This window comes from Phoxinus phoxinus (assembly GCF_949152265.1).
Source record: "Phoxinus phoxinus genome assembly, chromosome: 21".
Lineage (NCBI taxonomy): Eukaryota > Metazoa > Chordata > Actinopteri > Cypriniformes > Leuciscidae > Phoxinus > Phoxinus phoxinus.
In genome coordinates, this window is record NC_136896.1 from 27,633,300 (window position 1) to 27,921,657 (window position 288,358).

At 40.2% G+C, this 288,358-nt stretch overlaps 13 protein-coding genes and 1 long non-coding RNA gene across 18 annotated transcripts; 8 read left to right on the forward strand and 6 right to left on the reverse strand.

Moving 5' to 3' along the window:
* Window positions 1–25,474: 25,474 nt before the first annotated feature.
* LOC306989196 (carbonic anhydrase 4-like) lies at window positions 25,475–29,190 on the forward strand. The gene is made up of 9 exons (XM_079594635.1): window positions 25,475–25,525; window positions 25,653–25,719; window positions 25,877–25,903; window positions 26,038–26,208; window positions 27,516–27,667; window positions 27,750–27,851; window positions 27,965–28,034; window positions 28,340–28,500; window positions 28,600–29,190. The coding sequence occupies exons 2-9, from the start codon at window positions 25,653–25,655 to the stop codon at window positions 28,777–28,779; spliced, it is 930 nt and encodes a 309-aa protein (XP_079450761.1). The 5' UTR covers window positions 25,475–25,525; the 3' UTR covers window positions 28,780–29,190.
* Window positions 29,191–29,881: 691 nt separating this feature from the next.
* Window positions 29,882–40,041, forward strand: LOC306989043 (uncharacterized protein). The gene is made up of 18 exons (XM_079594362.1): window positions 29,882–30,008; window positions 30,141–30,216; window positions 30,342–30,368; window positions 30,468–30,638; window positions 30,737–30,888; window positions 30,968–31,036; window positions 31,107–31,179; window positions 31,311–31,474; window positions 31,929–32,167; window positions 32,930–32,933; window positions 34,631–34,694; window positions 34,785–34,811; window positions 34,982–35,152; window positions 35,407–35,558; window positions 35,629–35,709; window positions 35,784–35,856; window positions 35,932–36,095; window positions 38,787–40,041. The coding sequence occupies exons 1-18, from the start codon at window positions 30,006–30,008 to the stop codon at window positions 39,153–39,155; spliced, it is 2,079 nt and encodes a 692-aa protein (XP_079450488.1). The 5' UTR covers window positions 29,882–30,005; the 3' UTR covers window positions 39,156–40,041.
* Window positions 40,042–44,837: 4,796 nt separating this feature from the next.
* mmp25b (matrix metallopeptidase 25b) lies at window positions 44,838–59,519 on the reverse strand. The gene is made up of 10 exons (XM_079596025.1): window positions 59,351–59,519; window positions 58,758–58,890; window positions 57,814–57,958; window positions 56,544–56,833; window positions 54,995–55,174; window positions 53,813–53,906; window positions 52,841–52,923; window positions 52,520–52,672; window positions 51,712–51,999; window positions 44,838–49,420 (listed from the first exon to the last, which is right to left on the reverse strand). Exons 1-10 carry the CDS (start codon window positions 59,456–59,458, stop codon window positions 49,170–49,172), a joined length of 1,725 nt encoding a protein of 574 aa, XP_079452151.1. The 5' UTR covers window positions 59,459–59,519; the 3' UTR covers window positions 44,838–49,169.
* A 2,534-nt stretch (window positions 59,520–62,053) lies between these two features.
* LOC306989198 (paired box protein Pax-6-like) lies at window positions 62,054–72,025 on the reverse strand. 4 transcript variants are annotated; one of them, XM_079594640.1, is made up of 8 exons: window positions 71,917–72,019; window positions 68,132–68,318; window positions 67,853–68,011; window positions 67,464–67,546; window positions 67,232–67,385; window positions 66,350–66,417; window positions 65,593–65,619; window positions 62,054–63,191 (listed from the first exon to the last, which is right to left on the reverse strand). In XM_079594640.1, the coding sequence occupies exons 2-8, from the start codon at window positions 68,241–68,243 to the stop codon at window positions 63,186–63,188; spliced, it is 609 nt and encodes a 202-aa protein (XP_079450766.1). In that variant the 5' UTR covers window positions 68,244–68,318; window positions 71,917–72,019; the 3' UTR covers window positions 62,054–63,185. The 4 variants fall into 4 exon arrangements, with proteins under 4 accessions (XP_079450766.1, XP_079450764.1, XP_079450765.1 ...); XM_079594638.1 differs by lacking the exon at window positions 71,917–72,019 and adding an exon at window positions 70,176–70,313 and having other exon boundaries at window positions 62,058–63,191; window positions 65,593–65,698; XM_079594639.1 differs by lacking the exon at window positions 71,917–72,019 and adding an exon at window positions 70,176–70,306 and having other exon boundaries at window positions 62,479–63,191.
* Window positions 69,303–69,715, forward strand: LOC306989200 (large ribosomal subunit protein eL42). Its single transcript, XM_079594642.1, has one exon. The coding sequence runs from the start codon at window positions 69,326–69,328 to the stop codon at window positions 69,644–69,646; it is 321 nt and encodes a 106-aa protein (XP_079450768.1). The 5' UTR covers window positions 69,303–69,325; the 3' UTR covers window positions 69,647–69,715.
* Window positions 72,026–87,405: 15,380 nt separating the features above from the next.
* LOC306989544 lies at window positions 87,406–88,513 on the forward strand. Its single transcript, XR_013795658.1, has 3 exons — window positions 87,406–87,620; window positions 87,704–87,793; window positions 88,381–88,513. It is a non-coding gene; the product is annotated as an uncharacterized lncRNA (long non-coding RNA).
* Window positions 88,514–105,680: 17,167 nt separating this feature from the next.
* LOC306989197 (serine protease 33) lies at window positions 105,681–112,615 on the forward strand. The gene is made up of 7 exons (XM_079594636.1): window positions 105,681–105,995; window positions 106,103–106,126; window positions 106,389–106,474; window positions 108,868–108,944; window positions 109,513–109,784; window positions 111,002–111,162; window positions 111,259–112,615. Exons 1-7 carry the CDS (start codon window positions 105,950–105,952, stop codon window positions 111,514–111,516), a joined length of 924 nt encoding a protein of 307 aa, XP_079450762.1. The 5' UTR covers window positions 105,681–105,949; the 3' UTR covers window positions 111,517–112,615.
* A 128-nt stretch (window positions 112,616–112,743) lies between these two features.
* mapk7 (mitogen-activated protein kinase 7) lies at window positions 112,744–121,469 on the reverse strand. The gene is made up of 7 exons (XM_079594633.1): window positions 121,352–121,469; window positions 120,465–120,760; window positions 118,669–118,834; window positions 117,162–118,588; window positions 115,241–116,316; window positions 114,153–114,286; window positions 112,744–113,935 (listed from the first exon to the last, which is right to left on the reverse strand). Exons 2-7 carry the CDS (start codon window positions 120,757–120,759, stop codon window positions 113,782–113,784), a joined length of 3,252 nt encoding a protein of 1,083 aa, XP_079450759.1. The 5' UTR covers window position 120,760; window positions 121,352–121,469; the 3' UTR covers window positions 112,744–113,781.
* Window positions 121,470–122,405: 936 nt separating this feature from the next.
* On the forward strand, window positions 122,406–124,561 carry vkorc1 (vitamin K epoxide reductase complex, subunit 1). The gene is made up of 3 exons (XM_079594641.1): window positions 122,406–123,011; window positions 123,568–123,677; window positions 123,925–124,561. Exons 1-3 carry the CDS (start codon window positions 122,821–122,823, stop codon window positions 124,140–124,142), a joined length of 519 nt encoding a protein of 172 aa, XP_079450767.1. The 5' UTR covers window positions 122,406–122,820; the 3' UTR covers window positions 124,143–124,561.
* Window positions 124,562–134,181: 9,620 nt separating this feature from the next.
* Window positions 134,182–138,675, forward strand: LOC306989617 (testisin-like; the record flags this gene model as incomplete). The annotated part of the gene is made up of 3 exons (XM_079595465.1): window positions 134,182–134,312; window positions 138,056–138,227; window positions 138,342–138,675. Exons 1-3 carry the CDS (start codon window positions 134,204–134,206, stop codon window positions 138,673–138,675), a joined length of 615 nt encoding a protein of 204 aa, XP_079451591.1. The 5' UTR covers window positions 134,182–134,203.
* Window positions 138,676–139,044: 369 nt separating this feature from the next.
* LOC306989189 (uncharacterized protein) lies at window positions 139,045–170,134 on the forward strand. Its single transcript, XM_079594626.1, has 27 exons — window positions 139,045–139,199; window positions 139,475–139,709; window positions 143,653–143,780; window positions 147,064–147,342; window positions 147,844–147,939; window positions 148,042–148,174; window positions 148,358–148,479; window positions 148,618–148,896; window positions 149,038–149,133; window positions 149,240–149,375; window positions 149,553–149,683; window positions 149,810–150,079; window positions 150,165–150,260; window positions 150,450–150,585; window positions 150,682–150,803; window positions 150,902–151,180; window positions 151,339–151,434; window positions 151,534–151,666; window positions 151,792–151,916; window positions 152,008–152,286; window positions 152,405–152,497; window positions 152,588–152,723; window positions 162,613–162,639; window positions 163,266–163,464; window positions 164,236–164,504; window positions 165,295–165,440; window positions 168,906–170,134. Exons 1-27 carry the CDS (start codon window positions 139,158–139,160, stop codon window positions 169,257–169,259), a joined length of 4,437 nt encoding a protein of 1,478 aa, XP_079450752.1. The 5' UTR covers window positions 139,045–139,157; the 3' UTR covers window positions 169,260–170,134.
* Window positions 170,135–175,375: 5,241 nt separating this feature from the next.
* Window positions 175,376–190,685, reverse strand: LOC306989193 (integrin alpha-M-like). Its single transcript, XM_079594632.1, has 30 exons — window positions 190,448–190,685; window positions 189,523–189,628; window positions 188,251–188,354; window positions 188,073–188,143; window positions 186,830–186,941; window positions 186,580–186,710; window positions 186,223–186,368; window positions 185,629–185,776; window positions 185,387–185,537; window positions 185,158–185,231; window positions 184,141–184,258; window positions 183,925–184,058; window positions 183,666–183,812; window positions 183,334–183,534; window positions 181,336–181,469; window positions 181,108–181,247; window positions 180,456–180,607; window positions 180,102–180,233; window positions 179,519–179,592; window positions 179,224–179,365; window positions 178,970–179,068; window positions 178,815–178,894; window positions 178,587–178,673; window positions 177,204–177,282; window positions 176,976–177,071; window positions 176,796–176,876; window positions 176,591–176,701; window positions 176,379–176,492; window positions 176,002–176,112; window positions 175,376–175,894 (listed from the first exon to the last, which is right to left on the reverse strand). Exons 1-30 carry the CDS (start codon window positions 190,485–190,487, stop codon window positions 175,805–175,807), a joined length of 3,405 nt encoding a protein of 1,134 aa, XP_079450758.1. The 5' UTR covers window positions 190,488–190,685; the 3' UTR covers window positions 175,376–175,804.
* A 7,386-nt stretch (window positions 190,686–198,071) lies between these two features.
* LOC306989190 (integrin alpha-X-like) lies at window positions 198,072–236,225 on the reverse strand. 2 transcript variants are annotated; one of them, XM_079594628.1, is made up of 30 exons: window positions 236,122–236,225; window positions 227,450–227,573; window positions 221,571–221,674; window positions 221,397–221,467; window positions 213,605–213,716; window positions 213,360–213,490; window positions 212,994–213,136; window positions 212,410–212,557; window positions 212,168–212,318; window positions 211,939–212,012; window positions 211,611–211,728; window positions 211,396–211,529; window positions 211,140–211,277; window positions 210,818–211,018; window positions 210,538–210,665; window positions 210,294–210,439; window positions 209,984–210,138; window positions 204,236–204,364; window positions 204,064–204,137; window positions 203,810–203,951; window positions 203,474–203,572; window positions 202,569–202,648; window positions 202,351–202,437; window positions 202,171–202,249; window positions 201,064–201,159; window positions 200,832–200,918; window positions 200,450–200,560; window positions 200,240–200,353; window positions 199,165–199,275; window positions 198,072–199,045 (listed from the first exon to the last, which is right to left on the reverse strand). In XM_079594628.1, exons 1-30 carry the CDS (start codon window positions 236,159–236,161, stop codon window positions 198,962–198,964), a joined length of 3,411 nt encoding a protein of 1,136 aa, XP_079450754.1. In that variant the 5' UTR covers window positions 236,162–236,225; the 3' UTR covers window positions 198,072–198,961. The 2 variants fall into 2 exon arrangements, with proteins under 2 accessions (XP_079450754.1, XP_079450753.1); XM_079594627.1 differs by having other exon boundaries at window positions 211,140–211,283.
* Window positions 236,226–242,156: 5,931 nt separating this feature from the next.
* LOC306989192 (integrin alpha-X-like) lies at window positions 242,157–280,059 on the reverse strand. The gene is made up of 30 exons (XM_079594631.1): window positions 279,926–280,059; window positions 278,790–278,913; window positions 265,614–265,717; window positions 265,024–265,094; window positions 264,485–264,596; window positions 264,233–264,360; window positions 263,887–264,029; window positions 258,355–258,505; window positions 257,883–258,033; window positions 257,581–257,654; window positions 257,248–257,356; window positions 256,992–257,128; window positions 254,715–254,861; window positions 254,393–254,593; window positions 254,087–254,220; window positions 253,851–253,996; window positions 253,612–253,760; window positions 252,999–253,127; window positions 252,837–252,910; window positions 252,579–252,720; window positions 252,392–252,490; window positions 251,620–251,699; window positions 251,399–251,485; window positions 251,222–251,300; window positions 250,951–251,046; window positions 250,722–250,808; window positions 250,442–250,552; window positions 243,971–244,084; window positions 243,053–243,163; window positions 242,157–242,936 (listed from the first exon to the last, which is right to left on the reverse strand). Exons 1-30 carry the CDS (start codon window positions 279,963–279,965, stop codon window positions 242,853–242,855), a joined length of 3,414 nt encoding a protein of 1,137 aa, XP_079450757.1. The 5' UTR covers window positions 279,966–280,059; the 3' UTR covers window positions 242,157–242,852.
* Between the last annotated feature and the right edge of the window lie 8,299 nt (window positions 280,060–288,358).

The window sequence follows — 288,358 nt, forward strand, 5'->3', positions numbered from 1 at the left end:
GAAACGTTGCTTCCAGTCAGCCCATTCATTTGGACGATCAAAAGCGAAACTTTCCGCTGGATGAAACTTGGCCATTTTTTCAGAGAAGCGGTGTGTCCGTCAAACGCTTCTGACACCATGTAAATAATTAAAATGTCCACAACAAATCTCAGGGTTCAATGAATTCTTTGTATTGTTACACTCGTGCAGCAGTTAGCATACAGGCAAGAGCTCACATACTAGTCCCCGCGCAACTGCTCAAGTCTCCTAGGGCCACACCCCTTTCTGCGTACATAACAGAATGCCCTTAAAGCTATAAAGTCCCATTTACATGTGCACATTATATGACAGAAAAGGCCTCACATGCTTTACCTGGGTACCTAATTATTTACCTAAGTACACATTGCAACATAGTCATGTCCAAATCTGACCAAGCTCTAGCTTCCGCATTACGCTCAAATAAAGTAAAGTATGTATCCGGATCTGACTCAAATTTAGGCCACAAACGAAGATTCTGTGAAACATCAAACTGTGGGACTCATTCTGGTCTATTGGCATTTCGCAATCGCGCTCTCTAACTGCATTTGCAACAGCTCCCTCTGCTGCTCAAAAGTTAATGAAGGGCTAGACTTAGAACTTGCGCCCTCTCCATTAGCAGACTGACCCCAAAAAACACCCAATTCCCTAAGACCCTGCTTTAACAGTCTCTTTTAAGTTTTTTATCAACAATCTCAATCTGATAATGTTCTGCAATTTCAATTAACTGCTCCTTAGTACACAACTCTAAAGCTAACTCTGAAGGAGCCTGAACAAATCTACTCAGAATGGAAGACATTTTCCTCAACCAATACAACTATTTCAAATGCTCAAAAAAATTTAAAAAAATACACACAACTCACCTGCTGCCAGTCTGGGTTTAAGGACAGGAGGCACACCCCAATATCCTCCAAAAACAACTGACTGGCCCCTGGTCTTCGTGCAGTAACATGTGGTGGGGTTTTATGCACACAAAACCAGTGGAGTGGAAAAGACAACCAGAAACTGGCGGTGGAGGCGGCGGCAAACAACAGGTTTAGGCCAATCAAAAAGGTTCTTTATTGTAAACTATTAACTTTAAACAAAAGGGCACCTATTATGCCCCTTTTCACAAGATGTAAAATAAGTCCCTGATGTCCCCAGAGTGTGTATGTGAAGTTCTCTTACGTAGAGTTCTCTCCTACTGCGTCGAAGCGACGCTACGGGAAAGATATTCTTTTTCGAGATTGAAGCCAAAAATTAATCCTTAATTTTGTAAATATGTAAAACGCTTTTCTGTAGCATACAACCTAAGGCGGAGCGAATCGCGCGCCCATTGGCTGCTTAGCCAGAAAAGCACAGCCTATGCGAGGCCAGTGACGCCAACCAATGAGGGCGCACCGCGTCACCTCCCGCCGAAACGGGCGTGGTCTAGGCCTATAAATATGAGCATAGCTGTCTCCACTCTGATTTTCTATTCATCACGAAGCTACACGCATCGTAGGACCGGATTCGAGCCACCACAGCCGTCTGATACAAGCACCTCAGCAGGACGAGCCCTTACCTGAAGCCGCTGGTCTTCGCCGCCTTCAGCCGCCGTTCCCTGCTGCGCTTCTCCGGCGTGGAATATCCTTTCTTTATCCTTGTGTGTGTTTTGTGTGTGTGTTCGCCCCCGCGTCACACATTTTTTCTCACAAAAGAGCAACGAGTGTCTTTTTAAAGATGCCTCGTGATTCCTGCGGCTCCTGCCGAGCCACGCTCATCGACGGGGACCACCACGTGCTGTGTGTTTCCTGCTTGGGCGAGGAACATGCAGCTATCGCTCTCGGTGATGGCGGCTGCCATCACTGTGACATGATGCCAATCGCGACTCTGCGGACTCGCCTGGCATCTTTCACGGAAGCTGCTCCTCCACCCCCTGTAGCGCCGCGCCGCAAAAAGCGCCGCGCTCAGCGGGTCCCGGAACCCCCCTCCACAAGGAGCTCGCCGCCGCTAGCTCCTCTCTCCGCTTCGCTGGAGTCGCTCTCCGACGGACAAAGGCCGCAGCCCGCCGCCTTGTCTGTCATGGACGACGACCAGCTAGCCGCATCTGAGGGGGATGACGACTGCTGTTCGCTTCTCGCTTCGGAAAGCGAGGGATGGGCGAGCTCCGTGGATCTCCCCTCCCCTGCTGTCCCGGAACGTTGAGGAGGGAAGAAAAGCATCGAAGCAGAGCTAATGCGTCTGCTCGCGCAGGCCGTGTCGAGCCTCGGCCTCGATTGGTCGACGCCCGAGGAGCCTGCCTTCAACCGGCTGGATGGATGCTTCCTTTCTGGAGACCGCGCTTCGCCCCCCTCAAGGCACGCCCCGTTTCTTCCTGAGCTTCATGAAGAGGTGGCGAAATCATGGAAGGCGCCTTTTTCAGCCAGAGTACGTACTTCTGCCTCGCCAGCATTCTCCGCTGTGGACGGTGCTCGAGACAGAGGCTACCATGCTCTCCCTCCGGTCGAGGAGGCCGTAGCGACTCACTTTTGCCCGCCCTCTGCTGGACGGCGGTTATGGTGTAATGTGTGTATATGCAATGCCCACCCAGTGCCCATTCATTCACACAAGCACAGCCCCGTACAACACAGGGTTTGCACACATAAAATCGGCTCATGCCGATTGTGCTTTACATGTAGTGAGCGTGCCCACTGTCCAGTGCCCACAACCACTACACACTGCACGCTCCGCGGTTTCTGTAAAAACGAAACCAACGAACGATCAGTCAGTTCACAAACACAGTATTCCCGGTGTTATAAGTGTGCCCGCCACCCCGCGCCCACATTTATTCACAAATATAACGAGCCCTACGGGACTCGTCCCGCGCACTCTCTCTCGACTCAGAGAACAGAGCGCGCGCGGGATGCATACTGTGTTAAACATGCCCCCCGCCTCAGACGCCACGGCGTCCATGTTACAGCACACGGTTGCTCTCGTGTCACCGCCATTTCGCGACCAGGGCCCAGATTACATTCAACCCCTAGTCACGCGTGCAGCGCACGACAGCGTGTGAAATATTCACCCAAAATCACTCTGGACTTGTTTCTATATTCTGCGGCCTTTCTCTTCTTATCATACACTTCGTATACATTTTTTCTCTTTCGACCCTCAGCCATTTTCAAAGAAATGTCTGAAACCGTAACTCATCACACATAATACACCAGAAAGCGAAAACTACATAGGGACGAGCACGTACGACGGCCTTACGTAAACATATCACCAGAATGATTGACACTTACAGTAGGTGGACCAATAGTATAGGCTACCCACCCGGAAAAAGAAAATCCTCCGCTATACCTTTAAGGACTTATTTAGTAAGATTATGCCTGAAAAGGTTAATTTAAAAAATCGTATAATATGACTTGCTATTTTTGTTTGTTTAGTTGTTATTGTATTTATATGATATTTGTATTTTTGTCATTTAATTTTTGCAATGAAAATAGCTTTGAATGCCAACGTGGCACAAAATAAATCAATCTGAATCTGAATCTGAATTGGTTCAAAGTCAGAGTTGGAAAAAGCATGAATTTTTTTTTTTTAGCACAAATTTTGTATGTATGCAAATTGTATAATATCCCTTCTAGTCACTACAGAAACACAATAATAATGAACTTAATAAAAATGCTTATATTGGCCTATTAAGATTTTGTTTACATCGACCATGTAAATATATTCTTTACTATTTCATTAAAAGTTTTCAAATGTAAATCAATAAAAAAAAAAAAAAAGTATTTCAAGTATTTTGAATCAATCTTACTTTGTACAAGGCATAAAGTTTATCATACTGATTTAAAAGTTAAGGATTCATTAGTTTGAATATACATTGATGCTAATCAGCACGTGGTTAGCTAGCACAGTTCTGAACATTTGTACAAAAAAAATAATTTTATTGGATAACACCCAAATGCTAATTAGGTTACCCTAGCAACGTTTTGAACAGTTGTGCGCACATTAAAACTAAATTTTATGAAATAACACCCAAAAAAGTTTGATAAATTGGAGTAAAAAGGTGTTTGGTAGTGACATACTATATTTTCAGACTTTTGAACACATTAATGTCACAATGATGGGGCCTATCTACTTACCATGTAGCTATGAGAGAGAGGGACACATGAATATTTCCTGATCAAAAATGTAGGGTTGTGTTTAAAATCTGAATCGGCCAATGGTATGGAATGATATTCCGGACATTATTCAAAAGGAATTGCAATAGTAGGGAATTGCGATTCCATTTGAGTTTTGGCTGACTACATGCGCGACGCGGAGAAAGTGAAAAAGCAGACGTGGTAATTGAAATTGCTATTTAAATATGACAGGGTCAAAACTCGTCAGATATGGGAAACGCAGTTGCAAACGGACTTTGCTTTTCCATTTGAAATGTGGCTGTTAGTGTGCGTTCGTGTAAACGAAAATGCAAACGGTAATGCGCGATTTGCAATTGCGTTTGGATTATGTCACATGTTATGCGTCCACAAATTGAAAACGCAATTGCAAATTGAATTTGCAATTCCTTTTGAATAATGTCCGGAATATCATTCCATACAATGGACTAAAACGTAGTGACATGAAAATGTGGGACACTTTTTTTTAACATAAAGTTTTATGATTTACAAAGAAAAGATTCAATAAATATTTTCTTTTAAACGTTTTTAAAAAAATCAAAGAGTTATTTTTAAAAACAACAATGTAAATAAACAGCTAAAATTCTTTCAAAACCATTGTCACAGGTTAAGATTTAGGGGTTATGGTTCGGGACAGCCACCTCCCTAAAATTATGATTTTATATCATTGTGGGATTCAGATAATAGAACGATCGTAGTAAACATCTAAGATTTGAATACTTAAATGCTTTTTAAATGTGATTTAAGTATAAATACGTAGCAGTCGTAACTTTTAATTTAGACATGCTGAGTTTTAGTCAAGGGATGGAGTTGAAATGATATGATAGAAATGAAAAGATATATGACATTATTTCATATCAGTATAGCCTTGCTGTCACAGCACATCTATTGTTTTGGTTATTATCATTTTGAGGTTTGTTTTTTTTAAGCGAGAACTTTATACAAATGTATGATATGTCGGTAACACTTTACAATAAGGGTGCACTAAGCATTAATTCATGCTTAACTAATGCACTGATAATACTGAATTAATGTATTACTAATCATTAGTATCAGTATCAGTATTAGTATTAGTATCAGCAGCCATATCACCCTGTAGCCCAAGACTGGTTGCCCACTGAAGCTAAGCGGGGCTGAGCCTGGTTAGTACCTGGATGGGAGACCTCCTGAGAAAACCAGGTTGCTGCTGGTAGAGGTGTTAGTGAGGCCAGCAGGGGGCGCTCACCCTGTGGTCTGTGTGGGTCCTAATGCCCCAGTGTAGTGACGGAGACACTATACTGACAAAACAGTGCCGTCCTTCGGATGAGACGTTAAACCGAGGTCCTGACTCTCTGTGGTCATTAAAAATCCCAGGATGTCCTTCGAAAAAGAGTAGGAGTGTAACCCCGGCATCCTGGCCAAATTTGCCCCTTGGCCTCTGTCCATCATGGCCTCCTAATCATCCTCATACACTGATTGGCTTCATCACTGTCTCCTCTCCACCAGTAAGCCGGTGTGTGGTGGGCGTTCTGGCGCAATATGGCTGCCGTCGCATCATCCAGGTGGAGCTGCACATTGGTAGTGGTTGAGGAGATTCCCTCCTTCTATGTAAAGCGCTTTGAGGTCTCAGATAAAGCGCTATATAAATGTAACGAATTATTATTATTATTAATTATTATTATTATTACTAATGATTATCTAAGCTATTCATTAATGATTGCCTCATTAGCAACTAATGAAGAGTCTGTCTGGTTAATATATTAGTTAATATATGAATTGTTATTAATTAAATGTGAAAGTGTGTAGTAATTCCATAATACCTTATTTTATTAACTAATAGTGTTCATTAATTTGTTAATTACCACAATGAGCCAAAGCCTTATATTTCAACTTCCAGATAATGCAGGTAAACTAATATGCATTAATACATTATTAATTACAGCATTAGTAGTGAGTCAATTACTACAATGTTTTTGGAAACCAGTGTTTAATAAACAGCTTTTAACAACTCTAGTGATGGTCATTAATGATTAATTCATCATAAGCTAACAATCATTATGTTGTGACTTTACTTGTTGAGGCACATCATTATTAACTCATCATCTAGTAATTGTAGTAATTGACACACTACTAATGTTGTAATTAATAATGTATTAATGCATATTAGGCTCATTGTGGTAATTAACAAATTAATGAACACTATTAGTTAATAAAATAAGGTATTATGGAATTAATCCACAATTACATATTTAATTAATAACAATTCATATATGAACTAATATATTAACCAGACAGACTCTTCATTAGTTGCTAATGAGGCAATCATTAATGAATAGCTTAGATAATCATTAGTAATACATTCAGTATTATCTGTGCATTAGTTAAGCATGAATTAATGCTTATTAGTGGACCCTTATTGTAAAGTGTTACCGATATGTCATTATCCCTCTGCCATGTTACACATGTATATAATACATATTTGATCCTCAAAGTGGCACTGTTGTTTCAGTGATTGACATTTTTGAAATGTGAATTTGACATAATGATTTGACGAAGAAGGTGAACTCGTTTGACATGCCAGTTTGCAACATCACACATTACAAAAGGCACAAAAAAAAGAGAGAGAGAAGATATCAAAACACTGAAATACCACTTAGAAAAATAAAGCCAGAGATAAAATAGTTTATATATATGACTTTCCCCATAAGGGGCCCTCTAGTTGATTTTCATGGGTATTTTCTAACCTTTTTAAATACGTATGCCATCTTTAATGTAAAATTCTTATATTTAGTCAATCAAATTAGAATAAAATACTGTCTGTTACCAATTAAATTAGTATCAACCAAAGTCTTGCACTTTAGAAGTGGCACACAAGCTGCATATGCAGTTGCATTTAGAAATATGAAAAATGAAACAATACTTGGATTATGAAAGTAGCCAGTAGGTGGCAGCAAGTCATTATTTTGATGAATGAGTCATTGGGCCCTATCGTTTCGCGTTTGATACTTGCGCTTCAGATCATTAAAATAGGGCCCCTAAAGTCATCCTCACCAAAACATGATTCATTTCAAGTGGCTGTCTATATTAATGGGCCATTGAATCACAAGCCTTTTTGCACTTGTTGTAAATGTATACTCTGTGTTTTATAAAAAAAAATCATCCTATATGTTTAAACACATTCTCACTCCCAAAGTGTCTAACACTGGGACTAGTGCACCACAAGGTGACGGTGCCAAAAGTGCCATGTAGTTTCTTTTATTTTGGCAGAAATTCAATTGCTTTTACTCTGACATAAAAAAAACTGACATGAAGGGCATACAATTTTTATCATCATGAAAGTAAAGGTTCTGGGCATATTCAAGTCCAACCAAACTTCTTTGTCAGTCCAAAAAGCCCCTCATGTCATCATGATGTAACAGGTTTCCTCATTCTTGGAGTTGCAGAACTACACACCTGAAACTTACAGATATGTATTTGTTTATTTGTTAATTGAGGTATGTTGGAAAGAAACTCACAGGAAGTGTGACAAACAAGACAATCCTGGAAACGATCAAAAGGTTATAAAACAAAAGTATGGCATTAACAAGGGCATGAACTGAAAAAAAAAAAAACTTCGGAGCACCCTTCCCATTTGCGGGCATTAAAGGACAGTGCTCTGCTCAGTAAGTGAAACACCCCATAAAGATTGTCTCCCGCCTACATCCAGAACAGTGGGTCAGGATTCGGCTGGTAGCGTTTCCTCAGATGATGGCACAAGCTTGTTTGCTTTTGCTGTGAATCCTCAGAGGAAATTAGTTGGTTTCGAAATAACTTTAGAGCTAACAAAGTAATTTAAAATAAAACAATACAAAAAAGTAAAAAAGTATTTTAAAAACATGATGATAGCATTAAAAACTAGTTCACCCAAATGATATACACATTTATACAATAACATTCTCTCTCTGTCAACTTAAAACTACTTTGTGAAAATAATTCCACCAGAAAATTCCACTGGATTTTATCTTAGCTTCCAAAAAATTATAAAAAATGAGGGGGGAAAACCCATAACAGGCCTGACCTGAAGTCCAGGGATTACTAGAGTGCACTGGAACTGCTGTGGTGGCGATTTTATGATATTCACTGATCTTTAGTAAAATATAGATGATTCAAAGAATGTCACATGTGTGACTCTCACTTGTAGTGAGAGAAGATGATGTTTATGTACCTGGGAAGGCAGAAGGGAGAGACACTCCAGAGAACAGACAAACAAGGACCTCTGACCTAGATGTCAGAAGGCCATTTGATGCAGGGGGGGCTTAGTGACGAATCTAAACTAGTGTTATGGCTTCCTTGTCTATGGAAAATTACTGAATGGAAGACTACTGGGAGGAAGGCTCTGGCAAGAAGACCTTGGGAGCGCTAGGAGATAAAAGCTGGTTCAGTCTGTCTGGGGGGGTGTCACTCTTCTGCACAGGGTAACAACTGTGTATTAGACTGCTCCTATTCTTGCAAGAATAAATACTTCTAGTTTATAATTTGACTCTGAGTCTCCCTTACGCAGTGATGTTTGTTTGATGAATTTTTGCCACAACAATTTGGTGTCAGAATAGTGGGATTCCTTGGACGTGCCTCCTGGACCTGAGATCGGACGGTGTTTGGCCACCTGGACTGAGTAAGTTCCAGCTCTACCTCGTAAACTTGAGAGAGAGAGGCCGACCGATGTCAGGGCCGGGAGTGTTATGTGGATGGAGGTAGATGAACCCAAAAGCAGACTGAATGCTCTTACACAATTTATTGAAGACAAAACAGAAAACAAAACCCACGAGGGGGCAAAACAAGACTAAGACTCAACTTGACGATGACTAGACAGTAACAAACAACAAAACAATTCTCACTATACGTTAAACAGGATTCCAGACAAAGTACTCACACAGAGATATATCATAAAGATTGAGACGCAACAATGGACAGAGTTTGACAAAATGTTTGACAATGAACCGACACAGGACAGCAAACACAAGGGGATTAAATAGGGAGACTAATGATAACAAAACAGGTGACACAGGTAAAGCAATAATGACAAAACGAGGATAAGGAGGGCGGGGCTAGATGACGAGACAACAAGCACATGGCCCAAACAATTGGCCATGCGCTTGTACACAAAACATGGGTCTGCCATGATCCTGCCACAAGACCAGGAAAAACAAAGACATGATGGCAGAATCATGACAGAACCCCCACCTTAAGGAGCGGCTACCAGACGCTCCACAAGGAGACATCAAACATGAGACATAGACATGAACCAACAAAACATGACAAATAACAATAACGGCAAACATGAATAAACAATTACAGGGTTGGGGTGCAAAATCAAAAACAATAAACAAGGCAGAGGAGGTGGGGGAAACACAAAGTCCTTAGGGGGCAGTCCAGGGTGACTGGAAGGATTGGGGGTCTTGGGTCCTTGGGACGAGGGCTGAGGATGGGGAATCCGGGGGGACTTGGCTGGAGACACATGATGAGATGTCTTGGGGGAAACAGTCCGAGACTGGGAAACGACAGGGGTGCTAGGGGAAACACAAGGCAGCCTGACAGGGGTGGAAACCGCCACAGGAACAGAATTAGCAAACGGCGGGACAGGAATCTTGATAGGGGACACAGGAGGCGACACAACAGGAAACAAGACAGGGGATGCCGCGGGTGACAGTGGAGCAGAAGCAAGAGCTGAGCTCCCCGAAGACGGCTCAGTACTGATGCTCCACATCTCTGAATCAGGGAGATTGTCGTCGGCAGCAGACTGGGGTACGGCGCTCACGGCAGCAGACTGGGGTACGGCGCTCACGGCAGCAGACTGGGGTACGGCGCTCACGGCAGCAGACTGGGGTACGGCGCTCACGGCAGCAGACTGGGGTACGGCGCTCACGGCAGCAGACTGGGGTACGGCGCTCACGGCAGCAGACTGGGGTACGGCGCTCACGGCAGCAGACTGGGGTACGGCGCTCACGGCAGCTGGCTTTAGAATAGCGCCCTCGGGACAGGACAACATGCCAGTTCTGGTTGGAACTTCCAGGATCTTGGCTAAACTCGACAGATACTCAGACAATGTTCTTGCAGCAACGACGATAGGCAACTCCCGACCAGCTGACACTGACCGCAAAACGGCTTCAGCAGCCGAATCAGCCGCGGCCCTCTCTGCGGCGCTCACGACAGCAGGTTTGGGAACCACGCCTTCAGCAGCTGGTCCAGTAGCAGTACCCTGAGTCGTAGCGGGCTCTGGGACAGCGCTTGCAGTAGCGGGCTCTGGGACAGCGCTTGCAGTAGCGGGCCCTGGGACAGCGCTTGCAGTAGCGGGCTCTGGGACAGCGCTTGCAGTAGCAGGCTCTGGGACAGGCAGAGATGAAGGACGAGAGGCTCCCTTCCTCCTCTTCTTTCTCCTAGGTCGCGGTGTGGAAATCATAGCCGGACTAGTGACCGGTTGGAGAAGCTCAGTGAGATCTGTGACTTGAGTTGGAAGGGCAGTCTCAGGCAGCGCTGACTCGGTCGAGGATGACTCCGACGGAGAATCCCACGACGTCCGTCTCCCTCGTTTGCCACGAAGATCAACGGGAGTGGATGAGACCCCGGGAGAAGTGGAGTGGGCCTGCTCCCCTTGAGAAACGACAGCCAGGACCCGACCCTCCAGGATCACAGGCAGCTTGGCTGGTGGCGACCACACGGTGGGACCCTGCGGCTCCCTTCGACACAGACAGTCCACCATGTCCTGGAACGGGCGGTGGACCAGCCTCTCCCTTTCAGCCAGAGGTGGGGGAACCTTGAGGCCAGCGATGAAGTAGCGATTTAGGAGGATGTCAGGTAAGAAAAACCTCCTTTCTTCTGCAACTTGAGCATACTCTTTCAACAGCAGCTCACCCTGAGGGGGAATTGGGAGCTTGCCCCCCCTCGAGTCGGAAATGGTCTTGTGCCACCAATCTTGAAGAAGATCTAATTGCTGATCGCCAGGGGAAGGCAAGCAGTCTGCTGGGTTCTGCTTTGGTCGGTTCATTCTGTTATGTGGATGGAGGTAGATGAACCCAAAAGCAGACTGAATGCTCTTACACAATTTATTGAAGACAAAACAGAAAACAAAACCCACGAGGGGGCAAAACAAGACTAAGACTCAACTTGACGATGACTAGACAGTAACAAACAACAAAACAATTCTCACTATACGTTAAACAGGATTCCAGACAAAGTACTCACACAGAGATATATCATAAAGATTGAGACGCAACAATGGACAGAGTTTGACAAAATGTTTGACAATGAACCGACACAGGACAGCAAACACAAGGGGATTAAATGGGGAGACTAATGATAACAAAACAGGTGACACAGGTAAAGCAATAATGACAAAACGAGGATAAGGAGGGCGGGGCTAGATGACGAGACAACAAGCACATGGCCCAAACAATTGGCCATGCGCTTGTACACAAAACATGGGTCTGCCATGATCCTGCCACAAGACCAGGAAAAACAAAGACATGATGGCAGAATCATGACAGGGAGAATCGGACACTGGAATCAAAAGAACTCAAGGTGGCTCAGAACAAAACATCTCTGGGTAATGTATAATTAAATTCAGTTTAATTGGGGGAAGAGTGAAATTGAACCATATTGGCTGAGGGCTGTTTCTGTGGTACGTAATCTTAAATTAATTGAGATCTACGTACAGATCAAGATATTTCAAACAGATACAAGGAAAATAATCTGAAATTAATTGAGGTCTGTGACAGAACAAGATATTTCAAGCAGATAAATAATCTGGAATTAATTGAGAACTGTGACAGACCAAGACATTTCACACAGATAGGTACCTGAAAATTAATTGTTCCACCACGGAGCAGATTATTTTTGGGTGCTGAGGCTAATTAGGGGGAGCCAAGAAAATCGTAACAGATTTTTTGGTAAACCGTAATTAGGAGGACACTAATAGTGCAACCCGTCCGATTCGGGTTAAAAAGAACAATCGGATTTGTCTAGAGACGTCTGACAAATAAAGAGAACGCGCGTAAAAGAGAAATCCACAGAAAACAGATAAGCGGCCAATATGGGGATGTCTCAAAAGCAAGCTTGCGAAATTTGGTACACCGGTGTTTTGTCAAATGAGATAAAATTAAGGGCAGAAATGTATGATATTGAGCACCACAAGATTAAAGATGGTGCGGGAATCAGTTGAACAGGGCAGTGAGAAACAAAGGTTGTTGTGTCTGCGTTCAATGTGTGTAAAAGTGTGAAAAGACAATGAGTTGTTGGCTTGAACCAGATAAAAGAGAACGGAGTCGATGTAGAATGTAACAAAAGTTGAAGTAGCAAGCAGCAATAAGGCTGTCTTTGTGAAGGATTGAGATTTGAGTAATATGATATTTTGGTTTCTGTAAAAACAGTAGAGATAAGTGGGACTGAGACAGTAATGATAATACTGGTTGAATCTGCAGAAAATGTATGTTATGAAAATAACGTTTCTGATAAAATTTATGGAACTATTTATGAACGCCTGTTAAGTCAGATTAAGAAATGTATCAAAAGTGAGGTTCAGATTAAAAATAATAATAATAAGGTATTGCGTATGATTAACAGGGATTAACATGATATAAAGATAATGAATGTTTCATTAAGCAAAATTTATTTTAGTGGTAAAATAAAGAGTGAAATTATGTTTATTTTTAGTTTGACAACCATTGTCTTTTGGACCTAAAGACTCCAGCTGGGAGTACAGCAACAGCGCGTGCTTATTCAGCCCGGCTTCCGGATGTTAAATGTGTATTTGCTATTGTAATCAGTGTTGTTGATGATAATACCGAATTAGAGAGATGTAAAGACATATTTTGGAATTCAATAATGTAAAATGTCGGATATTTTGTTTGATATTAAGTCATTGAGGGAAAAAAGACATTGTCTGTTTTATAAAGGAAATTATGGGTCGGGGATAATTTCCCTGGACAAGTGTTAAAGTTTAAACAGAAACTTTGTGAAAACAACTTAGAAACAATTTATGCATTTCCATGCAGTTTATGAAAATGAATGTTGTGCCAATAATAATGATGAAGATTATGATTTGGCTATTGATTGAATCCGCCACTGGTGGACTGTTAAAAGAATACAGAGAATGGCTTATCAGCTGTGTTTACATTCCTGATTGGGACATTGCTTCAAGTGTGCAGTAAGTTGGAGCTGTTTTGAAAGCTCACAGAGAGATCGAACTATAGGCAAGGGGACAGAGAATGTTTTAATTGTGGTCAGCTGCATTTAGCAGTTACTGTAAATGCCCACTCAGAAAGGTGTAAAGAAAGTTGATGGAATGTGAAAGTGACGTGTATTAATGTGGGTTTGAAAGTAGAACAGGATTTGAAGACGATATTAAAGTTTTCGTCTGAGAAAGAACTAAGAATGTGAATGCAGTGCTAAGGAAAGTGAGTAAGTAAATGAGTAAATGAAAGAGAAAAGAAAGTTGATAGATGGAAGTCGTAAGTAGATTGAAAGAGAAAAGAAAGTTGAAAGATTTAAGTCATAAGGAAATCCTTTTAAAAGGAAAAAGAACTAAACTAGAACTAAACCTAGAAAGGGATCTGTTTAAACAAACAGCTTGGTAGTGGTGACCATGAAGGAGCTAGAAGCTGATGTTTTGGTTTCAAAAGATAAGATTGGGACTTGGCTGAAACTGCCAGTGTGGCAGACTCATATAAGTGGAAAATTTTTAATGTCTAAATTCCCTGATGAAAACGTATGTCATTTCTAGCAAAGGTGCCTTAAACTGGGCTATAATTAAAAGATAAAGTAGCTAAAGTAGAGAATGTTTAGTATGAGAAACAGTGTACCAAGTCCTGAAGGCCTCAGAGTCTCTCTCTCATTCAATGTCAGAAGGCTGTTATCTTAGCCTGTCATGACGATAAGCTATTTATAGTAAAGCACAGTGTTTCAGTTGAAAATTATAGCATAATGAGATGTTAAAAGAAATCATGTTAAAGGAAATCATTGCCATTCAGAGGGCAATTTGTACTTAAATATTTTAGATTGTAAAACTGAATGACTTTAAAGAAGTCTTTAAAATAATAATGTGAACCTGAATGACAGAAGTGACATTTTTGTACTTGTTATTTTAGGACCAGTAACGTATTTGTCTGATCTTAGCCTTCACCATGACACAGGACCTATGACCATGGCTATAGATGTACACTGAATAGACGGATGTGAATAAAGTTCACTGAGATTTTGTTGATTCGGACAGGTCTAACAGATTTGTTATTAAATACTGTTGTTATTAACCTGTCTCCCTTAACATTTATTAGGCAGTCCAGATGGAGGTGACTCTTGAATGTGCCTTTCCTAAGCTCCAGAAAACAGCTGAGTTCTGTTGAAGAAACTGATTGTGTGATGGGAATGAGCGGGTCACCAGTGGGAGTGGCTACTCAAGGACGAATAGATCTTCCTGGCCAGGGGACTATTTAACGCAGGGGGTCACAAACACGGACATCTCCGGATGGAGGTGTTATATGTGAGAAGGTATGAGAGTTGAGCGCTGATTACTAGAGGCCACTGGGGTCAGCATAGCATTGGGAGGTGGGATTCGCTGTGAGGAGTCACGGCCTGTCTCTGACCGAGAAAATGTGAGCTCCTCTATATCACTCATCAGAGAGAAAAAACCCGCAATTCACTGTATGGCTTGTTTTCAATTGTGACAAGTCTGATGGAAATTATAGATAAAGAGCTAATGTGAATGTGCTTTCAAGAGTCATCTGAGACCATGAGGTGATTGTCCTTATTTGTTGGGGAGACAGTAACATAACTTATTAATTTATATCAGGAACATGATGGTTGCCTTATTGGGCAAGTGTTGATTTCGAACAAATATGTCTATAAGATGGTTTTAACTCCTGAAGGTCATTAGACATGGTGGTGGGTAAAGATTAAGACAGTTTTTGTAGAGTTTGGATAATAAAGGTGAATTGAGAATTTATACAAGATAACCTTAGAAAATGATAGCATAATGTATTTTATGATTATTGTAATGGTTCTAATTTGGGTTAAACATTTGTATATTAACATTTGTGAACTATTAAGGGTTCTAGACTATGATTAACTAAGTTTCAGTCTTAGGAGGCTGTGTGAAAAGATTATTTGTGTATAGTAAGAGAGACTGCTGAGTGGAGGAAGGGATTTGATACTCTGTCTGTCTTTCTGTTATCAGGCCTGGTAAGGCAAGCTTAAACAAAAAAAACAACCCAGCTGACTTTTATAAAGACAAAATAATGAACATTTGAGGCCATGTAAAATTATATAAAAGCTACAGGAGAATGTAAAGTTTAAATCTTATTTAAACCTTAAATATTATACTTTTAGAGTGTCACGGTAGGGAGACGAGAGGCGTAGATTCAAACGCAGAGTGAATTTATTTGGATGACAGACAAGAGGGTATAAATTCCAAGGCACGGAAACAAACGGGAGGGTATACACGAAAACACGTAACATGTACAACGAACCAGCACAGGACAGCAAACACAGGAAGACTAAATAGGGAGGCAAACAAGGAGGGTAACGAGCAGGACAGGTGGGACAACTAAACCAATAATCAGATAACAAGGGGGAGGGACCAGACAATGACAAGAGCACATGGCCCCAAAATAACAAAACACCCATGTGCATCACAAGACAGGACAGACATGTGACATTACCCCCTCCCTACGGAGCGGCTACCAGACGCTCCATGAGACCAGGGCGGGACGGGAGGGACAGACCAGGGCGGGACGGGAGGGACAGACCAGGGCGGTACGGGAGGGACAGGCGAAGCGGACAGTTCATCAGGCGGCCAGGGCAAAGCGGACAGTTCATCAGGCGGCCAGGGCGGTGAAGACCGCTCGGGCGGCCAGGGCGGTGAAGACCCCTCGGGCGGCCAGGGCGGTGAAGACCCCTCGGGCGGCCAGGGCGGTGAAGACCCCTCGGGCGGCCAGGGCGGTGAAGACCCCTCGGGCGGCCAGGGCGGTGAAGACCCCTCGGGCGGCCAGGGCGGTGAAGACCCCTCGGGCGGCCAGGGCAAAGACGACAGTCCATCTGGCGGCCAGGGCGGAGACGACAGTCCATCTGGCGGCCAGGGCGGAGACGAACAGGGTGAAGACGACCACTCGGGCAGCCATGGCGGTGAAGACCAAGGCGGAACAGGAACAGACCCTTGCTCAGGAACAGTCACAGACACCACCGGCTCAGGAACTGCAACAGCAACAGACACCACCGGCTCCGGAACTGCAACAGCAACAGATACCACCGGCTCCGGAACTGCAACAGCAACAGACACCACCGGCTCAGGAACTGGAACTGCAACAGACACCACCGGCTCAGGAACTGCAACAGACACCACCGGCTCAGGAACTGCAACAGACACCACCGGCTCAGGAACTGCAACAGACACCACCGGCTCAGGAACTGCAACAGACACCACCGGCTCAGGAACTGCGACAGACACCACCGGCTCAGGAACTGCGACAGACACCACCGGCTCAGGAACTGCGACAGACACCACCGGCTCAGGAACTGCGACAGACACCACCGGCTCAGGAACTGCGACAGACACCACCGGCTCAGGAACTGGGACAGACACCACCGGCTCAGGAACTGGGACAGACACCACCGGCTCAGGAACTGGGACAGACACCACCGGCTCAGGAACAACAACAGCAACCGGCTCAGGAACAGCAAAAGACACCGGCTCAGGAACAGCAACAGACACCGGCTCCACCGGCTCAGGAACCAGGGCGAGCAGCTCGGGCGGGGCCGGCAGGGCGAGCAGCTCGGGCGGGGCCGGCAGGGCGAGCAGCTCGGGCGGGGCCGGCAGGGCGAGAAGCCCGGGCGACGCGGCAGGGATGGCAGTTACCTCCGGGCTGGTCTCTGGGTTAGAAACCACCAGACGACCCGATGAAGAGGCTCTTCTCCTTCTCCTCCTCCGTCTCCGGACCACCGAAATCGGAACCACCAGACCCGATTCAGGAACAGCAGACACTGGCTCCGACTCAGGAACAGCAGACACTGGCTCCGACTCAGGAACAGCAGACACTGGCTCCGACTCAGGAACAGCAGACACTGGCTCCGACTCAGGAACAGCAGACACTGGCTCCGACTCAGGAACAGCAGACACTGGCTCCGACTCAGGAACAGCAGACACTGGCTCCGACTCAGGAACAGCAGACACTGGCTCCGACTCAGGAACAGCAGACACTGGCTCCGACTCAGGAACAGCAGACACTGGCTCCGACTCAGGAACAGCAGACACTGGCTCCGACTCAGGAACAGCAGACACTGGCTCCGACTCAGGAACAGCAGACACTGGCTCCGACTCAGGAACAGCAGACACTGGCTCCGACTCAGGAACAGCAGACACTGGCTCCGACTCAGGAACAGCAGACACTGGCTCCGACTCAGGAACAGCAGACACTGGCTCCGACTCAGGAACAGCAGACACTGGCATGTCTAGGATCCGAGCCAGACGCTCCAAATAGTCCATCATTGCCTGGGCGGCCCCACAAATGGTCATCTCTAGATCTGTCTCACACTGGTCAGACGGGATGTGAACGGTCTCTGACTGGGCAGACGGAACGCGCATGGCCTCTGACTGGGCAGACGGGACGTGAACGGTCTCTGACTGGGCAGACGGAACGTGCACGGTCTCTGACTGGGCAGACGGGACGCGAATGGCCTCTGACTGGGCAGACGGGACATGAACGGTCTCTGACTGGGCAGACGGGACGTGCACGGTCTCTGACTGGGCCGGCGCAGATCTCCTCCTCCTCCTCCGTCCTCCCCGACGGACGCCTGAAGACTCGAGGCTGGCTAAAACCACCGATGACGTCCCAACGCTGGACGGATCCAGTGACGATGAATTACTCTCCAAATTCCTTTGGGCGCACATAGCAAAATATTTGAATAGGGAGATCCCATTCTCCCTCTCCGCCGGACAAAGTTCGCTCCGCTGAATCCACATGTGGCTGGTTCGTTCTGTCACGGTAGGGAGACGAGAGGCGTAGATTCAAACGCAGAGTGAATTTATTTGGATGACAGACAAGAGGGTATAAATTCCAAGGCACGGAAACAAACGGGAGGGTATACACGAAAACACGTAACATGTACAACGAACCAGCACAGGACAGCAAACACAGGAAGACTAAATAGGGAGGCAAACAAGGAGGGTAACGAGCAGGACAGGTGGGACAACTAAACCAATAATCAGATAACAAGGGGGAGGGACCAGACAATGACAAGAGCACATGGCCCCAAAATAACAAAACACCCATGTGCATCACAAGACAGGACAGACATGTGACATAGAGTTAATAAAAAAAAACGAACAGTGGAAATGAGCAGTTAACATATGCGTGTCTAGCATGAGTGTGTGTGATGGGGACAGCACTTTATGTCTTGTGTTAGTTTAGGGCAGCTATTCCGCCTGAATAGTGAGTATATTGTGTCTTTAACCTCTGGAGAGTGTTTTATCATTACAGATGAGTTAAGGCAAGTGACAAATTATAAAGAAGGCAAATGCTGAGTGAATCTGATGAGAAGATGATAGAGAACATGGGACGAGCTTTAAGTTGATTGGTCGTCACGCTCCGTCTGGTAGTAATTACTTTTGTCATTTATGAAGTGGATTTGAATTACTTTTGGATAAGTTTAGGTATTTATATAAATTGGAATTGTGGAGTTGTAGATCATGGGTTGAAATAAAAGAAGATGTTATAGATTTGACAGCAACAACAAAGATGTGACGCATTGGCTAAGTCAATATCAAATTATGCAGAGAGCCATTTATGATTATCGTAAACAGGAGGAGAATGTTTTTTTGACTGACATTGACCAAGTCTGTACAGCACGACCTGACGACTTTTAAAAATGGTTGCGAGACAAAACAGCAGGCCTGAAAAGCAGGATACGCAGTGAGAATGAGGGCCGTTGCCCTTCAAATACTTCGATAAGAAAATGAAATTGTGGCTTTAAGTGAAGAATGTAATATTTTTGTTTCAGAGACAGAGAAAGATGTCTGGAGGAAATTTGTCTGAAGACACTATGTTAAATGTTATGTTAAATTGATGATCGAGTTGTGTTGACCATCAAAAGGGGGATGGTATAACAATTGCCAAATATGGGTTATTAAGGGGTAATCGGGTAAAGCCCTGAAAGAAGCCTTTCTTCTGCCTAACAAAATTGCTGTCTGGATTGTTTCAACAGGAAACGCCAGGACATCGAAGGCCATGGAAACTACGTACTTTACTATCTGACAATAACCTCGAAATTTGTTTTTTCTTTACAGAGAGCATGCAGGATTGGGAGACAGGGCAAAATGTGCCCAATGAAATAATGGCAGAGCATAACTTTAAAATTTTCCTTTTGCAGAATGTCAGGATGGATTGCATCAAGCTGAACTGATTCTGTTTTCCAAATGTATGAATATTGACTTGTTAACGATATGTGTTTTTCAGGGGAAAAGGACTCTGACTCTAATAAGCAAGAAATGTCTAATAAGCAAGAAATGTCTAATGATAATATGTTTCAGTTTGTAAACAGATGGTGAAAATTCCACAGGTCACACCAAAAGGGACGAGGGAAAGACAAGCGGTCACTAACAAAATACTTAAAGTCTCCATTCACAGGTGACAGCGAGCAGGAAATGGTTCATTCCAGTGGGGGTGCGGTGGTGATCTCAGGAGATCAGTGTGACACCTGGGTCCAAGCCTTCTCACCTACAGGCCGCAACCATCTCAGGAGTCCATGGGGCGAACGAGATGATCAACACGCCTGGAGGAGGATGTGGACCAACTAATGGTTTAAGAATGTGTTTTTGTGATGATTTTGAGGATTTTATCTGATTATATTGAAATAGAGCTTAGTATTGATATTGGTATATGACAAATGATTTGATTGGTTACTGATTCATTAGAAAATATTTAAGGCAAAGGTTTTCAGGAAGAGAAGATCTATTAATTAATTTAAATTATAGGGATTATTATTGAAGCTTATCAAGTAGAACCACTGCCTGATTGATTTAAAAGTAAAAGAACAAAATATGGTTAGGGAAATGGATATGGGGAAAATGTTGCATGTGTATGAGTTATGATTGTATGTGTTATTCTGATAATTTTGTTATTCAGGGGTGAAATGAGAAAACTGGAATGTCTGTTCAATTGGTGAAAATGACAGTCTATCCGAATGATGATGAACAAAATTATGCAGATGATTCAAGTAGAGATTACAGTTAAATGTGTTGATGTTTTCTTTTTCTTTCTGAGAACGATTGATATGTAAGGAGGGTCAAAAGCAGCAGTCATCCGTGTTACGAGATGGCGTACAAGGACAGGGTTTTGAAACTGAGGGATTTTTTATTTTTTATTTTATTTTAATTTTTTATGCTTTTACCATTTGCATTTTATCTGTTTGTTTTACTACTGTGTTATAACTATTTATTCCTTACTAGTGTGACTGAGGGCATTAGTAAATTGTTTACTTGCTTGCTAAATAATTATGGGGGCTTTCCCCCACAAAAACAGCCTTATGCTTCTTCATTCTAAACTTTTTCTTCACAGGTTCAAGGGGAGTGATTTTTTAATGACTTGAACTTGCATTTATTATTACTATTATTACAAATGTTTGATTTATCAAAGATCAGAGAATGATAAACAGAGAGGAGTTGTGGTGGCGATTTAATGATATTCATTGATCTTTAGTAAAATATAGATGATTCAAAGAATGTCACATGTGTGTCTCTCACTTGTAGTGAGAGAAGATGATGTTTATGTACCTGGGAAGGCAGAAGGGAGAGACACTCCAGAGAACAGACGAACAAGGACCTCTGACCTAGATGTCAGAAGGCCATTTGATGCAGGGGGGGCTTAGTGACGAATCTAAACTAGTGTTATGGCTTTCTTGTCTATGGAAAATTACTGAATGGAAGACTACTGGGAGGAAGGCTCTGGCAAGAAGACCTTGGGAGCGCTAGGAGATAAAAGCTGGTTCAGTCTGTCTGGGGGGGTGTCACTCTTCTGCACAGGGTAACAACTGTGTATTAGACTGCTCCTATTCTTGCAAGAATAAATACTTCTATTTTATAATTTGACTCTGAGTCTCCCTTACGCAGTGATGTTTGTTTGATGAATTTTTGCCACAACACTGCACACACAATAACACATGACAACAGGCATTTTATTATCTGCTTGTGGCATCCTGCCAACATCATTAGCCTGAAGCCCTGATGTTCTTACAGTAAATCTTTAGACTGTCAGCTTTCGAAACTATCACTAAAGTGATCTCACAAGATTCTGTGCATATTTTGAGGGCCGCATATGACACCTATGCTGTTCCAGCTGAAAATTAAGATTTGTTATAAAGTTATGTTACATTCATGCTGTTGATCATATTCATATTTTATTCCAAGTGCAGATAGTTGCCTTGTTGGCAGAGGTTTGTGTTCACAGTAATAATGTGGTTCCTTTGTTGATTTCTTGAAATTAAACCTCCTTTTATACTTTCATATGCCGTAATACATACCCACTATAATATCTCAGATCTCTCGCACAGCTCATTCAAAAGTCATAAGTGATCATTGCAGGCTACTTTAGATGAATATATGCTGGCTGTATATAAAGTACCTAAAGTATAGGAGCTTTAACCATTGTCAACTTTCTAAAAAATCATATTTTTCTGTGGGAATCATAGCATACACATTGTGAAATCGCCACCCAGTAAAATGATGACGTTTTCTCATGAGTTTGAGTTGAATATTGACTTCTTTGATGGGCCAAAACAAAAAGGAAAGAACCGTCAAAAGATGAAAATTAAAGAGGTTAATTAAAAATGAAACAGACCAGAAGGATATAAATCAAGATTGTCATTCTTCTGAAATATTTCGTAAGACTGTGAAACGCTCTTATACGGTAACCTCTAAAGAAGAATGAGGATGACTCACAGTGGCAAAACAGGCTCTCTCTCTCTCTCTCTCTCTCTCTCTCTCTCTCTCTCTCGCTCTCGAAGAAGAAGAAGAAGAAGAATTTGAGTAGGCCTAACTATATTTGATTATTTTGTTAATGTAGTGTTTTTTGTGTAGTTAATAAAAGATGTGTTAAAAAGAAAAAAGAAAAATCTCTCTCCCTCTCTTTCTCTTTCTCCACAGTTGCGGTCAGAATGATTGGCACACCTTGTAAATATATGATCAAAGATGGCTGTAAAAGTTAATCTGCAAGAATTGAAAGTGGGGGGAAACCACATTACCGGTATACCTGTGAGTAAAGGTGTGGTGTGTTTAACTTTTAATTGTCTGACTAAGAGACTACATGCTCGAAACGTTGCCACCTGTGTGTGTCTACCATTACATTTTTCACATTTTTGGTGAATTTTTTTATTTTTTTTATTTTTTTATTAATTTCCTTGTTGAGCACCCAATTTGAGCTACATATTGCTATGTCGTGGATCTCCAAAGCATGTTGCCCTCAATTACTGGCACCCAAAAAAAATTAATGAGTAAAATATCTCTGAAATATATTGCCATTAATATTTTTAAAAAATGAGCACACCATGGGTGACTAGGAAAATGGAATTGTCTAGCTATGACTTGTTTCACATGAGTATAAATATGAGGAAACACAAAGGCAAAGTTCCCTTAGTTCCCTGAGTTAAACCTTCACAAATGGAAAGTGGCTCTAAGTGGCTCTAAGTGGCTCTAAGTGGCTATAAGAAAATAGCTAAAGCATTGAAAATTCCCATTTCCATCATCAGGGCAATAATTAAGAAGTCCCAACCAAACTAAAGAACTAAAGACTTACGAATCTGCCTGGAAGAGGACGTGTGTCTATATCGTCCTAAAGCTCAGATGGGTTTGGTGCAAACATGGGTAAAAAGTGCCCACGGTTAGATATAATGCTTTAATGTTATGGGCCTTTTTTTTTCAACACAGGCTCATTGGAAAAACCTGTTGCAAAATTTTAGCAAACCGCAAAATACGTAACAATACATACAAATTACTGCAGTTTCCAACAGAAATGAACACTAGAGGCAGTACAACAGCAAGCACTTTTAATCGTTTTCATACACAATTATGATTACAGGGGCAGATTATGGATTAATAAAGACTTTTTTTCACACGGCTCGTTGCACAATTATGTTATTACCTCAAAAAACTTTTTTACCATAGTGCATGATTTGTAAACTAATATATTTTGGAGTTTTCATCAAAGCTCCAGCTCCATATGTAGTACTGACATACTAAGCTTTCTCTGTAGCTCAGAAGGTAAAGAAATGTGCTTGTGAAGCGGAGAGCTCAGAGACCGTCACAGTCACCAGCTCAGTCACCAACTCTGTAACCTGTCTGCACTACACTTCCCAGCATCCCTTCTGGTCCCCACCTGCGCTCAGTCGGCCATCACCACACCTGCTGCTGATCATCACCAGAGACTGATTCCTCAACACAGCCTGTCAACCTGCCTCACCCTCACATCAGTGTCTGGTCCCGTCAACGTTACTGCTACGTAAACAGTCAGACTTCTTACCTGAACACTCACTCAGGTTCCTTAAGTAGGTACATCGAAGATGTTCTACGGTTATGTGGATTACCTTACACGATAGAGGAAGCCACTCCAGGTTCTCGTCCCGCCGAGACTACCCTTCCAGAGCCTCTCAAGATGGCTGCCGCCATTCCAGAGCCTCTTGTTCAGATACATGGATTCTAGCAAATACCAACAGATTTAAAAAGTCTAAACCTGCTAGAAATCTTATAATGGGCCATGGTTGGATCTTCCATCATTTGGACAATGATACAAAACAAAAATCAAAATGAACACAATGTTTCACTGAACACAAAATTAAGCTTCTGCCATGTCCCCAAGCATGAATCCTATAGAAAATGAGTGGGCTGAACTGAAGAGGAGAAGCACTAACATGGATCTGGGAACCTGAAGCATCTGGAGAGATTCTGTATTAAGGAAGGGTCTCTGATCTCTTGTCAGGTGTTCTCCAAACTCATTATTGGAGAAGACTCAGAGCTGTACCTTGGCAAAAGGAGCTTGCAAAATATACTTATTTTATTTATTTATTTATTTATTAACATGTCTTTATTGCGAGGATTAACCCCTTGAGATGAAACATCTTGTTTTCAAGGTGGTCCTCCAGTACATCAAAGCAAAAAAAAAGAACCAAAACAGCAGAGCAAATATCACAATCAAAGACAGCACGACAAAACACAACAACACACACACACCAGTTCACAATGCTCAACCCCACCCAGCACGAACCCCACAAGTGACATGACAGAAAAAACAACCACATGACTAGCATTGCACAAGGTCAAGGACTAAGAGGAACACAAACAAGAACATTGATGATGATAATAACAATAATAATAAAAAAATAAAATAAAAAAAAAGAGGACATAAAAATTAAAAATAGTAAACACATGACCAATAAAGTCCAAGGTCAAACAAGCAAAACTAGAAACAAAGACAAATGTTCCGAAGATGTTCCCCGATAGCTCTTCGAAACGCTGTAAGTGAAGTTAAAGAACGGATAGAAAATGGAAGATTATTCCAATCATATGGAGCCTTAAAACAAAATGCATATTTCCCTACCTGTCTTTTAACTCTAGGAACAACAAAAAAGATCTGATCATTGTGTCGCAGGCTGTAAATTTATTTATTCAGGATACTTAATAAAAAGGAGGCAATAATTATGGCCAATTTGTTTTGGAGAAAACCATGTATTTCATAATGAGATCAACCCTCTACTTTCATTTATTTTATTTTATTCAATGAAAGGTTAGATTTTTGCTAAATTTTTTGAATGAAAGATCAGAAAGATTAACAATGCAAATTTATTTTTACAGCCATGTTTAATTATATTTATCAGTGGTGTCAATAAATCTGTTGTCGTTTGAAGTTATTGCTCCAGTACTAATGAACTCTTGTTTTTATGAAACCTTATATGAAAACCTATTTAACACCCAGAAGTGTTTACCTGTTGATATAATCCAAATAAACTTCAACTTTGACAACCATTTACTTAGGTTACTTTGCCAACTTTTGGAAGTCGATAGCTTATAAACTAATTAATAAATACATTTTTACTAACACATTTTTACTAATTTTAAAGGTTGGAAAGGAAATCACAATCATGAACTGCTTTTCACAGGATGGTTTGAGATTGGGACTTGAGAGGTGAGAGGGGTGATGCTAAAAAGGAAAGAATGTGATCATTCAAGTACTGACAGCCATGTACTGGAACGTATGACGAATAACACCTAGCAATGTGATCAGATGGGTTTGATGTAGGAATGTAGACGAGTGGATGAAAGGTGAACTGCGAAGAGTATTTAAGGTGAGGATGAAGCCATTCATTATTTTTCTGAATACTCACGGGTGAATCAAGTCGAAGAGGTACAGTAAGACCTTAACCTTATTCTAAAGGATTTAATTTCTCGTATCAAATTCAATTAACTTATAATAAGGTTAAATTCTGTTAGCAGCATTGATTTCCATTGTAATGATTTCTTGTTTGATTTAGATGATTGTCCTGCTGGTAACGTTCCTTGCTGCTCTTCTGTGCCCCGTCCACAGTGGGGATTCAGATGGTTAGTGTAACTCATGTTCATCTTAATTTACTCAATGAATATCTATTATTATTTTGCATGACTCCTTTAGGCACTAAAGGCTCTTGAAACTTTTTGATCAGAATTTTTGCGGTTTCATTGGTTATATATATTAATGCTGTCATTTCATCCTAAACAGCATGGTGCTATAACCAGCCATCATGCAGTAAGTGTGATTTATTTATTATATTATAAAATATGCCACTAAAACTTAATATCTGCATATAACTTTATATAAATCTTATTATAAAAAATGCTATATTTAAAACTTGTTTTTTTTTTATCCCTGATTTGTAATAGATTCTACAACCTGGTCCCAAAATTATACAAAATCCTGCAATGGATCCAGTCAATCTCCCATTAATATTGTGACTGCAAATGTTCAGGGAAATTCTAACCTGACCTCATTTAACTTCACTGGTTTTGATGACAACTCCACTTTCCTGTCAATCGCTAACACAGGCGAATATGGTAAGGAGCACTCAGCTATTATGTTTCTTAAGATCTAGCATGACCGACTAGCAGTTAGTCAAGGGAGGGTTAGTATTTCTTTTCAGTATCAAACGTTTTTATGTAACTGACTTTAAAAAGTTAGGAACAGTCTTAAAGAGAAAAAAAAGATGAGTAACCTGTAAGACTAGTCTAAGCAGTTTATGCAACCACCCCCTGGTATGCAGCTGATATTATCTGCATTTGTTCAATGCACATAGTACAGAAAAACCTTGATTTTTCCCCCTCAGGATTTGTTTGTCTTTACAAATTATACTGTAGTTGCTAAAATTATATATTTATATATATATATATATATATATATATATATATATATATATATATATATATATATATATATATATATATATATAGTAGATGTATTCAAAGTGGCTTCCAAATGAGGAATACCTGCTAACAAAAGTTATCAGTCTTTAGAAGACGATAACATGATAAGCATCACTTTAAAAAGCTCCAGAATTGCTCAGAAAAGTACAAAAGTATGTGCAAGCACAGAGATCTAAGTGATAAACTGTTAGACAACAGAAGGATGAAAGTTTGAATCCTCTTTGTTTTTACCATGAGATTTACAAACTACATTGAGGGAACTTAAATTTGCTAAATATGTAGTACTGTGCAGATCAAGCATGAGTGATGCACAATGTCTGTGTATTTTATGGACTTTGCATCTAAGGCTCTGTTTTCACCTAGTATTAAGATGAGTTTTGGTCGATCAGATCACAAGTAGACGAGGGAGACACATACCCGTTTACACTTGGTGTTTTAATCCGTCTCTTTTATCCACTTCTGTCCTGACTTCTTCGGGGGGAGGGTCTATGGGCGGGTAAATGTATGGATTTTTTCAGATCTTTCAATCTAATGGACAAAATAAGCCCATCATTGCCCGAGGACGACTTTCGTTTCTGCACTGACAGCCGCAAGACCAGCCGAACGCTGTGAGTGTGTGTAAGAAGAGAACATTGTTACAGAGAACATTGTGCTTGGGACGTTTTTCATCTTCAAACCAAACTCGGGTCTCCAGCCGACAAAGTTTAAATCCCGTCTGGCTAGAGCTCTTCCCATAATGTTTACGCATTAGGTCAATAGATGGTCTTTTGTGGCTGTTCGAACACATTCGACCACGTGAGCGTCAAAAAAGTGGACTAGCTCAAAACTGTTATACCCACGTTTACACCTGTATTTAGAGTCGTCCATTTGTGATCCGATCGACCAAAACGCATCTTGATACCAGGTGTAAACAGCGCCTAATATGTCCTTTGTCTTCACAGTGTTGGTCACCCTGAATGGTAGTAAAATGGCAGTGCAAGGAGGTGATCTTCCAGCTAAATACAATCCCGTACAATTCCATCTCCACTGGGGTAACGGCAGCGCCTCGAATGGCTCCGAACACACTGTGAATGGCAAACAATACCCAATGGAGGTATGAATGAATTAATATTCCCTGCACATGACCTTCATTATCCCAAATACATTATCTTTATATGTCTGGTTCTCTTTCTCAGCTGCAAATTCTGAATGTCAATTCAAAATACAATGCGACTTTGGCAGATGCTCTTGCTGCTAATGACAGCACAGCATTGGCTATTCTCAGTTTCTTCATTGAGGTGAGCAAGGCCATATTTATTATATCCAGAGAGAAGCGGAAACCTTAAAGTATATTTACTCCATGGCTTGGTTGTGTGCTCATGACTGTATTATATTTTTATTTAACCGACAGGGAGTGGCACAAAACCAAACAAATAGATGGACTAACCTAGCATCCTTGTTGGGATCCATCACTGTTTCAGGTAAATACATAGTTTATTATTGATTGCTTACACAAAAACGAACATTTTGTCTTCATTTATTCATGACCCTCATGTCATTCCAAATCTATCCATCCCCATTGGAACACAACATAACATATTTTGAAGAATGTTTCAAATGTTTTTGTCAATACATTGTAACTGTATGGGGGGTCTTTTGTGCACTTCATACCATTAAAAACATTTTATATTTAGGTAATCTCTCTTCATCATCAATATGATTTAACAACAAACTAAAGATGGCTAAGTAGTTTCCTTAATCCCTCTTGGCGTTTTTGTGTATTTAGGAAATTCAGTCCCAATTAATCAAACATCAATGAACAGTCTGCTTGAAGGGGTGGACAGGACTAAATATTACCGGTACCAAGGCTCTTATACCACACCCAACTGCAGTGAAGTTGTGATTTGGACTGTGTTCAAAGATACCATCAAAGTCAGTCAGGACGTGGTAAGTCAAGGCAACTCCATAGTTGAGTAATTCATAAAAATCATATTAGTCTATTTCTGGATGACAACATTCTTCAAATGAACATTTTCCTTCAAACAGATCAACAGCTTCACCGCTATCAAGTTCAAAGGAGTGGGCGTTTCAGGTCCGGCGAATATGACCAACAACTTCAGAGGAGTTCAGCCCTTGAATGGCAGAAATGTGACATCACAGCCCTCATCTGCTGCCACACACACTATATCTATCATCACAGTTCTTCTCTTGTCAATTTTGATCTGACACCACTGGTTTCTGCAGAGCTGCTTTATAGCTGAATCCACTTTTTCATAATTGATGAATTTTGCAACATTTGACACAGAACTGAATCATTGAAGTGATGAAGTTATGACGTGAATAATGACACTCTTCTGTAGTGCTCCTTACAGCATTTACAACTAATATTATTATTCATAATTAATTAACATTACACCGGTATTGAACTAAACTGAATCAACACTGAACTGGCTTCAGTTGAATAATGAAATTTTTTTCTAAAGATTTGCTTTATAGAATAATTGTATTGATTGCATCATTGATCATTGGTCCTATTTTCCTGTTTATCTCTGTAATGCTGCTTTGAAATAATCTGTATTGTATACAGTTCTATAATAAATATATCTTGACTTGACAAGCTTATTTTATTCATTTATATATCTTGTACATTGTCTCATCTTTATTGATTGTGTTTGATCATGGTTGAAGTTTGCTGTAATCAATTATGTTTCTATCCAAAAAACATAGGTTAAAACAGATGAAATCATATAGACTGCTAATGTTTTATATGAAGCGCATAATATCTGTAATTATATTCAACATTAGATGATTATGTAGTTTTCAAGAGGATCTATGTTTTAAGTTGCATGAAAAACCTCAGTTATTAAAATTACAACATTAACTGTTTATGTAACGATATACATGGGGTTTAAAAGACCAGTCAAAATGCTTGTGTTTACGTTCAAAAGTTTGGAAAAAAATTTTTTACATTTGAATGTTTTTGAAAGAAGAATCTTCTGCTCATGTATATGAACATATTTTAAAATGTAATTTATTCCTGTGATGCAAAGCTAAATTTGATCATTATTACTCCAGTCTTCAGTATCACATGATCCTTCAGAAAATACGCCAATACATTCTTATATATATGGTATATATATATTGCTGCTTAATATATATAAATCATAAAAAAACTCATGGAATTGACATTAATTGCTTTTGGAACTTATGCTATTCATCGAAGCTGCATGTCTTCTGGGGGTGGAGACCTGATGTGCATGCCTCACCTGAACCAAACTGACCTTAATGAACTATCTGACACCCTAAAGGGCAACAGCTGTCAGTGTTTGGGTCACCCTAAGCTTGTTTGCTGCTTTTAAAGCTTTTAAATGTGATGTTTTTTTGGAGTAATTGTTTTGGAGGGGTCTTGCAGATTCAATATACGAAGTTTTGGTTTAATTAGGGTAACTAAAATGGTAAGATAAGTGTGGGATAACTTCCAAATTATTGAATCTTTGAGATTTAGCTACAAATGTAAATAATCTAAAATATTTAAATGAATAGGTAGAGTTTTTAACACTATCCTTTTGCATTTCCTCTCCTTCAAGATGAATGCTTGGTTTATGACCTGCTGTTTTGCAGCTTGCTTGTTGTCCGTATCATACAGCGCACCAATGTCTGTGGGTAAGATGTGATCATGTGACTTGGTTTCCAAACTCATGTCATTCAATTATGTTCTTTAGGTTTCTACTGTCAAAAAAAAAGTGTCATTCAATGTGTTAATCTTGCTGTATTTGGGCTCTTCTCAGCTTGGTGTTATCACATGCCTTCATGTAGTAAGTTTTTCTTACATCCTTTTTAATAGATTATTGTTCTATGACTCCTCCACAGAATAAGTCAGTGAGTTTTGCTTTAATGTGCTTCCTGCATCTCAGGTGACGTCACATGGCCCATAATTGCAGAAAAAGACTGTAATGGCACTCAACAGTCTCCAATAGATATCATAACCACCAGTGTCCAGACTAATGCTAATCTGACCCCTTTCAACTTCACTGGCTACGATGACAAAATGACCTTGACTGAGATTAAAAACACTGGCAAGACAAGTGAGTACATGTTCAAATGCATAGAAGACAATAAAACAAGCTGCAAGTCAAGATGACATACAAACATATGCATGTGGTAATTTGGCTAAACTCTTCAGTTAAAATAAAACTTGATCGCAAGAGAATGCATGTGGGAGGTGGTGATCTGCCGGGCTTGTTTGCCAGTAAGCATTTTCATCTCCACTGGGGTAACGGCAGCGCCATGCCTGGATCTGAACACACCGTGGATGGTAGACAATACCCTATGGAGGTATGAAGATTGTACAGACTATACAACTTTTTGCACTTGTACTGTGTCACTCATCATTTGTCTTGCCCATCTCTTTCAGCTGCACATAGTGAATAAGTTTGAACATAACGGGTCCACTACATTGGCCGTTCTTGGTTTCTTCATTGAGGTATGTTTCTTACCAATAAATGGTTTGAGACTATATTTTAATTGAGGTTTTTGTCTTTTGTTGTGAACAGGCCACTGATTACACTGGTGAACCCGAGAGCTGGAAGACCTTGACATCTTACCTGGCAAACATTGCCAATGCAGGCAAGTCCCAGGCTTCAAGTACATCCTTGTTGCTTTTGTTCCATGACTGAAATTCTTTGTGAATTATGTCCTGTTGTCAGATGTGACTGCTTCCTAAAATAATATTTTCTAATGGCCTTCCTGCTTCTCAGGTGATAAAGCATGCATCACTGAATATATCTCTATGGATGATCTGCTTCCTGGAGTGGACAGGACGAAATATTATCGTTATCTTGGCTCTTTGACTACACCAAACTGCAAAGAAGGTGTTGTGTGGACCATCTTTAAAGACCCGGTCAAAGTCAGCCAAGATTTGGTAAGTCTAGAGACTAAAAATGAAGGTTCTTTATTGGCGTTCATGGGTCCATGAAAAGCCTTTAAGATCCATGGTTATTTGGCCAGTTAAAAAGGTTCTTCAGATTAAAATGATCTTCACTAAACCCTTAGGATTTTCACAGTAATGTCATAGAATAACCATTTGTGTTCCCCAAATAACCTTTTATTGATCAATTCTAGTATTAAGAACATTTACACTCAAAAGTGGGTTTCTTCGTGGATACCACAGAAAAGCCTTTATCTTTGAGTGTAAAGAAAAGGGTCATAATTCACAGAAAGGTTCTTTGGGGAGCCAAATAAAGGTCAGACTTTCTTATCAGTTATGTTCTGATATTTCAATATCTTGGGTTTGTTGGTTTTGGGTAGTTTATTTATGGAACATGGAACTTTTTTTTTTTTTTTTTTTTTTTTTGTCTCTTGCACCCCTTTTCTAGATTGACTTATTCAGCACCAGGGTTCACGTCAACAAGGTGACCAACTCTCCCCTAATGGTGGACACGTTCAGGGGTGTACAGCCGGTCAATGGCAGGATCATAACATCACAGGTGGCCGGTAGCACAGCTGCTGATCCTGTATCCCAAATCACATCAAACATGGACATTCTAGACCTCCCTTCTGAGTGTCAAACCCCTGAACCGTACCCTGCATTTGATTTCCCAACTGATGAATTCTGGTAGGATTCAATGTTATGAAGTATGTTTTAAATTATTTTCTGGTAATATTTCAACAAATTGTTAAATGGTGTCCTAGTTTATGTACTGTATGCATTTGTCTCTGTCTAAAATTATATTTACAAGTTACTTCTCAACTAAAGCTCAATAGCGACTGTTTTATGGGTGTGAATTAGTTTTTTTTTTTTTTTTTTTTTTTTTTTTTTATACTGCTGCAAACATGTCTGACGTACACTGTATCGTTTTACTCAATTGCCATTAAGACATTTTGTCAATTTTGCACTTTAGAAGGAAACCACTTAAGCTTTTAGAGTTGTAATGTACAGTAGTTTAAATGTATTGAGTACAGAAGCTAATTGAATTGTTTTTTTTTTTTTTAAACATGTGGTTCTCAATTTGTCAAGTTGCTGTTCTTTAAGTAATTAACTGGTGAGATTTTAAAATTCTCAATTTAGCAGATGTGGTGCTTGTTTTGACTGTCAGTCTCTTATCTAGTCAGCCTTGTTCTCCTCCTGTAGGAATCACTGGTCTGGAGTTTTACTCTGGTTTATGCTTTATGTACAGTATATGCACATGCACAAGGGCTTGGGTCTTATCTTTAAATGGTAATTTTATTTAGTCTTTGCATCAACATGTGACTGCCTTATCAAAACACTGCCTTTCATTCATACTCTTCAACTAATCTGTGAACCTTTTCATTCATTTTTTTTTTTTTAATGTATGTTCTGTTTGGAGAAATAAATAAAAGTCTGTCATGTTCTCAGTCAGGTATAAGTTTCATTTATCTCACAAGCTTCACTTATGAAATGCAACTTTGTAATGCTTTGTGGAGTGGGAAGATTCTCTTCTGAGAGTGATGGCACAACCTAGAATCAGGAAATATTGTCTGTAAGATGGTCTCTTTGTGCTGGTAAAAAGTCTTTCCAAAAAAAAAATCATGATATATAAGTACCATGATTTTATTTATTTTTGTGAGGGATATTAAACAATTTTCCTTCAATCACGATTTGTATTTGAGTGAATTCATTTTTATCCTAATAAAAAGTTTAGCTGAGTATTAAGTTTCTAAGCCTGTTAATAAAACAGTAATGTTAAGTTTTAAACACGTTTTATCAGATTTTTTTAAAATCAGAGTTTGACTATGAACAAACACATCATCATTGTCAGATATACATTTTATTGGTATGGTAAATTAAGTATATTGACCAAATATTAAGTGAATTAATCTGGGTGATGTAGGTGATTAACTAACAACTAACGAAAGTATGTTATAAAATAACATTTTACAAGATAACCTCAATATTCATTTGTTCAAAGAAATTCAAACAGATTTGTAATTACTTGGTGTGAAAATGATTGACTTTTTTCATTTGAGCAATTCTATTAATTTTTGTTAATATTTAAATCTCAAACAGACTCCAGCAACCCACCACTCAGCTTTCATTAATACATTAATTTTCATTAATCACCTGTGCCATTTATTATAAAATGGCCCTGAACTTTTAGTTTCTCTACACATTCTCTAAGAACAGGAAACTTTTTATGCGTTTTGGCAGTTCATTTACATGAGAACGATTCTATTATCGTCTTTGTGTAAACTACAAAAACACACATTTTTTAAAACGCTGGCGTCATGCTTATTACGAGTTCAGTCTATAGTTGCATAGTGTTTCTTGAGTAACATCAACTACTGCCATTTTTAGTCGTTTTCGAGGATCCATGTGAATGGGATCATTTTGACAACGTTGTCATCTGTAAGCGGAAAAACTCAAAAGAAAATATGTTAAGTTTTTAATAGCCTACATCGTTGTTGTGTAAATGTACCCTTAGTGGTTTTCCAATAAGCTACTTTAACTTTACTTGAGTCAATATCCATAAAATTATATTTACTTATGGTTAAATATGATGATTGAATACCTAATACAACGCAGAGTTTCATAAAAATGAATACTCATAAGTTTGTTACATCTGACATGCATGAAAGAAACTGGACATACATTTACCTGTCTGGGGGTGGAGTGTAATAGCTGACATCATAAAACACCTGAACCAAATGGACCTTAATCACACCTGGTACCACCTGTCTCAATTAAATCATTTCATTGCACATTCATCATTGCACATTTCAAGACTTTAAAAGTCTTTGAGAATAAAGCTTTCTTACACAGTAGGTTTCCAACAGGGTTTTGCAGTGTCCACACAGGACAATCTCAGGTTTTGGCTCTAATCAGAAGATAGGCAGCAAGTGCAATATTTAAGGACTGGTGAAGTTACTTTAACTGACTAACATGGTAAGATAAAGCATTCATAAAAATGTAGTGTGAAAATAAACACAACAAGTGTAATTTTTGTAATGCTTGAATGTTATTGATTTATTCTGGGAAAGAACTTTTCTTTGATGAATCCATTTAGTTGAAAATGACATAACAGAACTGAGTGTTTGCATTACTTCTGATGTCTTTTAGATGAATGCTTTCATGGCCGGCCTTGCTTGTCTGTGGCTGATGGTGCACACTGCATCCTCTGTGTGTAAGTGTTTGTTTGTCATTCTTCTGATTAATGTCACTGTAGATTATGTCATGTTTCAAACATTAATGTCCATTTGCCTTATTTTTTTAGCGTGGTGCTATAACAGGCCATCCTGCAGTAAGTTCCCCCATACCTTAACTTAAATTAATGATGTGTAAGCCTATAGCTGCAACAAACCTATTTACATTGTTTAAAATGTTGTGTTCAGTTATGCAATCCGAACAAGTTAACAAAATACTTCACTGTTAACAGGGTGAGGATGTTTAAGTTGCATATGTGTATTTCAGGTGATGCCACTTGGTCCAGAATTGCAAGTAAAGACTGTAATGGCACTCAACAGTCTCCAATAAACATCATATCCGCCAATGTCCGAGCTAATGCTAATCTGACCTCTTTCAACTTCATTGGCTACGATGACAAAACGACCTTGACTGAGATTAAAAACACTGGCAAGACAAGTGAGTAGATCTCTTTATTATCTTAAAATGTTTTATTAGTTATGTGCAATACATTTTTTTTTTTCGGGGGGGGTGTTTCCCGAAGCCAACTAAAGTTCTGTCGTTACCAACACAATTCAGCTAAAGTTCTAGAGATGTTTTTATTTTTTAAAGTTAAATTTTATTGCTGTGTTTTTAGAATGCGGTGTCATGCAAAAGATAAACTGGCTCGGAACAGAATCTCACTGTTGATTTGTTGTGGTTTTACTCTTCAGTTAAAGTTACACTTGATCGCAAGAGAATGCATGTGGAAGGTGGTGATCTGCCAGGCTTGTTTACCAGCAAGAATTTTCATCTCCACTGGGGTAACGGCAGCGCCATGCCTGGATCTGAACACACCGTGGATGGCAAACGATACCCTATGGAGGTATGAATAAAGTGTAATACAATAAAGCTTTTTTTTTATTACTGATCTTATGAAAGGTTTTGCGTCTCAGTTGCATGTCGTAAATGCGGCTGAACATAATGGCAGCAAGTCTGGTGATCCAGAAATGGCAGTTCTTGGTGTCTTTATTGAGGTAAGTTGCCTTTCCCTCTCTCATATTTAGAGAAACTATTTCAACCGAATGTGTAATTGAAATGTCACCCACAGGCCACTAATGACATTGGGAAACCGACGAGCTGGAAGAACTTAACATCTTATCTTAAGAAAATTGCAAATGCAGGTTTGGCCATGATCCTAGAGTATGAGGAAAGTGGTTGTGAAAAATATGCTGGTAATGTATTAATTTTTGTCTAAGGTGATGCAACACCCATTTCCCACAATATCTCCATGAATGATCTGCTTCCTGGAGTGGACAGGACGAAATATTACCGCTATATGGGCTCTTTGACTACACCAAACTGCACTGAAGGTGTTGTGTGGACCATCTTTAAAGATCCTGTCAAAGTCAGCCAAGATTTGGTAAGTCTATACACAAATATTTAGACTTTTCTTTGATTTGCACAGTTTCCATCCAGGGGTGAGTTTCCTGTACAAGACCTATCTCGCTGCATCATTAAAGAAATCGACTAGCTAGTCACGGCTGTTTCTCAAATTGGCCGTTCAACCATGTTGGTTAGTCCTGCACAGAGTAAATAAATTAAATTATTGCATTAAATTAATAATTATTGCATTCTAAATAAAATATAGATTGTAGTGAATGTCAGCTTGCTTTTGCTCAGGATAAGGATTTGAGTCCACAGGTTATGCATACAAGAAGCTCCACTTCTAACCACCAAACTTTGCAATGCTGTTTGCGAATGTTCGTTAGAACCATGGTTTCAGGAAACACAGACTTGTGGAACTATACAGATAATGAGAGAACTTGCGCCCATAGTTGGCAAACAATGCTTTCGGGAAATGCACCCCAAATTCGGTCTTTCTAAGCCCCTCCTTTTCACTCTGATTGGTCAGATGGCCTAGTCTGTTATTAATCTACTGCTTTACAACGTCTCGTAAACTAAAAAAAACTACTACCATATCTGAATTTCAGCTCCGGAGGCTTCCTCAGCACTTAATGCACAGTGATACGAATAGTAACTGTGTTGGTTTTTCTGTATCAATTCCAGCGCAAGTCCTTTGAAATGCATGCAAAGTGGATTCTCAGTGCTGAAAACAGCGTCTTCACTACGTTGAAAACACGAACAAAACTCTTCCAGTCTCCGCTACAACTACAGTGTTTGAGGGCGGGTCAAAGTAGACATTGTTCGAGGGGAGCCAATGAAGACCATAGGCTGGCATTATGCAAATTTGTTACATAAGATTCATGAGACATTCTTATACTGCCAATCCCATCGTACGTTGATAGATGTGGCGGCTAATCACAATCATCATTTGAATATCACACCCCTAAAAATTCATGGATAAGAAGCCTTGCCCCTTTGCGGCGTGGAGAAACATAATCCGGCCAAGAAGTAATCATGAAAGAAATGTATCTTAATCAGACACCTGTTAACCTCGTAATTGCAAACGATTATAGTAAATATGCATTTTAAATACCGTAAATAAAACTCCACTTTTTCAAACTTTATTAACTGTAGCCTAGGCTTCTTGACGTTCTAATATTAACGTTTAATGATCAATTGAGCTTCATTTGTCGGTCAGGAAATTAATATTAAACAAAATGCTCATAACAGTTCACCAGTAGATTCACTATTCGCAAGTTCAGGCCTACACGAGCTGAGTCAATATTAATAACTGCCAAAAAAGGCCATACGTCCTGTCATTTGTTTCATAAATGAGGCCCAATAACTAAGCAATTTGATTAGCTTAACAGCTTTAGTCCTTTTGTTTAAATCTCGTTTTAATGCGAGTACCATATTTACTGTGCGTAATCTTTCTAGCTCACTGCAGTGTGCAACAAGTCTCGCGCTTGTCTCTCATTAGCAATTGCTCCAACGGCCTTGTTTCCGCTCCTTTCGTAATGTTAATCTTACAATAAATTCATACATCAATGAATATGATTTCTGCCCGAGTCCCATCGTATTCTCCATAGACATGATGGTATCCTCCACCAGCTGTAGAGGTGAAGATGACAACTCCCATGCTTACTTTGACTAAATGACCTCTAGTGGTGCAAAATTACATAGTGTGCCTTAAGAAGTGTAATATTGTCTTTGGTATAACTGACTCTGCATCTGCATCACAATAAGTTTATTTAGCTGTAGTCCAAATGAATATATTTTTACGTACAATTCATTTTTCTTAAAATAAATTCTTAATTTAGGCCTCAATTCTTGACACTTTTCTCAATCTTCAGCTTTTAAAGGGGGGGTACAATGGTGTTTCATGTATTCAGAGTTGTTTACAGTGTTAAAGAGATGGATTCTCATGCTAATAATGGCCAAAGTTTGAAAAGTTATTTTGAACGAATAACAGAGAATTTCTGTGCTGAAAATCATACTTCCGGGTTGCAACACGTTTCGGCTGGTTTTTTTCTATCGTAGATCTAATGACGTAGACCAGAGTGGAACTCCTTATATGAGCTTTGCTCTCGGAAAAGCGCGTTCACGCACACGTCGACCAGAGGAGAGAAAGACCGCGCTCATTGACGCGCTACTACCGGTAATCATCATCAGCAGCGCTAAATAGGAATGGTTGATGTCAAGAATGTCTCCAAAAAAGTGTGTTTTGGGATGTGAGGGAGGGAAGTTTACCTTGTTCAGCTTCCCAAAGAAACCAGTGTTACTGGAACAGTGGATGCAGTTTGTATTTCCGGGACAGCAAAGGAGTTCGGCAAGCGCGGTTTTGTGTTCTGGTCATTTCAGTGACGAATGTTTTATTAACAAGGCCCAGGCCGTCGCTGGATTTGCAAACCGGTTGCAATTAAAACCTGGCGCGGCCCCAGTGATAAAACACCCCATTCATGTAAGTACAACGGTATCACGCGCTCCCGCTTGACTCTATAGCTCCGCCCACGCCCAGAATCAAGGACCTCGGCTTTTTCCGGATAGAATCGGAAAGCTGTATTTTTATTTTATAAATATGATGAAACTAAAGACTTTTTGGAGATATGAAGGACACACTATTACTCTATAGGTACTCAAGATTAACATGAGATTGACTGAAACTAAGTATTTTACCCCCCCTTTAAACTGCTTTTGTAATTTCTAGATTGACCTCTTCACTAAGACGGTCTACATCAACAAGACCAACAATTCTTCTCTGATGACCAACACTTTCCGGGGTGTTCAGTCCATCAATGGCAGGATTGTGATGTCACAGGTAGCAGGTGCCAAAACTTCTGGCCTACTCAAACCACCAACATCAACCACAAAACCAACATCAACCACAAAACCAACATCAACCACAAAACCAACATCAACCACAAAACCAACATCAACCACCAAACCAACTACACCATCAACCACAAAACCAACATCAATGGCAAAAAATACTACATCTACAGCAACAAACCCATCCCAGGCTCTCGTGCGCCCACTGAGTCTCGTACTCCTGTACTGCATCTTACCTTTGTTCTAAAACCGGCCGACAAAATAAAGATACTTTTGAATATATGTCTTTATAGTAGACCTGATGGTATAATATTCCCTTTACATTTTTTACAGATGTAAAAAAAAAAAAAAAAAATGCACATTTATATTATCCATGTAAATCTTGTCTGTTTTAATGCATGGTTATTGTCAAGGTTTAATATTGCTGTGGAAAGATTTCAGTGTTTTTCATCTGAATGCTAGTTCCCTCGCTCAGCTTGTTTCCTGCAACGGTTTCATACGGAAGTGTGGATGTCTCCAAGTTGTGCACTGAAGATTTTGAGCATTTGGTTGTGGTGTTTTATAGAAGTGTTTGATTTGGTGCACAGTTTTGAAAAACATTTGAGCATGTGTTTGGACTTTTAAATGCACTTATTTTAATGACTAGTGTCAGCTTTGCAGTTTGAAATGGAAAGTAAGCAGTGAATGTAGGCAACGGGCTGAGGGTGAAGGACATTACATTGATTTAAACCTGGCTTTAGGAGGAAAACCTGTAAATCCGTCTCCACAGAAAGGTAAAACTGTATCTGATTCTTTTGATTTCACTCATGGCTATTTTGTAGGTCTTCACTAAAGTTTGTATTTGTTTGTACACCAGGCTGATCTCATGAGATGCGTCTCTATAGCACACATTGTATTCATCGTGCAATTTATACAATGTGTGCTTTAGAGACTCATTTCATGAGATTGGGTTAGTACAAAGTTTTTTTTTGTTTTCCCCGATCCCATCTACAAAGTGTCAGTCTAATGTGAATGTTTGTCAAAACACTTCAGTGCTGTATTCAACCAATCATTTGAGCTTTTTACTCCTTGCTTTTTTAATGCATATTACAATTGTCTTGAGGGGAAAAAAAAAATAAAGTTATTAATTGTATAAAACTTATCGTTTTACACTTGTGCATTTTGTCTTTGCCAAAGTTATTTTAACTGCAGATGATTGGATTGAGTCCACATCAATCTTGTGGTTTTGATTGGTCTTTGTAAGATATAATGGTCTAGAACCATTTCAGAATGTATAATATTCGTGCTAGGGAGATATAGCAGTAGACTAGCATACATAAGGTTACATTGTCATTTGACCTTTTATTGTAATTTGTTATGGTGTTTTAAGGGAAGGTGAGTGAGCCTCTAAAAAGCCTCTTTTTTTTTTTTTAAGATTCTTGATGTAGAGTTCAGAAACTCATCATTTATGACCGGTGGCTGTTAAGTACAGTAAATTGCCTTTATTGATGAATGGCTCTAAACATTAAAAATGGTGACAGATCCACCTACGCGTTGCGGCTACATGCCTTCGTCAGGGTGTGTAACCAACAGCATTTCAGGTTTGTTTTTAACAACAGTTAATCAAATTAAAAACACCTTTAATTTGATTAATTAACTGTTGTTAAAAACAAACCTGAAATGCTGTTGGTTACACACCCTGACGAAGGCATGTAGCCGCAACGCGTAGGTGGATCTGTCACCATTTTTAATGTTTAGAGCCATTCATCAAAGGCTTTTTAACTTTTTTTTCACATTTCGAGTGCCTTGGAGTTCCTAATTTAACTAACTAGATTCTGTATCCCATCCAAAGAGCACCGAGATTTTTACACCCTGAAGCAGCACTTCTATTTGCATTCTTTGCTTTGATACAGTAAATTGCAGTTAGCAACTTACTGTTTGCACTCGCACTCTTGCGCACGTGAAGTAGCCTACATGGGGTAAAAAAAATTGGAAATACCTTTTGAAGCTATACTTAGTCCACACAGTCCTCAGAGGATGTAGGCTAATTATATTACACTTATGACTGTGTAATTATATAAAGTAGCCTACATTTTAATACTATACAGATCTGGATATTTTAGACTTTAGTTTGAATGAATTGCTCTTTACAAGATACTGATGTAACAAAATAGATTAGCTGTTTTGGCATTATCATGAAGATTATGCTGCGTTAACACCATGTTGTAATTACCAAAAAAGAAATAAACCATTATGGTAATTGTCATCAAACATGTTTTAGCGGTGTTCACGTCATCGCATGGAGGAAAGGCTCTAAAGTGTGCTTATGTCATACTTTAGATTTTTCCCTGCTAAAAAAGACTTAAAAAATAAAAAATTAGTTTAAAGACTACCTAGGAAGTCAGGGACAGGTTTCATGTTCTAAGTTTTGTTACAAGCTGTTCACACATTGGCAATAAAGCGGAGTACATGGAAATTCTTATTAAGGACATTTCTAGTGATCATTTGATATTTTCAAATGTTTTAATGTGCAGATGTTTTAAACTGACCAATAAAACTATGGCCCATCTTCTAAAATGTCTCAAGACTGCAACCCAAATGACATAACAATGGAGTCTGTCTAGTATAGGATTTGTGCAAGTTAATTTGCATGGTGTTCTACATCTTATCATAAAAATATGAAATGCATTTTCTTTTTGGAATTTTCAGTTTATACTACAAAGGCATATAATGGTGCATTGGGTACACAATTTTCAAATCGTGTCAAGACAAATAGATAACATTTGAAATGAGATGTGTGGGTGTGGAACATAAAGGTTACTTGAAATATTAAATTTCCCTCCCATGTGGCTCAAATGGGTTGGCCTTTGCATTAACTAACTTTGCCAGCTGATGTTTCATATGGCCACATTATTTCTGCAGGTCGAAACTCATTACAAAAGAGGAAAATGTTTCTAAGCACATGTGGGCAATTTGATTATTCCACACCATCAGTGATGTCCCCTGTGATGTCTTTTGTATGCCTTTGTATTAATACAGTAGTGACCTTTGAGGCTGACCATAGTTACACTATCAACTGATACTGTATCAGTCAACAAAGAATGCTTTATGTGCAACCTGTGGATTGACGGATCCAGATCCCTACAAATGCATTTAGGTGATAATGTTTATTCTGTCAGTAACTCTCCCTCATGTTTAAGCAGTTTTTATGTTATGTAAGGGTTGCTTGCTTTCTCATGATAGCATGAAGTTCCAATATATATATATTTGCTTATTAAATATATTGAACAATATAAAACATATACTTTTCATTGTGTGGCCAATAGGTAACATATGGGCTTGAGATGGGCTCAATTGACAGCTATTTAATCAACACTTTGAAGGCCCAGAAAGATAGGAAAGACATTGTTAAAGTCCATGTGACTACAGTGGTTCAACTTTAATTTTATGAAGCGACAAGAATTTGAATCATCAAAAATATCTTCATTTGTGTTCCGGAGATGAACGGAGGTCTTACGACAGGAGGGTGAGTAATTAATGACAGAATTTTCATTTTTGGGGGAACTATCCCTTTATCCCCCACACTGGGACTAATTCAGATATGGCTGACATTAGCCCCACCATGAAATGTTGGTTGGGCTAAGAAAGTGAAAGTAAAATTGTGTGTGTGAGAGAGAGGGAGATGAGGAGAGAGAAAAAAACACAATTTACAAAGACAGTGGACTCATATGACTGTGAATGGGAGAAGTGCATACGTATATGGCATACCTACGACATGAGCACAAGTTTGTCAAAATCCTAAAAAAAATCCCATGAATTAGTTTGACCTTTAAAAAAAGCCGCAAGCTATCCACATTCTTCCAATACTCCACATTCTACTGCTTCTGAAACAACTTTTTTATGACTTAGTTCCTAACAGTTCTCGAAAGGCTACATTCTTCCAAGCTTGATTTTCCACCTCTGTAAAGAACATTTTAATAATGCAGAGGTTACAGTTTCAAAAAGAATGTAAAAAGTAGCCCATTATTCATATAGTCAACATGAGCTGTGATTGCTTTTTGTGAGTGACAGAATCAAATGTAAGTGGTTATTAACTGACATGTATAGTTCAATGATTTCCAATTCCTCAAGTTATTCTTTTGTCTCTCTCTTTCAATGATTCATTTGATCCAGTGTGGCCAAATGAATACAAACTTGTTTAATATAATCTAAAACCTGAATATGAACTCTAAAATAAGTATAAATGTCACACACAGAGAATCAGAACATGACTCATGGCCCAGATGATTGTTTTTTTTCCACACAGGTTGTACAGGTCCAGCGCTCAGTTTCACAGAGGATTTCTTTGTGTGAAGTTTCGTCCAAATATGTCCTTGATTGAAATTCAAGCTCATTTTCAGTTGAGACCTATTAATTAAACTGTAAAGATCTCGATTGAAGAACAAAGATGGGATTTACTCCAAGTGTTTATTAGATTCAATTCATCAATCGAGAGTGTTTACAACAATAAATGAAGTGTATTGTTACACAATTCTTTACCTCAAACATATCTGAAAGGTAATCCAGGGGGTGTGAGTTTCAGGTGTGCTGATTGTTGAACCCGGATCACTAGAGGATCAGGTCCCATTTCAAAGGGCAGAAAAGGACAAAATCTTCTGTTATGCTATCGGGTGGCATATGTAAACTGTCACACTTGGCCTTTTGTTGCAAGTTATTTGTTAAGTGGTTCGTGCTCATTGTAATAAAAAAATTCCTTCAAATCACTCTTTCATTGTAAGTACCGGTATTCAGTGCAGTAATGTGATATTAGCAATTACAATTCCATCAACCTTCAAAAGAAAAATAATCTTATTACGGCAATACTGTTATATAAACAGAACAATGATAATTATGACAATACCATGGTTATTATAATGAACTAAAACCATAAAAACCATTGTCATTACTTAAATGATAATATATATATATGATTATATATATATATATATATATATATAATTTTTTGTATATATATATATATATATATATATAATTTTTTGTAACGGTTACTCTTACACAGTGGGACTCTATACCGCCTCCCTGATGGCAGAAGCTGATACATTGGAAATAAAACATGAAAGTGTTATTGTATGGATAAAAACTTTTTATCCTAAATATTGAAACATTCTTCATAAAGTCGTTTGTGTCCCGCAGAAGAATGAAAGACATATAGGTTTGGATCGAATGTGAGTAAATGATGGGTGACCATTGAAGACCCACTGAAGTGCCGTGAAACGTGTAGCATTATTCAATGTGTTGATGTCATTTCCACTGACACAGGAAGAGGGCAGGACATATCGAGCAGCTCCTTTTCCATTTATTTATTTTAGTTTAAGCAGGTCAGACGTGTCACACGCACGCACGCACACACACACACACATTTTATGGGGTGGGGACATTAGACAAAATTATGTTTATCCTGCACAAATATAGGGTTTCCAGGACACCACGCACACACACACACACACACACACACACACAGAATTTCTGACTTTAAGGTAAAAACATTTCTAGAATGCTAAACAGCATTTATCTCAGTATCTTGCCTTTGGCTCGTCTTGTTTTTTTCTTGCAATTGGTAACATTTTGAAACCCAATTATTTTGTGCATGCAAACATTGCTAGAAATGATACTCAGTTTTGCCTAAGGCCGGGTGTAAGTCAAACAATAACTGAAAAACAAAAACAAAAACCTTCCATCTAAACTGTGCTAGGAGGTGAACACACATTCCAGAACTGCTGACTGACGCCATGACGGAAACACTCACCTGTCAAACTGCATACCTAGAACTAGGTCAGAGCACCCCGGGGTCATTTACTAAAACTAAAACCAGAACATCTTTGTTACTTGAAATAAAATGAACGCTAATTAAAATACAATTATTTACACACAACAAATATTATTTCATTATTATTTAATGCTTTTAAAAAAACAATCATAAAAATTACAAATACACACAATAAAATGACTAAAACTTTAAATTTAAAATGAAAACCGATAATACAAACATATAAACAATTAAAAAAAACTATGGTTTCACTTTTTTTTGATAGCTCCGCTCAGACTTTCTGTTGACTATAAGTTACGTTACTCCTACATGTCAAATAACTCTCATTAGTTAACAGAATGTCTAAAGGGAACCATCAAAACAAAGTGTAACCTATAATATTAGCTCAATGATCCTAAACACTGGGTCTGGGGTCGTCTGGATTGAACAATTATTTTATTAAGTACATACATTTAAGGCATTAGCAATAATAAAATCTGGACTCTTTAAATTTGCTAAAGATATTAAAATGGGGTGTGCTGCCAGATTAAAAAAATAAAGGAATAAATCTTGTTTAAAACACACTCACAGTATCTTGCCTTGTCATAAAAGTCAAATGATCTGATATTTTAAGAAAATCAATTGGCCATGAGACATTTTCTGTGTTGCTGCATATTGGTTGCATTGAATCGCAAGACGAAACTTTTTCAAGTATTGAATGTTTTTGGTGTGTTGATGTTGTTCATAGAAATAATACAATAATACCTTATTTTCATGAGTTTTATTCTTAATCAATGAGAACTTTTCTCTTCATTGTGATATCGGGACAGTTGCATTAGCCTACTTTTATGAATTGCATTTAATGTTTTAATAAATATTTGAAAACAGACAAAAAAGCCTCATCATGCCTCTGACCCATATACCTTTATCAAAATGTCCCAGCAAAATTCCAGGCCCTGTGAATTTAAGCAAGGCCGTAGATGAGGGGACTCATTTATAAAATGTTGTGTAGAAACCATAAAATGATCTTATGATCATTTCTCAAATGTGTGATAGGCCTACGTTTTATAAATGAGGCCCCGCACGTGTCAAACTCTGTCCCAGGCTGCGAACTACGGGGGAGCTCGGCTGTGTGAGCTTGACAATGTGTTATTTTGACGTGCAATTTCAGTTTTGTGTAATGTGATCATGTGGATTATGTGTAACATATCAAAAATATCATTCATTCATGCATGACGGCGATTTAAACCTACCGGTAATTCACTTCAATAAAGATAACTACACACGCTATTCTTGTCATGAGCATCAAGGTGAGGTGGCGCTGCGGTGCAAATCCCACTCATGTTAACTCAACGATTCGACGAAAAAAATATAAACGAGGCCATTGATCTGCGCGCGAAAAATCCATTCTGAGTGGAAATCCATTCTGGGTTAAGGAAGGCATGTTATTCCCAAATTGTGTTGTGGCTGTGTTGTTATAGGTCTGCGTGACTCTCGATGTCTTAGGCCTAATTGAACGGAGGAATTATGCTATTCTTCAGTAGCCCGATGAGTAGGCTAATTTAACCGTTGTTCATGTGAACTCAATGACAGCCTATTTATAGACTATTTGTGGGTGGATGTTTGCGGTTTGACATCAATTATAGTGTCGATTAAGTAGGCTATAATAGGGTAAATCCTGTAGTGAGAGAAAGTTATGTAGCTGTTATGTATCAGTCGTTCATGAACATGATCCGTTCATTGTGTCTGTTACGTGACAAGTGAACGGAAGATGCGGAAGGTAAAGTAATTATTTGTGTTCCTTGTAAATTATTTTTGACTCCATTATAATGATTTCTTAATTCATCACGATAATGATCACGATTGGGTAGGTGGATGTGTTCGGGGAAGTATATACCCGAATATAAGACGACCCTGAATATAAGACGACCCCCCATTTCCAGACTTATTTTTGTGGAAAAAAATCTGGTTTTCAACAGAAAATAATTTTATTTGAAAATTGCACTGATAATTCATTCTCTCTCTTCCAGCACGCGCGCGCACATTTCTCTCTCTCTCTCTCTCTCTCTCTCTCTCTCTCTCTCGCTCTGTCTCTCGCGCGGCAGAGAGGAGCAGCGTTTTAATTCAGTTAAGCACAGATATTATGTTGCTTCTCTAATTTTACATGCAAGTATTGCCGAAATCACAGCACAGATATTGTTTTTATCTTCTGTGTATTTGATTTCATCAGACGACGCTCGATTATCAGGATTTTTGTGCAGATTAACATCTTGGAAGGGAAAGCTCTTAATGGGTCGCGTTTCAGTCACTATTTCATATTAATTAGTTCTTTCTCCCTTTCCCCCCGTGATTTTGTCTATATCGCAAAAATAATTTTTATTTGAAAATTGCACTGATAATTCATTCTCTCTCTTCCAGCACGCGCGCGCACATTTCTCTCTCTCTCTCTCTCGCTCGCTCTGCGTCTCTCGCGCGCACTTCTCTCTCTCTCTCTCTCTCTCTCTCTCTCTCTCTCTCTCTCTCTCTCTCTCTCTCTCTCTCTCTCTCTCTCTCTCTCTGCGTCTTTCGCGAGGCAGAGAGGAGCAGCGTTTTAATTCAGTTAAACACAGATATTATGTTGCTTCTCTAATTTTACATGCAAGTATTGCCGAAATCACAGCACAGATATTGTTTTTATCTTCTGTCTGTGTATTTGATTTCATCAGACGACGGCTCGATTATCAGGATTTTTGTGCAGATTAACATCTTGGAAGGGAAAGCTTGTTTAATGGGTCTCGTTTCAGTCACTATTTAATATCAATTCGTTCTTTCTCCCTTTCCCCCCGTGATTTTGTCTATATCGCGAATATAAGACGACCCCCCATTTTTCAGCCTATTTTTAGGACAAAAACCTCGTCTTATATTCGGGTATATGGGTATAACATTTAAAGCCCCTTAAATGACCGAAATGGCTCGAAAAAAGATAAGTTCATTTTGATGAACGAGATCGAACAAGAGAGTCAGTAAAATGATCCGAACTTCCCATCCTCGTATGGTACGCGCATACACCACCCCAATTTAAAAACAAAAAAAGGGCTCCCCCAAAGGACACGGTATAGTTTGAACACTGCACTGTCCTACAGAGTTTAGCTCCAGCCAGCTCCAAAACACCCGCCTGGAGGTTTCTGGTGATCCTGGAGACTCGATTAGCTGGTCCGGGTGTGTTCACTGGTGTTGGAGTTAAACTCTGCAGGAGGAACTGAATTTGACACCCCTGCTTAGATAACACAGCTAACCTCTTGAAGCTCTGCCACGATGTGTTAATGCCCACAAGTGGATCCTACTTGTCATTGCAGCTAGAGATCATATGGACTACACACAGCTGCCTTCATGATAAAAATTAATTAATTTAGTTAAATCTGCGTACTTTATATTTTTACCCTGTAGTCGCAGAACGATGCAATAGGGAAACAGTAAAAGCTATAAATAATGAGTTCATATAGTTAAATTCATTTCATTATTTACAACCTTGAACCTTATTCTAAAAAAAAAAAAAAAAAGCTGAAAAATAATCTATTTTAATATATTTGTACGTTAAACCTGCATAGATCAAGCCACGTCTTTTACCAAGTGAATCTGCTCTTAAAGCTACAGTGTGTAATTTTTTAAGTTGATTCTTAGCAAAAACCACTTTGTTCTTTCAAAATTATATGTGCTCATTGATGTATAATTACTTCTACCAACTAATCAAGTATTCTCGTAAGCTTAGAATCTCCCATGTATAATACATACGGGTGAGCTGCTCGAATGGCGGAAGCCATGTTGCGCCTCCATCTTGAAAATACATTAGCCAAAGAGGGACATACCTGGAAATTCAAGCTTCGCCTTTCACGTTTTTACACTCAGTGGCACCATGACGAATGCGAGGGGGAGATTACTCGCGACTGCCGGCAGATTTGAAATAATACGCCCACCATTGAAGTTAAAATGCTCTCGGAATGGGAGGGGCTAGAAAGTAATATTGGTAACACTTTACAATAAGGTTCATTTATTAAACATTATTTAATGTATTAACTAACATGAACAATACATTTGTTACAGTATTTATGAATCTTTGTTAATGTTAGTTAATATGAATAAAGCTGTTCATTGTTTGTTCATGTTAGTTCACAGTGCATTAACTCATGTTAACAAGATTTTAATAAAGTATTAGTAAATGTCGAAATTAACATTAACAAAGATGAATAAATGCTGTATAAGTGCAGTTCATTATTAGTTAACGTTAACTAATGTAGTTAACTAATGTTAACTAATGAACCTTATTGTAAAGTGTTACCGTAATATTCAGTTGGTAGTCATATCAAATTTCACCGCTAGATGGGAGTAATTCCTACACAGTGTAGCTTTAAGAAATATTTGGATATTTGATATCACTTTAAGTGCTTTGAGACAGTCCATGTGAAATAAGACTGACGATGAGTTATTGCAGGTCGAGGCCTATATGAAGACACCAGAATAAAGCAGTACTATGACTGACAGTAACCACGATGAAGCACTCATCTGTAAGGCTCCGTTTTGGTCACAGTAACAGTCTCCTTTTTGACGTGGGTTGTCTGGAAGTTTGGTTGGAGTCGGCTCTGGACACTTCATCCAATCAACTGCGGTCGATCTGTGACTGACAGTGTCTTGGTCCAATCCTCCGCTCTTCAGCACCCAATACGAGTTGTTCTTGAAGAAATAGGTATCTCCTGAGAGGCAAAAAAAGAAGAGGGATCACAGGCATGATGGGAAAAAGGTGCCTTCTCAGGGAGAGGACAATCCCATGTACATTGTAACAAACTCAGTAAATAAAATGTATCCAAGATTGTGGACAATATTTTTTAAATCCAATTGTGGCTTTTTTCAATCAAATAAATGAGTGAAGATGATAATGTTAAAAATCATGGTTGAAAATAATTCTGGTTCATTTGTCACACTGGTCATGGAAGATCAAGCCGAGCGCATTGCATTGTGGGATATCATACAATAGTTCATTCCAGGTAGGGAAAAATATGGAGACAGATCAGACTCATTAATAATTCACGCAGAAAACCTGATTCACACATGCGTAGACAATTTCACATGCATGAAACCTAATTCACATACACACAAAAAAAATTCACGTGCGTGGAAAAAAATTTTTTTCACAAAAAACAATTCACATACGCAAAATACAATGATAAATTCATAAAATACATTTCACAAAACACAATTCGTAGATATACAACTGTGTGCAAAAACCTTTGAGTGTTTAAAATGTACGAGTTGATCCCTGAATGTGGACGTGCAATCGTCATTCACGTGTGAATCGCCTCGGATGTGTGTGTGTGTGTTTTTGAGACTTTCCTGGCAGAGCTCTTGACCCACGCGGGTCTGTCGTACTCTTTAGCCAATCAGATGCGAGCTTACCATTCAACCAATCATATATGGAATCCCCTGAGAGTGCATTCGATGAGCACGGTTCTGCGCACCATTTGCGCAATACGGATTAATTAGAACGGAAATGAAGCCTCAATGAAGCTTTCAATCCAGATGCAAAATGCTCTTTTAATGAAAAAGCGCAGATATTCATTAAATGTGTTAAAATGAGATTCTGTGCCATCTATGATCAAGAGAAAAAATGAAGGTGGGCATCTGACGCCATCACCATATATTTAGGGCATTTTTGTAGCCTTGGTTTCCCCAGACTGCCTTTCCGCAGCGCGATTTTATTCACACTGAAAGGCAGTCTGGATACCATGGACCAGATTTTCACCTCATCTAGGGAACCAATCACAGAACGGGGAGGGAGCAGCAAGACGATGACGACATCTATGCGACACAACTAAGCAGTTTGTTTATATCCATATATACCTTCGACCCTCATGTTTATCTTGCACAAACGGCAATAGTCGCTGAACGTCATTGTTTACACAAAAATATCTTACCCATCGTCTTCTTCCTTGTCTAATTTCTGTCGCTCTACATACGTCATCTGGTATAATCAAAACGATGGGCTATGAGCTACGTACAGGCGCATTTGATAGACATTCTTAGCACCCAATAAACGGCGTCGGGCATTCGTAAACCACGCCTCAAATACGAGAAAATGCACATGTGGTTCCCAGACCCAAGTCTCAACGAGAATTGGGTCTGGCTTTAGCCAGGCTAGCATTTTTGCACATTTTGTCCTGAAGTCATGCTGCATCAGAAACATTCCTTCCTACTATATAGAAGTATGTGACAAAAGTAGTATGTCCGAACTCACAGTACTCATAAGAGTAGGCAAAACGTCCCCGGATGACCTACTTTCGATGAGATTCTGAAGTGTGCATGATGGACACTTTACTATCCCATGAGGCCACATGAGAGGATTTATGAATGGCAATGAAGCGACGCAACTGACGCTGTAGGTCACATGATCGTGAAGTAATTACTTATTCAAAATAAGTAACTCAAGAGAGTGTGCGATATCAGACGCAGCTATTGTTTTTTTTTTGTTAAATAGGTTTTTGGTTGCACGCCTAAAATAAGGTCTGTGGTGAACAAAAGCTCAATATATTTTCACATTTTATATGACATAAAATACATTGGACATTTTTAAGGCGTTTTGCTAAAAAGTACCATAGTTAAATGGGTACAGAGGTTGTCGGGGACATTAAACATCATCAACCGGTACAATAAAATCATCTACTCTCTAGTCGCTTTCACAGCCTCGTTGTGTTTATAATCGTGCTCTTGCAAACTATTCTAACTCAAACTTTCAGGGAAAATGTGTTTAAATGTGTTTTGGAAGTTTATTATTATTATTTTTTATCCAAAAGCTCATGGAAATATCCTGTTGGCTTTTTGTCGAAGGAACCAGGGTGATGCAAACTTTTGGGTTGATACAAAAATAATCACTTCAGCGCTCTGTTGCAAACATAGTCTCACTGACCGCTACAGATTGATATGAATGATACGCTTCTTTTGTATACTAAGCTGAAAATGCACTTGAGGTAAACAGCCGTTCTCTACATACCCTCTCCCCAGGTGATGATGTCATCAGGGTCAATCGGCACACCCTTCCAGAGGGAGGACTGTCTGGGATAATCTGCGTCTGGACGAAGGTTCTCGGACCCTGAGCCTTCAGAGAGCCTCCAGAACCATCCACCGCTGAAGATGTAGGTTTTTCCGTTATGAGCCCAAATGAAGGCCGCCTCCACCCTCTTCACATCCTTCCCATCATGAGAGATCAGCCCCCAGTCGGACAACGGACGTGGATAACCAGCCATCGCCATGGTGTCTTTAAATACCCAGTACTGAGAGCCTATGTAAAAAAAAATCTAAAGTTTACATGCATTCAGTTACAGAAACAAGCATTTTCAAACTGATTTCTGTCATGGCAATGTCCGGAGTGTTTGGCATGTAGTGGATATGACAATGTTGATATTGGCAGAATAGATCTGCAACGCTGGTGCTGTTATTGCTGCAGCTGCAACCAGTACAGGACTTGCTATTGCCAATACATACACGACACGCTGCTGTGAGCAAGACACGCTGCTGCTGTACAATATAGCGTAGCAGATCTATACAGGTGGAGCTGGGGAAGGTGGAGGGTTTATGAACGCGCTGCACTGTTAAGGCAAATGCTATTAAGTATATGAAAGTTGAGCAGCGAGCTCATTGGCTGCTGATGCAGCAGGAACCAATCAGCTGCGCACTATAGAGAACGATGTGATTGCAAGCGTTTGAGTTAAGGACCTATTAGCCTGCGCCATCTAGAGTTTCATTACAGAACTTTGTATTTGTTATTCCATTCATGTGCACCCAAATGAATAAAAACGAACCTATGAAGAAGATGATTCTGCCGTCCGCTTTTCTTTCATAAACTGCATCTATCTTGTCAGTGCCAGGAGGAAGACCCCTCCAGAAGTTTTTTATGAGAGCAGGCTGAAAGGACACGAGAGATCCAGACCGCTGGATTCGCCAGAAATATGGACCTGACCGAAACAGAAGCAAAAATAAATGAACTTAAATGAATTTAAAATAAAATAAAAAAGAGCTACAAATATATGAAATGTAGCAGCTTTATGTAAGTGCTTATAATCTAAACTAGGCAGAATCTGTACATTTCTAAGAAATGTTATTTTAGACAGCATAGTTTGTACCTTTAAAAAAGAAGACCTCTCCTCTGATGTTTGCCACCGCATCAAAACCTCCCTCACAGCGATTCAGGGCTGTTGGATCCGGTCTAGACAAACAGAGATGTTCATTTGAACTTCTTCTCATTGAGTGCTGGAGATGTTATTAGTAGCTGATATGGCAGTGAAGCTACACTATTGTTTAACAGTTTGGGGCCTGAAAGAGTTTTGGAAATAAGTCTCTTATGCTCATCAAGACTGCATTTGTTTGACCAAAAAGGTCAATTAAAGGGATAGTTCAATTCAAAATGAAAATTCTGTCATCATTTACTCGCCCTCAAGTTGTTTCAAAACTGTATGAATTTCTTTCTTCTGCTGAACACAAAGGAAGATATTCTGAAGAATGTCAATTAACTGGTCCGATTGACTTCCATAGTAGGAAAAAAAAATACTATGGAAGTCAATGGGACCAGTTAACTGTTTGGTTAGTGACATTCTTCAAAATATTTTCCTTTGTGTTCAGCAGAAGAAAGAGATTCATACAGGTTTGAAACAACTTGAGGGCGAGTAAATGATGACAGAATTTTCATTTTAAAGTGAACTATCCCTTTAAAACACTAATATTGTGAAATACTTTTGCAATTCAAAATAACTTTTTCTACTTGAATCTATTTTTAAATGTCATTTATTCTTGTGATGCAAAGTTGAATTTCAGTGTCACATGATCCTTCAGAAATCATTCTAATATGCGGATTTGCTGCTCAAGAAACATGTCTGATTATTATCAGTGTTGAAAACAGTTGTGCTGCTTAATGTTTTTGTGATACATTTCTTTTCAGGATTAGTTGATGAACAGAAAGTTCAAAAGAACAGCATTTACTCTGTTTATTTTAAAAGTCTTTACTGTCACTTTTGATAAATGTAATGCTTCTTTGCTGAATAAAAGTATAATTTAAAAAAACAATGACCTCAAACTTTTGAACGGTAAACATGACTCACTGTGATGGTACTTTGGGACTAGGTGGTTTTGGTGGTTTGGGTAAGTGTGGAGTAGGGTTATTTGGTGACGGTGTTGGTGAGCCTCTCTTCACTCCTGTTAAAACACATACATGACATAAAAAAACAACAACCAAAACCACAGCCACAACTTTAGATATGGCCTCGGCTTAAAGGGCTAGCTCACCTAAAAATTTAAATTCCAGAAAAATAAAATTAATTAATTACTCACCCTCATGTCGTTCCAAACCCATAAGACTTTAGTTCATCTTCAGAACACAAATGAAGATATTTGATGAAATCTGAGAGCTTTCTGTCCCTCCATCCACTTTCAAGACCCAGAAAGGTAAGACAAGTATTAAAGTAATCTATGTAACTCCATTTTATGAAGTGCTTTGTTTGCACAAATCATACATAATTTACCACTTTATTCACAAAATCATCTCAACAACATCCGTTCTTGCACCAACACAACACGCGTGTGTTGTGCTCTCGTGAACACGTGTTGGAACACATGTTTTGTAAATTAGTGGTAAATTATGTTTTTTTACAATCAAAGCACTTGCTTCGCTTCATAATATTGAGGTTAAACCACTTGAGTCACATGGATTACTTTAATAATGTCTTTATTACCTTTCTGGGTAGTAATGGAGTACCAATGGAGGGACAAAAGGTCTCAGATTTCATCAAAAAGATCTACATTTGTGTTTCGACGTGAAAATGAGTAATTAATGACCGAATTTTCACTTTTGTGTAAACTAACCCTTTAAGGCGATTAACTGGAAAGATCAGTTTACAGATAATGAATTCAAACCAGCTAACAGATTAAAAAGTGTTACATTGACATTTGATTTAACTTTACATTCTTAGCACATATTCTTATTTAAAGTAGAAGTAGTTCAATAACAAAAAAACAAAAAAAATCACTTTATTTTTTACACTAAGCTATTCTATTATTTGTGATACGATTTGTGATTGTGTCCTTATGTTTGGAGAAAAGAGAAAAGGAAAAAGAGAAAATGTGTATGGAGAAAAGGATTCCTTTGTGTTTCCATAGAAAGATATAGAAATAACAGCAAACAGGTTTTAAAAGACCTGAGGATGAACAAATGATGACACAATATTACATTTTGGGTGAACAATCCCTTCCCGAGCAGGTGCACAAAGCTTATTAAGAGTTCCTACCGTAGATTGACTGAATGGCATTGCGATCGTCAGCTGGAAGAGTGTAAGATGCAATATCAACTCCAACAGCACCCTGGTAATACGGGCGCATGATGGAGGGAGAAGAGGAGGAATGAGAGAGGCCGAGGGCATGACCAAATTCATGCACAGCCACCGTGAACAAATCAGTGCCGCTGTCATCTGAAAACATTCAGAGAATAAGAGGAGATTCTCATTTATGTATAATGACATTTTATAAGTGGGTGATTCGTCAATGAAGGAGACTTTGGACTACTTAAAAGCACGAGCATTTAGTATCACATGTCCTAAAATAAAGATGACGTGTCGTGATGGTAATGACAATACTTCCTTTTTCTTCTCTCTAGGTCTTGGACTTTTTGAACATGAGTTAGCTAGCAGTCTAATAAAACTGAACTTATAAAACGAAGATAGATTTTAAAAAAAAATAGCTTGTCTCTGAAATACAATTTTCAAATATTAACCTTATAAAAATGCTCTGAAATCAAGAAAACCTGAAAAAAGTTTCTGTTCATGAGAGGTGCTTCACTTCTCATTCCCATCAAATGTTGTCTTGGCATGATGGATATGACAGCAATACTTCTTTGTAATACAAATATGCCATTTTAGGCAACTCATAAGCCCTAAAATGTGGGAGAATTTAACTTGTAACACTTAAAATTAGGAGAAAAAAATGTAATTTTAAAGAGAGCTAATACATCAGTTTAAAGCTTTTATAAATATACGAGTTCGCTTGTTCATATAATCATACGGGATAGGTGAACAGATTTGGCCTGCTGTCTATGATTGAAAGTTTGCTCTTAATAAATTTTTCAGAAATACATTTTAAAAAAAAAACTAATATAGGCTTATGGGATGCTTTAGAGAAAGCATCATCGGAAGATGTAAGCTAAGATGCCCTTATATACCCATCCGCCCAAACTTACGTCATGAACTTTATTAGTATTCAGTAACTGCTCAGACTGACACTATCGGATGAGAACTAAATTTGAACCGATTTAAGCTGGATGATGACACTAACTTTGCAATATTGACACCATTATTGAACTGAAACGAAGCAACATTGAACTGACTTGAGCTAAATAATGAAACTATTGTCATCTGTAGAGCTTATAGCTGAATTGAACTCATGTCATTATTGCTGAACTTTACACTTGAACTGAAGTGAAGCCACTGAACTAAACTTGAACTAAAGCTGAACAATAAGATATCTTCTGTAGAGCTGCTTTTCATTTGTTTCATAATGTCATAAACATTCCTGTTTATTAACATGAAGCTGCTTTGAAACAATATGAATACAATTGTATACAATTTGTAGCCTATTGTATAAAGTAATATATAAATAAATGTGACTTCACTTGGGTTTACTTTTTCTTCTGTGAAAAAACAGACTGAAAATATCCTAAAAGCAAAAAAATAAAGACAGTTCATTTGCAAAAGCATTGAATTTGATGAATCCACAAATATTCTGGTTTGGGACTGTTCTTCATCTATCAATCAGTGAATATTTAGTAACGCTCGTATATCTTGCCTGCGTAGGTCCAGCTCTCCTCATCATCAAAATGTGTATCTCCAGCAAGATCATACTCCCCTGGGAAGAAGGCATGAGCAAGTGTCCCTCCCTTCCCATCAAATGGATATCCGTCTTCGTGGAGCGAGCGGGCGAACGAGATCTTAATATCGGCCCTGTCCTGCTCGCCCGAGGAAGCAGCTTGAAAATTGAGGTTGGTGACATCACTCCAGGGTTTAAAGGCATAGGCCAATATAGACTGTACATCACTGGGTTTAAGGGATGGAAGGAGAGATGGGGAATTCTGGATGCTAGTAGGCAAAATGGAGATAAGTTAGTCACTGCATATTTAAAAGGGTTATTGTAAGTTATTACGCTTGGCAGTGACCATACAACTAACAAAAATATATTCTAATATTCCCATTAAGTTATGAAAAAAAAAATTCTGAATGTTCTCTGAGCATTCAAAATGTCCCGTTTGTGTTTTAATTATATGTATCCATCAAACATTATGGAAAAGTTACTTTTGAATGTTCTCTGAACATTCTGGAACAAAGTTCAACTAAAACAGTTTAAAAAGGCTGTAAGGGTCGGTTCACAACCTCACACAGAATGTGTTTTTCCTGTTAAAAACGCAGGTCGGTGGAATGAAAAAAGCTCAGGTTTTTTTAAAAGTTGAACTAATTTTAACTTGAGCGCCACGTTTTTAGATTGCTGTGTCATGCGCCAAACGCTGCAACGCTGAAACAACACTGAGCTAAATAATAATATATCTTCTGTAGAGCTGCTTTACAGCTCAAATTTCATGTTTCATAATTGATATTGATATTAACACTGTTATTTTACTGTTTATTAATGTGTCGTGAAGCTGCTTCAAAAGAATATGAATACAATAGACTACAATTTTATACAATTTGTATTGTATAAAGTAATAAATAAATGTGACTTTACTTGGTTTGACTTAAGCTTTATTTTAAAGCATTTTTCTTCTATGAAAAAAAAAAAACAGCGCCACGATTTTAGAATGCTGTGTCATGCGCGAGACGCCGCAACGGTTAAAGACGTCCGTCTAGAGTGTGTTTACATTGAAATGCTAATGGAAAAGTAGTGCAGTGGAATGGAAAAATGAGTTCTGTGTAGTTCTAAGAATTATGTTTTTATACAAACATTTTGAGAACATTATGAAAGACCAGATAACTGTGAACAAACATTCAATTGTACAGTTATTGTATTCTACAATGTTCTGAGAACGTTCCCTGTTAGCTGGGCATGTGTGTTTAGCGATGCAGACCTCCATGTGAGGTCAGACTTTTTCCAGCGGAGTCCAACAGTGGCATATCTTCTTTTCCTCCTTCGCTTTTTCAGCAAGTCCCCGAACCCTATAATGTCCGGCAATGAACATCGTGGTGTGCTCATCAGTTTCAGGGTGGCACTGTCTAGAGAAGCACAGGACAGAAGGTCTCAGATCAATATATAGACTTCAGAGGTGCAGAGTACATGTAATAAAACCCCATGTGAGGAGGAGAGACAATGAAATAGTTCTTTCTCTAGAGGAAATTTATTGAACCCACCAACCACAGCATGAGGAAAAAGTCACTCTAAACCTCATCATTATACTTGCATATATCAAGAAATGACTCGCTAGCTAACATGGAACGTACGTTCTCAGAGGTTTAGCAAACCTTGGCAAGGTTATCTCATAGTTATCAACAAATGTTCTTCTAGAAAGTTCGTTCAAATTATCTGATCTTTAATAATGTTCTCAAAAAGTTACAAAAACATTATTTATACATTGTTCATGGAATGTTTTTATCTGAAACATTTGGTTGGACGTTTGCATAACGTTTTATTAAATGTTACTACTACTCAAACATTCAAAAGTAACGTTCTCTTTATGTTTGCAAAATTATTAAATGTAACGTTCCCTTACCGTTCACATAAGCAAGAATGAACCAAGAAAAGTTCTTAAAACGGGATGTTTTGAGCGTTTAGAGAACATTCAGAAACTTAATGTGAACATTACCAAAACGTTCTTCGAATGTTAGCTGGGATGGTGTTTTTGCTTTAATTTAATTAGAAAAAAAGCAGGGAAATCTAGAACAAAAAAGAACAAATAAATGAAGGGGGGAAAAAAGGCACTGAAAAAGTCCTCAAAGTTTTGTGAAACAAGACCGTTAGACCATTTCCTGCATGTGATGAAGTAGTTTCTGTGAGAGGCGCACGCATTGCATTTACCGAGTCTGCCCGTGTCTTCGAGGCCGGCGAATCTCTGCATCTCTTTGATGGCCTTCTCAATGCCCTCTTTGGTTTGCAGCTGCCCTGTGCGGGGGTCCGAGGCGGGCAGGTACCCATACCTGCTCAACCAATCCTAGGAGAAAACACACACTAAACATGTTCATTTAACTTAGTCAAATATACACATGAATAGAGCCATTTTATCATTTCCGTTTAAAGTGTAATGGCCAGTTCACAATAAGAACAATTACAATAACAGTAACTATATCAGCGTCCACACCAACGTACAATAAAATGTCTGATTCTGATTGGCTGTCAATGTTTTCATCGTTCATCATTTGAAAAAAATAATACTGAAAAGATTTTCATCCTCCTGTGTCATAATTTATTGTTGTGGTGTGGAAATCCCTATTCTCGTAGAAATGGGAAAAAAAGCCCTGGCTCACAGGGATTTTACACACATGCAAAACTAACATACAAAAAACAAACAAACCCACTTACTACATATGGCATTACTACAAATGTTTTTTTTTTTTTTTTCTGTTTTTAAAAAGAGTTTAACATGTAGTAATGCAGAGTACGGCTCATCTTACCACACCCCGAGAGTACTGGTCCGGCACCGGAGCCAAAAGAACCGGAGAGATCAACACAAGCACAGCGCAGGTCAGGTGAACCAACCAAAGACATCCTGAGGAAATCATCTGCAAAAAAACAAACAGCTGCCGACAATTAAAAGGATCTGCCTTTATTCTAAGGTTAATGTTGCCCTTATCTCCTCATACCGTTATATGCTCTGTTTCTCTAGCTACTTTCAGTTTATCTCTCTAAGGACTAGGCAGGGCAGGCCAATCGATGGGAAGGGGAGTCTCTCTCTCTCTCTCTCTCTCTCTCTCTCTCCCTCTCTCTCTCTCTCCCTCTCTCTCTCTCTCTCTCTCTCTCTCTCTCTCTCTCTCTCTCTTCTGAAAAAAAATACTCTTTCTGCAACAATCTCTCACTCCCTGCTGAATCAAGTGAGCATTCCTTAACTGCATTAAAATACATAATTCATATTAACATTAACTGTTCAATTATGCCTTTATTTAAAACAAGTTAAGCTTTGCCATTCTCAAATTTTGCAAAACGTAAATCAGTTTTTTTAAAAACACCACAAAACACAACTGAGGTTAAGGTGCAGTAGTTACACCCATAACTGAACTTAGGAAACAGGATGTTTCGATTTTTACCGTTACAACACTAATATTGTTCTGTTTTAGTTATCACCCTCATTAAAACAAACACTGCAATGATAACAGTTACAATTATATTTTCTTTCATTTTCAATAGGTTATGTAGGCCAATATTGCTTACAAAAACGAGCGAAAATCTAATATGACTAAAGTTGTGCAAGAAAGCTACTTTTAATAATCATGTATCAATAATGTATTAAAAATAAATCATGTAATCAATAATTATTTGCGGACAAGCATAGGCCTACATCAATGACACAAAAATAAAACTTTGAAATAATGTTGCCTAAATATGATTGTGTGTGCCCGGAAGCAGGGGCAGGAAGATAACATCACAGGGGTTCAGGAAATGTAGCCTACATGTGTTTAAAAAAAGAAGTCATGCCACTACCTTTGAAGGTCTCAGTGTGTTTAACTGAAGTGTATCGCACTCTGTTTAGGATGCATGCAGTATAGTGTTCACTCATATGTCAACATGGGCCTATTGCTCAAGGTGTCAGACACATGGACATGTGGTAAACGATGCAAAACGTGACTTTAATGAGCAATAGTGCTGTAGCAAAAGTGTTGTTCCCAATATGTTCTGATAAGATGCGGTCACATTTACCGTAGGTCGGAGACATTTTGCTGGCGGAATCCAGTCAATCCGTGCGATCTGAAGTTTCGTGTGAGGACGAAACAATTCTCCACGCAGATTTTGCTCATAGTCATGTGAATTATAACCTACAGAATGCTGCTTGGTTTGATAAAGGACTTCTGTTGTGTGAGCATGTATCGTCGTTACGCCATTGACAATGCGCAATGTACCTTTTTACTTTTTTCATTCTTGTAGGCTAATGGTAATATTTTTTTCATTTTTTTTTTATAATGCTCTCAAAATGTCAGCACAAAAACATGTTATTTCCAGTAACATTAATAGAACGTTTGTTCAGGGTTATCTGGCCTTCAAAAAAAATTCTCAAAATCTTAGCTAAAAAAATTAAAAATAACTCATTATGCAATGTTTTATTTCTATAAAAGATGTTGTTGGCCGTTCATATAGCCTAGGTTTTTTAAAATGTTAGCCTACTACTAGTTTCAGTCTTCAGAACGTTCAGAGAACATTCAAAAGTAACGTTTTCATAATGTTTGGGAAATTAATGTAATATTTTCTTAATGTTCAACTGAAAAAAAAAATAAAGCAAAATGAAAGCATTTAAAACTGGGTTTTGAAAGTTACGAGGACATAACGTTTGGTTTAATAGTTTTACCTTTTACTGTACATTGTTATTCTTACTTATTTACTTATTGCGGTGTACATGTCATACATTTACACGAAAATTGCTTTTGGTTGTGCAAAATGGATAAAAATGGCCTACATGTGTGAGACGTTTCTTAATTTTGACTTTGACACATCAGTCTTCCTCTTTCACTATGATAGTATATGTGTTGGCGAGCATCATTTCTGTTAGCCTATTAATTACTCAATCGTGAGAATTATATGAGTCATACTCAATAACAAAGTTATTAACACACCAGACAATATAAAACATGCATGATTATATCTGTGAGCTCCAAAATGCTCATTTCCTGTTGTCCAAGTGCCTGCAAACCTGCAAATCATCAGCTGTATCTCTCCCATCTTTTCCCAACCCCCTCCTGCCTGCAGAGTGCATCTGGAAGTGCTCTTAGTGGACATGACACGGGATCACTAATGCCTGAGAGAGAGAGAGAGAGCGAGAGAGAGAGGGGGGGGGGGGGGGGGGGGGGGGGGGGGGTTCTGCTTCACTTTAACTAAGCTAATATGACTCATCAGGTGGCTTTTGTTTTAGACTGAAGTTTAATGTGTTAACACTCAGATATGAAGTAAGAAGGGATTAATTTTCATATATAAAAAATCACATGATTGATGTTTTGCAATCAAAATGCCGCTGGAAGTGAAACCATTGATGTGTGTATGTACAGTGAAATAATATGAACAAAAATATACATTTTCATATTTAATTATTTGGTTAAAATAATGATGGTCATTCATTTGGGATGATGCTATATTTTGCATTTCAGACCATTACAAATCACAGTAGGCTATATGATTGCAAGATACATTTTTTATTAAAGGGTTTAATGCATACATGAAATGGGTTGACTGGAGCAAGTGAACATCCACAACCTGGGATTTTTCTGGGATTTAGAAATAAACAGAATATTTTAGGACTTTAACCTTTATATAAAAACTTCTTTAAAGAAGATGCTGTGGATGTAAAAGCAAAAGGTAGACATACAAAGACGTTCTGTTAATTTTCAGTTCAACTCTTTGTGGAAATTGATTTTCCATGAAGCGCGCACACACACACACACACACACACACACACTATAGTTTTTAAGCACAGATATAGTTTCCCAATATTCAAACATATTTCCTCATAAATGTATATGACAATATACATTTGACCAAAGAAATAAAGAACACAAGAGAAACTGAACACAACACTACTGAATTTAAACAACAACACGTTGGATTTGCAGATGAGCTTTATGCTGGAGATTGTTTTGGCAATAAAACGTTGCATAAACCTTTGCTTTGCTGACGGCTTTATAAATCATTGATTTGTTCATTGGTCTTGAGTGCAAATCACATGATTGAGTCTCAGTCCATGCCTTGATTGTCACAAGCTTACTGAGTGTTGTCATATATCTGATTATGAAAATGATCACAACAAAAGAATAACTATAATGAGTGAGATTACAGTGGAGAAATTAGGAATTACCATAAAAGAAATTGAAATTTTCTTTAAAACAACATACAATACTTCCTAGTTCAGAGAAGTTGCTTACAGGAACTCAGAGTCAGAATTCTCAAAACAACAGTCATTGTTTTGTCATTGCAACAAGTCATTGCACAATGCATCATCATATAAATCATATACATTCCTGATCGTCTGAAATTGAATGGAAACCAATATGGCACACTGCCATTAGATCTAAAAAAGAATGGCTAAAATAATAATGAATTTAGTTTTTTAGGTTCGAGGATCGCTTTCCTTTGAGTTGAGAACAATTTGTTCTAAAAGTTTTTGTTTTGTTTTGTTTTTTACCTTTTGTAAACATTAATATGTAATATTCTAAAGCAAAATCTTCCTCCCCGTTTCTTACTGCAGTCTGGCCCAGTACATATTTTGATCATTTCCTGGTACCTGGACAGGCACAGAAACACCCGGAGAGATCAGACCTAAAGCAGAAACAGGAGGAAAATGATGATATTAATAATTAATAAGGAAATAATAAGTAAGGAAATAAATAAATATGTAATAAAATATAAAAATAAGGGAGTAATAAGTAAATAATTATGGAAGGCCAAATTACTCAAATTTAAATAAATAAATGTTGAAATATTCAAATAAGCTATTACTGTTATTATTATTAAATATTTAAATTATTAATTACATTTGTACTATTATTTTTGAATTGCTTTTCAGTTAAGCACGAGCTGGTTTCAGTTTCAGCAGGGTTTCGGTGGTCGCACGTCACTCAACAATATTGGACAATCAAAATCCATGAGGTCTTCTCTTCTGTTGTTCACATCACAACTATGGCTAAGCATACAGTAAAAGATCTGTTGTTGACTCTTCATTTAATGTGTTTGTTGATTTAATAATTAATATCATTTTGTTTTATTAACATAAATAAGCTATTTAATCATTTATTCAAATATTTCAACATTTCTTTATTGATTATATTTTTGTTTTATTATTCAATCTTTATTGAATCTACGGATTATCCCACTTATACCTGGTCATTTGCCCGCATTGACAACTTAAAGCTGTTGTTTGCAGGGCACAATTTGCCTGGAAGGATAAAAATGGCGGTTGTTTTCGTCAGTTAGGCTGTTAGATCAAGCATTCTGTCCGCTTTGAATCAGACACAGAGATAAAGTAGTGCGTAAGATTACATTTATGTGAATGAATGAATTATAGCATATATTTGAATTCTTAATCGAGAGTTGCGGGGCAGCTTTGATACGTTTCTGTGCTCCTGAACGCTGCTTACATGGACTTGTGTTTTTCTGAGAAAATGTTAAATAGCAGTCATTAACAAATGCTTTGGCAGTGTGTGGTTACAGGATAAAACGAATCATCCTAATCTTTGGTAGTTTAGGACATGTGCACAGATTATGCGTCAGAGGCTTGAAGATTGCTGGACTGAGTAAAAAGACCTCTAAGCAAATAGCCAAATACTGTTCTGTGTCAGCAATCAGTCTGCATGTTTGGAGAGGCCGATGTCACTTCTATCCATAGCCTATTTATTTATTTATTCATGTGGTTGTGAGTGACCATTAGCAGTGTTTGTATTGTCCGGTGAAACATAACAGGCTATTTGTGAATATTTGGATGCTGTGTTAATTGCTTTAATTAGTATTGGTCATTCCAAATAAAATAATTGTGTGTGTGTGTGTGTGTGTGTGTGTGTGTGTGTGTGTGTGTGTGTGTGTGTGTGTGTGTGTGTGTGTGTGTGTGTGTGTGTGTGTGAAGTTCAATGACAATAATAACCGAGCGCACAACTGATGCTGTGGCTTGCGGTAAATGACTGCTTCTGACCGTGAGAGAATAACAGATCTACACCCGAATAAACTGGAACTCGCAAACTCATTCACACCCTGCGCGCGTTACATCATCTCTGCATGCTATACAAGCTATGAATAGGCTTGTTTGAGATGAGCAAAATCAGAACCGATCACCGGTGATCAGCGCGAGACGCATGCCGGTTAGAAATGTGTCCGAGTGCGGTCCGCCTGGCTCTGATGTCATGCTGACGTATGTAAAAAACTCTCGCGAGCGCAAGCCGCGCGTGTCGGATTCTGCAGTCGAGCGCAGTTGCTCTCCACGAGTTGCTGGACACAGCTTAATGCTCATTGGTTTAAAAACCGTGATGTATTCTTCTCTTTTAAAATGTTTTAAAACTCTGATTTCGTGTTTTTATGTGTATAAATTATGTGTGAGTATTCCCACACTCTCTGACAATGTGATCTCTATATGGGTTATTTGATTATTGTCATATTTATTTTAAAAAATTTAATAAAACATATGTAATTAAAGTAAAAATTATTGATAAACACGTCTTTGGTATGTAATTAAATAACAAGAACTTTAAGTGTCTTGTTCATTATACAAATTTTCTTATAAAAGCAACAGAACTTAAATTACATCCAGTTAATTAGCAACACGTGCACGAGCGTGAATCCCGCGATATCCGCCTTTGATCTCGTTGGTGTCTGATCCACTGCGAGAAGAGAGATCTGTTCGGCTTGCCTGCACTCTTTTCACTCCTCCTCTCACAGCAGCCGCTACTCTCGACTACACTTCAGACGAGGCGCATCTCAAACAAGCCTATTGTCATTGAATTTCCGTCATAATAACCTGTGCATGTTTTATTGCACACCTTCCAACCAATCAGAATTGAGTATTCAGACAGACCATGGTAAAGTAAATAAATAAAAATAAAAAATAAAAATGAATTAATAAGTGAGTAAATAATATGTAAAAATAAGTAATAAGTATATTTATAATAAGTAAATAAATATGCAAATAAAAGTCAAAGATGTTGTAGGATCTTGGACCAGCTCTCAGACTGACCTGTGCTGGTGTTGGTTGAAGGAGGAGCTGTCAGATGAGGAGAGGAGTATGACGGGGACGGAGACAGCATGCAGGAGTATGAGGAGGAAGAGGAAGAGGAAGCACACTGCACAATAAACACCAGTAGAGGGAGACAACAACAACAAAACACACAGACAGAGTGTACATTTAAAATAGTGTTAAAATGCATTAATGAACAGAAGCATATACTCGTACAATTTTTTGCAGCAAACTCTGCACAGTTTACATACTTAGTATGTATACTGTGCAGAGTATGCTGCAAAAATAATATATCACCATATGACTATACAAAATGTACAAAAATAAAAACTGCATGTCCCACAATGAAATGCACTCAACTCGACCTTCCAATCCATTTCCACTGAGATGAACTATTCTTTTTGTTTACTCTATTATTTGATCCGATTGATGCAAGTTAATACATTTTATGCAATATTGAAAGAAACATTTTAAATAACGATGTTTATATAAAAAATAACTTGATGTCATGTGACCATGCAGTACTCTTTAAAACCTGAATAAAGCCTAAAGTTTGGCTTATTTTAAGAAAAGCAGGCAGTGCATATTCAGTAAGTCAACTAGTATTCTGGTGTGAGTACACAGATTTTTTAGTTGTCCATTGTCACCACGAGAGGGCACTAATACATAACAGTACAGAAGTCCATTTGCAGTATAAACTGGCATAGCAATGGTTTGCTAAATATAAATATGAATCTCGTGAAATGAGCAGTCTCACCTGGAGCCCAGTATAGACTGAGAGAGAGTTATAACTGAGAGCTGCGTCACTCTGACTGATCATGGATGCTAAACACACACAAATAAAGAAAAACATTATATTCTCAGCGCCAAGTAGCCTGCAGTATGCACTACAGCTTACTCTTACCATTATTAAAACATCAAAATCATGAAACAATGCAAATGGAATACAGGAATTATGTAGATAATTAGCTTCAAAGTCATTTTGAAAAGTATAAAAAACATATTATACATTTTAGTTATGTAAATAAATGTATATGCAGGTACAATTTCAAAATTAATTTAAAATGTTTAAGCGCACGCTTTCCTCGAATTTTTTTAAAGTTAATCAGAAACATAAATCCTGTCTCACACACATAGAAGAAGAATAGAGAAAAACGTGCAGCATGCAGTAAAGCTTTCCTCAACCATTAATGATGAGTCCTTATTAATTCTTCAGAATAATAATTATTTCATAGAACTAGTTTACTATTTTACAATAACATTAAAGCAACAGAATAAAGAATGCAAAGGGAAGTATGGGAATTATGTAAGTAACCAAAAATACTCTTCGATTTTAATTATGTTTTAATAATGTCACAATTTAAAAAAAAATCTAAAAGTAAATAAATAACAATTTAGTTAGGTAAAGTTTAGAACAAGTATTAAAAGTATGAATTGATGTAATTTGAGTTAAATTCATATGCAGAATAAATACAAATTAAAAATAATTTTTAAACATTTAAGAATATGCTTTTTCCTCAGAATATTTTCATTTATTATAAACATTCAGTCACACAAAGAACATGAGAAAGAGGGGGAAATCATATTCTAAGTGGCAAGTACAGTATGCATATTTTCCAATGCAAATGTGCGTTCTCACCTGCGCTGTTGCCATGCGGATGATGATAGACGGCTGAATTAAAGGATGTGTTCAGTGGAGCGTGTGTTTGACAGGACGTCCCGCCTCCAGACCGCCTCTGGTTTCGCAGCTTCTCCTCGCGCCTCCATTTGGCTCTTCGATTGGAAAACCACACCTGTCAATCAAGGTCCAGAGAAAGAATAGATGAAATGATCTATTCCAGCATTTGATCCATTCCAGGACAGTAACTTACTTGTATCCGTGCCTCTGGAAGGTCGATTTTGTTTGCAAGTCGCTCTCGTCCGAAAACATCCGGATAATGCGTTCTCTCAAACTCTGTTAGAGGAAGTTTAGTAGTTGAGTGAACTTAAATCTTTCAATAAAATAAATGTCACATTCTCAGAAATAAAAAGGTACAAAAGATGTCACTGTGACCGCAGTACCCTTTCAAAAGTTACACCTTTGTACCTAACGAGTGCACATTAGTACCTCACATGTACATACTGGTACCAAAAGTGTACATATTAGTCCCTAAATGGTACATGTTAGAACCTTTTTAAAGGTATCCTCCAAGTGACAGCTTTTGTACGTTTTTTTATTTATGGGAATACTTTTTGAAGCTTTTATTGTCTATTTTTGTACCTTTCTCCAAGGCCTCGATCTGCTCTGTTGTGAAGCTGGTTCTGTTGCGCTGAAGTTTCCTCTTTAACTGCAGCCTCAGTTGAGACTCTTCTCCTTCAACTCTTTCTACGTGTCCTCTTCTTCCTGCCATCCTCCCATCCATGTCCACCAGGCAGTCATCTGAAATGGAAATAAAAACTGTTACCGAATGCAAGACAGAAATACATAAATCTTTAGAAAGATCCAAGTCAATGGCTCGGTGGCCTAGAGGAGGTAAAACTGTTCTCAAGCTCCTCTCACCCGTGCTGTGCTGCTGGCTGGGACCGTTGCTCTGCTGATGGTACCAGTCATTGGATCCACTCCAGTCTGAAGTGTTCTGGAGATTCAGCATGGTTAACTTCTCAAACATCATGCGCTTGCCCACTACAGCCTCAGAATGGAAAGAGACAAGAGACTGTTTCCATTTACTCTAGACTCTCCTTTGACCCTGAACAACGGAGACAGAGTATCAAATTGTGCGAGGATGAAGCACGAGTTCACACACATTAAAGTGAATTACAGTTCCATCATTCTATACATACAAAGAATGAGTCTGTTACATGAAGTACACTGTATAGCAGTATTTATTTATTTATAGGCGTTCAGTTCAGATTTGTGCATTCGGGGGGGGGGGGGGGGGGGGAATGGATTAAAAATAATACATATTCACTGTCTGTAATTACACTTACCTGACGGCACCATTTAATAATCACAGACGATTTGTATTATTTCCATTTTTCTATATATTATAATATAGTATCTAACATTAGGTATGTTTACTGCATGCCTCCATACAGAGAAGCTCTGTCAGTGTGAATGTTAGTTTAGATTCAGTGTTAAGTTTTGTGAACTTTTGGTAAGACTTTACAAAAAGGTTTCAGTTGTTAAAGGGGTGGTATAATGTCCTTTCACAAGATGTAAAATAAGTCTTTGTTGTCCCCAGTGTGTGTATGTGAAGTTTTAGCTCAAAATACCACACAGATATTTTTAAATAGCATGTTCAATTTTTCACTTTTTGAGGGTGAGCAAAAACGCACCGTTTTTGTGTCTGTTCCTTTAAATGCAAATGAGGAAGTGTGCCTACATTAACACAGGGGGCGGAGCTTGTGTCCTTTTACCTCACACAGACATGCACTGGAAATTTCAAAAACGTTTCGCCTTTTATGCTCAAACCGAGAGTCAGAAAGATGGAGAGACTCAAGAAGTAGTGACAACCTGTAGATAACATTTCTAAGTGGTTAGTTGGGTGAATTTATGCAGCTTATGTGAAGTTATCTTCTAGTCATTGATTAGCATATTCTGTCTTGATAATCTATAAATCACGTTCCTGGGGGCGGGTTTATGTTAATGTTAGGGTTGGTGATGTCTCTAACCCGGGAGGAATGTCGTGTAGTCCCAACCAGCCGTTGTAGTCCTTAAAAAGCAGCTCTTTGCTCCTGCTCCGCGAGGGCAACCATGGTAAACGTACCGAAGACCCGCAGGACTTACTGCAAAAAATGCAAGAAGCACCAGCCACATAAAGTGACCCAGTACAAGAAGGGCAAAGACTCTTTGTACGCCCAGGGGAAGAGGCGTTACGACAGAAAGCAGAGTGGTTATGGAGGACAAACTAAGCCTATTTTCCGGAAAAAGGCTAAAACCACAAAGAAGATTGTGCTGAGGCTGGAGTGCGTGGAGCCCAACTGCCGCTCAAAGAGGATGTTGGCCATTAAGAGATGCAAACATTTTGAGCTGGGAGGAGACAAAAAGAGAAAGGGCCAGGTCATCCAGTTCTGAGTTGGGCCAAGTGCTTTTTTTGTGGTTTACCATCGCTGTCAATAAAAGTTGTATACAGTTAAAAAAAAAAAAAAAAAAAAAAAAAAAAAAAAGTCCTTAAAAAGCAATTTATTTAATAGAAGATATCTCCCTTTGCTTTGAACTTTGAGCATTGTGACTTTGCAGATGTTGTGTATGCTCAAACAGCAACAATACACACTAACTAAAGTTAGAAAAGTGAAATCATATTCAACCACCCCTTTAACATTAGTTTGCTACATTAGGTAACATGAACTAATCATGAACAATACAGCATTAATATTAATATTAACATTTAGCCTATACATTTTAAGATTAAAAGTTGTAGGCTATCTGTTAGTATTAGTTAATGCACTGTTTGTTAATACTTTTAGTAATGTTAACTACTGGGACCTTATTGTAAAGTGTTACCAGACTTTTAGTTTGTATGTGCTTGTTTTTGTTTTGTTCTTCCTTTGATCCCTACATTCCCTTTGCCTGTTCGTTACTATAATTAGGCTATGTTGAGTACCTGATTCTTGTTCTGTTCCTCTTTATCGTGTTTAGGCTACATATGCCTCCATGCAGTTTGCTCAGTCCTTTGTTTGGTAGTTATCGGAGAAACGAAGCTTTTCGAACATTTGAATCAATTGAATCATGATTGAATTTCACTGTCTCGAAGCGATCGGAACGCCACCTGCCGGTGACTCCTGCTGGTCAAACGGTGTAAAGGCAACGAAAACCTTGACCTTCATATAACAACACCTTTTGCAAACCAATTGCAAATGTTTTAAAGAAAGCGTATCTATTAAATGCAATTAACAAACTATCCAATATACCATACTTATGAAGTGTCTGTATAATATGTGTTTTGCTTGTTTTATGTTGAGCTTGGTTAATTATGACCATAACCAGTCCAATCAGAGACTAAAATGACAACAACAACAACAAAACATAGGCAATGGGTCATGGGTTTATTGCGTCGAACCATATAAATATTTCGAAATAGTTATGACGTAACGAAGTGTTTACTGAAATCACGTGACTGTGATTTGATACGAGCTGTGAAATGTGAAACACTGGTTCGTGTGTATCGAAAGCGCCCATCACTAGTGTCGGCTTTTACGGCTGTTACGTTTTAACCCTCATGTTGTATTGCCTTCTTTGCTTTAGTTGTTTAATTAATGTTTTGTACTTATCCTCGTCCTTTGCTTGCCTAGATCACTTATGGTCAACGATATGATAAAGGCAGATTCGAATCAAGTTGTATAATCAAATTATCACGTATTTTTAATGTTGTAATTTTACACATTACAATTTCCTTTTACATTTCTGCCGTTTCACAAATTATTTTGTGGATTTTTTTATTATTTAGATTTATTTTTAAAAAATGGCTGAAATGTCTAAAATTGTCTTTTCTTAATGGCTTTCTTTATAGCAGGTTTATAATAATAACACAAGTGTTCAATGAACTGTATCTATAACAGAGAACATTTTCAATAGCTTTTTTTAAGCCGATAGAAATGTACTTTTAAAAACTAAACCTAAATATCCCATTACATTTGCTATGGTTGCCACAAATTCACAGTAAAAAAAATAAAAAAATAATAATAAATAAATAAATAAATGTTTCTGCTATTATGAAATGGAATATTGCTGCCAAAACTTATTTCATTAATTAAATTATTATTAATTTCATTATTTCATGTTAATTAACCAAACTACTTGATAAATTATTATTATCAAATAATAAATGATAATACAGCTGGTAAATTAGAAAGCCACATGATAAATCAGAGTGGCTTTACTATAAATGCAATAAACATTCACTAAATAACATAACACCCTAATGCACATAACAGAAATAAGAAGAAACGTAATTATTCATTTAAAATATAACCATATGTGTCATGCAGGGACTTATGAGAACATCCTTTTATTGTTTTTCACTGTGAATTATACAGTAACTTTATATTTATAATTATACAGTTTTAATTTAAAGACATATATCTGACAGTATATGAGCTAGTAATATGACATATGATTCTCCAGTTATTAACAGTTTTATTTTATTTTTGGTAGCTAAACATTAAAAAACATTTTGTTACAGTGCACTCTGAGAAAAAGTGGGACAACTAGCCCATGTTCAAAGATAAAGCCTGAATTCTGTTACTCTGTTCTGACTGTTGTTTTTACCAACATTTGTGGATTCAGGGCAGCAGTTAATACAATTATAAGAAAGTACAAATAAAAGCAGTACACATCTGACTCACCAGTTGTTACATTACGAGCAGCGCGTCCGCAATATTATCCCTCTATTAGAAGTGTTATTAAAGGTTTACTTCCCACTTGCTTTCTTAACAATGACCTGTGTGCATGGAGTGACAGAGAGATGCGTCTGCAGGCACAATTGTCCAGGAGAGAGAGAGAGAGAGAGAGAGAGAGAGAGAGAGAGAGAGAGAGAGAGAGAGAGAGAGAGAGAGAGAGAGAGAGAGAGAGAGAGAGAGAGAGAGAGAAAAAAGAGTGACACAGCGAGTCAACATCAGTGTCAAGTTTGAACTTAATGCCAGCGAGAGAGAAAGAGAGAGAGAGAGCAGCAAAAACCCTCGAGAGATAATGGAGTGATGATAAAGACGAAGAGGGGAAAGGCAGCAAAGAGCACAGTTTAATATTAATTAGCTTGCACACGTTAAAATGAAAGTGGGATTTGGGAGGGAAATGTGAGGTCATTGACGTGGGCCTGAAGTGGGAATGTTTTCATTTCTCTTCATTTTGATCATTGGCTGAATCTGCAGAGTTTAGTATCGGCTAAATGAAGCGAATACATACATACATGATTGATTAAATAAATATTTAAATAAATACTGATTTAATATGAACATTTCTAAATAGTGCTGTAAATAGTCTAGTCCAATTGCACTTTACCCCCTCTGAAAGATGAAGCCAATCCGGAAGTTAGCATCACACTGGTTCCCTCAACAAGAAACCCAATAGGATTTTTCCATTATTAATTGCAGAAAAGAAGGTCTGTGGCTAACAAAAGCTTATGATTCTTACACGTTTTGTTCATCATGATAATCTTCACAATGAACACAACTTTTAGGAATTTTGAAGCGTAAATACAATCAGCAGAACTCAAAAGCTAAGCTAGGCTAACTAACTAGGGCTAGGCTACATCACGATCATATGACTTTAACGTCAACATCACTAACTGTTCAATTATTTATATATTATATATATATATTATATATATTCAAAAAATATTGAGAGATTACAGCAGTAAGAAGAGAGAAGTAGGCTATCGGTATGTATGTTGAGGAAGGAATAAGAGCACAATGAGAGTTGGATGAGGGTAAATAACCCTTGTGTGTGTATGTGTGTGTGTGTGTCTTTAGGTTGGGGAATGGGGGATGCCACATTACTTTATTTCCAGTTGACAAGACTTTACATCCCCTACCTCTCTGTCTCTCTCATACACACTTCTTTATTAAGCAGTTATATTTAGAATCATATGTGTTATAAAGTGCTAAAATAAAATATAAAGAATAAAATAAAATAAGTAAGAAGAGAGAGGTTGTGAAGGAAAAAAGAAGACAACAAACGGGAGGGTTGGACTCTTGGCGTAAAATGTTTTTTACTAAAGCTAGTAAATAAATGTGTTGTATTATTATTCATAATAATAATAATTATTATTATTATTTAAGCATTTTGACTGTGTATGGCAATGTCATGATGTGTTGTCACAGTCACCAACTCCGTAACCAACCTGTCTGCACTACACTTCCCAGCAACCCTTCTGGTCCCCACCTGCACTCAGTCGGCCATCACCACACCTGCTGCTGATCATCACCAGAGACTGATTCCTCAACACAGCCTATGTCTGTCACGGCACGCACACAAAAGGTGATAGTCCAAGTGCAGCTTTATTGGGTAGTCCGTAATCATAAATCCAGAAACAGGCAAAAGGTCAAGGTCCATGAAAGCAGTCCAAAACTAGAAATAAACAATAAAACAAACCAAGACAGACTCTGGGAAGCGGGTGACAACATACAAGGATTCCAGAACAAGTGATTAAACAGACAGGGTATAAATAGACAGACACTAATAGGGTGAGTGGGAACAGCTGAGAGTGATAATGAATAACAAGTCCGACAAGGGTGATGGGAATTGTAGTCCAATAGTGACTGACACCTGTGGGGAAAAGGACCTCTAGTGGCTACCCAGGGGACATCACCCAGACATTGTGACATAACCTCCCCTCTACGGAGCGGCTACCAGACGCTCCAAGACCCACAACAAACAAACAAAACAAGAGTCCAGGCGGAAGGTGGAAGATCAGGGGGAGGGATGGAGGGCCAGGACCATGAAGGGGAACAGCAACAAGGGGTGACGGTTTAGCCGGCGGCCAGGACGAAGCAGACAGTCCATCGAGCGGCGCAGACGAAGCAGACGACCCATCGGGCGGCCAGGGCGGTGAAGACCCCTCGGGCGACCAGGGCGGAGACAACCCCTCGGGCGGCCACGGCGGAGACGACCAAGGCGGAGACGACCACTCGGGCGGCCACGACGGAGACCTTCCCTCGGGCGGCCAGGGCGGATCCGGCTGTGCAGGCGTCCGGGACGGGGCAGGTCCTTCGGGCGGCCATGGTGGAGACGACCAGGGCGAAGACGACCACTTGGGTGACAACGGCACCGGTACAGCAACAGACACCACCGGCTCAGGAACAGCAACAGACACCACCGGCTCAGGAACTGGAACAGACACCACCGGCTCAGGAACTGGAACAGACACCACCGGCTCAGGAACTGGAACAGACACCACCGGCTCAGGAACTGGAACAGACACCACCGGCTCAGGAACAGCAACAGACACCACCGGCTCAGGAACAGCAACAGACACCACCGGCTCAGGAACTGGAACAGACACCACCGGCTCAGGAACTGGAACAGACACCTCCGGCTCAGGAACAGCAACAGACACCTCCGGCTCAGGAACAGCAACAGACACCTCCGGCTCAGGAACAGCAACAGACACCTCCGGCTCAGGAACAGCAACAGACACCTCCGGCTCAGGAACAGCAACAGACACCTCCGGCTCAGGAACTGGAACAGACACCACCGGCTCAGGAACAGCAACAGACACCTCCGGCTCAGGAACAGCAACAGACACCTCCGGCTCAGGAACAGCAACAGACACCTCCGGCTCAGGAACAGCAACAGACACCTCCGGCTCAGGAACAGCAACGTGACGCTCGGCCTCGGCAGACGTGACGTGACTCTCAGGCTCGGCAGACGTGACGTGAAGCTCAGGCTCGGCAGACGTGACGTGAAGCTCAGGCTCGGCAGGCGTGACGTGAAGCTCAGGCTCGGCAGGCGTGACGTGAAGCTCAGGCTCGGCAGGCGTGACGTGAAGCTCAGGCTCGGCAGGCGTGACGTGAAGCTCAGGCTCGGCAGGCGTGACGTGAAGCTCAGGCTCGGCAGGCGTGACGTGAAGCTCAGGCTAGGCAGGCGTGACGTGAAGCTCAGGCTCGGCAGGCGTGACGTGAAGCTCAGGCTTGGCAGTAGGGCTGGGCGATATGACCAAAATCTCATATCACGATATAAGTCATCTCATATCCCGATAACGATATATATCACGATATAGTACCTTTTCTGTAAATTCAATCAATTAATAATTTATATATATAATTACTACATGGAAAATACTTTTAGCATATATCAAATAAAAGAAAAGTTGATATATATATTGAGTATATATTAAGTATATCCTCAAAAATGTTATATATATATATATATATATATATATATATATATATATATATATATATATATATATATATATATATATATATATATTATATTCTCAAAAAAAAAAAAAATGGGCAAATGTTTGATTAAGAATGTAGAAATATAAAATATGAACGAAATTTAAAACACTTTTCAAAAACAAATGATTACAGGCCCAACATAAAATATTGCTATATAAAATACCAAATGTAAAAATTCAATGGAAGATGTTTAAAATGTAGCAGAAATCAGGGCTCCGAACCTGTTCAATGAACGAAAACAAACAAACGAAATTTTGACAGGAGCATACCAGAAACGGAAACCAAATTAAATGTAATCGTTCTGAACAGACACGCTTATCTGAAATGGCCATTAACCGGTTAACAACGTTATTTTATCGTTCTGTTAACTATTTTAATTTGCCAGTCAACCAATCATGTATTCAAATAGTACAGACTGAGCAAATGTGATATTGACGCGCATAGCCTATCCAACGTGAGTGAAATGCTGTCAGTCATCATTGATAAGTCGCAATGGGAATGCGCTGGCGTTAGTTTTATATACTGTATGTCACCAACTGTCAAAAAATTAGGCCTACATTTCAGTGAAAATGAATAGCAGGTAATAATATGCAACTTTTTGTTTTTTGAAACCAGCGAAAATTGCAGGATAGTGTAGTAGAACATGGATCCACACAACGTCACATCACGCACTTAAAGCGCTTCTGTGAACGGAGAAAACAGAATAAAGCTAAATATATAAAACTAATATATAGGCCTATATGCGAAATATAGGCTATTTGCCTTAAATAATTACAGATTAACAAAACGAAAGGAAGCATTTTGCTGAGCTTCGGATCATGCGACAGGGTCCAAAGTTCACAAAAAGGAAACCGAGATGTTAGAAAAGGGAATCGAGCTTGTTTTCTGTATTTTACGGGTTTACAGTTTTGAATAATTTTTTGCTTCTATCCGTATGACCATAAATTACGGAGTAACGGATTCCTGTTCCTGTGATCGCGCCGACGCTTCACGGCACGCGCACACGTTTTGCATTGCTAACTTGACATAGCAGCATGTTCATTATCAAAATATAATAACTTAGTCAACCAAACAAAGAAATTTTACCAAATCATGTTCAGGCTACAGAGGTAGCCCCTCATTTAGGAACGAGCTCCTCGGTTTGTCCTGGCTGGTCCTGCTCGGAAACACCCGGTTCTATCACCCTTCACTCGCCATGTTATTCACGTTTCTGCCTGCATTCTCATGGCGGCGTGTAAGATTGCAGTCCTCCAAATGATGAAAAAAGTTTTGCCGTAAACAATGTTTTTTGCGACACCACGATATGAACGATAGAGCATAATATGAATCGATAGACTTTTTATATCGTCCATCCGATATATATCGTCATATCGCACAGCCCTACTTGGCAGGCGTGCCAGTCCGCCAGGGTGGCGCCGGCAGGGCGAGCAGCTTGGGCGGGGCCGGCAGGGCGAGCAGCTCGGGCGGGGCCGGTAGGGCGAGCAGCTCTGACAGGGCCAGCAGAGCAGGATGCCTGGACCGCGCGTCAGGGATGGCAGTCACCTCCGGGATGGTCTCTGAGTTAGGAGCCACCGGACAAGTCGTTGAGGAGACCTTTCTCCTCCTCCTCCGTCTCCGGACCCCCGGACTAGGGACCACCGGAACTGGGACCACCGGACTCGGGACCACCGGAACTGGGACCACCGGACTCGGGACCACCGGAACTGGGACCACCGGACTCGGGACCACCGGACTCGGGACCACCGGAACTGGGACCACTGGACTCGGGACCACCGGAACTGGGATCACCGGACTTGGGACCACCGGAACTGGGACCACCGGAACTGGGACCACCGGAACTGGGACCACCGGAACTGGGACCACCGGAACTGGGACCACCGGACTCGGGACCACCGGAACTGGGGTTGAGGAGACCTTTCTCCCCCTCCTCCGTCTCCGGACCACCGGACTCGGGACCACCGGAACTGGGACCACCGGAACTGGGACCACCGGAACTGGGACCACCGGAACTGGGACCACCGGAACTGGGACCACCGGACTCGGGACCACTGGAACAGGGACCACCGGGCTCGGGGTGGCGTCGGCATGGCGAGGCTCTGGTACATCCCACTGGCTCCGATGTACAAGGTAACTGGTAAAACCCCCAAAATCCAGGATCTCCAGCCCTTCCATCTCCCATCGAGGCAAAGGATCATCCAGGCAGATGTTAAAAAGATCCTTGAGGGTAGCCTCATTATAACCCATGCCTCTTGAGAGCGTCCAAAATGCCTGAGACAGGCAACCCACCGTCCGGCCCTGCTGACGTAGGGCTGTTATATTACTGAATCTTCCCCTCCTCTCCTTCTCAGTGGTTGGGGGACGGATACGAAAACCCATACTGCTGGATCTATCCATGTTGCTGGAATCCTTCTGTCACGGCACGCACACAAAAGGTGATAGTCCAAGTGCAGCTTTATTGGGTAGTCCGTAATCATAAATCCAGGAACAGGCAAAAGGTCAAGGTCCATGAAAGCAGTCCAAAACTAGAAATAAAACAAACCAAGACAGACTCTGGGAAGCGGGTGACAACATACAAGGATTCCAGAACAAGTGATTAAACAGACAGGGTATAAATAGACAGACACTAATAGGGTGAGTGGGAACAGCTAAGAGTGATAATGAATAACAAGTCCGACAAGGGTGATGGGAATTGTAGTCCAATAGTGACTGACACCTGTGGGGAAAAGGACCTCTAGTGGCTACCCAGGGGACATCACCCAGACATTGTGACAATGTCAACCTGCATCACCCTCACATCAGTGTCTGGTCCCGTCAACGTTACTACGAACGTAAATGCTACGTAAACAGTCAGACTTCTTACCTGAACACTCACCTCTTCTAGTCTCCCGTCTATCATCCCGATCTCCAGTCATCGTGTTCATCCTTCACCTGCACAAAGAATCCAGTTCAGTCATCACCAGCTAAGTCTCCATCAATATCATCAAGTCACCATCGTCTGGTTCCCGTTGGTGTCCCATCACTGTCCCTCTGCTTTTACTTGAATAAACCATTTCACCTTATCATCTGTCTGTTCCCTTCTGTGAGTGTGACATACAGTAGCCTATATGTTTTTTTATTATTATTTTTTAAGTGGAAAATTAAAGTTAGACCCATAAGATGACGAGCAAGTAAATAAGTAAATTAATACATTTTTAATAATAATTATTATTATTTATTTATGTATTGTTAATTTTAATATTGTATAATTATTTATACTAATACCATTAATTATCAAAATATTATAATAATATAAAAAATATATATATTATTATTGGCCTAATATTTAAGCATTAATCTTTGAATCAATTTATAATACAAATTAGATTCAGATTTTTGGTAGGCTAAATAGCCTTTATATGTCTTGTACAATTATGCATTGTGTGTGTGTGTGTGTGTGTGTGTGTGTGTGTGTGTGTGTGTGTGTGTGTGTGTGTGTGTGTGTGTGTGTGTGTGTGTGTGTGTGTGTGTGTGTGTGTGTGTGTGTGTGCGTGTGCGTGCGTGCGCGTGTGTGCGTGCGTGCGTGCGCGCGTAATTTCTTGCTGAGATTCATATAGCTTTAGGGCATGCATTTTTTTTAACTAGCCCCTCTCCATCTCTTTCTAGCTCTTTTCTTAGCGCTGGGGGTTAAACGTGTGTGGGGGGGGGAGGGGGCTATGACGAAGGGGTGGTCACCATAGCAACAATGCCATGACAAATTTTCATCAAGTCCTTAAAACAAAGCCGAGCAGAGCAGCTTTATCAAATAACTCGTGTAGCTCATCCTGGGACTGTCAGCAGAGAGATGATCTACAGCACACTACTGAAGAGAAAGAATAGTTTTCAGCCTGCAGGGTTTCTTCTGGTTATCAAAAAGAAACTTTCCCATAATTGAGCTTATGTGTTCTTGCTGCTTGGTGGAACCGAGGCTTCCTTCAACACCTTCTTGGCGTGTCTATACATCCTGTTCTTTTCTGCTACGCGCGCTCTACTTTCTACTTTTTTTTCTATTGTTTGTTGCTCCTGGCGACACCGTGGTTCATCCTCCTCTCTCTCTCTCTCTCTCCTCCACTCTCTCCCTCCTCTCTGTCCCTGTCACCTTCAATCGTGCTGTAGAAGCAGACACAGAGCCCGAGGCCACACACACACACACGCAGCAGCAGCACATTAGGGCATTAGATGTGAGAAAAGCGCGTTATAAATCAAATGTATTATTATTAACAACAGAAGAGGCAGGGGAAGTTGAACACGGAGTCATGCAGTGATGATCTGCATCTGGCCGCTTGACCGATTTATAAAAGTGTTAGCGCCATCTTGTGCCTGATCCGAAAATTTAAAACAGAAAATAATTAATTTCACAATCTTTTTGTTGTTGTTGTTGTTGTTGTTGTGAATTCTCGTGTAAATGCGAAGTTAGCTTCAACCATTTTCTGTAGCCTATCTCTTTTGTATTTTTTCTTAGAGTGCAACAGTCTGGTTTCAGAGGTAAAAAATAGTTTTCTATATTGGGGAATTAATTTTTAAGACAGACCTACTGTGAGCTTTGAGGTGGTATGGTATATATTTTTTTCAACTTATTATTATTTCTTTTTTAATTGTGTGTAACAGCAAAAATTCCTACCTAAAAAATGCTGGGTTGTTTCAACCCAATTTTGGGTCAAATATGGACAAACCCAGCCGTTGGGTTACCTTTTGATATGTGCACAACTGTGATGTCATTTAAGCGAGGCACATTCAGCGGCCGTTAATGTTAGCTAGAACACGTTTGCAGTCTTTTAGTTCAGTCAGAGACGGTTGATAAAGCTTTATCTGAGACAATACCAGTTTTCACTGTAAACTGTTGTAGAAAACACCATTTCTGATAGACCGTATGTCAAGGCCAAATACACTACCGTTCAAAAGTTTGGGATCAGTCAGATTTTTATCTTCTGCTCACCACGGCTGCATTTATTTGATTAAAAATACAAACAAAAACAGTAATATTGTGAAATAGTATTCCAATTTAAAACAGCTGTTTTCTATTTTAATATTTTTTAAACTGTAAATTATTCCTGTGATCAAAGCTGAATTTTCAGTCTTCTGTGTCACATGATCCACCAGAAATCCTTCTAATATGATGATTTGATGCTCAAGAAACATTCAAGAAACATGTTGAAAACAGTTGTGTACCATTTTTTTTCAAAATTCTTTGATGAATAGAAAGTAAAAAATAACAGCATGTATCTGCAAATCTAAAGCTTTTGTAACATTAAACACCGTTAAAAGTTTGGGGTCTTTAAGAATTTTTATTTTATTTTTTGGGAAAATAAATAAAATAAATCAATACTTTTATTCATGAAGGATGAGTTAAACTGATAAAAAGTTACAGTAAAGACATTTATAATGTTAGAAAATATTCTATTTTAAATAAATGCTGTTCTTATGAACTTTCTATTCATCAAAGAATTTTGAAGAAAAAAAATTGTACACAACTGTTTTCAACTGATAATGAATATTTCTTGAGCATCAAATCATAGTGATTTCTGAAGGATCATGTGACACTGAAGACTGGAGTAATGATGATAAATTCAGCTTTGATCACAGGAATAATTTACAGTTTAAAATATATTAAAATAGAAAACAGCTGTTTTAAATTGGAATACTATTTCACAATAGTACTGTTTTTGTTTGTATTTTTAATCAAATAAATGCAGCCTTGGTGAGCAGAAGATACTTCTTTTAAAAACATTAAAAATCGTACTGACCCCAAACTTTTGAACGGTAGTTCATGCCCAGGGCTGCAAAATAATTTTGGAGAACCACTGAGGCGGTTGTTCTTGCTGGGGTCGGCTTGCCAGTGCGAGCTGATTAACGTTGGCTGCCTGTCAATCATGGCGGCGATACTAACGAACTAACTTAGTGCTAGATTAGCAGCCGCTCGGTTGCTGCAAGCCCATTATTGTTTCTTATTACAGAACATCGGTCGCGTTAGCTAGTGCTAAAGAGCAATACAACAATTTATACATCCAATTTGTTAGTTAGACTTAACTTGAAATGTGCTGTTGTTCATTTTTGCAATTCACATCACTTAGCAGCTAAAACGTACTCGGTTACTAACGTAACCTCGGTTCTCTCTAGGAGAGGGAACGAGTACTGCGTCGAAGCGACGCTACGGGAAAGATATTTCTTTTTCGAGATTGAAGCCTAAAAATTAATCCTTAATTTTGTAAAATATGTAAAACGCTTTTCTGTAGCATACAACCTTAGGCGGAGCAAATCGCGCGCCCATTGGCTGCTCCGCCAGAAAAGCACAGCCTATGCGAGGCCAGTGACGCCGACCAATGAGGGCGCTTCGCGCCCTCTGCGTCACCTCCCGCCGAAACGGGCGTGGTCTAGGCCTATAAATACGAGCATAGCTGTCTCCACTCTGATTTTCGTCACTGAAGCGACACAGTGTGGGCACGCACGGCCTGAGACGCAGTACTCATTCCCTCTTCTAGAGAGAACCGAGGTTACGTTAGTAACCGAGTACATTCTCTTACGTAGAGTTCTCTCCTACTGCGTCGAAGCGACGCTACGGGAACCCTTGTAACACGCCGTGCGTGCTCTTGGACCGACACAGACACCCGAGGGCACTCGCGCCCTGGTATACAAGCGCCTACACCAAGAGTTATATAGGGAGAGTGGCTAGGATTAGCATCATCCCTTTATAATAGTGCCCCTAAAGGCATGATAACATATATATATGTAAATATAGATATATATGAGGGGTCATAGCATGCTCATGGGACACATTGTCAGTGAGTGATGCTTAAACATTGAAGTGACCTGGACCGCAGCGCAGGGCAGGAACAATGTACACAGTCTTCTAGACCGAGAGCAGTTTAGCCTGCAATGCAGGAACCTCTAGGTTATAGAACCTTATAAATGTAGACGGAGAGGCCCAGCTTGCCGCCATACAGATATCTTGTAACGAGATTCCGCTATACCAAGCCCACGAAGAGGCCATGCCTCTCGTAGAATGTGCTCTGATGCCCAGAGGGCATTGCAAACCTCTAGATGCGTAGGCTAACGCAATGGCGTCCACTACCCATCGAGACAGGCTCTGTTTCATCACAGCTCGCCCTTTAGAGCGTCCGCTAAACGAAACAAAGAGCTGCTCCGTCTGTCGAAAAACAGCGGAGCGGGACACATAAGCTCTTAATGCCCTGACCGGGCAAAGGGAGCTATTTCCGTCCTCAGAGGCCGGCAGAGCCGACAGGGAGATGACCTGAGCCCTGAACGGTGTGTTGAGGGACTTAGGTACGTACCCATGCTTCGGTTTCAACACGACTACAGAGTCGTTAGGCCCGAACTCCATACAAGAGGCTCTGACTGAGAGCGCTTGCAAATCCCCCACACGCTTCACTGAAGCGAGAGCCAAAAGAAACACGGTCTTGAAAGACAGGTGCTTCATGTCAACTGAGTGAATAGGCTCGAAAGGGGCCCCTTTCATAGCGTTCAACACCGTAGAAAGGTCCCAAATGGGGACTGAAGGAGGCCTTGGAGGATTTAACCTCCTGGCTCCCCTAAGGAAACGGACCACCAGGTCGTTTCTGCCCAGTGAACGGCCAAGCGTTGGATTAACGAACGCTGATATGGCTGCCACATAGACTTTGAGCGTGGATGGGGTTCTTCCCTTATCCAATAGCTCCTGCAGGAAGGAGAGAATCTCCGTTTCCCCGCACTGAAGTGGTGACAGACCTCGGTCTGAACACCAACCAGAGAACACCGACCATTTGGAAGCGTAGAGCCGTCTAGTAGACGGGGCCCTAGCCTGCTCGATCGTGTCTAACACTCCTCTAGGGAGGTTAGTGGGTACCCGTTTATGGACCACACATGTAGGGACCATAGATCCGGGCGAGGATGCAAAATCGAGCCCATGGCCTGCGAGCCCGGGGGCAGTACTCTTCAGCCGCATCAAAACTGGGAACCAAGGTTGATTCGTCCAGTATGGTGCTACAAGAAGCACTGCGCATCCGCTTTTCCTGATTCGCTCCAGCACTTGAGGCAGGAGTGAGACAGGGGGAAAAGCATATAGCGGACGGCGGGGCCAGACACTGGCCAGCGCGTTCGTGCTCTTTGAGAAGAATTCCGGGCAGTGAGCGTTCTCCTGGTTTGCAAACAGGTCTATTTCCGCTCTGCCAAACGTTTTCCACAACAGACGCACTGTCTGTGTGTGTAGAGACCACTCTCCCGTAGGAACATTGTTCCGTGAGAGTCTGTCTGGTCCTACGTTCAGATGACCAGGCACATGCATTGCTCTCAGCGAGCGCAGGTTGTGCTGGGCCCACACCAGTATGCGTTCCGTCAACCTGAAGAGGTTCCGGGATCTCACGCCACCCTGGTGGTTTATATAGGCTACTACCGACGTGTTGTCCGAACTGACCAGGACGTGGTGTCCCTTTATCCGAGGACGAAAGCGCCTCAGCGCTAAGTCCACTGCCATCATTTCCAGGCAGTTTATGTGCGGTAGTTCGACTCGTTCCGCCCACTGGCCAAAGAACGGTCTGCCTTCGAGCAGTGCTCCCCAGCCCGAGGTGCACGCGTCCGTGGACACCACCTTCAGGCTCGAGGAAGTCCCCAGGCTTACACCTGACCGGTACCAGTCTGACGCTCTCCATGGTGTCAGGGCTGAAATGCATTCCTGATTGACCTTGAGGCGATAACGACCGTGAACCCATGCTCGGCGCGGTACGCGCGCTTTCAGCCAGAACTGCAGTGGGCGCATGTGCAGCAGGCCCAACTGTAGCGCTGCCGAGGCTGAGGCCATGAGGCCTAGCATTTTTTGAAATCTCCTGAGCGGCACTATATGACCGCTGCGGAAGGATTTCACCATCTGCAGGGTGTTTCGCCTGCGCTGTGATGACAGCCGTGCTGTCATAGACAGTGAGTTCAGTTCCAGCCCCAAAAAGGAGATCCTTTGACTGGGAAACAGTGAACTTTTCTCCCAATTGACTCTCAGACCTAAGTGCTCGAGGTGATCGAGTATTAGGGTCCTGTGGCGAATGAGTTCTGAAGGCGATTGAGCCAGAATCAGCCAATCGTCCAAATAATTCAGAATTCGAATGCCTCGGAGTCTCAGGGGTGCCAGCGCCGCGTCCATGCACACTGTAAATGTACGAGGTGCTAGGGATAGGCCGAATGGCAGGACTGTGTACTGATATGCCCGGCCCTCGAAGGCGAATCTCAAAAATCGCCTGTGACGTGACGCAATTTGTATGTGAAAATACGCGTCTTTCAGATCTATTGCCATAAACCAGTCTCCTCGGCGAATCTGCGCGAGGATTTTTCTGGTCGTGAGCATTCTGAACTTTCGCTTTGCTTGCGCTTTGTTCAGATGCCTCAGATCTAAAATGGGTCTGAGACCCCCGTCTTTCTTTGGTACCAGGAAATATCTGCTGTACAGACCCCCTTCGCTCTGAGCTTGAGATAAAGGCTCTATGGCCCCTTTGCTCAATAGCTTCGCTATTTCGGCTCGAAGTAGATGTGCTACTTCTGTTTTCACCGTGGTTTCGACTCTCTCCGTGTAACGGGGAGGGCGTCGATAAAACTGTAGCAAATAGCCTCTTTTTATAGTCTCTAGCACCCATTCTGAGACCCCGGGAAGTCTTTCCCATGCATCTGCACGCGTGACTAGGGGTTGAATGTAATCTGGGCCCTGGTCGCGAAATGGCGACGACACGAGAGCAACCGTGTGCTGTAACATGGACGCCGTGGCGTCTGAGGCGGGGGGCATGCTTAACACAGTGTGCATCCCGCGCGCGCTCGACTCTCTGAATTGAGAGAGAGCGCGCGGGGCGAGCCCCGTAGGGCTCGTTATATTTGTGAATAAATGTGGGCGTGCGGTGACGGGCACATTTATAACACTGGGGATACTGTGTTTGTGAACTGACTGACCGTTCGTTGGTTTCGTTTTTACAGAAACCGCGGAACGTGCAGTGTGTAGTGGTTGTGGGCACTGGACAGTGGGCACGCTCACTACATGAAAAGCACAACCGACATGAGTCGATTTTATGTGTGCAAACCCTGTGTTGAACGGGGCTGTGCTTGTGTGAATGAATGGGCACTGGGTGGGCATTGCAGTTACACACATTACACCATCGGCCGTGGCCGGAACACCAGAAATTAAACTCTTTTTTAGATTTATCTGGGTCGCCGTGAAAACGGCGTTTGTGTGCAGGCAAACGGGCTTTACGGCCGGTTTGTTGGCTGCTGAGTACACTGGCACAAACACGGAACTTAGGGCTGTACAAGCGGGAATCTTGGGTGGAAGTCCGGCCGCAGTGGGACCCGAACACCGTCTTTTTCCTAGCAGGGCTAGGATGGCGCCGAGGCCTCGGGCTCGAGTGTGATCTTAGGCCGAGGACCACATGGCGGCGGGCGGCGTCCGGCGGAGCGAGACCGTGGTCTCTCTCGGGCCTGTTGCTGCTGGGTTGGCGCGGCTGGTGCGGGGCGCTGCTGAGTTCGAACAGACGGCTGTTTAGGGCGGCCTGTTGCGGAACTGGAGCGCTTCGGTAGGAAATGTTTCATTGCCTGCGATGTCTTCTGCACCTCGGCGAATCGGTCCGCGAAGTCTTTGACGGACGATCCGAAGAGGCCAGTCGCTGAAACGGGCGCGTCGAGGAACGCAGAGCGCTCTGACTCCGCCATTTCAGAAAGCGTCAACCACAAATGTCTCTCGGAGACAGTTGCTGAGGCCATAATCCTACCAATGGCGTGTGCGGCGGACTTAGTAGCACGAAGAGCGAGGTCTGTGGCGCTACGCAAGTCCGGCACGTTGATCGCGCCCGGGCCTTCCTCGTCTAGCTTGCGGAGGAGGTTGGCCTGGTGGATTTGAAGCACCGCCATGGTGTGCAGCGCCGATGCAGCTTGTCCGGCGGCGGAATACACGCGACCGTTCAAAGCTGACGACGTGCGGCAAGCTTTGGATGGTAGGACTCCCTTAGCCCGCCGTCCAGCAGAGGGTGGACAAAGATGAGTCGCTACGGCCTCCTCGACCGGAGGGAGAGCATGGTAGCCTCTGTCTCGAGCACCGTCCACAACGGAGAATGCTGGCGAGGCAGAAGTACGAACTCTGGCTGAAAAAGGCGCCTTCCATGATTTCGCTACCTCTTCGTGAAGCTCAGGAAGAAATGGGGCGTGCCTGGAGGGGGGCGAAGCGCGGTCTCCAGAAAGGAAGCAGCCATCCAGCCGGTTGAAGGCAGGCTCCTCGGGCGTCGACCAATCGAGGCCGAGGCTCGACACGGCCTGTGAGAGCAGACGCATCAGCTCCGCCTCGATGCTTTTCTTCCCTCCTCGGCGTTCCGGAACAGCGGGGGAGGGGAGGTCCACGGAGCTCGCCCATCCCTCGCTTCCCGAAGCGAGAAGCGAACAGCAGTCCTCATCCCCCTCAGATGCGGCTAGCTGGTCGTCGTCCATGACAGACAAGGCGGCGGGCTGCGGCCTTTGTCCGTCGGAGAGCGATTCCAGCGAAGCGGAGAGAGGAGCTAGCGGCGGCGGTGGCGGCGGCGAGCTCCTCGTGGAGGGAGGTTCCGGGACCCACTGAGCGCGGCGCTTTTTACGGCGCGGCGCTACAGGAGGTGGAAGGGCAGCTTCCGTGAAAGATGCAAGGCGAGTCCGCAGAGTCGCGATTGGCATCATGTCACAGTGATGGCAGCCGCCATCACCGAGAGCGATAGCTGCATGTTCCTCGCCCAAGCAGGAAACACACAGCACGTGGTGGTCCCCGTCGATGAGCGTGGCTCGGCAAGAGCCGCAGGAATCACGAGGCATCTTGAGAAAGACACTCGTTGCTCTTTCTGTGAGGAAAAAAATGTGTTTCGCAAGCATGAACGTGGAAGAACAGGTTTTAGTTGTATTTACCCGGATTGTCTTACCGTCTTTCAATCCCATGTGGAACTTTTAAAACATTTGACGGACCACAAACAAGGAACCAGTCCTGTTGCTAAACTTCGTTGTGAACTTTGTACTTTTTCAGCGCCAAGCAATATCAAACATTATTCCTCGACGGACTTGATGACCTGACACCAAGACTGCTGGAAGTGTACGAAGCTGCGACCAACTCGGCAAAGAAGCCTGCACTGAAAGCCATTTTGGACTGTCTGAAGAAAGACGTGAGTAGACGAGCTGAGAATTGTAAAATTGGGCACCAGATGTTCGCAATAAAATCTCAACACTGCTTATTTTTGTCTTGTAGGACACAAACGAAAGGAGAAGGACTGCTGCTCTGCTGGTTCTGCCACACTACCTAAGAGAAGAGCCATCAGACATCATCAGGATGTGTGACGTAAGACCTTTTTCTGTCATGCATAACAGCCCATATACGAACGCACCCACCCACATATACACTTGCGTGCACACACACACACCACTCACCTCACCCCACACACACAAACAAACAAACAAACACACACACACACACACACACACACACACACACACACACACACACACAACCTTTAACACAGAGCTTGGATTAGATACATTCATGGGTCTTGATAAAGTCCTGTGGCAGCAAAATAGTGATGATGCAGGGAGGGGTGAGGGGCAGAATAGGGATGGGGAGGATGAGGGTTGGGTGGAATAGTGGTGTTGGGAGGAGGGAGAGGTAGAACAATGTTGGGGGAGGAGAAAGGAGGGGTAGAATATTGATGGGGAGAGAACCCAGTGCAACATACACTTAACCCAGATCTGAGAGGACACTGAAGTTTTCAGCCTTGCAGTAACCTTGCAACATTGCCCCTACAAACATGCACACTCACAACTGAAAGCCCAAGACTATTTTATTAGTTTGAAAACAAGGCTTATGAAACTTGCAGAGCATGCACTTCTTGACCCAAACATTCACACTATTTTTTTCTTCTGCTTTTCAAGGCCCATGGTGAGACTCTGACTGCAGCCATGGAGGGGATGCAACTTGGCCTGTTGATAGGCTATGAAGGTGAAAACCAGGATGCATTTCCACGTGAGGTCTTCAATGTGGCAGTTGTGGTTGAGGAGACTGTTGACTTTAAGGATGTGCCATCCAGCTTTGCCATGCTTTTGGGGATCATCTACTGCGTTAATCTTGAGTATCCACGAGCCATGAAGTATTCCTTTGAGTTGAGTTCCTTCAGAGGGTAGTGATGAAGATCAAGCCTCTGCCAGAGTCCACGGCATCCGAAACAAGCTCCTGAGGTACAATTTGTAAACCATGCCCCACCCGAGAATACGATTGGAATTAATATTTTCCCTTTGTTTCTGTAGACATGTATCAAGTCTCAAATATTTGAAAACAACCAGCTGCAGTCTTAATGTTAAAACCTGTTCAATATTTCAGTGTTGTGTAAGGAAAAAAGCTAATGTGTTTAAAGGAAAGTATTTTCTATTGGGTGAATGTGAATAGTGCTGTATTGGCTGAACATTGGTTTTAATAAAAAAAAAATTGTACAAACACACACAAACAATCAAACACCATACAAACACAAACAAACACACACCACACCCACAAACAAACACCACACCCACAAACAAACACACACCACACACAAACAAACACACACCACACACAAACAAACACACATTACACACAAACAAACAAACACACATTACACACACACACACAAACACACATTACACACACACAAACAAACAAACACACACCACACCCACAAACAAACACCCCACAAACAAACACCACAAACACACACCACACACATTACACGCACACAAACAATCAAACACACACACAAACAAACACCACAAACAAACACACACCACACCCACAAACAAACACCACACACACACCACACGCAAAAACAACACACACCACACACATACATACATACAAACAAACACACACACACAGAAACAGGGTTCATCACAGATTAAGACGATTAATGATTTATAAAAGTATAAATATTGAAATTTAAAATTTAAATGAATCTTTGTGTTGATTAAAATATAACTGATATTAAACTCACCAAAGACAAAGAGACAAAGAGTGTTGTGTAAGGAAAAGCTAATGTGTTTAAAGGAAAGTATTTTCTATTGGGTTAATATGAATAGTGTTGTATTGGCTTAACATTGGTTTTAATAAAAAAAAAGTTTTGTACACAAATGTGTGTGTGTTTATAATTAATTGTTAAGTTAAAACAAGCGATTATTTTAGATCATCATAACTCGATACCCTAATTCAAAGACATTACTTAATTGAAATTACTAGGTTGAACCCACTAATGGGGATAAGTGAACCGAATGCTCATTAATGAGTTCACTTTATTTTGAACTTGCATAGCAAAGTTGAAACAACAAAAATGGTTTAGTAATGTTGACTCGCAGAAGGCAATTCACAGCTTAACAAGACTCAAAATAATGAGTTGAAACAATTCATTAATCCATTTTATACTACAGGGCCGTTGAATGCTTGAATCTGATTGGTTGACGAACGTTCTGAGGTGTGCAATTATTTTCAGGGAACCGCACGGCTAAAGTAGTTCCGGCAGGTCTTGACCTCATTACAGTTCCATATCACTTCGCGTAGTCAACTGTAATAACGGACAATACGATACAATTCATAACAAGAAAGAGCTGCAGCCCCATGCGCTTGATCTGCAATTTTCAATGTCTAACTTCACAATCAATGAAAACATGCAGTTTAATTTTAATAAATAAAGTAAACAGTCCTATTCATAATCAATAGAAAATTAAACTGAATATTTAAATAAATTGATAGTCCTGTTGCACGGGTTTTCGTAATTATTGAAGATAATATAACAAATAAATAAAATTGATAGGCCTATACTTGTTAAAAGGGCTTTGTGTTTCATTTATTAGTCTAGTCTACTGTCACTAATAGAAAAAAAGAATGAACGAATTAATTAAAACGAATTGAATGAATAAATAAATAATAATATTGACGCACATGCTTCTCTCTAATCCGGTTATGAATGTAATTTGATACTTATGTTATGACTGATCATGCACGCGTTTTCAGCGCGTTCAGTCTGTGTTCACAGTGGTGTTTAAAATCTGCTGCATTCACAGTCAGAGAATGTTTCTAGTCGTTACGTGTGTGTGTCCAGCATTACTCTGCTATCAGCGGCTCAAACCTCCGTTACTAACTCTAAAATGACGTTTTGGAATTAGCAACGGAGCATGGGTTTAGATGCGCAAGGAATTAGTCCTACATACAAGAGCGTTTTAATGACAAAAACTTTACAAACGTCTTGAAATACATCATCTGAACAATATTTCGAGGTGTGGTAACTGTAGTATAAGCGGAATAATAATGGGTGTGCATTATTTTTATAATAATTCAACGGCCTGTCGTCAATTATTCCTTACTTGTTTTTACTTGAAATTTTGAGGCAGCTGCTTAACTTATGCTTTTAAGTAGAACCAAGTAGATATTTTTTACAGTGTACATTTAAAGGAAAATGTCGGTCAAAAACATGCATGTACATTCAAACTGACCACCAACCACAACTTTCAGATGAGTTGTGCATATCACACCCCACACAGACACACACAAACGAACACACACACAAACAAACAAACAAACACACACACACACACACACACAACCTTTAACACAGAGCTTGGATTAGATACATTCATGGGTCTTGATAAAGTCCTGTGGCAGCAAAATAGTGATGATGCAGGGAGGGGTGAGGGGCAGAATAGGGATGGGGAGGATGAGGGTTGGGTGGAATAGTGGTGTTGGGAGGAGGGAGAGGAAGAACAATGTTGGGGGAGGAGAAAGGAGGGGTAGAATAGGGATGGGGAGAGAACCCAGTGCAACATACACTTAACCCAGATCTGAGAGGACACTGAAGTTTTCAGCCTTGCAGTAACCTTGCAACATTGCCCCTACAAACATGCACACTCACAACTGAAAGCCCAAGACTATTTTATTAGTTTGAAAACAAGGCTTATGAAACTTGCAGAGCATGCACTTCTTGACCCAAACATTCACACTATTTTTTTCTTCTGCTTTTCAAGGCCCATGGTGAGACTCTGACTGCAGCCATGGAGGGGATGCAACTTGGCCTTGTTGATAGGCTATGAAGGTGAAAACCAGGATGCATTTCCACGTGAGGTCTTCAATGTGGCAGTTGTGGTTGAGGAGACTGTTGTGCTTCACAACTTTAAGGATGTGCCATCCAGCTTTGCCATGCTTTTGGGGATCATCTACTGCGTTAATCTTGAGTATCCACGAGCCATGAAGTATTCCTTTGAGTTGAGTTCCTTCAGAGGGTAGTGATGAAGATCAAGCCTCTGCCAGAGTCCACGGCATCCGAAACAAGCTCCTGAGGTACAATTTGTAAACCATGCCCCACCCGAGAATACGATTGGAATTAATTTTTTCCCTTTGTTTCTGTAGACATGTATCAAGTCTCAAATATTTGAAAACAACCAGCTGCAGTCTTAATGTTAAAAACTGTTCAATATTTCAGTGTTGTGTAAGGAAAAAAGCTAATGTGTTTAAAGGAAAGTATTTTCTATTGGGTGAATGTGAATAGTGCTGTATTGGCTGAACATTGGTTTTAATAAAAAAAAAAATTGTACAAACACACACAAACAATCAAACACCACACCCACAAACAAACACCACACCCACAAACACACACCACACACAAACAAACACACACCACACACAAACAAACACCACACACAAACAAACACACATTACACACAAACAAACAAACACACACCACACCCACAAGCAAACACCACACACACAAACACACATTACACACACACAAACAAACAAACACACACCACACCCACAAACAAACACCCCACAAACAAACAACACACACACAAACACACACCACACACATTACACGCACACAAACAATCAAACACACACACAAACAAACACACACCACACCCACAAACAAACACCACACACACACCACACGCAAAAACAACACACACCACACACATACATACATACAAACAAACACACACACACAGAAACAGGGTTCATCACAGATTAAGACGATTAATGATTTATAAAAGTATAAATATTGAAATTTAACATTTAAATGAATCTTTGTGTTGATTAAAATATAACTGATATTAAACTAACTCACCAAAGACAAAGAGACAAAGAGTGTTGTGTAAGGAAAAGCTAATGTGTTTAAAGGAAAGTATTTTCTATTGGGTTAATATGAATAGTGTTGTATTGGCTTAACATTGGTTTTAATAAAAAACATGTTTTGTACACAAATGTGTGTGTGTTTATAATTAATTGTTAAGTTAAAACAAGCGATTATTTTAGATCATCATAACTCGATACCCTAATTCAAAGACATTACTTAATTGAAATTACTAGGTTGAACCCACTAATGGGGATAAGTGAACCGAATGCTCATTAATGAGTTCACTTTATTTTTAACTTGCATAGCAAAGTTGAAACAACAAAAATGGTTTAGTAATGTTGACTCGCAGAAGGCAATTCACAGCTAAACAAGACTCAAAATAATGAGTTGAAACAATTAATTAATCCATTTTGTTTTTACTTGAAATTTTGAGGCAGCTGCTTAACTTATGCTTTTAAGTAGAACCAAGTAGATATTTTTTACAGTGTACATTTAAAGGAAAATGTCGGTCAAAAACATGCATGTACATTCAAACTGACCACCAACCACAACTTTCAGATGAGTTGTGCATATCACACCCCACACAGACACACACAAACGAACACACACACAAACAAACAAACACACACACACACACACAACCTTTAACACAGAGCTTGGATTAGATACATTCATGGGTCTTGATAAAGTCCTCCTGTGGCAGCAAAATAGTGATGATGCAGGGAGGGGTGAGGGGCAGAATAGGGATGGGGAGGATGAGGGTTGGGTGGAATAGTGGTGTTGGGAGGAGGGAGAGGAAGAACAATGTTGGGGGAGGAGAAAGGAGGGGTAAAATAGGGATGGGGAGAGAACCCAGTGCAACATACACTTAACCCAGATCTGAGAGGACACTGAAGTTTTCAGCCTTGCAGTAACCTTGCAACATTGCCCCTACAAACATGCACACTCACAACTGAAAGCCCAAGACTATTTTATTAGTTTGAAAACAAGGCTTATGAAACTTGCAGAGCATGCACTTCTTGACCCAAACATTCACACTATTTTTTTCTTCTGCTTTTCAAGGCCCATGGTGAGACTCTGACTGCAGCCATGGAGGGGATGCAACTTGGCCTGTTGATAGGCTATGAAGGTGAAAACCAGGATGCATTTCCACGTGAGGTCTTCAATGTGGCAGTTGTGGTTGAGGAGACTGTTGACTTTAAGGATGTGCCATCCAGCTTTGCCATGCTTTTGGGGATCATCTACTGCGTTAATCTTGAGTATCCACGAGCCATGAAGTATTCCTTTGAGTTGAGTTCCTTCAGAGGGTAGTGATGAAGATCAAGCCTCTGCCAGAGTCCACGGCATCCGAAACAAGCTCCTGAGGTACAATTTGTAAACCATGCCCCACCCGAGAATACGATTGGAATTAATATTTTCCCTTTGTTTCTGTAGACATGTATCAAGTCTCAAATATTTGAAAACAACCAGCTGCAGTCTTAATGTTAAAACCTGTTCAATATTTCAGTGTTGTGTAAGGAAAAAAGCTAATGTGTTTAAAGGAAAGTATTTTCTATTGGGTGAATGTGAATAGTGCTGTATTGGCTGAACATTGGTTTTAATAAAAAAAAAAATTGTACAAACACACACAAACAATCAAACACCATACAAACACAAACAAACACACACCACACCCACAAACAAACACCACACCCACAAACACACACCACACACAAACAAACACACACCACACACAAACAAACACCACACACAAACAAACACACATTACACACAAACAAACAAACACACACCACACCCACAAGCAAACACCACACACACAAACACACATTACACACACACAAACAAACAAACACACACCACACCCACAAACACCCCACAAACAAACACCACACACACAAACACACACCACACACATTACATGCACACAAACAATCAAACACACACACAAACAAACACCACAAACAAACACACACCACACCCACAAACAAACACCACACACACACACACACACACACACACCACACGCAAAAACAACACACACACACACACATACATACAAACAAACACACACACACACACAGAAACAGGGTTCATCACAGATTAAGACGATTAATGATTTATAAAAGTATAAATATTGAAATTTAAAATTTAAATGAATCTTTGTGTTGATTAAAATATAACTGATATTAAACTCACCAAAGACAAAGAGACAAAGAGTGTTGTGTAAGGAAAAGCTAATGTGTTTAAAGGAAAGTATTTTCTATTGGGTTAATATGAATAGTATTCTGCCCTTACTAAAATTTGGGTATGACTTCTAGCTTGGCAGACAGCTAACAGGTTCTTCAATAAACACCCAGGAAGCAGTAGGACGTTTAGGATGTTTTATCAGAAGCACTGTGAAACTGAAAATACAGAAATACAAATGTACTTATTAATAAACTTGAATAGGTTAAATTCTTATTAACACAGGATTAAATACCATACACAAAATACAGTAACATAAATTTACCCATTAACCACACATGGTTATATAGCGATTAGCATGAATGCTAACTTAACATGGAAAACGCCATAGACAGGCTAACGCGATTAGCATCTTTATCATTTTTAACACTTTTCACACAAATATGTAATTCAAACGATCTTTACTTAATGTTGTCATGAAAATGCAACTTTAACCATAACTTACAGACATAAGATCTTCAGAGTTATGAAGACAAAACGTGTAAAAGATGATGAAAAGTGCTCAGCTGTGCTTCAGGGTTGTTGTATGCATTGAGAACTACGGAAAGTCTAAAGAGACAATCAGCGCGGTGTAGTAATTCTTCTACCCGCTTTCTTAAAGGAGCGGCACACTCCCCGCCTGGTATAATATAGTATACCACTATGTCTCCCTGAATAAAAGAACAACTTCTGAGATGGGTCTTGAATAAACTCTAGCAGAACCCCCTTGAACTACCCTAACCTCCACTTGGCGAACTCTACCATCTCGGCCAGGAAACGTATTGACTATCAGTCCCATAGGCCATTCATTCCGCTTGGCTCCCTTGTCTTTAAGAAGCACGACATCTCCAGATTGTAAGTTGGGTTGACTTGTCTGCCATTTCCGTCTTGGTTGTAGTGTGGCAAGGTATTCCTGACGCCATTGTTTCCAGAAGTGATCCGCAAGGTTTTGGACCTGCTTCCATTGACTCCGGTAAAGATCCTTTAAGTCAAAGTATCCCAAAGGAGCGGTCAGTGAATCTGTTTTCTGTGTCAAAAGCATGGCAGGTGTGAGGACAGCAGGACTGTGCGGATCTGATGACACAGGGACTATTGGCCTTGCGTTCATGATGGCAACAACTTCGGCCAATAGCGTGACTAAGACCTCGTGAGAGAGTTTGGGGGAGTGTACCTTGAGTAGCATGGCATCCAGAATGCGGCGAGCAACACCTATCATTCTTTCCCATGCCCCACCCATGTGAGAAGAGTGGGGTACATTGAAATCCCAAGTACAACCTTGTTCCTTCAGATAAGACTGAAGCTCTGCCTCTTGTGGTGTTATTCCTAGTTCTCTACAGGCACCGACAAAGTTTGTTCCGCGATCGGAACGAAAAAGCTTTGCTGGTCCTCTGATAGCGGTGAATCTCCTTAGAGCATTTATGAAGCTCGATGTTGATAGAGACTCCACTACCTCTATGTGCACTGCTCTTGTTACTAGACAGGTAAACAACACTGCCCAGCGTTTTCCTTCAGCAAGACCTCCTCTGGTGCGACGAGCACAAACTGTCCACGGGCCAAACACGTCCATCCCGACATGAGTAAATGGAGGAACTTGGGTAACTCGATCGACAGGTAGGTCGGACATTTTTTGCGTTTCTGTCTCGCCTCTTAACTTCAAACAAGTAACACATTTGTGTAGGACACTTGACACCAGTCTCTTTCCTCCCAATATCCATAACCCGGCAGACCGAATGGCGCCTTCGGTGATGTGTCTGCCTTGGTGTGCGACCCGTTCATGGTAATAACGCACCAACAGTGTTGCAATGTGATGGAGTTTAGGGATGATTATTGGGTGTTTCTCTTCCCAAGAAATTGCGGCGGAGGACAGGCGACCACCTATTCTCAACAAACCGTCAGTGTCCATGATGGGATCAAGTTTTCTGAGATGGCTGTCTTTTGACACACTCTCTCCTTTGGACAAATTTTTAATTTCCTCTTTGAAGATTTCGTGTTGTACACAACGGATTATTACAGTCCTTGCCTGCGAGAGATTATCCATTTTTGTTTCGCCCAAAGTCTTAAAACAAGATCTGGCTTTCTGAATAAGTCTAGCTACTCCAAGGGTCAGTTGCTTCCAGCTGGAAAAACGCTCGAATCTGTGCGAGCCAAGGTGAGCTTTGGAAACATTAGTCGCCAGGGTTGTAATCGGGGAACGCACCTCTGCATCCAAGTCTGGTTCCACGAGCTCGAAGACTTCCTGCTGAGACGAAGCAGCGTTATCTTTCTTTTTGAGAAAGAGGGGTCCGCAAAACCAGTTGGTTTCCTTCAAGAGAGTAGCTGGTATGTCTCGTGTGCCGTGATCTGCAGGATTTTGTCCTGTGTTGATAAAATGCCATTGTTCGGAGCGTGTTGACTTTCGGATGCGTGCTACTCTGTTGGCAACATATACGTAAAACCTTCTGTTAGTGTTGTATATATAACCAAGCACTACTCTACTATCTGTGTAGAACTTAACTGTGTGCCCCTTCATGTCCAACTCTTCCACCAACGTGTCTGCAAGCTCTACCGCAAGTACGGCTGCACAAAGCTCCAGACGTGGTACAGTGTGGCACTGCTTTGGAGCCAATTTGGACTTCCCCATGCAGAATCCAACCTGAATGTTTCCTTGATTGTCAACTGCTCTGATGTAAGCTACTGCAGAGATAGCTGTGGTGGAGGCGTCAGAAAAGACACATAGTTCCCTGGCTTGTGTAGAGACCAAAGAAACAGGTAAGTATGACCGTGGAATCTGGAGCTGCTCGAGTGCAATGAGCGAATCTTTCCAGGTCTTCCACCTTGTCTTTTTCTCGGCAGGCAATGGGTCATCCCATTCACAATACTCTGATGAAAGTTCTCTGACAAGTAACTTCCCTTGTATTGTTATTGGAGCCACAAAACCAAGTGGGTCAAACAGACTGTTGACTGTTGAGAGAACACCCCTGCGCGTAAATGGTTTGTCTTCTCTGGAGACAAAGAAAGTGAAACTGTCGCTCTGAAGGTTCCAGTTGAGCCCTAAGCTTCTCTGCACAGGTAGAGGGTCTACCCCCAGTGCTAAATCCTTTAGCTCTTTAGCCCGTTCTTCGGGTGGGAATGCCTCCATCACAGCCTTGTGATTGGATGCTATCTTGTGTAGTCGAATGTTTGAAACTGCCAACATCTCTTTAGTCTGTTTTAGTACATGAATGGCGAGGTCACTGGTAGGAAATGACGCCAAACCGTCATCCACGTAAAAATCTCTCAAGACAAACTGTTTTGCCTCCGGGCCATATTCGTCTTCCTCTTGTAGAGCAGCTCTTCTTAAACCATATATGGCAACGGCTGGTGAGGGGCTATTTCCAAATACATGGACAGTCATGCGGTACTCTGCAACCTCTCTGGCAGGGTCGTTGTTCTGAAACCAGAGGAACCGCAGGAAATCACGATGCTCCTCGCAGACTCTGAAGCAGTAGAACATCTGCTCTATGTCTGCTACTACAGCAACCGGTTCTTTACGGAAGCGAGTAAGTACCCCAAGGAGCGAGTTGTTTAAATCAGGGCCGCTCAAAAGGATGTCATTCAGGGAAATACCATCATGCTTCGCACTGGAGTCGAATACAGCTCGAATCTGACCTGGCTTGCGTGGATGGTACACCCCAAAAATTGGCAGATACCAGCGTTCTTGGTCTCGGGGGAGCGTGGGAGCTGGTTCTGCATGTCCTGATTCAAAGATTCTCTGCATAAATACAAGCATGTGTTCTCTCATTTCCTGACAGCTTTCCATCCTACGGCGTAGTGTCTTAAGACGGTTTTCTGCTTGTACTCTATTGTTGGGAAGTTTGCGCCTTGGTTCTCTAAAGGGCAATGGAGCCACCCAACTGTTTGAGTCGTCCATAAACATCTGTTTGTCCATGATTTCCAGAAAGATCTTATCTTCCACAGACATAGCAGGCTTGTCATCCTGGGCCGTTTGCTGGAAGACTCCTTTACCAAGACAATCCGTTTCACTAAACAGGTTGTCAACATCTGCGAGATGTGCAACTCCAGGTTGAAGTACCTGAACACCCACCTTCTCTTTGATGTGAAGCTTACTTGGACAAGGATCAAAAAGAGATGGACGGCCGTTACTCAGTATGTTAGTCTTGTAGACATTGATGGCGTCTGGTTTGTGAGCTGACCCCAAACACACTTCTCCTATGATAACCCAGCCCAGATCGAGGCGTTGGGCATAGGGTGCGTTATGAGGTCCGTTGCACTGCTTTCGTACTTTATGCACTCTTGGTACATCACGTCCGAGTAGAATAAGGATGGCTGCTGTGGGATCGAGTGGAGGGATCTTGCCCACAACGCCTTTGAGATGAGAATAGTGTTTGGCGATCTCTGGCGTGGGAATTTCTGACCTATCGTCTGGCAACATATCACATTCGATCAGAGATGGGAGTGGGATCTGATTCTTACCATCTAAAGACTCCATGACGAAGTTGTTAGCTCGTCGCCCTATGGTATCAACGACTCCTGAGCATGTCTTCAATGTGTATGAAGCTAAACCTTCCTTGATGTCAAAGAGCTCAAAAAACTCACTTCTTGCCAAAGATCTGTTACTCTGTTCGTCGACAACAGCGTAGGTTCTCACGGCTCTTTCTCTATGGCCTTCTGGGTAAACACTGACAAGACAGATTTTTGCACATGACCTCGACCTTGAAGCAGACCCACATATGTCTGTGCATTTGGATGTGATAGCTAAAGAGGCTCCTTCCCTTTGCTCCCCGCCTTGATCTTTCGCCATTACAGGGGCTCCAGAAGTCCACGGAGCTGGTCCCGGATGAAGTGCTGTTGGGTGACTATCACTATTGCACTCTCTGCATTGAATGTTTTTGTCGCAGTTCTTGGCTAGGTGACTGTATGAAGCACAACACCTGTAACAGATGTTCTTGTCCCTAAGGTATGTTTTTCTCTCCTCCAAAGGTTTGCTTCGGAAACCACGGCATTTCCTCAGGGGATGTGGTTTGAGGTGAAGGGGACACTGCTTGTCTAGGTCGATCGGTGCTTTTTCTTCCAAGTTTTCTTGATGGTTATCAGTGACTACTGAGACGTCCGTCCTCCTGACAGAAACAGGTGTTAAATTTTGTTTAAAGGGTCTTTCAGTTTTGTTCATGCTCGGACCAGTAAGTGCTGTGAAACTCGGGTCGTTCAGAATCTTGGCTTGGTCACAGACAAACTTTGCCAATATAGAGAATGGTGGGTATGAAGCTCTGTAGGCTTCTTTGTAACGAGATGCTAGAGAGACCCACTTGTCATGCAGGGAGTATGGCAGTTTCTGAACAATTGGAGTGATGCCACGAGATGTGTCCAAGTAACTGAGTCCAGTTAAGAAGCCATCTGCTCTGGCAGCCTCTAGCTCCAAAAGAATGTCTCCAAATTCTCTCAGCTTTTGATTGTCTCTGTTGCTGATTTTAGGAAAATCCTCTATTTTCCTGAAGAGAGCATTTTCTATGGCTTCCGGCGATCCAAAGCAGTCCTCCAGCCTTTGCCACACCATATTCACACCCGCTGCTGCATCATGGATATGAACCGCTCTTATCCTCCTTGCCTGCTCGGAAGATTTTGGTCCCAGCCATTTGCAAAGGAGATCTAACTCCTCTCTTGGTGCTAGGTGTAGGCTCTCTATAGAGCTGTAGAAGGATGCCTTCCAGGCCCTATAGTTCTCTGGTTGGTCGTCGTACTTTAGTAGCCCTGAGCTCACCATTTCGCGGCGTACCAAATACCTGGCTAAGTCTGACATAGCTGCTGACCCAGACTCGGGCTCTCTGGAAGCAAAGGTTGAATAAGGCTGAGAAGGTTGGTCATGGTTGCCTAATAGTGTAGCCATGTGTGAGTGATCTCTGTGGCTAGAACTTCCTCGTAGTGGAGATGAATGATATTGACGCTCAAAGTCGTACAGAGTGGACTTATATGGACCTTGATGGTGGCAACTCGAAGGAGCTTGTTCTTGAGTGAATGTGTATTGAGCGGGTAATTCCTGAAACTCGTGGACTCTGATTTCATCTGACTGCGTGGTACCCTTCTCCTTGTATCTTTTAACTGACTCACCAACTTCCATTGTTAGCTGGCGTGTTGGTGTTGGCTCCGGTTCTTGGGGTTGCGAGTCATGGTGAGAGTGGTCAGATTTTGGATTTGTTGCAAAACCCTGCTCAACGCATTCACTCTTTAAGCTTACGTGATCAGGATCCCCTACTTCGTTCTCAGCAGCTGCCTCTAAAACTTCAGCTTCAGCATTGGCAGCTGCAGCAGCACTCTCTAGTCGCAGAGTGTGGAGGTTTGCTTCCAGCTCTGCTTTTTTCCTATCAGCCACAGCTGTAGCTTTCTTTTGTTCTTCCTCGATATATGCTTGTGCTTTTAGCATGTCTGCTTCTTTTTGAGCAAATGATGCTTGAGTGCGAGCAGCCTCTGCCTTGGCACGTGCTCTGGCTGCTATAACACTTGCTGAAGAAGACCGGCTGCTACGTGAGGTGTTAGAGCATTGGGATCGTATCTCGAGATCTTCCATAGTGAAGGCAGCTTTAGTGAAGATTGCTGTGCATTTCCACGTGGCAACACGTTCCAGATATAACCCGTCGAATAATGTCTTTTCACTATTCTGCCCTTACTAAAATTTGGGTATGACTTCTAGCTTGGCAGACAGCTAACAGGTTCTTCAATAAACACCCAGGAAGCAGTAGGACGTTTAGGATGTTTTATCAGAAGCACTGTGAAACTGAAAATACAGAAATACAAATGTACTTATTAATAAACTTGAATAGGTTAAATTCTTATTAACACAGGATTAAATACCATACACAAAATACAGTAACATAAATTTACCCATTAACCACACATGGTTATATAGCGATTAGCATGAATGCTAACTTAACATGGAAAACGCCATAGACAGGCTAACGCGATTAGCATCTTTATCATTTTTAACACTTTTCACACAAATATGTAATTCAAACGATCTTTACTTAATGTTGTCATGAAAATGCAACTTTAACCATAACTTACAGACATAAGATCTTCAGAGTTATGAAGACAAAACGTGTAAAAGATGATGAAAAGTGCTCAGCTGTGCTTCAGGGTTGTTGTATGCATTGAGAACTACGGAAAGTCTAAAGAGACAATCAGCGCGGTGTAGTAATTCTTCTACCCGCTTTCTTAAAGGAGCGGCACAAATAGTGTTGTATTGGCTTAACATTGGTTTTAATAACAAAAAGTTTTGTACACAAATGTGTGTGTGTTTATAATTAATTGTTAAGTTAAAACAAGCAATTATTTTAGATCATCATAACTCGATACCCTAATTCAAAGACATTACTTAATTGAAATTACTAGGTTGAACCCACTAATGGGGATAAGTGAACCGAATGCTCATTAATGAGTTCACTTTATTTTGAACTTGCATAGCAAAGTTGAAACAACAAAAATGGTTTAGTAATGTTGACTCGCAGAAGGCAATTCACAGCTTAACAAGACTCAAAATAATGAGTTGAAACAATTCATTAATCCATTTTGGTTTTACTTGAAATTTTGAGGCAGCTGCTTAACTTATGCTTTTAAGTAGAACCAAGTAGATATTTTTTACAGTGTACATTTAAAGGAAAATGTCGGTCAAAAACATGCATGTACATTCAAACTGACCACCAACCACAACTTTCAGATGAGTTGTGCATATCATAGGCAGTGAAGGACATCTATGAAGGTATCTCAGTAAACTGGATGTGACATGATCATCGGATGCCTTTTCTCTCTCCCTCCTTATGCTGCCAGCGTTTTCAGCTTTTAACTCCTTATCAAGCGCCCCCCTTTTTTTGAATATACATGAAAATGCACATTCCGAACTTAAATGGTTGTAATTCAAGAATGCTTTGGAGTATAGATGTAAGATTGGTCTTGTTTTTAAAAAGACATTTGGCAGATTTTTGTAGAAGAGAAATAAATTAAGAAAGTTAAACAGAAAAAAAGTTATAGAAGTTTGAGTTTATGAAAATGTACAACGTTAAAAATTTAATTATTCATATTTTATATAAAATATATATTTTCAAAACCTGGAGGACTCTAAAAATGCAAAAAAATCAAAGGCAAAAATCTGAACAAGTTGTGTTTAAAATTTTAGGTTGATATCTCAAAAAATAAGCTTTCAGTGAGATTTTGTTTGGGCGCAGTACCAAACTTTTTCACTAGTTGACATTACTGCCCATATAAGGGCGCCTCCATTTCCATATGTTGTTTGAGGGATCTGAACCATTATTTTTACAATTTTCATACAATTTATGAAGTAGAAATCCTATTCAGAAGTAGTGTTGGAAGTTTGGCAGATTTTTAAATGAATTCAACCTCTAAGAAACACAAAAAGAACACGTATGTGCATTATAGCTCGCTGCCACGAATGGTGAATCACAAATGGTAAATCTATAATTTTTTTATTTATATTTAAAACATTTTCAGACCTTTTTTTCTAAAATAATTGAATGGATGCTATCTTTTGAACTCTTGGCATGAAAATAAACTGAGGTTTCTACCATTCTTTCATGATTTTTCATGTTCATCACTATTTCAAAATAAAGGTCTGAACACGCCTTAGGAGTATGAAAATATTCTTGTTGCAAATTGATAAATTACGGCTCCTCTGTAATGTATTTTAAAAATCAGTCATCACAAATGAAAACTAGAGATTTTAAGCTTTCAAATGACATATAGTTTGTCAAGATTGGTTTAGGTTTAGTATAGGATATTACTGTTTAAAATATATAATGGCCGCGGGCCCGCCGGCGGGCCGGCGCCAAACACAGCCTGACTCTATGGCGGAAAAATGCTGCCTCTGCTGCTACTCTCTTGAGTAGGTTCTTATTTTGAATAAGTAATAATAAGACCACTAAAAATGTATGTTCTATGTGTAATATGCTGTACTACATCCGCCATGTTGTCAATACCATGTGACAGTTGCGTCACTTCATTGCCATTCACAAATCCTCTCCTGTGGCCTCATGGGATGGTAAAGTGTCCATCATATGCACACTTCAGAATCTGCCGGAAGAAGTAGGTCATCCGGGGACATTTTGCCGAGAACTGTGAGTTCAGACATCTTTTTCTACTCACTGTTTTTCGCCTACTATATAGGGAAGTATGTTATTTCGGATGCAGCCAATGTCTTCCTACGCTTTCAAACTACTAAAATGTTTGTGTGTGTATATACTTAAAATATATTGTTTCTATATACATTGTTACTTTACCAGAGTTCTGGGTTTGTTTTATAGTCATTTTGTTCTGGTATTGCTTGTGGTTTGTGTGGTTGTGTTTTTCTACCAAGCAAGATGGCTTCTGTGACTGTTCCGGCAGCTGGGGGGGGTTAGTATAGGTTAGGGGTGGGGTCCTTTTTGTTTATTTCTTTGCTTTGGTCCGTCCAGCCCTCCCTTTTTCGCAGAAAATTATTATTGTTTACTATTTACACGATTACCGTGGCTAAATAAAAGCTTTGTTTTTATACAGTATTTGGTGTTTGCGTAATTTTTTCTCGCACCACAACTCCATACCTCCTTTGCTGGCATCGGTGGCCCGAGCAGTGGGTTGTCAGGCTCACCTCCCTTTGGAAACTAGAATGTAACACATAATCAGCATCTTTAAATCAAAAGTTTTATATTCATTCATTTTTATTTTGATTGGGTCATTCACAATGCTTTATGGGATTGTAGTTTCCTCATTAAACCATTTAGTCTTGTACCAATTTTTTGTCAAATAAAAGAACACACACACACACGTGTATATATAGTAATATACGTATATACGTATATATGTATATATATATATATATATATATATATATATATATATATACACACACACACACACATATACATAATGTAGGCTACATGCATAACATATGTAATATATATTATAATATTAGCTTGGCTTCAATAACAACAGTTTTTGGACTAACAATAAAGTTTGGGTTCAGTTCAATTTACAGTGTGTTTTTATATACCTCTTATGTGTCAAAATATCAAAGAAAATTGTCTTTCTCATTTCATGACCCCTGTAATACAATGGCTGCTAAACTCTATGACTGTTACGGGAACTAATCTCCTGCACTGCTGGTTTCATGTCACTCATATTACACACAGACATCTTTTTTTTTATCTAAAATCAGCATTGCATGCTTATTTATAAATTTTTGTTTGTTGCATAGCTACTTCATATTCTTAAATATCATACACTTCATATTATAAATTATTCTTAAAAAAACAGTTTTTTTTGTTTACATACTTTGATTAGAATTTATAATAATCATTTATAATTGCATTTTTAGCTGTGAACTGTGTTCATTTTAACACTTTAACATGTGCACACCACAGATTTACAAAGTCATGATCACCAAATTAGCTAAATGCAATGATTCTTTGTTGTTAATAACTTCATTGGCATTATGTGTGGAGGCCAATATGTTCAAACCTGTTAGACCTGGTTCTCAGTCATGTGCATAGAAGAAGGGACTGATTGCTAAACTTGTTTGCAATGTTCCTTCTTCAACCCAGCAGTCTTAGATGACATTTGCCATAGAAAAAGATACAATCTATAACTTTTATTGGAAACAATTAAATCAACAAAGCCACCACAAGGCAGAACTGTAGACCTTGAAGCTTTACTATGTTGTTTAGATTACACACATTATGTTTAGTGAGAGCCTACATTTTAAAACTTGTATTCATTAGTCCAGTACAACCTTGCTCTACCACATTCTCGGAGAAATTCTAGAAACAAACAAACCATGAGAAACCAAAACTGCCAGATGTGAACAAGTGGGCGGGGCGAATACTCACTCTGGGTGCGACGAACGCTCCTGATTGGTCATTGTAGGACAGGTAGGAAGATCATTTTTGAAGAACTAATCTCGGTTAATGTTTTTTTCATGAGCGAAACTGTGTTCCGACCGGTTCCGACGTCTTCGAATCCTCTCTTTCCCCTACTTCGTCGACCAAGGCAGTGAGGAGGCTATTTCTATAAACATCAGCGTTTTAAAGAGTTGCGTCGTAGATCTCAGCTGAGTTATCAACAAAGTTGGACTTTTGTGAAGACGCCACGGAATAGTCCACAGGTGTTTTGATAAGATGCGGGGCGCCGAATGTTGTTGGACTGTCTTCGTCATATTGATTGGTAGGTGCACAACTTTCTTTCTAATAAGAATATATATTTTTTGCTAATGGATTAATAATTAATGTTGGATTGTAACTCTATTTTGCTTTATGTCGGGCGCCATTCAGGGATATGGACGGGCGAGGCTCAAGGTAGGAACTTGACCTAATTTGTACTAACGTTTTGTATGAGAGAAACATACTAGCTAAAATCTATACTTGAAATATTATTATATAATTTTATATACTTAAGTTTATAGTTAAAATTCGTATTAAATTGTGTACAAAATTGTACGTTTATATAAAAAAAAAATTGTGTGTGATACTTTTATAATCTTAAGATCCCTGTTGTGTATGTGAATTGTTTTGTGGGAGGAAAGCAAACAAGTCAACAGATTTAACGTCTTTTTCTCAGAATGTGGTCGGCCACCAATGATGAACAGGATTGTTGGCGGTTCTTCTGCGTCAGAAGGTGCTTGGCCTTGGCAGGTGGATATTCAGGTAAGAATGGCAGGCATTATGAAAGTAAAACGTTTGAAAAACTGAGAGTTTATTTACATACAGGCAGCGTACATTCATAGCTCAGAAAGAAGAGAAACAGCAAGATCATGAATGCATGAATGATCAGAACAGTATTCATTTAAAGCAAAATCATCATTTTGTTTTTTATTTTGGTCTTTATACACAATTCTATACATAATTTGACATTAAAGTAAAATGTAATGCAACCTCGGGTAAAAGACGTCTTCTTTGAGTGGTTCTGCAAGGGGCTATTCTTTCTCCCACTCTTTTTTCTTTATATTTGCTCCCTTTGGGTAGCATTTTTAGAAAGTATGGAGTGTCATTTCAGTGTTACGCCGACAACACTCAATTGTATGTACCGCTCAGGCGCTCTATCAATTAATTTGAGTCAATTTAAGAACATACAAAATTGGAGTAGGTGAAAAACAGGATAAAACTGAGGTTATTGTTTTTGGCCACCCAAACCAGATTCGAGTCCCCTGGCATCATGTTCGAAAATGTCAGAAAGAGATTTAGGTTTTTTAATTGATAATAACCTAGAAATGGAATCGCAAATGAACTGTGGTCCGGGCTTGTTTTTATAATTTGCTTTGTTAGTTAAAACTGAACCATTTTTATTATATGCAGATTTTGAAAGAGTAATCCATATATTTATTCTATCGCTGCTGGATTTCTGTAACTCTCTGTATTCTGGCATCACCTCCGCACTTTTGTCTCGATTACAGTAAGTGCAAAATTCTGTGGCAAGGCTCTTAAGGAGGCTAAAGAAACACGAATCAATTACACCTGTATTAGCTTCTCTAAAATGGCTCCCTGTCCATCTTAGAATTAGGTACAACGTTGTATTGTTTTTGTATAAATCTTTAAATAACCAGGCCCCACCGCATCTGGCAAACCTTTTAATCCTGTATAATCCTTCCAGAACATTACTCTCAGAGAATCAAAAACTCCTTGTAGTGCCTAGAACCAATTGCATACATTAAGGTGATCGAGCCTTTGACGTAATAGTGCAGAGACTGTGGAAAGACCTGCCGTTACCAGGTCTGTCGATGTTTAAGACTGCGCTGAAAGATGTTGGTAGCGTATAATGGTTAAATGTTGTTTTATATGTTGTCATTTTATTGGTCAATGTGTGTCCTTATTTTTAGGGATGCACCATATCGGTATCGGCTGATATATGTTCATTTTTAATGTTTCATTTTAATATTAAAGCCGGTAAATAATGGATTATTTTCATCAGTTGAAACACTTCAGATGTGCACTGTTCAACATGATGGTTTTGAATTGCTTGAAATAGTATTTTCTTTTTTTGAAGTTATTTCAATTATGTTAAGTGCAACATGTGCAGCTCAAGTCTGTCATATAGGCTACAAAAAATTATAATGAGAACATTATAATTGTGTGGATTAAACTTTGCTTTAATGGTAAGACTTTTGTTTTTGTAACTAGACTCTCAAAAATTATATATTTAGATTTATTGGCTAATATATTGGTTATTAACTTTTAAATATAAACAGTTATTGGTATTGGCCAAAATCTTGATATCGGTGCATCCCAACTTACGGTATTTTCGAATTTTTAAAGGTAGGCCTATAGCTACCCAAAAATGTATATTCTGTATTTTACTCATCATCATTTGCTGAACATTAAAAGAAGATATTTTGAAGAATGTCGGTAATCAAACAGTTGATGGGCCCCATTGACTTCCATAGTATTTTTCCTCGTGTATTATGGCAGAAGGGTAGATAAAACAAGGCTTCAGTTTTACAGCTAAATTTAAACTATACAAAAGATACAAAAACAAAACAGTTACTTAAGACCTTTATACATAACTAAAAATGAATCTTTTCATAAATGTATACAAATTTGCAAAGTGAACTACACATTTGAACCCTTTGACGAATAAACAAATATATATACGGTATATATATATATTTGTCCTTGCCCTATTTTTTTAAATAAACAAACAAACAGCCTCTGGATCTTGACTGAATCCAAATATCAGTCAAACCAATGTTTTAAGGGCAAGGTTTAGGAAACATTTTGAATAGTCCGGTTCGGCGGCATATTGAATTGAGCGCTGAAGAAAACCAGGCTGTGAGGGATATGCACTGTATAAAAGTCCTAGATCACATGATTTTCAAAACTCTTTTATGGAGGTTTTTTTTTTGGAAAGACGTTTCGTCAGCTGGACAGTCGGTATGTTGTTAAATAACAGTGGAATCTATTGAACGCAAAGTACTTCTATCCCTCACAGCCTTGTTTCATTCCTGTCAAACATTAAATAGGGCTTTACCTTGAATAAGGTCTATTGTCTGTCGAATCTGTTTTTTTATTGACATCCCCCTGATTTCTGGCTGATGTACACACAGACTAGTCATGGACATGTGTGTGGAGGAAGTCTCATCTCGGACAGATGGGTCTTGTCTGCTGCACATTGTTTTCCCAAGTAAGTTTTGATGCACCTTTTTCAACACCCATATAATCCCTGTTTGTTTATTTTTTGGCTTTATATATACAGTGGATCAAAACCTTTCATCAAAGTTATACATGAATTTTGAACTATACCTGTTCTTGTCTTTGAACTTTTACAGGTGAAACTCGGAAAATTAGAATATTGTGCAAAAGTTAATTTATTTCACCACATTGAGGCAGTAATCGATCCAAAAGCGGCCCAAACCAAGTACTGAGTACATATGCATGATTATACTTTTCACTGGGCCGACATTTCTGTATTTAAAATCCTTTTTTTTATTGATTTCATGTAATATTCAAATTTTCTGATATATAAAAAAAAAATGTATAAGGTTTAAGCCATACTCATCAAAATTATAACAAATAAAGGCTTGAAATATCTCACTTTGCATGTAATGAGTCTATATAATATATTAGTTTCACCTTTTAAGTTGAATTACTGAAATAAATGAACTTTTGCACGACATTCAAATTTTTTGAGGTTCACCTGTATGTATAATGAAACTGTTATGTCCAAATAAACAATTTCTCCCCCTGTCCAGCCCTTATGACATCTCCCCCTACACGATTTACGCGGGCCGAATGCAGCTGAACGGTTGGAACCAGGACGAGTCGAGCCATCGTGTCCGTCGTGTGGTGGTTCCGCTGGGTTACACAGACCCGGCGTTCGGTCAGGATATTGCTCTGGTAGAGCTATACACACCTGTTGTGTGGACTGACCGCATTCAGCCTGTGTGCTTGCCATATGCCAATGTGGAGTTCAGCAGCGACATGAAGTGCATGATCACCGGATGGGGTGACATCAGAGAGGGAGGTGAGTGAGGACAGTTATTTAAGGGTGCTTTCAGTTCAGTTTATTTATAAAGCACTATTAAAACAATAAATAATGGATTATTCCATTAATTAGTTAGTTTCTTAAGGGTCAAGAACATTTTTCTAATGGCACAGCAGACAGCATTTTTGACTGGATTATCTGCATCTCCTGCGCTGCATCAAGCCACACACATAATAGCTGCAAATGAATGCACGCATAGATTAACTGTACATCGTGTGTGTAAGACTTCAAGAAAATGATTAGGTAATTATTCCCCCACGAATAAATCTTTTTGAATTTAGGCATCAAAACATTAACCATCATCCTTCCCTCGCTTTTTGTAACACATCTTTCCCTCAAAATGACCCGAAGCCCTAAAATTATGCTTTTTTTTTTTCTTTTTTTTCAGAAAGCTGGGAAAAAAAATTGGTGGTGCAAACTTTCTTCTTATTTCGTTTTGATACTATTTTTTTTCTATGGTTTAATGCAATTTTTTGGGGATCTTTTTTGTTATTTCTAATTTTATATACCTTTTAAATTACTAGATTTGATCAATAAATAATAAATACATAGTTATTTAAGCACATTCCTCATATTCTTTCAACTTAAAATCAGAATAACTCACAATTTCATGCACAACAACCCTTTTAATTCAGCTCAAAATATATTACATTGGGTGTTTTTGCCGACCCCTTGTGAAAAAGAATTGATATTTCATGACTCTTGCCACCAGATGGCCTTATAGCACTATTTGCAGCAAATAATCTGTTTCCGCTGGGTCCTAAAGTCAATTCAATTCAGGATGCATTCAGATACACATGTAGACATTTATCAAATCATTTTTTGGTGAAGTTTTAACATTTTTAGTTTGAATTTTGAGCATTTTTAGGTTTTTCTATGTGTACTGAAGCATTCCATTCATTCCTATGGGGGTCAATTTGACCTGCGAGGGAAGGATTTGTTACTTTTTTAAATTTCAACCACAAAACTCCTCGAATCCATTCAAAAGTCCTAGGGTCTTGGACCCCTCTGATGAATAAAATTTTTTAGAAAATGATTTTCGGGTCAAAATGACCCGAGGGAAGGATGAGGGTTGAAATTAGTATTAAAAATAGTTATTCATCATGATATTTTCTAAACTTTATATGTATTGGTGTTATTAGTCTATAAAATGGAGACACAAAAGCCATTTCAAATGATTTTCTCTTCTCTTGTAGTTGCTCTACAGGGGGTCGGCCCATTGCAGGAAGTCCAAGTGCCAATCATTGACTCGAAGGATTGTCAGGATATGTATCTGACAAACCCCACAGAGAAAATGGACATCCGCGCTGACATGATGTGCGCTGGCTTCCCAGAGGGGGGCAAAGACTCATGCCAGGTGAGAAGCATCGAGTGCTGGTGTGTGAAACGCAACTGCACCTTATTTGTGCATTGCTCATGTTCATAATATCTTTCTGTTCTCGTGCTTTTTCAGGGTGACTCCGGTGGCCCTCTGGTGTGTGAGACCAGTGACGGTAGTTGGGTGCAAGCTGGAATCGTGAGCTTCGGTCAAAGCTGTGCTAAAGCTAACCGACCAGGAGTCTATGCTAAAGTGTCCAGCTTTACTAACTTCATCCAAGGCCACGTTGGAGCAGTCCAGCTCAAGAGCGCATCGAGTCACAACTGGGCCGACCGGGTCATGGTGCTCATCAGGACTCTAACTCTGCTGGTATTGGTACAGATTCTGAGATAGATGCACATTGATCCTTGCAGAAGCCCACTCCAAAATACCGTCCCACATAAAGAGAGATTTTAATGCCATAAGCATTTTCATGGCTTTTTTAATCATTTTCTTTTTTAAACAACTATAATATGTAGCTTCCTATTTTGCTTGTACCAAAGTTACACAAACAGACATACGAATGATATGAAATAAGATAATTTTTTTTACCTGCTCACTTGATTGTTATAATCTTTTAACTATCTGAAATTTGTGCAAGTGTATTGATTAACACAGATGATTATACTGCGTAATTTAACTGTGCAAAAATGCGATTTCTCAACTGAATCAACTCAAATCCACTTACAGCAGATGAAAAGATCTGTGAGATTTGACTATCATAATGCAAACTAAAATATAAATGGCCACTTAACAATTGAGCCAACCTTTTGCACAGTAATAATAAATGTTATTTACCTTACGGACATGTAAAAGTTTTATTTTGAGAAATTAATGTTTGCAGATTTAATGCTTTCTTAGAGTCAGTCAGTTGTATTTTCGCATCTATTGGTGACTGTTTCCTCTTGAAATGTTGTAAATAAAACTTTGTAATAAAGTAATTTTCTTTTTGTGTGATATGTTGTATGCTTATTTATGGTAGAGGTAAACGTTACTGACCACCAATCCTATCATAGCAACTGTTGCCATCTGGCATTTTCTCTGACAAGCTTCTGTGTCGTTTAATGCAAGTCTATGGGAGATATGTGTTTTAACCTTCTGGTGCTGTTTTTTTTTTTTTACAGAAAAAAATATTTTTAGTTTTTACTTCATCTGAATGCTACGAAACTTGGTAAAGGTTTTGGCACTTGGTGTATGAACCCCCCAAAAAATAAACATGAAAAGGTTAGATGGTCCTGAAAAAGTCACTTGTATTGTTTGCGGTCAAAAATGGCCACATTGGAAATTAATTGGAGGTGAATTTTATCTTTTGGAAACGTTTGGTACTGCGCCCAAACAAATTCTTGCTGAAAGCTCTTTTTTTCTTTTTGATATCAACCTCAAATTTGGAACACAACTTGTTTAGATTTATGGCTTTGATTTTCTCACAGTATTGGAGTAAAATGTGTTTCTGAAAATATATACTTCATATAAAAACAAATTCATAAAAAATATAAAATTCTATAATTTTTCAAGTTCTTTTTAAAACTTTTTTCATTTCAGAAATAATCTGCCAAATGCTCCAAAGCATGCGAGATTTCTGACAGTTTAAGTTGGAAATTTAATTTTCAGGTCTATGCTCAAAAGGTGAATAAATGGATTATAACTACTGCACAAACATAATTAAGTACCATACAATCCCCTAAAAATACAAAATATTAAATAAAAACATTATCGAACTAAAATACAGTAAAATTTCATTGGAATAAAAAAAGAAATCAGTAATTTTTGACGACATGTGAACCGTACCAGAGGGTTAAACAATTTTATAGAAATTATAAAACAAAAATAAAAAAATATACTAGTGTTATAAGGTACCCACTACCCAGAGATGATACAAGCAGAATTTGTTTCCATTGAAAATCCTACAATAATAACAAAGGGCTTAGTTAAGGAGAATTTGCATATTACTACTAAGTGCCTTCTACAGTATCTAAACAAACAAAACATTGCAAAAGAATACGTCAATATCCCTTTGAAATCTTTATTCAAGACAATACTTTTTTCGTTGCTGGTGTAAAACTGAGCAAATCTGCATGTTGGTGCAGCAAGTGTCACTATTTTCTACAAGACATTCATGCAACATCAAATGAAATGTTTTTCTACTCTGCACTACTTTCTACAGTCTCCAGTAATAATACCAATGTGCTCTGCTTCCCTTATTGTGTTTCATCATCATAATACTGTAGTGTACTAGAAAATAGCTTAAAACTCTGGTCTTCTAAACAGCTGCTATGTCATTGCTATTGGCTTGAATACTCTATAAAAGCAGCTGGTGAATCAATGGCACTAGCACATCTGAAGTGAACTCTATGATGGCACTGAAATTCCGAGAATGGAAACTCCCTTAAGAACCGAACAGCATCATACTTTAATGTTGGCACAAATAAATAATGTATGTGAACCCATTAAAGATAAAGGCACTTTTCTGGGTAAGACCTTAATAATTTGGAGCCTCAAAGATATTCCCTCTACTGACTCTAGGGCTAGTACACTGGTAGACAACACAGCTATCAAGTTCCTCTGTGTACGGTCCTCAACCGGTTCTACAAGGGGGTGGAGAAGGAATGCAGGTACTGCTCAGGTATCAGGAAGCGTTGAGTTGTCGGAGAGGATCATGGGAGATCCGAGCTGGAGCTCCTGCTGAAGTGACTCCATGTCAGCAGGGGTCATGCGGTGCACCTCGAGCCAATCAGAGAGCAGGGATGCAGACAGGGGGGCCAAGTCATTGTGACTAATGAAAACGAGAAACGAGACCATTGAAATGTACATTTATTTACTTTACTGCATTTAGCAAACACTTTTATCCTAAGTGACCTACAGTATAAGCAATTCATCACAGAGCCAATAATATGCCTAGTATGTAGATAAGAGTAAAGCATTGTAATTTGCATGGACGTACAGTTCAAAAATAGAGTGTGTACTCTGCGGTCAGGGAGATTTGAACTGACCTTTCCCTGAGGTCAGAGTGCTGGAGTTCGGTAAGAGACTGAGCAAGGAGGTCATCGAGGTCAAAGCCTACACCGTATCCAGCTCCACTGCCTTTAGGGGTCACTGAGAAAACCGGCGGCAAAATGTCTTCAACCTGGCAGGGAAAAGGACAAAGTTGAGATTAAAGAGAAGAACGAGACCAATGAACGAGTTCAAAATCAAATAGACATTTATAAGAAAGCAGTGATTATGTTTTACAAACATAATGAAGATCACATAAATATGGAAGCCAATTTTAATCACAAAGTAAAAATAAAAAGGTAACGGTAACTTTATTTCTCCCAATTGTGACTATATATTTATATACTTTTTTTTATTTTTTTGCTTTATCTCAAAATTAATTTTTCTTCATTACCCTGAGGTAGAAACATGCATGATTATTATTATTCCGATGTTTAAAAATAAATAAATAAAATTGAACTTAATATATACATTATAGTAAAAAAAAATGCATTGCATGATCTCTTGAGGGATATAGATTTTAAAAATATATAAAGCATATATTATAATTATATACCGGTAATAATGATATGAAGAATGCATGGGATGACCTATAAATGTATAATTTATATGTAATTATAAAACATATAATTCTATTATAAATTACATATTTATTAATATCCATTACCTTACTTGGTTTATGTTTACTTGGTAAAGGTTTTTTAGATTAACTTTAAAGGTTGTTGGTCTTGATTTCCATTTCTATGTCTTATAATGGCCTTTCGAATTAATAGTTTCAAATGATTATATTTATTTGTGTACAATAAGACCCTCAATTATGGCTTGCGATCGCTAGCGGTTAACTTTATATCTTGCTCATGTAATATTTTGGAGTTGAGAATGACAAAAAAAAAAAAAAAACGTAGAAACTGGAATTTTCCATGACATTTTAAGATTTGACTTATTTCTTTTTTTTTTCAGGCCAAGAAATATCCATTTAAAATGTCCCTAATGGTTCCAGCCAGGTTATCCATGACCGTGATGAATCAATAACTCAAATTAAGTGTCCTGTGCAGCTCACAGTGCAATATTATGGCTCAAACTTCACCTGTGACTTGGAGAGCTGCTGTGTGACGGTGTGGATATCAGGGATGCTGTTCGTCGACTGTCCCGTGTCAGTGAGACTAAGGCAGGGTTGAGCTGCGGCTCCTGGAGGCTGTTTCGAAGGGCCCTGTGAATGAGAGCCGTTCTGCCTGTCCCCCAGAACGCAAAGTTTGTCCAGGGCTCGAGGACCGTCGCCGGTCTCTGGATTCGTGCTGGTGTCCGAAACGCCAATGCTGGGGTTCAAGGCTGGTGGTTTAGTCATGAAGGGCGGCAGCAGCTGGATGTGAGCGTTGGACTGTGGGACGGGCTTCAGCTGGGTCTGCAAGTGCGCAAAGCTCGTGTGAGCGGGATTGTTCAGTTCTAGTGGAGGTTGCTGGGTTTTGTGTGGAGATGTTCCTGTCCAGTTCTCAAGACCGGTGAACATTGTTCCAACACTCAGAAACTGAGATTTTAATATGTTGTTTTTGGCAAAGGCACACGGGCCCGTTACCACACCTAAACCTCCAACACTTCCGCCTCCTCCTACTGCAACTATAGCAACGTCCCCATTCTGAGACGGACCTAAAGAGACGGGTGCTGCATTATGGGTCGGAGTTGGATGGAATATTCCAGCTGTGACACACTGTCCCATTTGAGGCAGCATTTGTGGCACTTCGTTGGGTTGTTTTGGCGGCGCTGATTCTCCCCCAACTGAGTTTGTTTTTACGAGGTTGCTTCCTGTTGCTGGCTGGATTGGGACTGTCTTACTCTCGTTGGTTTCTGCGGTCTGCGATTTGTCCCCTCGGGTGTCCATCATTCGCCCCCAGCGCTCCAACAGCTTCTTGTCGTTGTCGCTGAGCAAAACGCCGCCTAAAGATTCTCCTCGTTTCCCCTCCTTTTTCTCCTTCTCTTTCATCTTCCTCTTTCGCTCCATAGCACGCTCCTGCCTCTTCTTCCGCTTCTCTTCCCTCTCTCGCTGTCTCTCCTGGGCCGTGACTGGCTTCTTATGCTCTGGACCAGAGTTAGAGGAGGAGAGCGACGAGGATAATCCTCCAGAAGCTCCTCTGAGTAAATCTAGACCAAGAGCTGCAGAGCCTCCATCTGAGGAAGAAAGAATGTTGTTGAATGTTGAATGTTATCATGACCAGACCTGACATTTTCATAAGAGAAAAATTTAATAATATCACAAGACAAGACAAGGTTAAGTTTACAGAATTTTCTGTACAGTGCTCTAATGGTGGGCAGAAAAAAGATGAAGTGTCAATTTAATAAAAAACTAAATATTTACCAAATTGTACTAATATAATACTACAAAAATTTATATAATATAAATATAAAATATACAATAAACTATTGTTGCAATTGTTGAGGCCTGTAAGATTTTTTAATTGTTTTTGGATTTATTGAATCAAAAGTACAGTAAAAACAGTAATATTGTAAAATATTATTAGAATTTAATAATAGCTATTTTCAATTTTTCAGCATCATTACTTGATTTGCTGCTCAAGAAACATTTATGTTTATTTTTGAGTCTTTGATAAATATACATTTCAAGCACATATATATATATATGTATTTTGAACTGTAGCATAAATAAAAAAATACAAAATGTATACAGATTTTTTTCTCAGTAAAATGGATCTTTATACATGAATTAGTTAGATTTTATATATTAGGAAGTGGCTTCCTCACATGATCATCATATCTTGGGGTCTGTGGCATCAAAGTTTGATAAACACTAAAGCCTGGTTTCACAGACAGGGTTTAGATTAAGCCAGGATTAGGCCTTAGTTAAATTAGGACATCTAAAACATTACTGGTGTGTATCTTTAGACAAAACATATTTTAGTCTGGGACCAGAGTTAAGCCTTGTCTGTGAAACCGGGCATACATGTTAAGTAGTCTATGGCCACATACACACACACACACACTGCAAACTCTCTCACCTCGAGCCTTCTGCCTTAGTGCTGATTTGAGCAAGGCAGCTTTGAGAGCTGCTTTTGTGTCTTCTGAAATTGCTCCCTCTTTTTTTGTGCCTTCCCCGGTTGTCGTTTTCCCTCCTTTTCCAAGGGAACGAGTGAGGCTTTGAGAGAGCGACTGAGCTTGGGACTGTGTGAGAGAGAGTGAAGGGATAGACTGCGGGAGACTTGAAGTGGGCGGAGTCTGAGAGATGGGATGGGGCGGAACCCTTTGTTTGGGAAGAGAGTGATTGGACGGGACAAGCTCGTCCTTTGTGCAGTCCGTGACTGGTTCAGTAAAAGAGTCTTTGTCTGTGGGAGTGGTCAGGTCGATGGTTTCAGGCTGGCCGTCGGAGTTGGCGCTGAGCATGTCCACATCCTGGCAGCTTACCGACTGAGCCAAATGTGGGAAAATCTGAGCGAGATGATGTCGGGCTTGAAACGCGTTCGCATTCGCTTGAGTTTGTGTACCGTCTGTCGGTTTGTAGTTGAGATTGTGCTGTTGGCATGTTTGTGCTGTATCAGTCAGGTTTTGAGACTGTGGAGACGTGAGAAGCGTGTTACCGGAGACGCCGACCACCGCCGAACCTGAAGAATGGAGCGGTTTAAACTGGATCTTCTTTTTGACCCCCTGCTTCTTCTTATGGAAGTCCCCGATTTCTGTTAGTATAGCTTCTTTGATTTGTTCTTTGCCCATGGGCTGCCGGTCGAACTCAAAATCGAAGGCGGGAACGCACACCGGCTCGTCGTCCGAGTCGTGGTACTTATTGAGGTAGGGGTGTTCTAGCGCCTGACACGCACTGATCCGTTCACGAGGGTCAAAGCGGAGCATCGCGGCCAACAAGTCCAGCGCATTGGGCTCGGCCTGTGGATACAGTGCTGCGAGCGGTTCTGCCGCTTTTAAAGGGAGGCTCCTCACATAACAGCGCACCCGGTCCGACCCTATCGAGTCGATGATGCTCTCGGGCGGCGTGCCCAGAACCGAAAGAATCAGCTGCAGCTGATGCACATAGTTTTTCCCCGGAAACATCTGCCTCCTGCCGAGCATCTCGCCGAAGATGCAGCCCACAGACCAGAGGTCGATGGCCAAGCTGTAGTGGTAAAGAGACAACATCAGCTCAGGAGCGCGGTACCAGCGGGTGGCCACGTACTCGGTCATGAAGGAACGTGACTCTTCGGAGTGGGACGCGCTCAATCCACGTGCCATGCCGAAGTCCCCGATCTTCAGCTCACAGTTTTCATTGACCAGCAGGTTGGACGGCTTGAGGTCACGGTGAATGACGTTGGCCGAATGAATGTACTTCAGGCCTCTTAACAGCTGATACAGGAAGTAGCGTGTGTGTTCTGGGGTCAGGGGTTGCCGGGAGTGGATGATCTGATGCAGGTCGCTCTCCATGAGGTCAAGAACCACGTACCTAAAGAACAAGAGACACTTTTAGCATGGCATACACGAAGAGAGAATATGCATCGCATGCTACTTCGTACTCAAGCTTACACTGATTTGAAAGCCGAGTGAGGGATCACAGGCTGGAGAATATCTTTAATGGCGATGATGTTGTCGTGTTTGAAGTGTTTCAGAATCTTCAGCTCTCTCAACGTGCGTTTGGCATTCGTCACAACCTCAAAGGCATTAGGGATCTTCTTTATTGCCACCTGCTGGCCTGAATGCATAAACAACATTAGAATTAAAGGGGTCATGAACTGACACTTGAATAAACATTTCCTTGATATTTTAACATAAAAGATGTGCTATTTCTAAGTAAAAAAAAAAAAAAAAAAAAGTAAATCCTACACCTCTTATTGCATAATAAAAATATGAAGGTGGAGCTTGAATTTCTTCAATGGTAAGTAAATCCCGTATTACGAATTTACATACAGGTCAGAGAACAATGTGTTTATTATTTTCTAAATCGTTTTTTTTATTTTTTTTATCACACTCATTTAACATGTTAAATTCACAGCCCTAAATATAATGCATTATCTTAAAAATATACTACTTGCATAAATCAGTATACAAAACATACTTACTGCATTTTAATAAACAGCACAATGTTTTTGGTAATAATAATAACAATAATTACTGTTATTATTAATATTATTATTACAACATTGTTAATATATTATTATTACAACAACAACAGCAGCATTAATATATAATAATAATTAGGTGTGGGAATATTTTGGTACCTCGTGATTCTATTCAAATTTCGATTCGATATCATAGATTTGATTCTAGTTTACTGTTTTGTGTTACCTTTCCTATTTGACTGCGGTAGAACGTTTAAAAGGTCTTAAAGAAAAAAAATCCCACTGAATTAAATGTAATCCTTCTCATTTTAGTCAACCCCATTTTATCAAACAAATGCCATTAGGCTGACTGCAGTCATTACACACATGCTATTTCATTTTTTATATTTAAAGGAACAAAGATGCAAATTTCAAACAAATTACAAACAATACGAGAAAACCAATAGAAAAAAATATACTGTTTTTCAGGTACAGTAGCCTAGGTTTATTTAATATGTAGTAAGAAACACTTAAAAAGTTGAATAATCAAATGTAAAAAATAAAACAACTGTATAGTCTTCACTGTATGAATTAAATATTCATTGATACATATCAAAGATTCAAAAGGGATTCAGTCAAAAGCAGTGAGTAATTTAATTTCTGTGATTAAATTAACAATGCAGAGAGCAAAAGTTTATTAGGCTGCTGTTCCTTTAAGAATGAACGCACAGATCAAATATACTGTTAGACATCTGATTTTCTCGTAACGGTTTATGTTTGCGTAGGACATAACAGGCTGTGTTTACGTGAATACTCCTCATGATGTGCATTTTGACATAATTGTGTGTGTATTTGATCATTCAAGCGCAATAAGGATTGAAAGAGAGCTGAATTCAGGATCGCATGCATCTGAGAGGCGGATTCTGTGCGCGCGCTTTGGCTGTGTTCATCAGCGTGAGCACCGTGACCGCATTGAGTCCGTTTTCTCAGCTTATTGTGATTAATAACACTCTAATGTGTCAATAACTTTAGGTAGGACAGCAAAGTTTAAGAAATGTAACACTTTAGAAGTGTGAAACGTGAATTTGTGAATCGATGCAAATCGGCAGAAGATAGAAACGTGATTATTATGTGAATTGATTTTTTTCCCCCACCCCAATAATAAAATATCAATAATGCTGTAATAATAATAATAATATAATTCTGTAATAATAATAATGAATTCTAACATCCAAGATTTAGTCTAATTACTTTAAATCAAACACATGCATCTTGGCACCTCACCATTGTCTCTTCTTCGGGCTGATGAGACCACACCATAAGCACCTGTGCCAATGGTCTCAATAACGTCATATTCTTCGCCAACTTCAAACTTCACATCTAGGGAGTGGGCTTTGAGGAGAGCCAAGTTCTTATCTGCAACAGTACTTGTATCTGTTACAATGGATGTGTCATCGCTAGGTTGAGGCGGTCCTTCTGTACCGCCTCTGTGATGGTTGTTGTCACTGTCGCCCTCTGAGGCTTTACGGGCCGGTCCTGCTTGAGAGTCATTTGTCTCGTCCCTCTCATTGGTTGACATTCTGAAACCAAAAATTCAGAGAAAAGTTCTAAGGTCGAGACTGTAAATGTTACTTTCTGTTCATCTTATTTGAATGGACTTCTCTTGGACGATATCAAAGTGCCAGACAGTTAATGCACAATCTAACTAAACTTTCCTTTTAATCAGTAACCAAACAGACAACAATCATTTACAGAATGTCAAAAACAGCACCACTTTCTTGTAACACGTTCTTTTTACTATTGTTTTAAATAATAATATATATATTTAAAAATCCAAATATAAAAACAAGCTTTGTGTATAAATGTTTCAAGGAACACAATAATGCAAGGTGCACACAGAGGTGTGAGTACGTTATTCATGAAACCATCAACTAACAGAAGCAGACACTGCTGACCACTTATCTGTAATTGCTCATAATGGATGAACATACTAAAGGTCCAGCAGGGCGTCGCTGGCGTTGTGTGTAATTAATCCTGCTCATCTGCCGCAGGGGCGTGTGAGAGACCGCTGGCCCAAAACAGCTTCAAAATCATATACGTACCCTTTCTTTTCATGTTGGAACAAAGACAAATAAAAGCAAACGTTGAGTTATGAAAGCGGTAATAATTACCTGGTAATATATGGAAGCAGTGGAATTTCGGAGCGGTTCTTTCAAAGCATGTCTATTCTTCGCTATCACGAACCACCGTTTTACTTCCTTGTATTCTTCCGTATTGTGTCTGAAAGGCAGCAAAACTACCAATCGACTGTATGCTTGTAAGTGGATTGACCAATGGGATTCGAGAACATGCCCGAGGGGCGGGCTCTTTTGAAGTGTAGAGTAGGGTCATTCTTTGGGCGGCGTCGAAACTGATGGATCAAGTGTAAATAAGAAAGACGCGCACTTGCTTTAGCACGTTGAACTACTATCATAATCACAAAAAATGAAGACCCAAACCTCTAGAAATTAAACACAAACTTGATAAAAGAAAGATAATTATTTTTAAAATAAAATTTAGTCCTGAACTTTTTTTTATTACTTCATCCCTTTATTTATCGATACATGTGGAAACGCATATAATGAAAAATTATATAAATAGATACATACAATAATAAATAAAGGAAAACGGTTCTATTCGAACTATTCGAGGAATACATTTTATTAAAAATTAATTGTCTGTTTTTACCAAGTAGTAATTTATTCCTGTTTTCCTATTGCTGCATTTATTTAGCGTACTAATTTATTTTTAATTTCTGCAGATTTAGGCCATAGGCAAGCACAGCAAAAATACATTTGTTCACAATATTCGAACATTTAACAAACACATAGGCTACAGTGTGTTTTAAAACATTATTTTTTTTCTTTTAAAAATACATTTGTCTATGCAATTGATCTATTAGGCCAGTGTTTACATGGCCAACATATTTATCTAACTGGACACTGACCCGTCTGCTCGTGAGTCGACCCTCTGCACCACCCGTCCAATCAGCGCTCGCGTCAGTCCATACAGTCACATAGAAAAAGTGAGTAGAATGGCACAAATTGGACAGAATATATTAAAGTATATGTAGCCTACTGTGTATTTCCAATTTGCTCTTACAGATTTTTACTCAGTGCACATTATCGCCCATCAGTCGAACTATATATTATTTAGTATAATTTTCTCAGTAGGCTACTAGCCTACGGACCAGTAGGCATGTATTAGAGTGCTGTGATAGATTTACATTCAAATGTCAGGTACCAATACTTGAACGTAACAGATCTGCACGATATGAATGCGGCTTAGACATTCTGAGCCGCCAAGCGCCCCCTGGAGGACAAACCGCGTCCTCGCAATGGTCACGTTATATAGACATATACTGTAAATCAGTCTTGTCACGAGTTTCAGTTCTTTTTGGACCAATCAGAGCTCCTACCTCAGGATTTTCCACGTTGCAATATATTTTGGAAAGGTGGGAGCCGAACTTACATATTCTACAATTAAAATTAGCACTCAAGAGTAGCAACTGAGTTTTCTGAGTTGTGGTCTGCAAGTCTACAAAATAGGCTTTTTGTAAATTAGGTAATTTGTTATTAAACCTCTAAACACTGTCACTGCAATGTCCCCGAGTCACTCAGCTACTGGAGTTCCTAAATGGGAACATAGCGTTCGCGTCATCCTCTGTTTTCTGGGGTTAGTTCTGTCGGTTTACGCGCTGCACGTCGAACTTTCCCGGGAGAATGATCCCGAATACCGTGCGATGTGCGACCTGGGTCATTCCGTGAGCTGCTCGAAGGTCTTCACCTCCAGGTAAAAGCGTTCACTTCAGTCGTGGCAGTTTTCACGCATTGATCTCATCTAGACTTTAATCACTCCATGTGAATATGGTATAAAAAAGTAACTTATAGATGCACCATATTTCCCCAATTAATTCATAACATTTAGAATCGCAAAAAAAATTGATTGTACACGTTTTCTAAAAATATGATGTTATATGGAAATAAGGCAACATCGAATTAAAATGTGCTCTAATTTGAATGCAATTCAATTCAATTCATATATACATAGGCCAATGGGTATAAAATGAAGAGTTTGGTGTTGCAGCTGCTGAAGTTTTCTGACTCCACTCTAAAAAAAACTAATTTGGCTGGAAAATAGCCTTTAAAGATATGTATTATAAAAGTACAATAAATCAAACACTCACTGTATTTTGTATGTTTTCTTTCCACTGGTCTAAAAAAAACAAAACGTTATGAGAAGCCTAAATTGACCAGTGCATGATCATTTTTATTTAATGCAACCCGCAAATAGTGAATATTTACAGGCAACGGATGTTATCATCTGCTGAAACTCTGATTCTCCTCAGATGGGGACGTGGATTCGGGCTCGTCCAGATCTTCACTTCCAAAGACAGTGTGTTGAATCAGCCGAACAGTGTGTTGGGGATCGTTTTCTATACGCTGCAGCTGGGTTTGGGTAAGTGCTGTTGTTAGGACACTAATGTGACCCCAAAAACTATTTGAACAATAACAAAATATCAAACCAAGTGTCATCTGCAAATAAATTGTGCTAGACTTTCTAATTTTGCTATTTTTGCAATGACCAGCTGGTTTCACAGTTAATCGTCTTATTGGGCCCTCAGTTACACTATATATATATATATGAGTTAGAGTTACTGTCTGATGGGGACGTGCACATGTAATTCTGGTCTTTTTGCTCACAGGTCAGCTGGTGTCCGGCCGATCGGCGTTCTTCCTCGTCATGTTCTCTTGGGTGTCAGTGGCCGGATCAGTGTATCTGGCTGCTATTCTTGCCTTCATCTTGGGTGATTTCTGTGTGGTGTGTGTCTCCACCTACATCATAAACTTTGCACTTCTCTACACAAATCTAAAGAGAAGGACAGGACTGGAGGGACGGCTGAAGAGAGGGAAGGGGGAATAACATCAGTATTGTTTTTGAGTTTTAGAGATATTAAGGGTTCAGCTGCCTCTAACATCTGCAGGGGGGAAAGAGAGGAACATGCATCAAATAAAACATTTGACAGATGATTGGAAATCCTGGGAATTTGCAAGCTGGTTGTAGTAAGAAGAAAAAAGTGAATAGTAACAATAATCTGGACTTCACATGTTCATGAACACAAATAGAAGAGGAAACTTCAATCTTTTTTTCAGAATGATGAAATACCTCCATGAAGAGGTGATGATACAGTTACCAGACAGTATGTTGTATGATTATAACGATCATGTGATTTATATCCAGCTTAGACTGTTACGTGTACAAGTAGTCTAATGTGAAACTGAGTTCTGATCAACATTTGATTTAAGATGAATAAAGTCAGATTTTCCATCAAATGTTTAGTGTATAATTTTTATTTATTTTCTTTGCCCTTAATGCTGCTGCCTTCAGGGTTTTAAAGGCACACTATGCAAGATTTGCACCTTAATATAACAGCTTTATATGACGCCACTGGCAAAACCAGCAATGCAGGTTTTAGAGGTGGTGACCCGCCAAAGAATCCAACTTTGAATCCAAAGTTATAGAATCATGCCATTATGAAGAATTCGCCAAGAATCACGACTTGTTTTACGGCACAGCATATGCTGACGTTATGAACGTACTGCATACTGTACAGCATATTGACGTTATGCAGTAGCCTAATATTTGTATGAAATCGTGAAACATTATCTGGTCAGAAGACATCTTCGTAGTCTATCTGTGCCTGTTCGATGTCCGACGCTTCCATCCACTGAACAGGTACCGGTATACAGGGGGAGGGAATCAGGCCGTGAGTGCAGAGACGGCTCTGCGTGGGTGTTATTAACAACAGTATCGTTAAATACAAGTACTAATCAGTCGCTGTTTGACAAAAACTGAACTCTGGCATAGTGTGCCTTTAAAGAGATGTAGATCATTTTACAGATAATATAATTTTCAGCATCTGGTCTGCTTTGTGACCATAAATAAACATAAATACATGTAAAATGATAATAAATACTATAATATTATAAAATAATAATATATATTTTATAATAATACCCCCCCTATGTATATATATATATATATATATATATATATATATATATATATATATTGCTGGCATTGACCTGATACCTGGCATTGGAATGGCGACATCTTGTGGTCAGACTGTGTCATTCGCTTACAGCATGATTTTTTTCTAGTCAAATATTACATGAATATTACAGCAAATATATCCGTTTTAAGATGCATAAAGATGAGTCTTTGATATGAGTGTGTACAGGTGTTGCTATGTAAGCAACTAAAAATCCCCTGCCCAGTATTAGACAGTTAATGCAAAAAAAAAAAATATATATATATATATATATATAGGCTATATATATATATATCCCAATTCAAATGGATTAATTTAACATCCATTTTAAATATTGAAATATTATGACAACAACTTAGTAAAGACATTTCTTCATTCTATCCCCTGGTTCTATCTTAAAAAATATCAAGTTTAGTTACTTTCCCAATTTACCGTAACATGTTAGATAAAGTAGCATTCAGACATTTCACTGGCCTCACTAATAAAAGATGATAAATCGGCCAAAACAGGTTTTTATTTGAATCTAGTGATTTGCATATTTCTGTGAGGGATATGGGTTAGAAGTAGGCTAGGCCATAGCAAATAATTGTTACACACTGACAATCAATCAAAGTCAACCAATTTTTCTGTACACAACACAACACACGCGATGCGATAACGAGATATCGCATAAAAACCCACGGCCAATCAGAACAGCTCTCGCACCCAAGATTACCAGAGATTACATTTGACTGCACAGCACACTCGAAGGAAATAGATAAGTACAAAATAAATTCACAAATATTACACCATTTAAACATTATTAAAAATGCACACTGAGTTACTAAAACAGTCATAGATTAGCATACACTTGTTTGTTCACAGTTTGAACGTTCTTGTTTCCATTTGTTTAATTTTGAATTCTGAGGTAAATTAACATAGGCTATCCATTGTTGCTTTCAGTAACGTACGGCTACAAAGTTGGGAGCACTAAGTGCTATTCAAAGTCACATTTTAACATTAAATAAAGCACGTTCACATTATCTGAGATTATCATTGACATACTTTGTGTTGTTCCAATACGAACAGTTTCTAAAATAGAATCGTCGTGTGTTGCCAAATTGATTAAAGATCGCGTGCCATATATGCTATATATAGGACCAGGCTAGGGTGTTACTGTTTCAATTCTGTTCATGTTATTATTTAATTGATTAACAAGTTTCTTCGTTCTAACACCTGGTTCTATCTTAAAAAATATCAAGTTTCGTTACTTTCCCAATTTACCTTAACATGTTATATAAAATGGGACAGTACCATTCAGCTAAAGTGGGATGTCCCATTAAATAAAAGATAGGTAATACATTGCTTAATGTGAGAAATTTGGTTTACAGAAAATGTCACAAAGCTCGGCAGAAAGGGAAAAAAATAGGAAAACATGTCAGCCAAACACAATAGAGAGGTATAATCAGTGGAGTGAAAAAAGAATGAAATGGATCAATGCATATTATGGAGGCAGGCCAGGAACCTAGACTTCGTTTTCTGGCCAGAGCATGTTCTGTTCCAAAATCCACCCTTGAAAAAAAGAGTGAAAGGTGTTGAGTGAATGTTGTCATGTCTCTGGCAGAAAACCATGTTTTTGTCAAAGTCATCTGAGAAGGAACTGGCAAAAATGTTATAGCTTATTCACAGAGATGCAACAACAACAAAAAAAGCCTTTGAATATGCTAAAGCTAATGGAATTAACTGAAACCAAAAAACAAAACAGGCTATTCCAAACCCTTTAAAAAGGGAACCCAGAACTGAGCATTAAACATCATAATCATCACCATTAACACAATCTGCTACAGTGTGCCTGTTTTTATAAAGTTATTCTTTTACATTGTGAGAAATTTCTATTGAAATTGATACTTTACCAATTGCACTGTACCAATGCCTGAAAATGTCTGTAGAATAAAAATCTTATCATTTTGGAATCTCTGTAAAAGAAAAAAATGAAACACTCATATTCCTTCATAAACCATAGATACAATTTTTTTTTTTTTATTAATATGTGAGTAGAATAGATTTATTTGTATTAAATACACAGATAAGTACTCTAAAAAGAGTCCCAGTTTTGCTGACTTCACTCCAATCTTTTTTAACTCCATTAAATAATAATAACAGATGCAACTTTTGTTTTGAATAATGTAGCCTATCAATTTGAATAATGCCTAGTAAATGTTGCAATTAACATTAATAACTAAGATTAATACATGCTTTTAGAAGTATTGTTCGTTTTTATTTCATGTTAGGTAATAGCTAATGTTAACATATAGAAACTTATTGTGAAGTGTATATATAGCGCTTAATATTGTTTGAAAGCAAGTCAATTTCAGATGTAAAGCAGCTCTATAAAAATTTTGTGTCATTTTTCAGCTCAATTCAGTTCAATAACTGCTGCCAGTGTTTTAAAGTTCATGTTTGAAAGCAAAACTTATCAATCTCGAAAGCAAGCTAAACACGATAAAGATAATATCTGAAAAGAAGATTTCATGAGAAGATAGTTTCTAAATATGATAAAAAACACAATTTTAGCATTGTGCACAGCACAACCACAATTTGAAAGGAGTTCTCTCACAATTTGAGTCATGAAAAGGACAGTCATAACAGTGTGTGGTCCGGTCCTGGTCACAGAAGCTAAACGGTCAGTATTAGGCCTGGTGACCTTACAAAACTAAACAGTGCACAATTCATTCAGTTTACAGCCTCCATTAAAGGTTGTACAGACAAATAAAGAAACAAGGGGAAATCTGATTTTGTGAAGTTTTTATGGATATAAAGGATCATTATGTGACATATTATTTGTGAGAATATTTTTAAAGCACCGATTCCACGAACCTTGCAAACATTTTCTGCAAATCAAGCATCTACAGTACCACATAAAATGTGTAGTGCATCTTGTACTTCTACAAATGATAATCTGAATGAATTGGCATGTGCACTGTTTAGTTTTGTAAGGTCACCAGGCCTGACTGCAGCGTTTAGCTTCTGTGACACGTGACCGGACCACAGACTGTTATGACTGTCCTTTTCATGACTCACACCTTTTTTGCCTTTCAAATTGTGGTTGTGCTGTGCACAATGCTAAAATTGTGTTGTTTTCCCCCATCATATTTAGAAACTATGCTTCTCATGAAATCTTCTTTTCATAGATATGGAATATTTTTTATCTTTATCATAGCTTTGTTTAGCTGGCTTTTGAGATACGATTTGCTTTAAACCATGAACTTTACAACACTGGCAGTTATTGAACTAGGATTGTGGAGCATTCCGTAAGAATGCTTTTAAATTACAATTTCTGAATTTTGTACTGAGTTATTTCGTACCATGCAAATATAGGCTACATTTACCATTTACCACATTTAGCACACCTAGTCATGCTTAATTGGGATGCATTTCATACTACAGGTATCTATATCATATCCAGTGATGTTCTCTTATACTTTATTTCAAACCCAGGAGAAGAAAATTATACAAAACATCCCTATTTGGCACTATATATGCAGTCATAATTGCTATTTATGAATATTTTCATCATTTAAATGTATTAATTTAGCAAATGATTTTGTCCAAAGTAACTTAAGCGATCTCCTTTTGACAGTGAACACAAATACTCCATTTAAAATCAATATGTCAATATCAAATGTAGTTCACAAAAGCTTAAAGGGCCTTTGTGTCATTATGACTGAAGAAATTAATAATGAAATGATTTCCACTCGTTTCCTTGCATTGCTTAGTGTGTCTTTGTGGGATATGGTCTCATTTGTTAACATTAGTTAATATTTTAGCTAACATGGATTAACAATGAGCAAAATGTGTTACAGTATTTATTCATCTTTGTTAATGTTAGTTAATAAAAATACGTTCGTTGTTCATGTAAGTTCACAGTGCATTAACTAATGTTAACAAATACAACTTTTGATTTTAATAATGTATTAGTAAACCTTGAAATTAACATTAACTAAGATAAATAAAATGCTGTAGAAGTATTGTTCATTCTTAGTTCATGTTATATAAAGTAGTTAACTAATGTAAACTAACAAAAAAACTTTAAAATATTACAGACACAGTTGCAAATATATGTAAATTAAATACAAATATCCAGAAAACAGGTAAGGGTCAAATTGCAGAAACAGCAAATATAGTATTAATTATCCTATAGTTCCTGGAAGGAAAAAAGGGGGAGATGAGAAGGAAGTGCTGCTTTTTCCACGGATGAAAGTGATCTCATTACTGACTGAACAGCAGACTCATTCGTTAACTGAAACTCAGTAAAACTAAAACCATAAAAAGCATTTTTTGTAGCTTGAACTGAAAAAAAAAAAAGTTCACTTATTTTATTTCAGCTAGCCAAGGCAGCATTTCTTATTTTTATTTAGTTCAACTTTATTAGTAGTATTAAATGTTGAAATTAACATTGACTAAGTTTAATACCTTAGAAGTATGGTTTATTGATAGTTTGTTAACTAATGTGATTAATGTTAAGAAATGCAAACCGGTAACACATTATTTTATGGTGTTCATGATACAGTAATTACTTAATTAATTACTTATAGACATTGTAATAACATGTATCAACATGTAATTAACATGTAACTAAGTTATGGAACAGCCTGTACTTACAGATTGTAATTATGCACATGTAATAGGCAGCTACTGTTACTCATATAACAAGCCGAGGTGGATAAGGTTTATAAATACACATGAAGTACACTTAAGTACAATATTGATACACTTTATTTTACGTAGCTTATCCCTGTGTAATATTATGTAATTTTAATGTAATTATGAAACTACTGCATGTATTTAAGCTGTGAACTATAAGTTCATTCAAACTAGGGTGCATATGGATAAGGTAAGTAGATACACATGAAGTACACTTAAGTACAATCTTGATACACTTTATTTTACGTATCTTATACCTGTGTAATATTCTGTCATTTTAATATAATTAAGAAGCTACTGCATGTTTTTAAAGTCCGCGTGAACCGGAAGTTGCAAACGACTTTTCTCAAGTGTTGTGACGTATTTCCGAGTGAAAGGCAATATTGAACAGAGGGCGGGTTTTACTTCAGCGCTCCTCCTCTCCATCTCTCGCCCATAGCAGAGTAACGGTTTGAGGGGAGTGGTTAAGCGTTTAAACAACCCAAGCCGTCAAGCCTATGTCATCAGAAAAAGACCCATTCCAGACCCGGAAGTAACTTTTCAGACTTTGATTAAAGATAACTTCTGCAAAAAAAATTTCCCATGTATTAACTTGCACGGATTAATTGTTCACCACAAGACTAGTAATATCCGCTAACAAAGTAAATAGGGTCAATTTTGATTTCATGCCGACTTTAAGCTGTGAACTAGTGGGTTCATTAAGATGGATAAGGTATAGATACACATGAAGTGCACTTAAGTATCTTGATACACTTTATTTTATGTTACATATGTGTAATGCTACAGAACATACAAAATTACCATGTGTAACTGCATGCTTTTCCTGACCGTAGTAGCCTAAGTACTTGTTGTTACATTGTGTAGTAGTACTAAGTACTTTCTTATATAATTACACTGTACCAAGTCTGTAACACGTATGTAACCGATTCGGCTTGTTACATATGTGTAACAGTAGCTGCATATTACCTGTTCATAATTACAGCCTGTTCCATAACTTAAAGGTAGGGTAGGTCAGAATTGTCTAAAAAAACTTTTATTTAAATTTGTTTAAACTGTCTTTATATACCAATACATAATTAAAATGCAAGTACTCTGAAATAGAGAGTATAAAAAACTGAGTGACTCTAGTGTATTTAATCTTCAATAAACACAGCTCATTAATTCCATTCACTCCCACCTAAAAACGGTGTGCGCGACTGCGCGCACGTGGGCAGAGCCAGTAATAGCGGCGGTAGTCATGGTGATGGAGAGTGACAGTCGCGCAAGCCAATCACTTGTTTCGTCCCGGTAGGAATTAATGAGCTGTGTTTTTTGAAGATTAAATACACTATAGTCACTCAATTTTTATACTCTCTTTTTCAAAGTACTTACGTTTTAATTTAATGTATTGGTATATAAAGACAGTTTAAGCCAATTTGAAAAAAAGTTCTTTAGACAATTCTTACCTGCCCAACCTTTAATTACATGTTAGTTACATTTTCTTACATGTTATTACAACGTCTACTACTAAGTAATTCATTAAGTAATTACACTGTATCACGAACACCGTAAAATAAAGTGTTACCTGAAAACCTAAAGTGTTACTAAAGTTTTAACTTCTAATATTTAGTCTAATAATCATGTGTTACGTCATTCCACATACATTATTTTAGCATATAGCACTACGGCTACATTTGTTCTGTGTAAACTCTTTTAATTTAATTGAATATCCAAATAATTTCCATCCTGTGCTATATGGACAGGTAAACAGAGACTTTTTGCATAGCAACATTTTTGCATGCTAATATGCATCTTCATGTAATACTATGGAAACATTTGGAGTGTATATTCAAATTCTCATATCAGTGATGTAATTCTACAGTAGATTTGTTTAGGTGTTATTAGTGGATAGAGGACAGAATACAAAAAGTGTCCGTACACAAAAACAGCTGTGAACACTGCAAGGTAAGGGTTTTTCAGAAATGATTTTACTTCGTTTGGTACAAATGAAATATCAGTTTTTGTAGCATTTTCCAAGATGTATTGCTATGTATTCTATATAATGATTCATGATTGTATATTTCTATATTTATTTTCTCCTTAGACATTTTTAGACAGAGTCGACTGAATCTGCTTTCATTACAATGGAGTATCCGAAGTATCTAATGCTGATTTTTCTCATCAGTAAGTGTTTTTTTTTTGTCAATATTTTTAAAACAAGTCTATTTTAGATCAGTCTGTCAATTTTTGAGTATAAATTAACGCAAAGAATGTAATATTGCCTACAATGGCAATACAACAACAGGTGTTTAAAAAAAGTGTTCGGTGGCAAAAATGTGTTAATTCAGGGAATTCAAAGGCCAACTAAGCACAAAGAAAATATACATTTGAGGTATTATTAAAAAAATGTAATGATTTCAGATGATTTATTCTAACACATGACATTGACAGCCTAAAGTGTCTAAACAGATACACTGGTAGAAGGGTTTCTAGGGTTTCATCTGTGCACGCTATACAAGTCATTTACGAAGAAAGTGCCAAAGTGTCTTCCCCAATTTGCAGCAACTTTCCTTTTTATTACAGATATTTTGTGCCAATTTCCCAAGTAACAAGTTTGTTCTCTTGAACACATGGGATGGAAACAGTGCTTTACTAGCAAATGTTTTATGTCATATTCCAAGTTAAATTTGCAACTTTGCGATAATTCTATCTATGCAACGTCCAAGAACCCCTTCACAAGACCATGCCATACTGTATGTAAAAATATGCAATTTCTAGTTTTTGGTGAAGAGGATCTTTTGATCTGAAAGTTGCTGTGTGGTACAATATAATCAATGAACAAAAATAAAATTAATAATATGAAGAATTTGATTCCTGGAAGCAAACATCAGGTTATTTCAGTAAATATCACTGTGGATGGGGAAATCATTTTGTACCGCAGAGAACCATACGCTTTTTAAGCAGCATGAAGCTGCAAATAGAAAAGAATGAAGACACTGGAAGATTAGATGTAATTTTCAAAACCTTTAGTGAGTTTATTTCACCATCTTTTGAAATATCAGAAATAGTATATGGATGCCTTGTTTATTCTTGTTTGGAAAATATATTGGTCCATCACCTATAATTATTTTTGCATTATGGAATAATTTGAGCTCAGAATGAAATCTAGATGAACATTCCTCCTGTAAGAAGTATGCTCTGTTATGTTTTTTTTGGTCTGTTAAATTTTGGTTTCGTTTTTACTATGTTTGCTCGTTTCATGTTTGTTCTCTAGTTAATTCTGTTGTTTGCAATGTTGTTTTCGTCAACGATGACGATAACGCAATTATTTCGTTGACGCACCTTTTTTTTATGACGATAACGTTACGATGACTAGCTAAAAATGGCTCTAAGGTGACTAAAACATGACGAGACGTTTTCGAGTTTTCGTTGACGAGACGAGATGGAACGAAAATGATTATAAGTCTGACGTTCACAATGCATGTCATTTCTGCCTATTTTGCGTGAAATCGGTCTGTTTTGAGCTAAAAAAAAGTATCAGCAATGCCGCATTCTAATCGTTGTTTTGGGTACGCCCACCACACGGCTGCCGCGCACCAGATTCCAGACAACAACAACCAGTGTTGCCAGACGTACAATATTTATCTTATTTGTACGATAATTTTGACCTCTGTACGATGTACGATCAATAATGAAAAAAATCCCATAATGTACGATAATTTCAGAATTGCCCGCAAATTAGTTTAAGTCTCCCCCAATCTAGATCGAGCGAGCAAGAGCGCACATGTGTAGCACACGCACAGCAGAGAAAGGGAGCGAGAGACCTTGCGTGTGTGTGCTAGTGTGCCTCACGAAGCGCATGTAAGGACCCAACCAATCGAATTAATCAGAAAGTCTTGCATGTTATTTAAGCCCTGAGTTTCCTGTGGTTCTTCGTCCGGTATTATGTTAATGTCTTGTTAGGATTCTGATACTCCTGTGTGTTCGCGTTTCTTATTAAATACTATTTATGTATCTTTGATTCATGCGTGCTCATCTACACGTGACAGAAAACCGGACCAAAACAGAAGGATTGTTTTGCGGATTTTTATTATTATTCCAGCCTGCACAACCAGTCTATACGCCTGCCCATGGATGGTCCTCGTGAAGATTTCGCCACGTTTGTTGAGTGGGTGCTGGTGAATAATAGATAGGATTTAACCATCTGCCCTGTAGAGGACACCAGCTCTCGTACCCAGAGTCGAGCCAGCCATTACCCTGCTACACGGACATGACGGCAGAGCCCACCACAGACGGAGAGCTCAAGTCTGCCGCGATGCATGAGCCAGCACCAGAGAGAAGGACTGAGCCAACCATTACTCCAGAACCCAAGCCACACTGTGAGTCTGACCAGATGCGTGAGCCGGAAATACTGTGTGAGTACGTGGGAGTAGTTGGGGAATTTGAGGGAATGGATGTAGACCCCGTCCACACTTCCAGTACTGAGGGTGAGCTGCTGCTAAACTCTAGTGGTTATTTTGAAGTTTTGGAAGAGGATATTTCCCAATGTTACCTGTCACCGCTGGTCCCGTCCAGCATAAAGTCTCCTGTGCCCCAGCTGGTCCCGTCCAGCTCAAAGGCTACGTTCACACTGTCTGTCCAAATCCGACTATTTGTGTATCTGATTGGAATCTGATCTAAAATTATTCATGTCCACATTGTGTATCAGAACTGTTCAGATCTGATTTGTGTGTCCATGCAGCTCTTTCGTTTTCTGGAATATCTGCATTGGTTTCCTTGGGAATGATGTTGCGTTGGTAGGAATACGCCAACAACAACCGCAACATGGAGGGGTTTGCAATAGAGATGTTTTCTTATTTAAATTTTACAACATGCAAATGTGTAGCCATGTAGTCCATAGCTGGAACTATGCGTCTTCTGAGGCAGCGGCAGAACCGGAAGCTGGAATGCACAGCTTTTTGCGCGCTGTTCAAAACCTGTCTCCGTTATATTTTCTGCTCGTCCGACACTTGTTTCCAATAACAACTTCTGACGTTTACATTTTATTTGGCGTGAGAAAGTCACATAAACCACGCAAAATCCAATTAGAGCAGTCAGTCTGAAATGGATTTCCAGAAATGCAATTTGAATAAGATTTCAAACCACATAAGGATGTAGCTTGAGACGGATTTGTACAAATTTCATGTGAATTTTTGCTGTTCACGTTAGCTAATTCTGATCGGATTTCAATCGGATATGCTCAAAAATTGGATTTGGTCTGACAGTCTGAAAGTAGCCAAAGTGTCCTGTGCCCCCACTGGTTCCGCTCAGCACGAAATCACCTGTGTCTCCAGCCTCCTTCTCCTGCCTCCTCTTCCAAAATCATTCAGTTCCTTAGCCCCACCTTCACTGGTTCCTCTGACACCTCTCCACTGTGTGGATTTACTGTGGTTCTTCCGGTCTCCAGCTCCGCCCAGTAAAGGGGATCCCCTGATCCTGTCAATCCACCTCGGCCCGTCTGAATATCAGCTCCCCCTTGGCTCCTCCCTCCCTTTGCTCCACCAGATACCATAGTCCTTATGGCTCCACCCTCACCCCTCCGGCTCCGCTTGGTCAGACGTCGCTCTGCATGCGCCACGGACTTCCGAACAATCTTCTGGTCTCTGTCTCTCCATCCTTTTGGCTCCGTCTGGCTTCCCTCTGGCTCCACCTCAGTCCCACAGGCTCCACCTCTTACCTGGCTTTACCTTGGAAGCTTGTCACTGCGGCTCAGCCTAGGCATCTGTCCCATCTGCTCTCCGTCTGCGCCCAGGGCTCCACTTCCACCGCTGCATCTTGGTCCCTGGTGTCGACAGCCAAGGCTCCACCATGGCTCCTTCCTCCTTCGACTCCGCTGTGGGCCATCGTCCTTGCTGCGCTCTGGGTCCCCACCAGGGTTCTCCTACTCCTTGCTCCTCCCTGTCTCTTCCCACCATCATCGCCACCGTGGTTTCTCCCACTGTCACCTGCGTTTGTCTCCCCCCCCCCTCCTCAGTTGGAGTATGCTCTGTTATGTTCTATTTTGTTTTAGTTTTACCCAGGGAAAAACATTCATTTCAATTAATGCAACCCTCTCCTGAAAATAATTAGGAGAAGCAGTCCAACGCTCTAAATCAGCTGTAACCTTATTAAAAGTACAATTAAATAATTATCTTTTATTAATTTTACTGAAGGAAATATATATGTAAATAAATACAGATAATTTTTGAGGTAAGACAATACTGTTTAAGCTGATGTTCAATTGTAAAAGGCATGATTTGCACCAATTTATTTTGTAACTACTAACCAGGAGATCTCACCAAAACTGTAAAAAAATTCACTGGCAAACCAACGGCCACATTATCCAAATACAACAGCACATAATCAGCAATTCATCATAAAGAGATATACAATGATCAGAATAAAAAATTGTAATTGGACTATAATTAGGAGCCTCACAGCTTGACAAAATGGCTCCAAAGATGTTTTGTGTTGGTGTTTTCAATCTTTAGATGCCACGAAGCCCCAACTTTGATCATCCTGGTGCGAGGGCCCCCATCCTAAAATTTAAAATGCAGCTATATATTTATAAAATTAATATTATAAATATGCATAAAATACTATTTGGAAAATATTCAGTTTTTATTATATTGCAGTACATTACATTAATTCTACTATTTATTCTAAATTTTTAGTTAGATAATAATTATTAATAATTATTTGTTAAATTTATAATAGCACTTTTCTGGGTACTCAATGTAGATGTATAATTTAATTTAATCAATGTAATTAATTTGTATCATTCAAGTAAATACATTTATTTGGTTTAATCCCTATTTAAATTTTATTTTATTTGTAGTCTTTGACAAAAAACACAATTTTCTCAGCTTTTTGTTCAAAATGTTGCTTTTTTTTATTAATCAAACCCACATTTAAAGCGGCAGTCTGTAGTTTTTCCTCTTTGTCGCCATCTCTGTTCGAAATCTGCAATTGCAGTTATTATCAGCTTTACATGGGTTGTGCCTCGGCACGGCACAGAGTGGATGAATCCAATGTTTTGAGGAGAATGTGCGGCTGTCAGTCTCCACACCGGTGTGGATACTGGCATTCAGAACCACAGATTATACTTTTTGGAAGTATGACCAACATAAAAATGTTCACCGGAAAATTTAATCTGAACAAGTAAGTAACATCCACTTTTGATCTGACCAACTAATGGGAAAAAAGCATTGCAGTAAATCGTGCTGATTAAATCTAATGATCGCTTATGTCTTACCTGTCCAGCAGAATCTGCGTCCGTTTTGAACCCCTTCAAAACACAGAGTTCACGCCACCTTTCAAAAGCCCTTCCGATATTTATCCTTGTTTTCGCATGGGCCGGTTGCAGTCTCTTTTTTTTCTGTAGCCACTCCGAAGTCTTTTGCATTTTACAACGGGTGAATCTCGTCACTGGTGATTGACGTTTGAACCTTTCTGGATCCGCCATCTAATTGATTAGTTTAATTATATCAAGTGTTGTGAGAAAAGGCTATAAATCTCCAACATCCTCACACGCAATATAGCCGACTAGCCGAGACACCTTCTTCTTGTACAGATGTGACATAATGACACAAAGACACCCTCGAATTTCCCATGGAAATCCACCAGTACCACTGAAATTAAAAACATTATTACAAGCTTACCGTTTTGATTTGAGCTAAGGCAAGCAGATAGTTTTGAACACTGGCTGGTTATGTACTTGCTCAATTTATTCTGGATAATTTTTAACCCAAAAAAGTTATGGACTGCAACATTAAGTAAAAAAAAAAAAAGAATGCATGAAGTTAGAATGAAACGCCTTTTTTAAAGCAGAGGCTCTGTTCTGCTAGAGTATCCTTACAACATGCTTACATTTATAGACAATGTTTGAAAATATTGAAATATGGACAAATTCTGCAACAACTAGATTGTGAACCACAAAGTCATGTGATTCATCTTGAACATACAGTTTTGACTGTTTTATTTAACTACCTCTCCTTTTACTCTTATAGGTGACACAAGAAAAGCTATAAAAGTAATGTGTTTAAACTATAAAATAAAAATCTCAAATTTGGTGAATTATTTACAGTTCTACTATTCCCTTCAGCACAGGGTTGTGGGGTTTCCTCAATGAACACTAGTATTGTGGGAGGTGAGGATGCGCCTGCGGGGAACTGGCCTTGGCAGGTCAGTCTACACTTTTATGACCATTTCATCTGTGGAGGGTCCCTCATCAGCCACGAATGGGTGCTCACTGCGGCTCACTGCGTTTCCTTCTTGTAAGAACACAACATAGATGTATATAAATTAAATAATTGTATTAATACGATTTAATGTGAATTTGCAGTTGTTATTCTCAGAGCTAACACACAGAGTCTTTTTTCCACATTCAGACCCTCAGGTAGTTACTGGACTGTTTACCTGGGCAGACAAAGCCAAAACATTTCAGTCTCTAACCCAAACGAGGTAAGTCGAGGAGTCCAATCCATCATTACACATCCAGACTTTGACCCTTCACAGTTGACCAATGACATCGCCTTGCTGAGATTGAGTGAGCCAGTGAACTTTACCAGATACATCAGCCCAATCTGCCTGGCTGCTAATGACAGTGTCTTTCACAACGGCACCACCTGCTGGTCCACTGAATGGGGAGGAACCGGCTTTTTCGGTAATGACAAAGATTTATTCATCATTTCCCTAACATTGCTTTTCCCACCATGGTTGTAAATTGAGCTCTGCCACATCCCTCGATCTGACCTTATCCATTTAGAAACACAAAAGCTCAGAATTTTCACATGAATATTTAAAATTTTCACTGATTTCAGAAGTAAAGTCAGTACTTCATGAATGACAATTGCGACATTTTAAGATTATTTTTCATGGAAGTTGTTTTCTGATTTCCATGGAGTTAAAAGTTCTTAAATATATTTGAATGGCAAGAGAATTAAATTAACATTTATTTTAATCGTATTATTATTATTTTTAAATCTGTTCTGTAAGACTCTTACAGGGGTGAAGATTAAGAGTATCATACAGTGATCTATATTTTCATCAGAATGTCTTAAAAGCCTGTTTTCTTGATATGACAATTAGGCGATCAGCCCAATTCTGGAACTCTGCAGGAAGTGCAGGTAAATGTGGTGGGGAATAAGGAGTGTGACTGCAGGTTTCAAAACCTCCCATTTTGGGACATAACAATCCCTCCGACAATGATCTGTGCTGGAGGAGAGACGGGCAGAGGAACATGTTATGTAAGTTACAACAGTTCCCACAACATTGTTGAATTCTTGATTGTGATTTATTGTGACACTTTCCAAGGGGTTTTCTTTAACATGCACGGCTATGAAGCAGATCCAGCGTGACCATATTGTACCTTAATATAACTTTATTGTAATTTAATATATTAAATAACACATGTACATGTATTATCTTTATTTAAGTTAAGCTTTCTTCAGACAACATCAGTTCCATGTTAAAATAAACATTTTAATAGTATGAATTCAATTATCTCTCTTTCATTTTTTAGGGAGATTCTGGTGGTCCATTACAGTGTAAGCAGGATTCTGTATGGATCTTAGCTGGTGTCACTATTTTGGGGATTTCTTGCTTCACTGGATTTGGTCCTGACGGTTATGCTAGAGTATCGGAATTCCAAAACTGGATCTTGGAGAATGTCAATGGATCAGACATTGGATTTGTGACTTTTAAATCTGATGGTGAAGATAAGGACAGCAGCTTCATGTGCAATGGAGAAGAGACAGGTAAGAGTGAAAACGGCTACGAAACCGGTTCTATATGTAAGTGAATGTAATAGCTAGCAGGAAATAAACATCAACAATACTTTTACAATATTTAGTAAACTCTGGAAGTGTTTATTTTATAAATACATTTGTAATATTAAAAGTTTATGCTAATATTAAAATAGTATTTTACGCACCTACTTTAGGTTCTGTTGATTAGTCTCCCTTGTGTATTTATGTCACAAGACGAAGAAGATGAATTTAGACAGGATACAATACGAAGTGACTTTAATAATATAACAAACACAGGAACAGACAGAAGGTTTAACAGTGCGTGTGTGAAACATGGGGTAAACACACACAACACGCAAACAGTGAACAGAGAGAAACTAAATACATGGTGGTGTATGACGAACTAAATGATGACCAGCTGTGATGAATGCAGGTCTCTGTGCTGTTTTGAAACAGCGATGAAAAATCTGAAATGGGGTGGGAGATGATACCTGATGCGCTGAAGTCAATCAGCCAGTCCTCAATCTCAATATCCACCAAAATGCCCTGGGCCACTGATGTCGCGGGCTCACTCCCCAGTCAGACTCACTGGGGGGCTCCTCTTCCGGGGCGAGAGTCCGCACTGGCCTCTTGTCCTGGGGGCACTGGGCTAGAAGGCGCCTCTTAGCGGTCTAACCCTAACCCTACCCCAGACCTAAACCTAACCATAACCGAACAGAGCTCTGTGCGTCTCATATTGACGCTAAAGGGTGCCATGTGCGTTGGATGTAGACGATTTGTCAAAAGCGTCAGTATATGACGCCCTAGGATGAGAATGCGTTGGGCTGACTCGTCGCGGTGGGTGGTATCTCACACGATTCCTCCGTGATCGCAGGTGTTAAAACGGGCTCTGGGTCCGGCTGTCACAGTGTCTGGTGGTTCCCTGGGTTTAACACTAGAGGTCTCAGTTTTCACGGTGTCTAGGCATTTTCACTACATTTCCCATAATCCTGTCTGTCACTGATTGTTCATTTCCTTCAGCTGTTTCTCGTCACCTTGTTTGCACTTGTGTGTATATATACCCTGTCTGTTTCAGTGTTTGTCACGGAGTCCTTGTATATTGTCCCCACACTTCCGTTCCTGTTGTTCGTGTTTTTCTTGTGTTCTTTGGATTGCCTGTTGATTTCAACCCTTGCCTGGACTGTTTGTGAGTACGGATTACCCTTATAATAAATACTGCAATTGGATCTTCTCGTCTTGTGTGTGTTCGTGACAGAAGGACTCCGTCACAAATAGATCCAGCGGTACGGATACGATCCGGTCGGTATGTGGATTCCGCGTGGCGAGATTTTCCCTCCGGGAAAGGATGAAGGATCCTCGATTTCTTTGTTGGCCTATTTTTCAATGTGTGCTAGAAGGAATGAGGAGACCATAGCCACCAGGTTCGTAGAGGAGACGGTAAATTCCCCAGAGATGGTGAGTTCGATGCCACCGAGACGCCATCATGGATGGAGGAGGAGGAGGAGACACAGCCCGTCTGCCCAGTCAGAGACTGTTCACGTCCCGTCTGCCCAGTCAGAGACTGTTCACGTCCCGTCTGCCCAGTCAGAGACTGTTCACGTCACGTCTGCCCAGTCAGAGTTGGTTCACGTCCCGTCTGCCCAGTCAGAGACTGTTCACGTCCCGTCTGCCCAGTCAGAGACTGTTCACGTCCCGTCTGCCCAGTCAGAGACTGGTCTGGCTCGGATCCTGGACATGCCAGTGTCTGCTGTTCCAGAGCCGGAGCCAGTGTCTGCTGTTCTGGAGCCGGACCCAGTGTCTGTTGTTCCAGAGCCAGAGCCAGTGTCTGCTGTTCCAGAGCCGGAGCCAGTGTCTGCTGTTCCAGAGCCGGAGCCAGTGTCTGTTCCTGAGTCGGGTCTGGTGGTTCCGATTCCGGTGGTCCGGAGACGGAAGAGGAGAAGGACCTCTTCAACGGACCGTCCGGTGGTTCCTAACCCAGAGACCATCCCAGAAGTGACTGCCATCCCTGACGCGCCGGTTAGGCATGCTGCTCTGCCGGCCCCGCCCAAGTTGCTCGCCCTGCCGGCCCCGCCCGAGCTGCTCGCCCTGCCGGCCCCGATCCAGTATCACGTCACGCCTGCCGAGCCTGTTCCTGAGCCGGTGTCCGTGTCTGTTCCTGAGCCGGTGCCCGTGTGTGTTCCTGAGCCGGTGCCCGTGTCTGTTCCTGAGCCGGTGCCCGTGTCTGTTCCTGAGCCGGTGCCCGTGTCTGTTCCTGAGCCGGTGCCCGTGTCTGTTCCTGAGCCGGTGCCCATGTCTGTTCCTGAGCCGGTGCCCATGTCTGTTCCAGTTCCTGAGCCGGTGGTGTCTGTGACTGTTCCTGAGCCAGGGTCTGTCTCTGTTCCGCCTTGGTCTTCACCGCCATGGCCGCCTGAGTGGTCGGCTTCACCCTGGTCGTCTCCGCCGTGGCCGCCCGAGGGGTCTTCTCCGCCGTGGTCGCCCGAGGAGTCTTCACCGCCGTGGCCGCCCGAGGAGTCTTCACCGCCGTGGCCATCCGAGGGGTCTTCACCGCCGTGGCCGCCCGAGGGGTCTTCTCCGCCGTGGCCGCCCGAGGAGTCTTCACCGCCGTGGCCATCCGAGGGGTCTTCACCGCCCTGGCCACCCGATGGACTGTCTGCTTCGCCCTGGCCGCCCGGTGGATTGTCTGTTTCGCTCTGGCTGTCGCTTAAGCCGTTCCCCCTTGTTCCTGTTCCCCTCCATGGACCTGGCCCCCCATCCCACCCCCTGATCCTCCACCTTTCCTCCTCCCGTCTGGACTCTTGTTTTGTTTGTTTCTTGTGGTCTTGGAGCGTCTGGTAGCCGCTCCGTAGAGGGGAGGTTATGTCACAGTGTCTGGTGGTTCCCTGGGTTTAACACTAGAGGTCTCAGTTTTCACGGTGTCTAGGCATTTTCACTACATTTCCCATAATCCTGTCTGTCACTAATTGTTCATTTCCTTCAGCTGTTTCTCGTCACCTTGTTTGCACTTGTGTGTATATATACCCTGTCTGTTTCAGTGTTTGTCACGGAGTCCTTGTATATTGTCCCCACACTTCCGTTCCTGTTGTTCGTGTTTATCTTGTGTTCTTTGGATTGCCTGTTGATTTCGACCCTTGCCTGGACTGTTTGTGAGTACGGATTACCCTTATAATAAATACTGCAATTAGATCTTCTCGTCTTGTGTGTGTTCGTGACACCGGCTGTGTTCTGGACCGGGGGTAGACACTCTCCGGACACCTGATGATAGCGTCCCTCCAGTTCAGTTAAGAGGTGTCTGGGAGGTCTACGGGGTGATGGAAATTAGCCCCGATCCAGAAAACTGACTTCAGGGTCTCGCCGTCAAAGGGGCTGGTGACGGCAAGACAACAGAAGTGTTCAGTGAAGGTGAAGAAATTGTGGCTCATCTGAGTCACAGCAGCACACGTTGTTGGATATTCCATTTTGGTCGGTCGATCTGTCACTAGACGAAGAAGATGAAGACGAAGGTAGACTGGATCCAATACGAAGTGGCTTTAATAACAAACACAGAAACAATGTGGAGCAGGAGCATGTTACCCTTGAGGATCACATGAGAGACTTGTTAAAACTGGCATTCGGATCACTCTCTCTCTGTGTGTTTTATTGGGCCAGCATATATGAGCAAACATAGGTATGCCTGACCGGAGATGGTCCTTGAGGGACTTTTAGTCTTTGTGGAGTGGGTGCTGGTGACTTGTGAATCTCCATCACTTTTGCAACCACCGTACATGACAAATTCTCCCAGAATTGTGTAGTAGCCAATTAACAGATCAAAATGGCATATTTCTGCCAGTTCATGCCACTTTTGAGTGTACAGTATATTCATTAGGTCCATAGACATGCTGTCAGAAGCTGAGACAAAGTGAAACGTAACAATATGGGACAATATGTTGTAAATCATTGTTGTTGTTTTTTATAGTTTCAGGCCTCTTCTACCCATTTGGAAATGGAGACATAAAGAATACCAATCAAGATAATGAAAGCTCTCCAATAGTATTCTTGGAAAAGCCCTTTGTATATTTTGGACATGTTTATCGACAGACCTATGTAAGCACATTGTCTTCATATAAATTATGTGTATGTATGTACAGTGCATTCAGAAGACCCCATACCCCACAGTAAAAAAAAAAAAATCAGATTTGTGCTTATTTATTTAAAAGAAAACACTTAAATATCACACTAGCATAGTATTCAGACCCTTAACTCAGTTGAAGCATCTCTGACAGTGGTTACAGCCTTTTTGAGTGTGATGCAACAAGCTTTGGATACCTGGATTTGTGTTTAAATGTTGTTATACTGTATAATAATAATAATAATAACATAATAATATTATTTAAAAAAAATCAGCTTTTATACAAATTATATGATGACTACATATTTTACAATCCAGCAATCCAACTGTCTCCATTGACTGCATTGCGAGAGGCTGCCTCCTTGTCATTTCTTGCTTCTAATTAAAGACAGAAAAATGCCTAAAAGCTGCTGTGTGACAAGGTGTACAGCAAACAGAAATACGTTTTTATTAGCTGTCGACCCCAAAAAACGAGTGTTTAAGGACATAAAAGTGGATACAAAGTCAATGGAGACGATTGTTTCCCCCCCCGGTCGGCGTGGTCTTCAGATTATGACGCGTTACGCTCTGTCTCTATAACGTAGCTATACGCAGTGGGGAAACTCCCTTTCCTCGATTTACTGAAGCTTATATGTAAAACGCATTTGCAGCTGCACAGCTTGCACATTGAGCGTCTGGCTCGCTCATAGGCTGTGCTGCAGCAACTGCACATCCAATGGCGTGGGCGCCTCCAAGGGGGCGTGGCCTTAGCCTATAATAGTCCCCCGAATTTGCCATTATAGCAGGTTTAACGACTGAAGCAACAACTCTCCAGGTTACTATAGTGCGGCCGGCTACTGACCGTCTGTGAGTCCAGGGACCACTCGCCTAGGGGAGTGTTGCCCCATGAGAGCATATCTGCACCCAGATTCTGAATGCTTTAATTTCCAGACAGTTGATATGTAAGCTCTGCTCCGTGCGTGACCAGAGGCAGGCTTGCCCTCGTGCAGCGCTCCCCAACCCAGGTTGGAAGCGTCTGTAAACACCACTTTCCTCCTGGAAACTATTCCCATGGTCACACCCTCTAGGTACCAGTTCTGAGCCCGCCAGGGAATCAGGGTTCTCAAACAACCGTGATTCACCATGATGCGCAGGCTGCCTGACTGCCATGCATGGGTTGGCACACGGCGTTTCAGCCAGTGCTGCAGCAGGCGCATGCGCAGTAATCCCATACGGAGTACTGATGATGCTGCTGCCATTAAACCGAGAAGTTTCTGAAATTTCTTTAGGGGCTCTCGTGTGAGCCGCGCTGTCATCGTCACAGTATCTAAAACTGTGCCCAGAAAGACCACGCTCTGGCTGGGGGTCAGTTTGCTCTTGCAAACATTGATTGTAAGATCCAGGCATTCCAAATGGCCGATAATAAAATCCCTGTGAGCTAGTAGCTCGATTCTCGACTGTGCCAGCACCAGACAGTCGTCGAGATAATTCAGCACGCACACTCCCTGATGTCTAATTCAGCACGCGCACTCCCTGATGCCTGGGGAGAAAGCGCTGCATCCATACACTTCGTGAATGTATGGGGCGCTAATGACAGACCGAACGGCAGAACGATCACCCTCGAAGGCGAATCTCAAGAATGGCCTGTGACGAGGGTTTATCTGAATATGAAAGTATGCATCTTTCAGATCCATTGTGACAAACCAATCCCCCGGGCGAACTTGCGCGAGGATGTGTTTGATAGTCAACATTTTGAAAGGCTGTCTCATGAGAGCCTTGTTCAAATGTCTCAAGTCTAGAATGGGTCTAAGACCGTCGTCTTTTTTCGGGATTAGAAAATAACGGCTGTAGAAACCTAAGTGTTTTAGCGCATATCGCCCCTTTTGCTAATGCATTCTCCACTTCGGCGCGAAGCACGTGACCCACGTTGTTTCTCACTGAAGTCTTGATAACCGCCTGAAACTTTGGGGGTCTGCAAGGGAATTGGAGTGAGTAGCCTCGCTTTATAGTGTTTATGACCCAACTCGACACATCGGGGATGGCTTGCCAGGCCAGCACCCATGTGGCTAGGGTTTGACACACTGATAGGGATGGGTCGCCTAACATATGGGGACCTATTACCCTTATAATGTGATGTGTGCACATACTGAGTGTTGGACTGACTGTACAAGCTTTCGCCTGGGGGGAAGTCAGTGTTACAACAGGGAAGGGGCCACCTAGTGAAGAGGGACCGTGAACCCATAAGTGATTGTGAAACATACTCTTTTTGTGCTTTATTTGGGTTGCCGTGAAAACGGCGTTTGTTTGTAGAGGCGCGCTCACTGCTGCGGGCCTGTTTACAATAATAAAATCCCCAGCCGCCTGAACTGAACAGGGAGCTGTGGGAAGTTTTGCAGGTCTTTTCGAGGGTGGTCCTCTCTCTTTACCCTTGGTGCTAGGACGACTTCGGCGGCACAGCATCAAGCACAACGCTGGTACACGGGCCCTGGCGCCGGGGCGTCGGGAAGCATTTCGCTGGGCATGGCTGACGGCGGGTATCAGCCACAGGGTGGGGCTGAGAGACCTGCTTCACCGCCTTGGCTGGATGAGGCGAAGACGGTGCTGGCTTGGGTCTGCTAGATGCTGAGCTCGAGCGCTTCGGCAAGAAGTGTCGCATGGCCTCTTCTGTGCCTCTGTGTACCTCTCGGAGAACCCCTTCACCGCCGGGCCGAAGAGGCCGGAGCTGGATACAGGGGTGTCGAGGAACCTCGTTCTGTCAGTGTCCTTAATCTCGGTGAGCACGACCAAGATCGCCATGTTCCTCCCGATGGCCTGTGCTGTAGCCTTGATAGCACGCAAGGCTAGGTCCGTGGTGCTTCGCAGATCGCGGAAGGCCTCAGGGTTCGCTGGGCCCTGTTTGCGAAGCTCAGTAAAACAGTCAGAGACGTGAAGTTGTCGCAGAAGGAGTAAAATCGACTATAATGGCGAAATCGGGGGACTATTATAGGCTAAGGCCACGCCCCCTTGGAGGGCTCTGACGTGTAATGACGTAGGGCTAGCTCATTGGTCGCACGTCAGAGGCGCCCACGCCATTGGATGTGCAGTTGCTGCAGCACAGCCTATGCAAATGCATTTTACATATAGGCTTTAGTAAATCGAGGAAAAGGAGTTTCCCACTGCGTATAGCTACGCAATACGAAGTGACCGTTCGAAAGGGAACAACCTTGACTTTTAAAGAGTTTCAGTCCTTATTTTATATTGCCAAATCTCTTTTATAATATTGTTTTATCTCTGCTTCAGGTTAATAATAATGGTCATTTGACATTCGATGAGCCTCTTTCAGAGCCGGTATCCAATTATTCACTGTCGCAAGCCAACAGAGACATCATTGCTCCACTGTGGACAAACATGGACAACACTGTCACTGGAAACATCTCCTATCGTCAGGTCACCAGAGGCGGACTCTTACTAGCAGCCTCAAACAACATAAACCAGTATTTTCCCAGTCTGAACTTCACTGCCTCATGGCTGCTCATTGCCACTTGGGATAAAGTACCGTACTTTAACTGCTCACAATCGGTAAGCTAGCTTATTTGTTAAAAGAAAAAGGTATTTTTAAATGTTCTTGTTCTAAGCATTATTCAAGTAATTTAATTAGAAATATTGATTTGCAGGTAAACCAATGTTAGGGCAGGGCCAACATAATTATCCAAACTGCTCCAAACCAAGATAACGTTTTACTATAGTTTAATACGCTTTGCTTTGCAAAATTTCACTGGTGGAACAGTCATTCCAATAGGAATCCATGCACTCGATCTTGAGTGAAGCTGCTCACGCAACAGAAAGCTGATTGGTTTGAAAATGACTTGTGTGTGAGCAGTGCATTTTACATTGTTACGCTACTGACAATGAACCTTATCTGTCGTTCCGAGAATAGGAAAATAGGAAAGCTGTTTATGAATATTTATAATGGGAAGATACATTGCTTTTAGTTTAAGGCACTGCAGAATTAATCAAGCATAAAGGCAGAATTACTCTCTTTCTATGAGCTAATAGGATAATTTTCTCTTTCTGTAAAAGAGTTCATCTTTTCAAGTTGTTTTGGTCTCTGGTGGCTCTCTGTCTTTTGTCATGATGAACTACGGGAATATCTCCTCTACGGATCAACGGTTTCAGGTTAGAAAGAATTAGAACTCAGGCACTAAAATAATATAGAGAACTTGTAAATAGTCTGTGCTGCAAAGCCTTTTTGATGATGATTGATTTTTGTTTACTCAGGCTGGCTATGGCACAATAGACTCAACAAATTATTCCTCAATCCCTGTGGCTGATGAGAATAAACTGTCCAACTCCAGTAATGTCAATGTCCCGGGACGCTGGGCATTCCGTGTTGATGGTGGACCTGAAGAGGGTAATGCTTTGAAAATCTTCATGATTAGTGTAATGAATTTAAAACCGCTGTAATCTGTTGGAATACCATTCATAAAATGTCCCGGATACATTTTGTACAGTTTCAATTTTGCACTAAAGCAAACTCTAAAGCATTTAAAATGGCAGGATATTTAATATTAAGATGTTCCTTTTTCAATTCCAGGAATTTTTTACCCGTATGGAGATGAGGATACAAAGAACCCTGCGGAGGATTTTGGAAGTTCTCCACTGATCAACTTGACTCAGCCATTTGTCTACTTTGGGCTTGTTTATAATCAACTATACGTAAGCAGCATTGTCACATTTATGACATTGTACACTATCTTAGTTTTATTGAAACAACATGAATAGCTTTATATTCCACATTAAGAATGTTACTTGAGTCCAGATGACTGAGCTTTCCCTGTTTTGGTCTCATAACAGGTGAATAACAAGGGGTACTTGACTTTTGAAGAACCGTTTTACCAGTGGTATCCGTATCATTTTCCTGCATACTCGACTAGAGACATCATCGCTCCGCTGTGGACAGACATTGACATTACACGCAAAGGAAACATCTCTTACCGACAAGTAACAGATGGTCATCTCTTGAATCGGGCCTCTAGAGACATAAACCAATATTACCCCAACTTGAACTTCTCTGCCTCGTGGGTTTTCATTGCAACGTGGGATAAAGTACCGTACTATGCATACAGGCGAACAGTAAGTCTGTTTAGTTAGATTGTAACAGACTGTTTGACTGTTTCAAGATTGTACCAATATGACAGCAGTTTCTTGCACAGAAGTGTGTTATAAAGAAACAGTGTTCTCTGTATTTATGTAGTAATTCCCTTTATCTTCCAGGAGTCGACCTTTCAAGTGGTTTTGGTGTCTGGCAAAAACATGTCATTCACACTCATGCATTATGGTAATATTGCCCCAGCCATACACCCTGTTAAGGTAAAGAAATTTGAAGAAGACACTGAAATTAAAATCTGTTTATTGTTTCTATCATTATAAGTGTTTGCTTGTCACTGAACTTTTCATCTTGTTATTTGATTGACAGTCCGGTTATGACACAAGTTATTCAACTGATTTCTTTACAATTCCTGTTTCTGACAACACAAACCTGTCATACACAAGCAATGTCAAAGTCATTGGTCGATGGGTATTTCAAACTGACACTACATCAGAAAACAATGGTACAGTACTTTAATAATTAAAAATACATGGCATTTATTGGATATCAAGTTTAATAGCTGTTAATTATTCGAAACGTAGAACAATTAATTGGTAAATTAATATTGTTGATAACTGTTGAAACAAAGTTACAAATAAATTAAAATGCTTTTCTGAAAAATAAACATGTTTGCTTTCAGGACTGTTCTATCCATTTAGGAATGGGCAAAAACTTCAACAGTATTATGGATTTGGATTATTTGGATTTCCGGTCAATCTCGATTTGCAGACACCATTTTCTTACCTCGGGTTCACATACAGTGATGTTTATGTGAGGACACTCATTAATGCAACTATGTTTTAACCTTTTTTTTTCCTTTTTTTTAGCAATTTATCACTTATACTAGCTACTAAGAGTATTTGTCTGTTTATTATCTGTTACTTTAAACTCTTTTAGGTTTACAAAGATGGATTTCTTACTTTCAAACGGCAATTGTTTCCATCAAGTCCCCGAACTCTTCCCGCTTACACAGATGTAGACATTGTTGCTCCACTATGGACAGATATTAACAGCAGTGACGTTTACTTCCAAGAAATCAGAGATGTCCGATTACTACAGCGAGCCACAAATGATATACGTCAATATTTTCCTCAAACTAATTTCACTGCAGACTCCGTTTTTGTTTGTACTTGGGATAAAGTGAGATATTATAACACTTCAGCACAGGTAAGATTGGTTTTCATTATTTGTTATCAGTTGTCTTGTGACTGTGATAATTTGATGTTGTGTTGTTGTTGTTGTTTTTTTCCAGAATTCCTCTTTTCAAGTACTGCTGATCTCTGGTTCTGGTTTGTCATTTATTATATTTAATTATGACAGTATTCCACAAACTGAGCATATTGCAGTGGTGAGAACGCTTTTCAAAGCCCTCTATTTTTATCTTAAAATGTACTAACTTTTGCAGTATAATCTTTTGCAAATATATTTGTAGAGATACAATAGAATTGTTTTACAGTAATGTGAGATTTTTTTCTTTGTAGAATTAGCTAAAGTTTCTTCTTATCCACAGACAATAATGTTTGTAATCATTATTTAGGCTGGATATGACACGATTGATTCAACCAGTTATTATACAATTCCTGTGTCTAACATCACTGACCTGACCCGCTCTACAAATGTCAATGTTACGGGCCGTTGGGCTTTTCGTGTCGACACTTTGCCAGCAAAACTTGGTAATAATGTTTTTCTCTTCTCCTGAACTTTATTAACTTTTAATCTTTGTATATTCTGCACCAAAGCCATAACATGTGATGAGCTGTTTTCCCCAGGTTTGTTTTATCCAACTGACTATCAGGTCTCTCAGAATCCCTGTCAAAGTACTGCAACCTCACCAGCTGTGCACTTGCAGTATCCTTTCTTCTACTTCGGGCGCAGATACCACAACATATATGTGAGATGTTATGTTAATCACATTACATTTTAAGTACATTGATGTATTACATTTACAAGTCATGTTGCTTCAGTTAAATCTTTATATCTTTTCTATAGGTCAACAATAATGGATATTTGACATTTGATGAACCATCTTATGAAAGACTCCCCAAGGCTTTCCCTGCCAACTCTACTAGAGACATTATTGCTCCACTCTGGGCAAAGTTTGACTGTAGTCTCAATGGAAGCATCTCCTACCGCTTGGTAACTCGAGGCCATATTCTGGACCGGGCGAGAAATGATGTCAAACAGTATTTCCCTCTGTTTGGGTTCTCAGTAAAGACAGTCCTCATTGCTACTTGGGAGAAAGTGCCCTACTTGAACAGCTCCTTGACGGTGTGTAGATTTAATGGTTACGATAACATTTTTAAACAAAGTTTAGTTTGAAAAGGATTCATTGTATACATCTAGCATAGTTTTGTTAAATGAGTTTTGTTGCAGACAATTGATAGCTGTGTTTTCTCATTGAAACTATTTTTTTTTTTTACCTGAAGGAATCCTCCTTCCAAGTCGTTCTAATCATTTGCAGGACTCTTTCCTTTGTCATAATGAACTACGGAAATATCTCCTCAACTGATCAACGTTTTCAGGTTGGACAGAATAAGAATCCTGTTACAAATTATATCTCAGATAATAATAATGGGTTGACTGGCCAATTAATTTTCTTTTATTATAATTTTTTTACTCAGGCTGGCTATGACACAATAAACTCAACTAATTATTTTTCAATTCCTGTGACTGATGAAAATAAACTCTCCAACTCCAGTAATATCAATGTGACGGGACGCTGGGTATTCCGTGTTGATGGTGGACCTCAGGAGGGTAACGTCACTGTTTAATAGAAAGAATTTGATATGAAATATAACATAAGAAAGAAAAATGTAGGCATTATAAAATTTCTTCCTTCTTCCTTAAAACACCCATTATGATACTATTGGGAATATTAGGAATGTTCTACCCATATGGAGATGTAGAGGATGAGAAAAACCCACAGTCGGATGATGGAAGTTCTCCACCGATCCCCTTGCTGCGGCAATTTGTGTACTTTGGTCATGTATATGACAAAATATTTGTAAGAAGCATTCATTAATAACATTCATTAATATGTATTCCACATAGATGATGTTACTTGAAAATCCAGATAACATATTTTGCTCCTGAAGGTGAATAATAACGGAGACCTGACCTTCGATGAGGCACTTTACCAGTGGTATCCCGATGATTTTCCTGCATACTCGACTAGAGACATCATCGCTCCACTGTGGACAGACATTAATAATAGTGGGAAAGGAAACATCTCTTACCGACAAGTAACAGATGGTCATCTCTTGAATCGGGCTTCAAAAGACATAAACCAATATTACCCCAACTTGAACTTCTCTGCCTCATGGGTTTTTATCGCTACATGGGATAAAGTACCGTACTTTGGAAGCAGAGAGACAGTGAGATTTTATTTTTATTTATCGTGCACATTTATTGCATAGTATTTTCCTTGAACTGAAATGTATGACATATCCAGAATGAAGCTTGTATTAATGAGGAACTTCTGGTCTCTTCCAGGAGTCGACCTTCCAAGTGGTTTTGATGTCTGGAAAGAACCTGTCGTTTACACTCATGCATTATGATGATATTACCTCCACCTATGCTGCAGAGGTAAAGCAGTGTGGAATATGTGGCAATAGTTTATGATCTTAGCTGTGTGTGTAATGTTTTTTTAACTCTTTGTGTTTTCTTCATTAACAGTCCGGCTATGACACAATTTGCTCTACCAATTTCTTCTCAATTCCTGTTTCTGACATCACAAACCTGCCATACACAAGCAATGTCAACGTCACGGGTAGATGGGTATTTCGTGTCGACAATTCATCAGAAAGAAAAGGTATATGTATATTACTGAAATGTACCATTCACCCAGTGGCGTAACGAGTCAACACCGGGCCCTTAAGCAGGATTATCAAGGCGGGCCCCCCTACTACAACACGTGATGACGCTACACGCACACACACACAAAAAAAAAAAATGGTGACGGCGCACCATAACACATTGTTACTGTTACTGTCACTGCTATATACACATAGGCCTAAGTCCAAATACATAAAAAATATGCTCACTTACATTATAGCTGCATTTTCCGGGCTTTCCTCTGTGCGAAGCTGTCAGGTCTAGTTACCTATGATCACGCGCGTGAACTCGACAATTGACTATGGACTTCGACCGAAAACAGGAACTACAGGTATTTGCGCTGGCTGATATAACATCATTTTTATTCATATCTTTCACATCTACTGCAGTCAGATTCACTCGTGAAGGAATCACTCAACATGGCTGGGCACTTGTATGACACATCAAGGATGATAAGAGAAATAAAAGCAGGTTTAAAATTAGACCCCATTCAAGTCGCAAATTTTAAAAAGAGGATAACACGGTGTAGGCAACACAGATTTTTGTCGTTGTTCTCTGTATTGACAGCACTCCAAATTTACTAAAAATTGAGCTCGTTAAAATTGACCGGAGTTCTCCTTTAAGATCCAGATAGCGCGCACGGGCATTCTCAATTGACAGCAAGTCCAGAGAGACGACTCTGTCCCATTGAGCTCCTGAGATAGCTTTTTATCAGTTTCAGATTAGAAAAAGAACGCTCTGACAAAAAATTTGACGACTCCATATCTGTCTCAAGTTCACCGGTTTTTACTGTTTTGCACGCAATGCGCATGTTCACCCGGGGATTCCCCAGTCCCAATTCGAAACAAATTACACCAAATTCATCATTGTTCGTTTCAAACATGTATTTAATGATCAGTCAAATATGTTGTTGTCATTATTTATTCAAATCAATAAGCAAAAAAATAAAATGCGATCAGACTATAAGTAGTTGTTAGAAATGAATTGACTCCAACAAAAGTGTCCCCCCAGTCTCTGTCTTTATTCAGGCAAATGAATAAACAATTCGTCCAGCGCTGGCGGAGAGAAGATTCTCTAAACTCAGACAATGGCTTAGCACAATATATAGAAGGAGTATAAGGGGAGTATTACCCCTTCAACCAATAAAACCATACATTACATCATATAGCATAGTTATATAACACATCCTAAATATGGTCAGTTTCCTGTCAAAACTCCGCACATGCATGTATACCCGAACGGGACCCTCCAATGCAAAAGAGTGGAGACCCTCAAACCAGCTTCTCCACTTGAACAGAGGGGGCCGGCTTAAATGCATAACAGATGTGACCATTACATTAACATAAAGGAATGCTGCTGCATATGCAGGTCTGAGAGCATGCAGGAATATAGGAATATAGAACAAATATTTCTAACAATGGCCCCTTTGATAGAGAATTATCATATAAGAGAATTATCATATCATATCAGTTTCTGCATGCTTATTCTTATACAATGAACATCCTTCAAACATTTCTTTCAAAGCATTAACACTTTACAGTTCTGTTCATCAAAGCATATTGAGAAGATACAAAAGTATTCATAGCACGATGAATCAAAATTCTGATAAATGGAATAATACAACAAATAATAAATGTAAGGATTAACAGTATAACCCCTATCGGGATCAAAGCAGATACAAGCATTTGTTTCCAACTTGTGATCCAATCACCGAACCCACCTCTGTCACTCACTTCTCTTCTTTCTAACTCTTGAGCAATTCTTGTCATGTTGTCTATCCCCTGGGAAATCATGTGACCATTTAAATCGTTTTCCGGAATGAAAGTACAGCAGGAAGCTCCAACAATAACACACACCCCTCCTCTTGCCGCAGTCAGCTGATCTAGGACCAACCTATTCTGTAGAGCAGTTAAGCGGAGTCCTCGAAGTTCCTCTTGGACAGCAGATAGTGTGTCCCTAGTAGTTTTAATAAATGAAATCAACTCATATCTTGTAACTTCTACTTCTATTTGAAGACTGGATATTCCAATTATTGGAAAAATACCTTCAAAGAATTTTTCCGTACCAGTCCAGAGTCGATGTTCTTTTGGTACTGGATTATCTCTACCCAGACTACTAACTGAACTGCGATCAGAGAGGGAGCGTGTGTTTCGTTGCTTCTTCATATCATTGGTTTTTGGTGATCTAATAATCATAGAATACTCTTCCAAAGTTACTAAAGCACATCGTCCACTCCAATTAAAAGGTAAGGTGGTATAGACCATATGTCCACACAACCAAAACCAATCTTGTACAGCTCTTGTTCCTTTTAAAGTTGGAACATACCTATGACAATTTTTACCCGAGTAAAGTTCACAATACTCAGCGCACAGTTCTTGAACTTCGGGAGTTGCCCATCCATAAGCAGTCATAGTGGATAGAGGGGCAGGAGATTGTTTCATACATTCTTCCGAGTTAAATTGTCCTTTTCCCGAAATACAACTCATACAACAGGGTTTGTTTCGTATTTCACAATGATAATATGTTCGATTACATTTACTCTCAGGAATTAAACCCATTTTCATAGTTCCTACTCTTCTTTCAAGACATATCAATGAGTCAGGAATTGAACCTACAGTTGCCACTTTAACATGTACTTGTACTGCAACAGTCATTGTCCTGTTACCACCACAACTCCATACTGCAGATGAGTTTTTGGGTGCAATCAATCCAGTTATACTAACGAATAAAGGACATTCCAATTCTTCATTCGTTGTTGGTGATCTAACACTTACGTGTGGTCCAGAAGCACTTTGTGGCATTTTTGTGCACACATAACAGTCACCTTTTTTTCCTCCGGCTTTAGCAGTGAAGTTAGCTAATCTCCACCACATATTAGTTGCAAACGCATGTGGCTCTTCTTCGTACTTCAGCCAAGTTTCATTACCACTGCTAATAAGGGCTTGTGTGTGCATAAGTACATTTGTCAGCACGAACAGGTACAAGATCAATTTTGCAGGCATGGCTGACTGGATTCAATGATAATTATTGCTGATTCTTAATTAGCAATTTCCTTTCCTCGTCTTCTTCCACGTTTCTTGGTCCTTCCGCTCAGTGCTGGATGTCCACTCTGCATAGGCTTATGCGTTCCCCAGGGATGGAGCTGCCTTCACTCTGCTAGCATGGATCCACTGCGGCTGGAAATCAGTCAGCACACCGGTCCTCGTCACAGCAATCACCGTGGCAGGCCCCAGATAATTTGGTTCCCCGAGTTTCGTGGGTTTCAGACACCGGATCAACACTGGTTGTCCTGGAACGAAAGGATGAGTCGGCTTTTCTGATGGAAGAGGGAGAGAGAGAGAAACATCACCATTTATGCCATTCAAAGTTCTAACTAGGGAATCCACGTAATCCGCGATGATCACCTCCGTGTCACCTGTGGAAAGATTGCCAGCGCGACCTCTGACCCAAGGGGTCGGGAAAGGTCTACCCATGAGAATTTCAAATGGAGACATTTTTGTGGTTGCTGATGGGGACATCCTTATTTCTGTTAATACGGCCGGCAACAAATCAACCCAATTTCGACCCGTATCTAGACACGCCTTATTGAGACGTTCTTTTATCGTCTTGTGGGTTCTTTCGACATTCGCTGATGACTGCGGAGCGTAGGGAATATGGAAATGCCAATTAATATTAAGCTCTTTAGCTAGTAATTGTGTGACTTTTGACGCAAACGGAGTTCCATTGTCACTTGCTATAACGGATGGAATGCCGAATCGCGGTATAATTTCTTTTGCAAGAACCTTTACTACCGTCTGCGCATTTTCTTTACCACACGGAAAAGCTTCAGGCCATTTAGTAAATCGATCAATAATCACGAGCAAGTATTTGTGATTCCCACATGGTGGCATGTGTGTAAAATCGATCTGCAAGTATTGGAAAGGAAGTTCAGGATGCGGAAGAGCGTCATGTCTGGTTGCCTTGTGCCTGTTTGTTTGTGCGCACACCAAACAAGCATCCAATATCAACAAAGTATTCCTTCGAACATTTGCTATGCAGTATGATTGATTCAAATTTTGTATCACTTTTTCTTTTGACACATGTGATACACCGTGATAATGTCTGCACAGCATTACAACGGCGGATGCTGGTAGTGCGATTCTACCTTGTTTATCTCGTAAAATACCAGATTGATCTGGTTTTACTTCATTGGCAGCCCAATGAGTCAAATCAGCTTGTGTAGGATTAGCTTGTAGTACTTTAATGTCCAAATCATTAATCAGTGATGAATTCATCATCGGCACTTCGGTGCTTTCTTCTTTTACATGCGGACTAAGTATTACATCTTTTGCGGCCCATTTCGCTACTTCATCTGCAAATCTGTTTCCTCTAGCCTCATTCGATTCACCGGTTGCGTGACCAGCTACTTTAATGACAGCAAGTTTCGATGGTTGCTGTGCTGCACTAATGAGCTCGGAAACAATATTATGGTGTGAAATTGGTTTTCCATCGGAGGTTTTGAAGTTTCTTTCCTCCCATAATTTAGCAAAATCATGGACTACGCCGTACGCATATTTGGAGTCAGTGTATATATTGATGCACTGACCTTTTGCCAATTGACAAGCTCTCGTTAAAGCTATCAACTCTGCTACTTGTGCTGATTTATATGGCAAAGAATACGCCTCAATTACACGATCAGGTAATTCAACAATAGCGTAACCACACAAGTATAAATTGTCATTTGGCTTGAAGCAGGATCCATCGATGTACCAATGTCTCCCCTCCTCCAGGACAGATGTAGACACATCTGGCCTGCAGGCAGTCGAGGTTTGGATTCTGGACAGGCAGTCGTGGTCGTCACTCTGAAATTCACCCTGTGTCAGCAACCTGTGCAAATGTACAGTAGGGCCATGAATAACAGAAGTTACTTTCAAAGTTAAATTAGCAGTAGCTAACAATATAGCCTCATAGCCTGAGCGGCGTTGGGCAGTCATGTGTTGAGTTGAAATGTTATGCATAATGGCTCCCACCTGATGAGAAGTGTGTACTGTGAGTGGATGTGATAAAACAACCCTTTCAGCGTCCTGTACCATGATTGCAGTCGCAGCCACTGCACGCAAACAGGCAGGGAGTCCCTTAGCCACAGAATCAAGGGTTTTAGATAGATAAGCTATAGGACGAAATGTACCCCCATGGTCTTGGGCCAGGATTGCGGCGGCCGTTCCCCCACCCTCGTGCACGTACAGATGGAAGTCTTTTGTGTAGCATGGGAGGCCAAGGGCAGGAGGCCTCAAAAGGGAGGATTTCAAATGTCTGAATGCTTGATCCATCTCAGTTGTCCATGTAATGTCCTCTTTATCACCCAGCGTAGCTTCTCGCAGGATTTTGTCATACATGGAGCAATTAGGCACCCATCCTCGACAGTAATTGACCAGTCCCAGAAAGCTTTGCATTTGCTTCCGTGTCGATGGATGCTTGAAACCAGCAATGGCTTTGACCCTGTCCGCAGACAGACAGACTTTGCCTTGTGATAGTTCATGGCCCAAGTAGGTGACTTTTCTTTTCACCCACTGGAGTTTCTCTTTAGATGCCTTGAAACCAGCCTCAGCTAGAATGTTGCAGACAATTGTGGAGGCAGCAGCACACATGTCCTCCGAGGCACCAGTGACTAATATGTCGTCAGCGTACAGGAGAAGACAGGTGTCAGGAGGTAGCTTGGCATCTTTCAGAGTCGCGTGCACGATCGCCGAGAAAACGGCCGGCGCGTCCTTTAACCCCTGAGGCAGTCTCGTCCACATGTATTGACAATTCTGAAAACAAAATGCAAACAGTGGCTGAGTCTCACGATCAACAGGAACACTGAAAAAGGCGGAGCTTAAATCAATGACAGAAAAGAATGTATGCTCTGAAGGGATAGAGTTAATTATAGTTTGTACATCTGGCACAATAGGAGCAAGTGGTTTTATCAAATCATTAATTTTTCTCAGGTCTTGCGTTAAACGCCAAGAACCATTTGCCTTCCTGATTGGATTAATTGGTGTGTTATAAGGTGAATGAGTGCGGACCAGAATGCCTTGAGCCAGTAATTGATCAATGAGGGGTTTAATTCCCTCCTCTTTTTCCTTTGAAAGCGGATATTGCTTTTGAAACACAGGCCTATTCGTTGTCAAATTGGCCTTGTAGGGTGGTACATCAATGAATCCTACGTCATCCTTGTGTCCCGCCCACAATTTGGGATTAACATCAGGTATTTCCTGTGTCAGCACAGTTGCAGGCAGATCGTTGAGGAGAGCACTTCCTGTGTCAGTCAAAATGGAAAAGGCTGCAGGAAACATAAGAGTCAGAGAATCAGCGTCAAATTCAAGTGTAATACCCAATTTATGCATCAGATCTCTACCTAGCAGGCAAAAAGGAGAATTTGGTATTATTGCAAAATCATGCATTTTGAACAATGACGGTATGTCATTAGAAGTAACCGGCAAAGTTGGTGTCATTTCACATTTCACGGGGACGTTATCGATTCCCACAGAGTTGATTTTCTTCCCCGTGATGGAGCCCGAGTACTTAACAGATGAGATTGAAGATATAGAAGCACCTGAATCGATCAAAAAGACATATGGTTTATGATCAACGTTTAATTCAATAAATGGCAAAACATTTGTTCTGTTAGGATAACTCATGGAAATCATTGAGAACTCAGGCTCGGTGATCTGTGGATAGCGTCATTGTTTCATCCATTCTGTGGCAAACTGCTGGCCAGAAGAGCGCAAGGTGGGGGCTTTTGGCCCATAGCCATCCGAGCGCCGGAACATCTGGTTCCTATTAGGCTGCTGCATCTCAGCTTTGCTCCTACAGAACCTGGCGATGTGCCCAGAACGGCCACAGCAATAACACTTTATAGGGTTTTTATTATTCGCTAACGGACGGTTTTGAACGGCGTTAACCTGAAGCATTGCTGGAATTTTTCCTCTGGAGGAATCAAAAGCTCCGGCAGAGGAAAGTTCCCGAAGTCTCCTACCCAGATCATCTATATTCATATTAGAAATGTTCGTTGTTGTAATTCTAATCAATTGTGCAGTTTCATTGTGCATGTTATTTAGAAACGTGTTCACAAACAACAGACAATTATCGTCATCAACAGGAATGGCAGACTCTTCGATCCAGGCACGCTTAAATCGATTAAAGAAAGCAACTGGACTCTCGCCAGCTCTTTGTTTAGTATTAGCTGCATGTGAAATGTCTTGTTTAGCAGACGACAACTTCAGCAAAAATGCAGTTAATTGTTTGAAAAAAAGTTTGAGCTTACCCGGACTGGCCCACGCCCATTCATTGAAGAATTCATCATCTTCATCATCTACCAATCTCAATTCGCGATAAGGTCTAGACAAATCAATCGGTTCTGAATCTTTTATCACAATGTTGCGAGCAGGCGGTGCGTCATTTTGCGGGTTTAACAGTTCCACTCCGTCAATTAGCTCCTCTTCTGTAATTTCGGCAGGCAAAGTTTTAGTCAGAATGAAGCGGTAATCTCGACCAGTCAATTGACTGTATGCTGTTAAACGTTTCAATACCGACACATAGTGATGAGGAGATCTAGCAGGGTCTGGTAATTCTTTGCAAATTGCCATCACTTCGGTGATGTTAAGAGCGTGGACTTTAAATCCATCTGATGTTTCCACGAAGGGAAAAGCAGTCGCCGTCTTTAAATCTGGATACAACTTATTCTTTACAGGTTTAGAGACTGCAGCAGTCTGTATGCTCTCGTATTGGGGAGGGAGCGGCATAGTCACAGAAGGCTGTTCTGCCTTTTTTTTTTCTTGTTCAGCCGGGTGCACACTCTGCTCTGTCTCAGGCCGTGCAGCCGGGGAAGCAGAAAGGTTTTTGTCAATATTTTTTGCCGGACCACGATTCCAATATGATTTCATGTCATTCCAAATTTTATAAGAATGTTTCATATATTCGTAATCCCAATTTGGATCTCCCCAATTTCCACAGACCATATCTTTTGCTGCGCGCAAATCGTCATCTTTAAATGAACCCTCACTGGGGAACGGAGACAATTGTGACTTGCCAGCCGTCCAACCCACTAAATTTGACAAATATGGTTCTACCAGAAAGACTCGGGAGATAAATTGATATAACAGCGTATATTTATTAACAGCCCAGCAAGCATGAATTTATAAAGTTCTTTGGCGTAGGCCCCGTCCTTAGAGAGCAATGCGAGGGTAGCGGAATCTGCATATCCTGCCTGAAGACGAAGGCAGGGGCGCAGCCGACCCCCCCTGGAGGTTAAGGAAGGGACCATCCTGGTGGTGGTGGGGAGGATGAAGGGGAAGGTGCCATCTGGGTGGTGGTTGGGGAGGATGGAGGTACTTGGCAGCGTCAGCATCTGCGAACTCAGACGAATGTAAGTACCGATCTTTTATACTGTGAGTGTTAGCACATGATTGGTTAGGAGAGAAGTAATACGTGGCACGCTGATTGAGTCTTCCTGGCAGAACCTACGCTGAAGCTGTCATTTCTGTGAAGAACGCTTGATTATTTCTAATCATAAAATCTTTTGGCGATTCATCGAATAATGGTGGACTAATTTTATTCCCCATTGTTAACACACAAAGATTTCTCTTCTAAATCAATTAAACTAAAACAACTTTCAAAATAGCCAAATAGAAAACAAAGAAAACAAATCTGGATTTTGCAGATTAATTGTGTTAGTACATTAGACAAAAAGGAGAGAGATAAAGAGACAGAGAAAAGAGAGAAAAAAAATTAAAAGTATTCATTCATAGCCCAAAAGACAGAGACTTCACATTGAAATAGGCTTTGCGAGAGAGAGAAAAAAAGTCTCAGCTCCAAATCTATTTTCTTCTTACGTCCCTATCGTAAGGATTTCACCAAACGGAGGAAAGTGATCAATTTCCCTACACGTTCTTCCCACATTTATTCAGAATGCGAGGATAACCATCCCGTAATGATTACGAGGTAACCAAAAAGAGGAGATCAAATCTCTTTTTGCGTTCTTCCCGTGTTTAGTTAAAAACACGAGGATACCTGAGTTTACCAAATATGGCAAAATCACGGCACTATAATTATCAAAAATATTTTCTCAACAGATAGTAAGAATCAACCTTCTCTTTAGAAAAAAATTAAATTCTTACCATCTGGAGATATCCCGGAACAAGCCCCCAAGTTGTTAGAAATGAATTGACTCCAACAAAAGTGTCCCCCCAGTCTCTGTCTTTATTCAGGCAAATGAATAAACAATTCGTCCAGCGCTGGCGGAGAGAAGATTCTCTAAACTCAGACAATGGCTTAGCACAATATATAGAAGGAGTATAAGGGGAGTATTACCCCTTCAACCAATAAAACCATACATTACATCATATAGCATAGTTATATAACACATCCTAAATATGGTCAGTTTCCTGTCAAAACTCCGCACATGCATGTATACCCGAACGGGACCCTCCAATGCAAAAGAGTGGAGACCCTCAAACCAGCTTCTCCACTTGAACAGAGGGGGCCGGCTTAAATGCATAACAGATGTGACCATTACATTAACATAAAGGAATGCTGCTGCATATGCAGGTCTGAGAGCATGCAGGAATATAGGAATATAGAACAAATATTTCTAACAGTAGTAAAATGCGATAGGGGGATCCAGTCACGCGGGCGGGCCCCTGATTGGTCCGGGCCCGTAAGCAACCGCTTACCCTGCTTACCGATAGTTACGCCCCTGCATTCACCTCATTTTCAGATGTCTAATTTTATAACTGTCGTCTCAAAACAATGCATTTGTTTGTTTCTTTAAATAGTGTGTGTAACAGAGTTGTAAGTCGTATAGGTAGATATATGAATGTAACATCTGCCTCTGTTCTGTTTTGCAGGGTTTTGTGACAGAACTAGTCCTCAAGGTACATTCAACAATACATCAACAATTTAGTTTCTAGTTAAATATAGTAAAATAATTGAAACCACTGTTTTTGGTGAAAAAAAACATTCTGCTGTAATCTACATTCAACCTGTCCCCTCCAATGTTTGAGGCAGCTGAATTTTGATTGCAACTTCCAAAACAACAAATAATATTTTTACTTTAGTAAAAAGTTAAATATATTAGTGTTGACAACTCGTCACCTTTTGATGAGATTCGCTGTTTTGAATCTTTTGAATTTACATGATTCTTACTAAAGTTTTTATTGGTCTTTATTTCAAAAGATGAACTTATCAATCACTTAATATACTTATAAATAACTTATCAAGTTTTATAATTTAGTTGAGTTTTATTATTTATTTTAACATTTTATTATACATACATTTAAATCTCAGACTTGTGAAAGTGTCTCTTGCTTGGCTGCTTGAATACAGCAGAACGAGCTTGGGAATTAATAATATTTATCAGAATGTTGTGTTTGGAAGGATAACTTTTTTTGTTTTGATAATTTATTTATGTTTTTCATGGTCAAGTTGCATGACGCTGTCTGCAGCAGTGCTGCTTGAGAAGTTTGTGAAACTGTTTTTTTTTGTGTGTGTGTGTTCGCAGCCTCAGATGTTTCTCCCAGTGCTCAGGTGTGTGGGAGAACCACATTTACCAGCAGCAACAGCAGGATAGTGGGAGGTCAGAACGCTTCAGCTGGACGCTGGCCGTGGCAGGCTAGCATTCTTCGGTATGGCAGACTCTTCTGTGGAGGTTCTCTCATCAACAAAGAGTGGGTGCTGACCGCTGCACACTGTGCTGATAGGTAAACTCATTCAACTAAATACTTCAGCTTTCATATATGCTTTGAGTAGATTTTAATTGATTTAACCCTATAAAGCCTACAGTATAATCATGTGATGTGCAAATTTCTAAGGCTTCTAAATTATCAACATGATTAAAACTTTGCTGAAAAAATATGTTGTATGTACACAATCTACTACATGCCTTCTGTCATCTGGTTTACCTTTTTTAGTTTTTGCTGGTAAAAGGCCTTTTAGTATAATTGTAAAAATGTCCACTTCAAGTCATGGTTTACGTGTATTTTTACTGAAATCTTTTTTTGAAAATGATCTTTATAAAGTAAAAATCTAAATAACTTTTACAACTTTACATCAATAATCAATAACTGCACCAAACTGCATATTTCTTCTCAGTTTTGGGCCTCTGATTAAAATGTTTTTCCTCAGAGTTTGAGCTCCATATTTTCACTATATCAGAATGAGACATAAAAGCCTGATGTATCAAATTATGCTCAACAAAAAAACACATATGCAATTTTTTTTCTTTAGATTAAAAAAAATATATATTTTGTTTAAAGGTTCAATAAACTGTTCCATTTAAATATATATATATATATATATATATATATATATATATATATATATATATATATATATATATATATATATATATATACATTTTTTTTTTTTTTTTTTTTTTTTTTTTTTTCTTACTATTATTTAATTTGTCAGGCTTTACAAGGTCAAAACTCTTATTGACTAATCTTTTCTGTCTATTTCTTTAACTTCCACAGTTATTCCATCTTTTCTTTAAATGTGGTTTTGGGGCGTCAGACCCAGAGAGGATTCAACCCCAATGAAGTGTTTAGAAATGTGAGGACAATCATCAAACATCCCCGTTACAACTATCTTACGAATGACAATGATATCGCTCTGCTCAAACTGAGCTCTCCCGTCAACTTCACTGACTACATCAGACCCGTGTGTCTAGCAGCCGATCACAGTGTGTTTAACAACGGCACACACAGCTGGATCACTGGATGGGGAGACATTAGTGAAGGAGGTGATAAATCATTCCTGTTTCACTTCTTATGCTGGTAGCCTACACCAAAAGATTTTTTACATCTTATAAGATTTTCAAAATGTGATGATAGACTTCAAACATGAGGACAAAAAATCCTAGATTTAACCGTTTTGCTCCTATAGTGTGTGGTGTGCCATGATGTGACAAAGATAGCACACCACACACAAACAGATTGTCAAACAGAGTCTCGACTGTGAACACAGGAAATCTCGCGAGACTTCAGAATAAGCATGGCAGACGATATGCAGGGAAGAAATTGCGATGATAGTGTTATTAAATCATAAAATTAACGCACAAAAAAAAACATTGTACCCAGCATTATATAGAACCTTTTATACAGAAAGGTGTGTGTGTTAATGTAATGTAATGTTAATGTAAGCTATGATTAGCGATGCTAGCCCTGGCACAAGTCACGCACCGCGCAGACACGGTAAACATCTCAATTTGTCTAAAAGGTATCACACTGAAATTTTATAAAACCTTGTGTGTAGGCAAGTAGGCTTGTATGAGCCATGGCGACAGCAACTTGTAAACAGAGCGTGCACGAGGAGAACTAGGCTCGTGACAGCTCTCTCGTGCACACGTTTATTAGGCGTTCCCTCTTGGGAGCAGGTAGAGTGTTGCGCATGTGCATTTTTTCAAAAAGTGGAGAGGGCGGTTCTTTTTTAAAATTCGGGAAAATCTTCCACTATACCTTTAACATGAAACACCTTTCACAATCCTATTCAAAACAGGATAGAGTAACAGGATTCTCATGTCTTTCCTACAGTGTCCCTCCCGTCCCCTGATGTTCTTCAGGAAGTGGAGGTTCCAGTAATTGGTAATAGACAGTGCAACTGTCTCTATGGAGTTGGAAACATAACAGAAAACATGATCTGTGCTGGTCTACTGGAGGGAGGCAAGGACTCATGTCAGGTACACAAACCCTGTTCAGCTCACTTAGTCTCTCAAAACGTCTGGGTTACTATTGTAACCTCCGATCCCTGATTAAGGGAACATGACATTGTGTTGACGTAGTGACACTGTGACTGGGGGCCGCACTTGCTCCCTAAAGGAAATTCGCGGCTAAATTATTAAAGTATGCTTTGAAACCTTGCAAAATTCATGTTCATAATATATAGGCCTATTTTGGTTTGGCTGTGTTGCTGCGGCAGGCTGCTGCATGCCTAATAGCAAGTGCACTCAGGCCACGTCATAACCTTCCCAATGCCCAGTAAGTAAGTTTCCATATTACCTCTTGCCATAAGGTTGTGGTAAAGACCGTACTTACAACGGGAATAGGTTGCTTCAGCCGTATCTAAACATTTTCCGTTTTTCGCGTCCGTAGCAAGTATTTTGAGTGGTGTTTTTACAAGTCACAGCAACCGAATTAATGACCAATACTAAAAAACAGATAGATACAGTCGGCATCTCGTCATAGTTGGGGGCGTGGTCTGGCGTGGCACGGGGGGGGGGGGGGGGGGGGCACAGCGATCATTGTGTGTATTTGAATGAATCGTATTGCGAGTCATTGATGCCTGCCGAACGGCAACGGTACATTGCAAAATTAATTGGTTATGATTTCCCCTTATTTAATTAAAAACTGGGTCAATCACCCAACCAAATGGCCAGAGGTCTCGTTTCCAGACATATTTTGTTATCTGGTTGAATCTCCAGGTATGACATGTACAGGTAGCTGTAGCAGTAACATTAGCCTATAACTCAATCAACTTTCGTATATGTTGCATACTATAATGCCATAAAACCTTGTCACATGTACGTATGCTTCACTCCAAACTATTCATAATTTTGTAAAACGGTGATCAGTAGTACGAAGTTGCCGAGGGACTGTGCTGACAGTTATCTCTAACTCACAGACTGCAGTCTGTATTGAGTGTAGACCTCGAACTACTCCATAGGTTCACGATTTGCGTCATTACGTAGCGATTGGCCTCCTTTCCGGTTCTGTGTGTTTATTAGGAAGGATGTAGAACTTCAATTCATAATTTGTTTGTTTATTGGCGGCATAGAAAACGACACAGCAACTCTTCGGCATGATTGTCCCGTGTATTTCAATTAGCGCCAAGGCAATGTTTTCCCCCATGGGCTAAATTCCCATCACGTGAGGGGGCGTTCCCGGGGTGTTCCCAGACCAACCGTCTGTATGTATAAGAAAGTTTCGAAATCAGTGTGCAGGGACCTTACAAATGCACTTGCATGTTGACGCTCGCGCAGCCTCTCGAAGATAAATCTAAATAAATGAGCACAGCTGCAGCTCACAAAGAAGAAACTCAGTTAACATACTGCCGTAAATTTTAAAAATGTGGAGTTTTTATATTTATAATACGATACAGTTAAGCAACATCACACGACCAAGAGTGCTGAATAACATCACGATTGAACATGTGACACTGATTTCATAATATGACAGTTCAATGCAGATAATTAAAATTCACTTACATTTTAGACAAAATATTTACTGTTTTTGTTCTATTTTAGCAGTGAAAATAGTTTCAATCCAAACAAAGATCACAGCAGAACCATATCGATATCATAACCCTAAAAAGCATAGTTGTTTTCGGTCGAAGTCCAAAGTAGTCGATTGTCTAGTTCACGCGCGTGATCATTGGTAACTAAACCTATGCGCGTGAACTCGACAATCGACTACTTTGGACTTCGACCGAAAACAGGATGTAAATACAGGTATGTGCGCTGGCTGATATAACATCATTTTTATTCATATCTTTCACATCTACTGCAGTCAGATTCACCGTGTTCACTCTGAAGGAATCACTCACATGGCTGGGCACTTGTAATGACACATCAAAGATGTTAAGAGGATAAAAGCAGGTTTAAAACTTGCCCCATTCAAGTCAATAGGGTGCAAATTTTAAAAAGAGGATAACACGGTGTAGGCAACACCGATTTTTGTCGTTGTTCTCTGTATTGACAGCACTCCAAATTTACAAAAAAATGAGCTCAATGTTAAAATTGACCGGAGTTCTCCTTTAACAATGCAGTAGAAGTGCAGTTTATTAATAGTAAATGTTAACTAATGTAGTTAACTAGAGTTTAATATATCGAACAGTATTGTAAAGTGTTACCGATTTGTTATACACGATTCAGACGTCTCTTGAGTTCAGTATTGGACAGATTTTTTCCACAATTCACACCCCATGGTATAATTCAGGAGAAAAAAATCTCCTAATGCTCCACGTAAAACTTCGGTTTTCCGATCTTTTACCATCGTGTCAATTGATTTCGATTCACCTTTGGCTAAGCCCCGCCCCCCTTAGTTACTGTTGCTACCTCCGACAACTTCATCTGGGCTCTGGTTTGGTATCAACATGGCTTATGCTGTGACGGCTCTTCCTGCTGAAATTTTATCAAACTTTTATAAAGCAGCAAATAAAGTGTCCGATAGAAGTAGGCAAAAGTGTCTGCAGTGTGCGTTTGAAGGCTTTATTCAAGACATACGGTGAAACGCGAGCAACAAAATACAGGCAAAAGCATAACGGTCACAGTCAAAAAATGAACACAGCATATCCTAATCGAGACGGAGGCTGTGACTAACAATATCACGAGAAACACTGTTCATGCAAAGCTGGGTAGGTCTCTATTCACTTCTATAATCGTTATTATTTACAAAGCAAACGGACTACGCGAGTATAAAGCTGTATTTATTAGCAGCGTGTGCTAGCGTATCAACAATTAGGGCAGAGAACCGAAATCATACATCTAAACCAGCATAAAACTGTCTAACTATAACTTCACAGTAAGGTTAAAAGCTAAATGTATCTTAGAGCACAAAAGTGAGCTTGTTGATCCTTGAGGGGTTTCGCTGACTGTGAGGACGTCCACACAGTTTAATCCAAAGACGACACTTGTCAGTATTTAACTTCGGTTTTGGGAAGGGGAAAAAACGGACACCCCCCTCCAACCTCTCTGGGAAACACGTATCTGTGTTACAAATGCCCCCGGCACAACGTTTAACCATATTTTTAATAAAACGACGACGTAATAGCCTGCCGAGACCAAAAATATGAGCCGCCTGCGTTAAAGTCAATGGAGCGCCGTGAAAAAGTGTCGGACCCTCTGTGGGAGCTTGTTCTTGGCTGCGCTGTGATTGGTCAATATACATTCTAGGGCGTGGCTTAGCCAAAGGCGAATTAAGCGCGAGGCAGAGAGCAAGACAACGCTCATGTTGTTTGAAGACGGTGAGAGTGAACAAATGAGAGAGCATGACACATTTTTTTAAAGATTCTTTGATGAATTTAAAGTTCAAAAGAACAAATTTATTTGTAATAGAAATAATTTCTTTAAATATATCACTTACTGACCCCAAACTCTTGACCAGTGAATGTCTCTTTCTACAATGATTGCATTGATTTGTATTTTCAGGGGGATTCAGGAGGTCCGATGGTGAGCAGGAATAGCTCTGTATGGGTCCAGTCCGGTATCGTTAGCTTTGGGATTGGCTGTGCTCGACCTGAATATCCCGGTGTTTACACCAGAGTATCCCGATATCAGGAATGGATCACATCCTTCATGTGCAGCGATCCTCCAGGTTTTGTGCAGTTCACCTCTGCTGGACCAGATTCTGACAACAGACACACCTGTCCTGGTCTTCCTCCTCTTCCCTCATCAATAGACACTGAATCTAAAATTATATCTTCTGCAACATCTCTTTCAAAAAATTATTTGCTAACATTTTTTTTGTTTCTTATAGCAATACCCTTCTTGTTTTATATGTAAACTACAATTCAAAAAAATTTTTTAATGAGAACTTACCTTTTATTAAGCAAGAATGCATCAAAAGTAATAGTAAAGACATTTATATTGTTGTAAATCTAGTTCAAATAAATGCTGTTCATTTAATCTCTTCAGCTGAAAATCAGCATATTAGAATGTTTTATGAACGATAATATGACACTGAACACTGGAGTAATAACGCAGAAAATTCAGCTCTGCATCACAGGAATAAATTACATTTTAAAAGACATAAAAATAGAAAGCAGTTCTTTTAAATTGTAATAATGTTTCTCAATATTACTGTATCATATCAACCCCCCAATTACCAATAAACCATTACCAAAACCATATCAATAAACGGTAGTGTATGTACAAAAATAGACAACAAAGTGATGATAATGGTAATGCGGTTTGTGCTCATTGACAGTCAATTACACTGATGTAAAGATCTTACAATATTTTGTTGTTTTCTTGATCATTCTTACACAATTTTAATTATTCCTCAACTTAAATAGTTCTAAATAATAATAATTAAATTGGAAATGGATGTATGTTGTTTCACAAATCACAAAAATATATGTTTTACTGGATATTGATGTGGCAAATCAATAATTTGTCCCTTTTCTCAATCAATTTTCCTAGTCTATTTATGTTTATTATATATTTACACCCTGTAAATCTTTTTCTTTTTTTCCAAAGGAAATAGTCAACTTTCCATGTGGACGGTACGATTAATGTGATTAAGAGTGTTTTTGTCTATTTTTAAGAAAGTGCTGTAATCAAAGATGTAGTCAAACTGACTTCTGTCTGAATCCTGTCATTGGGTAAATAAATAAAGGGTATGTACATGTACAATAAACATTTGTAATATATTTTAGAAATAATAACTTCATTGTGGATTTCTGTACTGTGAGATAACCATTAATTCAACAAGTTCAATGAGGTCCAATGAGATTGATCTGTTCAACACAACGCATGTCGTCTGGTTTTGAGTGAAGTTGCTGACTTTCTCTAATTTCACTTCTCATTTCAAATAGTTCCCCTCACACTTCCTGGGATGTTGATGTTCCAGTAATAGTTAAAAGACTACTGAAAAGTGGAGCCCATATATGTGATTTTTCTCCAAACCAGTAAAGCAAAAACCCACCCGCAGCCGACTCTAAAGACACAGAGTTTGTTTACAGAAATGTATGATCATCGTACAAGAATATCAATCATATTTGCATGCATACACATACACTAGGGGTTCAGAGTTCAGATCCAACCCTCAAGTCAATTCATCTTTCATCTTCAAGATCGTTTCAAAGCAGCTTTTCAGTGATAACAGGAAAATAACGATTCAATAACAGAATTCAACTCTGCTGTAGAGCAGCTCTAAAAAGACAATAACAAGCAGTCATTATTCAGTTGAAATCAGTTCAGTGTTAACTCATTTCAGTTCAATAACTGTGTGAAGTTCATCAATTATGAAATGAGTTCAGCTATAAGGCAGCTCTGCTGTAAACAGTGATGTCATCGTCCAGCTAAGTTGAGTTCTCATCCATTAATGACAGTGCAGTCAAACCAACACAACTGATCCAACACAACTGATCTAACACAACTGATCCGACACAACTGATCCAACACAACTGATCCAACACAACTGATCCAACACAAATGATCCAACCCTGATCCTACACAACTGATCCAACACAAATGATCCAACCCTGATCCTACACAACTGATCCAACCCTGATCCTACACAACTGATCCAACACAACTGATCCAACCCTGATCCAACACAACTGATCCAACACAACTGATCCAACACAACTGATCCAACACAAATGATCCAACCCTGATCCTACACAACTGATCCAACCCTGATCCTACACAACTGATCCAACCCTGATCCTACACAACTGATCCAACACAAATGATCCAACCCTGATCCTACACAACTGATCCAACCCTGATCCTACACAACTGATCCAACACAACTGATCCAACCCTGATCCAACACAACTGATCCAACACAACTGATCCAACACAACTGATCCAACACAACTGATCCAACACAAATGATCCAACCCTGATCCTACACAACTGATCCAACCCTGATCCTACACAACTGATCCTACACAACTGATCCAACACAACTGATCCAACCCTGATCCAACACAACTGATCCAACACAACTGATCCAACCCTGATCTTACACAACTGATCCTACACAACTGATCCGACACAACTGATCCAACACAACTGATCCAACCCAACTGATCCAACACAAATGATCCAACCCTGATCCTACACAACTGATCCTACACAACTGATCCAACCCTGATCCAACACAACTGATCCAACACAACTGATCCAACCCTGATCCAACACAACTGATCCAACACAACTGATCCGACACAACTGATCCGACACAACTGATCCAACACAACTGATCCAACCCTGATCCAACACAACTGATCAAACACAACTGATCCAACCCTGATCCGACACAACTGATCCAACACAACTGATCCAACACAACTGATCCAACCCTGATCCGACACAACTGATCCAACACAACTGATCAAACACAACTGATCCAACACAACTGATCCGACACAACTGATCCAACCCTGATCCAACACAACTGATCCAACACAACTGATCCGACACAACTGATCCGACATAACTGATCCAACACAACTGATCCAACACAACTGATCCAACCCTGATCCGACACAACTGATCCAACCCTGATCCAACACAAATGATCCGACACAACTGATCCAACCCTGATCCAACACAAATGATCTAGCACAACTGATCCAACACAACTAATCCAACACAACTGATCCAACCCTGATCCGACACAACTGATCCGACACAACTGATCCAACCCTGATCCAACACAACTGATCCAACACAACTGATCCAACCCTGATCCAACACAACTGATCCAACACAACTGATCCGACACAACTGATCCGACATAACTGATCCAACACAACTGATCCAACACAACTGATCCAACCCTGATCCGACACAACTGATCCAACCCTGATCCAACACAAATGATCCGACACAACTGATCCAACCCTGATCCAACACAAATGATCTAGCACAACTGATCCAACACAACTAATCCAACACAACTGATCCAACCCTGATCCAACACAACTGATCCGACACAACTGATCCAACCCTGATCCAACACAAATGATCTAGCACAACTGATCCAACACAACTAATCCAACACAACTGATCCAACACAACTGATCCAACCCTAATCCAACACAACTGATCCAACCCTGATCCAACACAACTGATCCGACACAACTGATCCAACACAACTGATCCAACACAACTTATCCAACACAACTTATCCAACACAACTGATCCAACCCTGATCCAACCCTGATCCAACCCTGATCCAACCCTGATCCAACACAACTGATCCGACACAACTGATCCGACACAACTGATCCAACACAACTGATCCAACACACCTGATCCAACACAACTGATCCAACCCTGATCCAACCCTGATCCAACACAACTGATCCGACACAACTGATCCGACACAACTGATCCAACACAACTGATCCAACACAACTGATCCAACACAACTGATCCAACACAACTGATCCAACCCTGATCCAACACAACTGATCCAACACATCTGATCCAACCCTGATCCAACACAACTGATCCAACACAACTGATCCAACCCTGATCCAACACAACTGATCCAACACAACTGATCCGACACAACTGATCCAACACAACTGATCCAACACACCTGATCCAACACAACTGATCCAACACACCTGATCCAACACATCTGATCCAACACAACTGATCCAACACAACTGATCCAACACAACTGATCCAACACAACTGATCCAACACATCTGATCCAACACAACTGATCCAACACAACTGATCCAACACAACTGATCCAACACAACTGATCCAACACAACTGTCTGTAATGATCAAGTGCTTCTGAAGGTCTTAATCAACTGCTTCAGTTGTGTTTGATCAGGGTTGGAGCTGAACTTTGCAGGAAGATATTTCTCCAGACTCCATGAACAAGATTGAGCACCCCTGCTATATACTACACTGTATATTTGCATGTAAAGCAATACATGCAAATACTATATAAATGCAGCCCCAGTGGAAAATAAAAAATGTGAAGGAAAAAGGCTAAATGTATTAAAGCCACACTTCATTTTCGGGTCAAAGCTGACCCTAAAGCAAAAGATGTAACCAGTTTAGTTTAAGTGGTTACATCTCTTACATTTTACGTATCTCTTCCGGGTCAAGACGGACTGCAACAGGAGGTTAACCCTCCTAATGCTTTAAAACTTTGGTACTCCAGGGTCTGTTTGGACCCGGTGGAACGTAAGCTTATAAAACAGTCATAACTGAAAAAAAATATTTTTTTCAACTAAAACCATTTTGTATCTAATCAGTAACTTCTCATTAATGAGTGAATGCACAAAAATGTTGACGTTTTGATTGTTACATGTTTTTACCATGCTATACTTCATTTACCCATTCTTGTTACAGTTTTTTTCAATCGCTAACAAGCGCTTACCCATACTTTAGATAATTTTTCTAAACTCTTAACACAGACTCACACCTACAAAACACAATTGGCCAAATGGATAATTTTCTTCTCAAAAACACATTTTGTTAATTATATACTAACTCTTCATTTCAAAATAGAACACATCTTTCTCTGCACACACTAACTTTACCAAAACACTGAAAATCTGACTCAAAATGAAATTATTATGTCAAAGAATAACACTTGTTTTCACTTCACAAGATACATGCAGTCAATCAAAGTACACCAGGTTTCAGAATACTGGCTATTCTTGACATTACAAAAACTGCATAGACTTTTATGTTTCTTGGTTGGGAACTGTATGTCCACATGTAGTAATGTTCACATTCAAAAGCATTCCAGTAAAAAGCAAATCCTTTACTGTTTACTACAGGAGGTACAGTAGAAACACGGTTTGATAGAACAGAAAAAGTGTTACAGTATTGCTGACAGTGAACAAAATATCCATGAAACACACATGAGCATTCTGAAAAAAAAACAAAAAAACTTTTTTTAGTACTTTTGTTTTAGTACTAAAAAAGCACAAAATTACTGTATCTAGTCTCTGCGATCTTCAGGGTTATGCCACATGTTTTCATCAACATCACATCTGATATTATCCAAGACGATGCAATCAAGAACTGTGATGTCCCTGCACCAGCATCCATGGCTTCAAGGAGGGACATCTGGTCATGTGGCTGATGGTCATAAACCGTCCACCTCCATGCAGAAACGAACTCCTCTATGGGGATGAGGAAAGGTGAATAGGGTGGAAGGAAGAGACTTACCAGTCTTGGGTGGACTTCAAACCATGTTGTTATTGCTTGAGAATGATGGAAAGCCACATTGTCCCAGGTAATTACAAAGGTTCTCATGTTTTCATGAGAACCAGGCGCTGCTCTAGAACCAGGCGCTGGTGGAGATCATTGAGAAAGGCAAGGATGCGCTCGACATTATAGGGTCCACTGGTTCACTGCATCTCTCACTGGGCCTGCTCTTCTCCCTTCTCCTCCTTTTACTGAATAAGTGTCAATGTAATAGAAAAAAATATCCCCTGCCACTCTAAGCCAGACTGGAATCAGCTGTGGTTGGCACAATTTACCCAACATAAATCAGCTCTGTGTCAATTATTCAATTGTTTGTTTATTATCAGCTGAGATATATTGTCTTTCAACTGATCATTGCAGAAGCAGAGGTTTTTATACTGTATCTAAGGTTTGGAATATTGTTTTTGCTATTGTGGGATGTTGTGTGTTAACATTCGTAAATACTACAAAAACAATCCATAGTTTTGTTGGGAGGTATAGCTTGTCTGTTAAGAAAATGTAAGCATTGTGGAAATGTGTTCACTGACTGCATATTGTGTGAAAACGACATGAAATGTGTGAATGGTATGGCCACAAAATACCGATGCTGTGCTAATTGTGTTTAGAGTTTTGAAAATGTGACAACTGGCTGGACAAACGCTTGTTAGCAACTGAAAAAAACTGTAATTAATGAGAGAAACTACAGCAAAAACCAGTGTTATGCAAGAAAAGATATATCTTTATCAATATTCATGAGAAATTTTATTCGAATATATCATTAGATGAAATCTATATGAACATATAATGAGAATTACGAGTATGAACTCCATTGCTACTTAACTCATTCATAATAACTGCTCAAAACTGTTTAAATTTATGAAACCTACATATTCTTTTTCTAACGAAACACTAAAACATCAAAATCACTCTGAAATGTTTTTAAACAAGATACATTCATTTTATTTTCATAAAGTTTTACTTTCATACAGTTTGAAAAAAAATATGATGATAAACAGCTTAAATCTCCTTTTCATGCTGCAAAGGTTCATCAACTGGTGGCTGCGAAGTGAAATGTAGACTTTTTCTTTTTTGTCTGTGAACATTAATACACCACTATTGTGGTTGATCTACAGTGGTTGGTTATTGTTGTTAACCTAATTGTTCAGTGGTTGGCCCATCTTCAGCACTTTGTTCTGCGTTTTCCATCAACTGCTTGTACTGGCTTTTAAAGAATCCAGCCTGAAAGGAAATGATAATTAAGGCATATATATGCATTACAACTTTGAAAAATGAAACCCAAGTTAGACAGCTGAAAAAGAAAGGTTCAAAGTTGAACATACACACACCTTATAGAGAGCCGCTGTGATGAGAGCCAGTAGCAGAAGTCCTCCTATTGCTCCTCCAATGATCTCTTTGGTCATATCCACCTCCTCATACACCTCCACTTGAGTGTTAATCTACAATCACATTGATGAATACAATATTAACTCTGACAATCCACCTTCACATATAAGCATAATATCATTAAGGCCTGAAACATGCAAGGTTTTCTAGATATGCATGGACTGAAAAACGTAAGATCTACTGTAGTATATGTACATTTACAGCACATATTACAACCTTATAGATTAGAAAGGTTATGTTTTTATGTGTTTTAGCTTTATGTAAATGTTTTTTTTTATTATATTTTATTTTCAATTTATTTGTGAAGAAAATGTATCACCTGGACAGACGGTGCAGTGTGTAGAGAATCAGAGGAAAAGAAAATGTATTTGCTCTTGTCATAATCCAGAGACGCTGAACTGACCAACTCAAAAACAGCAGCCTTGAGTCCAGTCTAAGAGAGACACAGATCATGACAATAAGAAATGATCAAACAGTTATGAAAATATATGGTCTGTTCTGTGATATGAATTTGCTTTAAAAGTCAGATACCTGCTCAATCCATCCAGAGCTCACATTGCCAAATATATTATAGAGTTTCCTTTCATTCTTTGTGAGAGTGACGGCACAGCTGAACACGGCACACACCGCCACAGAGCAGTTCTGATGGAGCAATGGGGTCAATGCGCAAAGAATATGAAATTATATTTCATGGATTTGTTTTTGTTCGATCAGGGAAAGACACTCAAACACTCACCACCACACGATCCTTTTTAATTACTTCCACAAAATCGGTTAAAAGCGGCCGTTCATCCTTCTGTTTCACACAGTCTGGAATCTAGAAGCACATACACAAGTGTTTGGTTGATTTTGAATATGATAAATGTGAATCAATCTACATTAGATGGGATTTTTCAGCACATTCATATATACATACCTGTAGGTTTTTGTCAGTCCAGATGAATTTATCTCCCAAAATAACTGGTACTCTGATGAAAACTTTGAAATTTAATTCTCTAAAGTCATTTTCAACCTGGAAGAGAGAAGGATACTACAATTTCATTTTTGCCATTACTGTAAAAGACATTAGAGAATAAGAATCGGTCACAGAATGTTTATTTAATTATGTTTTATGTTCATGGAAGTGTGTGAATGTCATTAGTACCTTCAGTATCTGTTTGACTGGTCTTTCAAGAACAGGTTTCTGTGCAGTAAAATTAATGTGGAGGCTTGAATCTTCATGTCTTATTAAAATAAAGGGAAAATGTGTCAGACAGCAATTTAAATCGTGTGTGTGCGTGCATGTGTGTGTGTGTGTTTGTGTGTGTGTGTGTGGGTGTACAGTACTGGTCAAAAGTTTGAAATCATTAAGATTTTGTAATGTTTTTGAAAGAAGTATCTTATGCTCAAGGCTGCTTTTATTTGATCAAGAAAGAGTAATATTGTGAAATATTTGATGATGTTTTAAGTTTTCAGAACTGAAAGTTATTTATATAAATGCTAGATTTATATATAGTAAAAAAGATTTATGGACATGCAAATAAAGACATTTTGGACTTCTTTACTGTGGGAAAGCCATTAATTCCTTAAGTTGTCTCTTGAGATTGATCTGTTTAAACAATATTTCCAGTTTTCTCATCAACATTGCATGTGGTCTGGCTTTTGAGTGAAGTTGCTGACTTACACTGCTTTCACTTCTCTTTTCAGAGAGTTCAAACATCAGAAGCAGCGCAACTGATGATCATCAATGTTTCTTGAGCAGTAATTCAGCTTTGCATCACAGGAATAAATGACATTTTAAAATGCGATCACATAAAGAAAAGTTAGTTGAAGTTGTAATAATATTTCACAATATTACTGTTTTTCTGTTGTTTTGATCAAATAAATGCAGCCTTGTGAGCAGAAGATACTTATTTAAAAAACATCACAAATAATTTTTCTAAAGCAAAAGCAATTGCAATTTATATATATGTTTTGCTTCAGAACCACAGATTTTACAATGGCCATCAAGTGGAAACTATGTCCACTGTCAAATCTGTGCTGAAGCAAACCCAGCTGAGAATAGCTAAGTTTCCATCCACTCGTCAATTGTATTATCTGAAGTTCGGTAAAACTCATGCAAATAAAGCTGGTGAAAGTGTGTTTCCACCCAACGGCTTTAAAGCGAATAAAAACCTGTGCGTGATGATGTCACATGCTGTTTTGCGATTAAATTGGTATATCGAATTGATTTGAGACATTTGAAGGTGTTTCCATTCATTTTCGCACAGGTGAATTCAAGCCAACATTTGCGAACAAATTTTGCTAGACAAAATGCAATTCATTATTTATTCGGCAAATAACGTTTCCATCAGCGTTTATCGCATAAGCCGTATATATATCGATCAAGATAAAATCCAATGAGACCGAACGCATTTCATTTGAGTCGATATTCATGAAATTCAATCGAATTTTACTGTTTCCATAAGGCATTTTTCATTCGACATCACTTCATTCGGATAAAACCGTGTGGATGGAAACATAGCTGTTGAAAAACAAGCACACTAACCTTATTAAGGCAACATAGATGGCAAATTTGACACCAATGCTTTTCTCTCTGAGGAATTGACTGGTTTGAGAGTGTTGGTCATTCCCACTGTAAGTAATGGAGGGTTTTGGTAAGTAGCATTCTCAGTTATCAGTTTCTCATGTGAGCAACTACGTAACAGCTCATGGTTAAGCGATGCACTTGTACACTTTGAGTGAACTCAAACAACCCCCAGAAATGATATAATACCTGTTTATCTTAGCGAAGAATGTCACACTTTGATCAAAGGTGCTTTCTTTATCGATGCTGTATGTAATCTGAAACACGGCCTAGAAGTGGACACAGAGGAAATGATGAGTGCTTGAACAGAAAAACACACAGGACGGTTTAAAAAGTGAGCTCACCTGAGTGTTTCCCTTGAGGATGGGTTTACTGATCTGGCACGTGGTTTCTCCCGGTGTAACTCCTCTCTCAGCATCCAGAGACACACACTCCACTCTGCCCTGCTCATACAGAATATATTCATTCAGTAACCAACCCATAGAAAATTCAATGGCAATAAACATTCCACTTGCCTAAAAAAACTGCCTTTCAGTAAAATTGTACTTGATTTGTAGACGAATTGTGACTCTCTGTAATAAAATCATCCTGGTCTCACCTGTTTAGATGTGAATCTCCTGTAGGAAAGTCCAAAGGGGTAGCTGAGTGTGAAGAGAGTGTTGTAGGAGTTTTCTCCTCTGTTCTCTACAAACACGGTCACGTTGAGCTCCTGCATTATCCCAACCTCTATGTTTGTAGATCTGGATCACAGAAACCAAAGAGAGATACTCACAGTATAACAAGGATGATTCCATAACTTATTATTGTACCTCAATTTGTACTCTGTTTTCACGTATTCATGTGTGCTGATCTTTAATCTAATACAGAAAAACTCATTGTAAATATTTGCTCACCCAGAGAAATTGAAATCCATCCTGAGGTCATCAACACAAATATCATCATTTCCACAGTTTATCTCAAAATCCAGCTGTGGAATGAGGTGAGATATTTACATATACAGTACATTCTTAAATCATATAAAACTGCATCAATATTGCACAAAATATTGCACAAAAAGCAATTAATATCTTTAGACATGTGAAAAATAATAATTACAAATAATTATATGAGTTGAGTTGGATAGTTCCTCCAAAAAAACAACAAAAAAGAGAATTCTGTCATCATTTACTCACACTTGTGTCATTCAAAATGACTTTCTGTAAGTCATCATTTACTCACCTAAAAGACGTTATTTTGAAGAATGTTTGAACTTGTCTTATTAAAGTCAATGAGGTCCAAAACAACACTGAACCTCTTTGACTTTCATTTAATGGAAAAGCAAAGACATTTTTCAAAATATCTACTTTTGTGTTCAACAGAAGAAAGAACAAGTGACCTAAATGATGACAGAGGTTTCAGATTTAGACAAGCTTTCCCTTTAATGTTACATCTGAATGAATCATACTTTAAAACAAGCATTGGTTTGCCTTCTCTTACACTGTGGTCTGTGGTGGTCTTTATCGTCGGCAGCAGAACTGGCTTTATGTTTTGCAGTCTGGCAAGTCGCAAACCGTCAAATGTGAATGTTAACTGATTGGACAACGGATTCAGAGCATCTTCTGAGAAAGCCTGAGTGGGCAAGAATAGATCAATGACATTCATCTACCCTAAAATCAGGATTTTCAGTACGTATTGCCACATTGTTTCATTGTTGAGATTGAATTCTTCCCATTTAAATTTCATTCTTAATTGTTGTGTCTTACAGCCAGAATAACTGATTTACTGTAGATATTCAAAAGAGTGAGGATAGGAAAAAATAATTGTCAAAAAATGATGATGTTTCAGACTTACATCTATAAAGAAACGATGACTTTTGCAAGTTTCTCCATTCAATCTAATGTTCAACACATCACTGAGGAACCGGGTTTTGGGTGAGAAGTTTGCTCGATATTTCTGTCGCTTGGCATCCAGCATTATGGTGTAATTGATATTTGCGGATATGTCTAGATAATGAACATAAAACAGTCTTATGTATACATAAAAATTAATACATGGAAGAATTTATTTTACAGTTCAAACGTTTAGATTATGTAAATCAAAGATAGAATATTTATATATGTCTAACATATTAATATAAATACATCAGCATTCAAAAGTTTGAGAGTGGTAAGATGTTCAAGATTTAAGTTTTTGAAAGAAGTTCCATATGCTCATTAAGGCTGAATTTATTTAAACCAAATGATGTTCTGGTTTCCAGAACACTCCCCCTGGCTGCCATTGGTTGGTCCAACAAATAATTCCACCCCCAAACTCACGCCATTGGTTGAGCCAAAGCTGCTGAGCTGAGCTAGATGTGATTCTCAGAGAAAGGTTTTGAGAACACCACAGTGACAATGAAAGTGTCCTTATTTATAGTTGTCTCTGCAGTTTGATGGCATTGGAGAAATTTTAACACTTCAACATTAACTTCAACATAAAGAAATACTGCTAATTTTGGACAAACCTCTTATGATGTGTTTGTATGGATGCATGGTGAAACACACTTTCATTGTGTTTTCCAGTGACTGGTCTGTTTGGTCACCGGTTGGTATTTTGGTTGGGTTGTAAGTTACTTTAGTTTCCAAGAGCATGATGGGTCTGGACCTGAATGAGTCACATATCACACACATGAATGATTATGGCTGAAACTGTGTATTTGTATATATTTACTTCTTTATAGAAGAAAACAGACCTGAGAAGCAGAACTGCTCCCTTGGACCCAACAGCAATGTCAGGAAGGTTGTCTCGAGTCTGGTCTAGAGAAGACTGACTCAATGAAATCCCAAAGAACCGCAAACCTGGTCGCACAGATGATCCAGCAATCCTCTGTTTCATTCAAGAGGGAATAAAACAGATAACAAATATATTAGAGTCTATGAAGTGAGTCAAGGAAAAGTAATGAAAAGGTGAACCACGAGGCTGATATGATGACAGAGATGTTATGTTTATGAAGGATCACACTGACACAGAGAGTAGCATTAACTTATCGTCACTTTTACTTCAATCTCACTGTCGTTTAAAGGGCATATTGCAGGTTTTTTTTTTCAAAATTAATATATAGCCTTGTATGAAAATACCATATGAAAAGTAATTGCAGGATTAAAAATAGTTTTTCCAGACATAAGGGCACAGATTTAGTAGAAAACGTTCACCATCGCGTCATATTACGTCATGTGAGGGAGTCGTGTGCCGGGCTCTGCGTTTGCTCAGTGCAGAGTAGGCTGGTATTCAGTTGAAGCGGTCGTGATTCAGTGTGTTTTCAGTGGTTATTGTATTTCAATTAATCATTATCGTGATAAATGATTGTGAATTATGGCCTGTCAGGACATCGAGTCCACAGGTTTCCGAACAAGAAAAAGGACGGTGCTATCTTCCGTGCCGGTGTGTGTGCGTTTTGTGCAGGGTAAGACGGGACTTCACTTCTGCATCTGCTTTGAAAAACGCGGTAGTGTGTAGCGTTCACTATAGACCGCATGATTATAATCCCGGCGATATGATGAGTTAACGTTATATGATGACGGCGATATGTGCACACTGTCCCGGCTCCTTCATCGGGTCCACCGAATGTGGGTCGGCCGCCGGCGGGAAACATGACGCTCACGGATCCGTCAGAGATCACTTTGTACATTTGTTTTACAAAATTTGCCTCGTCTTAATTTAATTAATTAACATATCCTCCATAAACTTGTAATGTAATGCATTTATGTGCTTGTTATTAGTCGGCAGCCGACACTTATTATTATTATTATTATAAATATAATATATTATGTTCATTTTCAATCTGTACTCCGAATTTTAATGTTTGTGTTGGCTGTTTCTACATATAAAGTTTTTATACAGCAAGAAAGTTGTGATAGTGATTATTTTTTTATTCATTATCACCAAATGGGGCCATTCAAAGCCTTTATAATGTCCCTCTTTCTCTGGAAACTGTATCCTCATGGCTGACATACACAACACATGCAGGTAAGGGTCTAAATACTAGCTTTGCTATTGCCTGACACATAATAATATGTACAATATAACGTTAGTGATTTGAGCATAGTGTTATACACATTGTCGGCTAACGTGAATAAATCTATAAGCTAACACTGCTCTCTCATCGAGACTCGACCCCTGCCCTGTTCTCCTCACACCACAGCTCAATGTGTCTCCTCTGTTGTTTTGTCTAATCCTGGCCTGTCTGCTCTCTTGGCTTCATATGAGGCTCATAATTATATGGCTGAGGTCCGTCATACGAGTAAACATTTAGGCTACAATTTCCTCAGCGTCCGAACTGTCATTGCGATCCATTGCTTTCCTATTGTTTACTTTGACCGCTCTCCCTCATGTTACGTCACTTCCGGTTTGGCGGTTTTCAAATGCGGAAGTAAAATGTTCTCACAAAAACGACTCCAGAAGCCTAAATAGCGCTTTATAAGTATATGTTTATAATTAAATCTAGTTCCTACATTATTGTTCTATACGTTGGCTCACTGGGTACTCTAACCTGCAACATAGCCTTTAAGACTCAAGTGCATGAACCTATACATTCGTCAGGCATAACATAATGCTTCCAGCACAATCCAACACTATGCATCACTGAACACTAACTCAATGCATTATTAAACCCCACTCTAGCGAACACAACAAGAGAGATCATTTATGTGAACTTTCCCTTTAAACTGCCACCAATCCACATCTTTTTCACCTGTGAGTATTTGGGATTGATCCCTCCATCTATCCCATTGAAGATGTAGATGCTGCCCTGTCCATCCTCCTCTAAAGGAGCTCCAACCAGAACATCCATGAAACCATCCCCATTCAGATCTGCTGGACTGGCCAGAGAAGAGCCAAACCGACCCCTCTGACCTGCCATGCCCACCAGTGTATCCGAATAAATGAAGTTTGCCTGTGGAGATATAACAGAGAGAGGAGAAACAGGGTTAAACAGACACAAATGTACATTTATTCACTCTTACTTGATTAACTTTCTTTAAAAATGTTAGTCTTAATTGAACCTTCAAAAGAAAAATCACTGACCCGACGCGTGAAGATGTAAACAAACACTAAGCCCTCCCGGTCAGACTGTATGTAGGTTGGTGCCGATACCAAAAGTAGGTCTGTATTGGAGTCACTGTTCAAATCCACAACACACACCTCAGCTCCGAAATATGAGCCAATCTGAGGCTAAGAAAGAAGAAATATAGTTACCATACAGCTATTCTGAGTTCATGTCCTTTCACTCGCTTACATTCATTTGTGATGTGCTAATATTTTACATAAATGTGAGTGTTACAACCTTAGGAGAATCCAGTTGTTTTAAATTACTTCGATCAATTTTTGAAACAGTAACTTGTCCTTTATGCTTGTGTCTTGGTGCTCCCATGACTGCATACTTTACTCTGGACATTGTTGCTATTGCCAAGGAATAACCTGTGAAGAAAATTGACTTAAAATGAATTCTGATGTTTTGACTGATTTATATTGATTTACACAATCGAAGAAGAGATCTCACCTAAATAACTGTCATGCTCACTTCCAGCTTGAAAGACATCTGATTTATCATTTGGTTTGTACAGCTGATATCCACCCTTCCACTGGAAAGCTCCCACTGCGGTCATTATCATATCTGTCTGAATGCAGATTACATAAGAATAAACAGAAATATTTAAGAAATAATCTTTCCACATCATAAGTTTACAAGCATGCAAAATCTACAGTGTTTTTCATTGAGGTGGAAGAGTAGTTAAACATCAAAACAGCAAACGTCATGGATATCTATGATTGCAACAAATGTTAAAAAATAATAATAACTTGATTCATGAATGAAAACAGCTAGATTTGCCCTGATGCAAGTGAACTTCCAGGTTACTTTTATAGCACTTTGCATAATACTTATGCTTTCAAAGCAGCTTTACAAATAGCACCTTACAAGCTCGCAGATCATTTGACCTGATGTAACATTGTTCTGTATTAAAGGTTTAGTTCACCCACAAATGTGTCATTATTTACTCACCCTTAATTAGTCCCAAAACTGTATGAGTTTCTTTCTTCTGCTGAACACAAAAGAAGATATTTTGAAGAATGTCGGTAATCAAACAGTTGACTATAGCCATGGAAGTCAATGGAAATCATTAACTGTTTGATCACCGACATTCTTCAAAATATCTTCTTTTGTGTTCAGCAGAAGAAAGAAACTCATACAGTTTTGGAACAACTTGAGGGTGAGTAAATAATGACAAATTTTACATTTTGGGGTGAACTAATCCTTTAATGACAACATTAAGTACATTGTTGTTCAATTAAATATAAAACTGAAAATACATTTCAACGTAAAAATCTAAAATGACTATAGTAAAATGTGAAGGCATGAATAGCATGCAAAGACATTATTAATTTAAATTAAATTAAACAGAACAGTAAAAAGAGCAATTAAACGACTACTAATTTATTTCAATAAAACGATTTCTAACCCATGTATTTAATCTGTTTAATTAGTTTGGTGTCAAATAAGTAAAATACACAGAATTACATTTGATGTAAATGCTGCACTAAACCCGTCCTGTGCAAACTCCATTCGAGATGAATCTCCAGAGGTCTGGGTTCCTAGCGAATAAAAGCAGCAACAACACAGTTAACTATAAATGTATTATTTTAAATCAATCCATTAAACAATGTAACTATACTAACATGACAGCTGAAAAATATAAAATGTAAACATTCTCTCTGTCATTCGTTTTCCATTTCCTCTGCAAACATACCTTCAATGGCAATAATGTTCTCTTTGAGTTTTTCACGAATATATTCCAGCGCATCAAAATTGTTTACTTTGAACACATGCTTATTGGTGGGTAAAGATGCAATAATGGCCAGCTCTTTTGTTGCTTCGTCAATAGCAAAAGCATTGCCAACCTAAGAAAAAATTTATGAAAATGATTGTAACACTTCTTAAATGCAATGATTTTAATAACTTTAATAAAGTGGATATTCCCCCATATCTTACCCCAATAGCATATCGTGTTATATCTTTAGCTTGTGCTTTTTGAACAGCTTCAGTCAACTTTGAATCACTTGATTCACCATCCGTGATAACAACCAAAATTTGACTGGCTAATGGTCTTGCACCTCCTTTACTTACGAATAGCTCATCCCTATTGAAAAACACAATAGTACAAAATATTCAATCAACAATACAATTATGCAACTGTAAAGGACATGTTTCTTATTAACTTTACATTGTTTGTCCTTGGAACCTTGTTCAAATTGTGAAGTATACAGCAAAACAAATATTAAAACTCATAAAAAGCAAAAGACTTGTAGAAGTACTGTATGAGTATCAATTTATTCCTGCATTTACTGTAATATCATGTGCTTTTTCCATGATTGCTCAGACATCTATCAGTTTTTCATTTGTATTATCTGTTGCTCTTTTTTTGGGGGTGGCTGGTTATATTTTTAAAATTAGGATGTGCTCCTCACATCTCACTAAATATCCTGTTAAACGTATCTTCACTCCAAGTCTTTCAGTCAGAAGTAATATTACTTTTAATCGCATAGATAAAATAAATTCAATGAAATATCAGCAGTCATGTCTCACACAAGTTTTCTTATAGCTGTTGCGGTGTTAGTCCATCCTCCCTCTTGAGATATCTTATTCACTGCAGTTTCCCACGCCATGGCGTTTTTGACTTGTTGAAACTGGTAATGAATCACACATTCTGTAGAAAACTGTGCAATGGCAAACTGTAAGATAGATAGATAGATAGATAGATAGATAGATAGATAGATAGATAGATAGATAGATAGATAGATAGATAGATAGATAGATAGATAGATAGATAGATAGATAGATAGATAGATAGATAGATAGATAGATTTAGTGCCTGATGCTCTGAAAAATGGGGGTAAAAATCATGCACAAGCTAAATCATAATAAATGCATGGATTATCATACCTGTGTATCACGGTCTACAAAACTTTTGATCATTTCTATAACAAAAGTCTTCATCTTCTCAAAATCCTGAGGATATACACTTCCAGATCCATCCATTAAAAAAGCAATATCAATTTGTGATGTTGGGCATTCTAAAGTTGGAGAAATTAATAATTGCATCATATTTTCATTTAATTTGAATAATCATTTAATACAGTACATACAGTATGAAGAAAACTTGCTTGGATTTGGTAGAATGCCATAACTTTACCTCTCAGAGTCTTCGGCACAGATCTGCTCGCAACATTATCTGGACTGATTTTAAAGCACATGCCGTTGTAAGTGGTTACATCACAGTTCTTGGGTATGGTTGGACCACAAACCTGAGAGAAATTAACAATTTATTTTCAACATGACACTATTCTGGACTTTAGTGTCAAATTTGAAGCTTTACAATGTGAAAATTTGACAAATCTAATATTAATCAATTATTTGGGACATCTTTTAGATTGACTGCAAATTGTAGGTTCATTAATTCAAGTTATTATACAAATATATACATGCACCAAATCTTGCATTTTTCTTCCATGGTACTGCAGTCAAATTGTTAGTATTATATTTTTAGGCTATAATAGCAATTTAAGATATCAAAATATAGTTTCTCCAAGCATTATTAAACAATGTAGAAAAACAGCACTAAGATTTTATATTCTCACAAAAATAGGGATTTAAGGGGTCATGAATTGAGAAATCAAATTTTCCTTGATCTTCATGTACAGTCAGATGTTCTTTGTCTCAAAATCGTTTGTTGCTGTTTATGTGTCAGTAAATCAGTGACTAAACGGTCAACTTGACATGGTTTCTCGAAGTAACATGAAAATTATCTGTTATTTTAATTGTGATTAAATTATACACAGAAACTAAGTGATCAAAGAACACTCCCTTTCTAATCGCTGGGGCTGTCAATCACACAGCACGAGTTCTGGACTCTTAAACTCACGTTATAATCAATAATCAGTGCCATCTACACTGCACAATGAATCTATCGTGTTTGCACTGTTAGTTATAATGAAATAATCATGCTGTAATGACGAGATCATTGCATTCATGTGCTCGACTGTCATCGGCTACAACGTTTATCGCTGCAACCTTTCATGTGACGGGAGTAGATCTAAATATAATACTGTAATCAACACTTTTCATTGTTAGTTAATCTCGACAGTTGTAATGGTAAAAACGTAGTAAAAGATTTTGAGAGAGTTCCATATCTAATACTTTTTTCATATGCAACGATGTTAGCCAATCACAACAGTGGGCGTTTACACTGAAGTCTCACGGCAGACACGCCCCTTAAAACAGAGCGTTCAAATCAGAAGTAAAATCAGGGTAGAGAATGGCCTTTTATTTCTAAATTATGACCATTTTTGATCATACCAACATTATAAGTGCGCCTCAGGAAACATCAAATAATAATAATAAAAAAGTTCATGACCCCTTTAAAATATGAAACTTACCACTGCTCTTGAAGACTGAGGATCTAGAGACATTGAAAGTCCAAGGGACATGTTGACAGCCTCATTGGGGACTGTTGAATAAAAAGTGATTTTTTTTTTTTTAAAGAAATACTATCATGGATAATAAAACTAGTATATTTTATTACATACATGAAAACATAATTTACAAACTAAGTACCGGTAATGGGCAGTGGTTGGCAGATTCCTTCAGTGACAGCACAGCGATATATTTGTCCTCTTTGAGTTTGACTGTGTTGTATTAAAGGATCACTCACAAGTAGACTATGGAAGAAGACAGGAAAATTAAGAGAACATGTTAAAAAAGGAGAAATCTGTGCGCCGTTTGAGTATGATGGGAAAAACCTCTGATCGTATTACCAAAAAACAACATCAGCATAGTTTTAAGTTATTTTTAGTTAAGTGTTGCAAAATATTTGTACGTTACAGAAAATCACAGAAAGGGGAAATTAGAAATACTGACAAAGCATTAGGTTGGAATTCAAAACCTTATGAAACTGTATTTAAATTTCAAAACAGATTTTTAACTGGACCAGAACCATCAGCAGTGGCTCTCAAAAATGTTTCAATTTAGAAGTTGTCAAATGTCTACAGCATGACCTTATGCACATTACAGTGACTAAAGTGCTTAGAGATGTAATTTGCTTTGCAGTGTCTTCTGACTAAAAAATTAAAAATAAACTACATTGCACAACTCAAATGTAGAAAGGTTATCTTAGATATGCAAATGAAGGCCATTTATTATGTATAAATATATCTGAGCTTTGTTAAGAAATATGCTTAATTATATTAAACTAGTGCAAAGTGCCCATGCAAAATCAGTTTTTGTGTGTTTTTAGTAATTGTTTTTAGTAACAAGCTCTAACCTGTTAACATGGGAGCCGAAATAAAAACGGACCCGCCACGCAGCCAGTGTGTACAACCTACAACCCTCTAATGTCAGAATGTTTCTTTTTAAACCACAACCCTCTAAACATCTATCTATAAATTACAGGAACATCATATTTATGTGTATGTATTTATAAAATAATTATACACAGTACACACACATATTATATAAACACAAACTTTTATTCTGGATTCGATTATTTGCAATTAATCGTTGCACAGCCCTAATTTTTTGTCATGTTTTGAAGTACATTTCTTTTTATGTGTCGACTTACATATAGCACATGTAACGCACTTGATTATGCTTTTAACTTTAGGTTGTTATATAAAATTTATTTAAAAGTTGATCAATTTTAAATGTACTAAACGGCAACTTCAACATTAATAATTTTGAATAATCTTACAGCTATTGAGGCTTTTTATTAGTTCATATCCATATCTGTCCTGCATTCAAATATTCAAACTAATTATTAAAGTATTTGTTTTCAACAGCATCATCTGATGACCAACGGTGAGTGGTCTGTAGTAACACTGGTGAGCTCACCTTGCATCTTTCTGTATCACTTTATAGCCAAAGCCGCTGTTTGCATTGTTTGTGAAGTACTTCCAGGTCACAGGATCAATGTTGAAAGCCATTAATGACTGACATACTAACATGTAAAAGAAAGGAAAATGGCATGCCTTTAAATGGTCAAAATGTAAGATGGAATTCGGATAGCTTGTAATGTAAATCAATAAGATCTTTATAACAGTATAACAGACATAACATGTGTATAAATATCACTTATCTATATCAACCAATAATATGTCTTTAAATGCTAGTTTTAATTGTGGGAGAAATGTATAATGCAATGAAATACAATGATGATTGACATAAAAATGAATGTTCCTCAAAAGCCTGATGTATACATGCATTAGCGTGTATGGACAATCAAGTAAAGCTAAGTTGCTTTAGTCCAGTAAATGTTCATCTTGAAATATAAAATATAAATAGTACTAACAATATAAAATTCATTATTGATTTTACTTTCTAAATATTAGTGAAGAGACACATGTGCAACAACCTGAAGGTGGAGATTTTTTACAAATATAACAAAAGCCCTTTTACTTTCTGAACTACAAAGATTAATCAGATAGCAGTTTTTCAGCAAGGTTTTGGTCGTTTAGTGTCCATAGAAATCAATGTGTCTATCAAATATGACACAGTAGGCTTTTTAGAGTTAAATATATTTACAGCATTGCTTATCAACAGATCAAACTAAATTATTTGTAATAATCCTTATATTTGACGTTATCAAGTTTAATCAAGCAAAAGACCACGTATAATCCAAAGTTTACAGCAAGTATGTATATAACATCTCTCGAGTTTTTGTCTTTCGTGTAATTATTTTCTTTAGGCTTTATAATTAGGTAAAGTTATTTCACTATAACTTATTCCACGTTAAATTACAGAAGAAACTTGATCTTACCACAAAACAAACCCGAGAGGAATCGAAAATTCCAGTCCATTTCTGCATACAAACAGTGGTAGCCTACAAACAGGGACTGATACTTGTGAAGAGTCTTTGGTGGGAATGAGAGATAAATCGAAAGAAAATAGATTGATGCATGTGACTAAAGAGGAACTGTCACACTAGTGATAACCTCACACAGCAAGACCTTCAGACTGACGACAGGAGGTGTGTGGACTCCATCGCTGCTTTGACCAGGGACTGCCGCTAGAGGACGTCTGACTAACATGTTAAGCAACCAATCACTGTTTGTTTTGTTCAGCATCATGTTTAGGGGCGTGAAAAATAAAGTGGTTTATTTTATTTTATTTTTTTATTAAATGCTTGTCACATTACAAATAAACAGGACAATAGTATAAAATATTGAACAAAAATAGCAAATAGGAAAAGAAAATATACAGTATAATAGCCTATATAAAATACAAGTAAAAAGAAAGAAAAAAAGAAAATAATATAAACAGAAAAAGGAACAGGTATGAGATCATCATATAAATAGCATACAAGTTTCACATAGAGACCTAGTGCGTTTTGCTCTACTATTTTTCAACCTAAGTAACTCAATATCATTTTTCATATGTATCTGAACTAACAAAAGGTTGGGGTTTCCTTTAGCCTATTTTTGTTTATGTATGCAATATTTCCCCATAATCAAACAAAGATTAACAATAAAGGCCACATTTGGTGGTAATCTTTGTCTTTTTCAGAAGTCAACTTTCATGTCTAAGCATTTACAAAGGAAACATTCCAGATCTATCCAAAACATTTAGCTATAAAAGCAATTAAAAAAATTAAGAGGACAACATTGTCTCTCTGTCCCACAGTGTTACGTAAAGTAAGGGCGGAGGCAATAGTAAGTAAAAGACTCTTTATTAGAACAAAGTTCACTCACTCAGGAATAGATCAGCAGATCGCAGACATCAGACAGCCGATGGCTGATCGCACACAGATGACAGCAGACAGCAGATGAGCGGTGACGCAGGGACTGAGATGGGCAATCATCGGTGAGTGATGAGTGAAGAGCAGAGTGCAGAGTCCGTAAGGAACGAGCCAGAGTCCAGGGAAACGGAACACACGAGGAGAACAGGAACAGGAAAAAAACACGGGAAGCTTCAACAACGCCTCCTGGCCTTCCCAGATGAACCTACCTTCCGATTGTAATCATCGATAAGGGAGTGATCCAGGATGTCCCTAGCAGGTACCCAACTTCTCTCCTCCGGACCGTAACCCTCCCAGTCCACCAAGTACTGGAATCCGCGTCCCCTCCATCTCGAGTCCAAAATACGATTTACAGAATATGTTGGTTCCCCATCTACGAGTTGCGGCGGTGGGGGAACCGGGACCGGCGGATTAATGTGTGAATAAAACACGGGTTTGATTTTGCATACATGATACATAGTTCGGGATGAATTCTCCTGTACGCCGGAGGAAGTTTGAGCCAGACTGCCACCGGACTAATAATCTTGGTGACAGGGAACAGGCCAATAAATTTGAGAGCTAACTTGTTGGCGACGGAACGGAGCGGAATGTTCTTGGTAGAAAGCCACACTTTTTGACCCACGACGTATACGGGAGGCTTCGACCGGTGGCGATTGGTCTTAGCGTTGGTGCGAGCCCCCACCTGAAGAAGAATCTCACGGGCTCTGCTCCATGAGTGACGGCACATCTGGACGAAGCCGTGAGCGAAGGGGACCGCGACTTCGGTTTCCAAACTGGGAAAAATAGGTGGCTGGTAACCTAAGCTACACTTAAACGGGGAGAGGCCCGTGGATGACACTGGTAACGAGTTATGGGCGTACTCAACTATAGAGAGTTGCTGACTCCAGGAGGAAGGATTCCTGGATACCAAACATCGCAACACTCTCTCCAAATCCTGGTTGGCTCTTTCGGTTTGGCCATTGCTTTGGGGGTGGAAACCCGAAGATAGACTAACCATCGCACCCTGTAACTTACAAAAACTCCTGCCAAAATTTGGACACAAATTGGGGTCCTCTGTCGGAAACCACATCCATCGGGAGGCCATGAAGCCGAAAGACGTGATCTACGACAGTAGCTGCTGTCTCCTTGGCAGATGGTAATTTGGGCAAGGGGATAAAATGAGCCGCCTTCGAGAACCGGTCCACTACGGTCAAAACGACCGTGGAAGGGCGGTAATAAAATCTAGCGCAATGTGGGACCAGGGTCTCGAAGGGACAGACAGCGGTTGGAGTAACCCATCTGGGGGTCGATTGGAAGTCTTACCAGTGGCACAAACCGAACAAGCCAAAACAAAATTGCGAATGTCGTGAGCCATCAATGGCCACCAGAATCGTTGCTTGACTACAAACCTGGTGTGATTAACTCCTAGATGACACGCAACGTTGTAACAATGCCCCCACTGAATGACGTCGGACCGTAACCCCTCCGGCACAAACAATCGATTCGGTGGGCCACCGGGTGGAGGCGTTACCCCTTCTAAGGCCGTCCTGACCTTCGATTCGACCTCCCATGTAAGAGTGGAGACCACTAATGTCTCGGATAAAATACACTCAGGAGTAGACGGGCCTTTGGAAGGATCAAAAATAGGCAATAAAGAATCGTGTTTGACGTTTTTGGAACCCGGGCGGTATGAGGGAGAAAAATCTAATCGTCCAGAAAAAAGAGCCCACTGAGCCTGCCTGGAGTTGAGTCTCTTAGCAGACCTGATATATTCAAGGTTCTTATGATCAGTCCAAACGATAAAAGGTACCTCCGACCCTTCTAACCAATGTCGCCATTCCTCCAACACTAACTTGACAATTCTCTGTTACCAATGTCATAATTACGTTCGGCGGGTGATAAATGGTGGGACAAAAACGCACAGGGGTGCATCTTGTCATCTAAGGAAGAACGTTGAGACAGAACTGCACCTACCCCCACCTGTGACGCATCGACCTCCACCACGAACTGACGTGAGGGATCAGGGGCTATAAGAATGGGGGCCGAAACAAATCGGCTCTTGAGTTTGGCGAATACAGCCCCACCTGAACGTCGTTCTGGGGGAGGTCAAGGTGGTCAGAGGCGCGACTTCTTGGCTGAAGTTGCGAATGAAACGCCGGTAAAATTTGGCGAATCCCAGAAACCTCTGTAGGGCCTTACAGGAATCTGGGCTTGGCCAATCTACCACAGCCTTAACCTTGTCAGGGTCCATACGTACTCCCTCAGACGAGATGATGTACCCAAGAAAAGAAACAGACTGTGCATGAAAAAAGCATTTCTCCGTCTTGACAAAAAGCCCATTCTCTAACAGCCTCTGAAGCACTCGCCTGACGTGCTGAACGTGTTCCTGGAGAGAAGATGAAAAAATCAATATGTCAGAGTTTGCAGAATACCATCCTTCAGAGTCCCATCCCCACAAAAAAGAACCCCGCCCCCACTGGAGAAGAGGAAGGTCGGATGAACCCAGCTTCCAGAGAATCAGAAATATATTTCTCCATGGCCTCCCTCTCAGGAATAGAAAGAGAGTAAAATTTGCCCTTAGGCGGAGACTGCCCTGGCAGTAAATCTATGGCACAGTCATAGGGACGATGCGGAGGAAGAGAAGCAGCGCGGCTGCGCGGGACTTACTGAACACTTCCTTCAGATCAAGGTACTCCACGGGCACGTTTGATAAATCCGCTGTCTTCTCCTGAAACACAGAACCAGACGGACAAGCAGAAACAAGACAGGACTCATGACAACGCTCGCTCCACATGGAAATGGAGTTTGAATCCCAATCCACTCTTGGATTGTGCCACACCAGCCAGGGGTGGCCCAAAACTGCGGGTGCTAACGGGGAGTCCATGAGGAGGAAGGTGATGATCTCTGTGTGGTTGCCTGAGGTCATGAGGGTTATGGGGCTGGTGGTATGTGAAATACTGGGGAGTTCCTGTCCATTGAGAGCATTTACAGAGATCTGACGGGTGCATAAATATAAACGGAACACACGAGGAGGTAGGGATGGCTGAGGCGAAACTGACGTTCCGAAGCTTTTCGAGATCCCGAAGCGCAGATGTTTCGAAACACTGATCCGAAGCGTGATTCAAAACACCCATGTCACGTGACTACGGCTAAATGAAGCTTCGGAGTGTTTCACAAGTGTTTCGACAGGTGGCATGGTCAGCGTTTGATTGACAGGGTCGGGGACAGACCACACAATCGGACATCTGTATAAAAGTGAAGTCAACGCATCTTGACCTCGTGGGTTTTTGTGAGAGGAGTTTAATTTTGAGATAGCTGATTTTTGGTGATAGTGATATTTACAGTGCGATTTGTTTAGTTATATTTAGGCAAACATTTAAATTTACACATTGATTGATAGACTAGAGCAGACAGAGAATACATATAGTGACACGTTAATAGATGCATAGATAGAAATAGATAGATAGATAGATAGATAGATAGATAGATAGATAGATAGATAGATAGATAGATAGATAGATAGATAGATAGATAGATAGATAGATAGATAGATAGATAGATAGATAGATAGATAGATAAAAATAACATTATGCACAGTGAGGAGCCTACAGGTTACAAGCTGTTTTTTTAATGGCTCGTTGTCAAGGTTGTTTTTAGATCAACTCCTGCAAGTGACCACTAGGTGTCACCGTTGAGACTGGTGTCGGATTTTTTCGAAGCCTCGACACAATATGGCACATTTGCTTCAACTGTTTCATTGTTTCACGAAGCCTCGATCTGCCCACCACTACGAAGAGAACAGGAACAGGAAAAGACACAGGAAGCTGATGAGGGAATCAACAATCAGCGGTAACGCCCACACTAAACAATCAGCACGAACAACACACCACCACATACACACAAGACATGAGTGAGACAACGGATCTAACAACTGTGACACACATAAATTAAAGTTAACATCTAAATCAGTACGAAACCAGAAACAGTGTTTTAACAGGGTACACCAGTTGAAGTATTTAAAAAATGTACTTCCTTATTTGTTATGTAATATTTTTTAGGCTGCAACCATGCATTTGTCCAGTCAATGCAGTCAAATTTAGAATGCCAATATGTTTTAGAAGATATTGGGCTGTGTGAAAATATAACGTTGATGTCCCTACTACAACAACAGACCAGTGGCATGGCAAATCGGGTCCACCCTCAAAATCGAGTCTCTATGAACTATCAGTCAATGATTACACAAAGAACATATGAACGATATTAATTTAAAATGTATAGATTACCATATAATGCATGAATGTTTCTTTCACTTGATAAACTGTTACTAATACCCCTTACTGTAAATAGTTGAACATCATTCTTTTTATAACTGAAATATTTGGACATTTACCACTTAATTTGACACGTAATTAAATTAAAGATGAATACATGCCGGGCATGTGCAAATGCATAAACTAAGCTTTCAGGCTAATCGGGTATCTGTATGCTATGCTGGTATATAAGCTAATTAATACAGATATTAATGATCATTATAACATAGTTCAAGTAGCATTTATCATAACATGATTTTGTGGGAATTGTAATCAGGCGATAAAGAGAGTAGGCCTATACCTACAGTATAGAAGTAATTTGAGCCAATGGGATCGCTTGGGGTCCTGTTGTGGCAAAAATTCATCAAACCAACATCACTGCGTAAGAGACACTCAGAGTCAAATTATAAAATAGAAGTATTTATTCTTGCAAGAATAGGAGCAGTCTAATACACAGTTGTTACCCGGTGCAGAAGAGTGACACCCCCCCAGACAGACTGAACCACCTTTTATCTCCGTTTCAAGGCCTAATTTCCTCCCAGAGCCATCCTCCCAGTAGTTTTCCATCCAGTAGGTTTCCATAGACAAGGAAGCCATAACACTAGTTTAGATTCGTCACTAGTTGGCCCACTAAGCCCCCCTTCACCAAATGGCCTTCTGACATCTAGGTCAGAGGTCCTTGTTCGTCTGTTCTCTGGAGTGTCTCTCCCTTCTGCCTCCCCAAGTACATAAACAGAATCTTCTCTCACTACAAGTGAGAGACACACATGTGACATTCTTTGAATCATCCATATTTTACTAAAGATCAATGAATATCATAAAATCGCCACCACAGTCCAAACAGAGAACCAGTTTTGAGGATGTCCTGTCCTTGTCACCACAACTGCGTGTAAAACTCTTTCATGTATTTTGAAAAAGTCTATGATGCGAACTTCACATACTTTTTGAAAATCCAGCATTTAGCTTATCCTCATACGCACTCATTGTCAAAGTTGTAAACACGACAACGTTCTTCTTCCATGAGGGGGTTTGGCATCACAACGGCTTTGTTTCGTTAAGTGTGAAGTTAACTTCTGAAGTGTTTCCAATTTTGTGTGGCTTATGCGTCAGACGTTCAGCAGGCGGTCTGTTGGTGTGAAGTGTGAGGCTGAGACTACACTCGGAGAAACAAGATTTTACCAACAAAACCTCTTTTTCCTCATCTCTTTTTTAAAACATTGCTATGGTTACAAATAATTTCCCACATATCAGAAATACTATTTTGTGGCAAAAACACATTTGGTTTGAGATGGTTTAAAATTCCTTTACCCGAAATAACTTTTTAAATATATATAAATATATAATATATATATATAAATAAATTATATTTATTATATAATACGTTTTTACTAAGATTACATATAAATGATTTCGTTTTAATCCAACGGACGCATGCGTTCTGAGTTTGCTTGTGCACAGCAGCTATACAAGTATAAATATTGACTTTATGCATAATATTCTATTAATCAGATACATTTACTTTAGCCGTTGTTATCTGTGTTTCTTTGGACACAATGACTGTTTTGTAAATATGCTATAATATGTAGTATGAGGCCAGTATCGGCCCGATATAATACTATTAGATGGGGATCGGTGCATCCCTAGAAAATATAAAACACTTTTTTACTTTATTATTTGAATTGAGGTCATAATTTTGGAACATTTAAAATTAAACCATTTCCCCCTGTCCTTGATCATCTGATTGAAAAGCTTGGTTTTGTTGCTAATTCTAAGTTGTCAGTAAACACCCTGTTATGATTTTTAAAAAATTCCCTTGTGAAATATAGAAATGTTTGGAAAACTCCCTGGTGAATAATAGCAACCAGTCAATTTCAACCGTATGTTTGACCAAGAGTCTGATTCTGAATCATTCCAACAACCACCAAGAATACAGAAGCCTGAATAAAAATAACTCTATAACAGAAGTTAGCAAACTCTCAAATACCCTAAGCCATAAATATCACAGTCATCTGCAGATGACACACTATATGAAACTGGTTACTCTGTCAGATTGTAACAGTTGCAGAAACTAGCATGACACTTTAAAACACGCTTTGGCCACTTCTATAATGTTGATATCCTGTTCAAGCTCTTCTGAAGTTTCCACTGTCTGGAGCAGCACACCGTTTACTGAAGCTTCCCCATCTTAGTTTCAAGGAAATAGGAGCCATACTCAACCATATGATCCCTTTGTTGTTGTTTTTCAAAAAATATTTTGTGTCCTAAGGAACTGTTTTTTTCCCAGTACAGATTTTCAAAGTTGTAAGTGATTTATTTATTTTAAAATGTCAATAAGTTATGACAACATGTGTTTTTTTATGGCTTTAATGAGTTAAGCAATTTTCCACTTTTTTTTTTCAAACATTCAAGTTGATTGCACTTAAAAAGTGAAGGCAGCAAGTTTTTAAAGAGAAAGCATTTATGTATAGCCTATAACTATTATACACTTCTATAAGACTTGAGACTCTTTGGCCCAAATGTTCAGTGACAGCAACGGTACACTTGAGCAGAATTAAGTTACTGTAGAAACATTTTAAAGGAGTCATAACATGAGAAATCAAATTTGCCATGATCTTTTGCCATATAAGTATTTGTAACATTAAAACATCCTGCAAGTTTCAAAGCTTAAATCATACTCCTCATTTTAAACAAAGCATATATTTAATCAATCTCCAAAAATGGCTCGTTTTGATATTCGAAGGTTATGACTGTAACACAAAAATAAGTGTAATGGATCTTACCAACATTAAGTGTTTTTTTTTCTTTAATTAAAATTATGGAAATAGTCTGCAAATAAAAAGGAAGCTTTGCAACAAATCAACTATATATGTTATATTAAGAAGAAAGCAATAAAACATTTACAAAATATACCCAGTGCCAATCCCTATTAGAATATGGTTAAATGTGATAAAACATCTCAAAAACTCCTAGTTCACACTAAGTCATTATCAGTTTTCATAACACAGAAGGGAGTTAAATATGTGAAATGCTATGAATAATGTAATAGTTGAGCTCACTGATAAGATAATGAGTAATATGAAGTAAAATTATATATTAATTAATGTAATATATTACGACGAGAATGTGTCCACTTTTCATTTTTCATAATATGTTCTAAATCAGGCCGGAATATTTTGCTACACTGAAGAGTAAAATTCACGTTTCATTCTCGCCCACAGAACACAATCAGTTCTTGTATCTTCTAACATTATTGTGTGATGTTTGGCTCTCCTCCTGCATCGCCCTGCGCCTCCTGCAGCAACTGCTTGTACTGGCTTTTGAAGAACCCAGCCTTGTAAAGGGAGAAATATGCTGTAGTAAACTGTACATGCTGTAAGTATTTAAACATATAGATCGTGTAGACGGGTGAAAGTGCCAGCGATTGAAACTGATGTTATGATGGTGATATACTTTATAGAGAGCCGCTGTGATGAGAGCCAGTAGCAGAAGTCCTCCTATTACTCCTCCAATGATCTCTTTGGTCAGGTTCACCTCCTCATACACCTCCACTTGAGTGTTAATCTACAAAGTGGAAAAATGTGAACAAGTGAATTTTAAAATGCAGTCAGAAGTGATCTCAGTGTAACAGGAAGTCCTCCTTCTTCCTACACAGATGTTATATAGATACATTATAATTTGATAACATGATTTTTTTTACTATGTACATTATTTTGTTATAATGCATCTGTTTTAGTGTGTGTATGATCCACATCCCTGTCTCTTGTGCTGTTGTTGTAATTCTTTTTTAAATTACCTTAAAAATTACACTACCCTTAAAAAGTTTGGGGTCAGTGAGATGTCTTTTTTAAGTTATTAATACTTTTATTGAGCTAGGATGCATTAAATTGATCAAAACTGACAGGAAATAGAAATCTTTTGTATTATTATAAATGATCAAATATTCTATTTCAAATAAATTCTGTTCTTTTGAACTTTCATTCGTCAAAGATTTCTGAAAAACATGCAGTGGCACAAATGTTTTCAACTGATAATAATAAGAAATCTTGAGCAGCAAATCAGCATATTAGAATTTCTGAAGTATCATGTGACACTGAAGACTGGAGTAATGCTGCTGAAAATTCAGATTTGACATCACAGGAATTAATTTTATTTGAAAATATAATAAAATAGAAAACTGTTATTTAAAATTGTAATAATATTTCACAATATTACTCTGTTTACTGTATATTTGGTCAAACAAATGAAGTCTTGGTGAGCAGAAGAGACTTTCAGACCCCAGACTTTTGAACAATAGTGTAAGCACTTTTGACTCTGTGGTATTTGCACAGGAAGTAGATCTGTGAGAAAGAATGTTGTAAGTGCAGTTGTCAATATATTAGCAAGAAGCAAAAAGAGAAAAGTATGTGGTCTAAAAAAAAGAATAAATCATAAACTATAAACAGTAGACTGCCGTTATATATTCCTTCAATCAGAGCACTGTTTTGAGATCTCTTTTTACAGTCATTAGACTTGACATGAACGTCACCTGGACAGACGGCGCAGTGTGTAGAGAATCAGAGGAAAAGAAAATGTATTTGCTCTTGTCATAATCCAGAGACGCTGAACTGACCAACTCAAAAACAGCAGCCTTGAGTCCAGTCTAAGAGAGACAGATCATGACAATAAGAAATGATCAAACAGTTATGAATTTATATGGTCTGTTCTGTGATATGAATTTGCTTTAAAAGTCATATACCTGCTCAATCCATCCAGAGCTCACATTGCCAAATATATTATAGAGTTTCCTTTCATTCTTTGTGAGAGTGACGGCACAGCTGAATACGGCACACACCGCCACAGAGCAGTTCTGACACACACACACACACACACACACACACACACACACACACACACACACACACACACACACACACACACACACACACACACACACACACACACACACACACACACACACACACACACACACACACAGAGAGAGAGAGAGAGAGAGAGAGAGAGAGAGAGAGAGAGAGAGGGGTTCATTAATGTATGTTTAATATATACAACAAATAAATAAAATAAATTGTGGAAAACAAATGAGGTAAAGCTAAACACAATTTAAAAAGTGCGCTCACCACCACACGACGATTTTTAATAACGTCCAACAACGCAACATGTGTGATAACAGGCTTCGTCATGTTCTCGCTGTCACAGCCAGGTATCTTTTAAAAGACAGTGACATTTCTTGGTGACATTTAAAAAAAGTTTTTGTTTTAAAAATCCTAACCCTACATCATAAATGATTTAATTAAATTAATCAGTATACCTGGCTGTATGGCTTGTGAGATATGAAATAAATTCACATACTTGCAAATTTGAATTAGTCCAGATGTCAATATCACCAAGTTTCACTGGTACTCTGATGAAAACTTTGAAAGGTAATTCTCTGAGGTCATTCTGAACCTGAAAGAGAGAGAAATAAGGAAGAGTTATTTTCAGGATGGACATTTTTAACATTTTCTTCTGTTGATCAAATAAATCCTGTTCAAATCTGTCATTCAGCCTTTTTAAAACATTAGATTTTAGGGTAACACTTTACAATAAGGGTGCGCTAATAAGCATTAATTCATGCTTAACTAATGCACAGATAATACTGAATTAATGTATTACTGATGACTATCTAAGCTATTCATTAATGATTGCCTCATCAGCAACTAATGAAGAGTCTGTCTGGTTAATATATTAGTTCATATATGAATTGTTATTAATTAAATATGTAGTGTGTATTAATTCCATACTACCTTATTTTATTAACTAATAGTGTTCATTAATTTGTTAATTACCACAATGAGCCAAAGCCTTATATTTCAACTTCCAGATAATACAGGTAAACTAATATGCATGAATACATTATTAATTACAGCATTAGTAGTGTGTCAATTACTACAATGTTTTTGGAAACCAGTGTTTAATAAACAGCTTTTATAAACTCTAGTGATGGTCATTAATGATTAATTCATCATAAGCTAACAATCATTATGTTGTGACTTGTTGAGGCACATCATTATTAACTCATCATCTAGTAATTGTAGTAACTGACACACTACTAATGTTGTAATTAATAATGTATTAATGCATATGAGGCTCATTGTGGTAATTAACAAATTAATGAACACTATTAGTTAATAAAATAAGTGATTATGGAATTAATCCACAATTACATATTTAATTAACAACAATTTATATATGAACTAATATATTAACCAGACAGACTCTTCATTAGTTGCTAATGAGGCAATCATTAATGAATAGCTTAGATAATCATTAGTAATACATTAATTCAGTATTATCTGTGCATTAGTTAAGCATGAATTAATGCTTATTAGTGCACCATTATTGTAAAGTGTTACCGATTTTAGTGTACTACAAAACCTTTTTATTATCTACTTTAAGATAGAGAATGTGAACTGATACCTTTATTATCTGCTGGACCGGTTTCATAAGATCCCTTTTCCCTGAAGTAAAATTAATGTGGATGGTGGTATTTTCATGCCTTTTATTTCAAATGGGGAAAGAAAATGACAAAAATGACAGTATAGGATAAAGATTGTTTTATTATTATTATTATACAGAAACGTGGAGCAGAGCACTAACCTTATCAAGGCAATATAAATGGCATATTTGACATCAATGGTTTTCTGTTTGTTAAACTCACTGTCGGTTGAGTGTTTGTCATTCCCACTGTGAGAGATGGAGGTTTTGTTTATTAGTAGCATTTATCTGTTCCTGATGAAATGATCATGTGAGAATCTCCAGCTCATGGTCAATGGCTGTTTTACGCCAACTTCTAGTACACAAAGATGATGTCATACCTCGTGACCGCAGCAGTAAACGTCACATTTTGGCCAAGTGTACTTTCTTTATTAATACTGTATGTAATATCAAACACAACCTAGAATTTGAACGAAAAAGACAGAATAAGACAAAATGTTGGACTAATTAAAATAGTTGAAATTCACATGTCAACGTAACATAACGTAACCCATGAAAGTTGCTCTGGATAATAGTGTTTATTAACTGCTTTGAGTTTAGTCAAGTCAGTAAATGAATGTATAAGCATACGAGTAGAGCTGGACAATTAATAGTAGTTTAATCGTGATCACGATTTCTGCTTCTCTTGATAAAGTAAGCATAATTGTTGTGATATTGGCCTGTTGGTTATTTTTCCTGAATTTATTGGGGGGGAAATTTCCATTATCTTGTATTAGTAAGAAGCCATCAAGAGCTTTCATACTTGGGGTTGCCAGATGTCAAGAGTTTAAATCCCCCAATCAGAGCCTTCCTCTTTAATTAATAAATATCCAACAAGAGTTTAACTTAATCTTCTCAACTTTAACCATGCGCTGATGATCTGAAAATACAGGCAAACATGTTGGAGTTCAGCGATCTCCATTGTGATATTCTGCTCAAATGAATGAATGAATGAATGAATGATCATCTGTGACTAAATCTGTGAGAAAACCTTATGGGACTAATTGTAATAAATCCAAACATGAATCTCGACTAAAAACCCTATAAACCCTGTCTAAAAGTTGAGGTTCTCTTGATTTGTGCTTATGTCGAAGTGCAATAATTCTCATGAAATGTAAACAGAAATGTCTCAAATGAGAACAATTGTGATTAATCATTTTTTGGCCAAATGATGATTATCAGATTAACCATTAACATGCATTCCTCCACATGTGCAAACGTTCGTGTCAGGGGTGTGATTATTGACCTGAGTGTTTCCCTTGAGGATGGGTTTACTGATCTGGCACGTGGTTTCTCCCGGTGTAACTCCTCTCTCAGCATCCAGAGACACACACTCCACTCTGCCCTGCTCATACAGAACGTTTATAATATATTTCAACACACACACACACACACACACACACACACACACACACACACACACACACACACACACACACACACACACACACACACACACACACACACACACACACACACACACACACACACACACACACACACACACACACACAACACACACACACACACACACACACACACACACACACACACACACACACACACACACACACACACACACCTGTTTAGATGTGAATCTCCTGTAGGAAAGTCCAAAGGGGTATTTGAGGGTGAAGAGAGTGTTGTAGGAGTTTTCTCCTCTGTTCTCTACAAACACGGTCACGTTGAGCTCCTGCATTATCCCAACCTCTATGTTTGTAGATCTGGATCACAGAAACCAAAGAGAGATATATAAATACTTTAATAAGCATCAAGATGGTGCAGAATTATTAATTATATTACTTCAGTTCAGTAACAGAGCAAATGTTTTCTCACCCAGAGAAATTCAAATCCATTCGAAGGTCGTCAACACATACATTATCAGTTCCACAGTTTATCTCAAAATCCAGCTGTAAAATAAAATGAAGGCACAGAAAAATTAATTGTAGAATTGTACATATGTGATAAAGTTCTGCTATTTCTGCTCTTAACACAGATGAACTCTTACATTGTGGTCTGTTGAGGTCTTTATCTCTGGCAGCAGTACTGGTGTCAAATTGTCCATACTTGATGGAAGACCCTCAAATGTGAATGTTATCTGATTAGACAACGGATTCAGAGCATCTTCTGAACAAGCCTTATGGAAACAAGAAACAATAAGAAACAAAACACTCTACGATTAAACTTGGGTCACTCTTGTTCTGCATTTGATTCTTGCAATGTCCCCATCATATTTCTTGAAATGTTGAATGTAATATTAAACTCAACATTTGCGGAAAAAAAAAACATTGTTCCCTTTCGAGGGAACTCGCGATGCGTCGATGACGCTTTGGGAACGCCTACAGCGTGAACGTATCTGAAGCAGCTGTGTCAACTTAGTCCAAAGTAATGAATGAACGAACGCCACGCGCGGGTGACGTCATGACCAGGAAGATACAAAAGCGCATCCGGTGAAACCGGCACTTCAGCTTTTTTTGCCTCAGCAAAACAATCTGTGTCTGACTGTCTGTCTATTTACTGTTGTCTGTGATTTATATATATATATATCTTTGGAAATGGCGAAACAATTATACAGGCTGTGTGCTTCTCCTTGCCCGCGTTATTTAACGGGTGGGGACACACACGAGCTGTGTGTAATGTGTTTGGGAGTGGAGCATGCGGTGTCAGCCTTCGAGGGGGCTGACTGCCAGCATTGTGAGAAGCTTCTGCTTCGCATGCTCCGCTCCCGTCTGTCACTCTTCGAGGAGATTGGTCAGGCTCGCGATCCTCAGGGTGCAGGACCCGCTGTTGCCGAGGCAGCACGGAGAATGCATTCCTGAGGATCGCAAAAGGATCTCTCAGAAGGGTTGGAGACGGGTCCGAGGACATTATCTCCTTCCTGTCCTGGGAGATCCAGCGCTCTCTCCGGTGTCGGAAGCCCGCTCTGCAGCTTCTTCCGCCCGGGTAGAGAGCCCAATGCTTCAGTGCTCTAGCTCCGAGGAGGTAGATGTACTAAGCATTGGCAGTGACACAATCACTGGAGAAGGGGACTCGCCATCCTCTTCTCCAGCATATGAGGAGCTGGTGGAAGTGATAACTCGTGCTGTGGATAAATTACATATTGAATGGCCAGCCGAGAAAAGGGGCGCTCGTCCGAAAAGCAAATTAGACGAGCGTTTCTTACCATCTAATGTTTCACTTCCACCACGAGGTCTTCCATTTTTTCCTGATCTTCACAGTGAGCTGTCTAGATCATGGGATAAACCGTATTCTTCTCGGCTCTTTAGTCCTCAAGTGCATATTTATTCGGGGATTAGAGGGCTGAGAGAGCATGGTTATGAGTCGATGCCCCAGGCTGAACAGACGCTCGCGAGTTATCTGTCACCCGGTTCAGCATCGTCTCTGAAGACCTCGGCTTTGCCCACTAAGCCATTAAAAACGACATCTACATTAGTGGGCAAAGCATATACGGCATCAGGTCAGGCTGGAGCGTGTCTACACACTATGGCACTGCTCAAGGCATATCAGGCTGAGCTGCTGGGGGATTTGGATAAAAGTGAGGGAGTTGGTCCCGAGGAGGTTCGAGAACTTCGTCGGGCCACAGATTTATCTCTCAGGGCTACTAAGGAGACCGCCAGAGCAATCGGGCGGTCTATGGCAGCCCTTGTAGCCACTGAGAGGCACCTCTGGCTGAATCTGGCAGATTTAAAAGACAAAGACCGTTCTTTTCTGCTGGATGCTCCTGTCGAGCCTTCTGGTCTCTTCGGCGACTCCGTCAATTCTGTCGTCGATAGATTCCAGGAGGCTAAAAAGCAGTCAGAGGCGTTTAAAAAATGTCTCCCTCGCCGAGTCCAACCCCCTGGGGCTGCTGTGCGTGAGCAGCCCCAGCCGTCAGGCTCCTCATATAGGGGTCAGCAAAAGAAGATTGTTGCGTCTCGTGCACCTCCGCAAAAATACTGGAAGCAGACGCAACACTCTCAGTCGAAGCCCTCGAAGCCGAAGCCGGATCTGAGGACCGTTCTTCAGGCTAAGAAGGCTCAAAAGAAGAAGTCCTGACGCCAATGGCGTCAGACCAGTGAGGGCAGCCCCACCCGGGGTGCAGCGGGTCACACCTCACACCCGAGGGGCTGGTTCCCTTAGTAGAATTTCTGTCAGAGTGGAAGATTCTGCCAAATATTTCTCGATGGGTCCTGCATATAGTAGAGAAAGGATACAGAATCCAGTTCGGTTCTCGTCCTCCTCGCTACAACGGGGTGTTGCTCACGTTAGTGCGTCCCGAGCAGGCTCTGGTGATGGAGCAAGAGGTGAAAGCTCTGTTAGCCAAGAAGGCTATAGAGCAGGTGTATCCACCCGACAGGGAATCGGGTTTTTACAGCCGCTATTTCATTGTTCCAAAAAAGGATGGGGGGTTGCGTCCCATTTTAGATCTTCGTCTGTTGAATCGTACAGTACAGAAACTCAAGTTCAAGATGCTGACACTCAAGCAGATTGTGACTCAAATCAGATCCGAGGACTGGTTTGTTACAATAGATCTGAAAGACGCTTACTTCCATATCTCCATCCTCCCTCAGCACAGGAAGTTCCTGAGGTTTTCTTTCGGGGGCAAACAATACCAGTATCGGGTACTTCCGTTCGGTCTAGCACTATCACCCCGCACGTTCACGAAGTGCGTAGATGCAGCTCTGGCCCCGCTCAGGCTGCAGGGCATACGTATTCTGAACTACATAGACGACTGGCTGATTCTAGCGGAATCAGAGCAGTTAGCGGTTCGGCACCGAGGTGTTGTTCTCGCTCATATGCGGAAATTGGGGTTGAGGCTCAACGCCAAGAAGAGTGTGCTGTCTCCATTACAGAGGACCACTTTTCTCGGTGTGGTATGGGATTCAGTCACGATGCGGGCCGCTCTATCGCCCGCTCGTGTAGCTGCTATCCTGACAGCCACAAAAGAGCTAAAGCTAGGCCAGTCACGCACTGTAAAACAGTTCGAGAGACTGTTGGGCCTCATGGCAGCGGCGTCCAATGTGATACCCTTTGGCCTGCTGTACATGAGACCTTTGCAGTGGTGGCTCAGGACCAGAGGGTTCTCCCCAAGGGGAAACCCACTTCGGGTAATCAAGATCACGCGGCGGTGTCTCCGCGCCTTGGTTATGTGGAGGAAACATTGGTTCCTGTCCCAGGGTCCGGTGTTGGGAGCTCTTTGTCATCGAGTTGCGATCTCAACAGATGCTTCCCTCACCGGCTGGGGAGCGGTAATGGAAGGCCGCTCAGCTCAGGGTCTGTGGAGGAGTCATCATCTCTCGTGGCACATAAATTGCCTGGAGATAATGGCCGTTTTCAATGCGTTGAGGCACTTCCTCCCAGACCTGAGGGGCCACCATGTGGTTGTCCGGACAGACAACACATCGGTGGTCTCTTATCTGAATCGCCAGGGAGGTCTACGGTCGCGTCCACTGTGCAAGTTGGCGCACCAGATCCTCCTATGGTCCCTAGGGAAATTACGCTCTCTGAGGGCAGTGTATATTCCGGGGGTACAGAATATCGGAGCGGATGTCCTGTCGAGGCAGGAGCTGAGGCCAGGGGATTGGAGACTCAACCCCGAGGCGGTGGAAAAGATATGGGAGTTTTATGGCCAGGCTCAAGTGGACCTGTTTGCGTCTCAGCACACGACGCACTGTCCACTTTGGTTCTCCCTTACTCACCCAGCCCCCCTGGGGCTGGATGCTATGGTACAGACGTGGCCGAGGCTACGGCTGTACGCCTTTCCCCCTGTTGCTCTGCTCCCAGGAGTTCTGGAGCGAGTCCGCCAATGCGGAGTAAGCCTTTTGCCAGTAGCACCGCGCTGGCCGAGTCGAATCTGGTTTGCGGACCTGATTCATCTTCTAGACGGTCCTCCCTTGGAGATCCCGATCGGGAGAGACCTTCTGTCTCAGGCCGGGGGCACAATATTTCACCCCCGACCAGAGATTTGGAAACTATGGGTTTGGCCTCTGAGGGGGCCTAATTCCTAGAGAGTGGTCTCTCAGCCGAGGTTGTTGAGACCATTCTAAGCTCCAGAGCTCCCGCTACAAGGAAGTTGTACACTTTAAAATGGAGAGTTTTCACTTCTTGGTGTCACCAGCGTCAGTGGGATCCGGTTTCCTGTTCAGTAAACACTGTACTGGAGTTCCTGCAGGAGCGCTTTGCGTCAGGTCTATGTCCGTCCACCTTGAAGGTTTATGTGGCGGCTATTGCGGCTTTCCACACCCCGGTGGGTGGTACATCTTTGGGTCGAGACCCCCTGATTACTCGTTTCCTTCGTGGCACCCTGAGGCTAAGGCCCGCAACTCGCACTAGGATGCCGACTTGGGATTTGGCATTGGTTTTAGAAGGCCTATCTGGGGCTCCGTTTGAGCCCTTAGAGTCGGTCTCAGAAAAATGTCTTACTTATAAGACTATTTTCCTCCTAGCCATCTCGTCCCTTAAGAGAGTCGGAGATCTTCAGGCCCTTTCGGTATCTCCTACCATGCCTGGAGTTCGCTCCAGGCATGGTTAAGGCTTTTTTATACCCTAAGCAAGGTTATGTCCCTAAGGTACCTACCATCACTCCTAGGCCTATTGTGCTGCAGGCTTTCTGTCCTCCTCCGTTCACTTCATCGGACCAGGAAAGGTTGAACCTCTTGTGTCCAGTGCGAGCACTGGACACTTATGTTCATCGGTCTTCTTCTTGGAGGAAGGCCGACCAGCTGTTTGTTTGTTTTGGATCACCCAAGAAAGGTCTTCCTGCTTCTAAGCAGACAGTTAGTAAGTGGATAGTTGAGGCTATTACTCTTGGTTATGAGTCCTCTGGCCAGCCTTGCCCTTTGGTGGTCAGGGCTCATTCTACTAGAAGTATGGCGGCCTCTAAAGCCTTAATTTCTGGAGTTTCTCTCCAAGACGTTTGTGATGCGGCGGGCTGGTCCTCTCCGCTTACATTCGTCAGATTTTATAGCCTGGACCTGGATGCTGCCCCAGGGTCCCATGTTCTTAGTGCTTAGTGTTTTCTGGATGACAGTATTACACTCAGGCATTTGTAACTATGGCGGTTTGGGTATTCTCGTTCCCAAAGCGTCATCGACGCATCGCGAGTTCCCTCGAAAGGGAACGTCTCAGGTTACGTATGTAACCATTGTTCCCTGAGAAAGGGAACGAGACGATGCGTCGCCCTGCCATACTTCCTGCATTCCTGGGATTGTCTTACTTCGGCAAGTTTATGCTGAAGTGCATATCTTCCTGCGCTTTTGTATCTTCCTGGTCATGACGTCACCCGCACGTGGCGCTCGTTCATTTATTACTTTGGACTAAGTTGACACAGCTGTTTCAGATACGTTCACGCTGTAGGCGTTCCCAAAGCGTCATCGACGCATCGTCTCGTTCCCTTTCTCAGGGAACTATGGTTACATACGTAACCTGAGACGTTTTATCAAGTAAACAATATATAGATCAATGCCCTCTTTATTTCCATCAGGTTACACACTGTTTGACATCCTGTTAATTTTCTTGCCGCTGTGTAAATAATCAAGTTATAATTAATAGTTTGTGTTGTTTAAATGTTTTTATTTGGAATTTCAACAGAAGATCATTTGTAACTACACTTTTTTAATGCAAGCACATACAATTTATTACAGAGATGTATAAAATAAAGATAATTAATGAAGTATGAATGCCTGAGAAACAGGAATTACTAGTCTAGTTTTAGCCTAGATTCATCAGATTCACTGAAAATTTACTCATAAATGGAAAACAAAAATGCGATGCTTACCTCAATAAAAAAAGGATGACGTTTGCATACTTCATGCAACTCAACCTTTATCACATCACTGAGGAGCGTTTTTTTAGCGTTGTCTGAGAAGTATGCACGATATTTCTGTCGCTTGGCATCCAGCATTATGGTATAATTAATATTTGCAGCCAAACCTAGAAAACATGTTTGATCATAAATGCCCCCAAATATTAGCAATGCAATATACCGGATTTCTAGAGCACACCAGAATACTACAAACCTTGAGTAGAATATATGACCATATGTGATGTAAGAACACAGAAACTATGTAATTATATTATGTATAAACCTGTTATGCGATGTTTGTATCCGCTCATGGTGAAACACACAGTCAGGTGGTTTTTCAGTGGCTTAGTGCAGTCTGTTTGGTCACCGGTTGGTATTTTGGTTGGGTTGTAAGTTACTTTGGTGTCCAAGAGCATGATGGGTCTGGACCTGAATGAGTCACATATCACACATATGAATGATTATGGCTGAAACTGTGTATTTGTATATATATATATATATATAGTTCTTTATAGAAGAAAACAGACCTGAGAAGCAGAACTGCTCCCTTGGACCCAACAGCAATGTCAGGAAGGCGAGTCTGGTCTAGAGAAGACTGACTCAATGAAATCCCAAAGAACTGCAAACCTGGTCGCACAGATGATCCAGTAATCCTCTGTTTCATTCAAGAGGGAATGAAACATAATGAAAATATTAAAATATTAGGGAAAGGGAAAGGAAAGCAAGAAATGTGAACCATGAGGCTGAATAAATGATGACAGAATTCTTTTTTTTTTGTGAACTATCCTGTAACCTCGTCTTTTTCACCTGTGAGTATTTGGGATTGATCCCTCTATCTATCCCATTGAAGATGTAGATGCTGCCCTGTCCATCCTCCTCTAAAGGAGCTCCAACCAGAACATCCATGAAACCATCCCCATTCAGATCTGCTGGACTGGCCAGAGAAGAGCCAAACCGACCCCTCTGACCTGCCATGCCCACCAGTGTATCCGAATAAATGAAGTTTGCCTGTGGAGATATAACAGAGAGAGGAGAAACAGGGTTAAACAGACACAAATGTTCATTTATTCACTCTTACTTGATTAACTTTCTTCAAAAAAATGTTAGTCTTCAAAAGAAAAACACTGACCTGATGCGCAATGTAAACAAACACTAAGCCCTCCCGGTCAGACTCTATGTAGGTTGGTGCCGATACCAAAAGTAGGTCTGTATTGGAGTCACTGTTCAAATCCACAACACACACCTCAGCTCCGAAATATGAGCCAATCTGAGGCTGAGAAAGAAGCAATATAGTTACCATACAGCTATTCTGAGTTCATGTACTTTCACTCGCTTACATTCATTTGTGATGTGCTAATATTTTACATAAATGTGAGTGTTACAACCTTAGGAGGATCCAGTTGTTTTAAATTACTTCGATCAATTCTTGAAACAGTAACTTGTCCCTTATGCTTGTGTCTTGGTGCTCCCATGACTGCATACTTTACTCTGGACATTGTTGCTATTGCCAAGGAATAACCTGTGAAGAAAATTGACTTAAAATGTATTCTGATGTTTGACTGATTTATATTGATTTACACAATCGAAGAAGAGATCTCACCTAAATAACTGTCATGCTCACTCCCAGCTTGAAAGACATCGGATTTATCATTTGGTTTGTACAGCTGATATCCACCCTTCCACTGGAAAGCTCCCACTGCGGTCATTATTATATCTGTCTGAATGCAGATTACATAAGAATAAACAGAATATTTAAGAAATAATCTTTCCACGTCATAAGTTTACAAGCATGCAAAATCTACAGTGTTTTTCATTGAGGTGGAAGAGTAGTTAAACATCAAAACAGAAAATGTCATGGATATCTAACTTGCAAATAATAATAAATAAATAAATAATTGGTGTCAAATAAGTAAAATACACAGAATTACATTTGATGTAAATGCTGCACTAAACCCGTCCTGTGCAAACTCCATTCGAGATGAATCTCCAGAGGTCTGGGTTCCTAGCGAATAAAAGCAGCAACAACACAGTTAACTATAAATGTATTATTTTAAATCAATCCATTAAACAAAGTAACTATACTAACATGACAGCTGATAAATGTAAAATGTAAACATTCTCTCTGTCATTCGTTTTCCATTTCCTCTGCAAACATACCTTCAATGGCAATAATGTTCTCTTTGAGTTTTTCACGAATATATTCCAGCGCATCAAAATTGTTTACTTTGAACACATGCTTATTGGTGGGTAAAGATGCAATAATGGCCAGCTCTTTTGTTGCTTTGTCAATAGTAAAAGCATTGCCAACCTAAGAAAAAATTAATGAAAATGATTGTAGCACTTCTTAAATGCAATGATTTTAATAACTTTAATAAAGTGGATATTCCCCCAAATCTTACCCCAATAGCATATCGTGTTATATCTTTAGCTTGTGCTTGTTGAACAGCTTCAGTCAACATTGAATCAGTTGATTTACCATCCGTGATAACAACCAAAATTTGACTGGCTAATGGTCTTGCACCTCCATTACTTACGAATAGCTCATCCCTATTGAAAAACACAATAGTACAAAATATTCAATCAACAATACAATTATGCAACTGTATAGGACATGTTTCTTATTAAGTTTACATTGCTTGTCCTTGGAACCTTGTTCAAATTATGAAGTATACAGTAAACAAATTGTAAAACCCATAAAAAGCAAAAGACTTGTAGAAGTACTGTATGAGTATGTATTCCTGCATTTAATATCATGTGCTTTTTGCATGATTGCTCAGACATCTATCAGTTTTTCATTTGTTTTATCTGTTGTTCTTTTTTTGGGGGTGGCTGGTTATATTTTTAAAATTAGGATGTGCTCCTCACATCTCACTAAATATCCTGTTAAATTCATCTTAACTCCAAGTCTTTCAGTCAGAAGTAATATTACTTTTAATGGCATAGATAAAAGAAAATCAATGAATTATCAGCAGTCATGTCTCACACAAGTTTTCTTATAGCTGTTGCGGTGTTAGTCCGTCCTCTCTGTTTAGATATCTTATTCACTGCATCTTCCCACGCCATGGCGTTTTTGACTTGAAACTTGTAATGAACCACACATTTTGTAGAAAACTGTGCAATGGCAAACTGTAAGATAGATAGATAGATAGATAGATAGATAGATAGATAGATAGATAGATAGATAGATAGATAGATAGATAGATAGATAGATAGATAGATAGATAGATAGATAGATAGATAGATAGATAGATAGATAGATAGATAGATAGATTTAGTGCCTGATGCGCTGAAAAATGGGGGTAAAAATCATGGACAAGCTAAATCATAATAAATGCATGGATTATCATACCTGTGTATCACGGTCTACAAAACTTTTGATCATTTCTATAACAAAAGTCTTCATCTTAATAAAATCCGGAGATTTTACACTTCCAGATCCATCCAATAAAAAAGCAATATCAATTTGTGATGTTGGGCATTCTAAAGTTGGAGAAATTAATAATTGCATCATATTTTCATTTAATTTTAATAATCATGTAATACATACAGTATGAAGAAAACTTGCTTGGATTTGGTAGAATGCCATAACTTTACCTCTCAGAGTCTTCGGCACAGATCTGCTCACTACATTATCTGGACTGATTTTAAAGCACATGCCATTGTAAGTGGTTACATCACAGTTCTTGGGTATGGTTGGACCACAAACCTGAGAGAAATTAACAATTTATTTTCAACATGACTGTAGCTGAGGGGCTAAGGACTGTAAGGTGCTAGCTGTTGCTAATGAGTTGGAGCTGATCCAGGTGTGCCGGTTAGAACACCAAAGTCGGAGAAGGAATTCAGTTCAACAGATTTATTTTGTACAAGCATTATGCAGAGGGGGAGCCAGATCATAGCGGATTGAGATAAACAGTGCTCTCTGTGTGCATATCGAACGTGAGCATGAATACTGGCGCTGGTTCAGTCTTTTGCTTTATGTCCTGAGAAGTGTCAGCATATGAGTGTGTGGTTTTCTCTCTGGACACACAACTTTAAACACTCAGAGGAACATAAGGATGATCATATAATTGCATTCAGTGAGGGGATTGCACGGCTCGTTGTTGTTGAAGATGAAGGCTGATGCCAGACTGGATCGCGCGCCACAGTTGCCAACTCTCGCGAGACAAATAAGCAACCGGAGCTTCAAAAACAAGCCCAAAACACGCCCAATATTATTAGATTAATTAGTTTCAGCATTATCATTTATTATTTATTACCAATAAATGAGCCTGCAACATATTAAACTGAAACAACTCCTTTATTACAAAAGGATAAACAGATTAGGGAAAAAAGGATTAAAAAAAACAGCGAACTGCAACAAAGCGGAGGGCACGCACTATCCTCATCTCCGATCATCACCTGTGAGGCTGGATAGGATTGGAGAGATGGAAGAGGACAAAAAGACAAGCAGGAAAAGACAAGAGCATTAGAGGGAGCTGTAACAAATATTTAGCTTAATAAAATAAATTTGAACCATATGTATCTTCTGTTAGAATAGTATAGGACTAGGCCTACTTTTTTATAAAAGCCTGTGATAATTAATATATTACAAAAACATTGTAAAAATTACAAATTTACCTTACAAAAGAAGGTCATCCCTCTCCTCCCCTGCACTGTCCATCATCTCCCCAGCGGTCTCCTCTCCACCTCTGTACATCCCAACACTGAAGCGCTGCAACATGTCTTGGCTTGGGACAAAGTCCTTGCAACAAATTCCGAGTCTTCTTAGGCCGTAGCGAATGCACAATATGCTACTGAGAGTTTTCTGCCCCATTCTGTTCCGCAATTTAGATTTTACATGGTTCATTTGTGAAAAAACCCTTTCAACGTCAGCATTGCTCAAAGGCATCGCAAGAAGAGACAGCGCAAACAGGGCCAGATCTTTAAAACACTGTTCCCCACTGCTGTCCTTGTAGTTTAGAACTTCGGCCCAGAACTGTTCTGCTTGACAGTCATCCTTTATTTTCCACTCATGGAAGCTGATTGCCTGATACTGTGCATCCAGGGCCCCGAGATCACCAGTGTACATTTTCAGCATGGATACTGTGGCTAACTGTGGTTTGTTCTGTGATAGAATCACAGATGGGCTGAATGATGACATGGATTTCCAGGTATTGATATTTGCTGGGAGCCTATTCTGCACCTGCTTTGCTGCTTCCAGAAGGAAATCCCGGCATCTGTTCTTCATATTTGTTTCGACAGTGCTGTCCAGCTTTGCCTCTCCAAGAGTAATAGTAAACTGCACGCCGAAATTAACCGTACACACGGGCAGATGATTGGTTGTGTCATTCAAATTGACATCAAGGAGTTTGGAATCAGAAGGAGGTATGGCGCTGGGTGTGATTACTCTTGAGATAAGTGTACGGAAAAATGACTGTAGGCATTCCAGCATTTTAAATGCATTCCCATTTTCGAGTTGGAACAATTTGTTGACTCTGGAGAACTCATGTAAGATGGGCATAAGAAACTCCAGGTACAGTTTATTTACAGGATCTGTCACAGTGTCTGGTTTATGTTCCTTGGGTCACCACTAGATGTCCTCCTTCCCCACGGTGTCCATCACACTATTTAACTACATTTCCCACGATCCTTGTCTTCTCATTGCACTCAGCTGGTTCCTTATCACTGATCATTGCACTCAGCCATTTCCCCATTATCATTGTCTATTCCCTGTGTATTTATACCCTGTCTGTTTTAGTATGTGTCACGGAGTCCTTGTCCATTATCACGCCATTTCCGAGTCCTGGTTTCTTGTTCTGTTCTTGTTTTATGTTTGGATTGTCCTTATGGTTTTGACCCCTGCCTGGACTGGTTTACGATTACGGATTACCCATTAACCCTTTAAGTGTCACGCCCCTTTTTTGGAATATACACGAAAATGCACTTTCCGAACTTAAATGTTTGTAACTCAAGAATGCTTTGGAATATGGATGTAAGATTGGTCTTGTTTTTAAGAAGAAAATTGGCAGATTTTTGTAGAAGTGAAATAAATTAAGAAAGTGTAACAGAAAAAAAGTTATAGAAGTTTGAGTTTATGAAAATATAAAATAAAATAAAAAAATTATTCATATTTTATATAAAATATATTTTTTCAAAACCTGGGTAACTCTAAAACTGCACAAAAATCAAAGCCAAAAATCTGAACAAGTTGTGTTTTAAATTTTAGGTTGATATCTCAAAAAATGAGCTTTCAGTAAGATTTTGTTTGGGCGCAGTACCACACTTTTTCACTAGTTGACATTACTGCCCATATAAGGGCGCCTCCATTTCCATATATGTTTTTTCTTTATTTCTAAAACATTTTCAGACCTTTTTTTCTAAAATAATTGAACAAATGCTATCTTTTGAACTCTTGGCATGAAAACAAACTGAGGTTTCTACCATTTTTTTCATGATTGTTCATGTTCATCACTATTTCAAAATAAAGGACTGAACACCTTAGGAGTATGAAAATATTATTGTTGCAAATTGATAAATTACAGCTCCTCTGTAATTTATTTTGAAAATCAGTCACCAAATATGAAAACTAGAGATTGTAAGCTTTCAAATGATATATAGTTTGTCAATATTACTTAAGGTCTTTACTAAGATATTATTGTTTTAAAAATATACTGGCAAACGTCCCACCTGTGGGACGGTGACAGTCAAAGGGTTAATAAACACTGCACTTGGATCTACCCCTGTTTCCCGTGTGTGGATCGTGACAGAAGGAATCCGTCAATATGCACAGATCCAGCAGTATGGGTATTCGTATTGCTCCTCTAAGCACTGCTGAGGAGAGGATGGGACGTTTTGATAATCTGGCCTATCTACGTCAGCAGGGCCGGTCGGTGGGTGATCTATCCCAATTTTTTTGGACTCTCTCAAGAGGTATGGGATACAATGAGGCCACACTCAAGGACCTTTTTAATAAGTGTCTTGACGACCCATTGCCGGGCTGGGAGATGAAGGGGCTGGAGATCCTGGACTTTTGGGGATTCACCAGTTACCTTCATCATCGTAGCCAGTGGGATACACCACTCCCGCCTGTGTCTCCTGACATGGCTTCCATACCCTCGCAGGAGACTGCAACACCCCCAGAGGCGGTCACGGACGTCACAGAATCCCCAGAGGCGGTAGGTTTGATGTCGCCGCCTCACCATCAGAAACGGCGGAGGAGGAGGAGGAAGATCGCCAGTCTTCCCAAAGACCCGGAGGCCGTCCCCTCCGAGCAGCCCGCTGTCGTCCCGGAGGCCGTCCCCTCCGAGCAGCCCGCTGTCGTCCCGGAGGCCGTCCCCTCCGAGCAGCCCGCTGTCGTCCCGGAGGCCGTCCCCTCCGAGCAGCCCGCTGTCGTCCCGGAGGCCGTCCCCTCCGAGCAGCCCGCTGTCGTCCCGGAGGCCGTCCCCTCCGAGCAGCCCGCTGTCGTCCCGGAGGCCGTCCCCTCCGAGCAGCCCGCTGTCGTCCCGGAGGCCGTCCCCTCCGAGCAGCCCGCTGTCGTCCCGGAGGCCGTCCCCTCCGAGCAGCCCGCTGTCGTCCCGGAGGCCGTGCCCGTCCAGCCCGCTTTCATCCCAGAACTACCCATCATCAGTCATCCTGCCATGGTCAAGAAGGTGGTCTTCCTCTTCTATACATTGCCTGTTCTACAGGCATGGAGGAAGCACACGTCTGCCGAGCCTGAGCTTCACGTCACGCCTGCCGAGCCTGAGCTTCACGTCACGCCTGCCGAGCCTGAGCTTCACGTCACGCCTGCCGAGCCTGAGCTTCACGTCACGCCTGCCGAGCCTGAGCTTCACGTCACGCCTGCCGAGCCTGAGCTTCACGTCACGCCTGCCGAGCCTGAGCTTCACGTCACGCCTGCCGAGCCTGAGCTTCACGTCACGCCTGCCGAGCCTGAGCTTCACGTCACGCCTGCCGAGCCTGAGCTTCACGTCACGCCTGCCGAGCCTGAGCTTCACGTCACGCCTGCCGAGCCTGAGCTTCACGTCACGCCTGCCGAGCCTGAGCTTCACGTCACGCCTGCCGAGCCTGAGCTTCACGTCACGCCTGCCGAGCCTGAGCTTCACGTCACGCCTGCCGAGCCTGAGCTTCACGTCACGCCTGCCGAGCCTGAGCTTCACGTCACGCCTGCCGAGCCTGAGCTTCACGTCACGCCTGCCGAGCCTGAGCTTCACGTCACGCCTGCCGAGCCTGAGCCGGTGCCCGTGTCTGTTCCTGAGCCGGTGTCCGTTGCTGTTCCTGAGCCAGTGTCCGTTGCTGTTGCTGTGCCGTGGCCGCCCGAGGGTTCTTCACCGCCGTGGCCGCCCGAGGGTTCTTCACCGCTGTGGCCGCCCGAGGGTTCTTCACCGTCGTGGCCGCCCGAGGGTTCTTCACCGCCGTGGCCGCCCGAGGGTTCTTCACCGCCTTGGCCGGCCGAGGGTTCTTCACCGCCGTGGCCGCCCGAGGGTTCTTCACCGCCGTGGCCGCCCGAGGGTTCTTCACCGCCGTGGCCGCCCGAGGGGTCTTCACCGCCGTGGCCGCCCGAGGGGTCTTCACCGCCGTGGCCGCCCGAGGGCTCTTCACCGCCGTGGCCGCCCGAGGGCTCTTCACCGCCGTGGCCGCCCGAGGGCTCTTCACCGCCGTGGCCGCCCGAGGGGTCTTCACCGCCGTGGCCGCCCGAGGGGTCTTCACCGCCGTGGCCGCCCGAGGGGTCTTCACCGCCGTGGCCGCCCGAGGGAAGTTCTCCGCCCTGGCCGCCAGATGGACTGTCGTCTCCGCCCTGGCCGCCAGATGGACTGTCGTCTCCGCCCTGGCCGCCAGATGGACTGTCGTCTCCGCCCTGGCCGCCAGATGGACTGTCGTCTCCGCCCTGGCCGCCAGATGGACTGTCGTCTCCGCCCTGGCCGCCCGATGGACTGTCTGCTTCGCCACGGCCGCCGGTTAAATTATCATCCCCTGTTCCTGTTCCCCTTCATGGTCCTGGCCCTCCATCCCTCCCCCTGATCCTCCACCATTCCACCTCCCGCCTGGACTCTTGTGTTTGTTTTTTGTGGGTCTTGGAGCGTCTGGTAGCCGCTCCGTAGAGGGAGGGTTATGTCACAGTGTCTGGTTTATGTTCCTTGGGTCACCACTAGATGTCCTCCTTCCCCACGGTGTCCATCACACTATTGAACTACATTTCCCACGATCCTTGTCCACGATCCTTGTCTTCTCATTGCACTCAGCTGGTTCCTTATCACTGATCATTGCACTCAGCCATTTCCCCATTATCATTGTCTATTCCCTGTGTATTTATACCCTGTCTGTTTTAGTATGTGTCACGGAGTCCTTGTCCATTATCACGCCATTTCCGAGTCCTGGTTTCTTGTTCTGTTCTTGTTTTATGTTTGGATTGTCCTTATGGTTTTGACCCCTGCCTGGACTGTTTGTGAGTACGGATTTCCCTCAAATAAATACTAAACTGCATTTGGATCTTCTCCCTTGTCTCATCGAGTGTGGATCGTGACAGGATCACAGTACATCTGGTAGAGTACTTCTGCATCATAGCATCGTTTTGCATCTTTACACAGCTGGAAATGTAACTTCAGCTCATCCCATTGCTTTAACACACGGACACAGCAGTCATATATGGAGAGCCACCTAGTGCCTGAAAGCTGCACTAGCATCAATGGCGTTTCACCGGGGTTGATTAATTGGTAAATTTTGGCATATTCTCTGCGCCTCAGTGCACTGTGAGAAAACCAGTTGTGCGAATGTGAAATTAAAAACTCGAGATTGCGGGGCAGTGTTTCAACGGCTTTGCTGGCACAAAATTGAATTGAATGACACACGCACTTAAGCAGTTGTAGTTTTTCATTCTTTTTGAGAAGGTGAGTATAAACGGAGTTTTTCCGTCCAACCATGACACTACAACCATCAGTTCCGATGCCTACACACTTCTTGAAATCCAGACTGATACTGTCAAGAAACTGCGTCAGTGTTGTCGCGATTGCTTCTGCCGTCTCTCCCTGCATATCCACTAAACCCAAAAATGTTGAAACAATTTTGTTTAACGAGACACTGAAGTAACGCACTACCACACACAGCTGCTTTACCGAAGCGACATCTGTGCTCTCGTCGATTACCAGTGAATACGGAGCCTCTCCAATATCTTTTAGTAAATCTTTAAACATGCAGGGGGCTATGACATTGGTAATAAGTGCTGTACATTTTGTACGATGGATGCTCACGTCCTTTTCAAAGGCCGAATTTACCAATTCACCCAAGTGATCAACTGAACTAACTGCTGTGTGGCAAGCTATATAGCTTGCTAGCTTCAGCTCAGCCATTTGATTTGTAGTCGAAGGTTTTGACACTGTGAAACCGATGTCTGTTAGACGTGTTGAGGAAAATGGTTTAGCATTCCGCTTGTGTTTTTCTGTGCTTACATGTTGTAGGAGGTCTCCATGGTGAGCACGAATCTCCGTTTTACAGTACCTGCACATCGCTTTACTCTGATCACCAACCACTTGACCTATCCAGTATTTAAGTTGTTTATCCTTTTCCCAGTCTTTGTTGTACTTTTTGCCATACTTGGACCACTTCTTTGGAGGCATTGTTTGTAGAAATTGAAATGTGTGTATATTTATTTACGTCTATCATAGCTTACAGCGTCGCGCGCGCCTGCACGTTGAACGTGATTTTTCCTCCACTGAGGGGGATAAGGGGGCGGATTCGGCGGATTTTTTTGACGAATTATGCCACAGCACTTATATTATTGCACTGCTTGATTGGCTGGCTATAGCTGTGAGCAGACAGTGTCAATCAATGTATTGGAGATTGTGAAAACGGCAACCGTGACCATAGATGTAAAGAAAACGAAGTTGCTTGTCAGATTTTCCTAACAAGCAACCATATTTTTTTAATAAGCCCAAAAAAACGCAACCCGCAACCCATGCTGTTTTAACGCGACTTACTAATAAAAAAAAGCCCAAAGTCGCGTATTATAAGCGGACTTGGCAACTATGGCGCGCGCACATAGCACTGTGAAGCACTCCACCAAATGCGCTGCGTTCCGCCAAAATAAGAGTCCCCGCGATCGGGAAGAGTGCGCTCTTAAATCAGTGTCGTGAGACTTTCACACAATGACAAACTCTAATATGTTCATTAGTGTAAAATTTGGAGTTTCAAAAATTTGTCATTATTTCGGACATCTTTTAGACTGACTGCCAATTGTCAATGTTCACTGTAATGTTCAACTCTAGCAATGATTCAAACTACATTCATACACCAAATCTAGCATTTTTTTGCAGTAAAACTGATAGTATCTTTAGGATATCATAATAATTTATTTTATAACATTAAGATTTTATATTATCTCAAAAACAGGAATTAATTAAAATATGAAACTTACCACTGCTCTTGAAGACTGAGGCTCTAGAGACATTGAAAGTCCAAGGGACATGTTGACAGCCTCATTGGGGACTGTTGAATAAAAAGTGATTTTTTTTTAAAGAAATACTAACATGGATAATAAAACTAGTATATTTTATTACATACATGAAAGCATCATTTACAAACTAAGTACCGGTAATGGGCAGTGGAATGCAGTTTCCTTCAGTGACAGCACAGCGATATATTTGTCCTCTTTGAGTTTGACTGTGTTGTATTAAAGGATCACTCACAAGTAGACTATGGATAAAGACAGGAAGATTAAGAGAACATGTTAAAAAAGGAGAAATCTGTGGTGTTCCTGGTTGGGTGTGTCGTTTTGAGTATGATGCAAAAACCTCTGATTGCACAAAAAAAAATTAAAGATAAAAAAGTGTGGACATCAGATTATTTAATTATTTTTAGTTAGTTTTGCAAAATATTTTTATATTATGGAAAGGGGAAATTAAAACTACTGGCAAAGCATTAGGTCGGAAAAAAAACGTCTGTAGATCCTCTAGACACCCTTTAAAAAGGGCGGTTCTCTGAGGAACCACACAGGTTTCCTGAGGAACTCTTATATAAGGCACTGTGTGGAACCACTTTGGGTGTCAGGAACCAAATGTGTTTTATTTAATTTCATGTTTTTACTATGGTTCCCATTGACTTCTATTATAATAAACAAACTGAACCAAATACAAAATAAGAATTGTTTATTACATATTTTAGATAAATTTTAATACATACACTTCCATGTTAGCTAGTAATAGATTAATATCAGTACACACAAAACATAGTATAATACATAAGCAACATAATCAAACATGCATATACAATAGGCTATACAAGAAAAGACATCTCAACAAAATGCAAGGAAACACATATGTTCCATGTAATAAATAAATGTAAAAAAAATAATAATAATATTTGACTACTTAAAATGCCCATCTTCACTTTCAGTCTGCTTTTAAGTCTGATGTCACTGTTTCCAAGTCCAAAAGCTCTATCAGATGCCAAAAACAGTGCTAATATACACTCATTGTGCTGTAAAATTCTTGAAAATTATGATCCTAACATTTATCTCTATACCGTAAATCTCAGATGGTTAGTTATTCAGCTATTTTGAATCATAAAATCTTGAAGTCTGGGGTGCCGTGAGACTGGAGACTGTAATGTACACTATAGCTTTTGAAAAGCTTAAATGTGTGACTTGAATCAACAGTGCTCATAAATGGTTGTTGAGTATTCTCACTAGAAACAAGATAGAGGACGTAGAAAGTGCTTGAAAGTGACTCCTCCTCTTCATACATTACGTTGCTACACTGCAGACAATGGACTTTTTTGCCTGTGTAATTTCACAAAATTCACAAATGTGACCGCACCTTTACTCGCTGCAACATAATATCCAATCAATAATAAAATATTCACTAGGGACATGTGAGGTAGGCTACTTAACGAGTTAGAAAAGTGAAAAGGTGCAGCAGCTTAATTTTCCGTTTGTTTTTCCTAAAACAAGGAGCCGTTACTTTCAAGCCCGATTATGATCAGCTGAGCTTTGCTGCACGCGAGCAGCGCGAGGATCACTGAAGCGACGACAGCAGAGAAATAGCTGCAGTTTCGTGACAGAATACAACTTTTCTCCTCCTTCTTCTTCTTCATATTATTATTATTATTATTATTATTGTTAATTGTTGTTGTTTAAGGTTTAAATGAATCAATAAAATAGGCCTATACTAAATAAATGTAAGCCTATATACTGAATCAAACTTAAGTAGGCTATAATAATAATAATAATAATAAGAATAGGATATAATCTTATTCTGGCCTCACAGAACCATTGGGTTCATCTAGATGCTGTCTTTAACATAAGAGATCTTCCAGGAACAACTTAAATGTTAAAAGATCTTACAATAACCCTTTTATAGAATTCGAGTTCTTCTATTTTCCCCCAAAGCACTTCGAGGTCTAATGGTAATGAAAAGGTGACTCCTCTGAACAAAGTGCTAAAATTATCCAAAAAGTTCCAGCAAGAATCTCAAAGATCGTCAATGCTCCACCAGTAACCCTACTATAGGAGAAAGAGCTTTGAGGACCCGACATAGTGGTGTTGGGGGGATGGAGGTGGTTGAAGCGACAGCATCTGCGAACTCAGACATGTGTAAGTACCACCCTTATATACTGGGCTATTAGGATATGATTGGATAGATGAGAAGGTAATAAGTGACGTGAATGATTGAGTCTTCCTGGCAGAACTTGCGCTAGGCTTCATTTCCCTTTCAAGGGAACTCGAGCTGCGTTTGAGACGCGGTGGGAACGCGTGATTGCGTCGTGAAGCACGTGTATAATCAGTCCAATGGAAAGACGAGACGTCATAGGCGGGTGACGTCATCGACCAGGAAGCTATAAAGCACCCTTGAGCACCCTTAAACCACGACAGCTTCTGTTGCCTTCAGCAAGCGCTCTCTGTATAACTGTCCGTCTATTTATTGTTGTCTGTCTCAGTATCTATCTATCTATATATATATATATATATATTAGGGCTGTCAGTTAACGCGTTATTAACCACGTTATCGCAAACCCATTTTAACGGCGTCAATTTTTTTTATCGCGAGATTAACGCCTAGCAAACTTTGTAGTTTTTTTCACATGCTTTTGCAACAACTAGTAACGTTGTTAAAACTACAACACCACAGCGGATCTAGTCTCGCGTAGCCAGACCTTCAGACTGACGGCTGAAGGTCTGGAATTCATAGCAGCTTTCTTTGGCCAAGGCCCGCCCATAAGGCCGTTTGACCGACATGTCAAACAACCAATTACAGTTCGTTTCGTTCAGCGTCACGTTTCGGGACGTGGAAATGTCCCCACAACAACAGACCGGCGTGCAACAAGTCTCCACTAAGTGCCTCAAACAAAACTCCTGGACATCTCTTAAAGAGTCTATGCCGTGAACCTTGCATACTTTCTACGTTTAGCTGATCTTGAATATTGCTCATTGTCACTCATGTAAACACAACAGTTTTTCTTCCGCAATCACACGTTTGCGCTTTGTTTCCCGGCGGACCGAAAATTAACGCGACACTCGCGCCCCCCGGAAATCCGATAAAATTCAACCAATCAGATGACGACTTCGACATTCCTGAAGTGTTTCCAGTTAAGTGTACCATATGCATCAGACGTCTCGTCCGGTGTGCGACCCGCTTTAACATTACGTTTTGAGTGGATGAATGATGAGCGTGAGACGCCGAAATGGATGCCAATAAGATTCTGAATGTAAAGTTTACTTTTAAAAAGTTGCCAAATGGTTCTATTGACAAGAACAAAGTGATCTGTGTGTTGTGTCGTTGTGAACTGAGCTGTCATCGCAGCACGTCCAGTCTGAAATACTACTCGATGGTCAAGCACACACACACACACACACACACACCGCTGATGCGTTTCTACGCCCACTCGTCGTCAATATCAGTAACGTTACCTCGTCAGTATTTCTTTCACCCTTTTATTGATGGACAGTGTTACATTGTGTGAGAGATTATTTGTTCCAAGTGAGAATGTTAGTGTGAAATTGAACACAGTAGGCTATATGTCAATCTTGTTTTCAATAAAAAACATTTGCACAAAGCAAGCCGATTCACTTTTCCATGTTGTTAAGAGCATTAAAATGAGAAAGAAAAAAATGGAACAAAAAAAAATCAAGAGACATTTAGAATAGATAAAAATGTGCGATTAATCACGAGTTAACTAGGACATTAATGTGATTAATCGCGATTAAATATTTTAATCGTTTGACAGCCCTAATATATATATATTATGGAGAAACAAGAATTCAAACGTTGTGATGTTCCCTGGCCTCGTTTTATCTCGGGTGGGGACAGGCATCAGCTTTGCGTTGCTTGTTTGGGAGTAGAGCATACCCAGTCAGTTCTCGAGGGGGCTATCTGTAGCATTGCGAGAGGTTGTCTGTGGACGCCTCGCTCCCGCCGGGCGTTCTTCGAGAAGGGCGGTTCGGTGCGCGCTCACCGAGGCGCGGGTCCCACTGCTGCCGAGGCACAGCGGCGACGCACATCTTGGTAATCGCAAATGGATCTAAAAGCGGGGTTTGAGACGGGCCTCGCCCTATCTCTGCCTTCACCTGTTAGATCCAGTGCCTTATCTCAGGGAGAAGCACGCGCTGCAGTTTCTTCTCCCCGGGATGAGGCACTCATGCTGCGATTTCCAGTTCCGAGGAATTGGTATCGATAGTGTTTTGTTAAAAAAAAAAAAAAAGCTATATTATATATATAATGAATAAGGCAGATGTTTAAGAGTTTTCAATGAATAAATAAAGTCAGCTCATAACTCTGTTGAATAAAGAGGAGCTTATAAAAGGAGGTTTTATCTAGTGCTGTTGCTAAGTTAAATATTTTCTGGCCAGCCGAACATTATGAGAGCGAGAATGTAAGGAAAACTCTATATCTCAGCCTCCTCGTCGGGGAATGCCGTTTTTTCCCTATCTCCACACTGAGGTGTTGAGATCGTGGAATAAACCGGTTTCTATTTTATGTGTTTCCCCCCAAACTTCTACTATAGTAATGTTATGGGTATTAAATATCATGGTATGACATTGCCTCGGGTTAAAGAGACGCTTACTAGCTATCTCTCTCCAGAGTCGGGAGTCATCATTACCCCGACGTTATCCACCAGCCATCATACATAATAGATAAATATCATTAGGCAGCATTGGTGGGTAAAGTATATAAGGACATGGATGAATGTGAGGATGTCAGCACTGACGCTATTCGAGAACTGCATCACGCAACAGATAAACTATACCGGGGAGGGACAGTTTCGAGAAATTGTTTCTCCTCGGCGTCCTCTGGGGGGCGACTCTCTGAGGAGGGTCACAGTTCGGTTGTTTTCTGCGGGTGGCCACGGAGTGACATATATTTAAGTTTTCTCTGATGTAAAGAAAAATAAAGATAAAATATGTCTGTTCTTCTGAACGCTTCGCTTTTAATAAAATGAAGAAATAAACTGTTCAGCGGCGTTCCAGAGGTTTCTTCCTCACCGATCTAATGTTTCTTGAGACTGCTGGGCGGGAGCAGTCTCAGCCTACTAAAGCTCCTCGGAGCATAAAGTGCTGCAAAACAGAGCGTCGCCATTCGGGCTCATCCACAATCGAGGGGGACCTGGGTGGCGTTCGCAGTCTAGCCAGTTAGAGATATGCAAGATCTGAGGACTGTTTTATCTCTAAAATAGCTTAGAAGAAGAAGCCCTGACGCCGAGGCTGCAGGTTTCTGAGGGTGGTCCCCTCTGGGGTAGGGACTGTATTGAGAAATCGTTTATCCTCGGCGCCCTCTGGGGTGCGACTCTCTGAGGAAGGTTTTCCTGCCGGTTCGCTTCATCAATTGAATTAAGGCAGCCACCATAAAAATCACACTTTAGCACCTGTTTTTACTTTGAGATTGTTCTGATCTTAAATACAGATTTCTGAATTAAATTCTTTTTTAATTTCCAGCACTGGAACACATTTTTATCACTCGCCATGATGGCAACTCTCAGACAGATTGGAGCCTAAAGCTTCAGCATCAATGTGGATTGATGTAATTGGCAGACATGGTGTGATGCAAATTTAAACAAGAGAGCCAATCAGAATAGCATTGATTTACTAAATGGACTTTCAATAGGAGGCATCGTGCGCATCAAAAACAAGTAAAGCAACAAATTAATATTATTCAACACATCCTAGATTTTTACAGAAAATATTCAGATGTAACCCCTTTGAAATCATTAAGATTTTCATAAGTAACTGTTTATTTAATTACACATTTCTTTTTTCATTAACTGTAACTGATTTTTATCATTTTTATTTTGTAATTAAATTATGTAACTAGTTACTCCCCAACACTGTTGGTTGATGTACTGCCATTCTAGCGTATTTATCTTATACTCCCGTCAAAAGTAGTCGTTCTTACATGTTACTCAGACTGATGTTTCTTTCTTTCTGTCCTTAGCAGTGTGGTTTTGTTTTTTCATTATCAGTGTTTATGTTGCTCTCACCTTGATGCGTTTTCCTGTATCACCTTATAGCCAAAGGCAACATTTTGGCTCTGTGAAGGTGAAGGTGCGGTGAAGGTTCTCCAGGAAACGGGGTCAATGTTAAAAGCCATCACCGACTGAGATGCTAAAGTGTTTAGAAGTGATAAAAAAAAGAATGTCAAATTACAGTTTCTAGTTGCTAAATCAATAAAAATTTAGAAAATTGAAATTTCCATTCCTGTTTGCTGATTGGTCAATACAGCTTTGCAGCCATACTAAAATACATGCTAGACCAGGGGTTCTCAACCTTTTGCAACTCATAGCCCACCAATGAGTGTTTAAAAACATTCCGAGGACCACCTTTCCACATATGATAGTATGAACACAGAAAAACAGAAAATTTAAATAGTACAATGATATGCTCTGCTGTTAATCTTTTATGCCACTGTCTGTAGCAGACTAGGTCAAGTCAGCTATATAGATGAAAACTGTCCTTGTATAAAAAAGACTTTGCAGGTTTACTCAGTAACCATTCTTGTAACAATAACAGGCTAACATACCTGTAAAAGGTCAGACAAACAAGAGGGGATTCTCTCTATTCGCAGCAACACGATCTCATGAAAGTATCTATACCACAAATGTTATTTCTCGTGCCATTTATACGGCAAAAATTGTTTTTGCGTCCATATGATACACAGTTTTCTCGTGCATATGATACACACTTTATGGTGTGTAATACGCACGCACGTCCCCACCCCTAATCTAACCAAGGGTTTTCAGTGCGTTGCATATGCACGCAAAAATAGTAACATGTGTTGTATGGATACGCACTTTCATGAGATCAGGCAGAAATGTTCAACAAAGTTCATTCACCCCAATATACATAGCATAAGTGTAATTTATCAAATAGAGTTAGCGATATGAACATGACTGTTTAAAACAATATTATTTTGGCTTCCCAACACAGCCCGGGTTTTGTTCAAATGTATCTGCAGCATTGATGGTTTTAGCGCCTCACTTGACAACATTTCTCCACATTCAACACACTACGCCTTCAGCTTAAAGGTGCCATGTGTATTGTCTGGCAAAAAATCAAGTCATACTCCACATTCCATACCAGATGGGGGCAGTATACCTCCATAAAGTGAATTGGTCTACTCTAGAGTAACAGACGAGAAACGGCATAGTCTCTATGCTCCGCCCCTACCTTCACAACAACTCTAGAGCCATAGCCGAAGCCTAATAGAGGACGTTTTGCCTCCAGAGGAACGTTGGGTGATGTCAAGTGATTTTGAAACATGACATCTTCAAGCTACTCCCCTTCACCTTTACCAGTGAATATGTTCATATTCGTTTTGTTCATATTACATTTTGAGTTGTATATACACATTGTTTGAATTAAATTAATTTGACAGACAGCATTCTGTCAACATCATTGGTCAACATCAGACAGCGCACGTGAACCGATCATCTCTACAGTACTATAATAAAAAAAACACGAACACTGTTGAAAGATACAGTAGGCTACAAATGACCTGTTCGCGCCACAAATTGTTCTCCGTCCTTAGCGACCGAGTCATTGAATGTGAAACAGCGGCTGCTGTCGTCAGCGAGCAGCAATATTCAGACAACGAGGGCTATGCGCTGCAGTTCGCTCGCCGTCCCCCGCGCTTTCTAGCCTGGACCTTGACGAGCGGTTCTTTTCTTATCTGATTTGATTTGTGCTTCAGAGCGCGTTTTTTCCCTGCAGCGGGTGGTGGTGGTAGGGGTCTCTTGCCAAGGGCTTCAGCCACATAGACAGTATATAAACTGGACACAGCGACCCCATAGGTTTCAACGGAGAGAAATTAAGTCAATTAGAAGCACTCACTTCCTGATCGCAAGGCGAACTGCGCAGGCTCAAACTGAGCTTGACGACGTAGATGTGACGTGAGCAACCTGTAGGTCTTCTAGTAGCTGTGCCGAGAGAAATCTGAATCATTCCCTTCCGAATCTCGCAGAGACGGAGAGCGTGAGCATTAGCTGTCCATGAACTAGCAGCGGGAGCAACTTTATCACTCTCTATGGGCTTCTCCCTTGACTTTATGCCTCCACGTCCTCCCGATTGCTTGCGAGCTTCTCTGCCTGTCCATACGGTAATTTTTCGACTTGTGCGACAGAGTCGCGCGGGTATGACGCAATCGTTAGCCTATTTTTACAAAAACTGCTTCTACGGGGCCATAACGTAAGATACAAGGTAATGGAGCCTTTTATACATTTTCGTGTTTCTTTAGAAATAAACAATGGACAAACGGTGTCTTTAAACGCCTCAGATGTAAAGTTATTCGCTGTCAAAGTGACGCCAAAATGAATGGGAGTCAATGGAATGCTATCAGCAGGTGGGGGTCCGCTAGCCAATGGCGGCGCCCGGGGATGCTTCAGTGTCTTCCGAAACACTGCCCCCCTGTTCAGCCATCCTTCCGCTCTCTTCCCTGAATTGAAATGAAGTAGTGGGCTGTACTTTCCACACGATTGACATCAGGTTCAAGTACGCCCACAAGCCGTGCGAGTTATTCGTGTATTGCAGGTTGGCTGGTGGTTATGTTGCCCACATACCGCCTCCCATGGCCGAAACTGGTATTACGACACCTGTCGGGCCGTGGCTAGTAATGCTAATGCTAATATCTGATATCTCTGATTGATTGATATCTCTGCAGCACTATAACTTGACATTTTTTTAACATCATCGCCCTTATTTCTTCTCATTCTTTTGATGCGTGTAGCTCATTTTTTTGATATTTTTACCTCAATTTTTACACATGGCACCTTTAAGGAGGTCGCACACCGGATGATAAGCGCAGCGGCACGTCTTTAAAATTCGAACACATTATTTTCTATGAGTGTAGGCACACAGGTATGAGGGGCCGTCAGGGACATTATTCAGAATTACCTCTCACAAACACATGTGAAATGCTCTTACATACACTACTGGAAGATTATTCGCTCGCACACACTACTGAAACGCTCTCATACATACAAGTGAAACGCTCTTATATACACTACTGAAAAGCTCCCATACATACAAGTGAAACGATTTTATAAACACTACTGAAAAGCTCTCACACATACAAGTGAAACGATTTTATACACACTACTGAAAAACTCTCACACATACAAGTGAAACGATTTTATACACACTACTGAAAAGCTCCCATACATACAAGTGAAACGATTTTATAAACACTACTGAAAAGCTCTCACACATACAAGTGAAACGATTTTATACACACTACTGAAAAGCTCTCACACATACAAGTGAAACGATTTTATACACACTACTGAAAAGCTCTCACACATCGCTATAGCCTATCAAAGGTGTTCTGGAATTTTTGGCAGAACAAGCAGAACGAAATGACCGAGTTTTCTGTACTTTATAAAAGCCTATAGGCTACACAAAGTGAATGCCTGCAATCTTCAGTCATTGACGAATGTACAAAACGTGCAAACAAATAAAAACATTCTGAACTTTACGAAACAATAAACAATAGTTTAAGTTCAAGCAAAAACTATATTCACCTTTTTTTAAATAATCCATTAAACCTGCTGAGAAATTAGGAGCGTGAACTAAAATGAGCAGTTTGATGCCACGATGCCTGGGAAACTCATGAATATTAAAGTTGGCTCCGCCCACTGCCTCGCACAACTTACTTTTGCTCCACTTTTTTCAGTGCAAAAGGGAGAGCGCGCAAAACTTGAAGGCGAAAACAGTGTTTGAGATTCGTCACCGCAGATTCAAGTAGCTATGTACTTATGTTTGTGCTAGAAAAATATCCAAGACATTTGTGAGAAAATATTCTACAAGTGTGCAATTCTCATTGGATGAATGCACATACTGATTTGCGGATGTGCAACATTTCTCTGTGACTTCACATTTTTTGATGCGGGTGTGTGAATGCGTTTTTGCACCATATTCACTGTTGCAAAAATGTGAGCGTACAAGTTTCTTAATTTGTGATTTGTAGAATAGGATTTGTGTAGCCTGGTCCTACCAGACTCTCGTAGGCCTACATTTAATTTGTACAGAGAGTCTGGCCTCTCTCCATTGACAAGCGTTAACTTCCTTGTAGGCGGGTACTCTGTCGAAGTTTAAAACTATTGGTATCCGAATAGTTAACTGGGAGACTGTCACGATCCACACTCAAGGAAACAAGGGTAGATCCAAGTGCAGTAAATGTGTCTTTATTTGAGGGAAATCCGTTACTCACAATCCAGTCCAGGCAGAGGTCATAACCAGGGTAGCAATCAAACAAACAGAAACAAAACAACGGGCAGAAACAGAACTCAGAAGTGGCGTGATAATTACAAGGACTCCGTGACACATACTAAAACAGACAGGGTATATATACACAGGGAATAGACAATGATAATGGGGAAATGGCTGAGTGCAATGATCAGTGATAAGGAACCAGCCGAGTGCAATGAGAAGACAAGGATCGTGGGAAATGTAGTTCAATAGTGTGATGGACACCGTGGGGAAGGAGGACATCTAGTGGTGACCCAAGGAACATAAACCAGACACTGTGACATAACCCCCCCTCTACGGAGCGGCTACCAGACGCTCCAAGACGTGACCAACAAACAAGAGTCCAGGCGGAAGGTGGAAAGGTGGAGGATCAGGGGGTGGGATGGGGGTCCAGGTCCATGGAGGAGAACAGGAGCAAGGGGGAACGGATTAAGCGGCGGCCAGGGCAAAACAGACAGTCCATCGGGCGGCCAGAGCGAAGCAGACAGTCCATCGGGCGGCCAGGGCGAAGCAGACAGTCCATCGGGCGGCCAGGGCGGTGAAGACCCCTCGGGCGACGACCAGGATGAAGACGACCCTTTGGATGGCCACGGCGGTGAAGGCTCCTCGGACGGCCACGGCGGAGACGACCAGGGTGAAGACGACCACTCGGGCGGCCACGGCGGAGACGACCAGGGTGAAGACGACCATTTGGGCGGCCACGGCGGAGACGACCAGGGTGAAGACGACCACTCGGGCGGCCATGGCGGTGAAGACCAAGGCGGGACAGGGATCGACCCTGGCTCAGGAACAGTCACAGACACCAGCGGCTCAGGAACAGTCACAGACACCAGCGGCTCAGGAACAGTCACAGACACCAGCGGCTCAGGAACTGCAACAGACGCCGCCGGCTCAGGAACTGCAACAGACGCCGCCGGCTCAGGAACTGCAACAGACGCCGCCGGCTCAGGAACTGCAACAGACGCCGCCGGCTCAGGAACTGCAACAGACGCCGCCGGCTCAGGAACTGCAACAGACGCCGCCGGCTCAGGAACTGCAACAGACGCCGCCGGCTCAGGAACTGCAACAGACGCCGCCGGCTCAGGAACTGCAACAGACGCCGCCGGCTCAGGAACTGCAACAGACGCCACCGGCTCAGGAACTGCAACAGACGCCACCGGCTCAGGAACTGCAACAGACGCCACCGGCTCAGGAACTGCAACAGACACCACCGGCTCAGGAACTGCAACAGACACCACCGGCTCCTCAGGAACAGCAACAGACGCCACCGGCTCCTCAGGAACAGCAACAGACACCACCGGCTCCTCAGGAACAGCAACAGACACCACCGGCTCCTCAGGAACAGCAACAGACACCACCGGCTCCTCAGGAACAGCAACAGACACCACCGGCTCCTCAGGAACAGCAACAGACACCACCGGCTCCTCAGGAACAGCAACAGACACCACCGGCTCCTCAGGAACAGCAACAGACACCACCGGCTCCTCAGGAACAGTAACAGACACCACCGGCTCCTCAGGAACAGCAACAGACACCACCGGCTCCTCAGGAACAGCAACAGACACCACCGGCTCCTCAGGAACAGCAACAGACACCACCGGCTCCTCAGGAACAGCAACAGACACCACCGGCTCCTCAGGAACAGCAACAGACACCACCGGCTCCTCAGGAACAGCAACAGACACCACCGGCTCCTCAGGAACAGCAACAGACACCACCGGCTCCTCAGGAACAGCAACAGACACCACCGGTTCAGGAACTGCAACAGACACCACCGACTCAGGAACTGCAACAGACACCACCGGCTCAGGAACAGCCTCTGGCTGGGCGGAACTCAAGTGCTTCCCCCAAGCGTGCAGAACCGCCAATGAGTAAAACCCAAAGACAGCTCTCCTGGCCGTGGCAGGACTGATGGTGGGCTGTTCGGGGACGGCCTCCGGGACGACAGCGGGCTGTTCCGGCACGGCAGGCGTGACGCGAAGCTCAGGCTCGGCAGGCGTGACGTGAGAAGTTTCTGGCTGGGCGGAACTCATGTGCTTCCTCTGTGCGTGCAGTACAACCACCACATAAAAAAGGAAGACAGCCCTCCTTGCCGTGGCAGGACTAATGGTGTACAGCCCCGGGGCGACCTCCGGGACGACAGCGGGCTGTTCGGGGACGGCCTCCGGGACGACAGCGGGCTGCTCGGAGGGGACGGCCTCCGGGACGACAGCGGGCTGCTCGGAGGGGACGGCCTCCGGGACGACAGCGGGCTGCTCGGAGGGGACGGCCTCCGGGACGACAGCGGGCTGCTCGGAGGGGACGGCCTCCGGGACGACAGCGGGCTGCTCGGAGGGGACGGCCTCCGGGACGACAGCGGGCTGCTCGGAGGGGACGGCCTCCGGGACGACAGCGGGCTGCTCGGAGGGGACGGCCTCCGGGACGACAGCGGGCTGCTCGGAGGGGACGGGGAGGCTGAAGGTCTTCCTCCTCCTCCGCTGTTTCTGGCGGAAATGTTCAGGCTCTGGACTGGACGGGCACCACGGCGAACAGTTCTCTGGGCTGGGCGGAATCAGCGGCGGATGGAACTCTGGGCTGGACCTTACCAACCCAGGGCCGAAGAGGGGCCAGAGTGGAGAACGGTGTCTTGATTCCTCTCGACCACCTCCACTGCGGCCTCCACGGGTCCCGCGAAATTTGACTAATCGGGTCCCCTCAAAAAACTCTCTTCTCTCCCGCTCAGTGGCTGGGGAAGAGACATTGAAAGACATACCGCTGGATCTAGTGTTGACGGAGTCCTTCTGTCACGATCCACACTCAAGGAAACAAGGGTAGATCCAAGTGCAGTAAATGTGTCTTTATTTGAGGGAAATCCGTTACTCACAATCCAGTCCAGGCAGAGGTCATAACCAGGGTAGCAATCAAACAAACAGAAACAAAACAACAGGCAGAAACAGAACTCAGAAGTGGCGTGATAATTACAAGGACTCCGTGACACATACTAAAACAGACAGGGTATATATACACAGGGAATAGACAATGATAATGGGGAAATGGCTGAGTGCAATGATCAGTGATAAGGAACCAGCCGAGTGCAATGAGAAGACAAGGATCGTGGGAAATGTAGTTCAATAGTGTGATGGACACCGTGGGGAAGGAGGACATCTAGTGGTGACCCAAGGAACATAAACCAGACACTGTGACAGAGACAGACCTGTGCAAGGAAAAGCTTCGAAGTGTGTGTAGTGAGAAAATCTGCTTTTCTTTTCAGAAAACGATAATGTTACTGCATCGAACAAACAATCAATCTGACGTGATTGGTGTTGCAATATTTAAACATAGCCTACATTTGCTTTTAGATAATGCATCTTGACTTGACTTGAGTGTTTTTGTAAAATAATAATAATAATTTTGGGATAGTCTACCACTGCCTACGCGGCCCACCAGATGACACGCGGCCCACCGGTTGAGAATCGCTAGACAGATGCCAAACATCAGTTCAGCAGCTGCTGGTTATTTCACTGTGTAGCACCAATAGAGGAAATTGACAACATTAACATAACAAATAACCATTAAAAAAAGAAAAAAGAAAAAGGAAGGAAAAAGGTTTCCTCTTAAGTGTAATTATTTTTCAATGATAGTCACCCTCAATAATTACCCAAGTCATTTGAAAATGAAAAGGACTTATTTTTTCAATAATTATTGAATTAGGCAATTATTTTAGGAAGGTGACGATATATGAAAATGTGTTGTACATCTTTAAGTTTTTTTTTTTTGCAGTGGTTTTTTCATAGATGTGTGTGAGTGAGAAATGTGTGAAGGCAGAAAGCTCATGAGACAGAATTTTGCCGCTCTCGCCGGCCGCGGTGTGAACGTACAGTGAGAGGGGCATTTAGAGAAGGAAGTGCATACTTGTTGCAATTTATTCTTGCCCTAAAAGGACAGTGTTTCATCCTCATCCTCCATTTAATATCTGGTCATTTGCTACTACTTTAGAAAGATGGTCATGGTTTTGAACTTATGAGGTCCAAAAATTTGATGTCTAATTTTGCATGATCAACAATGTTAAAGTAAAATTAAAGTAAAATTTTACTTTATTTTTTCTAAAGTAAAAAAACTGATCGAGCTTTAAACTTAATTCCTACAATGATATATTGTGTTTTTTTTTTAAATCAATCATTCATCTGTTCATGTACAACATGATTATTGCAACAAATTTAGACTATAAAGTGAACGTAAAGCATTTTACACTGTGAGATGATGGTAAAATCGTATTGCCATTGCTTTCAAATCGTACAAAAGGGAGCAAAAATATTTACAAAAGAGTGGAAATAGGCAGCTATAGGTAACGATGGTGTGTATAAAAGGCTAATATTTTAACAAATTAACTGGGCTAATAAAAGCTAGAAAAGAAAAGAAATACATATCTTACCACAAAAGATGCATAATCTGATACAGATGTTCTGGTCCATAATATCCTCTCCAAGTGTAGAGGATGCCTGAGGTGAGACCGTCAATGCAATAAATGAAAGCGAAGATGTGTTTTAACTAGCCTGAAAGCTGACACCCCATCGCGCGCGTGACGTCACTTCACTGTACTGTTCATCAATTCGACGATCGTTTCTACACAACTGCTTTGTCCAAATACCCACTCTTTGTTTTGTTTTGTTTTTTGCTATTTTTATTGAAACAAATGGATCAAATCACTGATTTCCATTTGGAAAATGGATCACAAGGAAAACATATTTTTTAAGAAAGCATGACCATAAATTTAAGTTTTGTGCAAAATAATTTTTTATGTGTTTAAAGTTTTTATTCATGCTTGTTATTTTTTTTGATTCACGCTTATTACATTTTTATTCTTGACCACGTTGTTTGCTATTCTGATAATTTTTTTTATAATTTTGTTTTTTGATTCACGCTTATTTTATTTTTTTTATCCTTGGCCGCAATACTTTAGACGGGATATTGACCCCATAAAATAGCAGCATAAACAACAGAACAAGAGGATTCATCATCATCACGCACCAGCAGCGCTTCTGTGAGAACAAACAGGATAAGATAAAACATTTAAAATATAAATATAAACCTGGCCACATTCCCTCCAATGGCCCTTGCCAATCATGGCCTCCTAATAATCCCCATCCACTGAATTGGCTCTATCACTCTCTCTCCTCTCTGCAGCATTTAGTTCCAACCCTAATCAAACACAACTGAACAAGCTAATCGATGTCTTCAGGATTACTAATGGCGCTTTTCCACTGCATGGTACGGTACGGTTCGGTACGGCACGCTTTGACGCTTTTCCACTGCATGGTACGGTACGGCTCGGTTCGGTACGGCTCACTTATGGCGCATTTCCACTGCATGGTACGGTACGGCACGGCTCGCTTCGGCTCGCTTTAAATGGTACCACCTCTGTTGAGGTTCCAAGCGTACCGTACCGATACTAAATGTGACGTGAAAACACTGCAGATCACTGATTCGTCAGACAGAATCGTCACTTCAGCGTCATTTTATTTGCTACACGAGACACTAAACCCGCTATATTTAAATAGCCAGACAACAGCCAACGCAGTAGCACCTGTTTTTAGAGTTTTTACTTGACAAAAAAAGTAAAAATAAATCAAACAAGAAATGGCTGAATCGTGGTCAGTGGACGAGGTGCAGACGTTCCTCTCGTTGTTGCCGAGGAGTGGAAGTAGCACAGCTCTTAGCCGCACACGGCTACCACCGGACATACAACTTAACGATCAGTCCCACCCACTGAAGCGGTACTAACTGCAGTGGAAAAGCAACCGAGCTAAAGCGAACCGAACCGTGCCGTACCGAGTCGACTCGTACCACGCAGTGGAAAAGCGAAGCGAGCCGAACCGTTCCGCGCCGTGTTGAACCGTACCGAGCCGAACCGAGCCGTACCATGCAGTGGAAAAGCGCCATAAGGCTATAGCCAGGTAAGTTTTTTTTCAGTGTTGGAGCCAAACTCTGCAGGACAGCGGCTCTCTAGGACCGAACTTGCCTACCCCTGGCCTAGGTCTATACGCGAAAAATATTTCACAGAGAGTTAGGGTTAGGTTAGTTAATTAGGGTTAGTTGTACACACAGAAGAAAGCTCTGTCTAGGCTCTGCACCGGTACGGTTTGTGTCGAGCCATTTATTAGTCTCGCTGTTTGATGAGAAAGAGATTAAATGTAGTTCTACCAGAAAGACTCGGGAGATAAAATGATGTAACGAAGCATACATTTATTGACAGCCCAGCAAGCTTAATTTATAAAGTTCTTTGGCGTAGATAGTCCATAGTTCGTAATCCGAGGGTAGCGGATCTGCATCTCCTGCCTGAAGACGAAGGCAGGGGCGCAGCCGACCCCCTTGGGAGGTATGGACAGGACCATCCTGGTGGTGGGAGGGTGGAGGTTGTTGCGTCGGCCTCTGCGAACTCAAACATGTGTAAGTACCGATCTTTACAGAAAGTATAAAGACGTGATTGGATAGAAATGAAGGTATAAGTGACGTAGTAATTAAGTCTTACTGGCAGAACTTAAGCTAAAGCTTTCATTTGCTATAAACTCTGTAATAATCCATACAACTGTATCAGATGACTATTATTCTGGTGCGCAGAGCTGAGTAAGAACTGATGACAGCCAGGGGGGCAGTGTTCCCGAAAGACATTGAAGCCGACCTGGGCGTCGCCATTGGCTAGCGGACCCCCACCTGCTGTTAGCATTCCATTGACTCCCATTCATTTTGGCGTCACTTTGACAGCGAATAACTTTGCATATTAGGCGTTTAAAGACACCGTTTGTCCATTGTTTATTTCTAAAGAAACACGAAAATGTATAAAAGGCTCCATTACCTTGTATCTTACGTTATGGCCCAGTAGAAGCCGTTTTTGTAAAAATAGGCTAACGATTGCGTCATACCCGCGCGACTCTGTCGCACAAGTCGAAAAATTACCGTATGGACAGGCAGAGAAGCTCGCAAGTAATCGGGAGGACGTGGAGGCATAAAGTCAAGGGAGAAGCCCATAGAGAGTGATAAAGTTGCTCCCGTTGCTAGCTCATGGACAGCTAATGCCCACGCTCTCCGTCTCTGCGAGATTCGGAAGGGAATGATTCAGATTTCTCTCGGCACAGCTACTAGAAGACCTACAGGTTGCTCACGTCACATCTACGTCGTCAAGCTCAGTTTGAGCCTGCGCAGTTCGCATTATAATCAGGAAGTGAGTGCTTCTAATTGACTTCATTTCTCTCCGTTGAAACCTATGGGGTCGCTGTGTCCAGTTTATATACTGTCTATGATGACAGCACGGCTTGATCTTTGGTTGACCAATCAGCGGAAAGGGGCGTTTTAATCCCGCCCATGTAGAGATCGAATATTCAAGCTGTTTATCCATTTTGGTTTTATTGTGTTTCCATTTGGCGGATTAGAACAAAGTGTGATGAAAACAAAAATGAAAATATGACAAAAAAAATGACACAAGATTTGTTTATGTTCATGAGAAGGGTTTAAATATGTGTTAAAGACCCACTCTGATGAAAATCATGTTTTTCTAGGTGTTAACATGTTCTTGTGGAATTTTTCTGATGTTAGAGGACATATCTTGAGAAAAATAAGCTCAAAGTTGTATTTCTGAGTATTTCTACATTCAAATGGCTGTGAATCAGTAGCAGACGCTAAAATGCCGGCAAAAATAGACTGGAGTTGTGACGTAGTAACTCCACTGGGCGGGGCCACGAGCTCATACTCAAATTGGAACACATACTGTAACAAATAAGTCACTTTTCACCGTCTATCAATCGTCAAAACTAAAGTTTGTGGAGGTCAGTCTGTGGAGAACACAAAGTTTGGTCAGTCTGTGGAGAACACAGACTGATCCCGTCAGTAATTACATCATTACATAATGAGAGAGGGTAGCCAGCCTCCTCCAGCCAAGCAACAGGCGACATTCGTGCATGTGAAATTCCGCGCTCGTCCAAGTAGACTTGCACACGCCGGGTGGCGACGAGTTTTGCCTGTCGCAGTCGTTTGTCCCCTCGTGTGTCAAGCCCATCACTCGTGAGAGAGTCAGTCAGTTTTTTAGATAGAGCGGTGACATTAGCATCATAATAATCCCGAAATTTCGAGCAATCCACTGATACTAAATATGTCCTGATTGATCACAGTGGGAGGGATGAAATATTGAGGTGAAATCGAGCTGTTTTTTACCGCGACGTCTCGGAGTGAAATAATGATCGGTGATAACTTTGATTAACTTCGGATAATAATAATTAACGTGTATATATAATACTGTAATGCTTCTCCGTGCCAACGGCTCCGCCCACAACGCAGAGGCGAATTGCTAATGAGCTACTGCCGCTCTGCTGAAGCGAAGTCCCAGAAAACGGCACAGGTTTTGAGATTTTGGCTAAAAATGGCATAATCATAATTTAAAGACCACTGGGAATATTTAAAAATAGCTCAAAATATGATCGGAGTGGGACTTTAAATTAGTTTCTTAGTTTTTCCGTTTAGAAGACAAAAACGAGAAAACAAACTATCCGAAGGACCGACGTCATTTTGTACAAAATCAGGCCAAAACGAAGTTGTTTGAAACAGCTTGCCAAAGCAAACTTTCTGGAAAAGATCGCTATGGCTGGTAAACACCTTATACCATTGGTCTGTGGCGATTACATAATTGATAGCTGTACGCGGAGCCTCCGCCACCATTTGGAAATCTTTTCCGGTTCATTTCTCCTGTTGAGTCCATCGAGGTCAGAAGCCTGTGTGTGAAAACCATAGACTGTAAAAAAATACGGACGTAGTGTCTGTGACGTCACCCGTAGGTTTCTGAAGAGCATTTTTTAAGCCTAAAGTGGGCGGAGCCGGCCGTCGCCTTCTTGGCCTCGCGTCACTGCCGGATAACAGAAAATGGGGAAAGAGGCGGGCGTGGGTGGAGCTGAGGAGCCTGGCTATCTGAAACCACGCCCACCTAGCTCGACGTGATCGAGTTAGCTCAAGGGGGTAATCCATCCGCCGGAAACTGAAGCTTCCCCGGGGGCCGCCATTGGCTATCATGCCATCACGTGCTGTTAGCATTCCATTGACTCCCATTCATTTTGGCTTCACTTTGACAGCGAATAACTTTACATCTGAGGCGTTTAAAGACTCCATTTGTCCATTATTTATATCTAAAGAAACACGACAATGTATAAAAGGCTCCATTACCTTGTATCTTACGTTATGGCCCCGTAGAAGCAGTTTTTGTAAAAATAGGCTAACGATTGCGTCATAACCACTCAACTCTCGAGAAATTACCGTATAGACAGGCGGAGAAGCTCGCAAGCAATCGCAAGCAAACTCTGCGAGATTTGGAAGGGAATGATTCAGATTTCTCTCGGCACAGCTACTAGAAGACTGACAGCTGTCAGACAGGCTCACGTCACATCCATCAGGAAGTGAGTGCTTCTAATTGACTTCACTTTTCTCCGTTGAAACCTATGGGGTCGCTGTGTCCAGTTTATATGTCTGTCTATGAGGGAGCTAATGCTATATGCTACTGACAGTATCAAGTCTGCGACTGGACTGCACAGAGCCTTGTGCTAAAGTTACAGTTGATGATGTAAAGCCAATTAAAAGTTCCTCTTTTTGCCCTTCGAAATATCCCCCAAAAAAATTGAAATCCACGCTCATTCAAGGATGTGCATTTATTGCATGGATGGAGAAAGCACCGACACCTGCAGGATTTCATCTGACGGTACATAAGCATATTATAATCCATCTGTTCCGTGAGAGCAGAACGAGCCTTTATATCTATTGACGTTTTTAAATCTGAAAACTCCAAAAAGCAACAAAATTGTCAGACACCCAAAAGTGCATGTTCACAGAGGAAAACAACTGAAATACAGCGCTGGTTGTTTTCTCGAACGATACTTGACGACAACGACGGAATCCAAAGGCGAATTTTCTGAATGAAATAATTCAGAAAAACAGCACAAACACTGCAGAAATGGCAAGTTCAACAGCTAAAATTTGCTGAGGTGAAGTGACGGCTAACAGCAGACAAACGGCTAGCATTGACATCAGCTGCAATCCACCTGTCACTCAAGTGGCCACGCCCTTAATTATGCAGAAATGTAAGGCTTAATATAATTTAAACGGATGAGTTAGCCTATAAAAAAATTCACCCCCCTCACAGTTGTCATGAAGGGCAAAATTAGCTGTAGAGACCAAAACCACTTCAAGTACCAGGCTGTAAACATGTTTTCTGCTGTAAAGTTGGGCATTTCAACATGGGGGAGATGCAGACGTGACTCACTTTTGACACCAGCCTCAACCAGCCAGTTGGTGAAGTTGGTGAATTGCAGTTTAACTCACTTCCGTGTTGGTTTTAAGAGAGACAGTGAGGTTGCCGCTTGGTGAAAACGTGTGTGATTTATAGTAGAAAATGAAGTTGTACTTCTGATGATATGAGACACTGACACTGTTTTTCATGTTTCAATGTTTAATTTTCAATGTGTAATTTTATTTCAAACACAAATTGAGGTATGCATAAATAACGACACAAAAATAAGTGTAATGGATAATGCCAAATCGATTTAATTTAGTCTTTTATTGTTTTCCTTACCAACACTAAGTGCCATTTTAATATGCCAATATTGCAAAAAAAGCTAAACAAACAATATCTTTATATAGCAGAAAGCATTTTCAAAATCTGTAGAAATGTGATAAGAAAACAGAATAAAAAGTAATAAAAGGCAATTGCGACTTTTTCTCTCACAATTCTGACTTTTTTCTTTGCAACTGTGAGTTTATATCTCACAATTTTGACTTCTTTCTCACACATGAGAGTTTATATCTTGCAATTTTGACTTCTTTCTCACAACTGAGTATCAAAAACAATGTGCACATGAGAACAAGGTATTCCAATATCTCTGCTATAGTTCTTACTCAAAAGTTATCAGTTTTCTATAGCAAAGAAGGAAGTTAAATATTTGAGATGCTATAAACACTTTCAAATATGGTAACTCGCTGCGCTCACTGATAAGATAATGATGAGTAGTGATGAAATGAGTTCAAAATTGTCCAGTTTTCATTCTAATTAAGTTGTCTGAATCAGGCTGGAATATTTGGCTTCACGTTTCACTCTCGCCCACAAAACACAATCAGTTCTTGTATCTTCTAACATTATTGTGTGATGTTTGGCTCTCCTCCTGCATCGCCCTGCGCCTCCTGCAGCAACTGCTTGTACTGGCTTTTGAAGAACCCAGCCTTGTAAAGGGAGAAATATGCTGTAGTAAACTGTACATGCTGTAAGTATTTAAACATATAGATCGTGTAGAGAGGTGAAAGTGCCAGCGATTGAAACTGGTGTTATGATGATATACTTTATAGAGAGCCGCTGTGATGAGAGCCAGTAGCAGAAGTCCTCCTATTACTCCTCCAATGATCTCTTTGGTCAGGTTCACCTCCTCATACACCTCCACTTGAGTGTTAATCTACAAAGTGGAAAAATGTGAACAAGTGAATTTTAAAATGCAGTCAGAAGTGATCTCAGTGTAACAGGAAGTCCTCCTTATTCCTACACAGATGTTCCATAGATACATTATAATTTGATAACATGATTTTTTACTAAATTGTTACAGTGCAATTATATATTTAAGTACTGAGTAATATTAATTAAGTGCACTTACTATAGAGTTATGGTAGGATTAGGGTTTGGTTGAGGGTTAGTTGCATGTAATTATGCATAATTAACTGTTAATAATATTGTACATGTAACATATGTAACAAGGACATTGTAAAATAAAGTGTTACCAAATCTTGAGCAGCAAACATCATATTAGAATAATTTCTGAAGGATCATGTGACACTGAAGACTGGAGTAATGCTGCTGAAAATTCAGCTTTGACGTCACAGCAATTAATTTTATTTTAAAATATAATAAAAAAGAAAACTTATTTAAAATTGTAATAATATTTCACAATATTACTCTGTTTACTGTATATTTTGTCAAATAAATGAAGTCTTGGTGAGCAGAAGAGACTTTCAGACCCCAGACTTTTGAACAATAGTGTGAGCACTTTTGACTCTGTGGTATTTGCACAGGAAGTAGATCTGTGAGAAAGAATGTTGAAAGTGCAGTTGTCAATATATTAGCAAGAAGCAAAAAGAGAAAAGTATGTGGTCTAAAAAAAAGAATAAATCATAAACTATAAACAGTAGACTGCCGTTATATATTCCTTCAAACAGAGCACTGTTTTGAGATCTCTTTTTACAGTCATTAGACTTGACATGAACGTCACCTGGACAGACGGTGCAGTGTGTAGAGAATCAGAGGAAAAGAAAATGTATTTGCTCTTGTCATAATCCAGAGACGCTGAACTGACCAACTCAAAAACAGCAGCCTTGAGTCCAGTCTAAGAGAGACACAGATCATGACAATAAGAAATGATCAAACAGTTATGAATTTATATGGTCTGTTCTGTGATATGAATTTGCGGTAACGCTTTAGATTACAGCCCGGAAAGTACTGCGTAATTACAATGAAATTACAGTGTAACTTTCGGTAATTACAGTGTGCCTATAAAGTACTTATGTGTAAGTATAGGGGAACAATATGTAAAGTCTTGGGAATAAAGGGGTAACAACCAGGAAAATACTGCGTAATTAAAACGAAATTACAGTGTAACTTTCGGTAATTACAGTGTACCTATAAAGTACGTACGTGTAAGTATATAGGGGAACAATGTAACGTTTTGGAATAAAGGGGTAATAACCAGGAAAAAAATATATATATTTAGGCAAATTATTTATACTGTAAGTATTTTAGAACTAGGGGGTACTTATACTATAATACAATCTTACTTTTGGGAGCAATTTAGCGAGTAGGCTACATACACTGCACCTTTTTGTAATAATAGTGTATACAAATACATAAAGGCTTTTTACAAATTACAGGGTAGCCTATATATCAGTGCATTTATAAAGTAGGCTAATTTGTTTTTATTGCAAAGGTGCACTGATTAAGTTGTTTCAAGGCAAGTAAAATATTGCAACTTTTTTTTTTTAAATGCTGGGGAAATATACTCTTGTTTCATGTAGTTACAGGGTAAGTATGACATTGCGGGCCGTAAATTAAAGTGGTGCTTCTTACCCTCTTGTTTCATGTAGTTACAGGGTAAGTATGACATTGCGGGCCGTAAATTAAAGTGGTGCTTCTTACCCTCTTGTTTCTTGTAGTTACAGGGTAAGTATGACATTGCGGGCCGTAAATTAAAGTGGTGCTTCTTACCCTCTTGTTTCATGTAGTTACAGGGTAAGTATGACATTGCGGGCCGTAAATTAAAGTGGTGCTTCTTACCCTCTTGTTTCATGTAGTTACAGGGTAAGTACAATAAAAACACATGTAAACACACAATCACTTGGAAAACTTTATTTGAAAAACAACTTATTTCAAAAAAGATTTACAACATATTACACTTATTATTCTTTATTCCTTTTTTTAAATCAACTTTTCATTCCCCTCCTTGAACTGCCACCTTAACGTGGTGGAGGGGTTTGAGTACCCGAATGACCCTAGGAGCTATGTTGTCCGGGGCTATATGCCCCTGGTAGGGTCTCCCAAGGCAAACAGGTCCTAGGCGACGGGTCAGACTAAGAGTAGTTCAAAAAAACCCTTTATGAAGAAAATTAAAGCAAGGACCGTGACGTCGCCCGGTATGGCGCAGCCGGGGCCCCACCCTGGAGCCAGGCCCGGGGTTGGGGCTCGTATGCGAGCGCCTGGTGGTCGGGCCTCCCCCCACGGGGTCCGGCCGGGCTCAGCCCGAAGGAGCGACGTGGGGCCGCCTTCCCGTGGGCTCACCACCTGCAGGAGGGGCCGTAAGGGGCCGGTGCTTAGAGGATCGGGCGGCAGTCGAAGGCGGGGGCCTCGACAACCCGATCCCTGGACACGGAAACTAGCTCTAGGGACGTGGAACGTCACCTCGCTGGCGGGGAAGGAGCCTGAGATTGTGCGTGAGGTTGAGAGGTTCCAACTAGAGATAGTTGGAATCACCTCTACGCACGGCTTAGGCTCTGGAACCACACTCCTTGAGAGAGGATGGACTCTTCACCACTCTGGAGTTGCCCATGGTGAGAGGCGGCGGGCTGGTGTGGGTTTGCTCATAGCCCCCCAACTCAGCCGCCATGTGTTGGAGTTTACCCCGGTGAACGAGAGGGTCGTTTCCCTGCGCCTACGGGTCGGGGATAGGTCTCTCACTGTCGTGTGTGCCTACGGGCCAAACGGCAGTGTAGAGTACCCGGCCTTCTTGGAGTCTCTGGGAGGGGTGCTGGAAAGTGCTCCGACTGGAGACTCCGTCGTTCTACTGGGGGACTTCAACGCCCACGTGGGCAACGACAGTGTTACCTGGAGGGGCGTGATTGGGATGAACGGCCCCCCTGATCTGAACCCGAGCGGTGTTCAGTTATTGGACTTCTGTGCTAGTTACAGTTTGTCCATAACGAACACCATGTTCAAGCATAAGGGTGTCCATCAGTACACGTGGCACCAGGACACCCTAGGCCGTAGGTCGATGATCGACTTTGTGGTCGTTTCATCTGACCTGCGGCCGTATGTCTTGGACACTCGGGTAAAGAGAGGGGCGGAGCTGTCAACTGATCACCACCTGGTGGTGAGTTGGATCCGATGGCGGAGGAGGAAGCTGGACAGACTCGGCAGACCCAAGCGTACTGTAAGGGTCTGCTGGGAACGTTTGGCCGAGTCTCCTGTCAGAGAGATCTTCAACTCCCACCTCCGGCGGAGCTTCGACCGGATCCCGAGGGAGGCTGGAGATATTGAGTCCGAGTGGACCATGTTCTCCACCTCCATTGTCGAAGCGGCCACTCGGAGCTGTGGCCGTAAGGTCTCCGGTGCCTGTCGAGGCGGCAATCCCCGAACCCGGTGGTGGACACCGGAAGTAAGGGATGCCGTCAAGCTGAAGAAGGAGTCCTATCGGGCCTGGTTGGCTTGTGGGACTCCTGAGGCAGCTGACGGGTACCGGCAGGCCAAGCGAACTGCAGCCCGGGTGGTTGTGGAGGCAAAAACTCGGGCCTGGGAGGAGTTCGGAGAGGCCATGGAAAATGACTATCGGCTGGCCTCGAAGAGATTCTGGCAAACCGTCCGGCGACTCAGGAGAGGGAAGCAGTGCCCCACCAACGCTGTTTACAGTGGAGGTGGGCAGCTGTTGACCTCAACTGGGGATGTCGTCGGACGGTGGAAGGAATACTTCGAGGATCTCCTCAATCCCGCCGTCACGTCTTCCATTGAGGAAGCAGAGGCTGAGGGCTCGGAGGTTGACTCGTCCATCTCCCAAGCTGAAGTCACCGAGGTAGTCAAGAAACTCCTCGGTGGCAAGGCGCCGGGGGTGGATGAGATCCGCCCTGAGTACCTCAAGTCTCTGGATGTTGCGGGGCTGTCTTGGCTGACACGCCTCTGCAGCATCGCGTGGCGGTCGGGGACAGTACCTCTGGGATGGCAGACTGGGGTGGTGGTCCCTCTTTTTAAGAAGGGGGACCGGAGAGTGTGTTCCAACTACAGGGGGATCACACTTCTCAGCCTCCCCGGGAAAGTCTATGCTAGGGTACTGGAGAGGAGATTACGGCCGATAGTAGAACCTCGGATTCAGGAGGAACAGTGCGGTTTTCGTCCCGGCCGTGGAACACTGGACCAGCTCTATACCCTCTACAGGGTGCTGGAGGGTTCATGGGAGTTTGCCCAACCAATCCACATGTGTTTTGTGGATTTGGAGAAGGCATTCGACTGTGTCCCTCGAGGCGGCCTGTGGAGGGTGCTCCGGGAGTATGGGGTCCGGGGTCCTTTGCTAAGGGCTGTCCGGTCCCTATACGACCGGAGCAGGAGCTTGGTTCGCATTGCCGGCAGTAAGTCAGACTTCTTCCCGGTGCATGTTGGACTTCGGCAGGGCTGCCCTTTGTCGCCGGTTCTGTTCATAATATTTATGGACAGAATTTCTAGGCGCAGCCAGGGGCCGGAGGGTGTCAGGTTCGGGGACCACACGATTTCGTCTCTGCTCTTTGCGGATGATGTTGTCGTGTTGGCCTCTACAGACCAGGACCTTCAGCATGCACTGGGACGGTTTGCAGCCGAGTGTGAAGCGGCTGGGATGAGAATCAGCACCTCCAAATCCGAGGCCATGGTCCTCAGTCGGAAAAGGGTGGCTTGCTCACTTCAGGTTGGTGGAGAGTTCCTGCCTCAAGTGGAGGAGTTCAAGTATCTTGGGGTCTTGTTCACGAGTGAGGGAAGGATGGAACGGGAGATTGACAGACGGATCGGTGCAGCTTCCGCAGTAATGCGGTCGATGTACCGGTCTGTCGTGGTGAAGAAAGAGCTGAGCCGCAAGGCGAAGCTCTCGATTTACCGGTCAATCTACGTTCCTACTCTCACCTATGGTCATGAGCTTTGGGTCATGACCGAAAGGACAAGATCCCGGATACAGGCGGCCGAAATGAGCTTTCTCCGCAGGGTGGCTGGGCGATCCCTTAGAGATAGGGTGAGGAGCTCGGTCACTCGGGAGGAGCTCAGAGTAGAGCCGCTGCTCCTCCACATCGAGAGGGGTCAGCTGAGGTGGCTTGGGCATCTGTTCCGGATGCCTCCTGGACGCCTTCCCGGGAAGGTGTTCCGGGCACGTCCCACCGGGAGGAGACCCCGGGGAAGACCTAGGACACGCTGGAGAGACTATGTCTCTCGGCTGGCCTGGGAACGCCTCGGTGTCCCCCCGGAAGAGCTAGAGGAAGTGGCTAGGGAAAGGGAAGTCTGGGCATCTCTGCTTAGACTGCTGCCCCCGCGACCCGGCCCCGGATAAGCGGAAGAAGATGGATGGATGGAACTTTTCATTTCAAATACTAAAGTCCTGACAGAAAGTATACGTTTTTGCATGGCTTCCTACTTCCTCCTCCTCCTCTTGCATGGCTTCCTCCTCTTGTTCCTCTTCTTCTTTTTCTATCATTCCACTGATTAGCCTAATCTTAAGAAGGAGTCTTTTGCTATTCTGTATTAAAAGAAAATACAGTACACCCAGAAATGTTCTCATAATTTACTCATCTTTTCGCTACCGACCAACTGTCACCAGCGAGTGCATGAGAGTCGGCTTGGCTTCGTGTTTGGTGAAGCTTCACACGTTCATTACGTTCTCGCGGGAGTTAGATGTGAAACTCGCGCGAGAACTGCCGTCTCTGTTCTTCTGTATTGTTTGTTTTTCATTATTATTATGTGTTATTGTTTGTATTTTGTTGTGAGCATTAATAAAAAATAAAAAAATAAAATTGACATTCGGTTTCTCGGCGCTTACGTCACGCTTTAAGTTGTCAAGCGTGAACTCATCCCTCTCATGCACGCGCAAGTGACAGTTGGTCGGAACGGAAGCGATAGTCTACAGTTTAAAATGTTTAAATATTTGGTATTTTTCTTACAAACACTTATCGTCTCACTTCAGAAGACATTGATTCATCCATTGGGGTTGTATGGATTACTTTAGTTATTGCTGTATGTGCTGTTTGATGTCAACTTTTAGGAACACATGAGCTTGCATTATGCATTCACAGAGATTATATATTTTTCTAAAAAAATTTGTTTGTGTTAATCTGAAGAAGGAAATTCATATACATCTCGGATGACATGAGGGTAAAAGATGAGTAAATGGTGAGGACATTTCTGTACTGTATTTTCTTTTAACACACAGAATAGCAAGAGACATGGGATTCCTTCTTAAGATTTATCAGTGGAAAGAAAGAAAAAGAAGAAGAGGAACAAGAGGAGGAGGAAACCAAGCAAGAGAAACAAAGTGTTGTAAATCCGTTTTGAAATAAGTTATTTTTCAAATAAAGTTTTCCAAGTGATATCAGATTGTGTGTTTACATGTGTTTTTATTGTACTTACCCTGTAACTACATGAAACAAGAGGGTAAGAAGCACCACTTTAATTTACGGCCCGCAATGTCATACTTACCCTGTAACTACATGAAACAAGAGGGTAAGAAGCACCACTTTAATTTACGGCCCGCAATGTCATACTTACCCTGTAACTACATGAAACAAGAGGGTAAGAAGCACCACTTTAATTTACGGCCCGCAATGTCATACTTACCCTGTAACTACATGAAACAAGAGTATATTTCCCCACCATTAAAAAAAAAAAGTTGCAATATTTTACTTGCCTTGAAACAACTTAATCAGTGCACCTTTGCAATAAAAACAAATTACCCTACTTTATAAATGCACTGATATATAGGCTACCCTGTAATTTGTAAAAAGCCTTTATGTATTTGTATACACTATTATTACAAAAAGGTGCAGTGTATGTAGCCTACTCGCTAAATTGCTCCCAAAAGTAAGATTGTATTATAGTATAAGTACCCCCTAGTTCTAAAATACTTACAGTAGGCTATAAATAATTTGCCTAAATAAATTTTTTTTTTCCTGGTTGTTACCCCTTTATTCCAAAACGTTACATTGTTCCCCTATATAATTACACGTACGGACTTTATAGGTACACTGTAATTACCGAAAGTTACACTGTAATTTCGTTTTAATTACGCAGTATTTTCCTGGTTGTTACCGCTTTATTCCCAAGACTTTACATATTGTTCCCCTATACTTACACATAAGTACTTTATAGGCACACTGTAATTACCGAAAGTTACACTGTAATTTCATTGTAACTACGCAGTACTTTCCGGGCTGTAATCTAAAGCGTTACCGAATTTGCTTTAAAAGTCAGATACCTGCTCAATCCATCCAGAGCTCACATTGCCAAATATATTATAGAGTTTCCTTTCATTCTTTGTGAGAGTGACGGCACAGCTGAACACGGCACACACCGCCACAGAGCAGTTCTGACACACACACACACAGAGAGAGAGAGAGAGAGAGAGAGAGAGAGAGAGAGAGAGAGAGAGAGAGAGAGATTCATTAATGTATGTTTAACATATACAAAAAATAAATAAAATAAATTGTGGAAAATAAATGAGGTAAAGCTAAACAAAATTTAAAAAGTGCGCTCACCACCACACGACGATTTTTAATAACGTCCAACAACGCAACATGTGTGATAACAGGCTTCGTCATGTTCTCGCTGTCACAGCCAGGTATCTTTAAAAAGACAGTGACATTTCTTGGTGACATTTAAAAAAAAGTTTTTGTTTTAAAAATCCTAACCCTACATCATAAATGGTTTAATTAAATTAATCAGTATACCTGTATGGCTTGTGAGATATGAAATAAATTCACATACTTGCAAATTTGAATTAGTCCAGATGTCAATATCACCAAGTTTCACTGGTACTCTGATGAAAACTTTGAAAGGTAATTCTCTGAGGTCATTCTGAACCTGAAAGAGAGAAATAAGGAAGAGTTATTTTCAGGATGGACATTTTAACATTTTCTTCTGTTGATCAAATAAATCCTGTTCAAGTCTGTCATTCAGCCTTTTTGAAAGATTAGATTTTAGTGTACTACAAAACCTTTTTATTATCTACTTTAAGATAGAGAATGTGAACTGATACCTTTATTATCTGCTGGACCGGTTTCATAAGATCCCTTTTCCCTGAAGTAAAATTAATGTGGATGGTGGAATTTTCATGCCTTTTATTTCAAATGGGGAAAGAAAATGACAAAAATGACAGTATAGGATAAAGATTGTTTTATTATTATTATACAGAAACGTGGAGCAGAGCACTAACCTTATCAAGGCAATATAAATGGCATATTTGACATCAATGGTTTTCTGTTTGTTAAACTCACTGTCGGTTGAGTGTTTGTCATTCCCACTGTGAGAGATTGAGGTTTTGTTTATTAGTAGCATTTATCTGTTCCTGATGAAATGATCATGTGAGAATCTCCTAGAGATCATGGTCAATGGCTGTTTTACGCCAACTTCTAGTACACAAAGATGATGTCATACCTCGTGACCGCAGCAGTAAACGTCACATTTTGGCCAAGTGTACTTTCTTTATTAATACTGTATGTAATATCAAACACAACCTAGAATTTGAACAAAAAAGACAGAATAAGACAAAATGTTGGACTAATTAAAATAGTTGAAATTCACATGTCAACGTAACATAACGTAACCCATGAAAGTTGCTCTGGATAATAGTGTTTATTAACTGCTTTGAGTTTAGTCAAGTAAATGAATGTATATAAGCATACGAGTAGAGCTGGACAATTAATAGTAGTTTAATCGTGATCACGATTTCTGCTTCTCTTGATAAAGTAAGCATAATTGTTGTGATATTGGCCTGTTGGTTATTGTTCCTGAATTTATTGGGGGGGAAATTTCCATTATCTTGTATTAGTAAGAAGCCATCAAGAGCTTTCATACTTGGGGTTGCCAGATGTCAAGAGTTTAAATCCCCCAATCAGAGCTTTCCTCTTAAATTGATAAATATCCAACAAGAGTTTAACTTAATCTTCTCAACTTTAACCATGCGCTGATGATCTGAAAATACAGGCAAACATGTTGGAGTTCAGCGATCTCCATTGTGATATTCTGCTCAAATGAATGAATGAATGAATGAATGAATGAATGAATGAATGAATGAATGAATGAATGAATGAATGAATGAATGAATGAATGAATGAATGAATGAATGAATGAATGAATGAATGAATGAACCATTAACATGCATTCCTCCACATGTGCAAACGTTCGTGTCAGGGGTGTGATTATTGACCTGAGTGTTTCCCTTGAGGATGGGTTTACTGATCTGGCACGTGGTTTCTCCCGGTGTAACTCCTCTCTCAGTATCCAGAGACACACACTCCACTCTGCCCTGCTCATACAGAACGTTTATAATATATTTCAACGCACACACGCACACGCACGCGCACGCACATGCACACACACACACACACACACACCTGTTTAGATGTGAATCTCCTGTAGGAAAGTCCAAAGGGGTAGCTGAGGGTGAAGAGAGTGTTGTAGGAGTTTTCTCCTCTGTTCTCTACAAACACGGTCACGTTGAGCTCCTGCATTATCCCAACCTCTATGTTTGTAGATCTGGATCACAGAAACCAAAGAGAGATATATAAATACTTTCATAAGCATCAAGATGGTTCGGATTTATTAATTTCTTGCAATACTTCAGTTCAGAAACGGAGCAAATGTTTACTCACCCAGAGAAATCAAAATCCATTCGAAGGTCGTCAACACATACATTATCAGTTCCACAGTTTATCTCAAAATCCAGCTGTAAAATAATATAAAGGCATAGAAAAATTCATGAATTGTGCATATGTGATAAAGTTCTGGTATTTCTGCTCTTAATGAACTCTTACATTGTGGTATGTTGAGGTCTTTATCTCTGGCAGCAGTACTGGTGTCAAATTGTCCATACTTGATGGAAGACCCTCAAATGTGAATGTTATCTGATTAGACAACGGATTCAGAGCATCTTCTGAACAAGCCTTATGGAAACAAGAATCAATTAGAGATGTTAATAACAAAACACTCTATGATTATACTTGGGTCACTCTTGTTCTGCATTTGATTCTTGTAATGTCCCCATCATATTTCTTGAAATGTTGAATCTTATATTAAACTCAACATTTGTTTTATCAGTTAAGTAAACAATATACAGATTAATGTTTCTTTATTTCCATCATATCAGGTTACATACTGTTTAACATCCCTTTATTTTTCCTGCAAGTGTAAATAATCAAGTTCTAATTTATATTTTGTGTTTAAATGTCTTTATTTGGAATTTGAGCAGAAGATCATTTGTGTCAACAGTTTTTTTTTTTATGCAAACACATGAAAGTTACATTATAACAAAAATGCATGAAACAGCATTTTAAGTATGAGAAACAGAAATGACCTTTTTAGGCTAAATTTTAGCCTAGATTAAAATGTACTCATAAATGCTAAACAAAAATGACATTTGATGCTTACCTCTATAAAAAAAGCATGACTTTTGCATACTTCCTGCAACCCAATGTTCATCACATCCCTGAGGAGCCGGTTTTTGACAGAGAAGTATGCACGATATTTCTGTCGCTTGGAATCCAGCATTATGGTGTAATTAATATTTGCAGCCAAACCTAGAAAACGTGTTTGATCATAAAAGCCCCAAAATATGTCTACTTGTGATGTAAGAACACAAAAAATATTTAATTATATTATGAATAAACCTGGTATGCTATGTTTGTATCCGCTCATGGTGAAACACACAGTCAAGTCGTTTTTCAGTGGATTAGTGCAGTCTGTTTGGTCACCGGTTGGTATTTTGGTTGGGTTGTAAGTTACTTTGGTTTCCAAGAACATGATGGGTCTGGACCTGAATGATTCACATATGAACACATATGAATGATTATGGCTGAAACTGTGTATTTGTATATATATTAGTTCTTTATAGAAGAAAACAGACCTGAGAAGCAGAACTGCTCCCTTGGACCCAACAGCAATGTCAGGAAGGCTGTCTCGAGTCTGGTCTAGAGAAGACTGACTCAATGAAATCCCAAAGAACTGCAAACCTGGTCGCACAGATGATCCAGCAATCCTCTGTTTCATTCAAGAGGGAATAAAACAGATAACAAAAATATTGAGAGTCTATGAAGTGAGTCAAGGAAAAGTAATGCAAGAAAGGTGAACCACGAATCTGAATAAATGATTACAGAGACATAATTTATGTGAACTTTCCCTTTAAACTGCTACCAACCCTCTTCTTTTTCACCTGTGAGTATTTGGGATTGATCCCTCCATCTATACCATTGAAGATGTAGATGCTGCCCTGTCCATCCTCCTCTAAAGGAGCTCCAACCAGAACATCCATGAAGCCATCACCATTCAGATCTGCTGGACTGGCCAGAGAAGAGCCAAACCGACCCCTCTGACCTGCCATGCCCACCAGTGTATCCGAATAAATGAAGTTTGCCTGTGGAGACATAACAGAGAGAGGAGAAACAGGGTTAAACAGACACAAATGTACATTTGCTCAATCTTACTTGATGAACTCTTAAAAAAAAAAAAAATGTAATCTCCAAAAAATCACTGACCCGACGCGTGAAGATGTAAACAAACACTAAGCCCTCCCGGTCAGACTCTATGTAGGTTGGTGCCGATACCAAAAGGAGGTCTGTATTGGAGTCACTGTTCAAATCCACAACACACACCTCAGCTCCGAAATATGAGCCAATCTGAGGCTGCAAAAAGAGAATTTTTAACTTTAAAATTATCTGTACTTCCTGCTTCTTGTAAGTTTATTACACCAACAATTGGTTCTTTATGTATATGTATATATGTAATGCTAAGACATCAGGCCACAACACTCACTGCTATCACTACCAAATGCACCATCTCTAAAGATCCTGGAAGTTGTAGCAAAATATTTGAATATTAAAGGTGCAGTTTGTAAGAATGACAGTTTTGCCTGTTTTAATATGCTCTCGTTCATAGATATATTTAGATGGACACCAAGGCTTTTTAGGTTGGATAGAATCTGCAATATCTGATCCAGTTTGTTTGCTGGCTTCCAAGGCTGCACTATGCTGTGTTTCCTGCCAACTGGCATCCTGGGGTGTCGAAATACTATTGGGTGAACTGGCAGTGGGCAGGATCACACAGACCAAAACAAAAACAGACATCCCAACAAGGAACGCACATTTCAAAGTAAAATGACTAGCTGTAGAAGTGTTTTTCAGAGAAACGAGTATGTGAACTAAGCATGTTTCCTAAATATCTGCAAACATATTATGGTATTTTTATGCTTTGTTTTTAAAGTAAGGTATACAGCACCTTTAAATATTAGTTTTGATTCTTAAAAAAAATGAAAAGGCTACTTTGAAATATGGATATGGATTATATAAGAAATATATTACATAACATATTTCTCTATAGTTGTTTGTTTATAATGTATTAGTAAATATATCTGTAATATATTACACATGCAGTACCATATCTGATCACATATGCATCTATGTAACAAAAGTGTAATTAAGTTGTGCCAGTCACTTTTCAATGAATGAGTTTGCTTTTGGTGTAGGACTAGTTGTCCTCCAGCTAATACGGTGTAAATTTGGCTTTTACTGTAAATTGACAAAATGCACTTTCCAGTAATTATACTGGATCTGTTGTTTCATCTTTTTACCATTAAGATAGCATTGCTTCTGTAGCAGGAACACAGCTTTCACATTATATGTATATAAATATGGAAATGTACCAAATGCTTAACATTAAACTCTTAAAGGGTAAGTTCGGTATTTTACACTTGAAGTGCTGTTTACAGATTGTTTATGATGAAATAGAACGGTTAAGATTAAAATTTGGACACATGCTGCTGGCCCGAGAATTTTAGGTTTCTTTCGCTTTCCCCAAAACCTCTAGAATGGGTGTATAGGTGCACTGGAACAATCCTTCATAAAACGCATTAAACTTTCGTTTACAAAGACGTGAAATTCACCGAGTGGTCAGGGGTGTTCACTGATATGCTCACACAAAAATCGCTGCAAAAGATGCTTTCCAACAGGTGTTTTACCATTCGTTGTAAAACTGTGGATCTATTTTTCCAAACGTCTCACACCCGTAGATTCTTCCCTTGAGAGCTTAAATAATAGGCAATCCAGCCCAGTTGGTGGCGATAATGCACCTTTGCCAATTGCAAGCAAACCGCTGGCATTTCATTGAATACACAGAAGAAGCAGAAGAAGAAGTGGCGGAGTAATACCGTACCTCACACAGCACATTCAAGACAAGTCAATGGAGTTGGACAAAAACTACGATAAAACCTGTCTTTGTAAACTCACGTCTTTGTAAATGAAAGTTTAATGCATTTTAGGAAGGATTGTTCCAGTGCACATAGACTGCCATTGTGTAGGTGGGGATGGGGGAAGCGAAATAAACCTAAAATTCTCGGGACAGCAGCATGTGTCCAAATTTTAATCTTAACCGTTCTATTTCATCAGAAACGATCTGTAAACAGGGCTTTAAGTGTAAAATACCGAACTTGTCCTTTAAGACCAAGTGAACGGTTATGGTATACCATTATTTGAACAATGGTTGAAAAAATATGCAATTCATTCTTCAGTTTTACTATTTGTCCAATTTGATAAAATGTTTAGACATAATTACAGCTTTTGCGTCAAGTATATTTTGCGCGAATTTCCAGGAAGTGACCATTTTGTTATCTTGCACATATGGGATGGAAACGCTGTTTTATTTGCACATGTTTTAAGCGTTTTAGGTTTTAAGTTAATTTAGCAATTTTAGCAAATGATACTGGTTACTGATACTGGTTTTATGTATGGTTTTGACACCAAAAAATGTAAGTGAACAACCTTGGGAGAGTCCAGCGGCTGTTTGTATTGATTGGATCTGAGTTGTGATGCAAAGACTTGTCCTTTATGCTTGTATCTCGGAGCTCCTAGAATAGCAAAGCTTGTGCTTGACGTTGTTGCAATAGCCATCGAATAACCTTCAGACAAAATGCAATAGTTAAATAATATGTTTATTAGATGTATTTGCTGAATAGAATAAAATTACTGTAAATTCACATATCTATTTCTGTTTGAGTGTTTTTAAAAAAAGCCTTACCTAGATAGCTTTCATGCTCACTGCCTGTTAGAAAGGAGTTTTCTGGCAAATATTCCTGATATCCGCCTTTCCACTGGAAAGCTCCCACAGCACTCAGTAACACGCTTCCCTAAACAAAGCAAAGCAAAACTGTCCTGGATTTGGATACAAAGAGAACATCTCAAGAAACCCCATACCCCTCTCTTTATAATGATGAACAATTTGTGAGCATTACAACAAAAAAAAAAGATTAAGGGTACAATGTTGACTTTGGGGTATATATATAACCATACTATAATGGTCACATGGTCTGTAGAGTTTAATACTAAGGAGACATTTTGCAGATTTATTTACGTATGGTGTGAAAGTTGCACTGAATCCATCCTGTGCAAACTCCATTCTGGAGGAATCACCTGAAGTCTGGGTTCCTGCAACAAATCAACAGAAGTTACTCAAATCAATCATCTGATTCAAAGTCATTTAAAGCTTTTAGGAAATATCTATTCAGTTATAACAAAAAGATATACATATATATATATATATATATATATATATATATATATATATATATATATATATATATATATATATATATATATATATATATATATATATATATATATATCAGAAATACACATTCATTCCAAATGTTTTACCTTCAATGGCAATAATGTTTTCTTCCAGCTTTTGAAGAATATTATTCAGTGCATTAAAGTCTGTCACTTTAAACACATGATCACCATCTGGATCAGAAGCAATTGTATTCAACTCGTCTTTTGCTCTGTAATCATCAAAAGCACCGCCAACCTAGGGACAAAAATATTGTTTCGTTTAAAAAGAAATTATGCGACAAAGCATATTTAGAGTAATAAATGAACACACACACACACACACACACACACACACACACACACACACACACACACACACACATCCCAATGCATTTATTAGTTCTAAGCTATTAGTAAATTAATGCAGCTCAGAAATGGCCACATCAAATTTGCAACAAATTTCAGGTTTAACCCTATAACCTTTTGCAACATTTAAGAATTTGACTAGACAAAATGAAACATTTAAGGATCTGATGTAAGAGATTTAAACGACATAATATGTGAAGAAAAAGCATACCCCGATCGCGTATCGTATTATGCTCTTTGCCTCTGCCTGTGATGCTGCATCGCTCAATAAGCCCCTGTCATTTGACACTCCATCAGTAATAACAAGCAAGATTTTTTTTGCTGATGGCCTTGACCCTCCATTTGGAATAAATAGATCATTCCTGGTATTTGAAAATAAATTTAGAAGAGATCAAGTAACCCACATACCGTAAATACCCTAAAACGGTATAGCAATACATTAATAACTACTCATAACTGCTTACACACGTTTTCAAAACTGTCACCTTTTTTCAAAACTCTACACACAATTCGCAAAACTGCACACACAAAATGCAAAATGCCTCAAATATCCTTCAAAATGTAACACTGCATTCAAAATGCCATAAACACATGTCAGAATGAAGCATTTGCATCAAATGGCAAACACTTCTTTCATAATGGTACATTTTTGGATATACCATGTAAACACTGTTGTTCTAAATCTAACGCTCTTTGGTCTTTCATAGGCTTATATCTAAATTTCAATACAATGTTCTACAGTGAAAGTAATCTGCTGAGATGGGTAACAAGTCACTGTAAACACCAATGCAATGTAGACACAGAAAATATTTATTAGGCCAAACATTACTGTTGTATAGACCAATTTCGAGCCGACGTCACAGTTACGTCACGGCGCTAGCTGGAGACAAAATATGTTGTGTGAAAACTGGAGGCGGCCAATACAAACCAGCACAGATTTGGCTACATAATAAGGAGCTTAAATTATTATTATCATTATTACTGTAAATGTAATCTTGTTGTGTTGTTGGGTTCTAGAATTGACGGAGTACAGGCTCCAATTTGAAATTTTATCACATAATGTTTTCTAAATGATTGTGATTATTTGTGAATCGTCTATGATTGTTGTTTTGATTGATTGTGACTAGACTTTTTGAAGAACCTGGCAAGAAAGGGTAATCAAATACATGTACAAAAAATGTATATGCTGTATCTGGAATTTTATTTCTAGAAAAAATTCACATACAGTTTTTTTCAATTGCTAACATCCTTTTGTCCAATCTGTAATCACATTTTCAAAACTAGTTGGACCAGAGAGAGCAGGACTAGTTGGACCAGAGAGAGCAGGACTAGTTGTACCAGGGAGAGGAGGACTAGTTGGACCAGGGAGAGGAGGACTAGTTGGACCAGGGAGAGGAGGACTAGTTGGACCAGGGAGAGGAGGACTAGTTGTACCAGGGAGAGGAGGACTAGTTGGACCAGGGAGAGGAGGACTAGTTGGACCAGGGAGAGGAGGACTAGTTGGACCAGAGAGAGCAGGACTAGTTGTACCAGGGAGAGGAGGACTAGTTGGACCAGGGAGAGGAGGACTAGTTGGACCAGGGAGAGGAGGACTAGTTGGACCAGGGAGAGGAGGACTAGTTGTACCAGGGAGAGGAGGACTAGTTGGACCAGGGAGAGGAGGACTAGTTGGACCAGGGAGAGGAGGACTAGTTGGACCAGGGAGAGGAGGACTAGTTGGACCAGGGAGAGGAGGACTAGTTGTACCAGGGAGAGGAGGACTAGTTGGACCAGGGAGAGGAGGACTAGTTGGACCAGGAGAAGGAGACGTAGGGGGAGAGGAGTAAGAATGTGTGCTGCTGTTCAGAGGAGAGTAAGAGCTGTTGTCACAGATGAAATAAGAGCCACCATCATAGACCATGTGATAAACCATGGACTATCATTGAGAGAGGCTGGTGAAAGAGTCCAGCCTAATCTCAGACGGTCAACCGTTGCTTCCATTATCCGGATATTTCAACAAACCAACAGGTAAGTCATGCATTTCATGAGGGCTATCAATGCAGTTGCTTTTAACTGTATTACAGTAACTGCTGGCCACCAGGAGTTACAAATACAAATGTGTTGTATTTTTGTTCTTCTAAAGGACACAACGACTTTGCTCTGGGGGAAGAAGAAAGCTTCTCAGTGAAGACCAAGAACATGCCATTCTAGGATGGGTCATTGCTGACAATGCAATAAAACAGAGAAATTCAGACCAGAATTGTAGAGGACAACCTGGTATTCCAGAATGTGGAAAGCATCAGCCTGGCTACCATTGCTCGGACTCTGACCAAACACCGAATTCGAATGAAACAGCTGTACATGGTTCCCTTTGAGAGAAACAGTGATCGGGTCAAGGAACTCCAGCACCAATACGTACAGGTATGATGTCTACACACCATGTCTGATTCTACAGTGACTATTCCACTCTACTTTTTTCTTCTTCTTCACTATTCTCTATTGCTAGTGGAAAGCATTTATGTAAAAAATAGATTTTTCTTTCAGAGAATTATGGAGTTGGAGGCTAATCAGACACTGCATGAATTAATTTATGTAGACGAGGCAGGGTTTAACCTGGCAAAAACACGTAGACGAGGAAGAAATGTAATTGGGAAAAGGTTTTTCTGTCCTTTTGTTTTATTTTTGCACACTTTAGTAAACCAAATGTTTGTCTTCGTTTTGTTGATCACTGACAGCAATTTCGTATTGCTAATAAAGCCTTTACTGCAGCAAATCTATCGCTTACTGTTTTTATTTTCAGTTGTACATTCTATAAAGTATTGATGACTCAATCACATTTAGATAGCATGTGTACAACATACTATCTAATGCACCATGAATAGACACACACACACACACACACACACACACACACACACATAGCTGAATGAATAAAAAAAATGGATTTCATTATGTATGTTCTATACAGAACTGAAACATGACAAGTAATGCAGTTTTTTTTTAATGCCACCAACTGTTAGTATTTTGACAGTCATTGCACTATGATTGACCATGTGTTCATGTTGGATAGAAAACAAGTGCTAAAGTTTTGACCAAATTATTCGATTTTGAAATGGGCCTGAAGTGTTTTAATAGAGTTAGTGAATATTGAAAAAGTTTTTTTGCATTTTGAAATGTACAGTTTGTATTTATTTAATAAAATATGGTTTTGGGCAGAAAATTAACTAGGCCTATTTGGCTAATTGTGTGATTTAGGTGTGTTGCTGTGTTAAGAGTTTAGAAAAAGTACTTTAAGTATTGGTAAACGTTTGCAATTGAAAAAAACTGTAATTAAAATTGCACAGTAATGTCACTCTTTTGTCGTCTTCTGGCCTTGGCGCTCGCTCGGCAGAACTGCGGATCGTACCACAAGTCTTGTACGTGACCATTCAGCACATAGTTATAGGCATCTAAAGATGTATATGCCCTCAGTTTCTCTTTATGCTCGGTTTCTCTATCGTGTAGGTGTAGAAGTCAGCTTCTCAACCAAGTTAATCCTGTCAGATCGTTCATCCATTGACTGAGCGTGTACGGGTCGGCCAACCTGGTTCCGTCTGTTAAAATTAACTTTTGCAAATAACAATCACGGTCCAGGACAGTGAGTGACCTTGCACATTACAGTTTTTTTCAGTCGCTAACAAGCATTTGTCCAACCAGTTGTCACATTTTCAAAACTCTAAACACAATTAGCACAGCATTGGTCTTTTGTGGCCATACCATTCACACATTTCATGTCGTTTTAACACAATATGCAGTCAGTGAACACATTTCCACAATGCTTACATTTTCTTAACAGACAAGCTATGCCTCCCAACAAAAGTATGGATTGTTTTTGTAGTATTTACGAATGTTAACACACAACATCCCACAATAGCAAAAACAATATTTCAAACCTTAGATACAGTATAAAAACCTCTGCATCTGCAATGATCAGTTCAAAAACAATATATCTCAGCTGAGTCTGGCTTAGAGTGGCAGGGGTTATTTTTTTCTATTACATTGACACAGTAAAAGGAGGAGAAGGGAGAAGAGCAGGCCCAGTGAGAGATGCAGTGAGCCAGTGGACCCTATAATGTCGAGCGCATCCTTGCCTTTCTTAATGATCTCCACCAGCGCCTGGTTCCAGAGCAGCGCCTGGTTCTCATGAAAACATGAGGACCTTTGTAAGTACCTGGGACAATGTGGCTTTCCATCATTCTCAAGCAATGACAACATGGTTTGAAGTCCACCCAAGACTGGTAAGTCTCTTCCTTCCACCCTATTCACCTTTCCTCAACCCCATAGAGGAGTTATTTTCTGCATGGAGGTGGAAGGTTTATGACCATCAGCCACATGACCAGATGTCCCTCCTTGAAGCCATGGATGCTGGCTGCAGGGACATCACAGTTCTTGATTGCCAAGGGTGGATCCGACATACCAAGCGTTTTTATCCCAGGTGCACCGCCTTGGATAATATCAGATGTGATGTTGATGAAAACATGTGGCCTAACCCTGAAGATCGCAGAGATTAGATACAGTAATTGTGTGCTTTTTTAGCACACTAAAAAAAGTTTTTTTTTGGTTCAGAATGCTCTTGTGTGTTGGATATTTTGTTCACTGTAAGCAATACTGTAAAACTTTTTCTGTTCTATCATACCATATTTCTACTGTACCTCCTGTAGTAAACAGTAAAGGATTTGCTTTTACTGGAATGCTTTTGAATGTGAACATTACTACATGTGGACATACAGTACAGTATGTACCTTGTGAAGTGAAAACAAGTGTTATTCTTTGACAGAATAATTTCATTTTGAGTCAGATTTCCAGTGTTTTGGTAAAGTTAGTGAGTGCAGAGAAAGATGTGTTCTATTTTGAAATGAAGAGTTAGTATATATTTAACAAAATGTGTTTTTGAGAAGAAAATTATCCATTTGGCCAATTGTGTTTTGTAGGTGTGAGTCTGTGTTAAGAGTTTAGAAAAAGTATCTGAAGTATGGGTAAGCGCTTGTTAGCGATTGAAAAAAACTGTAAGATAAAACCGGATTTTCTCCAGTCATTGTTAAAAAACAAGCTAACAAACTTGCAAACTAACATTAGTGAAGCAGCCAGAGGGATTGTTCTGCCACCACCTAAGCTCCGCCCACAAAAAAACTTAACCATATTGACTAACTGAAAAGGCGTCTATACAGTAACATACAACAAAACCATATGTAAACCAAAAGTATATTCTTTAGAATACAGTAAAGAACACAATTGTGTGTGTGGGGTCTCTGACCATTGTTGGCATACATTGTTCAAAACAGGTAATCTGACCTTATAGGCCTATACTACAGTAAAGCAGTGATGGGTTAGTGATCAGTAAAGCAATTAGTGTTTGCACGTGTGAGGAGTGTGTGTGTGTGACCTGGTGAATAAGTGCAGCATTTTGATTGGTTGGGTTTAGAAAAGGAAAGCAAGTCACTTCCTGTTAGATTGTTGTGTTTTAGGTAAAGAATCGTGTGTAGTGTTTAGAAAAAGACAGAGTCAAAGGCTGAGAAATAGCTTATGGTTTTGGAGATTTCATGTGTAGTTTTGCACTTTGAGTGAGAGACATGAAAAAATCGTGTGACATGAAAACATTTTGTGGGTAAGCAGTTGGAAAAAACTGTAACTTGCACAAAACTAAACTGCACATATAAGCAATGATATGAAATGGGCCACCATAAATTCAATGATTCAAATTTATATAGTAACAAAGAAGTCTTACACAAGTTTTTTGATGGCTGCTGCAGTGTAAGTGTAACCTCCAAAGTATCGTATATTTGTCACCTTAGATTCCCATGTGCTGTCTTTGAGATGATTGAAATTGTAGTGAATTTCACAACCACTGGAGTACTGTGCTAAGGCAAACTGTAAACCAACAACAGATACAGTCTTATTATGTGCTCTATAACGGCATTCAGTTATATATATATATTTTTTTTTTTATTTTTTTTTTGAAAAAGATAATTACACATGGAAAGACAAATTCATGTCTTTCCCTTTTTTAAAACACAGTTATGTATGCAGTTAGTATCAAAAATCCCTAAAGTGATATGTAAGGCTATTCCTACCTGTACATCCCGATTAGTAAAACGCTTGATCATGTTTATCACAAAATTCTTCATCGTTCTAAAATTGGAATCCCCCACACTCCCAGATCCATCTAACAGAAAAGCAATGTCAAACTGACCAGGACAGTCTGTAAATGAAGAAAAGCAGAAGAGTGTATAGGCCAGTTAAAACTGCAGTTACATCAAAAGAAATGAAACCTCTTTGACTGGGGGGGGGGGGGGGGGGGGACTTTCGGTGATCATCATATTTACCTCTCAGAGAGCTAGGTATTGGTGGTTTAAACGCACTGTTTTCACTGATGAAGCACATGCCATTGAAGGTGGTAACTGATACACATTTCTTTGGAATGGTTGGGCCACAAATCTGAAAGAGAAGGAATTTAAACATGGATTTTTACCTTATTTTAAAGGAATACCAAACCAAAAGTTAATTATAGACCACAATACCAATCACTTTTATTGCTCTGGTCAAAATCTGTATAGTTGTTGAGACAGGATAATAAATCAAACATGCATGCCACAAAAACTAAATCAAATAAATGATATCAAATTTAATTCACCAATTATATATATACACAGAAAACAATGTTGCATTTCTTTAATATTGATCATTAAACACGTTATTCTCTACTCACATTGTCTTTTAACATTTATAATCCCTTTTATTAATTCAGAGTATAGTTTTACAGAGCATTTCACTTGGCTTTTTTAATGTTCTTTAAGTCTTTGCATGTGTGAAATAGTTGTAATATGTACTGTAACTGATCTCATCAGTGTTCTGAACTACTTACCGCCAGCTTTGAAGACAGTGGATCTTGAACCATGGAAAGTCCGAGAGACATGTTGACAGCTTCCGAGGGCACTTGATTAACATACAGACATTTTGTTCATTTTCATTAAAGAACCTTTAAATGGAATATGTTACACTTTGGTTCAATTATTCAAAACAATACTTCTACAGCATTTATTCATCTTAGTTAATGTTAATTTAAAATTTTCAAAACTATACTACTATAATGTATTTCCTAATACATAATTACATTTAATTTTTCTTTAATGTATAGCAAACATCTAATTTATCAATATCTACAATCACATCTAGCCCCATACTGGTGAGCAGAAGCGCAATTTAATTGCTTTGGAATTTAGAATGTTTATTTATTGATAATCAATAGAAAATACAAATCAGAGTTTTAAATTGCCTACATTTTGGTAACAATGTAATAGGAAATAAAACAGCTGATATAATATTTACTATAACCTTCTAAGGTTGATCATTTTCTGAAAGTTCAGCACCTCTGTTCATTTGTTGAAAAAGAGAACAATGCTCGCAGTATTACATTATATTTCAATTAGTACTGTAGAACAAAAACCCAAATACCATCAATCATCAATGATGAGCAGGTTCCTTGTATGACAGCACAGTTATAAATCAATCCTCTTCGATCTTGATTGATTTGAATTAAAGGATCACTCACGATCAGACTATAAGAAAACAAAAGGTAGAATATGTGTCATAATCAACTACAGAGGAAAGATCATTAATTGAATTGACAATTTTGTAAAGAACTAAGTTCCCATAAAGGTAATGTACATGTATAGGACTACTACAGTATAATTTCCATATGGGAGAAAATTCAATGGCATTGTGTTATGTTATTTGCAACAACAAAACTAATATTAATATAATAAGCAAATAATAAGTAATATAAATCTATGGTGTCTCCAGAATGTGTCTGTGAAATTCCAGCTCAAAATACCCACCAGATAATTTATTAACTTGTCAAATTTCCCGACTTTTTGTGTGTGTCCCTCCCTTTAAATGCAAATGAGCTTCTGCTCCCCGTCTCAGTTGACTGTGATCCTTTACACAAGCTATGCAATAACTAAACAATAGTTTTTGTGGAGTTACATTGATTCATCTCATCAACTTGCATGTACCGTCATGTTTAACTTTTACATAGCCGTGATCTTTTTTGGTCAAATAGTGTTCTGTGCTCGTCTGTGCAGCAACGACAGAACCGTTTGCATGATTAGCTCAAACTTTTACCATTGCGTTAGAACTGGTTGTCGCTTCCGAAAACCAAATGGCTGCGCCGTGGATGAAAACGTGCAGATTAAGGGGCTGTAAAATTATAATAAGATCCCCTTCTTACGTCAGAAGGGGAGAGGAATCTGATCGGCTTATTTTTTGACATGCCTACAGAGAAAGGCTTACCAAGACAATGTTACTGGGTTGTCACTTTTCACTTTTTATGGGTTGGTAGATGCACCGGGGACCCGATTATAGCATTTAAATACTGAAAAAGTCAGATTTTCATGATATGCCCTTTAATATACAAAAATAGTACAATGAAAGTCTGATAGCCAGATACAGCTTTTCAAAAAAATTACAGGAAAGACAAGAATGCAGCTACAAGCTAATGTTTTTGAATACTGCACTGACTAGGAAAAGTGCATAAAAATAAGCTCCAAAATACTGAAGGGTGGATTCTGAAATCCACTTCCGCTTCAATGTATATCTAATTATTGTATATTTAATGATTATAATCAATGTATTAATCAATATTTGTCATTCTAAATATCACATGAGTTGAATGACTTCTCTAGGCTTATGAGATTTTACTTTGTTGTAGAAGTTACCAGTGTGATTACTGAAATGTTCTTTTCATGTATTCTCTAATGTCTGTATTAAATATCTGAGAGGTGAGGTGACTGAGGGTCTGACTCATGCTATGAATACAGCAACAGTGCTTACTCATTTAGCCAGGCTTCCAGAAATGAAATATGGACTCGTTTTGTTTGAGAAAGGTCTTCAACGTATATCTGTTCTTCTAATTCACCATGACGACTATAGGTAATAAGGGTCATAGGAACCAATAGTTTAAGTGACCATTTCTTAGTTAAAGCATTTACTTTACTGTTCTATATTAGCTTACAGTGTCCTCTGACTAAGAGAAAGAACATGCTATCTGGATGTTTTGGAAAGAGACTCCTGTTTACCATTAGAGCCCGACCAAATCCAACTTTGAAGAAGTTGTGTGTCTGTGTGTGTGTTAATATCTTGGTTAAAAGTTAAGGAACAAGTGGCATTATTGAAGACTGACTGACTTTTTTTCTGAATGACTGACTGACATGTTGGCGACTAGAAACCAATGTTGGGCATGTTACTTTAAAGGGCACCTATTATGACATTTAAAATGTTCCTAATGTTGTTGTGGGAGTCCCCAACAACAGTTTTACATGCATGCAATGACAAAAAACACTTTTGTTTTCGTATAATATGCATTTATTTTTACCTGATTTGCTCACCGACTCCCAAATGATTCGTTCAACGACTCGTTTTTCAAACCCCTCCTTTGCGCGACGCTAATCTGCGTTGATTGGTCAGATGACCCAGCAGTGTTTACAGAGATAATACTTATTTTTAACACGGAGTGCAATGATGCTTTTATCAATCAAATTGTATTATAATAATGATTATAGTCCACTGCTTTATAGTTTGTAGTAAAAAACGAAAAATAAGATAAAGAATTTAATGTTATGTTAGCGAGCATAGCCCAGAGTTCATATTGTAAAAGCACAATCAGTCTTTGTTTGCGTTAGCCCGATGCATAAACATAACGTTTTTACACAAAAAAAAATGCAGTTACGTTACTACGAGGTATTATTCTATTCTTTAGACAACTCCGAAAACAACGACAAACACTTCACATATCTCAATACAATTGTCATTGAAGACCTAGAAGCTAAACGGTGCTTACACAACAAACAAAATAATTATTAAGCATGCTACATAAAATATAAAAGCAAAAATTATTAATAACACTTACAGGTTGTGATACGGAGGAGGAAGCTGATGCAAACACACTTGGAACTGAACCTTCCTTCAATATCAGCCAGCTTTGCGAATCCAAGTTTGATTGCATTTAAAAAGCAATCGTCTTCAAAATGGCGCGAACAAAGCACAAGGCTCGGACTATACTTCTGTGGTATAGTGAATTGTAGCCACTTAGTCTTCAAATGCTCCTCCTTGGGCAGATGAAAAAAGTTTGCTTTTGAGCCGCACTTCAGAACACAGCGTCTCGTCGCCATGATATTTTGCCCTGGCCTTGGAGCGCAATAAGTGGGCGTATCGTATTCAAATAACTTGACAAGTTGACGTCATCTAGTCAGAGAAAAAGCTTCGGTCTTCTAACGATTCATAAAAATGACTCAGAGTCGACTCTCACTTTTGAAAGACAATAACTTTATATACGGTGCACTTTCATATTTCAAACTTTGCAGGATGTTTTTGTTCACTTAGATCTATGTTACACACTACATGAAAGGTAAATTTCAATATTCCATAATAGGTGCCCTTTAAAAAAAGTTTTAGTTATAGTTACCTCTCACAAATATTAACTGTGTAAGTAACTGAATTACGAGTTGAGTTGCATCTCTCTATTAGTGTTACTTGATCTTAGTGCTGCATTTGACACAATTGACCACAACATCCTTTTAAATAGACTCGAACATTATGTTGGCATTAGTGGAATTGCACTAGCATGGTTTAAATCATACTTATCTGACCGTTATCAGTTTGTAGCAGTAAATGAAGAGATGTCTTATCAATCGCAAGTTCAGTATGGCGTACCACAAGGCTCAGTACTAGGACCGCTGCTGTTCACTCTGTACATGCTACCATTAGGAGATATCATTAGGAAACATGGAATTAGCTTTCACTGTTATGCCGACGATACTCAGCTGTATATTTCTTCAAAACCTGACGAAACCTACCAATTCACAAAATTAATGGAATGCATAGCTGATTTAAAAAATTGGATGACTATTAATTTCCTACTACTAAATTCTGAAAAAAACAGAGATTCTAATTATTGGACAAAAAACTTCCACACGTAATAACCTAGAATACTGTCTAAAACCGCATTTTCCATCTTAAAAATATATATAAATTATGCCATATGCTCTCATTGACAAATGCGGAACAATTAGTTCATGCGTTTATGACCTCAAGGCAAGATTATTGTGATGGTTGCCCTGTACGTTTAATAAACAAACTACAGCTAGTTCAAAAAGCAGCAGCTCGAGTTCTTACCAGATCCAGGAAGTATGACCATATTAGCCACGTTCTGTCAACACTGCGTTGGCTCCCTATTAAACATTGTATACATTTTTAAATATTGCTGATTACTTACAAAGCACTAAATGATTTAGCTCCGCAGTACTTGAGCGAGCTCTTAACGCATTATAGTCCTTCACGTCTATTGCGATCTCAAAATTCTGGCCAGTTGATAATACCTAGAATATCAAAATCGACTGCTGGTGCGTTTTGCGTAAGACTAGCTTACGCTATGGGAAAACTCCTTGTAGTATAGTGGGTGTGTTATCGCGGGAAGTTACGAGAGCGGGAAGTTAAGAGAACGGGAAAGAGAGTGATTTGACATGCGGAGCTGAGTTCAATAAAGCTAAGATAAACCAAACCAAAGGCGTTGTTCTTGGACCACATCACAACATTTGGCGACGAGGATTAAAAGGGAAAATCTGTACTCTCGTTGGACTACATTTGAAAAAAAAAAAAAAAAAAAAAAAAGTCGCGATGCCATCTGCACAGTTAACACCGCCAGGACCGTTTAACCTCGGAGTTGTGGATTTATACACGGAGTATAAGATGTGGAGAGAGTCGTACACTTTCTTTGAAATAGCGAGCGGATTAACAGAAGCAGAGGATAAAGTGAAAAGAGCCACATGCTGCATTGTATAGGAGCGCCAGTACAGCGGATTTTTGCCAATCTGCCAGGTGAGAAAGATACATATGAACAAGCGGTGGCTGCTTTGGATGCATACTTCACTCCTCGTAGGAATTTCGTTATGGAACGTCATAAATTTAGACAAAGAGCTCAATCGTTGGACGAGACAGTTGATGCATTCGTGAATTCGTTGAGGGAGTTGGCCAAATCATGCGAGTTTGGAGCTTTGGAGTCAGATATGCTGAGAGATCAACTGGTAGAAAAGAGTGTAGACAAACGGCTGCGTGACAAATTGCTGCAAGAGGAAGGATTAACTTTGGAAAAGGCGTTAAGGATAGCGTGAATCTTTGAGGCAGCACAAGCAGAGTCAAAGATGCTGTCGGAGCAGTCAAGCAATTTGAAAGACTGTCAAGTGCACTATACTAAGCAGCACACAGTGCGCGCGCAGCGAACGCATGCAAACGGACCGAGAGTAAACAAAGACGAATCGCGTGCAGACAAAGACAGGAAATGTCACAGATGCGGGTTAGCCACGCACAATTTCAATGAATGTGGAGCAAAAACAGCTAAATGCTTGTATTGTAAGAAAATTGGACACTTTGCAAGGACATGTAGAAAAAAAGAAGCAGATCAGAGAGACAAGCCAGGATTTAAAGAAAAAAACATAAGAACTGTGCATGAGTTAGATTCGGATGATTCAGATGAATTCGTCTACTCCATCGACTCAGAAGGTAAAGAGACAGTAAAAGTGCAAGGCCAAAGAATCAAAATGATTGTGGATACAGGAAGTGGAAAAAAATTCATCAGTGAACAACTGTACAAGACTATCTTCAAACAGAAAGGCATCACTCTGTGCAAAAGAATAAAAGATTTTTTGCTTATGGACAAGATAATCCACTGAAATGCATAGGTTCCTTTGATGCTTGTTTAAAATACAAAGAAAGAACCATAAAAGACACCATCTATGTGATAAATGGGATTGTAGAACCACTGCTGGGGAGGAATGCATGTTTTAAGCTGGGAGTTTTACATGTGTCGGATGTGAACAAAGTGGACAATTCCCCAGACAGGTTCAGCAACCTGACCAAAGAGTATGAGTCACTATTCAAAGGACTTGGACAAATTTCAGGATATTTCCACAGAGTTACTGTGGATGAGAAAATAGTACCGGTGGCACAAGGACTAAGACGGGGTCCATATCACATGATTGAAGCTGTCAATCAAGAGCTCGATAAGATGATTGAAGATGGAATCATTGAGGAGGTCAATGAAGGTGCTGAATGGATCTCCAACCTCTTATTGATACCAAAGAAAGACACCACAGAGGTGAGACTGTGTGTTGATTTAAGAGAGGTCAATAAAGCAGTCATTCGTGAAAGGCATCCAGTTCCTACAGTTGATAGCATTCTACAAGCGATGCAAGGTGCAAAAGTATTTGCCAAATTGGATGCCAGGAAAGGATTTTGGCAGGTTGATTTAGCAGAGCAGTCAAGAAATCTAACAACCTTTATCACGCATAGAGGGTGCTACCGTTTCAGGAAAGTTCCTTTTGGCCTTTCTAGTGCACAAGAGGCTTATCAAAAAGCCATGGACTCCATACTTTGTGGACTACCAGGGGTAGTTTGGTACATGGATGATGTAGTAGTGTATGCTGACACTGACAGTAAGCTGGAGGAAAGATTGAGAGCAGTGATTGAAAGATTCAAAGAAAGAGGACTTAAACTGAACAAAGATAAGTGCTCCTTAGGACTAAAACAGGTAGAGGTTCTGGGTCATTTAGTAACTTCTGAAGGAATTAAACCTGATCCCAGGAAAGTGGAAGCTGTGAGTGAAGCACCTAGGCCACAAAATGTAAGTCAGTTGAGATCTTTTCTGGGTACATGTGGATATCTAATGAAATTTGTTCCTAACTTTGCCAACATCTCAGAACCACTCAGACGATTAACAAGGAAGAATATTCAGTGGGAGTGGACAACTCAGACTGAACAATCATTCAACAGCATGAAAGTAGCTCTAACAAGCGAACCTTGTCTGGCGTATTTTCAACTTAATGCACCAACATATGTGATGAGCGATGCTAGCCCTGTTGGCCTCGGGATTATACTGCTTCAAAGACAAGACGATGGAGACAACAAACTAGTTGCTTATGCAAGTCGTTCCCTAACTGCCACAGAGAGACGATATTCCCAAATTGAGCGTGAAGCTCTTGGCTGTGTTTGGGCTGTTGAACGTTTCAGGACATATCTGTGGGGAGGAAAATTTACATTACAGACTGATCATAAACCGCTTATTCACATGTTTAATCCTGAAAAAGCAACACTGCTTCCACCACGTATTCAGCGTTTAGGATGGAGGTTACAGCCATATAATTATAAAATAGAGCACATTGTCGGTAAGACAAATGTTGCTGATTCTCTATCCAGGCTTCCCTTGCCCATGACTGAAACTACTGAATATGTGGAGGATTATGTGAAGAAAGTATTGTTGGTGCAGACTCATGACTTACAGGCTCTGACAATTGAAGTGATTAAAGAGGCAACAGAACGTGATCCAATTATTCAGCAGCTCATTCAAGCAGTTCACACAAACCAGTGGCCAAATCCAGTTCCAGAAGTGTTAATTCCGTATAAGCGTTGTGTGACTGAATTGTCACTATATGATGGACTTGTACTTCGTGGGGGTAGAATTGTGCTGCCCTCTTCTTTAGTAAAAAAGGCATTGGGACTCGCTCATGAGACACACCAGGGTGTAGTGAGAACGAAGCAGTACCTGAGGTGTAAGTTTTACTGGCCCAACATGGACTTGGACGTTGAGAGAATAGTCAGAGATTGCAACCACTTGAGCTGCCCCCAAGGCCGTGGACAAAACTGGGAATTGACTTAGTAGGACCAATTCAAGGTGAATACATTCTGACTGTTATTGACTACTTCTCTTCCTTTCCTGAGGCAGTCGTAGTAGCTGACATCTCCTCACAAACAGTTATAGCAGAGTTGATGAAAATGTTTGCTCGTTTTGGTTATCCGTCAGAAGTTGTAACTGAAAATGGCAGACAGTTTGTCAGTCACGCGTTTGACACATTTCTCAAGAATGGAGGTATCAAGCACATACGCGCTTCACCTTACTATCCTAAGAGTAACGGGAAGATTGAACGATTCCATCGATATCTCAAAAAGGCGTTTCGAGCATGCAAGTGTGAAAGCAAAGTGTGAAAAGCAGAGCTTCCAAAAATATTGATGTCTTATCGTGCCACCCCTCATCGTGCTTCAGGAGAAACACCGGCATTTCTTATGTTTTCTAGAGATATTCAAACAAAGTTACCAAGCCTGGACTTGTTACAAGAACAGATCACAGAGGAAGTAAAAACACATCATCGGATGTACAAAGAGAAAATGAAAGACTATGCAGATAAAACAAACAGAGCAAAGGATCATTCATTCAAAGTGGGAGATGTAGTCTATGTCGCAAATATGGAGCAAGGAAAGTTGGACTCAAAGTTTAAAAGTGCTAGGTATGTCCTTCTGAGCAAAACGTCAGACAGCTCATTTGAACTTGTGAATACAGAAGATGGATCTTTGATCAAAAGAAATGTTAAACACATGAGACATGCGTCATTGTCCGTGGATCCACCTGTTCCTGAGCTGGAGGAGGAGAAGGTTACCTCACATCTGAAAAGTGAACAAGTGAAAAGTGAGCAAGGGCAGAAAGAAATGTCAATACAGGAAGAAAAGTTGCCAGAGACTGTTCCTGTGGAGAAGCCGTTAACGACTAGAAGTGGTCGTGTTGTGAAAAAGACAGCTAAGTTCAAGGATATGGTCGCTTGAAGTTGTTATTTAGTTATATAGTACCTTCTGTGTTTACTTTGAAGGAAAGAAAAGAAAGAAAAGTTTTTGTTTACTTAATTTAGTAGATGGGTTGTTTTAAGTTATAAACTTAAAAATTAAAAAGGGAAGTGATGTAGTATAGTGGGTGTGTTATCGCGGGAAGTTACGAGAGCGGGAAGTTAAGAGAACGGGAAAGAGAGTGATTTGACATGCGGAGTTGAGTTCAATAAAGCTAAGATAAACCAAACCAAAGGCGTTGTTCTTGGACCACATCACAACACTCCTTATCTCCAGAATATTGAAGCTAAATTTTTAAAACGCAGTGCAGCTGCACAGCAGACACAGATGAGCATCAGAGCGGTCATTGGCTGTGCTGCGGCAACTGCACGAACCTATGGCGAGGCGGCTCAGACGCATGAACCAATCAGGGCACTTCGCACGTCAGAGCCCGCCAGAATGGGCGTGGCCTATGGCTATAAAAGCACCCATACTTTGCCAAGGGACTCCAGATTGTAATCTCCTTCAGCGAACTCACCACTTCGCTGATCTCCAGATACAAGCCTTCTCGCCGCCGTTGAAAAGCTTCCAGCGGAACAAGCAGCTGCATCGAAGATCTGAGGACACTGGCTTCCCTCGCCGCCTTCAGCCCGCTGATCTGCTGTGCCATCCAGCACTCCATAACCTTTAAACGCAAAAAAAGTGTGTTCGGCGCTGCTTCACACTTTGTTTCTAAAAGTTTGTTTTCAAAATTCGAGGCGTTGTTTCAAATGCCTTGTTCTACCTGCGCCCTCACCACGCGGACCGGGCCGGGACCACGCAGAAGCTGCACTTGCCAAGGGCACTTGCCAGGGTGGATCCCACCACCCTGCGGGCTCGACTGGCTGTTTTCGCCAATGATGACCCCACGTTTCCCGCTCTCTCTCTCTCTCTCTCTCTCTCTCTCTCTCTCTCTCTCTCTCTCCCTTTCCTCGAGCCACGCAAAAAGAAGTGCCTTTCACAAAGGATACCAGAGCGGACGGAGACGAGCAAGCACACGCCGGCCCAGTCCCCACGTGCCTTGCTCTCTCCTGAGGAAGCACCCTCGCCAGTCCTATTCACACAGACAGACCAGAAAGCGGCAGGTCTCGTCTCTTTCAGGGCATCAGACGAGGACGAAGAGAAGGATGACAGCCTTTCCATCGCTGCATCCGACTGCGACGAGTGGACGGGTTCCGCTTTCGGTCCCGCGGCGTCAACACACTCCAGCGTGAAAACGAGCAAGCCTCTCCGCGTGCTGACCAGGGCCATCGAAGACCTTGGGCTCGAGTGGTCTTCGCCCGAGGAGCCCACGCACAGCAGGCTTGATGAGTGGTTCCTGCAGGGGCACCGACAGGCCCCTCAGCAGAGACCCGCCCCCTTCTTCCCAGCTGTCGAACCAGTTCCCCTTTCATAAAGCGAGGCTTTTACAGTCGCTGCTTCCTCGTTCCAAAGAAGGGTGGCGGTCTCAGACCCATCCTCGACCTCAGACACCTGAACAAATCGCTTATGACACGTCTGTTCAGGATGCTGACAACCAAGCAGGTCTTCGCGCAAATTCGCCCGGGGGATTGTTTTTCTCAGTGGATCTGAAATATGCTTATTTTCACATCCAGATATCACCTCATCACAGGCCATTCCTGAGATTCGCCTTCGAGGGACAAGCGTACCAGTACACAGTACTACCATTCCCATCGCTATCGGCCTATCGCTGGCACCTCGTACATTTACAAAGAGCGAACCACGGCTGCATCAAAGCCCTGGCTCCCTGGAAAGCGGCCGACTGGTATCAGTCTGGCGTGAGTTCGGGTGTGGTTTCAAGGAGAAAAGTGATCTCAACAGACGCCTCCAACTTATGTTGGGGGGCCCTTTACGAGGGCAGGCCCATCTCTGGCCTGTGGTCAGACCCAGAGAGGTGCCTACATATAAGCTGTCTGAAAATGAGAGCGGTGGCTCTATCACTGAAAGCTTTTCTCCCATATCTAAAAGACCACCATGTCCTGGTCCGGACGGACAACATGGCAGTGGAGTCTTACATAAATCAACTTCGACTAGGCGCCTTTACGCTCAGAAATGGGGGATAATCCCTGGCTGGTGTGCAGCATGGAGCCTGGACCCCTACTCGTGCGAAGTATCTAGTGTACTTACCTTTTTGCAAGAGCTCTAGGACGCTGGTCCATGTTTAAAAAAACGCCGAAATGACCCCAAACCAGCCCAAATTTTGTCTACCTGCCCCAACCTTTTTTTACCTGCACAATCAAATTCAAAACCGCCCAATCTGGCAACACTGGTTACCGTCACAAAGCGGCGTTTATGGCGCTAGATAGTGGATGCTATCGCACTGGCTTATGAGTCTAAAGGCCTTCATTGCCCCTTAGGCGTCAGAGCTCATTCCACGAGAAGTATGGCCTCGTCATGGGCTTGGTCTAGTGGAATACCTGTTGAAGATATCTGTCTAGGAAGGCCAAAGACATGTCTGGTTATGGCCACTTGAACTAAGGTTTTATATATATATATATATATATATATATATATATATATATATATATATATATATATATATATATATATTCCCTATATGAAGCTTGTCATATGACTGGCTTATATTAGGATTCATACTTTATTCTCAGTCTCAGGCTTTGGACTACAGTAATGAGCGAAGTTAAGCACGGACAGCGTTTTGAAGGGGGTTCCCATAGCTTAAGCTAGTCTTACGCAATATGAGAGACCTTTCGTAAGGGAACGTCTCGGTTACTAACGTAAGCTCGGTTCCTTGAGATGAGGGAACGAGTATTGCGTAACCTGCCATGCTACTGTGCTGTGATCAGGGGATCGCTTCAGTCGATTGAACCTGGAGTCCCTATGCGATGTATGGGTGTTTTTATAGCCATAGCCCACGCCCATTCACGCGTCTGAGCAGCCTCGCCATAGGTTCGTGCAGTTGGCGCAGCACAGCCAATGACCGCTCTGACGCTCATCTGTGTCTGCTGTGCAGCTGCTCTGCGTTTTAAAAATTCTTCAATATTCTCGAGAAAAGGAGTTTTCACATAGCGTAAGCTAGTCTTACGCAATACTCGTTCCTTCATCTCAGGGAACCGAGGTTACGTTAGTAACTTGAGACGTTATATATGTAACTTGAGACTTTAACTTCAAGGGAACTTGAGCTGCGTCGCGACGCGGTGGGAACACTATACCCACGACGCCATAATAACTAATGCCTGTCTGTGTGAAATCATAGCGCACACTAAGAACCCTAGACCCCGGAGTGGAGCCTAGATCGAGGTTATAAAATCTCACAAATGTGTGTGGTGAGGACCAGCCTGCCGCATCACAAAAGTGAGGAAGGGAAACACCCGATAACAGAGCTTTAGAGGCAGCAATACTCCTGGTAGAATGGGCTTGGACAACCATAGGTGAAGGCTGACCAGCCGCTTTATAAGCAAGTGAGATAGCCTCAACCAACCACTTGCTCATTCTCTGCTAAGATGCAAGGTACCCTTTTCTAAGTGACCCGAAACAGACAAATAGTTGATCCGACTTTCGCCACAGGGCAGCTCTGTGGACATAGACATCCAAAGCCTGAACAGGGCATAGCAGATTAAGTTTTTCATGATCTGATGTTAAGAAAGGTGAAGGACAGAAAGCCTGCAGCATAATGGGACCCGCAACATTAGTAGGGACCTTAGGGACATAACCCGGCCTAGAATGAAGGAAGGCTTTCACCATACCAGGTGCAAAGTCCAGGCACGAAGGAGCAAACGGCAGAGCTTGGAAATCTCCAGTTCTCTTTGTGGAAGAAATAGCAAGGAGAAATAAAGTCTTTAGTGTGAGGATTTTTTCTGAAACCTCTTCAATAGGCTCGAAGGGAGCTAAAGTCAGGCCTTCCAGTACAATGGCCAAATCTCATGCCCTAGTGCGCGATGCAGGCCTCAGCCTCAGAGTGCCATGGAGACAACGAGTAATAAGAGGATCTGCTTGAACTGCTGCTTGTTCGCCATAATAATATTTAAATATATATGCTTGCTTGCGAGACAGACAACACCAAATAACAGAAACTGAGCAAATAACAGAGAGAGTATACAGAGAGTGCTTGCTGAAGGCACAGAAGCTGGCGCAGAATCATTCAAACTAAAGTAATGACGTTGGTTAGACCTTGGGTATAATGGCTGTGATTGTGTAACTGTAAACTATTTCAGCCTACAAACTCCTGGTGAGTCTTGAAGCTGATTTCTGCGGATGAAACGGCAAACTATTTTCAGCAAAAATGTTCTTCAATTTATTATAATTCTGACTCTTGTCTTAAATAATTTAATTTTACTTTGACATATTTTGGAAAATATAGTGTCATCTGAATATTCCATGCTTACAAAAAATGTATATACTTCACAAATAATACTGCAGAAATAGTAGGAATAATTTTATATGATTGTCATTTTTAACATAGTATGACTATGTGTGCAGGTTTTATAGGTATTTTTACAAAATTTTACCCTAAATTCAGTGATTGCCAACAGGGGGTGCTGCATTCAAAGAGACACCATATGGGACTTTTGGACTGGCCCACTGTTTAGAAGTCACACACATTTTAAATAAACATTTCAATAACCAGTAAAATGATTCACTGTGTGCAATGAAGCACAAAAACTACCATTTTTCCACATCCATCTATTGTAGTAGCATCTATTTCAGATTTACCCCTAAAGGCAAAGTAAAAGCAAAAGCAACTGTGGTTGTTAACTGTGATGTTGGTAAGCCAGCCTCTTCCTGTCCCAGTGTTACTCTCGTGGCCATAATAAGCCACTGAACAAAGTAAATGGGTCTTTATGCTTATAAAAATGCTCTCCAAAGGCTTCTCATCATCACAAGTAAGTGCTGATCAACATTAGAGGAGAAATGCAATGTGGTGAGTACTGGCTCTCCAAACCATACAGGTTTTTTTGGTTTCATTATCAGTGGTTATGTTGCTCTCACCTTGATGCATCTTTCTGTATCACCTTATAGCCAAAGGCAACATTTTGGCTCTGTGAAGGTGAAGGTGCAGTGAAGGTTCTCCAGGAAACGGGGTCAATGTTAAAAGCCATCACCGACTGAGATGCTAAAGTGTTCAGAAGCGATAAAAAAGACTGAATTAGTAACTGTAATTTGACATAATTAAAATGTATAAAATGTATATTTTCATTCAGTTTACTGATAAATATGCCGTTGCAGCCATGATAAAATACTATAATGCTATAGTAACAATTTCTGCAGCTGATGGTGATTTCACTGTGTTGCACCAATAGAGGCAATCATGTAATAAGATAACATGTATAAAATATTTTGTAAACATAAAAAAAAAAAAAAAACAGAAAGAAGAAAGAACTCAATGTGAATATTGTCATTGTGCCTGACAAAAGCTTTAGCTTTTTCGGTTTCAATTGTTTTTAGTACAAATATACAAATATGTGAAAAGCTGTCATGTGCATTTATGAGTTGTTTTGTCAGTGCTTTTCCCGTAGACTTTTTTTTTTTTTTTCATCTGTGCAATGTGTGAAAGCAGAAATCTCATACGAGACAGAATTAGAGGGGCATGAAAAGAAGGAAGTTCACATTTATTGCAAATTGTTCTCGCCTTAAAAGGACATTTTACATCTTCATCCATATCATGTCTGGTAATGACATATACTACTATAGGTTTTGGACTTTTGACATGGCCTAAAATTAGATGTATCATTTATTTTGATCAACAATGAATCAACAATCTATAGTAAAACTAAAACTTAAGAGCTTTAAACTTAGTTCCTACAATGATACAGTTTTCTTTTTAAATCACTTATTCATCTAGTCATGTACAACATGATTATTGCAATGCATTTTACACAGCTTTAAATTAACAAATTTGATTATAAAGAGAATGTAAAGCCAATTGTACCGGATGAGATGATGTAACTAGTTAAAATATTACTGCCACTCACTGCTTTCAGTTGTACAAAAGGGAACAAAAAGGTTTAAGACTTGCAACACAAGAAGGCTTAGAGTGTAAATAGGCAGCTATCGAGGTAGCAATGGTGTTTACAAAATAACACATAAGTAATAAAAAAAATATAAGAAAATAATAAATATCTTACCACAAAAGATGCATAATCTGATACAGAAGATCTGGTCCATTATAACCTGTCATGTGTAGATGCAAGGTGTGATAGTCAAGGCAATGAATGAAAGTGAAGATGAGTTAGATGTAGCATATAAAAAGGGGTGGAAGGACCCAAAGAGGAACAACAATTTCATAAAAAAGGAAATGAGCACATATTCAAGAAAGATTAGGGTTATGAGAATACATGGTCAAAATAAAATTATTAAGAAGTTATTACACAGAATGAGTATATATTTATTAATTAATTAAACTAAATAATAAATTACCTATATTGCCGATTACAGACTCTTTGAATTGTCATTAAAAAGACGAGGAAGTATTTGAGAAGAGATAGGCTATGTGCTGTAGCCTGGCTGTCGATTTTAAAATAAAATGCAATTAGCTATAATATGGCAGCCATGAGTATAATGTACAAACAAATAAATAATTAAAACTAAAGCGTCCAAACAGCAATTTTTAACATAGGCTACATAAAAACTGCATTGTGTAAACAATACGATTTATCCTAAAGAAATTCCAGCACAATCTAAACGCATGACGTGTTTAATAGCCTATGCCGGACGTCATTACCTGAACCTCACAGCTATAGCCTATGCTGCGTTTTCCGCTTCTTATTTGCATAAAGTTGAGAATTTCTTAACTGTTTGCATAAAGTTGAGAATTTCTTAACTGTTTGCATAAAGTTGAGAATTTCTTAACTGTTTGCATAAAGTTGAGAATTTCTTAACTGTTTGCATAAAGTTGAGAATTTCTTAACTGTTTGACGCGTTTTACTATTTTTATGTCCTTCCCTCACTATTTTCCCTCAGTCTTGTGGACTCCGTCATTATGTTGGACGACTAGGGGTGTGCATCCTCGTTTCCTTTCCTCGCTTCCTTTCCTCGCGTCTCAGCTCCACCCCCTGGAGGATGCGGGGGAAGGCTGCAAGGAAAGGAAATGAGGACGGAGGAATCGAATGAAAGCTTTTTTCTACATTGGAATTACTTGATCACTCGAGCGTCACTTTACAGCGTCATCAGCAGCGCTCAAAGGATCTGCCCTTGTGTTGTTGAAGTTTGGTTATTTAAGAAATTCATAATAAATAATAATAAAGCAAGATACCCTGTTGAAATATGTGAGATGTGCGGTTTATATAAACTGCAATCAAATTTTATAACTATAAAATTATTGTGACCGATGTGAAGGGGGAGGAGAATTTACACGTGCGTCACGTTTAGTCAATAAAACACTTCCGCATAGGATACACCTGAGCATCCTCGCTCATAGCTCCTCTGGAAGCCTCCTCACTCCTCGATCCTCGCCTCCGCACGGTGCAATTAGAGAATTGAAATGTCCTTCAAGATGGCTGAGCTCGATCAGTTACTGGGTCACAGGATGGAGAACGGAGGAGCGAGGAGACGAGGAGGGATATTGAGAAGCACCCGGGGTCTTTGCACTTGACCACTTGTCTACTTACATGATATATATCCTGTATTTGGCCCAAGTGTTCAAGTAGGCGTAAAGACTGCAAGATCTTTGATTACCCGATGGGACACACTTATAGTGTTGCAAAAAATGCAAGTGTTAGCATTTTGGCATTTTTAAGACATGGGACAGTCTTGTGCACTTACTTCCTGTCGCGTACACACACTCTCAAGAGGCCAAGAAGGCAAGTTTGGGTATTTGGAGAGGGCGTCTGTAGTCAGCATTTGCGCATGAAGGTCATTTGTGTAAGAAGTTGTCGCGTGAAGAATTTGCAATTTGGCAGATAATAGCCTATGGTGTATGGATATTCAGCATTGTTTTTTTACAACAGCAACTGCAGAGAAATCTACCTAACCAAAAGAAAAAAGAAAACGAAACGAAGACAAAACGAAGATGCTGATGTGCTTGATCCGCAGGACGCTCTGTCCATTTTCATTAATATTTACTAAATATGAAGTGTTTGTGCGCCTGCTATTGTGCGTTTAACTTTAAAGGGATAGTTCACCCAAAAATGAAAATTCTGTCATAATTTACTCACCCTCAAGTTGTTTCAAACCTGTATGAGTTTCTTTCTTCGGTTGAACACAAAAGAAGATATTTTGAAGAATGTTGGTGACCAGACAGTTGATGGACCCCATTGACGTCCATAGTAGGAAAAAAAGATACTATGGAAGTCAATGGACCGCAGCAAACGAGCCCAGTGTAAAAGCCCCCTCAGTCTCACGTCTCTTCCACACGTCCACTTGGGATATTAAGACACTAAACTCTCATAGATGATGACACATTTCATCCTCTGTTGGAACGAAAGTGGCTAGCTTCAATTGAATTTGAATTAAAGGGATAGTTCACTTTAAAATAAAAATTCTGTCATCATTTACTCACCCTCAAGTTGTTTCAAACCTGTATTAATTTATTTATTCTGCTGAACACAAAGAAAGATATTTTGAAGAATGTCAGTAACCAAACAGTAGTCTGTACCCATTGACTTCCATAGTATTTTTTTTTTCTACTATGGAAGTGCTGGAAATGATGGAAATGATGGAAATTTTCAATGATTAAAAAGAATATTATAAGGACACATGTTCGTAATTTTTGTGGGGGTGGGGTAAACATAAAAAAAATCTTATTTTAATATTGTTTTAATCCTTTAAATACTAAATATTAATACTGTAAATAGCAATACGGTAATACTGTAAATTCAAGTACAGTAAACGGTACAGTATACTGTAACTGAAAATACAGTAGTAATACTGTAAACATTTTACAGTAACTTACTGGCATCCAGCTGCCAGTAAGTTACTGTAAAATTTACAGCAATCTCTTTACAGTGTAGTTCACCTACAAATATTGTTGTCTTCATGCCATTCCAAACTCACAATACTTTCCTTTGTCCATGGAACAAAATGTATTATTTTTGTATTGTCTTCGGCCTTAAAAATATATGTTGTCCAGCTTTAACAGACAATTTAAGTACATAAATATGTACATTTGGACAACAAAAATATGGACTACAATAATGACACAACATTTGCGCTAAAGGTCTTTGGTTCTTGTTTATTTCTCCTTGATTCATACTTTGCATACGCAGAATTACCTTCAACTTTTTGTCAGCCCAGAGGTTTTCAGCTCCCAGTTGTACAGGTACTCTAATGATTTTAGCTCTTTAAACTCATTCTTCACCTTAGAGACATAAACAGTAGGAGATTTATTGTTACAGACAACTGATTTTGTTTCAGTACGGATATGAGGAGAAATAAGCAAATAAGGAAGAAGCATCTTCACCTCCAATATCTGTTTCACTGGTTTTCCCAGGTTGTTTTTTCCACTCGTGAAATGTATGTAAATGCTGGAATCTGTATGTCTGTAGTAGAAACACAGAATACAGTAGATGAGGTTATGAATAAAAACGAGAGAAAAGCAAAATGTAAAATATCAAAACCACAGCTACAACAAAAAAGCACTGACCTCAACAAGGCAACATAGATTGCATGTTTTACACTGATGTTTCTCATTTTTAATAGTTCACTGTTTTCAGAGTGATTCGTATTTCCACTGGAAATGACAGAACATTTTAGTTTGTGCTATACGCATGTCAATATACTTCAAATTCATTTCACATAGATTAGCACTGAACATAATACAGACAACTTAAAAAGTATAATAACTATAAAAGTAAAAATGAACACCATACCTGGTAACAGATGCATTGGATTTCACCTTTTGGTCAAAACTTTCTTTATTAACACTGTGAATAATGTGAAACACGGCCTACAACAATGAGGTAAGAAATACTCATTATAAATCTTTTAAAAAACAAAGAGGATGCTTAAAAAAACTTTCCAATGTGTGTCTATACATTAGGGTCCAAAAGTCAGTGGTGAGCCAGTGGTTAACTTTCCACTAGTGGGGAAAGGTTTAACCAATCAGAATTTATTGACATTTACAAGGTCAGTGGGAGTCTGAGCTCCACCCCTTAGACACATAGAGATCTAAAGAACCTTTTTTCGGTAACACTATTTTGATGGTCCCTTTTGAACATTCTGTTAAAGGAACACTTCACCCATTTGCATTAGACTTTGTATCTTTAGAAACCCAGTCACATTTTCGAATGGTCATGGTTTATTCCCTTATTTTCCCCTGAGATGGGAGAAATAAGGATTTAAGTGTTCCACTTCCTGCTTTTTATGACGCAAAAATCGTCAATTTGCGTCATAAAAAGCAGGAAGTCAAATTTCTTTGAATAAGGGTAAGACTACAAACACTAGCTCATCATTTATCCAGTAGAAGGCGCTGTTCCGCATGTTTTCAATCCGCCCATAGAGGGATCTCACTCACAGAATGTACATATAGTGTCAGCCATTATTTATCTGGAAGCTAAAACAGTTTCTTATTCTGTGGAGAAAGCTGAGTAGTAGCGGTGACCATCCTCTTTTTCCCGGACATGTCCGGCCGTCGAGATCGTCCAAAATGTCCAGGATTCGGCTTTTGCTTTCTGCAGTCGCATTCATAGTTTACATGCACACCTTTTGTTTCAATCTAACTGAATTCATTCCGATCGGTGAATCTGAATGTAGTGTTTACATGAACGCTAAACAAGAGATCGTTTGATGTGCGTTTTAACATTGCTAGGAAAATTCCCGCTCCTCCGTGAGAGATACGAGACCGGTGCGTCTCACAGGCGCCGGCGCCACTCATCAGTAATCACGCCACCGGGCTCGCATCGTTCTCCGCGGCCGTCAGTCTCGTTCCTGCTCGTCACAGTAAACATGAGGAATGGCGACTGAAGAACGCAAAAGCCGAATCCTGGACATTTTGGGCGACATAAAAATACTGGGCAGACTCACGGAGACTCACTAGTAGCATAGCCTTGTTGTTTACTGCGATCTCTTACCGGTAGGCGTGGCCTCCTAGGGCAGCGAAGCAAGTGCATTCTGGGAGTTGTTGTCTTTCATCCCCATAAGCCAAAAATAAATTTTCTGGCTTTTCTCAGTCTAGAAGGCTCCAAATTCAAAAATAATTTCACATTTCTTCTACATAAATGTTCCATTTTAAATACACATTCATCTTTCCAGAGGTGAAGTGTTCCTTTAACTATAAGTAACTGTGCAAATACATGTCAACTAATTAGAGTATTAGTAGACTGTCTGCTTAATATCTGCAAACTCTTTATTGTGATGCTCCTCCAACAGACACTCTACTGACTATAAGTAACTTTGCAACTACATGCAAACTTATTCTAACCCTAACCCTACCAGTCTACTAATGTAACTCCACTTCGGCCTGTCGAGCAGTCGGTGCCACCTTGGCTTCTCGCCCTTCTCAGCTCCACCCGGGATCTTCAACTCCAGTGGGGTTCTTCGTCCCTCTGTCTCCACCTTGGTCCTAGGTCGCTCTGCTTTCGCCTCAGTCCTCCAGAGCCCTGGATCTGCCCTGGTTGCTCATCGCTGCAGCTCCACCCTGCCCTCCAAGACCTTCAATGTTGCCGGTCTCGTCAACTCTTCAGCTTCGCCCCGGGTCTCCACTACCATAGGATCCATCTCAGTTGCTCGTCACCCTGGGTACACCTGTCAAGTCACCTCCATGAGCCCTCCCTACAACTCCGCTATGGGCCTGAATCTTGGCCCTTCTGTTGGGGTTTACACCCTGGCTCCTCCCACCTTTGTCTCCACCCTGGCCCTGGCCCTGGCCCTGCCTGTCCCATATCCCTGCTCTCAGTCCCCCACCTAAGCCCCCACCCTCCTTGCTCAGTTGGACCATTTTTACGGCGCAGGGATGCGCTTTCCAGGACGGGGGAGTAATGTAACGTGTATATTCCTAAGTTCATCTGTTCATTTTGTTGATTGGTTTGCTCTGTCTATTTAAGCTCTGTGCTTCCTTCAGTTCTTTGTCACATCTCGTTGCGTTATGTTTTGTTGTTCTGTTCATGTTATCTAGTGCCCTAAGTTCTAGGTCAACATTTACTAATACTAAATTTACAAACTTAAAAGTTGTCTGTTAATATTATTTAATGGAACTGATATATAATGACCTAACATGAACAAAGATAAATAAATAATGTAACAAATGTATTGCTCATTGTTACAATGTTACTGTAGGTGAACCTACAGTTAATGTTAAGTATAATTTGACCTTCTTGTAATACACAAGTATTTTGTACTGGATCAACAGATTCATTGAAAAGACCTGACTTAAAAGAGGGACTTGTTGACAAAATGGATACTCTCTTTGGGGGACTATTTTAATTATACCTTTTGTGTGCTTTTGCATCCTTTTTTGATGCATGGATCTTACCCCAACAGCAAATCGGATGATCTTCTTCTTTTCTGCCTTTTCAACAGCACCTCTGAGATGAGGTTCATCATTTAAACTACCATCAGCCGATTACCTCACCCCTCCTTCAGTTATAAAGAGCTCATCCCTGTACATTGAAAATAAGAAAAGCATTTGAAGATGACAAATCAGGATTGCTATTTTAAATTACATACGCATATACACACAGTTGTAAATAAAACAGATTGCTACAGTACGTTTTATAGGAAAGTACTATTTCAGTCTTTCTACTTATTTCACATTCAATTCAATGTATTACTTGCTGTTTCTTTGTAATTAATTGTAACTAGCAATTTCTAGTTGAAAATTGTTTCTACACCAAATGTTTGTTGTTTTTCAGTGTACAGCAGAGGTACAGGTGTTTATGCATTATACTGTATTTCCTTTAGGTATTGCCGTTTCAAACTCAGAAACTCAATACTGTTTTTCTCTACAAACCAACCAAACATCCCCCTAATGTGCTTATATTTCAACACAGAAAATAACTACAGTTGTAATCGAAACAAAAGTCATTAAAAGTTGCATTTTTGCTGAAATTTGCAGAATGCACTTGAAACATTTGTTGTGTTGAGCTATTTCAATTACTTTTGTTTGATTTGTTGACATAAAGTTGTTTGAACTTTGAGATACTAGAATGTTGATAACATTAGGGGTGTCGTACATAAGTTCATTTATAGCCTTCGCAGTGTAGGTCCATCCTCTTTGCTGTTTTATCTCTCCTATTCTTGTCCTCCATGAATGAATGCCTTTAACTGTTTCAAACTTGGAGTCAATTTCATAACCAGTGGAGAACTGTGCAACAGCAAACTAAAAGACAAGAAAACATTCACACATGAAAACCTGTTCCTGTCTAAACTGGTGGTGGGCTGCAATGTGAACCACACTTTAGTCTCTAAAGGTAAAAATCATCCTTCCTGAATCCTCAAAACATATAATCATACCTGAGAATTGCACTTGGAAAAAATCTGGATTATGGTTATAACAAAAGTTTTTATTTTAATGAAATCTGGGTCTTCTACACTCGCAGAGCCGTCCATTAAAAGAGCAATATCTATTTCTAGAGGGCAGCTTGCGAACGAGAAGTTTAGCATATGATTAGATTATCAAAAAAGCAACTGAAAAGGACGGGGATTTAGGTACTTCTTCATTTGGCTTACTTCTCAACGCACTTGGTATAGGTGCACTCACTACATTGTTTCCACTGATATTAAAGCACATACCATTTAGGGTAGTAATTATTTTGCAGTCCTTAGGAATGGTTGAACCACAAACCTGAGGGAGAGTGAGAGTTTTTAATTTTATCGATAAGCACATCAAACACAAGAGCTTGTAACGTAACGCCTCTCAGGCAGCTTTTTCAGTCATGCAAGTACAGCTCCTATATCTTGAAATGGGGAAACATCAAATTCTCCAAAGCTGTTCACCAAGCTTACGACTAAATTTATTTAAAATCACCAATGAAATCTGACAACAACTGTCTCATAAATGTTGTTCATTATGCTCAAATAGCGCTAAGAAGCTTATTTTTCAGGCTAGACCAGCATGTGCAGTCCTGAGCTCGTGACTCAATGACTGTTTCTATAGCAAACAGAGCTTCTAATGGCAGCTGCAGTAACAAAATGACTTTATAAATCTGCAATCGGGTCTTTTATTTATACTGTGTGTTGCACTTTCTCCTAATCATTAGTAATATGAGTGCACCATCTTTGTATATATAAAAACTTTGCTTAAGTTCAGCTTATCGCTAATAACAAGGGTTTTTGAATTCTACACATAGCCCCATAAGTATTTAAATCATATTAATTGTAATATTCAGCCTAACATTAGCCTAAAGAATCTGTATAGTGTATATTCGTTGTTGTTGTTTTTTCGTGTCAGGATGAGCATATAACTTTCCACTGAATTAGAAGATTGTGTATCCTTAGTCATAAAAAGCCCAAGAGACATGTTAACAGCATCAAAAGGCACTTTCATTGCATAGATAAAATCCAACGCTATCTCACAACCAATTCGTACGAATTTGTACGAGTGATTAAAAGGTGGCTAATTCGTACGAATTTGTACGACCTCACTCGTACGAATTTGTATGATTTGTCTAAACCCACGTGATGGG

Excerpts from the sequence above, each read along its gene's own strand:
- mmp25b (XM_079596025.1), bottom strand. The coding sequence starts at position 59,458 with ATGATTTCCTCAGGATGTCTTTGGTTGGTTCACCTGACCTGCGCTGTG. Across the intron at positions 55,175-56,543 it reads GGAGAGCTGGACCTACGCAG|ATGACAGCGGCACTGATTTG; the intron begins GCAAGATATACG and ends GAATGTTTTCAG. Across the intron at positions 53,907-54,994 it reads TGCCATTCAGTCAATCTACG|GAGTGAAGAGAGGCTCACCA; the intron begins GTAGGAACTCTT and ends GTGTTTTAACAG.
- LOC306989192 (XM_079594631.1), bottom strand. The coding sequence starts at position 279,965 with ATGGACCAGATCTTCTGTATCAGATTATGCATCTTTTGTG. Across the intron at positions 258,506-263,886 it reads GCAGCCATCAAAAAACTTGT|GAATGATCTATTTATTCCAA; the intron begins GTAAGACTTCTT and ends TTCAAATACCAG. Across the intron at positions 257,129-257,247 it reads TGAGCATGAAAGCTATCTAG|GTTATTCGATGGCTATTGCA; the intron begins GTAAGGCTTTTT and ends TTTTGTCTGAAG.
- LOC306989200 (XM_079594642.1), top strand. The coding sequence starts at position 69,326 with ATGGTAAACGTACCGAAGACCCGCAGGACTTACTGCAAAAAATGCAAG.
- LOC306989193 (XM_079594632.1), bottom strand. The coding sequence starts at position 190,487 with ATGGACTGGAATTTTCGATTCCTCTCGGGTTTGTTTTGTG. Across the intron at positions 179,069-179,223 it reads GGAGATTCACATCTAAACAG|GGCAGAGTGGAGTGTGTGTC; the intron begins GTGAGACCAGGA and ends CTGTATGAGCAG. Across the intron at positions 176,493-176,590 it reads GCTCTGGATGGATTGAGCAG|ACTGGACTCAAGGCTGCTGT; the intron begins GTATCTGACTTT and ends TGTCTCTCTTAG.
- vkorc1 (XM_079594641.1), top strand. The coding sequence starts at position 122,821 with ATGTCCCCGAGTCACTCAGCTACTGGAGTTCCTAAATGGGAACATAGC. Across the intron at positions 123,012-123,567 it reads TCGAAGGTCTTCACCTCCAG|ATGGGGACGTGGATTCGGGC; the intron begins GTAAAAGCGTTC and ends GATTCTCCTCAG. Across the intron at positions 123,678-123,924 it reads TACGCTGCAGCTGGGTTTGG|GTCAGCTGGTGTCCGGCCGA; the intron begins GTAAGTGCTGTT and ends TTTTGCTCACAG.
- LOC306989196 (XM_079594635.1), top strand. The coding sequence starts at position 25,653 with ATGATTGTCCTGCTGGTAACGTTCCTTGCTGCTCTTCTGTGCCCCGTC. Across the intron at positions 25,720-25,876 it reads CCACAGTGGGGATTCAGATG|CATGGTGCTATAACCAGCCA; the intron begins GTTAGTGTAACT and ends CATCCTAAACAG. Across the intron at positions 27,668-27,749 it reads GCAAACAATACCCAATGGAG|CTGCAAATTCTGAATGTCAA; the intron begins GTATGAATGAAT and ends TCTCTTTCTCAG.
- mapk7 (XM_079594633.1), bottom strand. The coding sequence starts at position 120,759 with ATGTCAACCAATGAGAGGGACGAGACAAATGACTCTCAAGCAGGACCG. Across the intron at positions 118,835-120,464 it reads AGCCCGAAGAAGAGACAATG|GCCAGCAGGTGGCAATAAAG; the intron begins GTGAGGTGCCAA and ends TTATGCATTCAG. Across the intron at positions 116,317-117,161 it reads ACTAAGGCAGAAGGCTCGAG|ATGGAGGCTCTGCAGCTCTT; the intron begins GTGAGAGAGTTT and ends TTTCTTCCTCAG.
- LOC306989198 (XM_079594638.1), bottom strand. The coding sequence starts at position 68,243 with ATGATGTTTGAGAAGTTAACCATGCTGAATCTCCAGAACACTTCAGAC. Across the intron at positions 68,012-68,131 it reads CAGCCAGCAGCACAGCACGG|ATGACTGCCTGGTGGACATG; the intron begins GTGAGAGGAGCT and ends TTTCCATTTCAG. Across the intron at positions 67,386-67,463 it reads TTCCAGAGGCACGGATACAA|GTGTGGTTTTCCAATCGAAG; the intron begins GTAAGTTACTGT and ends CTTGATTGACAG.
- LOC306989043 (XM_079594362.1), top strand. Across the intron at positions 30,369-30,467 it reads TTATCACATGCCTTCATGTA|GTGACGTCACATGGCCCATA; the intron begins GTAAGTTTTTCT and ends CCTGCATCTCAG. Across the intron at positions 35,857-35,931 it reads TAAGAAAATTGCAAATGCAG|GTGATGCAACACCCATTTCC; the intron begins GTTTGGCCATGA and ends TTTTTGTCTAAG.
- LOC306989197 (XM_079594636.1), top strand. The coding sequence starts at position 105,950 with ATGCGGGGCGCCGAATGTTGTTGGACTGTCTTCGTCATATTGATTG. Across the intron at positions 105,996-106,102 it reads TGTCTTCGTCATATTGATTG|GGATATGGACGGGCGAGGCT; the intron begins GTAGGTGCACAA and ends GGCGCCATTCAG. Across the intron at positions 111,163-111,258 it reads GGGGCAAAGACTCATGCCAG|GGTGACTCCGGTGGCCCTCT; the intron begins GTGAGAAGCATC and ends GTGCTTTTTCAG.
- LOC306989189 (XM_079594626.1), top strand. The coding sequence starts at position 139,158 with ATGATCTGTGCTGGAGGAGAGACGGGCAGAGGAACATGTTAT. Across the intron at positions 143,781-147,063 it reads ATGTTTATCGACAGACCTAT|GTTAATAATAATGGTCATTT; the intron begins GTAAGCACATTG and ends TCTCTGCTTCAG. Across the intron at positions 148,897-149,037 it reads ACTATGCATACAGGCGAACA|GAGTCGACCTTTCAAGTGGT; the intron begins GTAAGTCTGTTT and ends TTTATCTTCCAG.
- LOC306989190 (XM_079594627.1), bottom strand. The coding sequence starts at position 236,161 with ATGGACCAGAACATCTGTATCAGATTATGCATCTTTTGTG. Across the intron at positions 211,284-211,395 it reads AACAACTGGATCCTCCTAAG|CCTCAGATTGGCTCATATTT; the intron begins GTTGTAACACTC and ends CTTCTTTCTCAG. Across the intron at positions 204,365-209,983 it reads GTCATCCTTTTTTTATTGAG|GCTTGTTCAGAAGATGCTCT; the intron begins GTAAGCATCGCA and ends TGTTTCCATAAG.